At 40.5% G+C, this 277,394-nt stretch overlaps 1 protein-coding gene across 1 annotated transcript; it reads right to left on the bottom strand.

Annotated features, from left to right (window-relative positions):
* Window positions 1–88,001: 88,001 nt before the first annotated feature.
* On the bottom strand, window positions 88,002–241,434 carry vwc2 (von Willebrand factor C domain containing 2). The gene is made up of 4 exons (XM_060825484.1): window positions 241,343–241,434; window positions 239,464–239,926; window positions 198,247–198,376; window positions 88,002–88,240 (listed from the first exon to the last, which is right to left on the bottom strand). The coding sequence occupies exons 2-4, from the start codon at window positions 239,878–239,880 to the stop codon at window positions 88,089–88,091; spliced, it is 699 nt and encodes a 232-aa protein (XP_060681467.1). The 5' UTR covers window positions 239,881–239,926; window positions 241,343–241,434; the 3' UTR covers window positions 88,002–88,088.
* Window positions 241,435–277,394: the final 35,960 nt, after the last annotated feature.

Here is a 277,394-nt window from a genome sequence, read left to right as displayed (position 1 = left end):
GGTTTTCCTGATATGAGGTAACAGAGATGGGGTGCGAGGACAGTAGTTACCAGGACCTGGTTAGTTGGTGCAACAGTCAGTACAATACGCAGGGACATTTCAAGTAGTTGAGCTGCCAGTTGAAAAATTGGAGCTTCAGCCATACTGCTTGTCACATTGTCATGTCCAATCTTGATAAATATGCAAGTCTTTGTTAACAATGTCTTTACGTGACAAGACTTGGGCAACATTCAGGATTGAGTTGGCCCTGGAGTGAGCAGAACAACATATGAGGAAAGGCTAGGCCTGTATCCTCTGGAATTTAGAGGTCATTTAATTAAAGGACATAAATATGGGAGGTGATGGTCTAATGGTACCATCGGCAGACTATTAATCCACGGAAATCAGCTAATGTCCTGGGGATTTGGATTTGAATGCCAGTGTGGTAATTGGTGGAGTTTAAATTCAATGAAAAAACTCTGGAATTAAGAATCTATTGATAACCATGTTTGTTAGCAAAATCCATCAGGCTCACTAATGTCCTTTTGAGTCTTTACCAAAAGGATTTCCCTTGCTAAAAGAGACTGAGTTAACGTTTTGGGCCCATACTTACTTTTCTTTGATCGGAAAGGTTAAGTGTTTTCTCTCTCTGCAGATACTGCCACACCTGCTTAATTTCTCTGGCACTTTTTGTTTTTATTTCAGGTTTCTAGCATCTGCAATATTTTACTGTTGTTGTCCAGGTCTCAGAGCTTCTATCTGCCACCTTCTATCTGTCATTCTACACTGTACCCTCTTTAGGTGCTGTTTAGCTAACTCACCTATTCAATGTAATCTCTCCCTCACCTCCGATACATAATCTAATTGTGAGATCTCCAATTTTGGCCCTGTTATTTTTTCTTTAATTAATTTCAAAGGGCCTCTCACTTCATGACCAAATATTAACTCAAAGGGAGTGAACGGAGTAGATTCATTTGGGGCATCTCTAATGGCAAACAATACAAATTGGATATCTTTATCCTAATCATTTGGCTAATTCTGACAGTATGCTCTCAACATGGTCTTCAGGGTCTGATGCCACTTTTCTAAAGCTCCCTGGGATTCAGGATGGTACACACTGGATTTAGAGTGCTGTATACCTAAGTTATCTGTGACCTCCTCAAACAGCCTAGCAGTAAAATTTGACCCTTGGTCCGACTGACTCTCTCTGGGTAGCCCATAGCATGTGAAGAATGCTACTAACTGCTTTACCACCTTTTTTTGCCTTGATACTGTGTAATGGAATTGCCTCCAGAAATCTGGTAGACACATCCATTATGGTTACCAAGTACTGGTTCCCACTTGTGGTTCTCAGGAGGGGACCTACACAATCAATTATAACCCGTGTAAAAGGAATTGGCAACAAAGTTGGTGGTTTATTACTGCCTGTGGCTTACCTATCATTTGGCATGAATGACACGTATGGAAGAAGTTAACCATATCCTTATGCATTCCAGGCCAAAAAAAATGTTTTTGTACCTTAGCCAGTTTCGTACCTCTAGGTGACCGCCTACAGGTAGTTCACATGCTATACATAACACTTCCTGTCTGAATGCTACCGGCAACACAATCCGGTACACTTCAGCACATTTCTCCCCTGCACTAACCTGCCGTGGTCTCCATTTCTGTGTTCGGATTCTATCTTTTAGGTAATAACCCTCCAGAATATTCTATCCCTCCTTTTTGGAGTACATATCTACGTATATATCTTTTATCGTCTTGTCTTGCCTCTGCAAGTCCCTTAGTCTTTCAGGAAGTCAGACACACTTCTGTCGGACTCTCTGCCTATTCAGGTTTTTCCTGCACCATTATGTCAAACTGGGTATCCACTAACTGAACCTCAACTCCTTCATCTTTCTCTTTACTTGTCGCTTTGTGCAGTGACTTATGATAGTGGGATCTGGTCACCACACAGTCTGGGAAAATACCAGGATATTTCTGTTTTAACTCCTCAGTCTCTTGGTCTTCCTTTGGTTTTCTCCACAACAAGGGGTGTCACTCCCACCTTGGATCCTGCCAAATCATTCCCAAGAGCAAACTGAATTCCTGGAACTGACACTCTGTCAATCACTCCCACTGTAACTTCCCCAGTCTTAAGTTGGCACTCCAACCTGATCTTACATGGGAAATGCAACATTTCTGTCCATCTATCCCACAAACTCCCACACTCGCGGGTAACAGATTAGAAAAAGTGCATATTCGTTTATCCCTTACGATCAGTGACTGGTTAGACCCTGTATCTCTCAAACCTATAGCTTCTTGTCCTTCTGCCCCTGTTCTTTCTGAGTAAACTTTTCCCACAGAGGCAAATTCTTTGACGAGATCAGGTACTAACTCCATACCCAACCCCTGCTCAGGCTGTGCACTCTCCTATAGCTCCTTGGCTCTTCTTGGGGTCTCCTTTACTACCTTCACTAATGTCACTGGCTCAGCTTCTTTTACCACATCTTTACCCACAGTGCCTTTCTTTAATGATCAGCAGTGTGACTTTACATGTCCCACTTTACCACAGTGGAAACACCTGAGACCTTTCACCTCCTTTCCACCCTCTTGGGCTTCTTTTTTATCCTGTGATAAAACCTTACTACTGCTCTCTACTCTTGGTTTTGTAGTGTAGGATCCCCCCTTCTTCCAACTTCTATCCCTCATAGGACGAAATTCTGGCTGGAAGCTTGACTTATGCACCAACATGTACTCATCTGCTAATTCTGCTGCCCTTCCCACTTCCTGAACTTTCTATTCCTCTATGTGAATTCTTACCATCTCTAGAAATGAGTTTTTAAACTCCTTCAGCAGAATAATCTCTCTTAGAGCCTCAAATGTCCTATATATTTTCAAAGCACACACCCATCAATCAAATTGACTATGTTTAATTCTTTCAAACTCACCGTAAGTCTGACCTGGTTCCTCCTTTGTACTTCTGAACCACTGGCTGTATGCTTCTGTTACCAATTCATAAGAACTTAAAATAGCCTGTTTAACCTTTCATAATCTCTTGACCGTTCATCTGACAATGCGGCAAATATCTCATGAGCTCTGCCTATCAATCTAGTCTGAACTAGTATTACCCATAAATCCTTGGACCACTCCATCTGCCTAGCCAATTTTTCAAATGAAATAAAGAAAGCTTCAACATCGTTCTCATCAAAATGTGGCAGAGTTTTGACATTTTTTTTCTATCACTACCTCCTCTTTTAATCTCTTTCCTGTTAACTTGACTTTACTGACTAAGGAGCAACTTCTCAATGTCAAAGTCTCTTATCTCTGTCTTCTCTCTCTCTTTCTTTCTTTCTTCTCTCTCTTTCTTTTCCTCTCTCTGTTTACTCAACCAAGAACCTTCTCTCTCTCTCTTTTCCTCTCTCTGTCTTCTCTCTCTTTCCCTTTCTCTTTGTTTATCTTCTAACTCCATTTTCCTCAATTACAGTCTAAGTTTTTCTCCCTCTACTGCATTTGTCTGTTTCTCTGACACACCTAAATGTTTGAGTAATTCCCTTACTATTTCAGCTTTACTTTTGTTCTTGGCTAAACCCAAATCTAACTTCTTTTCTAGTTCTAAAAGTATGGCCTTTTTCTTTTCTTCTAAGCTTTCTTGGCAAATTTGAGAATCATCTTCAAATCCCAGAACCTCTTTAGCAATTTTAAGAACCGTTTCTCTCATTTTTAATTTAATCAACCACAAGTCACCGAAATTAAACAAATTGCCTCACACATATTTTATTTAAAAATCTAGGACACTAACCTGCAAGTGTTTACATCTGCTAGGATTTTTCATACCGGCAAATCTATTCATATCTGTCTAAACCAGTTCAGAACAGGCCCCAAACTGTTATGACATGTGGTAAACCCTGCTGCTTAATTTAAAACCAGCAACACAGAAAAGATTTATCCCATGCAGCAATCTGTACAAATTTGAGTGGCCAAGAACTATGTAAAGTAAAAATTAACAACTTTATTTCTTAAAGTATAACCGAGAATAATTACCTAATCACTATTTGCAATTTCTTTCTCTAACCTATCTTTTAGCTTCCCTTCTATAATACTAGTCCATTAAAACTCTCAATTAAGATTTACAAAGCAACACTTCTTATCTCAAAGCCAGGCAGCTGGAGGTTCTTGTCTTTGGATCTTACTATGTCTTCTTTTCTCCCATTTAGGAATTTCTGCATCACAGGTTACTGATTGAAAAGGGACTTTTAAGAGAGAGCTATTTTCAAGCAGTCTGTTTACATGCTGGGCCATGGTAGTTCTCCTCTCTAATGTTCAATATTCCTCAGTCCTATACTTCAGAGCATCAGAATGTGTCGTTTGCTTTTAAGATTGTCAACATACTCAGTTCAACTTGGTTAGAGTTTTGGGTATAATTTAAACTGATTGGCTGAATTTGAATTTGTTTTTGTTTCCAAGCAATTAACTAATTGAGTTGTTTGATCCAGTGTTACATTGTTACCTCTTTGAGAACACTTAGTGCTGTGTCCAGTAGTTATGCTGCTTTTAACTCTGTTAAAGGTACATCCACATCTTCATAACACTATCCACAAATCACCTCACAGTTTTATAAAGGAAGGAAGACATATTTTTAGAATGCCTTTCTTGACTACTGGATATCTCAGAGAGTTTCACAGCCACTGAAGTAGTTTGAAGTGTAGTCACTGGTGTAGTGTAAAAGACATGACAGCCAAATTGTACACAGCAAACCCCTAAACTTCTTCTGGACCCCTTCCAATGCCATCACATCCTTCTTTAGATGTGGGCTCCAAAACCATTCACAATATTCCAAATGTGATTTGACCAGTGTCTTATACAGCACCAGCAGTTCATTTCTGCTCTTGTATTCGAGCCTTCTTGAAAAAAATGCTATCATTGCATTTGTCTTCCTAACTGCCTACCGAACCTGCATGTTAATCTTAAGAGAATCCTGGGCTAGGACTCCCAAGTCCATTTGTGCTTCAGATTTCTGAAGCCATTTAGAAAATAGTCTATGCCTCTACTTTTCTTACTAAAGTGCATAACCTCACACTTTTCCACATTGTATTCCATCTGCCATTTCTTTGACCACCCTCTTTCAGAGAAATTAGCCCAATAAATTAGAGATCACAAAGCACAGTGAAATTGACAAACAATTTATTAGTACGGCAATATCGCGAAAGAGAAACTGACTAAGCTGAAACAGCGCAGACAGTCGCTTGAGGTAGCCGAGAATTTTCTTCCTCAAGCTGAGGATGAAGCCAGGTTTTATAAGAATCTCGTGCAATAAGGTTAATTAGAAATGAGGAAAGACATAATGTATTTGGACTTGGAGTAATTTAGTTACAATGATAATAATTGGAAAACAGTTATCGGATGAATATCCTGATTCTTGATACTATGCAACATCCTGACACTGTCAATGGGCCCAGCGCTTCCAATCCTCTTCGTAGGCAGGTACTAATGTCTCTTTTGAAAGAGAAAGGTGCTTCCCTTGTCTTGTCTTGGGAGCAATGTACTTGGTAGTGCCTCTCTGTCTGACCTGTTCTTTGTGTGCCTTTGGTATTGCTGGGTTATGAGACTGCCCTCAGGGATTTGGAACAGCTGTGTTGACCTGTTATTGTTGGTGGGTTTTGGGAAGTATATTTCCTTGTCTGCAAGTGCTGTCTGGTTTCACTTATCAGCCTGCTTGGTCCCTGCTGAAGCATTTTGGGTGTTTTTAGTATAGTTTGGCCAAGTTTGCTTTGCTATGTTCTGTGTGGGCCTATTATGGATTGGCAGGGTGGCAGATCTTTTCCCAGAGGTAATAGATTAAACACCTGATTGAGCCAGACGCGATCAACAGTAGAGGTTACAAGAAAGTAAACAAATGATAGCCTCTACCCAAAAGTGACATGCCTATTTTATTTACAATGCAAGTTTTATTTTAACCTAGCCTATCAAAGTCCTGCTGCAACCTCCTTGTTTCTTCAACACTGCCAACACCATCTTTGTGTCATCTGCAAATTTCGCTACAGTGCCCTCAATTCATCTGTCCAACTCATTAATATATAACATGAATAGTTGTGGTCCCAAACTGACACCTACGGAAATCCACCAGCTACCATCCTGAAAAAGACCCCTTTATTGCCACTCTCTGCCTTTTGCCAGTCAAACAGTCCTCCGCCCATGCAAGCATCTTTCCCCTATCACCATGGGCTCTTACCTTATTTAGCAGCCTCCTGTGAGACACCTTGTCAGAGACCTTCTGGAAATCCAAATAGAACACGTCTATTGGCACTTCTTTGTCAAACTTGCACCTCACCTTGAGCTCATGTCCTACATTAGTGATGATATACTTTTGTAAAATCCATTTTTTTCAAATTGTAAATAGTGTGCCCACAAATTCTTGAGTCAGTCGATTAACAATGTAATATTATGTTGGAATACAGTGCAGCAAGCCGTCCAAGGACATGTTTTGCCTCTTGGTAGATGGCTAAGATAAAAGGGAAGGGTTTGGCAGGGGAAGAGGCTGGGACATATTTGAAGATGGTGAATGGGATAGCATTGGAAGAAGGAATGGAATGGGAAGGGGTTAATATGAGTGGGATCACACAAGAGGATAGGGATGGCACAAGAATGATGGCCCATGAATAATGCAATGGCATAGAATGGAACTTCAAGTACCATTGCAATAACATTCCTAATTGCAAATGTATTACAGGTAATTTTGTTTTTGTCTTAAAATTTAACCGGATAAAATCTACAAATGAAATTTGCAAATAAACGCAAAGTTATAATACTTTATTAATGAATCAATAGAGACACCAAAACAGTTTTCAGAAAGCTGTTATGAATGAAAAGCTTCAAATATTTAATCACCTGTTCTAGTATTTGTAGTTCTTCCTCAATTGACCAAAAAAATAAATGATTGTGTCCTTGAGATTATCCTACTTACCATTTATACCATGGAATTTACAGCTTTAACCCATCAATAATTTTCATAATATAATTAACTCATAAGTGCCATTTTGTACAGGCTCGAATGGGTGAATGGCCTACTCCTGCTGTCAATTCATTTGTTTCTTTGCGCTTAGTACTCCAAGTCTCACCAATGCCTGACACAACTGAAGCATAAACTCCCTCCTTTTGTTTTCATTTCCCTCGACAATAAATAGTAACATTCAATTAGTTTTCCTAATTATTTGCTATATCTGCATATTAACATATTGCAATCCATGCACAAATGTAAGCAGAGATCTCCACACCCCAGAGCTCTGCAATCTCTCACGATTTGGATGACATGCTTTTTAATTCCTCCTGCTGCAAAAGTCAATTTCACATTCCCTCATTATACTCCATTTGCTAGATATTTGTAACTTTAACTATTCCCCTAACCTATTTATATTCCTTTGTAGCCTTCATATATACTATTCACAACTTACCCGGCATTAAGCAATCTACAGATTTAGCAATCATAATCTTTGGTCAAGTCATTTATCCAAATTGTTCAAAGTTAAATGGCCTGTAGTGATCCCTGTGGCACACCATTAATTATATCTTGCCAACCAAACAAATGACCCAATTATGGCAACTCTGTTTCCTGTTGGCCAGCCAATCGTCTATCTGTGCCAATATGATATCCCTCTACCCAGGAGCTTTTATTTTCTGCAATAACCTTTAATGTGGCAACTTACAAAATGCCTTCTGAAAATCCAAGTACAGCACAAGTTGTTGGAGGGAATCCTGAGGGACAGGATGTACATGTATTTGGAAAGGCAAGGACTGATTCGGGATAGTCAACATGGCTTTGTGCATGGGAAATCATGTCTCACAAACTTGATTGACTTTTTTGAAGAGGTAACAAAGAAGATTGATGAGGGCAGAGGCAGCAGATGTGATCTCTATGGATTTCAGTAAGGCATTCGACAATGTTCCCCATGGGAGACTGTTTAGCAAGGTTAGATCTCATGGACTACAGGGAGAACTAGCCATTTGGATACTGAACTGGCTCAAAGGTAGAAGACAGAGGGTGGTGGTGGAGGGTTGTTTTTCAGACTGGAGGACTGTGACCAGTGGAGTGCCACAAGGATCGGTGCTGGGACCTCTACTTTTTGTCATTTACATAAATGATTTGGATGCGAGCATAAGAGGTACAGTTAATAAGTTTGCAGATGACACCAAAATTGGAGGTGTAGTGGACAGCGAAGAGGGTTGCCTCAAATTACAACAGGACCTTGACCAGATAGGCCAATGGGCTGAAAAGTGGCAGATGGAGTTCAATTTAGATAAATGCGAGGTTTTGCATTTTGGGAAAGCAAATCTTAGCAGAACTTATACACTTAATGGTAGGGTCCTAGGGAGTGTTGCTGAACAAAGAGATCTTGGAGTGCAGGTTCACAGCTCCTTGAAAGTGGAGTCGCAGGTAGATAGGATAGTGAAGAAGGCGTTTGGTATACTTGCCTTTATTGGTCAGAGTATTGAATACAGGAGTTTGGAGGTCATGTTGCGGCTGTACAGGACATTGGTTAGGCCACTGTTGGAATATTGCGTGCAATTCTGATCTCCTTCCTATCAGAAAGATGTTATGAAACTTGAAAGGATTCAGAAAAGATTTACAAGGATGTTGCCAGGGTTGGAGGATTTGAGCTACAGGGAGAAGCTGAACAGGCTAGGGCTGTTTTCCCTGGAGCGTCGGAGGCGGAGGGGTGACCTTATAGAAGTTTACAAAATTATGAAGGGCGTGGATAGAATAAATAGACAAAGTATTTTCCCTGGGGTCTGGGAGTCCAGAACTAGAGGGCATAGGTTTAAAGTGAGAGGGGAAAGATATAAAAGAGAATTAAGGGGCAACTTTTTCACGCAGAGGGTGGTACGTGTATGGAATGAGCTGCCAGAGGAAGTGGTGGAGGCTGGTACAATTGCAACATTTAAGAGGCATTTGGATGGGTATATGAATAGGAAGGTTTTGGAGGAATATGGGCTGGGTGCTGGCAGGTGGGAATAGATTGGTTTGGGATATCTGATCGGGATGGACAGGTTGGACCGAAGGGTCTGTTTCCATGCTGTACATCTCTATGACGCTATGACTCTATGTACCTGTATCCATAGCACATTTCTTCCTCAAACAATAATTTGGTTGTACATGACTTCGATTCCACAAAGCTATGTTGACACTATTTGATTATCTTGAATGTTTTGGGATGCTCTGTGATAATATCTTTGGTAATAGTTATTAACATTTCCTCAATTACAGACAGTAAGTTAACTGGCCTGTGGTTTCTTGCTTTCTGTCAAAAATCGTGATCCGATCGAAATAAACCAAAAAAACTGAATTTTACCAAATGACCCAACAAATAAAGAATAAGATTTGACTTTTCTCCAACTATTACTTGAACAATTAAACCAAAATCAACATAAAAAGAAGCTGAATGAGCTTAAAAAAAAAGCAGGTCCCTGTGTATGCTCAATTATATGTCAAATAGCAAAAACAACAAAGATATAACTCAGATTTATTGTGCAATGCATTCAACACATATGACAGTAATTTCAATACAAAATCCCCCAAGCTCTGCTTTTTTTCAGTTAGAATTCTGATTCCGTTTCTTCAAAGATTTAGCCATCACCTTTCATCTGACAACAGTTCCCAATTCACCCAATTTGTTCTACTACAAACTGCAATAAAATGGATTACTTCTTCACAAACTTCTCAATTTTATTCAACAACGGCCTGAGTAGTGTGGATCCATCAGACCTTTATCTGAACCGTTGGGGTCAACTCTCTGTAACATCTGGTCAAATTGGTCAGTTAGTTTTGTTAAGTAATGGGAACAGATTTGTGTATTGGTACCTCCTGGTTCCACTCTATTTTGCTTGATGTGAACTTCGATAATGCTGAGATTTTTGCGATCGATTACCTGAGAAACGTGTAATTTTTGCTGGAAACCTCAAGGTTCAATTTCCTTTTTAGTTTGGGTCAGACCTCAAAAATTGCAAGCTTTGAAACTAAGGTCAGATCAACCAACAAAACATTCAAAAAGTCAGACCAAAGCTTCTGCACCTTTCCCTTTTGTTCGCACAAACTGAAAATTTGCACAAAGTAATGTTTAACCTTGAAGAAATAATATTTAAATATCAATGCAGCTCCGAAAAACAGTAACTGATTAATGTTAGAATTGGTTAAAAATAGTCTTGACTTCCACACAAGTGACCAGACAAATGATCTCTTAAACACCTCTGCAGGTTCTGCTTAACAGTAATACAATTAATACTCTTGTGTATTTTAAACAACAAGTCCTTTGGCTTTTTCTTATCTAACTGTAAGGCTATAGCACACAATTTAAATCCATCCTGGTTACAAATCTGCATGTACAAATACTTGAGATATATGGGACTAGAGGTTGAAAATATGAATACACAATACATTATTAAGGAACTCTTCAATGATGTTGAGAAGCTTCACAGAAGAGAAAAAAAAATCAAATTTAAAAATCCAGATGGTAGAGCATCTTGAAATTATATTGTTAAAATGCTGTGCTTGGATTAATTTTTTGTAATTTCAGATAAAAAAGAATACAGATAATTGGGTTCATAGCACAACTGTCATTAGGGACAGAAAGTCAATTCAGAAAAACAGCAGACCTATAGCTCTCCAAGGTAAAATTAAGCAGATTTTCGGAGATCAAGGATGTGATATCTGAGTGGCATGTGAACTGAAGCTGAAGCAAGGTAAGGGAGGCTGAGCAGGCACAAATGCATCCTCTCTAAGGTGCCACTACACAACATTGAACTAATTAATCCTCCAACTTCATTGGGGATGCATACAAACATGCAGGATAAAAAGGAATTTAGGTTTTCAGCCTGGTAAGATATTAAAAACAACACCTCAAATGGATAATGCTATTAAACATTCTAATGGACTAAAGGGCAGTAAGAGATTCTGTTTCTAAAAGTTGCAATGTAAAGGTATATGGAACCTTAGTAAGTCCACAGTTGGATTACTGTGGACAGTTTTAGGCTCCACATTATTGGGAAGGTGCTGAAACAACAGAGTGTACAGTGCAGATTCATTCAGTTGCTGGCTGGGTTGACAGAGTACACATACAAACAAGAAAAAAACAGGAACTGCTTCAGTTAAAATCAAAGATGTTCAAAGATGATTAGATAGGAGCATTTACATTTATGAGAATAAACTGCATTGGACTTTCACAGAGTCAGGTCATTTCTGGAACTCTTTAAAGATGATGGCAGCATCAGCTTCCAGGATTCCCTTCTCATTTCACCTACTCGTTCCAATCACGAGTTTGGCCCACTGAATTTCACCCAGCGTTTTCAGTTTTTATTTATGACTCAATCTATCCCCACCTCTCCAGAAGTAAATTTGATGCTGGCCAATTATTTGGAGACAGGTTTGCTGAATCTGGAAGTTCCACACCTAAAGTTCCCTGCCTTACACATGAACATCCAGCACCACGTTTCCAGGATTTCCTTTTCATTCTTGCTATGTGGAAATTGTTGGTTGGGCCAGCATTTATTATTCATTTTTCAAAAATATACTTCATTATTGGAAAATAAATCTTTGATACATGGACAGTTAATGAAACCTCAGATCTATACTCATTTTAGGTAGAGCCGACAAATGAAGTCTTTGATATCCACCATACTCTATACTTACAGACAACCTCTTGGCCTATAGTTCATTTCGTAACTGTCTTGGAGAAGGTGGTGATGATCAGCTACTTTCTTCAACCACTGTAGACACTAGGGTGCAAGGAAAGCCATACTGCTGTTAGGGTGAAGTTGTAGGATTTTGACCTAGTAAGAATGAAAGAACTATGCAACTGTTCTAAGTCAGGGTGGAGTGTGAATGAAGGGGAACTAGCAGCTGGTGTTTTTCCCATTCACCTGCTTCCTTTATCCTTCTGGCTGGTGGAGGTCCTGTGATTGGAAGGTGTTATTGGAAGAGGTTTGATCGTTCCTATCGTATACCCCTTGTAGATGGCACACACTGTTGCTGCTGTGCTCACTGGTGAAGGGAGTAAAAGTGAAGGTAGAAGGTGGGTTGCTAATCAGTTGTGTTACTTTTTTCTAGATGGTGTTGTTTTAGCTGCAACTCATCCAAATGAGTGGAGAATTTCACTCCTGACTTGTGCCTTGTGCTTGAGGTGGACAGGAAGTGAATTGCTAGCCTCTGACCTATTCTTGTAGCCACAGTATTTATATGGCTGAATCATTTCTGTTTCTGGTCAAAGTTGTGTTGAGCATGCATAGGATCTTCAAATCTTGGGCTTGTCCTGTTCTATAGTTCAACCAGCTGATTTCTCAACAAAATGTAGGAAGTACCTTTGGCGAGTTAAATAGAGGCAACCACAGTACCACCAAGTTGGAATGATTGACGCTACATAACAAAATCTCCCATCACAATCCTTATCAAAAGCAAAGAGTACCATAAGAGTTAAAGCTGAAAACAGAGAGACAAGAATCTTTCATTCAAAATCAACATTTGTAATCACATATTCACAGATTTATAAGGTTTTTGACATAATTATTTAAACAATTATTTAGGGATACTTAAATATTTTCTCTCAGAGAATTGTTCATCTGTGGAATTCTTTTTCTCACAGAAAATCAGAAGCTCAGACATTGATTATATTCAGGGTTGAATTGGATGGATTTTTAATTGACATGGATGTCAAGAGTTACAGTGGGAATTCAGCAAGAGGGTTACATTGGAATTGAGGCTACAATAGATCAACCATGATTTTATCAAATGATGGAGCAGGTTTGAAGGACTGAAAGACATACTCCTGTTTTTAATTTTGTGTTCTTGTAGAGTGTAGCAGCTACAGGGAGTACCTGCTGTAAAGGTAATGACAACACCCCAGGCTTTGGGAGAATAATTTCTGATTTCATTTCCAGTCTAATCCAAATTGGCTTTAAATTCCATTGATATAACCTGAAATTCAAAGCTTATTTTTGAAATTGTGTCACAATCAATTGTCCTTTAGTGATGGAGCTTTGCCTAACTGGCCTATGTGTAACTCTGCACAACACTAGATTGACTTTTTTTTTGACGTAAATGTGAAATAACTCTACAAAGGCCAGTATCCTGTCAACAAGTTTACCCTTTATTTGTACCTGGAGAATCCTTGGCACTAATCCAGCTCCCTCAGAGCCAGCTCTCAGAGTGAACAGAACCTCTGGGTCTCCTATTGATTATTTTTTACTTCTGTTTATTATTTTTTCTTACCCCCACACTACCGCCACTTATTTTTTCCCCAGCACCCATGTTGTGTTTGTGCAGGTGTGAGACACAGTGAAAGACACAAGGTGCACGAATCTTTCTTCGAAATTCCACCACCAGGAAGAAAGGAAACACCCGAGTGGCCAGTGACAAGCAGTGCCCTTCACATTAAAGGGCAATGCTGTGTGATCAAACAGTGAAGGGCAGGGCAGGGATTACATCAAAATAGCGTTGGAGAGGAAAATAATGCACTCCACTCCTAGCGGCGCCCACCTCTCCCTGAACTACTCCAGGGTGTTGGTGGACACTGTGTACTCCTTTTCCAGAGACACCCAGGATAGGTTGACTCTTAACTGTCTTCTGAAATGTTTTAATAAGCCATTCAGTTCAAGGTCAATTAGGGATCATTAACAAATGCTGTCCTTTCAAACAATGCCCATATATAATCAAAAATTTTGACTACTTTTTATACAACAGAAGGCAAATGTTTCACCATGACTGAAGGTCAACAGAGTATTGGAATTTCCATCCACTCCATTGGCATTCCCCTGCACTTGCCATTTTCAAAACATTAGGGTCAGTTAACTAATTTCAGCAAAGTTCAAGAAGGATTGCCTCCTCTTTCAATTCACCAGGAGTGAGGGGGAGAAAAAATGACTGTGGCAGACCCCACCACTAGCTAGAGCATAATGAGGCTGATAACATCCTGGAGAAACTGAAAAGAACCTTGGAATGTCATTTCTCATCTGGAATTTAACTTGATTCCTTATATTCAGTAACTCTGTAACCTAGGAAGGTATTTTATTCCTATGTAACTGTGGTATGAAGTGCAGGAAATGCACCCTGTGATTTATTTCTGCAATTTGTAGTTCATTTTAAAATGGCCATCTATATTGAGCAGATGTATAGAATGCCTTCTGTCAATCCTAGGAGAAGTTCTTGTGCTGAACATTGTGCAATCATTGGTGAACATCCCACTTCTAACATTATGATAGAGGAAAGGTCATTGACAAAAGTGCTGAAGATGCTTTGGCCTAGGACATTACCCAGAAGAACTCCTGCAGACATGTCATGGAGATGAACCAAGGTTAATGGTAATAACAGAATGGGGGATATGCCAAGCCATGAGGTTACAAATTGTTCTGGAGTACAATTCTGCTGTTGATGCCCCACAGTGCCTCATGGATGTGCAGTCTTGATTTGTTAGATCTGTTTGAAGTTTGTTATGTTTAAGGCGACATGGTTATTGAATGGTTAGCACTGCTGCCTCACAGGGTCCTGGGTTTGATTTCAGCCTTGGGTGATTGTGTGGAGTTGACACATTCTTCCCGTGTCTGTGTAGGTTTCTGCTGGGTGCTCTGGTTTCCTCCAGTAGTCCAATGATGCACAGGTTAAGTGGATTCACTATGGTAGATGCAGGTTTATAGGAATAGGGTCAGGGGCTGAGTTGGGTGGTTTGCTGTTGCGAGCATTATTGCACGCTCAATGGGCTGAATAGCCTCTTTCCACAATGTAGAGATTCTATGACTCTATGATAGAGCCGCACAACATGATGGAACGTGTTGTCAATGTGAAAGCAGGGCTTTGTCTCCACAAGACTGTGCGGTGGTTGTTCTTCCTAACGTTGTAATAGATTCATTTGCAACAGGTAGATTGGTGAGGATGAAGTCAAGTATGATTTTCCCTCTTCTTGGTTCCCTCATCACCTTCTGCAGATCCAACCTAGCAGTTATGATTTGGAAAATCCAACCACCTTGATCAGCAATGTTGCTGTGGAGCTGTTGGTGATGGACATTGAAATCCCCCACCCAGAGTACATTTTGTGCTCTTGCCACCCTCCGCGGTTCCTCTAAGTGTTGTTCAGCATGGAAGAGTTCCAATTCATCAACTAATGGAAGACGGTGAGTGGTCATCAGCAGGAGGGTTCCTTGCCCGTATTTAGCCTGAAGCCATGAGTCTTCATGGGGTCCAGAGTCAATGCTGAGGACTCTGAGCCTACTCTCTCCTGAGTGTATATCACTGTGCCGCACCTCTGCTGGGTCTGTCTTGCCATGGGACCGGACATATCCAGAGATGGTGGTGAGACATTGTAAGGTATGATTCTGTGCATATGACTCTGGTAGGATATTGCTTAACTAGACTGTGAGACAGCTCTCCCAATTTTGGCACTAGCCCCCAGATGTTAGTGTGGAGGATTTTACAGATTTGACATGACTTGTTTCTGCCATTGTCTTTGCCAGTGCCTATGTCAGGTCGTCAGTCTAATTTCATTTCTTTCTTGATACTTCATAGTGATTGATACAACTGAAGGGCTTGCTAGGTCACTTCAAAGGATAATTAAGAGTCAACCATATTAAGTCTGTACGTTAGCTCGCTGAGCATGAAGGGTTGTTTTCAGACTTTTCGTCATCATACTTGGTAACATCATCAGTGAGGCTCACTGGTGAAGGGCTATGGTATGTGCCACCATATTACCATGGATCTGGAGTCACATGTAGGCCAGATCAGGTGACAATGGCAGATTACCTTTCCTGAAGGACTGTAGTGAAAATTGACAATGGTTCATGGTCTTCCACAGATTCTTTGTTGAAGATTTGCTTTTATTGAATTCAAATTTGACTATCTGCTGTGGTGGGATTTGAACCTGAGTCCCCAGATCATTGGCAGAGTTTCTGGATTAATAGTTAAGCAATAATACCATTCGGTCGTAGCCTGCCCATAATAATAATTCAATTTAAAAAGTAGTAGTATATAGACCTAGGTGGTTAATAAGCACCTTAATGTGCTTGTAATGTCTATTTATGTACATTGGCTTGATAAGGTCTATGACCTGTTTGGATGTCTTGAGCAGTTAATATTGATATCAAAAGTTAATTACTGTACTGTTAAAATTTGATGAGTACAGATTCTTAATAATGTATTCCATCCCCTTGAGATAAAGGCCAACATTCCATTAGCCTTTTCTGATTACATTTTGCAGCTAATATTTTGTGGTTTGAGTACATTACTTTGTTCTCTTTCTTCATTGTGAAAATGCAAATCACTTAACAAGTCTGTCATTACCTTATTGTTCCCACTGTAATCTCACCTCTATAACCCACATTCTCCTGCAGTACAGTTTCTCTTCATATATTCACATAAAAAACATTTGCTGTTAGCTTTTATACCTTACATTTTTGTCAGATGATCCCTAACCCTGAGATTATTTTCATTGTAATTAGTTTTTAATAGCTCTCTTATTGAGGTCGATCACAATTTTCCTTTATATTTACATAAAGCCTTTTCCTTTACTTGATACTGTCCCTAGCATTGTTGATCATGGTTGCTTAACTTCATAAGTGGAGTCTTATTTTCATCTTGAATATATTGGTTTTGCATTGCACTTAATAACTATTTCTTGATTAATACTTCCTGCTGTTGGTCTGTAGATTTAAACATTGCAGTTGAGTTAACTATAGTTAACTTATAGCTTAACCATTCAAAAATGATATATTTGATTTCAAAACAATGGTTTGTAGGACTCTTTTTTTTCCTTCTTAAGCCTAATCTCAACTCTACTTACAATTCTAGAGTTTTTGACAGAAGGTGGTGATGGTAGAAGAGAGTATAATGCAGGTGAACTGATCAATCCCTCTGGGTCCCTTTCAACAGGGGTGCAGTGTCTTTGGCAAGCTGAGAAGCTGAAGCCAGATGCCAAATGAGGCCAAGGAAGAAATAAAATCAAGATGTAGAAGCCCAAGACTATAGATCAGGATACCTCTCATGGTAGTTACAAATCAGGAAACAGAATTACATTGATCTGCTAGTGAGATCGACTGACAGTACATCTGATCTGGAACAGCTTGTTGGACAGATAGAGAGGAAGAAGGTAGCAATCAGAAACTGGAGCATGGTTCCATGCCTGTGAGTCACAGAAGGAGACACTGAGTCCGCAAATATTGTTGCCCCCAGTGGTGGATGATGATTGAGAACTGGGAGAGCAGCTGCAGGAAACCTAGGTGGACCAGCGGGACAAAACCTCTGAGGTTGAGAGGCCATGAGGAAAGGAAGATTGCGTTTATATCAGGAAAGTGAGCAGCATCACTTGGTCATGGGGTGTTTGTAATGGGCTCTCCACCAAGCCAACTTTGCAACCCAGCTGCTTAGAAGTCCAGAAATACACACTACCGTGGATCGCAAACTTCAGGTGAAGATGATGTGGAGGAGCCAGTGTTGCACTGGGGTGGACAAAGTTAAAAATCATACAACACCAGGTTATAGTCCAACAGGTTTATTTGGAAGTACTAGCTTTTAGAGCGCTGGTCCTTCATCAGGTAGCTACTTGATGAAGGAACAGTGCCGTGAAAGCTAGTGCATCCAAATAAACCTGTTGGATTATAACCTGGTGTTGTGTGATTTTTAACTTCAGATGAAGAGACAATGTAAATAGTTAATTCCTCTAAGTTACATCTTTCCATTATGTTTACAAAGGTTCTGCTATTTGAATGAAGAATCCTTGTTTTATAAACCTCGTGCAGTGAATGTTAAATTGAGTTACCTGTTAACTATAAATTAATTGCCTTTGTTGTGAAGGTTATATTGATCTCCCAGACAATGTGAACATCAAAATCTTCCACTGTGCCATGTGGTTTGTGTGACATGGTTTCCTGATATTGAGAAATCTTTCCCAATTCTTCCCTCCAACTGACCCAAGGATTTCTATCACCAACTACTACCTTCACATTATCATCTTAACTATTCCTTAACTCTATCCATATGCTGCTAGAGCTTCGTGCCTGGTGAATGAACCAGTCCATCCATCTGCTGATGACTGTCCTGCAGCTGCTTAACCCGCAACAGTGAGTTAATTCACAGAGGTTGGTCTCGCACCCTCCCCTCAGGAGAGCTACTAATATTCTGATTGAGCCACATTGATACATATACTCCATAGATTAAATGATGTCATTAGCAGTTGGTGGCTGCTGCTGCAATTATGTTGAGTCCCACAGAATGGAGTGCTGTGGATTTGGGAAGATCCTGACAGGGGCGTGATTGCTGGTCAGTATACTATGGCTGGGGTACTGGAAAGACATTGGAAAATATTGCAGGAATATTTTTGTTCAAAGAATCATAGAATTCCTACAGTATGAAAAAAGGCCATTTGGCCTAACAAGTCCACACTGATCCTCTGAAGACTATCCCACACAGACCCATTAATACACCTAACCTACACATTCCTGGACACTATGGGCAATTCACTTAACCCGCACATCTTTGTATTGTGGGAGGAAACCGGAGCACCCAGAGGAAACCCACGCAGACACTGAGGGAATGTGCAAACTCCACACAGACAGTCACCTGAAGGTGGAATCGAACCCGGGTCCCTGGCGCTGTGAGGCAACAGTGCTAACCACTGAGTCACCTTGTCACCCCATAGGATGGTTGTAGGATCACTCATTATATTTTTAGTTTAGAAAAGTCAACACTAACTATACACAATTTGAGACCTCACTTTCATGATAAGGTTGCTTGTCTCCCATCAGGCGTGTGATTTATATCACTTCCTAGGGAAGATGTAAACATGCCCAATTTACATATTCAGGTTCATGCTTTAGACTATGGAAAGAGATGGGGAACCTAGGGATCAAGGGAGAGAAAGGGAGGAGAGCAGGCCTTGGGTGATGGAAGGCCCTTTGTGCCCAAGGCCTGTTGGGTTTCTTTTTCTCCCTATCCCTGGGCTTTTCCTCTCAGCTGGGTGAGAAGTGATCGTTGACTAGTCATTTTAATAGGAGAAAGTGAGAACTGCAGATGCTGGAGATTACTGTCGAGGGTGTGGTGCTGGAAAAGCACAACAGGTCGGGCAGCATCTAAGGACCAGGAGAATCGACGTTTTGTGCAAGTGCCCTTCATCAGGAATAAGGTCCCAAGGCAGAAGATGAGGTGTTCTTCCTCCAGGTATCAGGTGTAAACATGTGGTGATGGAGAAGGCCCAGTACCTGCATGTCCTTAGTGGAGTGGGAGGGAAAGTTGAATAGTTTGGCCATGGGATGGTGGAGTTGGTTGGTGCAGGTGTCCTGGAGATGTTCTCTGAAGTACACTGCAAGTAGGCGTCCTGTCTCCCCAAAGTATAGAAGACAGCACTGGGACAATGGATACAGTAAATGACATGTGTGGAAGTGCAGGTAAAACTTTGGGGCCTTGGATGGAAGTGAGAGGGAGGCTTGGGCACAGGTTTTGCAATTCATGCGGTGACAGGGGAAGGTGTCGGGAGGGGAGGGTGGATTGATTGGTGGTGTGGACCTGACAAGAGAGTCACAGAGGGAATGGTCTTTACGGAAAGTGGATAGGGATGGGAAGAGAAATTTATCTCTGGTGGTGGGGTCCGTTTGTAGGTGGCAGTAATGGTGGAGGATGATGCGATGTATAGAGAGATTGGTGGGATGGAAGGTGAGGACCAGGGGACTCTGTCCTTGTTGCAGTCGGAGGGGTGAGGTTTGAGGGCGGAAGTGCAGGAAGTGGACGAGATATGCTGGAGGGCAACATCGACCACATGGAGGGGAAATAGCAGTCTTTGAAAAAAGAGGCCACACGGTGTGTTGTGTGGTGGAACTGGTCTTCTTGGGAGCGGATGCGGCAGAGGCGGAGGAATTGGGAATAAGGCATAGCGTTTTTACAGGAGGCCGGGTGAAGGAGGTTTAATCCAGGTAGCTGTGGGAGTCAGTGGGTTTGTAGAAAATGTCGGTGTTCAGTCGGTCACCGTTGGTGGAGATGTAGAGGTCCAGGAAGGGGAGGGAGGTGTCTGAGATGGTGCAGGTGAATTTAAGGCCAGTGTGGAATGTGTTGGTGAAGTTGATGAACTGTTCAACCTCCTCGTGGGAGCATGAGGTGGTACCGATATAGTCATCAATGTAGTGAAGGAGAAAGGTGGGGAATGGTGCTGGTGTAACTCCGGAAGATGGACTGTTCCACGTAACCGAAAAAGAAATAGCTGGAGCTCATGTCTGTGCCCATGGCTACCCCTTTCATCTGGAGGAAGTGGGAGGATTCAAAGGAGAAATTATTGAGGGTGAGGCCCAGTTCAGCCAAATGAATGAGAGTGTCATGGAAGGGTGGGATGACAGAAAAAGAAGAAACAGAGGACTTTGAGGCCCTGGTCATGGTGGATGCAGTTGTGTAAAGACTGGGTGTCCATGGTGAAGATGAGGCATTGAGGGGCTAGGGAAATGGAAACATTGGAGGAGGTGGAGGGCATGGGTTGTATCCCGAATGTATGTGGGGAGTTCCTGGACTAGGAGGGATAGGACAGTATGTCAAGGTATGTGGAGCTGAGTTCGGTGGGGCAGGAGCAGGCTGAGATAATAGGTTGCCCGGGGCAGTCAGACTTGTAGATCTTCTGTAGGAAGCAGGCGGTGTGGGGTTCCCAAACTATGAGGTTAGAAGCTGTGGGTGGGAGATCCCCTGAGGTGGTGAGGTTGTGTATGGTCTGGGAGATGATGGTTTGGTGATAGAGGGGTGAGGTCATGGTCAAGGAGGCAGTAGGAGGAAGTGTCTTCAAGTTGGTGCCTGGTTTCAGCAGTGTAGGAGTCACTATACCAAACACCACTGCACCCCCTTGTCCGCTAGTTTGATGGTGAGGTTGGTATAGGAGCGGATGGAGTGGAGGGCTGTGCGTTGTAAGGGTGAGAAGTTGGATTGGGTGAGGGAGTGGACAGGTTGAGATGGTTAATGTCTCAGTGCAGTTGGAAATAAAGAGGTCGGGAGGTGGGGGGTTGGGGTTACAGACCCGCACAGGTGTCCAGGTGGATGGGGTGTGTTGGACGCAGGAGAAGGGGTCCTCAGAAGGTGTGCGGGAGTCTTGGTGAAGAAAGTAAGTCCTGAGGTGGAGGTGGTGGAAGAAGTATTCGATGTGTGTTGAATTCCATGATCTGGGAGCGGAGGGAGATGAAGGTAAGGCCTTTGCTGTGGACTGATTGTTTGTCTTTGGTGAGGGGTGGTCTGGGGGGATGGTGAAAACACTCTAATACCTCATTTGAGGTTGGACAAGGATGTGCAGATCATCCTCAGCCCGTTGCCTCACCCCAGCAAAAAAACTCATGGCCAGGGCATATGGGACAGCAGGAAGGACTCTAGCAGATTTATACAGACTCCCCCTTATGCAACCATGCTATCAGAGGACAGTAAATTGCTGCCCACCGTATTTCTATTGCCTTAATACAATCTCTTCTTTCTACTGCTGTAATTGTAGCTTTTATTAACATTGCAATGTCCTTTCTTTCCCAATACACCTGTCTATTCTAAAAATCTTATGGCTTGGAATATTTAGCTTCCATTAAGCGAACCTACAGCCATGTTTCTGTCATGATTACACCTACCATAACTTTAAATGTAGCGCTGAAATCTTGTTTAGGGACCTGTCCAACTTTGCTATGTGACTTGTTGTCTTTTCCTCAGATTTGTTGACTTACTATCCTAAATTAAGGTGGTTTTCTCTTGGGTAGGGTTAAAGGCAGTTTAACCTGATGGCATAACACAAACTTGTCTTCAGTCTACTCATTTTCATCTTTAAATGAGATGGCTTGGCACTTTAAATATGACTTTGAAGTTACATTCCTTATGGATCCCTCCCCCATAATTATCCCCCACCACTGAGTACTCCAACCTCATTATGTGACCTAATCATCATCTACCACCAAGCCTCCAATCCTCTGCAGCCCACCTCCCAACATTAGATGTCTGATTGACCCTCACTGATTCAGGAACGAGTAGCCTATCTGACAAATGCTCTCATTCCCTCCAATAGTACAAACCCATTCTGCCAATCATGGGCAATTTTCCTTTTCAGGCTTGTGCCCCCTCCTCCACTCCATGTAGCCATTCAGTGACCTGCTCCCTGCATCCTCTGTTCCTTTCACTGTACTCCTTTCCCATTTTGTTCAGGAAATGTTGCACATCTGAGTCTTCACAACCTACATTTTAAACCCCTGTGACATCAGCAATGCAAAAAAAATCAACATTTGATTTTTTACTATTAGTTTGACAGAAACATGAGGATAAGTTTAACACCAACAGTATATGATTCAAGGAAGGGTCACTGGATCCAAAACATTCACTCTGATTTCTTTCCACCGATGCTGGCAGAGCTAATGAGCTTTTCCAGCAATTTATGTTTCTGTTTCTGATTTCCAGCATCTGCAGTTCATTCAGTTTTTATTTAGTACAGAGTGCAATCCTTGTTCCAACCAAGGCAGACTCAGTTCCCTCCTTCTCAGCCCACACAGAGTAAAAATCATTACAGTCTGCTATGGTTCAGTAAATACTCACTAAAGACCAATCTTCAGGCAGAGAACTGACAGATTTTTTTTGTAATATGAGCTAGTTTGAGTTATTTGACCTCCATTCCTTCTTCATAATGTATTAATATAATAAAGTCTAAGTAACAGATTTTTAAAGGTTTATCCACAATGAATCATATTATCACTAGCTTTCTAATTCTATTTTGTCAATAAGAACTATTGATAACGCTAATGTGTAATTGACAACACAATGTAGGGTTCCAGCACACTGTGAATAATGGCTGACAATAATTCCCAATTTATTCATGTTGATAACTTTATAGCTTATACATGACTTGTGTATGCATGTGCACAATCTTTCAGTAAATTTGCCCAAGACTATAATTAATATCTTATTCATAAGCAATGTTAATAATGTAGGAGCTAATATTTTAATGTTCATCTACACCACCTGTATAAATGGCATATGGCTCAATCAAGACTTTGTACTGTCTACTTGTCCCTAAGGAAACAAAATTGTGTTATTAATTTGTCATTCATTGGCAAGTTCACCAATGGCATCTTTTTGCTTTGGGGAACCTTTTCTCAAATAATCAAGCCTCCTTGGTCACACAGCACCACTTGCCCTTCCACCAACCACCCTCCTTCCTCATCATATCGGATCAGCTCACAGCTTTCTCAGTGTGGCTTACATAGTCTCACAATATTCACTGACTGGCTGTTGCCAGTTTTTCTGTGTATCTCAGAATCTTCTCTCCTCATCTTCACCCTTACACCCACCCCAACTTCAATTTTCATCTAAATGCAGCCCACTCTGTGGATTTATTTTCCCCTGCCCGACCTATGATACATTTAATTCCTTTTTAGTAGTGGCATAATTGTATTCTAATAAAGACAAGCCTAATGGCAACTGTGTGACCTTCATATATTATCATGAAAAAAAATCCGTCTGCAATTAGCACACTTGTCTTCATTGCTCATACCTTTGAGTATCAGAGTTGGGACATCATGTTGAGGTTGTAAAGGATATTAATTATAGTCTTGGGCAAATTTACTGAAAGATTGTGCACATGCATACACAAGTCATGTATAAGCTATAAAGTTATCTTCTGGAGTGCCGTGTGCAGTTCTGTTTACTATGCTATAGGAAAGATGTTACTAAACTAGAAAGAGCTCAGACAATATTTACCAAGATGTGGCCAGGACTGGAAGGTTTGAGATATAAAAATAGACTGGAAAGACTGGGACTTTTTCCACTAGAGTGTAGAAGGTTGAGGAATGAGCTTATTGACGTTTATAAAATCATGAGAGACATAGATAAAGTGAATGACAAGGGTCTTCTCCATAGTTTGGGGAATTCAAAACTAGGGAGTACGTTTTAAGATGAGAGGAGAAAGATTTAAAAAAGACAAGAGGGGCAACTTTTTTACACAGAGCATAGTTTGTGTGTAGAATTAACTGCCTGAGGTTGATGCAAGTGTCGTCACAATGTTTAAAAGACATTTGGATAAGTTCATGAAAATAAAAGCTTTGGCAAGATATGGGCCAAGTGCAGGCATGTGGCACTAGTTTAGTTTGGGATCATGGTCAGCGTGGACTACTTGGACCGAAGGGTCTGTTTCTGTGCTGAATGATTCTATGATAATGAATCTCGTGACATCCTTTTAGGGAAGGAAACCTGTCATCTTTACCTGGCTTGGCCTACATACGGCTCCAAACTCACAGTAATGTGATTGACCTTTAACTGCATTCTGGACAATTAGGAATAGGAAGTCCTAACCAGTGAGGCCCAAATACTATCATGAGTAAGAAAAAAGTATCTCATTGGTTTAGGTTGAGGCTGTTCCACCTGTTCACGATTTTCTGCCGTTCCAGTCTCTCAGAAAATTAAAATTCTCCTTTTTGCACCATTTTTCCACTTATAGAGTGAGATATTCATAGGCTTATTACAGTATAGAAAGAGGCCCTTCAGCCCATTGTGTCTGAACTGATCAATAAATATCCACAGCAAAAACAGAAATTGCTAGAAAAACTCAGCAGGCCTGTCAGCATCTATGGAGAGAAAGCAGAGTTATCATTTTGGATTCAGTGACCCTTCTTCAGAATTTATCAACAGCATCTGCAGTTCTTTTTCTTTTTTACATTAAACATCCATTTATTCTAATTCTGTTTTTCAGTACTTGGCCAGTATGCTTATATGCTATGGTGTTTCAAATGTTAATCTAAGTAGTTCTTAAATGTCTTGAGAATTCCCATCTTTACTGCCCTTTTATGTATTGACTTCCAGATACCTACCAGCCTCTGTATGAAAAAAAACTCTCCCTAAATCCCCTTGAAATTGTCTGCTCCTTACTCGGCCTCCTGGTTATTGACCTCTCTACTAAGGGAAATGTTATTATAAGGATGACAGTGATTGGGCAATGGCAATTATTTAAAGAGAGCATGGATAAACTGCACCAATGTTTCATTCCTGTTCAGTACAGGAGAAGTGGCCCAACCATGGCTTACAAGAGAAATTAGGGATAGTATTAGAGGAAGGAGCATACAAATTGGCAAAAAGATTAGAAGAACTGAAGATTAGGAACAGTTTAAATTTCAACAAAGGAGGACAAAGGGATTGATGAAAACAAAAAAATAGAGTAAGAGAGTAATCTTGTGGGGAACGTAAAAAATGATTGTAAAATGCTTCTTTCGGTATGTGAAGACAAAGAAAGAGTGGAGACAAATGCCGATCCCTTATGATCAGAAATAGGGAAGTTATAATGGAGACCAAATATATGCAGGCCAACTATATACATCGTTCTGAATTCACAAGTGAGAATACAAATTACATGGCAAAACATATTGGGAAACACAAGGTCTAGTGAAAGTGAGCGATGGAAAGAAATTAGCGTTAATATGGAAACTGTATTGTGGAAATTGATGAAAGATAAAGCCAATAAATTCGTTAGACTCAATAATCTTAATCTCAGAGTACTTAAGGAAATAACTCTAGAAATATTCGATACATTAATGGTCATCTATCAAGATCTGCAGACTCTGGAACAGTTTCTATGGATTAGAATGCGGCTAATGTAATCCTGCTATTTAAAAAGAAAGTAGAGAGTAAATTAGGAATAATAGACTGGCTAATATAATGGAGGGGAAAATGCCGGTGACAAAAAGAAGATTTAATACCAGAGCACTTGGAAAATAGTGATAGGATCAGACAGAGTCTGAATTGCAAAAGGGAAATCATACTTGAAGAATCTCCTGGTCTTTTTATGAGTGGCAGGCAGAGATTAGTGGGATTCCACGGGGATCAGTGCTTAGGCTCTAGCTATCCACAATGACTTAGATGAAGAAACTAAATGTAACATCTCCAAGTTTGCAGACAACACAAAGCTGGCTAGCAGAGTGAGGAGGATGAATAAAAGCGTCATTGTGATTTGGACAAATTGAGTGAGTTGGCAAATGCATGGCAGGTGATGTATGATGTAGTTAATGTGAGGTTATCCACTTCCTTCCTGCAAAGACAGGAAGGAAGAATATTAAGTGAATGGTGATAATTTGGGAAAAGGGGAGGCGGAGCAAGTCTGGATTTTCCTTTACATCAGTCACTGAAAGTAAGCAGGTAGGTACAGCAGGCGGTGAAGAAGGCTTTCAAAGTAAGAGGATTTGAGTACAGGAGGAGGGATGTCTTGTTATAATTGTACAGATCTTTGGTGAGGTCACACCTGGTGTATCACTTGCAGTTTCCTTAAACAAGGAAGGATGTTCTATCAATGGAGGGAGCGGAGCAAAGACTGATTCATGGGATGGCAGGACAGATGTATGAAGAGAAACAGGTCAGTTAGAACTATATTTACTGGAGTTTAAAAGAATGAGGGGGAAATCTCATAGAAACCTATCAAATCCTGATAGGATGTGACAAGATAAACACAAGAAGGTTGTTGTCAGTGAGGGGTGAGTCCAGAACCAGAGGTCAGACATTTAGGATGGAGATGGCATATGATGGAATTTCAAATGACGAGTGCAAGGGAAATGAATAGTGGGGAAATTCCCGTTATCTTCAAAGTAGTGGGATGTGTTCTGTTATTTCTGTCTGAGAGCATAAATATTTAATGTCTCACCTTTCACCTGTCACCTGTCAAAATATTCAATACCAAAGCTTGCATTCTCTCAGTGCAACTGTCACCAGAAACTTGGTAGAGTTCCACCCATCTGACTGGCAGCTGACCTCAAAACATTTCAGAATCAACTTCTGATTCAGTGCTTGTGATTGCGAGCTGGCTCACTTGTGGACAGGAATTAGCTGTCTGTTGCTGATGCTACAGTCACAAGAGGCTTGATGACCTTGTTATTCGGCAAGGTGAAATGAGTCAGGTTTATGTTCCACGGCTATAGTGCTAAGTATGTCTGCTGTTTACAGTCTCCTTCTCATCTCAATGCCAAATCACATTTCAAGCATACTATTATATCCAGCAATTACATTGCAACACTTTGCATCCCCAGCCTTCTGTGTTCTTTCCTTCCATGCATGCATTCCACTGCAAGTCTGACATGATATATAATTGCTTGTTTCCTACACTTGGCAGCATCACCATTATGAACTATCTGTTGATATTTGGGTTTGTATTTCTTGGTAGCCATAACATTTCAATTACACCTTTCTAAATCTCTAGATCACATTGTTAGAAAATGTTTTACTGTACATCAAGGAAACCCTCAACCTCTACCTTCTTGTGCTCCGGGAGGAAGCTATTTTGAAGAACCTGGGGTCAGAATGGAAAGTAGAATCAGGAGATTCAGAGCAATAGACAGGGTCACCAGGATATCATACTTTTCAAGCTATAGAATGTCATCTCAGAAGTCATTTTTCTAAATTGAATGCTTTTGCAATTTCAGCTACAGTATATGAACTATGATATAAAAAGGATATTTATCCCTTCTGTTGATAAAAATAGGAATTTCTGCTCAACTTGTTTGACTTACAGTTAGAAGCATATTTAAATATTTCAGAAAAAACAAAATAGTTTTTGAGTATTGTGAGTTTATCTGCTTTATGTTTCAGCTCTTTCAGTTATTAGTGTAGAAATTCAGCTTCGATGCAGGAGGCATTGTTATAGTGGATGTTTTATAGTAACTATGTTTATTATAAGCATATTGTCTGTATCTAATTCTGCCTCAAATATTCCTTCTGCCTCAAGTATTCCTCCGTGTGATTAGAACTGCCAGGTTTCGTAATTGGAAGTAAGGCTAGCTAACAAACACTATGAAAAATTTATGAACTGCTCATTATGGAGAAAGACATGTTCGAAATTAAATTCAATGGTTTGGAGCATTTCAACACAGGGGTAATAGAAGGCAGATTTCATTACCCATCACAAACATTCATTGTCTTGGTGAACAATATTTGCAACAACGAAAAAAAAAAGGTTTTCTAGTGAAAAACAAGAGATTTAATTTGTTTTTAGTTCACTAATTGTACGTTTAATGAATATGTTTTCTTTTCTCTCTTCTTGTGCATGCCCAAAACTAACTCAGGCAGTTTCCTTTGTTCATTAGCTGGAGCCTAACCTCAATCAAGAGCAGAATGCATTTGTAATAATTTCACAACTCCCCTTTTACTCATCGCAGTGGGTATCTAGATGATATAAGTGCAACAATCTAAGAAGAAATCTCACAGATTCGTGCAGACATAAATAGGTAAAAGAAATCCTGAAAGGCCTACAGAATAGATCCTCACCAACCAGTTCAGATGGTGTAAGAAAATAGTAACATTTCCTGTTTGCTTCAGAATGGAAACTCATCAATAAACAGGGAACCATGCAGTCATGTATGCAATTATGCTTGGGATAAATCCTAATTTTCTTCAAATGTTAGTAATATCTATTTAAAGAGATATGCTACAACTGGATACCTTGAAAATATAGGCAATCATGTTGAGAAGCAGAGAAATTTAGGTGCCCAGATGCAGAAGCAAACTAAGAATTTGTTATGATAGAGTTGTTTTCAGCTCTAGATAGGGCACATTTCATATGTGTTCAGTTTCAGACAAAATTTCAGAAAGGATACATTAGCCTTTGATAGGTGCCTTGCAGATTGACTAGAAATATACTCAGCTAAAATAGGATTTAAGAGTAATGTCCATAGTTGTGGGTATCATGAAAATGTGGTGGTGAGCTGCCTTCTTGAACCACTGCAGTGCTTGTTATGTAGACACGCCCACATTCTGTGACAGTGAAGGAGTGGTGACATATTTCCAAGTCAGGATGGGGAGTTGCTTGGAGGGGAGCTTTAGGTGGTGGTGTTCCCATGGATTTTCTGCTCTTGTTATAGTAGATAGTAATGGTCCCAAATTTGGAAGGTGCTGTTGAGGGAGACTGGGTGGAATACTCGATAAATGATAAGGGAGGTGGCAAGATGAGGTTATTTAACCAGAGTATTAGCAGATTACCGTGATCGAACTTAGATACTGAGGGTGATCAAACAATTTGACAAGATGGATGGGGTTGCACTACTTCTTCTCATAACGGACTTCAGGACAAGTGAGTGTAACCTTAGCTATTGCTGGCCTATTTGGGAGTGAGGTTAGGAAACTCATCCTCTTGTGAATGATAGTAGAAGTGTGTTATTTCCTGAATAGGCTATTAGGGCTTATTCAATGTCAAACAAAATTTGAAAACTGAGATTGATAGATTTATGTCCGGCATGAAAATTAAGAGATGTGGAGTCAAAGTGGGTAAAGGGAGTGAACATGTAGTTTAGCCTCAATCTGTTTGAATGGTGATCCTGATGAAGTGGGTGAATGGTCTATTCCTTTCCTTCTTAAGGTATAATTTCCAGCTCTGTTTGACTGTATAGTCAGACAGCAGAGTATTGGCATGCTGAATTTATTTTGTAACATCCTGGAAATGTATGAGAAAAGAAAAATACAAAGTATAAATCAGAATTATGGCATTGAATTTGAAAAGGCAGATTGCATAGGATTGAATGAAGTTCAAGCAGAGGGGAACACTTCAGATTTGTACCATATAACAACCATGTACATTCATTGTCACTTCGATCTGAAGTTGACGTAATGCTTGTGTGCTATCATGAGGACAAGGCATAGATTATCATTACAGAAGCAATACATTATTTTTCTTATACCGTCCATTCTAAAAAAAAATACATGAAAAGCGATAGGAAGAGGAAACTAGTACTGTGAAACTGCAATGCAAAGTTAAACATTGTGGATCATTCATTTTACTCAAAACAGGTGTCAGCAAGGGCATGCATATTGGAGCATAGGAAAAGGAGGTAGGGTTAATTATTGCAGAATAACTCTGACCTTACAGGATGACCAATGAGCGAGAGAATCAGGATGAACTAATGACAAGTCACCTGCCTCATTACATTCTGAATGGAGTTGCAGATTCAATCATTCAGTTGAACAATATTGTCAAATATGGATTCCCTCATTTTCAGACTTCCGTTAAGCAGCATACAGCATCAGTGGTTTTTTTGCTTCAGGTGCACAGATGGCAAGTATTGGTGGCAACATCCCAGGAACACTTGAATCAGTGAAGCCAAAGCTTTGAAGTCCATGTTTCAATTTATGATAAAGGCCGGTTTTGATGTGTTGAAAATCCCTGAGGGAGGGACTCATAGCAATTTTGGGAGTACCAGTGGTCTCGGCTCAGGAAATTGTAGTTTGAATTGTAGGACTCAAACATGCACACTGTTGTACATAACAGATGGCTGTCTTTCAAGTTGCCACCTGGCTTTTGCCAGCATCTGTATCTGATCAAGCACTGGAAAAGATTCTCAAAGCATGCAGGTCCCTACAGATGTAATATGATTGAATAACTTAAGCACACAGGAAGAAGCACCCTCACACAGGTAGAGGTACACAACCAGCAGAATTACAAGCACCTCCACGGGAGATTGTTAATAAACCTACACATTTACTTCTTCCAATTAAACCATCATTTGTATCATCAATAGCTATGGATGAGGTGCCGATAGACTGGAAAATGGCTAATATGGTGCCATTATTTAAGAAAAGTGGAAAGGAAAACCAAGGAACTATAGATTAGTGAGCCTGACATCAGTGGTGGGTAAATTGTTGGAGGGGATTCTGATGGACAGGATTTACATATATTTGGAAAGGAAAGAACTGATTAGGGATAGTCAACATAGCTTTGTGCATGCAAATAGTGTCTCACTAACTTGTTTGAGTTTTTTGAAGAAGTGACAAAGAAGATTGATGAAGGCAGGATGGTGGATGTTGTTCATGTGGACTTGAGCAGGCGCTTGACAAGCTATGCGTGGTTGGCTGGTTAAAGTCATAGAATCATTGAAATATACAGCATGGAAACCTTTGGTCCAACTCGTCCATGCCGACCAGAGGGTGACACAGTGGCTCAGTGGTTAGCACTGCTGCCTCACAGTGCCAGGAACCCAGGTTCAATTCCAGCCTTGGCAGACTGTCTGTGTGGAGTTGTCCCCGTGTCTGCGTGGGTATCCTCTGGGTGCTCTGGTTTCCTCCTACAATCCAAAAATGTGCACATTAGGTGAATTGGCCGTGCTAAATTGCCCATAGTGTTCAGGGATGTGTAGGTTAGGTGCGTTAGTCAGAGGTAAATATAGAATAATCGTAGGGTAGGGGAATGGGTCTAGGTGGGTTACTCTTTGGAGGGTCGGTGTTGACTTGTTGGGCTGAAGGGCCTGTTTCCACACTGTAGCGATTCTATGATTCTGTATCCTAAATTAATCTAGTCCCATTTGCCAGCATTTCCTCTAAACACTTCCTGTTCACATACCAATCCAGATGCCTTTTAAATGTTGTAATTGTAACAGCCTCCAAGTTAAAAATCACACAACACCAAGTTATAGTCCAGTAGGTTTAATTGGAAGCACTAGCTTTCGGAGCGACGCTCCATTAGGTGATTGTGGAGGACACAATTGTAAGACACAGAATTTGTAGCAAAAGTTTACAGTGTGATGTAACTGAAATTATACATTGAAAAATACCTTGATTATTTGTTGAGTCTTTCATCTGTTTGAATACCATGATAGTTTCACTTCTTTCATCTGTAAATCACAATTTTTTTTTAAAAGTTGCATTCTCAGGTTAATTGTAACAATTGGTATTAGCTAGACAATATGTTGAAGATGTTAGCCCCCTGTGTTACCTGTCTGTGCCATAATGTTTAGACTGATTGTAATTTAAAAAGTGAGATAACAAAGTCTTACATGAATTCATGCAGTTTTTGAGCAAAGGATAATATAACTCTGCAAGTACAAATTCACCCCACAAATGTATATGTATATGTGTGCATGTGTCGGTCTGTCTGTCTGTCTAGGTTGGGGGTTATGAGTGTGAGAGAGAGTGTATATGTGTGTGTAGTGAGTGTAGAGTGTCTTAAGTCTGTGAGGGAGTGCATGTGTGAGTGTGGGAGTCTGTAGGAGTGTGTGTGTCTGTGGTGGGGGTTGTGAGTGTCTGTGAAAGAGAGTGTATATGTATGTGCATGAGTTTAGAGTGGTTTAAGTCTCTGAGAGAGGGTGTGTGTGTGTGTGTGTGTGTGTGTGTGTGTGTGTGTGTGTGTGTGTGTGTGTGTGTGTGTGTGTGTGTTCACATGTTTTCCTTTACATACATGGTGGAGGTGTTCCCACATGTAATGATGGTATCCATGTCCACACTCTGACATATCTTGCAGCGCCTACCATGACAGAGCTGTGTGGAGTTGTCCTGAAAACTGGGCAGCTTGCTACGAAAAATGATCTGTTTGAGGTAAGGCGGTTGTGGAGGTGTGGGGAAGGTCTTGGCGAGGTGCTCATCCTCATTGATAATGTGTTGCAGGTCACAAAGAACATGGCGTAGTTTTTCCTGGGAAGTGCTGGACAACGAAGGGTACCCTGTCGGTTGCAGCACGTGTCTGTCTCCTGAGGAAGTCATTACGGTTTCTCGCTGTGGCACGTCGGAACTGGCGGTCAGTGAGTTGAGCATCAGACCCTGTTCTTATGAGGACATCCCTGAGTATTTCCAAGTGCCCATCACAGTCCTCCTCAAGTGAGCAGATCCGGTGTACGCATAGGGCTTGTCCATAGGGGATGGCTGTTTTAATACGTTTTGGTGGAAGCTGGAGAAATGTAGAATTGTGAAGTTGCCTTTGGGTTTGAGGTAGACTGTGGTGCTGAGGTGTCCATCCTTAATGGAGATGCATGTGTCCAAGAATGAGACAGATAGTCGAGCATAGTCCATGGTGAGTTTGATGGAGGGATGAAACCTGTTGTTATCACTGTGTAGTTTTATCAGTGACTCATCGCCATGGATCCAGCGGAAGAAAATGTCATCAATGTAGCTGTTGTATAATGTTGATTGGAGGTCCTGCATAGAGAAGAAGTCTTGTCGAACCTGTGCATGAAGATGTTGGCATATTGGGGTGCAAATTTGGTCCCCATGGCTGTTCCATGTGTCTGGATGAAGAATTGTTTGTCAAAGGTGAAGACGGTGTGGTCGAGGACGAAGCGGATGAGCTGTAGGACGGTGTTTGGAGATTGGCAGTTATTGGTGTTGAGTACCGAGGCTGTTACCGTGATGATGTCATTGTGGGGGATGCTAGTGCAGAGTGTGAAAACGTCCATTATGACGAGGAATGTTCCTGGTTCGACCAGTCCATGGTTGCTGAGTTTCTGTAAGAAATCAGTAGTGTCACGACAGAAGCCGGGATCCCCTGTACAATAGGTTTCAAGATGCCTTCAACGTAGCCGGAGAGTTTCTCACACAGGGTCCCATTGTCTGATACGGTGGAGCATCCTGATGTGTTGGCTTTGTGTACCTTTGGAAGGCAGTAGAAGTCGCCTACACGAGAAGTACATGGGATGAGGATGCGTAGGGAACTCTGAAGGACTGGATCCAAAGTCCTGATCAATATGTTTAATTCACGGGTGTGTTCTTTGGTCAGATCAGCTGGTAGTTTTGTACCAGCCTCCAGCACTTCATTCCATACACACACCCTTTGCATGAAAAAGTTGCCCCTTAGATCCCTTAATATCTTTCCCCTCTCACTCAAAACCTATGCCCTCTAGTTCTGGACTCCACCAACGTAGGGAAAAGGCCTTTTCTATTTACCCTATCCATGCCCCTCATGGTTTTATAAACCTCTATAAGGTCACCCCTCAATGTCAGATACTCCAGTGAAAATAGCCCCAGCCTATTCAGCCACTCCCAATAGCTCAAACCCTCCAATCGTGGCAACATCCTTGTAAATCTTTAACAAGGTTAGATTACGTGGAATTCAGGAAGAGGTAGCCATTTGAATACAAAATTGGCTTGAAGGTAGGAAACAGATGGTGGTGGAGGAGGGTTGTTTCTCAGATTGGAGGTCTGTGACCAGCAGTATGCCATAAGGATTGGTACTAGTTTTACTGCTTTTTGTCATTTATATAAATGATTTTGCTGTTTATATAAGATGAATGGTTAGTAAGTTTTATAGACGATGCCAAAATTGCAGATGCAATGGGCAACGAAGAAGGTTATTTTAGAGTGCATCAGGATCTTGATCAGATCGGCCAATGGACTGAGGAATGGTAGATAAAGTTTCATTTAGATAAATATGAGGTGTTGTATTTTGGTAAGGCAAATCAGAGCAGGACTTATACATGTAATGGTAGAGTCCTGGGGAGTGTTGCTGAACAAAGAGACCTTGGAAAGCATGTTCATAGTTTATTGAAACTAATGTCTCAGGTAGACATGATAGTGAAGAAGGCATTGGTATGCTTGCCTTTATTAGTCAGCGCATTGACAATAGAAGGTGGGCGATCATGTTGTGGCTGTACAGGACATTGATTAGGCCACTGTTGGAATACTGTGCTCAACTCTGGCCTTCTTGCTATAGAAAAGATGTAGATAAACTTGAAAGAGTGCAGAAAAGGTTTACAAGGATGTTTCCAGGTTTGGAGGATTTGAGCTATCAGGAGAAGCTAATTAGGCTGGGGCTGTTTTCCCTGGATCACCAATGACTTATAAAACTTTGTAGAAGCTTATAAAATCATGAGGGGAAATGGATAGGATGAATAGAGAAGGTCTTTTTCCTGGGTTAGGGGAGTCCAAAACTAGAGGGCATAGGTTTAAGATGACAGGGGAACGATATAAAAGGGACCTAAGGGGCAACTTTTTCATGTAGAGGTTTGTGCATGTATGGAATGAACTGCCAGAGGAAGTGATGGAGGCTGGTACAATTACAATATTTAAAAGGACTCTGGATGGGTTCATGAGTAGTAAGGGTTTAGAGGGATATCGGCCAAATACTGGCAAATGGGACTAGATTAATTTAGGATATCTAGTTGGCATGGACAAATTGGAATGAAGGGTATCTTTCTGTGCTGTACAACAGTATGACTGTATGGATCTATTTAGGAGAAATGCATAAGAAACAAGACAAAATGACAGTGCACATAGCATAAGTAGATAATATGGAAGACTGTTATTTTAAATATTTTCAGCTTTGCATAAAATGCTTGTTGATACTTGACTGCAGTTGTATATATAATATATATTCACATAAAATATATTTTGATGCAAAAATGCTACAATGGTTCTTATTCTATGACGAAACTGCGTAACAGAAAACATCCAGGCAATCTCCTTTCAAATAAATGTTGGATGTTCTAACTTGCATTTTTTTACCATCAGAAGTCCTGGTAAAGAAAGAAAATGGTCTCTATATCACTGCTATGTGGCTGGACCATCATTTTTCTGATTCTCTTCCCATGGCCTATGTTGTTTTATCAACCTGCCAAGACTATGTGATTGGTTCTCAGGTAAGTGAACAGCTTAGGACAGTGAACAATGTAGTAAAAAGCCTCCAGATCACTACCACCTCAACAGCTCTCTGTTCTCTGTGGTAAAAGACCATTTAAATCTGAAAAAGAAACAATTTGTCTTTCCTTTGGTGGTTGTGACAAGCAGTGACTCTTAACTAATGAGTCAAGGATTTTTTTAATATAAATGTGAACTGGTTCCCTGTGTAAATCAGTGAAGCCTCATTAGGACAAACAATAAACATCATTCCAATTAACATAAACGTCATCTCAGCAGATCCTGTGAATAGGAACCATTGCACTGCTTTCCTAGTCTTTCCATCTACCCATAACACTCGTTTTTTCCCATCTGTCTGTGTAAAATGAGGGTTTATAGGTAGATTAGAGTTTCAGTTGATGACTCATACGCTGACAGTGGATAACAGTTTAATTGCATCAAGACTCTAATTAATCGTAGTAAATAGTAGTTTTTGTCAATTCTGTGCTTTCTGTCACCCGAGATCTAAAAGACAGATAAATAGGGGAATTCTTCGTGCTTCTGTAAAATCTTTAACTTTTGTGATGTCTCTGGAAATAGTGGGTCTCGTTTTCCAGTGTACCAACCCCAATGAAGCATAACAACAAAGTGAAGTTTGAGACATGCCATGATTAATGTTTTTATGCTTTTGAGAGGAACATGAGAAGCTATTTTGTCTTGTACAAAACAGCAAAACACACTATCATTACCTACAAGTGAAGGTGTGTAAATTCAAAACTAACCAGTGGAAATAATACCTTTGATCTTAGCTAGCCTCAATGAGCAAAAAGGTAGGAGAGGTGCAATTAAAATATTGCGTACCAAATATCTCCAGGGAACTTACATTCTTTCCTGGTGGTCCCTATATTTCTACATGCTCTTTCACATGGAGGTTTAAAATTCCCATAGGAAGGAAGCAGCTTCCTGCTTTAAAATGCAGTACAAGAACGATCCAAGAGGTAAGATTAAAATGGATCATTTGAGGCTGTCTTGTTGCAAGGAGAGAAAGGAGGGCAAGGAGAACTCCTGTGGGTCACACAAGAAAGGGTTCAAACTTTGTCAACCTGTAAAACTCTGGTCCTGAACCCTAACCATGGCAAGATCCCTGACCCCGTTCTCCACACATTCCCTGTCTTCCATTTCAATGTTTAAAATCACACAACACCAGGTTATAGTCTAACAGGTTTATTAAAACCGTAAGTTATCTCAGGACTGTGATTTAAAAGAAATTCTAGGATTTACATAATAATCAATTGAAACCTGCATCCCCATCCTCAGTGATTTAAGAGTTAGCAGCAATCTAGGTTTGTTCAATTGTATGATAGTTTGATCTTTTACAATAAATTCTGAGTCCTATAGTCCTGTCCCATTAGCTACCTGACAAAGGAGCAGCACCCCAGAAGCTTGTACTTCCAAATAAACCTGTTGAACTATAATCTGGAGTTGTGTGATTTTATAACTTTGCACACCCTAGCTCAATGCTGCCACCTCTACATTATGGCTTCCATTTCAATTACTGCATGGAATATAGTCATGAGGGAGATGAGGAAAGAATTGAGTATTTATTCAATCAAATGAAAATTACAAAGAGTAAAAAAAAGGATTATTTGAAAAAGGAAGTCATTTTGGGGTACATGTGTGAGGAATTTGAATCACGGAATAACAAGTGCAGGATATATGGTGGGAATATCTTCGACTGATAATCTACAGACCCAGAATAATACTGTGGGGATAAATCCTACTGATGTAGCTGGTGGAATTTCAATTCAATTGAGAAAGTGATAACTATTATCTATAATACTGAGCATGGAATGATCATCGATTATCAAAAAATCCTATCTGATTCACTTGAAGTCCCATCGGCTAGACGTTTGTCATTTTTCCGACAATGGACAAAATCCAAATCCACAGCAAATATGATTAGCTCTTAATATTCCTCTGAAATTGCTTAACAAGCCATTGAGTTCAAGAGCATTCAGGGATGGACAATGAATGGCTTTGTCAGAGACACCAACACCTCATGAAAGACTAAATTGAAAAGAAAATTGAGCCACTATAACAAAATCTGATCTTAATGATAAGGAAGGACAGTTAAGATGAATGTGGTGGGTTTCCAATTTGGAGGAAGTGGGTTGAAATGGACTGTCAATATGGGGTGAGGTAATAGTAAACCCGCAGGCTCTAGTGGTGAGAGGGGCACCTCACAACTAGGCTGGGCCCAATGCTGACGGTGTCCAGTACATTCTATGATGCCTGCCATCTTATTCACTTCTGAAGATGTGAAAGAAGTGCTCTGAGAAAAGGCTGAAACAACAACCAGTGTAAGTATCAGTCTGATGGCTGAAAGCACAGGGTACACATTTTCTGGACTCCAGGACATTGCACTGGCAAAAATATAAAGCAGGAATTAGGGGTCAGATACTAATCAAAAGCAATTTACTGTGTGGCTTCATTGCTTGTACGTTAAACCTGGGCAGATTAATCATGTTCAAGTTATCAGCAATGACAGCACAAAATGCAGAGCTGGCTGAAGGGGAACCACTATTTGTTCCAGCCCCCGGATCTTCTGTGAGCCACACAAGTTTGTGTCCTCCTCTGTCAGGTAGCGCCATAGCACCGTGTACTGAAAGCAGTGTCAGGGTCATGAAGCATGGAACGGTCAGCAGGTTACTGCATATGCTCTGACAGAATGTGGGGATGCAATGCAAACATATTCCCCCATTTTCCACATCCGGCTCATCTCCCTGTGGTGAAATGTGCTCGGTCCTCATCTGGAGGGTTCACCACCAATGACTGTTCTGACATCCAGGAAACTCTTTGGCTCCTTCTGTTCCTAATTCAGATCCTTTCCACTGAGAGAGGTGGTGGGTGATATGTTGGTCACTGTGGCTACCCTCCTAGGAAGGCAAAGACTGCTGCAGACAGAGCAGTGCAGACTGCAGGCACTGGGGCAACAGTCGGCTGGAACAGAGCATGAACTCCCCTCAGGATTCATGGGGAGTGCAGGAGGTGCAGAGTTTTCCCAACTCTAATTCCTGGGCATGAGTGAGGCGCAGTGCCAATGCAGGTTCTGTATGTCCAAGGACACAGTGACAGAACAGTGCCGGATGCTGGAGTGGGATCTGAGGGTTTGGTTAAGAAAAAGAAGGAAGCATATGTCAGGTATAGACAGGATAGATCGAGTGAATCCTTAGAAGAATATAAAGGAAGTAGGAGTATACATAAGGTAGAAATCAGGAGAGCAAAAAGGGGACATGAGATAACTTTGGCAAATAGAGTTAAGGAGAACCCAAAGGGTTTTTATAAATACATTAAGGACAAAAAGGTAACTAGGGAGAGAACAGGGCCCCTCAAAGATCAGCAAGGTGGCCTTTGTGTGGAGCCGCAGAAAATGGGGGAGATACTAAACGAGTATTTTGCATCAGTATTTACTGTGGAAATGGAGATGGAAGATATAGAATGTAGGGAAATAGATGGTGATGTCTTGAAAAATGTCCATAGTACAGAGAAGGAAGTGCTGGATGTCTTGAAATGGTTAAAAGTGGATAAATCCCCAGGACCTGATCAGGTGTATCCTAGAACTCAGTGAGAAGTTAGGGAAGTGATTGCTGGGCATCTTGCTGAGATATTTGTATCATCGTTAGTCACAGGTGAGGTGCCGGAAGACTGGAGGTTGGCTAATGTGGTGCCACTATTTAAGAAAGGTTGTAAGGACAAACCAGGGAACTATTGACCAGTGAGCCCGACGTTGATTGTGGGCAAGTTGTTGGAGGGAATTGTAAGAGACAGGATGTACATATATTTGGAAAGTCAAGGACTGATTAGGGATAGTCAGCACGGGTTTGTGCATGGGAAATCACGTCTCACAAATTTGATTGAGTTTTTTTGAAGAAGTAACGAAGAGGATTGATGAGGGCAGAGCAGTAGATTTGATCTATTTGGACTTTAGTAATGCATTTAGAACATAGAACATAGAACATAGAACATAGAACAATACAGCACAGAACAGGCCCTTCGGCCCACGATGTTGTACCGAATATCTATCCTAGATTAAGCACCCATCCATGTACCTATCCAATTGCCGCTTAAAGGTCGCCAATGATTCTGACTCTACCACTCCCACGGGCAGCGCATTCCATGCCCCCACCACTCTCTGGGTAAAGAACCCACCCCTGACATCTCCCCTGTACCTTCCACCCTTCACCTTAAATTTATGTCCCCTTGTAACACTCTGTTGTACCCGGGGAAAAAGTTTCTGACTGTCTACTCTATATATTCCTCTGATCATCTTATAAACCTCTATCAAGTCACCCCTCATCTTTCGCCGTTCCAACGAGAAAAGGCCGAGAACTCTCAACCTATCCTCGTACGACCTATTCCCCATTCCAGGCAACATCCTGGTAAATCTTCTCTGCACCCTCTCCAAAGCTTCCACATCTTTCCTAAAGTGAGGCGACCAGAACTGCACACAGTACTCCAAATGTGGCCTAACCAAAGTCCTGCACAGCTGCAACATCACTTCACGACTCTTGAATTCAATCCCTCTGCTAATGAACGCTAATACACCATAGGCCTTCTTACAAGCTCTATCCACCTGAGTGGCAAAGATCTATGTACATAGACCCCAAGATCCCTCTGTTCCTCCACCTAAGAACCCTACCGTTAACCCTGTATTCCGCATTCTTATTTGTTCTTCCAAAATGGACAAGCTCACACTTGGCAGGGTTGAACTCCATCTGGCACTCCTCAGCCCAGCTCTGCATCATATCTAAGTCCCTTTGCAGCCGACAACAGCCCTCCTCATTGTCCACAACTCCACCAATCTTCGTATCATCTGCAAATTTACTGACCCACCCTTCGACTCCCTCTTCCAAGTCATTAATAAAAATTACAAACAACAGAGGACCCAGAACTGATCCCTGCGGAACTCCACTTGTAACTGGGCTCCAGGCTGAATATTTACCATCTACCACCACTCTCTGACTTCGACCGGTTAGCCAGTTTTCTATCCAATTTGCCAAATATCCCTCTATCCCATGCCTTCTGACTTTCCGCATAAGCCTACCATGGGGAACCTTATCAAATGCCTTACTAAAATCCATGTACACTACATCCACTGCTCTACCCTCATCCACATGCTTGATCACCTCCTCAAAGAATTCAATAAGACTTGTAAGGCAAGACCTACCCTTCACAAATCCGTGCTGGCTGTCCCTAATCAAGCTGTGTCTTTCCAGATACTCATAAATCCTATCCCTCAGTACCCTTTCCATTACTTTGCCTACCACAGAAGTAAGACTAATTGACCTGTAATTCCCGGGGTTATCCCTATTCCCTTTTTTGAACAGGGGCACAACATTCGCCACTCTCCAGTCCCCTGGTACCACCCCCGTTGACAGTGAAGACGAAAAGATCATTGCCAACGGTACTGCAATTTCCTCTCTTGCTTCCCACATAATCCTAGGATATATCCCGTCAGGCCCGGGGGACTTGTCTATCCTCAAGTTCTCAAAACGTCTAACACATCTTCCTTCCTAACAAGTATCTCTTCTAGCTTACCAGTCCGTTTCACACTCTACTCTTCAACAATACGGTCCCTCTCGTTCGTAAATTTGAGAAGGTTCCCCATGGAACACTGGCTAGCAAAGTTAGATTTGAAGTAAGATAGGGAGAACTGGCCATTTGGATACAGAACTGGCTCAAAGGTAGAAGACAGAAAGTGGTGGTGGAGGGTTGTTTTTCAGACTGGAGGCCTGTGACCAATGGAGTGCCACAAGGATCGGTGCTGGGTCCACTGCTTTTTGTCATTTATATAAATGATTTGGATGTGAGCATAAGAGGTTGCAGATGACACCAAAATTGGAGGTATAGTGGACAGCGAAAAAGGTTACCATGAATTGCAACAGGATCTTGATCAGATGGGCCAATGGGCTAAGGAGTGGCAGATGGAGTTTAATTTAGATAAATGTGAGGTGCTGCATTTTGGGAATGCAAATCTTAGCAGGACTTATACACATAATGGTAAAGTCCTAGGGAATGTTGCTGATCAAAGAGACCTTGGAGAGTAGGTTGATAGCTCCTTGAAAGTAGAGTTGTAAGTAGGTAGGATAGTGAAGAAGGAGTTTGGTATGCTTTTCTATATTGGTCAGATATTGAGTACAGGAGTTGGGAGATTATGTTGCGGCTGTACAGGACATTGATTAGGCCTCTTTTGGAATGTTGTGTGCAATTCTGCTCTCCTTCCTAATGGAAGGATGTTGTGAAACTTGAAAGGGTTCAGAAAAAAATTACAAGGATGTTACCAGGCTTGGAGGATTTGAGCTATAGGCAGAGGTTGAATAGGCTGGGGCTGTTTTCTCTGGAACGTCGGAGGCTGAGGGGTGACCTAATACAAGTTTATTAAATCATGAGGGGCATGGATAGGATAAAATAGGGAAGATCTTTTCCCTGGGTTGGGAGAGTCCAGAATTAGAGGGCATAGATTTAGGGTGAGGGGGAAAGATATAAAGAGACCTAAGGGGCAACTTTTTCATGCAGAGGATTGTGCATGTGTAGAATGAGCTGCCAGAGGAAGTGGTGGAGGCTGGTACAATTGCAACATTTAAGAAGCATACGGATGGGTATATGAACTGGAAGAGTGCCGGCAGGTGCGACAAATTAGGTTGGGATATCTGGTCGGCATGAACGAGTTGGACTGAAGGGTCTGTTTCCTTGCTGTCCATCTCTATGACTATTTGACTCTGTGACTGCAGGATTGGGAAACCATCCCCTCCTGGTGGCTGTGACGGTTACTGCAATCTCTGTGACTGATTCCTTCCAGGAGTAACGGGTGACCTGTATGGGAAAGCTCAGTCGTGAACCTCCAAATGCAACAGGACAGTGACAAATTGTTCCTTGGTTTCCTTGAAAGGACTCTGAATAATAGATGGTTAAAACAATGTGGTTTGAATATTATGATGAATGCAGCCAGCAATCTTTACTCATAACATGGGGATATCAGTCAAAATCCACTTTGCACTTAACTTAGTCGAGAGGCTGCTTCTTGCTAATTTGATCAAACTGTATTGTCAACTGATAAATTAGAATGGATTTGTCTCCTCACTACTTGGTTAAGTTAACTGTGATAAATTTACAAACGTGGTTCTTCATTTGGTTTGGGAAATGTTATGAGCCCTGAACACCATTGTATAGTTGTGCCATTGGTGATATGACCCTGCTTTCCATCATGCTGTCTTAATAAGCTTTCACTCTTTTTAATTAATGATGAGAAACTTCTCTCACTGTGAAAAGGAAAATGGAATGACTTAACTTCTCTGTGCAGTGTAATGTGGTACCTCTGTTGTAATTTGCCGAGGCATCTGACAATTGTGCAAAATGCTTGTTGAAGTTTTCATCCATCTTCAGTTTGGCGTATTGCATCAGAGACCTATCTGAGTACAAGTCCTTATATTTAAGTGTGGGGTAATTGTGATTCTTTAATATTCAGAGCATCTCACTAGCTTCTTATCCTTTACAAATGAGTTTTATGGTGATGTGACCCTGCATCTAAAGATCTGTAGCCCTGGACCTCACAGATTTATGTTTAGCAAGTTGAACAGTCACAGGCTTCAAGCACAAGAAGCTATTAGTTGGTATTGAAATAATTATTCCTGTCAATTTAAAATGCTGTTTCAGACCATTGTGCCTTTACGTTGATAGTCCTGAATCTCTGCTGACTGTCTTTCACCTCACTGAGAGATGTCTTCTGTACCTTTAGCTCTCTGTCCTTAATTTCCTGGACTTTATCATATCATTTCCATTTTCCAGAAAACATTCACTTGGTAAGATTTTTCCTTTGTCTCCATGGTGATGAAGGTGCTGCTGTGTTGCATCATGTCTTGACATCCTCCGATTGGCCAGCTCCCCTGCTGCTACTATGCTCAGAGTGCTGTTTTAACTCACATCTTGAGTACCTTCAAATAGGTGATGATTAATGGTCAATGACGTCTAGATATCAAGGGATGTACAGAACTAGATATGGGAAGAAAAGAGAGGTTTATGGCAGCTATCGAGGGCTTAAGTCAGTGGAAACCCTTTAGAAATATAGGAAATACAGGTTATTCAAAATCTAATCAGGAGAGTGAAGAGGAAACAGTGGTGGATGAATGAAGGAACATTCTTTATGTGTGTAGGCCACAGCTTGAGTACTGTTTGCAGTTCTGGTCGCCACTCATTAGGAAGGATGTGATTGCACAAGAATGGGTGCAAGGGAATTTCACCAGGATGGTGGCTGATTTGGAGTGTTTTGGTTGTAAAAGGGCATTAGATAGGCTGGGGTCAATTTTCTTAGAAGATAGATGGCTGAGGGGAGTCTTGATTGGATTGTAAAACGTTATGAGAGGCATAGACAGGGTAGATAGGAAGAACTTTTCCTATTATTGGAGGAGTCAATGACCAAACGAGCACAAATTTAAAGTAAAGAAGAAATGTTTCAAAGGGGATTTGAAGAAACTTTTTTTTCATCCAGTGTGTGCTAGCTATCAGGAATGCACTGCTTCAAAGGGTATTTGAGATGGGAACCCTCACAATATTTAAGAAATATTCATATGCATGTTTGAAATCCTGAGCTTACAAAGCTAAAGGCCTAGTACTGGGAAAGTGAGATTGGAGTAGCTTGATGACCAGAATGGCCACAAGTCCATTTACTGATTTCAGCTCTTTTTTTCATTTCGGCAAGCTTTCAAAAGGGAAATGATGCAATTTTGAGGCCTATCCGTCTAACCATGTCAAAACAGTCCCCAGTATTTCCTCAAAGATCAGATTAATAGTAGGCCCTGATCACTCCTTCAGTAGTGTACTGGATGAGAAGCACATTTGCTCAAAACATCGATTTTCCTGCTTCTCAGATGCTGCCTGACCTGCTGTGCTTTTCCAGCACCACCCTAATGTAGACTCTGATTTCCAGTATCTGCAGTCCTCACTTTTGCCTAGTATACTGGATGAACCATTCCAACTTCAGATCCTCCTTAGCCTGAAGAAAATCTGACAATTTTTAAAAGCCTTCTCACTAATTAAGATGCACTATGTAATTAATACATATCTTAAGCCTCTAAAATAAAAAATCACTAGCTGATGGAAATTTGTATAACGGTCAGTATCTATTCTCACTGTCACTAAGATTTTTGTTTGAACGCGTTCTTTTACACAAATAAATGGTCACAAATCTTTCTCCAAAGACCACAATTTCTCCTCCCACGTGGTTGTTGATGCCCTCCAGCACATCTCATCCACTTTCTGCATCACTGTCCTCGAACCCCAGCCCTCTAATTGCCACAAGGACAGGACCCCCCCACCCCCGGTTCTCACCTTCCACCCCACCAACCTCCGTATACATTGCATCATCCTCTGCCATTCCGTCAGCTACAAATGGACCCCACCACCAGAGATATATTTCCCTCCCCACCCTTATCTGCTTTCAGTAAAGACCATGCCCATTGCAACTCTCTTGTCAAGTCCATACCCCCATCAACACACCGTCTCCTCCAGGCACCTTCCCCTGCTACCGCAGGAATTGCAAAACCTGCACTCACACCTCCTTCCTCACCTCCATCCAAGGCCCCAAAGGAGCTTCCACATTCATCAGAGTTTTACCTGCACTGCCACACATGTCATTTACTCTATCCGTTGCTCCAGATGAGTTCTCCTCTACACTGAGGAGACAGGATGCCTACTTGCAGAGTGCTTCAACTCTCCCTCCCACTCCACCAAGGACATGCAGGTCCTGGCCTCCTCTATCGCCACACCTTAACCACCTGGCACCTGGAGGAAGAACACCTCATCTTCCGCCTTGTGACCCTCCAACCACACGACATCAATGTGGATTTCACCAATTTCCTCATTTCCCCTCCACCTACCTTATCCCAGTTCCAATCTTCCAAATTGGCACCACCCTCACGACTAGTCTTACCTGTCCATATTCCTTCTCACCTATCCACTCAACCCTTCTCTCTGATCTGTTACCATTATCTCCATCTCTATCTACCTATCGCTATCTCAGCTACCTTCCCCCCCCAACCCTATCCCATCCCATTTATCTCTCGTTCCCCTTAGCTCATGGCCTTATTTCTGATGAAGAGCTCTTGCCCAAAACATCGATTCTCCTACTCTTCGAATGCTGCCTGACCTGCTGTGCTTCTCCAGCACCCTCCTCTCGACTGCCTAGTGTTTGAGACTGCCAAGGTTCTGGTCAGGTCTTTGGAGTTTCTCCACTTTATTACTGCCTCTGGAGAGTTACAATCTGACTTCTAATCTTGTCTCTGGTGGTTTCCTGGACTGCTACATTTATGCTTTAGGTTAACACTACACCCAACATAGTTAAATACGTGACGTTAGTAACTTAGGGCTGTGGGTTTCTACACTTATATTCCTTGAGGCCATTGGCTCCTTATCCTAAAGTAAGATCTTTGCACTCCTTCAGTACTGTAGTGCACTTTAATAAGTAACCTGTAATATGCAGAAGTAAATGCAATTCTCTATTTTAGTATCTGAGACCTCTCTTCTTAAGTTATTCTTTCTAATTTGATGCCTTCTTTCAAACTACTCTGTTGTTGTCTGAGTAACATAATCAGTTACATCATGAATTCACTTTCCATTATCATTCACCAACCCTTACAGAACCAGAGCTCCATAATTCCCAATGTTTCCATCTTTTTACTATCATCAGAATCCAGTAAAGACAAAAATAACTTTATCAACCAAAAATGAAGGGGGAAGGATCTCATAGAAATCTCAAAAATTCTAACAGGATTAGATAGGGTGAATGTAAGAAGGATGCTCCCACTAAGAAGGGAGTCCAGAACCAGGGGTCCTTTGCTATGGAAACGGGTAAGCCATTTAGGATTGAGATGAGGATAAATTTCTTCACCCACAGAGTGCTGAGCTATGGAATTCTCTGCCATAGAAAGCATTTGAGGCTAAAACATTCAATGTTTTCAAGAAGGAGATAGATGTAGGTTTTGGGGTTAAAGGGATCAAAGGATATACGAAGAAAACAGGAACAAGGTAATGAGTTGAATGGTGGAGCAGACTCAAAAGACTTACTCTTGCCCTTATTTTTGATGGTCTGTTTCTTCATGTTGATGCTTGCAAACCCACAACCACTAACCTCCAGAAGGATCAAGGCAGCAGATGCATGGGAACACCATGACTTGCAAGTTCCTGTCCAAGCTGCTCTCTATCTCAAATATGGAATGTAATTCCAACAGAATTAGCTCCATATTTCGTTGTCAAACCATGAATTATACTCAATGTCAAACTTGATCTGAAATGAAATCTTAGAATCCTTTTGACAAAATGCATTTAGTTATTAATTAGTTAATTCTGATATCATATAAAATGATTTAGACATTCTGAGTTGTCTATCACATTTTATAACTACATTTCAAGCAATGCCTTCTCATATTTTATTACCTACATTATTATACTGATCTTCAGTCTCCATGTCTTTTGTGTCCTAATTTAAGATATGAGGGTGGCACAGGGCTCAGTGGTTAGCACTGCTGCCTCACAGCACCAGGATCCCAGGTTCGATTCCAGCCTCAGGCAACTATCTATGTAGAGTTTGCTCATTCTCCCCATGTCTGTGTGGGTTTCCTCTAGGTGCTCCGGTTTCCTCCCACAGTCCAAAGATGTGCAGGTCAGGTGAATTGGCCATGCTAAATTGCCCCCAGTGTTAGGTGCATTTGTCAGAGGGAAATGGGTCTGGGTGCGTTATTCTTCGGAGGGTCGGTGTGGACTTGTTGGGCCAAAGGGCCTGTTTCCACATTGTAGGGAATCTAATCTAATCTAAATATTCTGCTAATTGTCTCGGAATGCAGTATTAAAAGGAAGCAAGCAATAAAATACAATAAAAAGAGAGGCTAAAATAAATTAGTTGATAAATTGAAAAGAAAGGCTGAGAGAGATGGATCAGAGTTGTGGAGAACAGAATGAAATCTCTAAATATTGCTTGTACTATGAACAGATAAAATACCAACCTACAAATTTACAAATTAGGAGCAGGAATAAGTGACTCATTCCTTGAGTTTGCTTCATCATTCAAAAATATCATAACCGATCTGATTACTCCACAGACCCACCTATACACCCAACCATTCACTCCCTTTCTTATATAAGATACAAGTTGTCAGCTCTGTATACAGGAGATGAGGAAAAGATGAGTGATGAAGGAGCATAACTTAATCTGAAAGCCACAGCTCATTCAGACACTGACATGGGATCTGTACAGTTACTAACAGGTATTAGTGGGGAACCATTAGACTCAATGAGAGGATAGTCACAGATGAGCTAAGCTCCAAAGACAAACTCAGATGAAGATTTTGATGTGAGAGTGCCCATGCAAGCTCAGGATGCTGTTATTATGGCTAAAAAGACCGGTGCCCAAAGGATAAGCAGGCTCTTATGACAATGTTTTGAAACACACATTTACTTCTCTCATTTTATTCATCCTATCCCAGTTTGCACATGACTCAGGCAGTGATCAGAAATTAATACCTTTGAAGTTCTGCTTTCTATGTTAGTGCCTGACTTTTCATATTCACACAGCAGAACCTCTTTCCTGGCTTTATCAATATCCTTGATAACAATGTGACCACTGGATCCTCCTCCTCCTCCTCCGACTACTATTTCAACTTCAGCCTAGACAACTGACAAGAGCCCTGGCAGCAGTAGACGACACACCTTGTCTGAATATACATGGAAGGGATATGATCAAAACATTAATGGGCAGCATGAAAATCTTCGGGTGGTAAATAATGAAAGCACCAGGAAGACATCAACGGACTGATCAGGTGGGTTGAACAACGTTAGCTGAGAAGTTCTGAAAATCAGAGAGCTTGATGTGAATATCTACAGATATCTCAATGTAACAGGGCAGATAGATAAGACAGTTAAAAAGGCATATATGATACATACCTCTAATGTTAAGACATAGAACACAAGAGCAGGGGGTGAGGGTTAAACTGGAACTATGTAAAATGCTGGTTTGGCCATTACTGGATTACTGTGTGCAACTGTGTTCACCTTATTGTAGGAAGGATTTAACCGCATTCAATCGGGTGCAGAGATTTACCAGGATACTGTCTGGGCTAAAGGGTTTGAGCTATGAGGAAAGATTGGATTTGTTGGAAATTGTTTTCCAAGGAGCAACAAATTTTGAGAAGGGACTTGGGAGAGGTACATAGGATCATAAAGGGCATAGATAGAATGGATAGGAAGGTCAAAGAAAAGAGAGCACAGATTTAAGAAGCTGAAGGCCATGAGAAGAGCTGAGAAGAATCATTTTCACCCAGAGCATGGTGAGAGTCTCAAACTCACTGTCAGACTGGCTGAGTAAGAATCCCTCATAAAATTGAAGCAGTATTTCGATTTTCACTTGCATTGCCATAACCTCCAGGACTGTGGACCAAGAGCTGGATCGTGGGACTAGTGTAGTCAGATCTTTATTGACTGTCTTAAACTTGTTGAGTTGAATGGCCTCCTTTTGTACTGTCAACCTCAGTATCAATATAGCCTTTCTTCAATAAGTGAGTCATATTTGTCAATATAATTGAAGGCCTTTCTTTTTCTTCATCCGAATTGTTAGTAGTGAGGTTGTTAAATGCCATTTAAAAGACCTGCATGGATGGTCTATTCAAGTCTATTATTGATGATAGGAACTTCTTTAAATGCTTGTGAACTCCAAAGCACTGATGATGTCGCCTAGCCAGGGGACGAAACGTTTGCAACAAAAACTTCCAGCTCGGCGAACAGCACCACAACAACGAGCACCCGAGCTACAAATCTTCGCACAAACCTTGAAAAGATGCCTTTTAAACGTCGTAATTGTATCAGCCTCCACCACTTCCTCGGGTAGCTCAACGCATACATGCACCATCCTCTGGATGAAAAAGTTGCCCCATAGATCCCTATTAAATTTTTCCCCTCTCACACTAAACCTATGCCCCCTAGTTGTGGACTTGCCCACCCCAGGTAAAATACCTGATCTATTCACACTATCCATGCCCCTCATGATTATATAAACCTCTATAAGGTCACCCCTCAGCCTCCGACGCTCCAGGGGAAACAGCCCCAGCCTGTTCAGCCTCTCCCTGTGTCTCAAATCCTCCAACTCTGGCACCATCCTTGTAAATCTTATAAATGAAAGCATATTTTAAAAGATAATCTATAGTTTAATCAGAATGCATAAAGAATGTTTGTCGCCAAATGTGAGCAAAAGCGTGCCTTATTCTATTGATTTGTTTACCTATGCGTTCTAACTTTGAAATGTGGAGATCAATCATAATTGTCAACAATTTTCTGTGCTCTGCGTAAGACAACTAATTCAAAAGCGAAGTTGGAAATCTATTAAACAATCTTGTAGAGGGCTATGCGGGCCCGTGAATTTCAACAACCTCCTCTCCTGTGATCTCAGGTTTTTAACCCAAAGTGGGTCAGTGACATGCACATCTCTGCCTTGCAATGACAGTGTGGGGTGGAATTTGTTGGTAACCACAGTCAATGCAAAAATCCAAGCCACTTCTTTGTCACTCAGTAATTGACACTATTCTCTGTGATCTCTCTACGGCTGTAGTGAAGAATACATCTGACTGAAGTATTAAATTCTTATTACGAGTTGTCCTTTTGAGGTTCACATACAAATCCATAGGAGTTACAGAACATTTAACGATGTCAAAATTTGTCTTTGAGTAATGGGCATTTGAATGGAATGTCATTAGAAAGATTAGCAATGATGACCAAATTCTTTGGTGAGAAAGAACAAATATCTTACTATGGTCTTCTGCAGTGTATCAATTTCATTATGGATTGGCTACATGTAACATATATCACCCGATTTTGTTTTCCATTGACAATGGATGAATATATTGATGGAGGTGAAAGCTGGATAACACCTGTCATGAATGCCAGCTTCATGCTCAGGCATCAAATCAAAAATATATCTCATGATAGACTCTTCAGTCAAAAATGCCCACAAAGTTTGATTTTTATCAGGACAGACTATAAAATTCACATCTGTACTGAGTTCTATTAGTTTACATCGATTTTCATAGAAAGTGGCTAAGTGGTTGAGTGTATCAGTGCCAATTCATAAGGTGCTTACATTGGGCCTGACTTTTTGAGGAGTGACAATGTCTGGCCGATTGCCACTCCATTTTTTTATGTGAGAAAAATGTTTCACTTTTCTGACAGAATATTCTGATCAGGGCTTCCATGTACTTCCATTCTAATAGTTCTCTCAAATTGCAGAACTCTCAGGGGAAGGAAAACCATGACACCCTTCTCACAGCAATCAGCTGCTCCAAGGGCAAGTTAAAGGTCCAGGATGACAGGCAGCTGCTTTGGCAAGTACCAAATGACGTGTGAAGTTTTGGTTCTCGGGAGAAGGCTGCCAGGTACATAGGGTGTCAGCTGGATAAGGTACCAGCTGTGTAAGGTCCCAGGGTGAAAGGTGCTAGGGATACAAAGTGGCAAGGTGACCATAAAACCATAAGAGATAAGAACGGAAGTGAGCCATTCAGCCTCTCGAGCAAGTGATATGTAAGAACTCCCAGGTGTCATTACACCTCCCCATTTTCATAAGACTATAAGATATAGGAGCAGAATTAGTCCATTTGGCCCATCGAGTCTGCTCCACCATTCAATCATGACTGATAGGTTTCTCAACCTCATTGTCCTGTCTTCTTCTCATAACCCTTGACCCCTTATTAATCAAGAACCTATTGTCTCTGTCCTAAATACACTCAATGACTTGGCTTCCACAGTCTTCTGCAAGTTCCACAGATTCACCACCATCTGACTGAAGAAATTCCTCCTCAACTCAATTCTAAAGAGTCATCTCTCCACTATGAGACTGTGTCCTCGTCTCTCCTACCTGTGGAAACATCTTTGCGATGTCCAGTCTATCCAGGCCTCAGTATTCTGTATGTGTTAATGAAATTCCCCTCTCATTCTTCTTAATTTCATCAAGCACAGATCCCGAGCAATCTACTGCTCCTCAAATGACAAGCTCTTCCTCCTCGGGATCATTCTTGTAAACACCCTCTGGATACCTTCCAATACCAGCACATCTACCTTGGATATGGAGACCAAAACCACTCACAATATTTCAAATATGGTCAGACAAGAGTCTTTCATACAGCCTCAGCAGTACAAATCTGTTCTTGTATTTTAGCCCTCGTAAAATGAGTGCCAATATTGCATTTGCCTTCCTATTTGCTAATTGAACCTGCATGTTAACCTGAAGAGGATGCTGAACTAGAACTCCAAAGCCCCTTTGTGCGTCAGATCTCTGAAGCCTCTCCTTGTTTAGAAAATAGTCTATGCCTTTACTCTTCTTACCAAAGTGTACAGCTCACTATTCTTTCTGCAACTTCTTTGCCCTTTCAAATCTACCACCATTCAGATAATAATCTGCTTTCCTGTTTTTGCTACCAAAGAGATCACCTCACATCTATTCATATCTAAGTTCATTTGATGTGCATTTGCAACTTAATCAACTTATTCAAATCACATTCAAACATCTTGGTATCCTCTGAGCCAGCTTTATGTTACCTGCAAACTTTGGGATATTACACAGTCCCTCATCTAACTTGTTAATAAATATTGTCAATAGTTGGTATCCTAGTGCTGATCACTGCAGTATCCCATTGATCGCTGGCTACGAGTCAGAAAATGACTTGTCCTTTGTTTCCTGTCTGCCAGTCTGTTCTCTATCCATGTCAATTCATGACCCTAATCTCATTATCTGGCATTTTTCATGCTAATCCCTATGTGGGACCACATTCTCTGGTTTAAGTGGAGACTTCCAGTGAATTCCAGATGAAGAGGAATCTTAAATTTTCCAAGCAGTCCCTTCAAGGCTTGGTATGGTGGAGATTCCGCAGGTTCCCCGTGCACAATTCGAATCAACACTGGAATAATGACACGTTGGCCATCAGAAAATCTGGGCCAATATTTCTTAAGGTCAACTGGAATATTCCAGAAAGATATTATTTTTGGGTTGTTGTGATATATTTTGGTATATTTTCATTTACATTTATAAACAATTGTTCCAATTGTAAAATATGATTCTTAATATTGCATTTTACATGAATTAAATAAAATAAATTGAAACAACAAAATGTGATAAGTTTCAGTCAATTTGAATTGTTATTGAATTCAATTTTTGGAGCCAGTGCTTTCTTAATATTTGAAGAAGTAAATGGTTGCATTTATATCCATCATAGACTTGCACTTGAAGTTGTGAGTTATTTTATATTAAAAATATCACAGAATATCCCTGTTAGGGATAAAACATCCTCCCAAAATTTTTTCTAATGTTTGAGTTGCCAACAATTTTTTCATTCAATTTGGGGCACCTGCATAAAAGCTCTTGTCTTAGATCATGGGTGGTCATATTAAAATGAAGCTGTAATGACATGCAACATCATTGTTCCCATGACAACCTCAATTATGCTGGTTGCTGGTAAGAGCAAAACACAACAACTTGCAATTATATAGGGCCTTTAGCGTAACAAGATTATCACAAGACATTTCGCAAACATGTAATCAAGCAACATTTTACCACAAGCTACACAAAGTAATATTAAAGGCAGATAGAGAGGTGAAAAGGCTTGAGGGAATTTTAGAGCTTAAAGCTAGTCTGTTGGGAGTACACTATCAAGACAGCTGTAAAATCCAACCCAAAGACAAAGATTATCTGAGCAAGAAAGTTCGGCATAATGTTGCTTTTATTTGTTGTGACCTCTTGCAGCAGTTTCCCCAAGCTCTCTTAAACTTTCTGAACCATCTCAAGACAAGCACGTTGAGTTCCTTTGGGCTTTAATTGTATCTTCTTCTTCTTAACTCATAGTGGAAGTCTTTGTTTGATAATTGTAAGTTGCCTCTTCTTTCACCAATAATGTATACTGGATTCATTGCACTGAGATTTATGAACCACAGTAACTGACAGGATCAATGTGGTGTAATGATAACAAACTCTTTCTCAACTTCTGGCAAAACAAAAGAACTGATCATTGACTTCAGAAAGAAAGGAAGAGAACAGGCTCCCATCTACAGTAATGGAACGGAGGTTGAGAGGATGGAGAGGGTCAAGCTCGGAGTGACAATAACCGACAATCTGTCCTGGACTTCCCACATAGATGAGGCAGTGAAGAAGGCACAACAACGCTTCTTCTTCTTAGGTGGCTCAGGAAATTCGGCATGTCCATCAGGACCTTTTAAAGGTGCACCATAGAAAGTGTACTATTCGGGCGTATAATGGCCTGGTATGGCAACTTCTCTGTCCAGTACTGTAAGAAACTACAAAAGATTGTGTGCATAGCCCAGACCATCACTGAAGCTAATTTTCCATCCATGGACTCCATTTACACCTCTCTATGTCATGGAAAGGCTGCCAACATCATCAAAGACCCATCCCATCGCAGTAATGCTCTGCTACAATCTCTTCCAACAGGGAGAACAAACAGAAGCTTGAACACACACATCAGTGGGTTCAGGAACAGCTTCTTTCCTGCTGTTATTAGACTGATGAATGGACTCTCTAACTTCAAATAATACTGGTCTTGTTAATGTTGATCTTGCCTTATGCACTTCCTTTGCAGTATAACTTGTATTTCTCACTTTGTCCAAGATTTTTTCATCCTATGATCAGTATGTCCTCACTTACTATGATCTGCCTGTACTGCTTGCAAACAAAGCTTTTCACTGTATTTAGGTTTATGTGACAATAAATCAATTCAATCAATCAATCAAGGCAGGTTGAGGAGTTTCTGGCTCAAACAGATGAGCAATTTTAAACACTCATTTTCACAGCATTACAATGTGCTTTGAGTCCATTCTCTTTGTGAAGAACTTCTGGATGTTAGTTACAAAATTACCTTTTGCTGGTGTGAACATATATCCTGTTGTTTTACTCCTGCTGTTTAACTTCAACAAATAGTTCAGCGCTTTCATTTTAATTTCACTTACTATTTCATACTTTACTCTTGGGCAGATGGAAAGTAAAATCTGACAAAGTATAAAGCAAAACTAAATCATCCACTCCTCCAAGACCAATTTCAGTCTGAACTTCTCCAATCTTTGCTGATATCTGAGTGCAGTCCCCATCAAGGATGCACACTGTGGTTTCGCACAGTCTCCCAATCTTGAAAGCTTCCCACATGCCTCAGTGATCAGAACTTGATCGATTATTTGGAGCCTTATCTAAATTGGAGCGTGTGGTTTCTCCCTGCCTTCGTGGATTATCTTTAACAATTTTAGCTCTGGTGTTCAACTTTCATTTGGCTTTTGTGTTGCTGTTTTGCATTATTTGGTCAGGATTAGTGGAAAGGCTATGAACATTGTATAAGTTTCTTTTTAATATGTTTGCCACACAGCAGATTTGTGAGAAACATTATGGTTCATGGGATAGATGGGACAGTAGCAACATGGGTATAAATGTTGGCTGAAGGGTAAGAAACAATGAATAATGGCTAAAAATATTTTTCAAGTTGGAAAAAGGTTTATTGTGGAATTTCTCAGGGATTAGTTTTGTGACCCTTGTATGTATATTTATAATCTAAATCTTGGTGTACAAGGGACAAACTACATTTTCTAAATTATAGAAATATTGGAAGTATTGTAAACTGTGAAGAAGACAAAGTAGAAATTCAAAAGGACCCAGACAAGTTGGTGGACTGGGTACATATGTAATAGGGGAAAATGAGGACTGCAGATACTGGAGATCAGAGCTGAAAATGTGTTGCTGGAAAAGCGCAGCAGGTCAGGCAGCATCTAAGGAGCAGGAGAATTGACGTTTCGGGCATGAGCCCTTCTTCAGGAATGAGGAGAGTGTGCCAAGCAGGCTAAGATAAAAGGTAGGGAGGAGGGACTTGGGGAGGGGCGTTGGAAATGCAATAGGTGGAAGGAGGTTAAGGTGAGTGTGATAGGCCAGAGTGGGGGTGGGTGCAGAGAGGTCAGGAAGAAGATTTCAGGTTAGGAAGGTGGTGCTGAGTTCGAGGGTTGGGACTGAGACAAGGTGGGGGGAAGGGAAATGAGGAAACTGGAGAAATCTGAGTTCATCCCTTGTGGTTGGAGGGTTCCTAGGTGGAAGATGAGGTGCTCTTCCTCCAGCCATCGTGTTGCTATGGTCTGTTGCTTGGACTCCTTGGAGGAGTCCAAGGACCTGCATGTCCTTGGTGGAGTGGGAGGGGGAGTTGAAGTGTTGTGCCACGGGGTGGTTGGGTTGGTTGGTCCGGGTGTCCCAGAGGTGTTCTCTGAAACGTTGCGCAAGTAGGCAGCCATCTTCCTAACCTGCAATCTTCTTCCTGACCTCTCCGCCCCCACCCCCACTCCGGCCTATCACCCTCACCTTTACCTCCTTCCACCTATCGCATTTCCAACGCCCCTCCCCCAAGTCCCTCCTCCCTACCTTTTATCTTAGCCTGCTTGGCACACTCTCCTCATTCCTGAAGAAGGGCTCATGCCCGAAACATCGATTTTCCTGCTCCTTGGATGCTGCCTGACCTGCTGCGTTTTTCCAGCAACACATTTTCAGCTATATAAGTAATAGACAAAGCTCAATCTGGATTTGATTAGATTAATTGTCACATGTTTTGATTTGCATGCAGTATAGGCAGATCATAACATATAAAGACCATAGGTTGATTGAACAGGGCAAGGAATACAAAATTACAGGTGCAAGAAAGTACACTGAAAGCAAGGTCAACATTAGATTTGAAATTTGAGAGGTGCAATTTGAAAAGTGCAATGTGATATATTTTGCTAGAAGGGAAATGGGAATACAAAGTAAAATAAGGGGCACTATGCTAAAGGGTGTGTAGGAACAGAGAGACCTGGATTTATATGTACAAAGTTATAAAAAAATGATAGGACTGGTACAGTGAGCAGTCAATAAGGCATAGAGTATCCTCAATGTTTTCAATAGGGCATGTGGTACAGGAACAAGGAGGTTATGCTGAATCTGTACAAGCTACTAACTTGCCCTCAGCTGGAGTATTGCATACAGTTCTGACCATCACACTTGGGAAGGATGTGAATGTATTCGAGTGAGTGCAGAGGAGATTTATGCAAATAGTTCCAGGGATGGAACTTCAGATGCGAAGATAGATTGGAAAAGTTGTAATTGTTTTCTTTGAAGAAGAGAAAGCTAAGACGAGATTTGATAGGAGTTTTCAGAATGGTGAGGGGGTTGGACAGGATAGATAAGGTGAGAGGATTGTCGAGGATTGAAGACCAGAGGGCACAGATATGAGGTCCTTTGCAAAAGAAGCAAATGCACAATGGGAAAAATCATCAGTAGTTCGAGTCTGCAATGCACTGCCTGGAAATGTGGTGGAGGAATGTTCAGGTGAGGCATTCGAGAGAGCATTAGTTCATTTACATAAATAGGAAGGAGATGCCATTAAGTTATAATGTTCATTCAGAGAGCCAACACAGATGCAATGGATTCAACTGTCTCCTCCGCACCACAACAATTCTATAATTCTGTGTTTGTTCGATATTGTGAATTGTATATATTATTTATTTTTCTATTCTGTTTATAGTAATCTGCATTTGTCTGCTTTTCAACTCCCATTGATCCCTAGATATTTTATCTACCTAATTTCGTTATTATTGAACTGCTTGCTCTAATTCTACTTTCCATCATGATTTGCTATTATTGGATGTTTGACAAGTTTTCAGCATGTTTCTGAGTGCTGATCATTTATTGTAAAGAAGTAGTTATCAGACAACTGAACCCTGTGCAAAAAAAGAGAGTATTTTCTCCACTCTGATGTCCCCCCCCCATGAATATTTGTTACATTGTTGCTTTCAGATATTACTAGGGTTTACTATGAATCTTTACAGTTTCAATTTAATTATCAGGCTTCCATAGCAAAATTTGTCGAAAGTATTTTGTAAGTTCAGGTGATTTTCTGCTGTCCATTTGGGGTGTTATTTTCTCACAGATGTGGATATTGTTACTCAGGTGTCATCTTTCCCTTCTGAACCTTCTGAACCATACCTTCTTCATAAGTTGACTCGAGTTGACTACACTAGGGCCAGGTGCCATGGTGGCTCAGTGGTTAGCACTGCTGCCTCACAGCACCAGCATCCTGGGTTCAGTCTGCCTTGGGTGGCGTTTGTGCATTCTCCCCTTGTCTGATTGGGTTTTTTTCCTACATGCCGGATGAATTGGCTATGTTAAATTGCCCATCGTGTTAAGTGCATCAGTTGGGAAATAGAGTAGGGGAATGGGTCGGGGTGGGTTACTCTTCAGAGGGTTTGTGTGGACTTGTTGGACCAAAGGCCCTGTTTCCATACTGTGGGTAATCGAATTGGATGCATTATATTGCACGAAGTGAAAGTGTGTTTCTCGTTTACCAGTACTTCCTCATTATCCCTGTGAATGGTTGACAAAAATCTTTTCCTTAGTTTCTTTTGACCTCTCGGAATAAATACCATCTATCCCTGGTAAATTGTTTTGAGTTCTTTCAACCCATTTAGGACTTCTGTCTAATTGATATCAAAGTCATTAATTTTACATTGGGTAATTCCAGAGAGGATGTGTTGCTCATTTCTTCCCTTGTGAATACTTGGAGGAAGTAATTGTTCAGAACATTAACTATCCTTCACTGTTCCTCAGTTTTGGTCTTATTTACATCTTTTATTATTGTCACTTCTTCTCTGACTGCTCTCTTACAACAGAGAGTAGATAGAATAAATATTTCAATCCCATTTTAATGATTCTAATTCAGCTCATAAGGTTTAAAAAGATACAGCTGATTATAACAATAAATGTCTCTTGAGTTTGTCGACAATTACAATCACAGTGAAGTGTTATGCTCATTAACTACAATAAAGCTTAAAACTCACAAAATCTTCAGCATTTTTAACAAACCCCTTAAGGTTACATATTTACATATTTGTGCTCCATTTGGTATTATGCTAATAACATAAAATTTAAATATTGATGCTAAGAAACATTTAAAATGAGGATATTTGAGCAGAGAATTTTAATATGCTCTTTTAAATTGATACATCATATAGAACTCATCAAACCATAGGTAATGAAAACAAAAAAGAAGGAGATCACAGTGGGTCAGGCACCATTCATAGAGAGAGAGCAAGCTAACATTTCGAATCTCGGTGACTATTCATCATAGCTGAAGAGTAGTGTGAAGGGGGGCAGTATTTATGCAATAGTTGGGAAGGGGCGTTATTTAGAGTGCTGGTGGAGAAAAGATGTTGACAGTTCAGATTAAGTGATCAGAATATGAGAATGGCAGAACAACAGTGTGTCTAACTGTCAGACTGGAAAGAAGACAGTCCCACGGGAATGGGAGGAGGGGAGAGTGAATATGTTGACAGAGACTGTAACAAGTAAAGTTGAAAGAAAGGGAAGGAATTGGTTCACAGTTTGAAGGTGTTCAACTCATTATTGAGCCCAGAAGGCTATAAAGTGCCAAGTCTGAAGATGAGATGTTGTTCTTCCAGTTTGCACTGTGATTCGCTGGAACACTGCAACATGCCGAAGACAGACATGTTCATGTGCAAGCAGGACGCTGTGTTAAAATGACTAGCTACAGGAAGGTTGGGGTCCAGACTGGAGGCCACATTGTAGGGTAGGCCAGATTTGGTGCAGCGAATACAGTACATGAGATTGGAGGAGGTACAGGTAAAACGCTGCTTCACCTGGAAAGTCTGTTTGGGCTCTTGGATGGTGAATAGGGAGGAGGTGAAGGAGCAGTTCTTGCACCTTCTGTGGTTACATGCGAAGGTACCATGTGAAGGGGGTTAGTGTTGGTGCTTGTGGAATGGACTAGGATATCCTGGAGGGAATAATCCCTGTGAAATGCAAACAGGGGGAGTGAGAGGAAGATATGTTTGGTGGTGGCTTTCTGCTAGATTTGTCTGAAATGGCGGAGAATGATCATTTGAATGTGGAGGCTGGTGGGGTGAAAAGTGTGGACAAGGGGAACCCAACTCACTGTTGTGAGCAATGGGAAGGGGCAAGGGTACAAGCACAGGTTGGATGCAGTTGAGGGGCCCGGGGCCCTCACTGGGTGTGAAACCACGGTTATGGAAGAAACAAGCCATGTCAGCAGCACTGGTTTGGAAGGTGGCATCATCCAAACAGATATGACGTAACTGAAGGAACTGAGTGAATGGATGGAATCTTTGCAGGATGCAGGGTGTGAAGAGCTGTAGTGAAGTTAGTTATGGAAGTCAGTGACTTCATCTATTCCCCAAAATGGAGACAGAGAGATCAAAGAGAGGAAGGTAAGTGTCAGAAAAAGAATTATAGGAGGGGTTCAGTGTAGGAATGAAACAAGGATTGTTCCACAAACCTCATAAAGAGGCAGGCATAACTGCAAACCATGCAGGTGCCCATAACCACCCCTTTGACTTGGAAGAATTAAAAGAGCAATTGTTCAGTGAGAAAACAAGTTCAGCCAAGCGGAGAAGTGTGGTGGTGGATGAGGATTGTTCAGGCGGCTGGTTGAGGAAGAAGCTGAGAGCTCTCAGACTACCCTAGGGAATGGAGGTATAGTGGGAACTATAGATAATATTTTGCATATATTTTTTGCAAATAGATTAGTAGTAAATATAAACACATAAACTTTCTGTTTTTGCATGTTTGGTGAAATTTGTCCCACAAAATAAATATTCATTGTATAATTTAAATGTATTTACAGCACTCTTTTGCAGTAGATAATTTAAAGATTTCCCTGATTTACAGCACTAGACTAGACACATTGAAATTTATGAATGCACTAGAATAGAATTACAGAAATATATTATTAAGATATAATTAATAGAACACCTATTTGATATCCCATATCTCCAGTCATAACACTATATTTTAAAAGAAATTAATAACTGTGAATAGTGGCTAAGGACAATAATGAAGCCTGTTCTGCATGCACTGAGGTTATAACCGACTGCATTAATGGGTGTCTTTTCTTTACCTAATAAAGAAAGGAAACTCTTGTTCAAAGTTGAAGATGGGTGAGCTTTAGCTGGGTATTTTGTTGGACAGAAATACTCCATTAAAAAGAAAGGCAAGTCTCACTGATTAAGAAAATGTTCAGGAAGGGGTTATTTTTAAAAATGTACTGATCGGGGATATATACAAATCATTGAAGCCTGAATAGGAAGACGAATCTCAAAAATTTGTATGAAGGACTTGACCTTTTATTGTGAGTAAAATATCAACAACTCCAATAGCTGCATTAACTAAATAATGAGAATTCTGTGCATTTAAAGTGCAGCTATGTAAATGAGCCCTGATAGTATTTGACAAGTATTAAAACTGAATTGTTAAAAAGATCAAGGAAAAAGTATACAAGATGACAACTGAACATAGGTAGTATGCTCTATCACAATTATTTTTATTGTTTGTTGGTATAACATTAGTGATAAAATGGGGTAGCTGCAAATGTGTTGCTGGTCAAAGCACAGCAGGCCAGGCAGCATCTCAGGAATAGAGAATTCGACGTTTCGAGCATAAGCCCTTCATCAGGAAAGAACAATGATCTGTGAAATTAAGCTGCTGGGGTAAGAGGAGGATATGAGAAGAGATTTCCCCACCCCATTGATGATCTTCCTAGTAATAGTGTGCAAAGAACGTCTGGAGGGAGGTGCAGGGATTTATGCTGAGGTTTGTGTCAAAGGACTCTGTGCTCTATAGGCTGTTCACTGGGATGCACATTGAGACAAGCATCAACTGTGCCTGAATGACCATCAACTCAGTGAAAGAAGCACTTTGGTCTGCCTGGGACTTGTTGGTCTTTCAGTGTAAAGAGTTGACCTCGACCAACTGTTGTAGACTGGCACATGGCAAGGTCCAGGACTATGTGCTAAGCAATGCGCTAAAGCTTATGGCAGCTGCCGCCAAGGTGCAGTGGGGAAAGCCCACTGCCTAAGGTCTTTCTGCTGATGTTTAATGAGGTTGTATTCAGCTATCAGACCCTGTCATTGCCTCAATGCACGTAAATAGTGTAAATAGCATGAATAAGAAATGCCTTTGGATTTTGCAATGTCAGGTAATGTCAGGTAATTTCAGAGACTGTACAGAACTGCGAATGTAGATCTAAAAAATTTTATGAGCATAAGTTTGTTATAATAAAAAACAATCTTCCCAGTACAGGCTGCCTGGCAAAACTAAATTGAAGAAAAGAAATACCCTCAATTGTCAGTAGCAATGTTGTGTTTCAAATGTAGGTTCATTACTGATGCTCTTGTAATTGATGACAGAAATTTTTGCCAACCTAAAGATTATGTATGAATGTTTAGAAAAAGAAAGTGATAGTTCTGTGTGTAGTAAGTCTGAGGGAAGAATAACTGATTTTTGGTAAACATGAATACATACAGAGGCTGACAAGACAGTATTATTCATTCATGGGATTTGGTGGGTCACTGGCTCAGGGAACATTTGTTGCCTTTCCCTCTTTGCCTTTGATAAGCTGGTGGTGCGCTGCCTTCTTGAACTGCTGCAGTCCCATCTGTTGTACTCCTGGCCTCCACATATTGACAACTGCAGAGGAGGAGATGATCAACTAGATACAGGAGCAAGACTGGTGCTATGTCAGATAGCGAAGCTGGAATGTAACAGAACAGAGTAAGGATTTCCTGAACCTGGTGTTGAGAACTAGGAATTCAGGAAAAAAGCACAGCATCACAGAATGTTGCAGAAGAAAGTCATTTGGCCCATCAGCTCTTCAAGCATTATTACTTTGTGTCAATTTCTTGCCATTTTCCTCTTGCATGTTATTATTATCCAAGTAATTTAATCCAAAGTCCTCTTGAATGCGACAACTGAATCTGCATCAATCAAAATTCCAGATAGTGCATTCCATAACTAATTGCTAGCTGAGTGAAAAATGTTTTTCTCATATCACCTTCCTATTTTTGGAAAACTCTGTAAATCTCTGCCCTCTCATTCCTGTTCCTTTTAAAAGCAATATTTTTTCCCTACCTGCTATATTCAGCCCTCTCATGATTTTGAAAACATCAATCAGATCTCCTCTCAGCTTTCTTCAATCCAAGGAAAACAATTCCAATGTCTTCAATCTATCCCCATCACTTCAGCTTTTCATTGTTGGAATTATGATTGTAAACAGCTTCTAGACTTACTCCAATTCATTTACATCCCTCCTAAAATGTGGCGCCCAGAACTGTATACAAAACTCCAGTTGAGGTCTAAAAAGCAGATCGCATAAATTCAACATCCCTCCTTGCTCATGTACTCTATGCCCTTTTTTAAAAAGCGAGGGATGCAGTCTGTTTTACTTACTCATTTCTCCATCTGTCTTGGAACCTTGAATGGTCTATGCACCTATGCACTCAGTTCTCTCTGCTCTTACACCAAACTTAGAATTTTATCCTCTATTTTATATTATCCTTCAATGTTCTTCCTTCCAAAGTGCATCACCCTACACTTCTCTACATTACAATTACAACTTAGAGTCTAAGTTCTAACAGACTTGCCTAAATAGTCAGCCAGGAAATGTTAAAGGCAGTTGGGCTACAGGATAAAGCTCTATCAGAGACTTCACAGTCTAACACAAAAGTAGGAAGCCAGCTGACTAACAGGAAACAGTTGTGGTAGAGGTTGTTTATTGGACTGGAGGAAGGTGTACAGTGGGATTCCCCAGGGATTTATATTAATCTGTTGCTTTTCTCTCAACACATATTAATAAACTAGACTGGCGTGTACAGGGTACAATTACAAAATTTACAGATGGTGCAAAACTCCTGGTTATTATTCTGAAGATTGAAATTGTAGATTTTGAAAGTACAAACAAAAAAAAGTCATATAAGCTAAAGGGTTGTTCAGAAGACATTTGGCGTGTTAACATGTATTAGTAGAGTGATTATGTTTCGGAACCATGAGGTCATGCTGCAGCTGTAGAAAACTCTGGTGCAGCTGCACTTGGAGTATTGCGTACAGTTCTGGTCACCGCATTATAGGATGGATGTGGAAGCTTTGGAAAGGGTTCAGAAGACATTCACTAGGATGCTGCCTGGTATGGAGGGATGGTCTTATGAGGAAAGACTGAGGTACTTGAGGCTGTTTTTGTTAGAGAGAAGAAGGTTGTGAGGTGACTTAATTGAGACATATAAGATAATCAGAGGATTAAATCGGGTGGATAGTGACAGCCTTTTTCCTCAGATGGCCATGGCTAGCACGAAGGGGCATATCTTTAAATTGAGGGGTGATAGATGTCAGGGGTAGTTTCTTTACTCGGAGAGTAGTAGGGGTGTGGTATGCACTGCCTGCAACAGTAGTAGACTCACCAACTTTAAGGACATTTAAATGATCATTGGATAAATATATGGATGATAATGGATAGTGTAAGTTAGACAGGCTTCAGATTGGTTTCACAGGTCAGCGTAACATTGTGTAATGTTTTATGTTCGATGTTCTATGATACATTTTAAAGAGACCTATATGTGCATAAATCATTGAAGGAGCCCGACAGCATTCTGTCTAATTTTCTTACTGGCTGTGTGGACCTCTGGCAGCTTCCAGAACCAGAAGTCAATGCCAGGATCAGTCTGCTGATAGCAATCACTGTGGTGGGACATTGGAGCAGCCATGTGCATGTGGAGCCACACATTTAGAGAGAACATTGGTGGAAGGACAGGTAGAGCATGTGGCGAAATGGTTATATGGGATCCTAGATTTCATATTTATCATACAATCCATACTGTGTAGAAGCAAACCATTCAGCCCATTGAGTCCCCAGTGACCATCTGAGAACTCAGCCACAGCAATCCCCCTACCTCATCCCACTAATCCACCGAGTCGGCACATCCCTGAACACTAGAGGGTAATTTCCCATGGCCAATCCACCTAATGTGCACACCTTTGGACTGTGGAAGAAACCCTCACAGACACGGAGAGAAAGTGCAAACTCTACAAAGACAGTTACCCGAAGATGGAATCAAACCTCAGTCCCTGGTGCTGTGACCATGCCGCCCCAAATAGTAGGATAGACTATAAAAGTGAGGAGGTTTATAATTGCATGTTCATAAAAGACTAGCTTGGACTCAACTCGAGTTTGTATGTAAATCTAGGCAGATCAATTCAGCAAGCCTGTGAGGTTTTTGAAAGTATATAGAAAAGAGTTACAAAAACATCCGAGACACTATAGCTGTATGGATAGTTTTGGAAATCTGGAGTTATTCCTTTTCGAGAAGAGTGTGCTGAGAGCAGCTTTAATGGAGAGGTTCAAAACCATTAAAAGTCTAGACAGAGCAAACAGAGACAAACAATACCAATTTGTGGAAGGGTGAAGAAGCAGACAACACCAGTATAAGGTGGATGGCAAAAACAAACATGCGGATAAATATTTTTAAACACTGTGTGTGTGTGGTTAAAATCAGGAATTCAGTGCCTGAGAACAGTGGAGACAGATGCAATTGTGGCTTCGAAAAAGGAGTTGGACAAGTTCCAGAACAGCAAGAGGTGGAAGGCTACAGGGACTAGGTGGCTTTGTGGGGTAAGCAGATCAGCCCTGATCTTATTAAATAGTTGAGCAGCTTAAAGGAGCAGAGTGGCTTCCTCCTGCTCCTAATTTGTATGTTAATATGTTCTAAAAGCCTCTTAAATCGATACTCCAAAAGTTTGCAGAGCGAATAAATTTATATTCTTGGCTGTATTAGAGTATTGCATTTTCAATTGCTGAAGATAATTGTCAACTAAGATTTCAATCCCCAGCCATGGTTTCTAATAAGCTCTCTGGTAGCTTGTTCCATGGTTAACTCTTTCCAGCTGCAATAGCCCAAGAATTTCTGGCTGCCATTTAAATAGGCCAGAATGGCTTTGAATAAGCAAGATTGACTAAACCTTTTGAAATAAGATTGCAGACAGATGCCTCTGCTGGGTCTATATCCTGACACAAATGTTCTGTTAAATGTGTGATTTCTGCCCTCAAGGAAAAGTTACCTTTGCAGGAATGACACAACACCAGAAGAGACCGTTTAGTTTGTTTATCTGTGCAGAATCTGCCACAAAAAGTATCCAATTTATCCCATTCTCCTGTTCTTTCATCAGTTCCTTGATGTTTTTCACCTTGTTGCGTTTATCCAAATGCATTGAGAAAAATGTAATTTACTCTGTTTCCAAAATTGTTTCATTGATAATTGTGATATTTACCCAATTGTGTCTAAAAGATTATTACTATTTATTTCTTAAGAGAAGGTTATGGAAAGTAATAAAGCCAGAAATTTTCAGTTGCTTGTGGATGTCCGAGGTCTGTCAGTGGATAATTATTGCTTATGAATTTTGTATTTCCAGAGTCAGAGGAACTACGATGAAATTATTTTATTGCTTACACTCCTTAAGTTTCTTTCTATTTTTGAACAATTTGAAATCTTGTGCCAAGCATGTTGGGTACTTGCTGGACTGAAAACTTGTACAATTCAAGAACAGATTGTCCAGGTCTTGGCCAGTTGAAGGCTAGCTGAACCATTATGACAATAAATAGAGACTTGTGGTGTGTCAATGTGTATTCATGTGTTTCCATCAACCCTAGGGCGCTTATGGTACAGTGGTAGTGTTCCTACCTATGAGCCAGGAGGCCTGCATTCAAAAGTCGGTAATATCATCTCTGAACAGATTGATAACTATAACTTCTAACATTTCAAAGTGATGCATTTGAAGATTAATCCCAAGCTGACATCTCAACCCGTGTGCCATATTTCAACATTTTCACATTTCTACCCTGCTGATGTTTTGTATTCATGAAGCAGTAACAAATTATAATCAAGGAAGAAAGAAATGCATAAATTAAATGAAAATATGGTCAGACATGTACCAGTGAAAAATCACTTAGGATTTGCAATCCAGAATGTTTCGCTAAGAGAAATGATTAACAAAAGAAGTAAGAAAACTAACTCAGTTTAAATATTTCTTTAAATAGTATGGGTTGGAATACAGAGACATAGAGGCATAGAGCACGGAAACAGACCCTTCGGTCCATGCTGAACATAATCCCAAACTAAACTAGTCCCACTTGCCTGCTCCTGGCCCATATCCCTCCAAACCTTCCCTACTCGTGGACTTATCCAAATGTCTTTTAAACTTTGTAATTGTACCTACATCTTCATGAAGTTCTTTCCACATGCGAATCACCTTCTATGTAAAATATTTGCCCCTCATATCTTTTTAAACTCTCTCTTCTGTCCATGAAGGGACAATCTTCGACAGATTGCCATCCTATACTGTTTTTTAACAATAGGAGAGAACTCAGCATTTCTGACAGGTGATTGCAATCAGGTCTCCCTCAGAAAAATGGAGCTGTACTTAGTCAGGGCAGGACTTATAAACTTAATGGTAAGGTCCTGAGGGGTATTGCTGAAGAAAGAGACCTTGGAGTGCAGGTTCATAGTTCATTGAAAGTGGAGTCGCAGGTAGATGGGATAGTGAAGAAGGTGTTTGGTATGCTTGTCAGTGCATTGAGTATAGGAGTTGGCAGGTTATGTTGCAGCTGTACAAGACGTTGGTTAGGCCACTTTTGGAATACTACCTGCAATTCTGGTCCCTCTGCTATAGGAAAAATGTTGTTAAATTTGAAAGGATTCACAAAAGGTTTACAACGATATTGCCAGGGTTGCAAGGTTTGAGCTATAGGGAGAGGTTGAATAGGCTGGGTTATTTTCTCTGGAGCATCGGAGGCTGAGGGGTGATCTTACAGAAGTTTATAAAATAATGTGAGGCATAGATAGGGTGAATAGCCAAGGTCTTTTCTCCAGGGTAGGGTAGTCCAAAGAAGAGGGCATTGGTTTAAGGTGAGAAGGAAAAGATTTAGAAGGGAACTAAGGAGGATATAATTCATGCAGAGGGTGGTGACTGTATGGAATGACCTGCCAAAGGAAATGGTGGAGACTGGAACAATTACACCATTTAAAAGGCACCTGGATGGATATATAATAGCTGAAAATGTGTTGCTGGTTAAAGCACAGCAGGTTAGGCAGCATCCAAGGAATAGGAAATTCGACGTTTAATAGGAAGGATTCAGAAGGATATGGGCTGAATGCTAGTAAATAGAACTAGATTAATTTAACATATCTGGTTGAGTTGGATGAGTTGGACTGAGGGTCTGTTTCCATGCTGTACAACTCTATGACTCAAAGCTTCATTGTGGAGAACTGTCAGGGGAAGGCAAATCATATCCCACTTTCTTATAGTAATCTGCTAACGTTTACTGAAAATTCAAGGTCAAGAATCATAGACAGCCAATTTGATAGCTGCTGTCAAATGTTAAGTAGACAGGGTAAGTAAGAGGTTAGGGTACCAGCGGGGGGGCGGAGCTGGGTATGTGCCAGGTAAAACAAATGCTAAGGTGGCAGGTGGGTAGTGTGTCAATTGGATAGGTTGCCATGATGCATGTTAATTCATTAGGTGGTGAAGAAGCAGCACTTCGAAAGCTAGTGCTTCCAAATAAAGGTATTGGACTATAACCTGGTGTTGCATGATTTTTAACTTTGTCCATTCTAGTCCAACACCAGCACCTCTGAATCAGGATGCAAGTTAGCAAGGGAGTCAAATAAGTAATGCTGTATCTATAGTGGTGAGCTTTAGGTGTATGAAATTGAGTCTGGCAGGGTTTCGTAAGCATTGGTGTTGCGTCAGCAAGGAGAATCTAGTCACCAGCAGAGGAAGGAGGTTGTTAGGTTCCAGGTTTGACAGGGTAATGGGTTTGTGGGGGGAAGAGGCTTGGCAGAAAGGGTCAGTTGAGTCATCACTCAGGAACTAAACTATGTAATTAATAATGCAACTTTTCCTGAGCAATTATGTGGAACAACTGAAATATAAAATACTTTTGCAAGAATAAATGTGACATAATAAAGATCTAAAATCATCCATTTCACAAAAACATGCTGAAGCTTAACAAAATTCACATTTCTGTTTTGGAACACTGATCTTGCTGGAAATCTTACAATTTAAATGTATATTCTTTTCAGAGGGTCAACTTCTTGCTTTGCTACAATCTATATTGCAAATGTAGTTTTCCCTAGTGTTTTGATCCAATTACTAAGTAATGGGGCAGTTGAATGTCTACCACTTTCTGGGCCTGAAGTGACATCCAGGCCAGATTATGGGTGTCCAGGGGTGGAAACTAGCTGATTTACAATTTTGAAGTGTTACACTTTAGTTTTCTGCCAATTGATTGCAAGGCTTAATAGTTCAAACTCAGCCTTGAAGATAGTCAGTGTTAAATTTACAATCTCCAGCAATACAAATATGTTCTACCAGCTGACATCAACAAATGCGTTCAGACGTAGTTCAGCATCATTCATCCTTTGACAAGTTGTACTCTCCAGGATTCAGCACAAGCAAAAGAAAACAGATCAAGGCCAGTGATATATCCTTGTTGAACTGCAGATCCAATAGAAAGGTGTTGATGTCATTGCTAATGCACACATAATGGACTGTAAGATGCAAGGTCAAAGTTTGATGAGTAAAGCATCCACTTGCTTTAGAAATAAACAGCATGAACTTCTTTTGAGGAATCAAATTACCTTAAAATTAAAGTAGGCAACTTATTGTATTTTTATAGTTCTTTCCATATCTGGGTTGTGATAGTGTCTCATTACTCAGTGGGTAGGAGACTTGTCTGACATGAAACAATTCTGTTATTATCTCTTCCTTAAGAAGATATTTTTTATCTTTTCCGGAATTATTTCTGCAAAAGCTACTTCTGGAATTACAGGGACATGAAACATCTAATCTACAAACATGACATTTCAGTCATTACCATTAACTATTCAGATTTTTAAATAAATCAGTTAAAATGATGAATCCAAGTTAAGTGAAATTAAACAGAATTAGACTAATGCATGTCAAATTATACAGTTAACGACCCCTTAAAAGCTCTAAGAAATTAATTAAGTAATCCCCTTCATTTGTACACTGTTTTTCATCATTCATGGAACATGAGTATTGCTGGTTGGGCTAGCATTTATTGCTCATCCCTAACTGCCTTGGAGAAAGTGGTGATGAATTCCCTTGTTAAATTGTTGCAGCCTAATTGGTCTGAGTGCCCTCACAGTTCTGTTAGGGAGACTGAGCAAATTCATGGGAACATCAATATATTTCCAAGTCAGGATGGGGACTGGCATGGGGGAGAATTTGCAGCTCATGGCATTTCCTTGTATCTGTTACACTTTTCTTTCTAGATTATTATCCCATGCCTTCAGTGTTTGTTCTCTTATTCCCAGATTAATGTTGGACTTTCAATGCACTGTTGGTTATTCTATAAAATCCATTTCTTGTGTCTCCATGTGCAGGACAATTAGCAGACTGTAATTGATCATGACATCCAGTGTAATGTATTTTGCTACATCTCACCAAGTGCCACAAACATGGGGTGAGAGAGATAAGGGTGTGCACAGGGAGAATTGACTGACTACATCGGTGTGTGTCAGGAGGATTTCAAAACAGTTCTTTAACTTCAGCAAATCATAACATGTCATCTGAAATGTATTCGACACATTTGCACCACTGAACGTTAATCCTACAACAGCCACAGGATTCACTTGCTGTTTGTTAAAGGATGAAAATGATCATGCCGATTCTGATTTCATAATCCCAAAACTATTTGGTAACACAAAGAACAAAGAACAATACAGAACAGAAGCATGTGCCAATACATTTGGTAGGCTGGATGATTTGTAGAGAAGACGGAAACATTGAAACTTTAACAACAAAATTTCCCATATTTGTCATCAACTATGAAGGGTCAAATTTCCAATTGACATCCCAGTTCCAAATGTTGATCTCTGATAACTAACAATTTTGTATAGACTCTATCACGGTTTACAATGAATTTACCTCAGTAAATATACTCCATGTTCATGGCCTTGCTCTGCTTAGTAGGCGAGTCAAAGATATATTGCTCTTCAATAATTCATTAAATCAGAAACAGCCAGTGACTTTCCAAAATAAATTTGATCTTTGACACATATGTTATTGATCTACTCTCGCAATACTATAAGTCTCGCAATTACTCTAAGATTCCTGCCTATTGTCAGACATTCCAAAAATTTGTATAATTTATCACAGTTATTACAAAACATTCAGGAGAAACCAGGCTGGATATGGATTAGTATGATAGCTTCAGTAGATTTGAATGTGAAAAAGCATATCTGAATGGCAACTAAAAGTGAGATTTAATGGGTCCACAATTCATCTGGAAAGGAGCAGATGGAGCAATCTTTTCAGGTAATTTGATATGTGACTATTTCAATATGAAAATTTCATGGTTGAAAGACCACAGGAATTACCTAGATAATCATAACGAGGACACCATGTAAAAAGAAATATCCTCGTAAGTTTTAAAACTGATGACTTCACAACTGACAAAATATGAACATGTTAACTTGAACACTGCGATAGCTTTGGGATTCCTGTATTTTGCAGGGAAAACAAGGCCAAACCAAACCGCAGTTTGGAGCTCCAACTGGGGATGAAATTACTGATATGTGAGTTAACAAACTTGCTAAGTATGCATTAATGTGCAGCCATTTAGCCGTTTAGCATTAACCTTTTACAGTGCATTTTTTTCCACACTTCTAAAATCCCTCAGGGGAGTAAACTGAATTAACGCACAGCAAAGTGCAGAGCAGGCAGTAATATGTTTTCGTGGCTTGTTAAACATTTGTTGAGCACCAATTAAAGACAAACATATAAGTTATCTCTTTTTATAGAAATAGAATCCCTACAGTGTGGAAACAGGTCCTTCAGCCCAACAGTCCATACTGACCTACTGAAGAGTAACCCAGCCAGACCAATTCTCCTACCTTATTATCCTATATTCACCCCTGATTAATGCACATAACCTACACATCCCTGAACACTATGGGCAACTTAGCATGGCCAATCTACCTAACCTGCACATCTTTGGATTGTGGATGGAAACGAGAGCACCCGGAGTAAATCCAAGCAGGCACGGGGAGAATGTACAAACTCCACACAGACAATCGCCCGAGGCTAGATTTAAAGCCAGAACCGTGGCACAGTGAGGCAACACTGGAAGCCACTGTGCCTCCCCCAGGTTTCCCTTTAGTCTATATCAGGTCAGTTTTCTGTTAGATGCCTTAAAATATGTGGCATCATAGTTGTGGTAAGATGGATGATAATATAACACAACTAGCAAGTTTTGAGAAGATTTGTAGCTCAGGCTGAGATTCTAGATGGAGGTTTGCTCGCTGAGCTGGAAGGTTCATTTTCAGACATTTTGTCACCATACTAGGTAGCATCTTCAGTGAGTCTCCAGACAAAGCATTACTGAAGGTTCCTAAAGTCAATTTATATGTTTGGGTTTCTTGGGTCAGTGATGTCATTTCCTGTGTTGATGTCATTTACTTTGGTGATGTCATTTCCTGTTCTTTTTCTCAGGGGGTGGTAAATTAGGTCCAAGTCAATGTGTTTGTTGATAGAGTTACAGTTGGAATGCCATGCTTCTAGGAATTCTCATGCCTGTCTCTGTTTGGCGTGTCTTACAATGGATGTGCTTTCCCAGTCAAAGTGATGTCCTTCCTCATCCGTATGTAAGAATATTAGTGAGAGAGGGTCATGTCGTTTTTTTGGCTACTTGATGTTCATGTATCCTGGTGGCTAGTTTTCTGCCTGTTTATCCAATGTAGTGTTTGTTACAGTCCTTGCATGATATTTTGTAAATGACATTAGTTTTGTTTGTTGTCTTTATAGGGTCTTTCAAGTTCATTAGCTGCTTCTTTAGTGTGTTGGTTGGTTTGTGGGCTACCATGATGCCAAGGGGTCTGAGTAGTCTGGCAGTCATCCCTGAGATGTCTTTGATGTAGGGTAGAGTGGCTAAGGTTTCTGAACATGTTTGGTCTGCTTGTTTGGGTTTGTTGCTGAGAAATCAGCAGACTGTGTTCATTGGGTACCCCTTCTTTTTGAATACACTGTATAGGTGATTTTCCTCAGCTCTGCGTAGTTCCTCTGTGCTGCAGTGTGTGTTGGCTCATTGAAATAATGTTCTGATGCAGCTTCATTTGTGGGTGTTGGGATGATTGCTTCTGTAGTTCAATATTTGGTCCGTATGTGCTGTTTTCCTGTAGATTCCAGTTGGAAGTTCCCCATTGGCTGTTCGCTCTACTGCAATATCAAGTACCAGTTTGTTGTTGTTTTCCTCCTCTTTAGTGAAGTTTATGCCAGTAAGGGTATTATTGATGGTCTTGAAAGTTTCCTCTAATTTGTTTCATTTAGTGATGTCATCACGTGGCAGACCCAAAGTTTGGGTTGGATGGTTGGCAGAGCTGTTTGTTCAAGACTCTGCATTATTGCCTCTGCTAAGAACCCTGATATTGCAGGTTTAGTCTGTAGGTTTTGTTGTTGAAGGTGGCTTCACCCACTTCACCTTCAACAACAAAACCTACAGACAAACCAATGGAACACCCGTGGGATCTGCAGAGACAATAATGCAGAGACTTGAACAAACAGCTCTGCTAACCATCCAACCCAAACTTTGGATCCACTACGTGGATGACACCTTTGTCATCACTAAATGAAACAAATCAGAGGAAACTTTCAAGACCATCAATAATACCCTTACTGGCATAAAATTCACTAAAGAGAAGGAAAACAACAACAAAGTGCCATTCCTAGATGTCACAGTAGAGCAAACAGCCAATGGGGAACTTCAAACCAGCGTCAACAGGAAAACAACACATACAGAATAATATTGAACTACAAAAGCAATAACCCTAACATCTACAAACAAAGCTGCATCAAAACATTATTCCAATGAGCCACCACACACTGCAGCACAGAGGGTCTACACAGAGCAGAGGAAAATCACCTACACAGTGTATTCAAAAAGAACAGGTAGCCAACAAACACAGTCCACAGATTTCTCAGCAAAAAGCCCAAACAAGCAGACAAGACATGTCCAGAAACCCTAGCCACTCTCCCCTATAACAAAGATATCTCAGAAATGACTGCCAGACTACTCAGACCGCTTGGCATCATGGTAGCCCACAAACCCACCAATCCACTAAAACAGCAGCTAATGAACTTGAAAGACCCTACAAAGACAACAAGCAAAACTAACATCTTTTACAAAATATTGTGCAAGGACTGTAACAAACACTACATTGGACAAACAGGCAGAAAATTAGCCACCAGGATACATGAACATCAAATAGCCACAAAACGACATGACCCTCTCTCACTAATATCCTTACATATAGATGAGGAAGGACACCACTTCAACTGGGACAACACATCCATCCTAGGACAAGCCAAACAGAGACACGCATGAGAATTCCTAGAAGCATGGCATTCCAACCAGAACTTCATTAACAACCACATTGACTTGGACCCAATTTACCATTCCCTGAGAAAAAGAACAGAAAATGACATCACATAGGGAATAACATCACCACAGGAAATGACATCACTGACCCAAAGAAACCCAAACATATAAATTGAAAGCAGGAGTCATCAGTAATGCTTTGTCTAGAGGCTCACTGAAGATATTACTTAGTATGGTGACACGATGTCTGAAATGAACCTTCCAGCTCAGCGAGCAAACCTACATTCAGAATAACACAACTACTGAATTTTCTTTGTTAGTTTTTGAAAGCAGTAGCCAGAAAGCTGGGATCAAACAGAGAAGCTGATTGAGGTGGTAGATAATGAAATGGAGCTAATAACAAACAAGCAAGAAAAAAAATATTTTCAACAAATTCCCCTAACTCTAACAGCTCATTTCTTGCCACCATCATTCCTGTTTTAATTTTTGCAAATTTCCCTGATGTATTTGGGAAATCTGGTTGTTAAATTGGAGAAATTCAATGTACTTACATTATTGAAGTATAATCTTTTTTCTGCCATTTTTCTATCCCCAAACAATACAACCAGATTCTCATAACTATGTTATGGATCTCTATCTGATTCAACTTTTGAGTCCTCATGTCATGCTAAACTATCAACTGTTATGCACAAAATGCAACATGGCTACTAAGAACAAGTTTTTCTTACAATATACCTGTTTCTGGGATCTCTCAATGCAAGTAGTAATGAAGAGTTTCTGTCAGCTCAAAAGGAGTTCACAGAATTATTATAGCACAGTGTCACAACTCAGTTGGGAAGGTAATTGAGCCCTACTATTCCATAAGCAGTGAGAAATGTGCTTGATTCTAATTAAACCAGAAAAATCAATTGTCCTGGATGACTGACTGCAATGAGGAACCGAAACTGAGGCACACTAGGTTTCATCACTAACAGGTTAAAATAGACCTATTTGTTACAAACGCTACTGTAAAGATTTAGCATTGTTCCATAAGGACCACTGATCACTGCTTTCCATGTACTTGTTTCTTTTCCAAATTACATACAAAATCTTACACATTCCAAACACCCCCCCCAACGATTTTTTAATGAAATGTCTACTTTTCCTATTTTCAGTGCATAGCCCAAAATGCAGAAGCTGTGATATTTACATAATTCCACGCTTTGAAGTGATGAAATGTTATTCAAAAATACGTTTCCTCATAGAAAACAAAACCCAAGAGAAACCCATCCTTTCATCCTGACTTATCTCCTGCACAGGTTTACACATAATTGACCATCCTTTTCTGACATTCTTAAACTAATCCGTTCTGGAAAAAGCATCTGCTATCACATTACCTTTTGCAGAAATATGAAGAATTTTGAATATTATCAGAATGAATTGACAATTAATTACCTGGATACTCTAACATTTAACTTTTACATGTCTCTACGAAAGTTAAGGGCTTATAGGCTGCACATATTAATATTTCTTTGAAAACATGACAGACATTGCTTCTTTAACATTGTGTAGTCTATAGTGATCCCAAAGTCCTGTTTACTGAAGAAAAAAACATCATTTAACATTGGTTTAATTTCTTAGAAAAGTACTCCAGTGGCTTCTCTATTCCTGATTCATTGTCCTGTAACACATCTGCACCTATCTCCAAGTGACAAATATCAATTGCCATTGTTAATGTTTTAGAAAGATCAGAGATGGCCAGCACCATTTCTTTATCTGAAAGCTGCTTGGTGTTCTCCTGATCAAACTGTCATTGTAGGTTGCATAACAAATTTGTTCAAGGTACAGTAATTGTGCTGAAGTTAGACACCGTTTCTGATAAAGCAACATATTGCTAAAACTCACATGATTTCCATTTAGGTTTAAGCATGTGGAATTCAGACACAGCCTTCACTTTGCCATTGCCCTTGCCCATGCACTACAATGTATCCTAAGTAGGTTATCTGTGTTTCTGGAACTCTTAGATCAAGTATGAATCCTGGTGAGAAAAAAGGATTCTAGGAAGGGAATATGCCAATGGTGGTTGAGACCAGGAAAATTAAGGATACCATCAAATTGAATTTTTTTAAAAATGGCAAAGATTAGTGGTTAGCCAGAGCCATAGTTTTAAAGCCCAACAAAAGATGACCGAAAAAAAAGAAAAGGGGACAGATTAAATTTCAAGGATGAATTTGCAAGTAATATCAAAATAAATGGCAAGAGCTCCTTTAAATGTATAAAACATAAGGGAGAGGTCAACATTCACAAAGGCCCTGAGAGAATGAGGCTGGGATAAAATGATGGGGAACGAGGAAATGGCAGATGAATTGAATAAATGCTTTGCTTCAGTCTTCGCAGTAGAAAACATCAATAGCATTCCACTAAAATTAAATAATCAAGGGACCAAAAGAGGAGAGGAAATAGGTACAATAACTGGCAGTAGAGAAAAAGTGTTAGGGAAAAAATGCAGTGAAATATTGAAAAGTCCCTTGGTCCTGTTGAGATAAATACTGGGATATTAAAAGAGATAGCTACCGAGATAATGGATGCACTAATAGTAATGTTCCAAGAACCCTTAGATTCTGCAAAAGTCCCAAAGGATTGTAACTCCTTTACCTAAAAAAGAAAGGAGACAAAAAAAAATAACTATCAGCCAGTTAGCTTAACATCTGGTATTGGGAAAATTTTAGAGTTGATTATAAAGGATTTAATGGCAAAATATTCAGAAATGCTTCATATGATCAAGCAGAGTCAGCATGACTTCGTGAAGGGGAAATCATGTTTGACAAATTTTCTAGAATTCTTTGAGGAGGTAACAAGCAGAATAGACAAAGTAGAAACAGTGGATGTAATATATTTGAACTTTCTCAAGGCATTTGTTAAGGGACCACTTAACATACTTAATAAGATTAGAGCCCATGGTGTTGGAGATAATATATTAATATGGATAAACTAATAGAAGGCAGAGAGAGAGGATAAGGGGTCATTTTCATGATGGAAACATATAACTAGTGATGTGCCACAAGGATCAGTCTGGGGCTACATTTATTTGCAATAAATATTACGGACTTAGACGAAGAAAATGAATGAACCGTAAGCTAATGTTGCGGATGACATAGAAATAGTGGGGACCGCAAGTGCTGAGGATAACACAAAGTGTCTGGGGAAGTTTCTAGACAGGTAATGTGAGTGAGCAAAAATGGCATATGGAATATAATGTGGGGAAATATGAGGTTATGTACTTTGGCAGGAAGAATTGGGGGGAAGCATAATGTTAGTTAAATGGAGAGAGACTGTCAAAAGCGAAGCACAGAGGGATTGGGGAGTCCTTATGCATAAATTACAAAAAGCTGTCATACAAGTTCAGCTTATAATAGGAATAGAGAATTCGAGATGCTGCCTAACCTGCTGTGCTTTGACCAGCAACACATTTGCAGCTGTGATCTCCAGCATCTGCAGACCTCATTTTTTACAGCTTATAATAGGGAAGGCAAATAGAATCCTAGCTTTTATTTCAAATGCTACAGGATAGTAAATTTAGGGAGATCTCTCTAAAACTATACAAGCACTAATCAGACCATAGCTGGAATACTGTAAACAGTTTTTGAAATAACACAGATGCTAGTATCCCATCACCAAGTCACTATTTGTTTACATGTGGCCATAAATAATGTTCTCTCGAAGCAGTCCAGAGAAGGTTCACTAGGTTGCTTGTGCGTTTGGAGGCACTATCTAATGAGACAGCTTGTGTAGGTTGGGCCCATACTTATTGGTGTTTAGAAGAATGGGAGGTGTCCATATTGAAATACATAAGATTCTGAGGGGATGTAACAGGATCAATGTGAATAGGTTATCTCCCTTGTTGAGTGGTTTCAGACTCGAGGGCACAATCTCAGAGTAGATGGTCACTCATTTCAGTTTTACCTATTGTTGTCTAGTGTTACTTATGACATTTTTAAATAAATTACACTGTTATACTATAACCTGATTCACAAAGTTTTGAAATGTCCCTGGGACATTACTAAACCCAAAAGGCACTGTGTGACACTTGATACAGCCCATTTGAAGTGAGAAAAACTGATATTATTTTAGCTTTCATGATAATGTTACTTCCTGTATCCCTTCAACAGATCAATCTTCAATAAAACTGAAACAGTGCCAGCTGGGATTGGTTTAATTTCACTTCTCAAGGGAACGTGGAGGGTAACTGAAATTGAAAGGGAATTCATCGGTTAACAGGAAGTTGAAAGGCAATGAGGGAGAAACAAAGTAAGGAGTACAAAGCTGAGCATCAAGAATGCTTGGAATGTAGAATCATGTGAAAAGGGTGTTCTACCTGAATACACACAGCTTTTGCAATAGCATAGAAGATCTAAACACAGAAACAAATGTAAATTACAGAAACATAACTGCATGGAGACCAGGACTGCAAACTGACTATCCAAGGATATCCAGCATTCAGAAAGAACAGACAAGATTGAAAAGGGTGAAGAGTTGTTTTAATAATATGCAATGAGATCAGTACATTGGTAAGAGAGGATTACAGATGGAAGGAAGAGTGACTGGAATCTGTCTGGGTGGAATACGAAATGGTAAAGAGAGTTGTTTAAAAGCTACCAAATAGTAGGACTACAGAGGGACATTGTACAAATCAGGAGATGAGAAATATTTGTCTCATGTGAAACAGTAGTCCGAGGTGACTTTAATTTGTATCTACAGAGGAACCTCAATTATCTGAATGACATGGACGGGAACCGTTTTAATTGAGACCTTCCAATCTTGTTCAGATAATCCGAAATTCGGATAATTGATATTTGGATAATTGAGGTTCCTCTGAGAACTGGGAAAGCTATTAAAGCTGTGGAGGATGAGTGTGGAATGTTTTAGGGATAGTTTTCTTCAGCAGCATGTTGAAGAGTCAACAAAAGGACAGACTATTTTTAGAACTCACATTGTGAAATGAGAAATAGTTAATTAATATTCTTGTTGTAAAAGATCCTTGGGTAACAGGTATCACTGAATGGTAGATTTTTGCATTATGTTTGAAAGGGAAGCAGTTCAATGTAAAGCAAGAATAAATTTGCAAAAGGGGCATTATGAAAGTACAACATGCTAATTGAGCTGGATTGGAAAAATATATGAAAAGACATAATTCCAAGTCAGATCTAAAGGTGAGGTGCACCAGGTTTCATTATAAACAGAAAAAGTAATCTCTGTTGATTGTAATCATTTATACTTTAACAAACAACAATAAAGCTGGTTATGTAATTATTAAATTTTGAACAATAAACTTAAGGTATACACCTTTTACTCCAAATACATTCTCATCTATGAATAATACAAATACAGAGAGTTTGATAAAAATATTACCTATGGGGAATTAATATTATAGTCAGTGAAATAATACTTCTGTACCATAAATCCAAACCACAAACTTTGAATGAGCTGTTCTTGGACTTCTCTCAATTCTTATTATCATAGCTCACTGGGATAATGCACCAGAAGGCAATCTGTGCTATTCCCAGAGTCACCCCAAGATTTAAAGTTTTTAGAAAGAAATACACTAAATCCCCAAACCACCTGATTTTCACATCCTGGTTAATAAAATGCACCAATCTGTTTCCTACACTTAACAAAAAAAGTCATTTTTTATTACAATGCATAAGATCCTAGCTACAGATAAGTATTTAAAATAAATTACACACACACACACACACACACACACACACACACACACAAATACAGCCGAGTATAATGTAAGCTTTGGCAACTGAGCTGTCAGTTATGTCCTGCCACCTTCTATGATTTATTCACATATACTTTGGGCCTTTTCTCCTGCACTGCATTTGAATTGCACCCTTTATTTTGTTGCTTTTCTGTGTTGTTCTTTTCAAATGATTCCTTTTACACTTCTTCAAATTGCTATTTGTCTGCTTGCAGTGTACTGGTCTCCCTATAGTTCAAAAAGGCTCCATGTCTCCCACAAATTTTGAAATTGTGTCTTGCACACTAACAACTATGTCATCATTATAAATCAAAAAGAGCAACATGTTGAAACCTCTTCAGATATCATGAGCCTTGCCAGCTGGCTGCAGAACCTGGGAGAAATCCATGCTGCCTCTTCCTGGGAAGGCCACATTCCAATCAGGCTGTGTTGAGGCCATCAGAAAATCTACCCCCGAAATAAGGCTTCCAATCAGGGCCTGGCAGCTCATTCTCAGCAGCACCAGAAGCCGGGCCTGTCTCCCAAATGAATGCACCCAGGTCCCATAATTGTGGAAGAGTAAGGACAAAGGTAAGTAATGAGGAGGAAGGTGTTTCTCAGATTGAAGGATTTGAAGGAGCTCCCTGCAGGGATCCCCCTGCCTGCTGTCCAGTCAGAACAGGACCTTCACTACTGAGATGACAAGTACTTCAACACAGTTTGATATTTTGTGGACATGACATGGCAACAGCCTCTGCAACACTGCACGTTTTTAATTAAGACATTAATTTTTGACAGTCAGTGTCAGCAGCCTGCTGAAATACAGCCACTATGCAAATTCCTTCTTATTGAAGTTGAGGAATGCAAAGGGTCACCATCTGTGGGCCTTATCTCGTACACAGAACCCCATCATACTACATCAGCCAGCTGTTTCTGCTCTCTCTCCTGTTCCAGCTTTAATGGCCGACTTGCCAAGCACGACTGCAACTTAACTGTTTACCAAAACAGACATAAAGAGTCATTTATTTATGATGTTTTGCTTGTTTATTTATTTTCATGCTTGTTCTCAGGATGTAAGTTCACTAGCTGGACCAACACTTATTATCCATCTCTAACTGCCTTTGATAAGGTGGTGATAAGCCATCTTTTTGAAACACTGCAATCCAGGGGGAACATGTTCACCCACAATGCTGTTCAGAAAGTAGTTCTAGGATTATGATCCAAAGTCATTAATATTTTCTAGTCAGGACCATAATTGGCCCAGAGGGGAGTTTCAATGTGGTGGGTCTCTCATGTATCTGTTGTCCTTGACTTTCTAGATGGTACAGGTTGTCTATTTGAAAGATGCTGTCAAAAATCATCTCTTACAGAGTTCACATTTCTGTTGCTGTACACTGTTGGAAGAGAGACTGACTGCCTGATTGGCAATCTTCCACCATGTGAGATGCTGGTTTGTGTTCTGGGTGTCAACTCCATATCAACTATCATCTGCTGTGCTCAGGAACCCCATTTGGTATGATAGTCTCTATATGATTTGCTCTAAATGAAGACAGTGGGCTGAGAAGATGAAGGACTTACCAGTCTCTTTCCCTAGACCCTTTCTCAGAAGGAAAGCTGTGTCTCTTGCTACCTGAAGAGTCAGAATGGTTGTTTTCTCCACAGACAGAGCAGCATGTTTACCATTGTGGTGAGCTGCTGGAGATTTATGAAATGTCATCACTGGGACATCATGGTGATCATCTTGATGTATTGCTGCTAACAAGCAGCCTATACTGCAGCACTGTGATTCCATCTTGCAGGAGAACAGCTGCATGTTTCCTCAACAAGTCCCTGTTCATCTTCTCATCTATGGTGGGTCCTTTCATAGCCTCTGCAACACTGCCTTCTGCTGGAGTTGGTATGCAAGATTTTAATTAAGACATTAAATTTTGACTGTCATTTAAGGATTGTCTCCCATTTCTGCTTACCTTTATCAATGTCACTCCAGTCATCATCCAGAGGTTGTAGATGGTGACGTCTGTCTCCCAGTTTTCTATGAGGTCCACCATGTGCAAAGCTATTAATAGGAGTCCTCATAGTGAAAGTAGGGACATTGAGCAGTCATGAGTATACAGGAAGGTTTTTTGGGAAATTGGCTGTTATTCAGCTAATAAATGCTGTTGAGCCATTGCAGACAGGAGCTTAGTAACTGATCTATGCTGATGGAATTAACAAACACTGGACAACTGAGCTGATGACTTTACCAGCCAAAGATACCAAAGTCTGTGAGGGAGGAAAGGTGGAAACAGGTCAGTCTAACTCTGAACCAGTGCAAGTTGTTGAGATCTCTCTATACTGAGGGTGCAGGACTGGTCAACTAAGTTTGATGCTGTCAGTCAGGTTGCTGCTGTTCCACAACCTCTTAACCCAACTTGAATATAGCAACTACAGTTTTTGCAATGCAGGAGTTGATTTCAGCATCAATATAAATATCTTTCTCTTCCATGACTGCAAATCTGTCTTTTGTATTCACAGCTTTCTCAGTGACTGGGTTTTCCCATAAGGCAGTGTCCCAATCATCTCTCCAATCGTTTACTGCAATTAGTGATGACCTCCTTTTCTTATGTTTTTAGTGTTCTGTTTGAGGGATCCCACTGGTAGCAATGTGAAGTTCTTTGTGGATCAGGCCCTTTTGCCTTTGCAATGAAAGATAGCATTTCAATATTATAAAGGTAAAGTCGTCATAGTTTGGGAATTAAACCCACACTGTTGGCATCATGTAAAGTCACTATAATCTTACTATAGGGCTGCTCTGTCATGTGAGAGAGCAACTGGTGGTGGTTTAACATGAGGGTCACCACATCAGGTTGAGAAGGTGAATCGTTCAGGTTAACCTCAGCTGGTATAATGCTTATGGGGTTAACTTATCCTGTTTGAGTTGAGAGGGAGACAGAGAGAAAATATTCTGAATTATTTATGGATAGTTCTAGAAGCAAGAGTCGCAAGTTCCTTGCAGTGAAACTTACTCTTTGCTCAGATTTCCTTTAAACTCTTGCCCTGACTGATTAATCTTTATGTTTCAGTTGCACTAATCCACTCTCAGTTAGCCTTGACTCTTGTTGGAATGTGAGTCCATTCAAAGCTGAATCAGAACAGTTTGTAATGGGTACGAGAGAAGAAGCAGAAAAGCTAAATGTGGTCTGTTTTCATTGAGAAAAATACAAATACAAAAACATCTCCCAGAATTAAACATCCAAATGGCAAGAGTGAATGAGGAGTCAAAACAAAGAATTAGTTAAAAGCTTGTACTAGAGGGCCTAATGGGGGTTGAATGGTGAAAAGTCCTGGGACTTGATGTTCTACACCACAGAATGTTGAATGACTATCTCTTTAGCCATGTCAATGTGTTGTTAATCATCTTCTAAAATTCCATGGATTCTGGAATAGTTCCTGCAATTTGGAAGCTTGTAAGTGTCATCCCACTGTTTAACAAAGAATCAAGGGAAAAGTACAGGGAACGTCAGGTCCATTCGCTTTACATAATAATAGAATCTATCATAAAGGACATGATAACTGGACAATTGCATAATATTTTCTGGTTGGATATAATCAGCATGGATTTCTTAATAGAAAATCAAATTTGACAAATTTGTTTGAGTTTTTGAGGATGTTACAAAATTGACAATAGTGAGTTAGTGGCCATAGGATATTTGGATCTTCAGAAGGCATTTAGCAAGGTCCCTCACAGGAGGCTGGTTAGCAAAATTAAAGCATATGATATAATAAGTAATTTACTTGTTTGGATTAAGTAAGGATACTGAAAATGTGAAACACAGAAAATGCTGGAGGAACTCAGCAGATCTGGCAGCATCAGTGGAGAGAGAAGCAGAGTTAATGTTTTCAGTCAAAATAAGACTCATTTTCAGGTTCTGAGGCTTGTAAGCTATGTGTGGTTTTGGTCTCCTTATTGCAGGAAAGAAATCATTGTCGTAGAGTAAGTGCAACAAAGGTTCACAGACATATTGACAAGATGGACCAACTATCCTATAGTGGGAGATTGGGGATTTTAGACCGGTATTCTCTGTAGAGTTTTGAAGAATTGGAAGTGTCCTAATAGAAGCATACATAATACATATATACATCTATCTTGTTTATTGCATTAAGATGATCCCGGTTGGGGATCCTATAATCAGGGATACAATTTAAAAATAAAGGTCATGATTTGGGAGATGCTGGTGTTGGACTGGGGTGTACAAAGTTAAAAATCACACAACACCAGATTATAGTCCAACAGGTTTAATTGGAAGCTAGTGTGCTTCCAGTTAAACCTGTTGGACTATAACCTGGTGTTGTGTGATTTTTAAAAATAAAGGGGATGCCATGCCATTTAGGAGAGATGAAGAAAATGTTTTTTACTCAGAAGGTGGTGAATCTTTGGAATTCTCTACCTCAGAGATTTGTGAAATCTCAGTCAGTGAACGTGTTTGAAGTAGAGGTTAGTACAGGTATCTGTACTGTAGGGATACTGTAGGTAAAAGGCATCAAAATGTTTGATCAGCTATGATTGTATTAAATGGTTCAGCAGTCTCAATAGGCTGCATGCCCTACTCCTATTCCTATGATTTTGCATTATGTTCCAGAGCTGCAGTGAAACTAATACATTATCTCCAGGTCACAGGTCTGAGAAAAATTTATTGAGACCTGGGCTGACCAAATATTAACACCCTATATCTTGAACTTTCTGGTTGGGTTCAAATGAAATCAGTATACAACCTTTGGCATTGATTTGGTTGGAATTGCAAGAAATGATGCATCACTCCACTCAAGATCTTTTGTCAATGTTTACTGATTTTGCTCTTGGCTTTCCTGTAGTATCCACAAGGCATGGAGGTATTTGCCTATAGCTGGGAGTTTCTTCCAGGAGTGCCAGGGCTGTTCTATACATCAGTGGGGAACTATGTACTGCACGATCTGGAGTTGAAACCTCTTCAGAGTCCCTCAGAAAAGAATGAAATTCTGTTTGCGACCATAAGGAGATTGGAGTTATCAATGGAGATGTTTTGCACGAGCTGGAATAGAAAAACACATATGGCAATCTTTTTGAAATGCCAGCAAAAAGGAATGAGAGGCAAACCAGGATGAAAAAAAGTCAGAAGGCTTCACCCACACTCCAAATGCACTCATATTGACCTGTTGAAATGTTTAAGATTGCGCATAAATGCTAGGAAAATATTGTTAAGTGGCTTTTAAAAGCATACGGTATATTCCCTGGATGTTGACAGTCTCCATCCAGTATGTTGGGTGGTGCTCTTGTGCATATATTGCATTGAGCCATTTAATTTCCAACTCTTGGTTTTCAGTTCCGATATTTGCCCCATGGAGGTTTTTGTACTGGCTATGCATTTCTTGTCTACTTCCTGGACCATTAGTCTGTTGGATGTTGTAGAGGTATGACTTTTTTGCTTTGCACTATCTGAATCTAATGAGATTTCCAACATTTGTTTTCAGTAATTGCACTTTACAGATAAAACACCCAGGGTTATACCATAGTAAGCAGAAACTCACCCTGCAGTTAATGCATCTGAGGCTATTGATCCTTCATTCACTTATGGCTCTCCTTTAGAAAAATGTGTTTCAGATAATACATTGATTCTTAATCTCTCACTCTCCACAGCAGTAACTCATTGAAGTGTAGTATTACAACTGCTAACATACCTTTTATAATTAGGACACGTTGAGGAAAGGTCAGCACATTAGCAATAGATATATGTGGTTTGTGGGCACTCATGCTCCCATCATGAACTTGCCAAACAAAGAATAATGTCATGCTGTAAAGAGTGAATTTCCACTCTAGTTCTCCTGCACGTCCACAATAATATTGACAGAATAGCCATGGATGTCCTACACAAATTAAGGTAATACTGGTTGCGTGAGGTTGCCAGGATTTTTCTTATCCATTGAGTTGTACTTGAGGAGTGGACGAGAATCACCCTGATTTTGTGGTGAGCAGAAAATGAACACTTCTGGTCACTTATTACATTTACATCTTCAATGGACATTTGCACAGTGACTTGTGGGTTTTAGAAATCAAGAACAACACTGAACTTTCTGTCAGCTTTCAGGCCAAGAAATGGTGTGTCTTCTCAACAAATCTCAAAGATACTTAATAAGCAGCAGAGGGACTAAGTAAGCAGAAGGAACATTTAATTCAATGCTAAATCATGTCAGAAAGCAAAATAAAAGTAAGGCTATAAATGGGATTAAGAATGAGTGGGGAAAAAAGTGAACTAGCAAATAAAACATTTTAAGAGTCTCCAAAAATAATTAAGCCTTGGAGGAATGTGATTCTACATCAATTTATGTGCCAAACGAAATGTTTAGCAGTATTTAAAAATTATGCTGTTCAACATTCACTTGTGTATGAATGGTTAAGCCGAGTTTCTTCCACATTTATTGAGCATGTTATTAGTATGGGATTCTAATCCATATAATCCTGAGTATCTCAGTGAGGTACAAGTTTATTGAAGTTTCAGGAGGAGTAGGACAAGCAGACAGCAACTTCCAGACTTTTCATTTAACTATCCATGTAATAGCCTCCTTGCTTCTTCTGGTGAAATCCAGACCAACATCCATAAAGTGAAATACTGGAAACATGAGGTACTGCTTAAAAGCAGATTTCATTTTCTCACTTTGCCTTTTTTGATTGGAAATTAAAATCAAGAACATCATCATGTCCAAAATGTTATGATCTTCATGAGAGCAAAGCTGCTTGGATTTCCAGCAGCATTACTCATGTATTAAACAACTACAAAAATCATAACATCCTGGAACACACAAATCATCCATGGGCACCCTCATGGGCCCCAGCTATGCCTGCCTCTTCATCAGATATGCAGAACAGTCCATCATCCGCAGCTATACCTACACCACCCCCCACCTTTTCCTCCGCTACATCGATGATTGTATTGGCGCTACCTTGTGCTCCCACGAGGAGGTTGAACAGTTCATCCACTTTACTAACACCTTCCACCCCGACCTCAAATTTACCTGGACCGTCTCAGACTCCTCCCTCCCCTTCCTAGACCTCTCCATTTCTATTTCGGGCGATCGACTCAACACAGACATTTACTACAAACCGACCGACTCCCACAGCTATCTAGACTACACCTCATCCCACCAATCCCCCTGTAAAAATGCCATCCCATATTCCCAATTCCTCCGCCTCCACCGCATCTGCTTCCAGGAGGAACAATTCCACGACCGAACAGCCCAAATGGCCTCCTTTTTCAAAAACCGCAATTTCCCCTCCAACGTGGTCGATGACACTCTCCACCACATCTCGTCCACTTCCCATACCTCCGCCCTTGAACCCCGCCCCACCAATAGCCACCAGGACAGAACCCCACTGGTCCTCACCCCACCAACCTCCATATGTATCGTATCATCCTCCGTCATTTCCGCCGCCTCCAAACAGACCCCACCACTAGGGATATATTCCCATCCCCACCCCTATCAGTGTTCCGAGAGACCACTCCCTTCGCGTCTCTCTCGTCAGGTCCACACCCCCCACCAACCCAACCTCCACTTCTGGCACCTTCCCCTGCAACCACAAAAAGTGCAAAACTTGCGCCCACACCTCCCCCCTCACCTCCCTCCAAGGCCCCAATGGATCCTTCTATATCTGTTGCAAATTCACCTGCACCTCCACAAACATCATTTACTGTATCCGTTGCACAAAATGTGGTCTCCTCTACATTAGGGAGACAGGCCGCCTATTTGCGGAATGTTTCAGAGAACACCTCTGGGACACCCGCACCAACCAACCCAACCGCCCCGTGGCTGAACACTTTAGTTCCCCCCTCCCACTCCGCCAATGACATACAGGTCCTTGGCCTCCTCCATCGCCAGACCCTGGCCACACGACGCCTGGAGGAAGAGCGCCTCATCTTCCGTCTAGGAACCCTCCAACCACAAGGGATGAATGTAGATTTCTCCAGCTTCCTCGTTTCCCCTGCCCCCACCTTATCTCAGTCCCAACCCTTGGATTCAGCACCGCCCTCTTGACCTGCAGTCTTCTTCCCAACCTCTCTGCCCCCACCCCCTCTCCGGCCTATCACCCTCACCCTCACCTCCTTCCACCTATCATATTCCCAGTGCCCCTCCCCCAAATTCCCTCCCCCTACCTTTCATCTCAGCCCACTTGGCACACCAGCCTCATTCCTGAAGAAGGACTCATGCCCGAAACATCGATTCTCCTGCTCCTCGGATGTTGCCTGGCCTGCTGTGTTTTTCCAGCACCACATTTTTCAACACAAATCAGCTGTTGATAATATCAACAAAATATCACTATACACGTTTCTTTTGAATTTCATGTTTCCAGGTTATTTGTTGTAATGTACAATATTTACAGCTATAATGGCAGTACATAGTTTTTCATTACTTTCCCCTGATTTTTCTTAGATGGCTTGCTGACCTTTCCACTTCATCTTTATTCAAAGCATCATGTGGAATCTTGACTGAGGAACACAGGTATTATTGCAAGTGGTGACAGCTGCTGGAAGACTGGAACACAATATTTCAAATATCCACCATTCACTGAAAATTTTAAAAATGCCAGATTGTGATGCTTGAAATATACTAGTCACTTTTTATTGCTCAGATTTAGTACAAATAACATGACTAATTCAATATAAGTATGGTATGCAATACAGAATGTACAAAAACAGCTTTCTTTCAGTCCCATTTTATGTTCAATATAGCAAAAAATTTTTTTTTTCACATAATCTTTTGTCTAGATTTCCTTGCAATCATTCTTAATGCAAGTTGCCTGGTGGTCAACTCTCCAAGTGCCATCTTCATAGGAGCAATGGCAAGTTGTGCATTCATCGATCTTCACCTCTCGTCCAGCTGGGATAATAGTGACTCCCGCAAAACAATTGGGTCCTAAGAGAAAAAGAGCATTGTTACTATTTGTTATTATGTGTACATGCTGGGATGTCTAACACATGGCAAATATTGAAAGCAATTTATTTTACAATCCTGTCCAATGTACAAATTGGTTCTCAAATATCAAAATTATATATAAAGTACAATGATTTTTAATAGTGTAAAAAATATCTGCATATTTCTGGTAATATGTTTTAACAAAAATAGATTCTATTAAAAATAAAGATACTGACAATCCATAGATTAGCATAATTTATTAACTGTAATTATTTTACTATTTTTCTTGCTGTGCAAGTTGTAACTTGTTCAAAATGAAGGACATGGTAAGATGGCTGCAAAGATCATCCAATCTTTCCAAATCTGAAGTATTATAATAAACCATCTGACACTGTGGTTAAGAATATACATTCTTAACTATTTAGTTTAATAAAAGCTACTTTCATTTTTCCTGCTTGATATTGTACCAATTTGCTGCAGTGTGGAGCATAATGTATTCAAGTTAAATTTTTCAAACACTAATATTAATGCTTGGACCTGAGAAACCAGCAATGTTTCTGTTAATTTGATCTGATTTATTGTTGTCGTGTGTATCTTGTTACAATATACAGTGAAAAGTATTGTATAGTGTCACCATTCTGCAGCACCATCTAAAAACACCAAAAAATAAACCAAAGCATAAAATCTAAAGGCAGAAAAATTAAGGAATAAAGGAAGTTTCAAACTTTACGGTCCTTTTTGTTAAGTGCTCCACCATTGGACATAGGCATGGAGACCAGGCATGAGTCACTTCACCACACTGCTACTTCTGGAATGAAAGTTGCCACTCTTCAACACTACAGCAACTCTTCAGCACTGATGCACTTGCCTCTATGAGTCATCACTGGACCTTGCCAATGCAGCTACTATCAATGGTGCCAGGTATCGCACTGGCCCAAACTCTATTTTGCTGCCACTATGAGTCTGCTTTGAGCCCACCTTCAGCCACTGCTGATGCTGCCGGGTCTTGTACTGGGCCCAAACTCGCCTCTGCCACTGCCTCCATCAATCTGTACTGGACACAGATGCTGCTGGGAATCTAAACTCACCTCTGCAGCAACCCAGCCATGAGTTGGTGCCAGGACTGCGACGATGACGCAGAAGTCGCCGTAAACCCAAACTCACCTTTAATACCACAGCCACGAGTCTGTGCTGCTGGGCCTACTTGCCACTGCCAATACTGTTGCCTCAACCAAGCTCTTCACCAAAAGATAAGTAAAATAAAATAAAAGAGAAAAGAAATGAAAAGAAAGCAGAGGGCCGCTAGGCTCAGAAGCCCTACTCCACCTCCACCTTACAGGAAGCCATAAAGTCGATGCTTTAAAGTTAATGCAGTACATAGAAATGAACTATTGTCAGATGTTCAAAACAAAAACTGAGAAAGTTATAAATCAGTGCTTTTTTCATAAATCTGAAACTAATTGCCTCAAAACTTGATTACTGATAATTGAGTAGGGTGGCACAGTGGGACAATGGTTAGCACTGCTGCCTCACAGCACCAGGGACCTGGGTTCAATTCAAGCCTTGGGCAAGTGTGTGTGCGCGTGCATGTGTTTGGTGGATTAGTTACAGGAATGCAGGTTTATGTGTGTAGGTCTGGGTGGGATACTCTTTGGAGGGGTATTGTGGACTCAATGGGTTGCTTCCACACCGTTATGGATTTTATGATTCCTGCCAATTTACAACAAATAACAGCACTTACATTGTATTGAACTAAAAAAAAATTCTTTTCAAAAGCATTGTGTTTTTTTTTTAAAAAAGCACAAAACCTGACAGAATGCATAAACCAATATGAAGTCCTTCATGTTTACAGTCATGACAAAATATTTTGTAGTTTCTTTATGTAGGTTTTTAAAAAATTAACATTGTATTCAAAAATGGACAAGTCTGGGAAATAAGCCAGTGAAAGTGCTTTGCTGTATTACTCCTGGCTGTTTTGTACAATGAAATTAAAAATTCATATAATCCTCAACTTCTGTTTGATGCATATTCTACATCAACAATGATCCTTGCTCCTATCATGTACATTAGCATTGACGGTTAGTGGGAAGCAGTTCACAGTAGCTGTTGTTAATGTGATCTGAAATCAGTATTGCCCTCCCTCAGGCTACAGATGAAGTGTTGTAGAATGTGAATCCCACAACAATACACTTGAATATGCTTTGTGATGTCTGCCAAACCTGATGAATCTTTTTAAGCCATTGGATATTAGAATGGAAGCATCGTTTTAAAAGAACAACTTAAAGTTCATTGGTCACATGAAGAATTCAGAAGTGCTATTTCCTTCAATTAATTTTTGTAATTTATAGTAGAAATTTACATGATCTGAGAGGGGAAGTGAGTTGCGAAAACTGTTCAGAGTTCAAAGTAAACAAATGGGAGTCTGGAAGAATGCAGCAATCCAGGCAGCATCAAAAGGGAGAGACATAGATGGTTTGGGCTGAAACCCTTAATCAGGATCTTTATGAAGAGTCTCAACCTGAAACGTCAACTTCTCCACCTCCTGCTGCTGCCTGGCTTGCTATGTTCTTCCAGCCTCCTGTCTGTTTACTTTGGATTCCAGCATCTACAATTTTATTTTTGTCTCTGTTCACAGTTCAAATCCAAATTGCAAACTTTTTGACAGCTGCAAGATTCATTCAGTTCCCATGGTCCAAGTCCACAGCATTGCCTTCAATTCAGCAGTACTTGGCAGTAATTGAGTCACTGGAATAGATAGCACAGTAAATAAAATTGTCAAAATGCAGGAATGGGATGTTGTCTCAGAGGTTGGTGTTAAAGTAGGCCCCTGTGAAGTTTCAGAAGAAATTTGATTGCTTGGATCTGGAGCCATTGAGAGTTACTTGCAACATTGTGTGCCAAAGATATCACTGTACAAGTTGCATAATTGTTCTGCGAGTTGTACTGTTTTTCATTCTTAAAATTATTTTCATTTCTTTGCATTCTGGATAACTAGTGAAAAAGAATAAAAATAATTCTGTATCAACATTGCTAATCCACCTATGTTTTCAAGGAAGACTACTCTGATTGGCAAGTTGAACAATGTGACATGAAAGCTTATGGTAACCTAAAACAACAAAATGTTTCATATTTAAGGTTTTTGCATATTACTGATTAATACCTATCTGTGTTGACATAGGAAGAATTCCTCAAATAAACAGTTGCCAATTTTCTAATCCTTAAGCATAATCTGCTATCACTTTGACATATGGGGGGGTTGGGCAGTAATTCAACTCTATGATGCTTTGAAAGACTTTGCAAAGAAGTTTTCAACATTGCACAATGTGTTTACATGATGGATTACAGGGAATATTTTATTTATTCATTTTGCGGGATGTGGGTGTCACTTGTTGGCCAGCATTTATTGCCCATCCCTAGTTGCCTTTGAGAAGGTGCTGGTGAGCTGCCTTCTTGAAATGCTGCGGTTTGACCACAAAGAGAGGGGATTCCAGGATTTTAACCCAGCGACAGTGAAAGAATGGCGATATATTTCCACTTAAGGTGGTGAGTGACTTGGAAGGGAACTTGAAGGTGGTGGTGCTCCCAAATATCTGCTGCCCTTGTCCTTCTAGATAGAAGTGCTTGTGGGTTTGGAAGCTGCTATCTAAAGATCTTTGGTCAATTTCTGCATATAGTACACACTGCTGCTACTAAACATCAGTAATGGAGGGATTGGATGCTTGTGGATGTGGTGCCAATCAAGCGGGCTACTTTGTCTTGGATGGTGTCAAGTTTCTTGAGCATTATTGGGGCCACAGTCATCCAGACAAGTGGGGAGTATTGCATCACCTGATTTCTGCCTTGCTGATTGTGGACAGGCTTTGGGAGTCGGTGGGGGAGTTACTCGTTGCAGTATTCCTAGCCTTTTGTAGCCATTGCGTTTAGATGGTGAGTCCAGTTGAGTTTCTGCTCAATGATAACCCCCAGGATATTGATAGTAATGACTCATCGACGGTAACACCATTGAATGTCAATGGGCGGTGGACAGATTGTGTCTTATTGGTGATAGTCATAGCCTGGTATTTGTGTGGTGCGAATGTTACTTGCTACTTGTCAGCCCAAGCCTGGATGTTGTCCAAATCTTGTTACATTTGAACACGGACTGCTTCAGTATCTGGGGAGTTGTGAATGGTGCTGAACATTGAGCACTTCTGACCTTACGATGGAGGGAAGCTTATTACTGAAGCAACTGAAGATGGTTGGGCTGAGGACAATTCCCTGAGGAAGTCCCACAAAGATGTTCTGGAGCAGAAATGAATGACCTCCAACAACCTCAACCATCTTCCTATATGCCAGGTAGGACTCCAACCACTGGGGAGTTTGCCCCCGATACCCATTGATTCCAGTTTTACTCAGGTTCCTTGATGCCACACTTAGTCTAATGCAGCCTTGATTCCAAAGGCTGTCACTCTTGCTTCACCTCTGGAATTCAGCTGTTTTGTCCTTGTTTGGACCAAGGTTGTAATGAGGTCGGGAGCTCAGTGGCTCTGGCAGAACCCAAACTGGGTATCACTGAGCAGGTTATTGTTGAACAGGAGAAAGTGAGGACTGCAGATGCAGGAGAACAAAGTTGAAGAATGTGGTGCTGGAAAAGCACAACCAGTCAGGCAGCATCCGAAGAGCAGGAGAGTTGACGTTTCGAGAATAAGTCCTTCCGGGCCAGCTCTGCTTTTCCAGCAGCACACTCTTCGACCATTGCTGAGCAGGTGCTGCTTGATGGCACTGTTGATGACACCTTCCATCACTTTATGGATGATCAAGAGTCAACTGATGGGGTAGTAATTGGCTGGGGGTTAGATTTGTCCTGCTCTTTTTGTACTGGACATACTTGGGCACTTTTCCACATGGTCAGGTAGATACTGGTGTTATAACTGTACTGGAAAAGCTTGGATTGGGAGTGGCAAGTTCTAGAGCACAAGTCTTATTGCTGGAATACTGTCAGGGCCTGTAGCCTTTGCAGTATTCAGTGCCTCCAATCCATTTCTTGATATCACACGGAATGAATTGAATTGGCTGAAGACTGGTATCTGTACTGTTGGAGACCACTGGAGAAGGCAGAGATGGATCACCCACTCAGCATTTCTGGCTGAAGATTGCTGCGAATACGTCTGCCTTATCTTTTACACTGATGTGCTGGGCTTTCCATCATTGAGGATCGCAATATTGGATGAGCTTTCTCCTCCAATGAGTTGCTTAATTGTCCACCACCACTTGCAACTGAATGTGGCAGGACAGCAGAGCTTATATCTGATCTATTGGCTTTGAGATCACTTAGCTTGGTCTATCATTTGCTGCTTATCCTATTTGGTGGCTTCACCAGATTAACACTTCATCTTCAAGTAAGCCTGGTGCTGCTCTTGGTATGCCCTCCTGCATTCTCCATCAAGCCAGGGGATCAACCCTGGTTTAATGCTAATGGTCTAGCAGGGGATATGCGGGTTACAGACTACATTGGAATACAATTCTGCTGTTGTTGATGGCCCATAGTGCCTCATGGATGCCCAGTCTTGAGTTGCTGGGTCGGATTGGTCTGTCCCATTTAGCACAGTGATAGTGCCATACAACACAATGGATGTTATTCTCAATGTGAAGGCACAACTTCATCTCCACGAGGTATGTGCAGTGGTCACTATCACCGATACTGGCATGGAGAGATGCATCTGTAGCTGGCAGATTGGTGAGAATGAGGTCAGGTTTTTCCCTTTGGCTGGTTCCCTCACAGCCTGCCACAGACCCAGTCTAGCAGTTATGACCTTTAGTACTCAACCAGCTTGATCAGTAGTACTGCTGCTGAGCCAACCTTGTTGGTGGACATTGTACTCTGGGTGAGGGATTTCATTTTGTGCCCTTGCCATCCTCAGTTCTTCCTCTAAGTGTAATTCGACATGGAGGAGTACTGATTCATCAGCTGAGGGAGAATGGTATGTGGGAATCAGCAGGAGTTTTCCTTGATCATATTTAACCTGAAGCCATTAAACTTCATGGGCTCAATGTTGAGGACTCCCAGAGCAAGTCCCTCCTGACTGCATACCATTGTGCTACCACCTTTGCTGAGTCGTCCTTTCGGTGGGACAGGACATATCCAGAAAAGGTGATGGTGATGTCTGGAACATCAATTGTAAAGGTCTGATTCTGTGAGTATGACAATAGCAGGTTGTTGTTAGACTAGTCAGTGAGACAGCTCTCCAAATTTTGGCACTAGCTCCCAGATATTATTGAGGAGGACTTTATAGGGTCGACAGGGCTGTTTCTGCTGTTGTCTTTTCCGGTGCCTAGGGAAGTTAAATACCAATTCCGGAGACGATGCCTAGAGCATAGCTAGTGATAACAAACACCCTATTTCAATGGCAGACAAAATAGGACCTCATGTGGCTTTGGGGTTCCAATTTGAGGATGATAGATTGGTTCTTGACACTAAGAAGCCAATAGGAATGTTTTACATGGTGGTGCTGCAGCTTGTCATTGCAGGTATTGGAGAGAGAGGGAACCTCCATCTTGAGAGGCATGTTCAGCAACTTCAAAACATTTTGAAAGAAAAATAACCACAGCTGTCAAATCACCATTCTGGACATGGGAGACATCACTGCATTCCAAGATAACCAATTGATAATGGTATGTTTGGCAGAGGAGAGCAAGGCTCAATGATCCATTAAAATCAGTGATGGAAGGATGAGCCAATTATGTGCCAGGCACTGTCAGGTCTCTTACTCTTAGCCTCAAAGGAGTGATCATAAAAGCCAAGCTGAGGGATCAACCAGGAATAGAGATAGTCAAAATTTTATTGGACTCAGGGCAGTAAAGGTGGAGGTGAGGATGTTTTAATCTAAAAGACGATAATACCAGAAAGTCAACTCCCAAAGTAAAATTATATGACCCACCTTATAAAGGAAAAGAATGCAAATGAAGAATAGCATGTAATATTAAACAATAAGTTTCTCATATTGTGGAATAGTAGGCATATCTATATTTTTAATATAAATGATTGTATGAAGAACAGGCACCTGTCAAGTTGTACACCAGTAATCTGGTACTAAACATTTTCACAAAAGCAATCAAATGTATTATTTTAGAACTACATGTAACTATACTTTCCAATTGTAATGTATTATTCTTATAATAGTTAATATAATGTTTTCATGGCTGAAGCCTTCTGATTGTAAATAATTACAAAGGGTAACATGAATAGAACCAATTTGCCAGTCTATAAAAATAAAACAATGTTTCAACACTCTCTTTCTTGATTTTATTAAAACAGCTTGATGCTGCAAATCTGAACATAAAATCACAGTTGTTATTAGTTAAGGAAATGAGTATTCTTCAGTTATGAACAAGAAACTTCAATTTGTTTCACAAGATGAAACAAGTGTGTTCTATGTCCTCTGACAATCTTGTTCCCCTAAGGTAATAATTTCCAACAGTAACATAAAAACTGAAAGCAAAAAGAAATGAGTTCACATTCAAAAGACAGACTAACAAACATGTTGGTGAATGATTGAAAATGTCAGTGTTAGCATGTAAAGATAAAGGTGAAGATTGTTAGAATCATACCCAAAGGAAGATGATTGTGGTTGTTTGAGGCCAACCATCTCAACAATAAGAAATCACGGCAAGGATTCCTCAGTGTCCTCAGGACTTTTTTGTTAAAATTCTTTCACAGGTTTTTGGTATTACTGACTGGAGCAGCAATTCTTTCCCATTTTTTCAGCTTCTTTAAAAAGGTACTGCCTTCTTAAAGTGCTACAGTCCATGTAGCTTGCATACAACTGGGAGGGAAAGATCCAAACTTCTGCAACTGCTTCATCAGTAGTATTCCCTTCATCATAAGGTCAAAAGAGGGGGAAATGTTCACTAATGATTGCAGAATAGGTAGTACCATTCCTGACTTGTCAGATACTAGAACGGCCCTTGCCTACAAGAGCAAGACCTGGATTGCATTCAGACTTGGACTGAAATCTGGCGAGCAATATTTGTCACATACCAGACCCATCTCCAAATAAGCAAGAATCTAATCATCCCCACCTTGACATTTAATGACATTACCATTACCAAATACCCCATCAACAACAAAAACAAAATACTTTGGGTGCTGTAAATCTAAAATAAAAACAGAAAATCCTTCTTAAAAATGATCAGGCCTGCCAGTATCTCTGGAGCAGGACACAGAGATAAACTTAATATTGACATGAAGCTGAACTGAGCTGAAAATGTGTTGCTGGAAAAGCGCAGCAAATCAGGCAGTATCCCAGGAGCAGGAGAATCGATGTGTCGGGCATGAGCCCTTCTTCAGGAATGAGGAAAGTGTGTCCAGCAGGCTAAGATAAAAGGTAGGGGGAGGGGCATTGGATATGCGATAGGTGGAAGGAGGTTAAAGTGAGGGTGATAGGCCGGAGTGGGAGTGGGGGCGGAGCGGTCAGGAAGAAGATTGCAGGTTAGGAAGGCGATGCTGAGTTCGAGGGATTTGACTGAGACAAGGTGGGGGAGGGGAATTGAAGAAACTGGAGAAATCTGAGTTCATCCCTTGTGGTTGGAGGGTTCCTAGGCGGAAGATGAGGCGCTCTTCCTCCAGCCGTCATGTTGCTATGGTCTGGCGATGGAGGAGTCCAAGGACCTGCATGTCCTTGGTGGAATGGGAGGAGGAGTTGAAGTATTGAGCCACGGGGTGGTTGGGTTGGTCGGTCCGGGTGACGCAGAGGTGTTCTCTGAAACGTTCCGCAAGTAGGCGGCCTGTCTCCCCAATATACACCTGGACACCCCATGCTGGCCTGATTCTCGCCCACCCTCTGACGACCCCTTCTCCTACCTCCAACATACCCCATCCACCTGGACACCCCATGCTGGCCTCTTACCTGCCCTCAATCTCTTCATAGTCCCGCCCCCACATCGATCTCCATCTTCGCCCCCACACCCAACCCCGCCCCCACTCCCAGCTCCAGCCCCACACCAGGTCCTAGCTCCCAGCCCTGCCGTGTTTTCACCATCCCTCCAGAACTACCCCTCTCTGAGGATGAAAGGTCAGTCCTCAGCAGAGACCTCACCTTCATTCCCCTACACTCTCGGATTAATGAGTTCAACACGCGGCGAGACACTGAACAATTCCTCCGCCGCCTTTGCCTCCGCCCCTACTTCTTCAACCTATTCTCGCCCACCCTCTGATGACCCTTTCTCCTGCCTCCAACATACCCCATCCACCTGGACACCCCGTGCTGGCCTCTTACCTGCCCTCAATCTCTTCATAGCTCCTCTATATTGGGTAGACAGGCGGGCGACTTGTGGAATGTTTCAGAGTCACCCTTTAATTCCTTGTGACATCAAGAATTTATCAATCTCTGCCTTGAAGACATTTAGCGTCTCGGCTGGTAGTTGTCGTCATGTTTAAGCTTCCACTATCTGATATGGGAATGGCTTCCCTCAGCCACGAAATATCAATGTCCTGCTGACATCAATGACTGACTACACATACTAAACCTGCAACCTGTACAACCTCGAAGGATTGGGGAAGCAGAACACCACCAATTTTCTTTCCAAGCCACAAATCATACTGACGTGAAACTGTATCACTATTCCTCCACTGTCAGTGGGTCAAAATCCAGGAACTCCCTTCCTAACAGCACTGCGGGTGTAAGTAATATTGACAGCAGCAACTCAAGAAAGCAGCTCACCATTACTTTCTCAAGGACAAATAGGGATGGTCAGTAAATGTCACTTTTAAACAGTGATGTTCATATCCCATGAATGAATAAATGAAAAATAAATGTCTTTTCATCTCAATTGCCTTATCCCAGTCTTGAAGCAAATTTTTACATTCCATTTTCTCTCACATACCTGAATGGTTTCCTCTGAAACTATCTAAGCTATTTGTCTCAAACCTTTCCTATAGTGAAGCATCCAAATTTTAAACAATTCTCAAAGTAGTGAAGTGTCTACTCATTTCCCTGATGGGTTCATTGGTTATTATTTTGCATATACAGCCCCTAGGCAAGTCACACAAGTCAAAATATTCTCTCCTAATCTCCCTGGCCAATGCATCCCTGATTTTAAAGGCATCCTGAAGATGTAACTTAAATATTTTGTTTTCTATCCTTTATAAAGTGAGGTATTAAGCACAAGAACAGGAATGTTATGATAACTGTTTTAAAAATAATGATCTAGATTCCATTTGAATTTTCATTGCTCTTGGGTGATGTAAGAAATGTCAGGAAATATGGGAAAATATGGAAAAATGGTGAGAAAACTGTTCCAACTTTCCACTTAAGCTTTCAATGTTCTGAACTTCATTAATTATTGCTCATTTCCATGTATTTGCATTTCATTCAGAGCCAATCTCACCTCATCGCTATGCAACTCAGGAATCTTCCAACCATTACAGCAAAACTAAACAAAGTCAATTCCTGGCTTGAAAGTCAGAGTGGCTATCTGACGGTTGCAGCTCATTGACAGCTTCTATAGACTCTCTATATTTCAATGCTCCTCCCAGGGTATTTTGTGGCTCCAGGACTGCAGCAATTCAAGAAGGCAGCTCACTATCACATTCTCCAGGGCAAGTTGGAATAGATAATAAATGCAAGCCCAGTCAGTGACACACATCTCTCAGACAAATAAAAATGCATTTTTATACATGAGTACCAATCCTGCAAAATTTGGTAAAGCCACCCCATTAAGTAAAGTATGTTTAAGAATTGTTAATGTTTATCAATGATGATTAAAGAAATGAAAGTTCAATTTTAAAGCTCAAAGAATAAATTAATTTATTTAAGTTAAGAAGTTCCTTGGCTCTTAACTGTTTTCATTTTTTTATGGTTTATTAAAGAGTCTGGTCACCTTATTTAAGGAAGGATGTTAAAGCCCTGAAGAGATTTCAAAGGAGATTTACTAGAGTGATACCAGAGATGACAGATTTTAGATTCAAGGAAAGATAAAAGAGATTGGGTTTGGGAAGATTAAGAGGTAATCTTGCTGAGGTGGTCAAAATTATGAAACATTTTGACAGGGTAAAGAAGGATACAGTCAGTTCTGCTATAACATGTATTTCTTCAACACAAATTGGCTTTAATGTGATTGAAGAATTTAGATCGTTATTTCTAGAACATGAATTTTCTTTACCTGTATTGACTATAATGCGATTCCGGCCCCATTGCTTTAAACAGCCCAGTTATTACACAATTTTCTTATAACGTGAGATCGCATGAGAATAGAACTATTGCATTGTAGCAGAACCGACTATATTCAGTTTCCACTAGTTGGTATGTCAGTAACTAGGGGTCACAACGTTAAGATTGTCAGCAAGAGAGCTAGCAGTCGGATGAGGAAAAACCTTTTTACGCAGAGAGTTGTTAGGATTTGGAATGCTTTGCTTGAGTAAGTGAGGGAGGCAGATTCCATGGATGATGTCGAGAGAGAGCTGAATCTATACTTGAAAGTGATGAGGTCAGAGAGCTACAGACATAGGGCTGGAAAATGGGACTAGCTCGGTAGCTCTTTCAAGAGCTGGTACAGACACAATGGATGAAACAACCTCCTTCTGTCCTCTAAAATTCTAATGATTCCAACACACCCAATTCAAGTTTGAACAAATCCTAATAAGATTAGGATGATACTCAGGTGTAAATCAATAAGAATCAACTGGGGAAAGAGTAGCACATCTCTGGGACAATGCTCCAGTGTGCTCAATCAATGCAGTTGTCCAGCCTTTTGCTTTATTTACTTTAAAAGGTTTCAGCCAAACACAACTGAGACTCCCAATACTCAATCTTGTTATTTCTTTCACATATGACTGCATAAATGCTTATTTAAACTTGTAGAACTAATTGGAATGATGTTTAACTTACTGGGACAAAGTAGCAAAAGAAAATTCATTAGCATGTCTAACACCCTGAGGCCACATAACATATTACTAAAGTACTACAGTAACAAAACACTTCCACACCACAGGGAACAGAATTGAAGAGCAACTGAGAAGTAACTGTGTTATCAGGTTACAAAATCCAAATTAGAAATCTATCATATTCATAACCCAAGGCAATTGACTAAACCTAAAGAAATATCCTTAAAAGTTAGTAAGTTAGAAATAAGAATAGAACTCAAACATTAAGGCGCAAGGAAGTTGTGAAATAAGTTAAAAGGGGCATATATTGAAATAGATAAGTGGCCTAATTGCATAATTATATGTAATTCTGGAAAGACAAAAAAAACCACAACAAAAGCAAGTTGATGGGTAGGATCCCTGAGAAAGGAATGGCTTTACTGGGCCTAATGGTCTTTCTAATCTTTATTCGAAAAGGGGTGGATTCAAAGGTAAGAAGCTATTTGCAGAACCTTACCGGTTCTTCAACAATGTGGGCATTAACAAGTCAGTTCGGAAAATATAGCAAGATCGGCAGAAATGAGATTCTTGATGCTGACGAAAAGAAGTTTAATTCTTGCTAGTGATTGGAGAGAGGCCTGTTTGGAGTCATAGAGATGTACAATACGGAAACAGGCCCTTCGGTACAACTCATCCATGCCGACCAGATATCCCAACCCAATCTAGTCCCACCTGCCAGCGCCCGGCCCATTTCCCTCCGAACCCTTCCTATTCATATACCCATCCAGATGCCTTTTAAATGTTGCAATTGTACCAGCCTCCACCATTTCCTCTGGCAGCTCACTCCATACACATACCATCCTCTGAGTGAAAAGGTAGCCTCTTAGGTCTGTTTTATATCTTTCCCCTCTCACACTAAACCTATGCCCTCTAGTTCTGTACTCCCCCATCCCAGGGAAAAGATTTTGTCTATTTATTCTATCCATGCCCCTCATAATTTTGTAAACCTCTATAAGGTCACCCCTCAGCCTCTGACGCTCCAGAGAAAACAGCCCCAGCTTATTCAACCTCTCCCTATAGCTCAAATCCTCCAACCCTGGCAACATCCTTGTAACTCTTTTCTGAACCCTTTCACGTTTCACATTCTCCTTTCTGATAGGAAGGAGATCAGCATTGGATGCAATATTCCAACAGTGGCCTAACCAATGTCCTGTACAGCCGCAACATGACCTCCCAACTCCTGTACTCAATACTCTAACTAATAAAGGAAAGCATACCAAACGCTTTCTTCACTATCTTATCTACCTACGACTCCACTTTCAAGGAGCTATGAATCTGTACTCCAAGGTCTCTTTGTTCAGCAACATTCCCTAACTTAAATCATATGAATTTTCAAATTCTTCCACCTGCTAGGTAGAAACTAGGCAGCAACAGTTCCCAATTTAAATGTCAGTGTTGGTACCTGGTGAATCCAGTTCTCCCTAGACAACAGCCCGCAACATCTCAGGGCAATGAATGCCCACCCCTCTAGATCGTGGAGGTTGCCATCGGACATAAACAAGCTGCATTGCACCCTCACGGCACATCTGTGGCTCACTTCCAATACAGTTCTACACTTCAACACTCTACTTTGGAGGGCACCAACATCTTAAATTGGAATGTTGCTGCCAGGACACTACTTGCAGGGACAGACACCCAACAAACAGTTTTGATCAGCTGCAGTTCAGGGCTCCTCCCTTGCTCTATTAGCACTCACTCACTTTGTACGTATTTAGTCTCTGACTCGCCTTTTTGTGCTTTGCCCCTGCAGTCAGAGCTGAAAGGTTACCAGATCTTCGGTAGTGCAGACAGAAAGCCAGGTGAGTTGTCCTGGGTGTCAACAGGGATTTCTCACCAGGGTAGAAATGTTGCTGTATGGCACCGTGCTCCATTACTATGTACCAGCAGCTTACACAGCAAATACACTGCAAGTGTTTTAACCAAAAGGCCATGTTTCAAAGTCTAAGGGGAATTGTCCTCACTCAGGACAAAGGAAACAACTTTTGATCAGGACACAGTAAGTCAAGGGCATGGTCATTCCAAGTGCTTGCTCACAATCGTTCAGCTGCCTGGAGTGGTAAGGGTCAGGGGGTCTGCATCATTACAGTCTGGGGAGTAGATTACAGTCAGTCCGGGTGGGGAGGGAGTTGGGGGTGTGGAAGTGTCAGGTCTATGAAAATCAAGAGGCGTAATAAGGGGTCATTGTTGTGGTAGGGAAGTTGACAAACTTAATTCTAGAAATTGGAGACTGGGATGTAAAGGGAACTACAATTGTGAAAGGAAGAAACTTAATGAATGAGGTTTGTCGGATATGATAGTGTCAACAGTGTGGTGCTGGAAAAGTACAGCAGGTCAGGCAGCATTCATGGAGCAGGAGCATCGACGTTTTAGGCAAAAGCCCCTCATCAGGATATAATAGTGAACTGGATGAAATAGGTTACTGGGTTCATCGATGGGAGGACTATGCAGCATGCTGGATGATAAGGCTAAAATGTCAGGCCAAGGCTCAGGAGTAATGCTAGAAGATGAAGCTGCAATTTAAAGAAGTATGTGCAAATGTGTGGAGGCTCAGTACTGATCAGCTCAACTCCACCTTCTGCAAAGAGGCAGCCTCTTCATATCTACCTCGTAATATTGATCAACTGCATGTGAGAACACCCTGTCAGTTACAATTGCCTTGTCCTTCATTCCTCCCGAAAACATCTTGACACCAAGAAAAGCTACGTAAGAATCCTACTCATTGACCACATTTCAGCCTTCAACTCTATGATCCCCTCGAGACTGATTATTGAACTTAGTGATCTTGGACTAAGCCCTACTCTCTGCAACTGGATCCTCATCTTTCTGACCCACAGGCCACAATCTGTCAAGAGTGGGGACAATATTTCATCATCACTAACACTCAGCCCCCTACTGTACTCCCTGTATATCTATGACAGCGTCGTCAAATACCAAACTAATGACATTTACAAGTTTACTGATGACATCACAATAGTCGGTCGAATCTCAGACGGCAACGAAACAGACTACCAATGGGAGGTGGAAGACTTGGAAAAATGGTGCACTGAGAACAACCTAGCTCTCAATGTCAGCGAAACCAAGCAACTCATTATTGACTTCCGGCGAGATGTTACTCATGCCCCCCTACACATTAACAGCACAGAGGTCGAACAAGTGGAAAGTGTCAAACTCCTGGGAGTGGTCATCCACAACAAGCTTTCTTGGACTCTTCATATGGACGCACTGGTTACAAAGGCCCAACAATGTCTCTTCTTCCTCAGGCAGCTGTGGAAATTTGGCATGGCGGCTAATACCCTTGGCAACTTTAACCTAATCTAAAAAAAAAGCACTCAGTCGGCTGAACAGGTAAGCTACTTAGTGTTCTTGTTTTGGAGACTAAATGTAGAGTTATGGCAGCGCAGGCAGTGGAATGTTCCTCCTGCAGGATGTTTGAGGTAGGGGTGACCAACGATGCTCCTGTCGACTTCACCTGCAGGAAGTGCAGCCAGCTCCAGCTCCTCACAGACTGCGTTAGGGACCAGGAGCTGGAGTTGGATGAACTGAGGATTATTCGAGAGGCTGAGAGGGTGATAGATAGAAGCTACAGGGACATAGCTATTCCAGAGAACAGAGGTAGCTGGGTAACAGTTAGAAGTGGGAAGGGGAGGAAGCAGGCAGTGCAGGGATCCCCTGTGGTCGTTCCCTTCAACAATAAGTATACCGCTTTGGATACTGTTGGGGGAGATGGCCCAGCAAAGGTAAGCTGCAGTGACCGGGTCTCTGGCACGAAGTCCGGCTCTGAGACCCAGAAGGGAAAGGGGGAGAGGTGGAGAGCACTAGTTATAGGACACTCTATAGTTAGAGGGACAGACAGGCAGTTCGGTGGAAATGGGCGAGACTCTCGGATGGTTTGTTGCTTCCCGGGTGCCAGGGTCTGAGACGTCTCGGACCGTGTCTTCAGAATCCTTAAGGGGGAGGGTGTGCAGCCAGAAGTCGTGGTGCACATTGGCATCAACAACATAGGTAGGAAGAGGGGTGGGGAGGTCATTCAGGAGCTCAGGGAGTTCGGCTGGAAGCTAAAAGCTAGGACGGACACAGTCGTCATCTCTGGGTTGTTGCCGGTGCCACGTGACAGTGAGGCAAGGAATAGGGAGAGAGTGCAGTTGAACACGTGGCTGCAAGGATGGTATAGGAGGGAGGGCTTCAGGTATTTGGACAATTGGACTGCATTCTGGGGAAGGTGGGACATGTACAAGCAGGACAGGTTGCACCTGAACCAGAAGGGCACCAATATCCAGGGGGGTAGATTTGCTAGCACTCTTTGGGGCGAGGGGGGTTTAAACTAATTTGTAAGGGGGATGGGATCCAGACTTGTAGTCCAACAAGTAGGTTAGCTGTTTTTCAGGATGTCCAACAATGTAGGGAGGCTGTAGAGAAGGCAATACTGACAGGGAATATTTGTGGACACAGAGATGGGCTCAAGTGTGTATACTTTAACGTAAGGAGTATCAGAAATAAGGTGGGTGAACTTAAGGCGTGGATCAGTACTTGGGACTACGATGTTGTGGCCATCACAGAAACGTGGATAGAAGAGGGACAGAAATGGTTGTTGGAGGTTCCTGGTTACAGATGTTTCAGTAAGATTAGGGAGGGTGGTAACAAAGGAGGGGGGTGGCGTTGCTAATTAGAAATGGGATAATGGCTGCAGAAAGGCAGTTCGAGGGGGATCTGCCTTTGGAGGTAGTATGGGCTGAAGTCAGAAATAGGAAAGGAGCAGTCACCTTATTGGGCGTTTACTATAGGGCCCCCAATAGCACCAGAGATGTGGAGAAACAGACTTTGGAAAGGTGCAGAAGCCACAGGGTAGTAGTCATGGGCGATTTCAACGTCCCAAATATTGATTGGAAGCTCTTTAGATCAAGTAAATTGGATGGGGCGGTGTTTGTGCAGTGTCTCCAGGATTCTTTCCTAACTCAGGATGTAGATTGTCCAACCAGAGGAGAGGCCATATTGGATTTGGTACCAAACCGGGACAAATGATGGGCTTGTTAGTGGGTGAGCATTTTGGTGATGGTGACCACAATTCTGTGACTTTCATCTTGGTTATGGAGAAAGATAGGTGCGGGCAACAGGGTAGGTTTTACAATTGGGGGAAGGGTAAATACGATGCTGCAAGACAGTATCTGAGGAGCATAAATTGGGAGCACAGGCTGTCAGGGAAGGATGTCGTTGAAATGTAGAACATTTTCAAGGAACAGATACGACGTGTCCTTGATATGTATGTACCTGTCAAGCAGGAAAGAGATGGCTGTGTGAGGAAACCTTGGTTGACGAGGGAGGTTGAATGTCTTGTAAGGAGGAAACAAGGTTCATACAGAGCATTGGAGGGATACAGGATAGCCAGGAGGGAGCTGAAGAAAGGGATTAGGAGAGCTAAGAGAGGGCATGAAAAATCTTTGGCGGGTAGGATCAAGGATAACCAAGGCCTTTTATGTGTATGTGAGAAACATGAGAATGACGAGAATGAGGGTAGGTCCGATTAAGGACAGTAGTGGGAGACTATGCATTGAGTCAGAAGAGATAGGAGAGGTCTTGACTGAGTACTTTTCTTCAGTATTTACAAATGACAGGGACTGTATTGTTGAAGAGGAGAGTATGAAACAGACTGGTAAGCTAGAGCCTATATTAATAGTCCATCATGAAAAATTTCATCTGGGGTGTGCAGAGGCAAAATCTAGGAAAAGAAAGCCAATAGAACTGGAATATGAATGCACTGGGTGTACTCGAGATCCAGTTTGAGGTACACAAGACCAATTGGGCTAGTATATGTCATTTGCAAATTTGTCCGGTTTATTTCTTGCATGTTTTGAAATGCTAGGAAGATTTTCTATTTTTTCTTTTGTTTACTGAATAAATAATTAATAGGAACACAGTGCAGATTTGTGCAATTTAGCTGTTTGCATATATTACTGGAGTATAATCAACTGGAATTTCTGCAAGGTTTCCCCAGATCATCTGCTGTAATATCAAGGAGTGATCAAAGGGAAACCGGCTAGTTTTTTTGGAATTGGAGGGAAATAATTTTGAATTTATATAGCACCTCTCACAAACTCTCATTTTGTCCTAAAATGGTTCACAATCAGTTAAGTACATTCGTAATGCAGTCACTGTTCTAGATTAGATTACTTACAGTGTGGAACAGGCCCTTCGGCCCTCCAAGTCCACACCGGCCCACCGAAGCACAACCCACCCAGACCCATTCCCCTACACCTAACCCTACGGGCAATTTAGCCTAGAACAAGGCCCCTATTCCTTCCAGTCTCATGCAATAAAATAAAATTTAGCTTCAGAGTGCTTCGTCAAATGAAGCATTTCAGGGAACAACAGGTTGTTGAAGCAACAAAATGGAGTGTGCATAGTGCATGTTTTGTACACTGCTATCCTAAAATTTAAACTGGATTTGAAGATTACACACTAAAAAGATCATTCTTATGTTCACAATTGAAAATTATCTTGTTCCATTTCTGTTCCTTCCATCTTCATTTCTGCTTTATATTGTGGAGCATTAAAAAAAGGAGATTGCTCCTCAACTTGGCCAGTTTTTCTTTTGACATAATTTTTAATATTAAACACAGGAGGAAAAGTGCTGGCTGTGTTATCTGCCACATCTAGTGTTCGGTTGTACCTGGAAAAAAACAGCATGTTCAATGGTTTTTTTTAATTCATTCATGTGATGTTGGTGTCACTAACTAGGCCAATATTTACCATCTTCTGTACTTGCCATGTAGCTGTTGGTGGTCAGCTTGCTTCTTTGACCTGCTGCAGTCCTTGGTATGTTGGTACAGCCACAATGCTGTCAGAGATAGCACTCCAGGATTTTGACTGAGCAGCAATGATGAAACAGTGATATATTTCCAAGTTAGGACGATGTATGATTTGGATAGCTCAGGAACACTTATAACTTGCATTTTTCTACCAGGTTGCTTTGCAAAACAGGCACACACACATACATAAGGTTGAGGAAACAAGGTTCAGACAGAGCGTTGGAGGGATACAGGATAGCCAGGAGGGAGCTGAAGAAAGGGATTAGGACACATACATATCTCATGCAATTACATAGGATGCTCTTGGCTTGTTCTGTTAGTGCACACAGAATGCTCAGCTACAGACTGCCAGCCTCGGAGGCTTGCATTGCTTTTTAGTACGGAGGGAGAGGCAGGCAGTTTATCACATTGGCTGAGTTAGCATGAGTGCAAGGAAGTACAGAGCGAAAATAGTGGCCCTTATCCCTGCAGAGCAGAGGTCATTGAGCTTTCTCTGCACTGCTGTACAAGACTGAGCCAGACCATTATCTGGCATGGTCTCCTGCAGATGGATAAACAACTGGCTTCCTCTCCATCATTTGGCTTGTCAAGATATACAGGGCCCTGTCCACAAAGCAGGATGTGAACTTTCCTTTCCTGTGGGTATGCCATCAGTACCAAGCTTGAGCACCACATTGAGAGAGGCAGTTCCTGGCTTTTAGTGTCTGAAGTGGCACTCAGCCGGGTTTTAAATATGGTACCAGCAGCATGAAAGGTACTAGCAACAATGAGCACCTCTGTCCCTCCAACCATGTGATTCCCCAAAAGGAGTCAAGAACACAGTTGCACATTTGATGAAGTGAAGGATGGACGATTATGTGAGCAATGACAATGATGGATGGAGAGGCTCACGGCTGGAGGTGGTGCTCCTTCTCTTTGGGGGGAAGGCGGGGGGTGATCTTTCAGTGCTGAAAATGATTTCCTCGCTTCTTGGAGAAATAATTACTGTTTGTTATTCATAAGTTTTACGTTGCTTTTGATTTTTTTAAAGTTCCAAAAGCAACAATAATTTAAACAGGAGGAAAGGGAGAGAGCAGGAGGTTAAGTTTAAGGAGAGCAACCATGTAGCAAGGTCAGAGACTGCAGAATTCCAAATGGCTCTCGAGATACCTTATAGAGGTTCATAAAATCATGAGGGGCGTTGATAGGGTGAATAACCAAGGTCGTTTTCCTCAGGGTAGGAGAGTCTAAAACTAGAAGGCATAGATTGAAGGTGAGAGGAGAAATATTTAAAAGGGACCTGATGGACAGACAGACAGACAGACATTTGATGTTTTTGCCTGGCTTCCATTTTATCCCTAACGCCAAGTTTCAAGATGCTCGATGCCTTCCCAGAGACTCCTCCTCCACTTAGGGTGGTCTTAGGTTAGTGATTCCCAAGTGGCTGTGGGAAAGCCACAGTTTGTCAGTGAGGCCTTAAGGGTATCACTGAAGTGCTTCCTCTGTTCACCTGGGATCCGCCTGCCATTTCAAAGTTGGGAGTCTCATAAAGTCTCTTGTCAGTCAGGCGGATGACACGCAAAACCCATCGTAGTCAATCAAGGGTGTTTCATGTCGGTGATACTGGTCTGGTCGAGGATGCTAGTGTTGGTGCAATCTCCTCCCCAGCTGATTTGCAGGATCTTGCACAGGCAGCGTTGGTGGTACTGCTCCAGCACCTTGATGAGGCTGCTGTATACAGTCCACTCCAAATGTTAGAAGCCAGCTATCTAGCAATAGACAAAAGTGAAACAGGATAACAAAAAAGGACTCTGTCATGCTGAATGCTGAAATTCAGTCAGTCAGTCATTATCCCAAAGGAATCAGAACCATAGAATCTTAACCAATCCACAAAAATAAGAATCGTGAAACTGACTATTTAACTATCAATGACAACTTATAGGAAACCAACACTGCAGCAACTGCACAGCTCTCCGCTCTTCACAAACAATTCAGATGCTGATCCATGTTTTTTAGGTTCTATCTTTTTGCCCTCTTATTTTTAATGTGTGTATCTTATGGTAATATTTCTTACTGTGTGTGGTAATTAAGAAACTCACTCTTTTCTCTTCATTCAGAAAAGTCTGGTTGAATTTCTCTTTTTGAAACATAAGCTCACTTAGATTTGGGAGAAATACCTCCATAAGGGAAGGGATCAATTTTTAAATTAACCTTGTAGCAACCAGCCAAGACTGTGGATAAATAAAGAAGGGAGCCAATTCATCCCTCCACACCCAGTAGCTTATCAATTCTGGTATCCCAGCTGGACCTGTAACTAATTGGGGAACCTTGTCTCACATCTTGTCATACCACATTAATGTGAAACAAAGGAGTCTTCACTCACTCCTTGGATGTTTTTCTCTCAATCTACCTTTGGAACCAACCTCTGACCATTCAACTGAAAAGCCATTGTAATTGCTGAATGTGATCTCATATTCATCTTGATAAGCAACTTTTATCCTTACTTTAAATCTTTAAGCTAATAACATGATCATGTTTTACTTATACAATTTTTAGCAATAAAGTGTCCAATGAACTAAACCTTGTTTAGTTGTACTGATGATAATTAATGTGTGTTTCAACTTAAAAAAAAAGCATAAAAAAGTAATACAGTTTGTTAATTCCTTAAAGTTACACCTAATGTGGTTATGACAGCTACCAGTGGCAAATTGAAGATCTAGCTCATTGTGGTTTTGAAATGATAGACATTACAATTGTAATGTCTAAATTTCTTGATGTTATCTCAACCCCTTGACCTGTCTGTTATCTAGAATGTAATATTCCATATCATGCCTATGAATGTGACATTAGTCTGTCGAAAAAGATCCCTAATGTTTGATTAAATGATGTGTCTTGTGCTTCATGATGCAATCTGTGATTTTGTTCCAGATGTTGTTTATTCATCTGTGAAATTAGGAATGCTTCTCAGTACAATCATAGCCATTTGAACATATTTAATACAAACTGGCAGGAGGCATACAATTTTCACCTGATTTGCTTGGCAGGATTGACTCTGGATTTGAACCCATCTTATATAGCATCACATTGGCTGGGTTGCAAAACCAGCTTTGCACCCAAGCCTGTCAGTTTCCTCACTGAGTTAAGTTAAAAACATCCCAAAACGACTACTTCTAATGTGAACAACATATGGGTTGTGACTTTAGTTCATTTTCTAAAAGATCAACAACCAAATTAATTTGATTCACCAAAAGAGATGCTTGCTTAGGGTACTCATTTACAAAATTCAGCTGATCAGGTTTCAACTTCAACTAGATAAAAACAATGACTGCAGATGCTGGAAACCAGATTCTGGATTAGTGGTGCTGGAAGAGCACAGCAGTTCAGGCACCATCCAAAGTGCAGCAAAATCGACGTTTCGGGCAAAAGCCCTTCATCAGGAATAAAAAGCTTCAACTTCAACTACATTAAATGCATTCAAACTTCCCACTGAAACAGATGGACATTCATTTCTCAACTTCGCAGAGTCCTTTCTCTCATTAGGTTTATTCTCAGCTTCTTTTCATTAGCAGATAGAAAAAGATTGTATTCTATTGATTTATTATTGTCACATGTACTGACATAAAATGAAAAGTATTGTTTTATGTTAGAGAACATAGTACATAGAAAAGTACAGCACAGAACAGGCCCTTTGGCCCATGATGTTGTGCCGTGGTTTAATCCTAATGTAAAACAAAGTATCTTAACCTACACACCCCTCAACTCACTGCTATCCATGTGCATGTCCAGCAGTCGCTTAAATGTCCTTATGACTCTGCTTCCACCACCACAACTGGCAATGCATTCCATGCATTCACAACTCTGCATAAAGAACCTACCTCTGACGTCTCTTTTATACCTTCCTCCTAATATCTTCAAACTATGACTTCTCTTATCAGTCAATCCTGCCCTGGGGAAAAGTCTCTGGCAACTGACTATCTATTCCACTCATTATTTTTTACACCTCGATCAGGTCTCCTCTCTTCCTCCTTCTCTCCAGAGAGAAAAATCCGAGCTTATTCAATCTTTCTTCACAAGGCAAGCCCTCCAGTCCAGGTAGCATCCTGGTAAACCTTCTTTGCATCCTCTCCTAAGCCTCTATTTTTCCTATAGTAAGGTGACCAGAACTGGACACAATATTCCAAGTGTGGTCTCACCAGGGACTTGTAGAGCTGTAGCAAAACCTCGCGGCTCTTAAACTTGATACCCCTGTTAATGAAAGCCAAAACACCATATGCTTTCTTAACAACCCTAGCCACTTGGGTGGCAACTTTGAGGGATCTATGTACTTGCACACTCAGATCCCTCTGTTCCTCCGTACTGCCAAGAATCCTGTTTTTAATCCTATATTCGGCATTCAAGTTCGACCTTTCAAAATGCATCACTTTGCATTTATCCAGGTTGAACTCCATCTGCCATTTCTCAGCCCAGCTCTGCATCCAATATATGTTGTACTGCAGTAGCTCTCTGTACTATTGACGACACCTCCAACCTTTGTGTCATCTGCAAATTTACTAACCCACCCCTCACCCTCATTTGTAAAAACTACAAAGAGCAGAGGCCCAAGAACAGAGCAACACCACTCAACACTGGCCTCCTGACAGAATACTTTCCATCCACAACCATATCCAGGCAAATTATACCTTACACAAGTACATCAAGGTAATAAAACAGAATGCAGAATTTAGGATTACAACTACAGAGAAGATGCAGAGAAAGATCAACTCCAACATAAGAGGTCCATTCAAAACACTGATAACAGCAGGGAAGAAGTCATTCTTAGATCTGTTCATATGTGTTTTCAAACTTTTGTATCTTCTGCCTGATGAAAGAGTGTGGAAGAGAGTATAACAGGGGGGTCGTTGATGAACAGTTTCTTGCTACCATTTCTACGCCTTGACTCATTGTGCTAATCTAATTTCTTCCGACTAAATTCAACTCCAACTTGCTGCTAGGCAACACTCCTTGAGTGAAGTTTTGGTGGCTTTAGAAGCTAGCATGGTTGGAGATCATCTTGTTTGCTATCTCCTCTCTCTGGTGATTACAAGATTAAGCTTTTCAGTAAAGCTGTGGGATTTTTGTACTGTCGGTTATTCAGCGCTGTCATCTGAATTACAGGTGATAGGTTATCATGGTCTTGTGTTCCTTCTGCTCATGAATTTTTATTATTAGTAATGTCCTATGATTAAGCCATAATTCATTACTGACAATAAAATTAACGATGGTTTGTAAATATTCAGTGCTGACTGCTATATGTGGTGCTCACTGGCTTGATAATCAGAGTCTTCACAATGCTCAAATGGAGGGTGCAGAGATTGGTAAACAAGCAACAATGATGTAAAAAAAACCCTAAAATTTGAAACATTATGGAATTCGTAGAAATAAGTATTTCATTTTTTAAAAATGTACAGAATGAGAAGTCTGCTGAAACCTCATTGATTAATATTGAACCTTGTTTTTTTTAAGTGCAACTTTTAGATTGCAGTTCTCTTATAGCCGATCTAAATTCCTTTGGGACATTAAAACTAATGCTAATATTGAGACAGTAATCCAAAGAAAATCATAAACTATCAACATCTTGGTTAAATGAACATTGTACATTGGAAATGATCAGAAAGCATCAGCAAAAGAATGCAGAAACTGTGACATGGTTCTGTCAGATTCAGTTGGTTTCCTTCAGCCCTTGGTCATTGATTTGATGAGCTACTTTTTGTTAAATACCCTTCACCATTCACGATTACCTTATCCTGTGGCTTTCCAGCTATTGAAAAATGTTAGGGGAAGCTGTGGATAGAAGCATCAAATGAGAAAAATATAAAGGATAAATATTGAATACTATTATTAAAGGTAAATTTGACTGCTAAAAATTCAATTCCAGGATTAGTAATTTATTTAGCACAGTGACTTCCAGCAGTAATTTTGGATAATGGTCATATCATAAGATGCATCAAAGAACACTGCTATTAAAATATGTTTGTCCAAACCTCTCCTCAGGTATTAAAAAAATCAGTGTTTGAAGACCTTTGCTTATCAGATCTAGAGTAAACAGTAGAAACAGAAGGTGGCTTTGAGGACAATTACATGGTAATTATTTAGTGATAGCATTTATATCTTAACAAAGCACCTTTACAAAACTAAAAAGAATCAAAAGATCTTTGAATTTGTCTTAAGTCTCAAGTCATAATCACTGCATTTCTTAATATAAAAGCAATGAATCCTCCTACGGTTAAATTTTAAATGTTAGTCATTTTATAGTGAATGTGTTTATTTAAACAGATAAATGCATTTCATTAAATGACTGGAATTCTTTCCTCAGCACGTATGATTTCAATTGTAACTTTGATATTCATTGGCCCGAATTTTCCAATGGTTAGACATTCCTTATTCCAGTGGGGATGCAAGTTGCATATGAGGATCCTCCAGAATTCTAATCAACATACACTCCAAAGGATTGAGCCAGGAAAATGAACATTCCACTGAGCCATTCCTTTACAAGGAGCCCTCTGAAAGTATCCATTCTAATCAGTAACTTTCAAATGAAATGAACTCAGGGAAGGTTAGATTATTAATCCTTCATCTAACTCCTGAGTAACTATTCAACTGACTCCATTCTTAGCACACACATCCACAACTACACTTCCCCCATACACCTTACAATCTTCAGATCCTGTCTTGTTCCTTACCCTCTCTCCCCTGGGGCTCTGCACCTCTCCTTTTCTCAGAAATCAATACCCTTCTATCCCCTGCTTTGGATCAATTCACCCTTACTCTTCCGAAGAATCTCAAATGCATTAGACAAGCTCAAGGGCTGAGATAATTTCCTGGGTATCTCTACCTCACTTATTGTCACACACTCTTGTCACTGAACACTGGCCAGGTAGATACTGTAAGGGGTGTGACTATGTCCTGAAACGCAGTATATAGGTAACTCTTCTCCTCCTTGATGTGACTCAGTGTTCAAGACTCAGACTCCTAGCCCAATAACTCTGAGCTGGAGTTCCTCAAGCAGCCAAGACTTGCTACAGATATGGACACAATGAACCACAATTGGGTCCACTAGCACCAAACATCATACTGAAATAACACATCATCTGTTGCTACATTCATATTTTAATTATTTAGTTTTTAAATTTTTCAAAAAGAAATCCTACTGGTCTTTTAGTTTCTAACATGTAAATAGTTTCCATATTTATCTTCAATTTCACAGTAACCTGTAACAGTGAAATTAGTAGCTATTACCAAACATTGGACGTGAGGTTATCTGATGATGTCACTCTCTCTATTGCAGTGAGCCCCTAATGCTGGGCTCCAATTTCTCCTGTAACACCTTGGAGCCAAAACAACACCTTTGTCTCTGCAACATATTCCCACTGCCTCCAAAGACTCCGAACCTTATATGCTCATTGGGCTGCATCTCACTCTGGATGATCTCTTTTTCCTGCAGGTTACTAGTCTTGCACTTTCAACAAACGTTCTTAAACAGAGCTCAGGTGAGCTGAGATGACTCACATTAGTTAAGCTTCAATAGTAATCAACACCTATTGAGTCTGTATTCAGATTTCAGTTGATTGACTGATAACTGTCCCTCAGTCAGCTGAGTTAGCTACTTTATTAATCCGCTAACTAGACAACTGAATTTCAAACTCTTAAAATGGAAAAAGAAAAGATAGATTTACCAGTTTCACTCCCATGTAGCCTCCAAATTCCATAAACTACACACTCACTCGGGCTGTGTCTGACTCTGAATATGATTTCTCTTCCCTGAGCATGCACAGCTTACTGGTCTCTACTGTTCTGTGTTTACAACCCGCTGAAGAACTAGTAAAAACCATGCTCCTTTATGTGACATATTTTGCCCATATTAAAGGTACAAATCCCAGAAAAAAAAACATATGATTTGTATGTCCATGAATTCTTTGAAAACAATCTTTTCATGTAAATTGTTGTCGTTTACTTCAGAGCTACTTCTTTCAAACATGACTGCTTGATTTAATTGTTCCTGAATCCTATATGGACTTCATTAACTGTTACAGCTGTTGTACTAAAGTGAATAAATCCCTCTGCGTTTTTGACCCTTGTCTCTTAATTGATACACTAACCACTCAAAGCTTGCTGTCTTCTTAGTCTCTTACTTCCAAATAAAAGTTCCTCATAGATAACACTCAGACAGCATAAGTACCCCAAAGCAATGTATCAAGAGCATTAAATTCTAAGATACAAGGACATTTTGTAAATCTTCAAGCTACAATATACAATTGTCCTGGATGTTTTATTCCTTTTATAGGATGTGGGCATTGCTGGCTAGCCAGCATTTATTGCCCTCACCTAGTTGCCCTTGAGAAGGCGGTGGTGAGCTGCTGTAGGTTGACCCACAAAGCCATTAAGGAGGGAATTCCAGGATTTTGACTCAGTGACAGTGAAAGAACAGTGACATACTTCCAAATCAGGATGGTGAGTGGCTTGCAGATGGAGACTTTTCCATATACCTGCTGCCCTTGTCCTTCCAGATGGAAGTGGTCCTGGGTTTGGAAGATGCTGTCTGAGGATCTTTGGTGAACTTCTGCAGTGTATCTTATATGCACTGCTGCTACTGAGCATCAGTGGTGGGGGGAATGGATACTTGGTGGATGTTGTGCCAATCAAGTGGGCTGCTTTGACCTGGATGGTGTCAAGCTTCTTAAGTGTTGTTGGGGCTGCACTCATCCAGGAAAGTGGGGAGTAACCCCTCATAATCCTGACTTGTGCCTTATGGATGGTGGACAGGCTTTGAGAAGTCATAATGTGGCAGTGCTAGTGTTGGACAATGTCAAAAATCACACAACACCAGGTTATAGTCCAACAGGTTTATTTGAAAACACTAGCTTTCGGAGTGTTGCTCCTTTATCAGTAAACCAGTTCAACTATAACCTGGTGTTGTGTGATTTTTAACTTCATCTCACAGGTGTAGTGAGATAGGTGGCATCAGAATCAGAACTTATAAGTAAAAAAATCAAAGGGTCATACAACTGATGCAAATGCATTGAACAAACCTAAAATGTCTGACTCCCTCCCGTTAAGTGTTTAATTAGTGAGAAAGGAGATGCAGGTTTCAATTGATTACAATGCAATTCCCAGAACTTTGTTCAAGTCACTGTCCTGAAATGGCTAAAGGCTTTATCAGTGTATGCAAGAGGTGACATCTCAGGTTAGACAATACGTTTTTAGGTATGAGGCCCTGTTTAGAATCTGTCTGTGTTTTAACTGGAGTCGGACTGGTTTTATTTTCAAAGCAGGAATTTATAAAATGCCACACTGACTGACAGTATGCTTTCTGAACAAAATAGAATGTATCTGCAAATACATATCTGCAAATGCAAATTCACTCCATTGGCGTGTGTGTGTGTGTGTGTGTGTCTGTGTGTGTGTGTCTGTGTGTGTGTGAGAGAGAGTTTGTCTGTTTGTGTGAAATTGTGTGTGTACTTGACAGAGAGTGTTTCTGAGTGTGAGGGAATAAAAGTTTGTGGTTATCTGCATGCATGTGAGTGTGACTGTGTGTGACAGAGAGTAGTTGAAAATGTGTTGCTGGTTAAAGCACAGCAGGTCAGGCAGCATCCAAGGAATAGGAAATTTGACGTTTCGGGCATAAGCCCTTCATCAGGAGAGTATGTGTGCAAGTGTTTGTGTGAGAGTGTGTGTGCCTGTGTGAGAGAGTATGTGTGTGCATGTTTTTCAGATAAAGTGTATGTGAGTGTGGATGTGTATGTACGAAAGTGAGTCTGTGTGTGAGACAGAGTCTGTGTGAGTGTTAGTGTATTTGTGTGAGACTGTGTGTATGCGTGTGTGTGAATGTATAGTGTGGTGGCATCACCTGGAGTGTGACATGAACCCAAGATCGTGGTTGAGGCCATCCTCATAGGTACTGAACTTGGCTATCAGCCTGTGCTTGGCAATTTTGTGTATCCTGAAGCCTTGGAGGATGTTTACTTGAAGATCTGAGGCTGAATATCCTTGACTGCTGAAATGTCCTCACCGGGAAGAAGCACCCCTGTCTGACAATTATTGCGCAGTGTCCATTCATCATTGCATTTTATGGTTTCGCCAATATACAATGCCTCGGGGCATCCTTGCCTGCAGCAAATGAGGTAGACAATGTTGGCCAAGTCACATGAATATCTGCCGAGTAGGTGGTGGGTGGTGTTCCCATGTGTGATGGTGGTATCTATGTCGATGGTCTAACATGTCTTGCAGAGGTTCCCATGGCAGGGTTGTGTGGTGTTGGGTGGATGTTGTCCTGAAGGCTAGGTAGTTTGCTGTGAACAATGGTCTGTTTAAGGTTTAGTGGTTGTTTAACGGCAAGAAGTGGAAGCATAGAGAAGATCTTGGTGAGAAGTTCATTGTTATCGATAATATGTCGCAGGGTGTGAAGAACATGGTGTAGTTTCTCTGCTCTAGAGAGGTACTGGACAACTGAAGGACACCCTATTGTTCATATCCTTTTAAGGAAGACATTTTGGTTTTTCGCTGTGCCATGTCAGGATAGATGATTGATTAGTTAAGCATCATATCCCACCCTTACGAGGGCATTTTTAAACACCTTCGGGTGTCTGTTGTGTTCCTCCTCATTTGAACAGATGCTGTGTATGCATAGGCTTATCTGTAGGGGATAGCTTTTAGTAATATGTTTAGAGTGGAAGCTAGAGAAGTGCAGCGTCACAAAGTTATCTGTGAGCTTGTGGTAGAGTAAGGTGCTGAAGTGTACATCATTGTTGGAGATGCGTGTGTCCAAGAATGAGACTGATTCTGAAGAGTACTCCATGGTAAGTCTGATGATGGGACAAAACTTATTGATATCACTATGTAGTTGTTCCAGTGATTCCTCACCATGAGTCCAAAGGAAAAAATGCCATCAATGTATCTGGTGTATAATGTTGGTTGGAGGTCCTGCACAGCAAAGAAGTTTTGCTTGAGCTTGCGAATAAAAATATTGGCATATTGTGGTGCAAACCTGGTCCCCCTGGCTGTTCTGTGTGTCTGGATGAAGAACTTGTTGTCAAAGGTAAAGACGATGTGGTTGAGGATGAAGCAGATGAGTTGTAGGATGGTGCCTGGAGGTTATCAGCTTTTGATGTTGAGTAGTGAGGCTGTTGCAGTGATGCCACTGTCAGGGGGATGCTGCTGTCGATTGTGGAGATGACGTCCATTGTGACAAGGAATGTTCCTGGTTCGACTGGTCCATGGATATTGAGTTTCAGTAAGAAACCTGTGGTGTTGCGATAGATGTGGGGTGTCCCCTGTACAATGGGTTTCAAGGTATTCTCAATATAGTCAGAGATTGTTCTCATGCAGGGTCCCATTGCCTGATAGACTGGAACAGCCAGGTGTTGTGTATCTTCAGAAGGCAGTAGAAGTCTACCACGTGAAATGTAACTGTGATGAGAGTGCGTAGGGTACTCTGAAGGACTAGATCAAAAATCTTGACCAGTCTATTGGTTGGTAGTTGTGTTCTTTGGTTGGATCAGCAGGTAGTTGTCTGCAGTGTTCCTGATTGTTCAGTTGATTTTACTGTAATCCGTTATTTTCTGTATGACAACGGCTGATCTTTTTACTGCTGGTTTGATGACAATGTTGTGATTGGTCTTGAGAGCATGTATGATGTTGAATTGTGCTTGAGGTCCTGGGCCTCCTTCACTACCGCTTCCTCACCACCCAACGCCTGGAGAAAGAACGCCTCATCTTCCGCCTCGGAACACTTCAATCCCAGGGTATCAATGTGGACTTCACCACTTTCCTCATTTCCCCTCCCCCCACCTCACCCCAGCTCCAAACTTCCAGCTCAGCATTGTCCCCATGACTTGTCCTACCTGCCTATCTTCCTTTCCACCTATCCACTCCATCCTCCTCTTTGACTTATCACCTTCATCCCGACCCCCATCCACCCATTGTACTCTTTGCTACCTTCCTCCACCCTCCTTCTCGACCTATCACCTTCATCCCCACTCCTATTCACCTATTGAACTCTATGCTACTTTCTCCCCACCCCCACCCTCCTCTCATTTATCTCTCCACCCTTAAGGCACTTTGGATGTATTCCTAATGAAGGGCTTTTGCCCGAAAAGTCGATTTTCCTGCTGCCTGGATGCTATCTGAACTGCTGTGCTTTTCCAGCACCACTCTAATCCAGAATCTGGTTTCCAGCAACTGCAGTCATTGTTTTTATTGAGTTGAATTGTGCTTGGGTGACATTCAGCGCTAGCTTGTTAGCGTGGCTGATGAATCTGATGTTTATGTATCTCCTGATGTTTTGAGCATCCATGTCAAGCCTGAGGCAGTGGCCTTCCAAGTTGACTCCTTCTTTGGTAGCTGCACCATGGATCCCTCTGTCACCTGTTCCAGTTCATTGGTTGAGTCATTGGGCTTGCTGCTGACATCTTGGGACAATTTCCAGATCCTCATTCCTCTATATCTGCTGTGAGACCAGTGGGGTCCATTTTGGATGTTGGGCAGAATTTGAGCCCTCAGCTGAGAACTTTGATTTTGTCCAGTTGAAAGGTGTGGTCAGATACGTTGATGATGGATTTCCTGTGATGACACTATTTTCAACTGCTTGGTTTCTGCTGGTGGTGTTGCCGAGTTTCTCCAGTTTCGTGTTCTTGGTCTGTATGGGGGTGGTCTAGCTCCATTGCCTGGTCTGCTTGGCAGTGTCTTGTAGCTGGTCCACTATATCCTGAGCGCAACCTGTGAGTATGGATTCTATCTTGATTTCAAGATTGCAGCACCTCCTGTAGAGCCAGTGTACGAGATGATTGAAGAGTTTATAAGAGCTACGATGGCAGAGTCTCTCAGTGCATTCTGCATTGTAGGTCTACTTGAGTAGGTTTGTGATCTGAAGTCCTTTTGGGATCTTTTCTGCTGTCTTGCATTTCTATAGAAACTTGATGTCTGTGTAGCTATGCGTGATCTTCTTCAAGATCCTCTCCACTTTGAGCCAACACTTGGTGGTGTCGATGGTAGCCATGATGTGGAGACATCAGCATTGTTCTGGGTTGGACAAGGTCAAAAATCACACTACACCGAGTTATAGTCCAACAGGTTTATTGAAAACACTAGCTTTTGGAGTGTTGCTCCTTCATCAGGTGAAGTGAGACATAGGAAGCATCAGACACAGAATTTATAAGTAAAGGATCAAAAGGTCATACAGCTGATGTAAATGTATTAAATAAACCTAAAATGGCTGACTCCCTCCTATTAAATCTTAAATCAGTTAAAATGAAGATGCCGATTTTGATTGTTTAAAATGCGAATCCCAGAATTTCTTTCAAGTCACTCCCCAGAAATGATTAAAGGTTCTATCAGTGCATACAAGAGGTGACTCACTGCATATTCCTAGCTTCTGACCTCCTTTTATAGCCACTAAGTTTATGTGGTGAGTCCAATTGAGTTTCTGATGTACAATATAGGCCTAATGCCCAAATTCAGGTCAGATGTGGGCTTCCAAATTAACTTGAAGTAGGCTTTTTTTTGTCATTCATGAGATTGATGCACATTTTAATGTTAAAAGCTTTGTTAATATTGTTTGGCTTAATCAGTCTAGCAACTACTTCAGGTCTGAAGTGAGTCTAAAGTAAGTCCATGTTTAACAGAGCCATTGAGACTTGAACTGAAAATTCTACATTACTCCCCAGTGGAAGCCAGTTCACAGCAACATAAAAGTGGTTACAAGTCTTTACTCCACATCATCCTTCAGACCATTAGAAACCTAACTGACTGAAAAACCTTCTGGCTGTGAGTAAAATATTTAATTTTGAAATGCTGAATTTTGTGATTTTTTTTGTCAATAGCAAAAGGAGGTGTGTAATTTTCAGCTTAGTGGTTGATTGCACAGACCAAATGATGGTTTGAATACTGACCTCAAATTTTATTGCAAGAGGTAAGAATGTTAATTATGAATTACCATGATCTAAAAGTAATATAAAACACTGTACTTATGCAGCATAAATATGTTCCAAGCCATAAATGAGTTCTTCTTCTGAGAACAGCAGACCCAAGAAGTGGAACGAAAATCTGAAATGACTTATGTATCTGAACTGTGTCTGTGAGGACTCAGAGAAGGAGGTCTATTTCTCGGAGGTAGGAAGGAAATCCCTGATCTACCCTGTCCCTTGTCTCCCTCCATGACCTCCCCCATCCACAATCACACATAATATTCCAGATTCACTTGTAACCGAATTATAGCGTTGACAGTGGCAAGATTTGCTGCTTCTGTTTTATTTTAATTCAGTTCATGGGATGTGGATGTTACTGGCTGACTAGCATTTATTGCCTGTTTCTGGTTGCCCTTGAGAAGGTGGTGATGAGCTGCCTTCTTAAACTGCTGTAGTCCACCGGCTGTAGGTAGATCCACAAAGCTGTTAGGGAGGAAATTCCAGGATTTAGACCCAGTGATTTTGTTTGACTGTTACCTAAGGGCCTCACATCATTTACACTGTGCTTAGGCACAAATGGTTCTGATGCTGTTAGGTCAGATCCAGGAGTTAAATTGGCCCCAGTTTTACATCCATGATTTGGGAAAGACACTACATCACCTTCTTTGTCAAAATTCATGCAAAGTTCAGCGACAACCCTGTGAATACATATAGCAAAGTATTCCCTGGGTGAATGCTGAACACAGATAGTTCTTCTATAACATGTGTTTATTAAATGCAATTTGTCTGAAGTGCGATTTGTGAATTGCTGACTTTATTTTATAAAGCAAACTCCCATTCACTGTTACGCGATTTTCATCTCCGGCACTAGGCGTTCGCGGTGCATGGAGGAATGGACTACGTGTCAGCATCACATGATCAGTGACCTTATGTGCTTTCCCGTGAAGAGCTTTGTGAAAAATATTGTGAAATGTTTGTGCTAGTGGACTTGGAAAAGCATCGTGAAAATATCTCTACAGCCTGAGGGGAAAAAGCTGGGAGCAATCTGTTAATTTAAAATCTTAAAGTTGATATAAAAGTGAAATTTCACTGGAATTGACTAACAGTAAAAGGACAGTATTGAGGAGTAGTTTGAAACTTGGCCTTGTCGCTTATATTAAGAGCTTTTCTCTCTTTTCGTTTAAAAAATATGTTTATATGCTAAAAATATCTGCAGAATCATGTGAATCTGTTTCAGTGACTAATCACTATGGTAACAAACTGCTAAAAAGTACTAGTACAGGGGCTTGGACATGGTCAGTCAGCTGCTCAGGGTAGTCAGAGGCAGGAAAATCTGCACATAGTGGGTGAGGGAGTGAACGCTGGGTGGAACACTGTTACTTTTGATGCATGTGTGGGGATGTCCTGAGGGGGAGAGTAAGCTGTGCAGAAGAGATTCGGGGTTAGTCAGGGTCAGATGTTAGCAAGAATGAAAGTGAGTGGGGAAGATGATGTAGGAACTGGTGAGTATAGTAATAGAGATAGAGTGAGCGTGGGGTATCAACGAGAAGGTGGTGGCAGTGTCACTGGCAGAGTGGAGAAGGTCATTGATCTTCTTCCTATATTCTGTGTAATCCTTCAGATGTTTGAGACTGTACTCACCCGGATGGTAACCCTGGTCCAGGTTGGCGTGGTTCCAGTAGAATGGTGTCCTCTGTTGGCCTGGGAGAAAAGGATGTCCTGCCTCTGCATCACCCCATCCCCATGTCCACAAAGAGAGGCATCAATTTTCCACTGTCTTCCACATCCAGGGCCAATTTCAGGAACGATACAGGACAGCTATCGACTGACAGCTCTTGGCTGGGTGCGCAATGTCTTTTTAAAGATGGTGTTGCACCATGGATGTTGGTTAATTATGGGATATCAGTAGTGGTGAGTTGCTTTGAAAATATCACACAGTATGATTTAAACGGATGTTGCCAGGGTTGGAGGATCTGAGCTATAGGGAGAGGTTGAACAGGCTGGGGCTGTTTTCCCTGGAGTGTCGGAGGCTGAGGGATGACCTTAAAGAGGTTTACAAAATTATGAGGGGCATGGATAGGATAAATAGACAAAGTCTTTTCCCTGGGGTCAGGGAGTTCATAACTAGAGGGCATAGGTTTAGGGTGAGAGGGGAAAGATATAAAAGAGACCTAAGGGGCAACTTTTTCACGCAAAGGGTGGTACGTGTATGAAATGAGCTGCCAGAGGATGTGGTGGAGGCTGGTACAATTGCAACATTTAAGAGGCATTTGGATGGGTATATGAATAGGAAGGGTTTGGAGGGATATGGGCCAGGTGTTGGCAGGTGGGACTAGATTGGGTTGGGATGTCTGGTCGGCATGGATGGGTTGGACTGAAGGGTCTGTTTCCATGCTGTACATCTCTATGACTATGACTCTATGACTCTATGATGGTGCTAGAATGTCTGAGAGGGGCACCAAAGGGCAGAGTAGGTAATAAATCAGGCGGGTTTGTAAAATTAGGTGAATGGTGTCCCTAAGCATCATGATATGAAACCTTCTGAATAACTTAATGAAACTGACACCGAGCAAAAGAAATTACGATTCAGCCCTTGATCTATCAAGGCAGAGGTCATTCTGGGATCTGACTTGTGCAGTGTTACCACTGGATGGGATCAGAAGACTGGCTAGAATGTAGTGCAGTTCGCAGATACAGATGTCAATCGAGAGTAATCAGTTGAAGATTCTGATGAATTGCACTATACAGTACCATACAACAGATCAGTTTAAAACAGGTCAAAATTCACTTAGACTGTGCTAATGTTTGTGTTAGATTAAGTACTATTTTTGTTTTAATTTGGACTGGTATTTTTAGTGGTTCACCCCCATCCTGATTTTCCCATAGTCCCCATTATTTCTCTGCACGATTTTCGATAACATGGCATTGCTCTTGAACGTAACTCTGGTGTTATAGGAGGACTACCTGTACTTTTACTGTTAGTAAAAAAAGTGTTTCCATCATATTTCATATCATTTCAGAAGGCAGTTTACATCACTCAAGGTACTCATTAAGGATCTGACAGACAAGACAGCCACTAGACAATGTCCTTTGAGAATTTTCTTGCAGAACATGAGATGAAATAAATGCTTTCCAGAGAGCAATAACAGGATTCCTGATTGAACCATCAAAGTAGAGCTTTTGCAGGATTTATGTATTGACAAACCTGTGACTTTTCTTTTGCATTTTCCATTACAAACCAAAGACAAACTGTTAACACATAAAACACACTGAAAATAGTTTCTGTTCTGAATACAAGTCACTGTAGCACTGGCAACCTTCTCAAGAATATCAACGAAAAGGCATGACAATGTATGCATCAAACTAGACTGTTTCCTGCTTGGATTTATACAGCAAATATACCTTTACACAATAACATAAACAGCATAATAAGTTAGTCATGTTGAATATCAAATTGCACCTCAGATGTTGCCATGTGTGGCGACATTGTACACTTTTTGGTGTACTTCTCGACTTAACTATATGTGACTCTCAAGCTTAAATCAAATCAAATCAAATGTTGTGGAAAAACAGGAACTATTCTAGAGTGGAACTTTCCTATTTGCAGTTTAAACTTTATTGTCGAGTGAGATTCATGGTGATGTCTGTCATGGCTCCCATTCGATTTTCTGTGCTTCACCTCAATAGTTATGTAACTGGGCTCTTGAACACCTTTCTTGCGGAATTGTGTAGCAGTAAAGACAGAAATGTCCACCAGTGGGGACTCGCAGTGTTCACATCTCCTGTGCCAGCTGCACACATTTCAGATTGCACAAACCAGGAACTGCCTGTCACAGAGTGGTGCTTGTCCAGTACAGTTCAACAGAAAGATAAGCTCCTGCTCTGCTTTGGCTACAGGAATCTGGAGAGGAGTTCTGTCATTTTTCCTGTGGACTCCACCAGGGAGCACCAAACCAGACTAAACCAGCCAATGCTGCAGGCATGGTGGTGTATTGAGGCTGGTGGTCTAGCTATTCTGACCTGAGTAATGTAACGTCAAGGACAATGCTGTCCTTAAAGCATCCATGGACGCTAATGGGCGATGGAAGGGACCAGCAATAGTAGAGCTGCAACTGCCCACTCTTATTTACAGGTTGGGCATATTTGCTGTTTAGCTTCCCAGACATGGTGAGAAAAATTGGAAGGTGTGTGTTAATAAAGTGAATTAGTGATTTAATAAGATGCATATACATGGAATTAAGGTCATTGCTGGTCAATGGAGAGATTCTGAAGTCACTCTGTAAAACGTAAGGGAGAAACTGCAAACATTTTTCTCAATGTTGAGATTCTGAATAATAAATTGCCTTTACATTTTGCCAAGTTTCTCCTCACTGCTTACCCCACATCAGGGAGGAGAAAATTCTGCCCCAAACCTACCACTGTCATTTATTAGTATGAATATAATCGTATATTAGAATACCAAGAGATATAATAAAGAAAATCTCTCTGTCAAAATGGTCCATTTTGTCGCAATTATAATTAGATCATCCTAGAATTATTGGATTCTCATTGAATGCTACACCATTACTGTCATTAAAAACAGAACTGCAGGCTGAGATTACAGAAAGTGGGGATAACATTAATACTGTGGTTTATCACACCTCCCAGAAACAGTAATTACTCATACTAATTAAGAAATCAAGTATACATGAACCTGCCCCAGTTAAGTAAGTCTTGAAAGGCATAATGGAAAATCCTTCAGTGTACTATTTTGAAGTGAAGTATTAAAAATGAAATTTAAAAAACACATCATCAGCAGGAGTGGTTATTAAAAATTCCTGAGGGAACAACTCCTCCCCACCACCATGTTTGATGTGTCAGTCTTTCAGCCAATACTTTAAAAGAAAGATGGACCAAAAATGTCCTGTGATTAAGGTCCCATTGTACTCTGAGATAACCTTCTTCACTGTCCACTACACCATCAATTTTGCTACCATCTGCTAACTTACTAACCATACTCTTCTTTATTCACATCCAAATTATTTACATAAATAACGAAAATCAGTGAACCCAGCACTGGTCCTTGTGGCACCCCACTGGTCACAGGCCTCCAATCTGAAAAACAACTCTCCACCAACACCCTCACGGTGCAAAGAGACCAATAAATCTTCCTGGAAGGACATTAAGAACTCCCTAAAGAGGTGAGGCAAACTATAAATACTGTTAAATTGCTTTCAGGTAAGTATCACATCAATTGTCTAATAATGTCGCAATTCAGCAAAGGTCTTTTTGGGGACCATCTAATAAAACATTAATTCCTAACAAGACATTGCATAATATAGAATAGTAATAGAAATTACTGGGTTTCTGTAGAAAAGTTGCATTACAAGTTTGACCAAAACAAAATTAGTTCAAGAATTGCAACAATCGCCGAATCTAATAAATTATTGAAACGTATTTTAATAGTCAATTTAGTTCATTAGAAAATGTACCGCCTACTGAGCTTTTTTTCTTTTACATTCGTATGCCCACACAAATGGAATAGGCCATTCAGTCCCTCAAGCCTAGTCTGCCATTCAATAATATCATGACTGATCTGATTATAATTTCAAATTCACAATGCAGTCTACCCCTGATAATTTCCCTTATGGAGAATCTATTTACCTCTGCCTTAAAAATATTCAAAGACTCTGCGTCCACCACCTCCTCAGGAAGAGAGTTTTAATAGACTCACTCACCTTTTTGCGAGAAAAAAAATCATTGGCATGCTGAGAAAAGTAAACGGAGGAACATTGTGACAGAGGCTCATTAGGAAACATGCAGTGTAGGCAGTTGATTGGACAGATGAACTTCAGCAAAGATAAATTTGAGTGATGCACTTTGGTGGGAGAAATAGAATATCATTTACACCTTAGAAAATAAACAAAATCTGTATGAAGTACAAGAACAAAGCAATCTTAGTTCACAGGAGAACAAATTATTGACAGCATCACAATCAATTCTGCAATTAAAAATTCTGACAAAACAGTGTGATTTATTTCTGCAGCTATAAGTTTTAAAAGTTTTGTAGTCATATGAAAATTTTAACAGACCCTGGTTATCGTTGCCCTGTTAGGAACCCCATATTGTAAAGAAGAAAAGCGAAGTATTAAATAAATTGCTACAAAAAAATTGACAACAGTTGAGGGAAAGTTTATGGTATTTATTATCAGAGACACATATGCAGGCACTTGGATAAGTAGTACTAGATGATTACATGGGCTACATTTTCCAAGCTCCCGGGATAAGGTTTGGAAGTGGCGGAGGTGGGAATAACTTTAAAGTATATTGAATGGGTTTTCTCTGCATTACTGTTTCTGGGGAAACATCATAGAGACAAGCGTTGGTGAAAGCTTGATTTTTTTTTAAAGAAGAGATTGGTTTTATTATATTTTCACAAAAAAGCATAGTGGATACCTAGAAATCACAGCATCCAGAATACTGTGGATACTGGATCAATTGAAATTTTCAATGCAGACTGCTAAAATTTGTAGAAAGTGAGGCCTGCAGATGCTGGAGATCAGAGCCAATAAGTGTGGTGCTGGAAAAGCACAGCAGGTCAGGCAGCATTCAAGGAGCAGGAGACTCGACGTTTCGGACATAAGCCTTTCATCAGGAATGTGGGGCAAGGGGTGGCAGGGGGCTGAGAGATAAATGGGAGGGGGTGGGGTGGGGTGAAGAAGGTAGATGTGAGGGCGAGGGTAGATGAAGGTTGGGGGTTGATGGTGATAGGTCAGAGAGGAGGGTGGAGCAGATAGTTGGGAAGGATGATGAGCAGGTAGGGCAGTTCAAGAGGGCGGTGCTGATTTTGAGGTGTGGATCTGGGATATGATAGGGGAAGGGGAGATAAGGAAACTGGTGAAATCGACATAGATGCTGTGTGGTTGGAGGGTCCCAAGACGGAAGATGAGGTGTTAGTCCTCCAGCTGTCAGGTGGCTTGGATTTGGCGGTGGAGGAGGCTCAGGACTTGAATGTTCTTAGTGGAATGGGAGGGGTTGTGAAGTGGTAAACCACAGAGTAGTGGGATTGTTGGGTATGTGTCCCCCAGAGATGTTTCCCGAGAGTTGGCATCCTGTCTCCCCAATGTAGAGGAGACTATATCGGGAGCAACGGACACAGTAGTTGACGTGTTTGGATGTGCAGGAAAATCTCTGTTGGATGTGGAAGGATTCTTTGGGGCCTTGGATGGAGGTGAGTAGGGAGGTGTGGGTGCAGGTTTTACACTTCTTGTGATGACAAGGGAAGGTGTTGGGAGTGGATGGTAGGTTGGTGGAGGGACGTGGATCTAACGAAGGAGTCACGGAGGGAATGGTCTCTGTGGAAAGCTGATAGCAGTGGAGAGGGAAATATATCTCTGGTGGTGGGATCTAACTATAGGTGGCGGAAATGGAGCAGGGTGATGCTTTGTATGTGGAGATTTGTGGGGTGGAAGGTGGGGTGGATTGAATATTTAGAGGAATAGAACAACACTTCTCAATGGAATTCAAGTACAGAGTATTATTGACTTACGTACTCAAGGGCCTACTCATGGGAGAAACAGACAGGAAAATAGCTAATAAAAAAAGCTTGGTCAATTCAAGGAATAGAAAATAAGAGGTATTCCATTCCAGCTTGCAAAGTGATTAAAATGAGTTCGGAACAAAACAATGATTGTGTGCACTTTTCAATGTTATTCTCATTTATTTTCAAATATATAAAAACATAGCATGGTTATTAGTCGTGATTAGAAATTGATAATAAATTCTCTTCCTGCAGTTTCTAACATTAGTTGCATGACACAGCGCCAGAGACCCAGGTTCAATTCCCGCCTCAGGCGACTGACTGTGCGGAGTTTGCTCATTCTCCCTGTGGCTGCGTGGGTTTCCTTCCACAGTCCAAAAATGTGCAGGTTAGGTGAATTGGCCACGCCAAATTGCCTGTAGTGTTAGGTACAGGGGTAAATGTAGGGGAATGGGTCTGGGTGTGTGCGCTTCAGTGGGTCGATGTGGATTTGTTGGGCCGAAGGGCCTGTTTCCACACTGTAAGTAATCTAATCTAATCTAAGTAAATAGTGTTTAATCAGTAACAAAAACAGAATTTGCTGGAGAAACTCAGCAGATCTGATAGCATCTGAGGAGACAAAGCTTAGTTAATATTTCAGGTCCAGTGACCCTTCTTCAAAACTGATGAGATATGGCTGTGGAAGGGGGTTTTGGTAAATACATTGTCAAACACTAGGAACGACACCAAAAGTAATGATAGTGAGCAAGAAGGAAGTTGAGAATGGAAATCCTGTCTGTTTTATTTTAATGTTTAATCAGTGGTGATTTTAGTTTCTTTGTTATTGTAAAAGTCTAAAACATAAGCAATCTTGTTGTGTGAGTCCTTTAAGTTAATGACTGGGAATTCAAATTTGTTTTTAAAGGTTCAGTTTCTTCAGCAATCATAACATACTCATGACTTGTGCCTTGTAGATGATGTACAGGCTTTGGGGAGTCAGGAAGCCAGTTACTTGCCACAAAAATAACAATTCTTTGTAGACATGTAATTTATGATCCACCAAAGATGTGGCTGATGGGGAATTTAATGATGGTCATGATGATAAATGCTGGTGAAGATAGTTAGACTCTTTTTTTTGTGGAGATGACCATTGTTTTGCAGTTTTTGATAAAAATAATCATGCCACTTTTCACCTAAATTTTGCCTGTGCTTTGCTTCATCCAGGCAAAGACAGCTTTTGTATCTGAGTAGTTGTAACAGGAGACTGTGTGCAATCATCAGTGAAAGATCCTCCACTTTTGAGGCAAGGTCTTGATCAAGCATATGAAAATGGTTCAGCATAGAACACCATCCTGAGCAACTCCCGTGGCTATGTCCTGGGTCTGAGATGATTGACCTCAAACACACACAAACACCTCCTTTTGTGCAAGAAATAATTACAACTTGTGAGAGATTTCTCCTGATGCCCAATGACCACAGTTTTGCTATGGCTCTTTGATTTCACATTTGGTCAAATGCTGCCTTGATGTCAAGAACTGTCACTCTCACTCGGTATCGAATACAAGAGCAGGGTGTTTATGATGGAATTGTATACAACATTAGTTCAGCTACAACTGAAGTACAGTGTGTAGTTCTAGTTGCCACAATGTAGGAAGGATGTGATTGCATTGCAGACGGTGCAGGGATTCATCAGGACATTGCCTGGACTGGAGAGATTCAGGTTTGAAGAGCGATAGATACACAGGAGTTGTTTTCGTTAGAGAAAAAGGGGTAACATGGATCTAACTGAGGTGTACAAAACTCTGAGGCTCATAGACAGGGTGGACAGGGAGAAATGTTTCCCCTCAATAACCAGGGAACACAGGTTTAAGATATAGAGCAGGCTGTTTAAAAATGTTACGAGATTTAAAAAAAAATTGGTTGTGGGATGTAGGTGTCTCTGGCTCAGCCTGCATTTATTATCTTTCCCTAAGTGCCCTGAGGGCAGCTGGGATTCATACACGTTGCTGTGGGAATGGAGTCACATGTGGCTAGACCAGATAAGAATGGCAATTTCCTTGCCTGAAGGACATTTGTGAACCAATTCATTCTGAACAATCAACAATGATTTCATAATCATCATTAGACTCTTAATTCCAGATTTTTATTGAATGTGAATTCCACCATATGCAATGGCGGGATTCTAACCCAGGTACCCAGAGTATTACCCGGGTTCATGGATTAATCCTGTCGCAATAATACCACAAGGTCATTGTATCCCCTGATAAAACATATTTTCATCCAATGGGTTGTGAGCATCTGGAACTCACTGCCTAAAAGTCGGGTGGAGACAGGGATCCTCAAGACATTTAAGAACTATTCAGATGAACAGTCAAAACATTCCCATAACATACAAGGCTATGGGCCAAGCATTGGAAAATGGGATTAGAAAATGGGATTTCATGGGCCAAATTTTCTCTTTGCATGCTGTAAACATACAAAGACATGTCAGAACATGTCATTAAGACAGTAGCCCCACCAGACACTGTCGACAACAACTCTCAAAGATAAAGATCTTTCGGGAGTGTTACTGGCCTTCTTCCTACCTAATCAAATACACGTATTACATCCACTGCTGGTAAGCACCTAGACACATCCACCCCTGTGGGAGAACAGGAAATGACCGCAGGTAACTGGTCTTGCACAGCCATTGCTGGGATTGATGAAGTATTGAAAACCAACTGGATAACCTGAATTGAAGTGTAACCTTATATATCAAGGGAACAGTATCAGAAAAAAAAATAGAGCCACAAGGACATATCCTTGTTTGATGTAGTCACTCAAAGGACATTTTACAGACGACCTCGTTCAGTGAACTGACCTTCCAATGGATAGAGTCCTGTACACAGGCCTAAACAACTGGCAGTGTTTTATGCATATCCTCTTTCTTAGTGGGGAAGTAAAGGGTTTCCACATAAAGTGGAAACTACATCCGAAGTTTGTTTTGCAATGGTGCTAACCAGAATACCAGGAACGTAGAGGATGGTGTAACCCTGCATACACCGCCCTGTTAATAAATTCTCAAGATATGGCTACAGAACTAAACATTACATGATATAATGTACTGAGACAAACAGAAAGGTAAAAAGGAGAGGTGGTGTCAATGTAAAGGGGAGGTTTCCTCTTGTGGGACAATTTGAATGAGAAGTCATAGTTTTAGGATAAGGGACATAACAGATTTAAAACTGAGAGGAGGAGAAATTACTTCTCTCAAAGGGTCATTATTTGTAAAATTCACTATCCAAGAATGCAGTGGGCTGCCAAGAAATTGAGGAAATTTAGGAAGGAGATAGAAAGATTTTTAATTAGTAATGAGTTATGGGGAGTGAGCAGGTGAGAGATCAACGTGACATCTGTCGCGAACATATTGAATGGCAGTGCAGGCTTGAGGGACTGAATTACCTACTCTGCTCTCGTTCTTATTTTCTTATTTAGCTACACTTATTAGGGATAACTTAATAGCAATAGAAAAAGGAACTCATCTATGAACAAGGCAAAAATAAGATAAAAAGAATAGAGATAGAAAATATTGCATAACCAATCATACTATAGTTACAGACTATAAGCCACCTAATATTCGAAAAGAGGTGTTAAACGAAGCTAAGTGGCAAAAGTGTTTAAGGAATGAAGCTCCTACAATGTGTACAGGACTAATTTCTAAACCAATAGAGAAAAAAGCCCAACAGTGAAAATTAATCATTGAATCTTGAAATGAAATGGAACAGATAACAGAAGTGAAATAGGGAAACATTGAGACAACAGTGAGCATAATTAAAACGATAGTAGAGAAGTAGCTGAATATGACAAAGCCCAGCAAAACAGATGAAAGAAAGACTTATTTTAAGGGACTGAGAGTAAAACTTGGGAAAAGAAATTGGGTAACAACATTTTCTTTGTCAATATGGAACAAAATTAAGAAACACTTAAAATGGGAGGCAATAGAATGCAGAACAAAAAATCTATGAAAAGAAAGACCAAATCACCCACTAGTGTTACTCCACGAGTGAAAAGAAAAGTCAGAAATCAGTAATTGGGGCTTAGGAAAGAGGCCAAATGACAGATAGGCGTGCATGATAAGAAAGAAACAAAGAGATTAACATTAAAGCCAAAACCAAAACAAGTCCAAAGCCAAAAAGGGAATATAAAATAAAAATAACAAGGGATATTCAGCAAAATAATAACATTTTACACATGCATAAATACACAAAATTAAGGGTATGTTGAGAACAGCAAGTTTAATGAGTAAATAGGATATGATAAGCCCTGAGATCATTCTTGTAAATCTCCTCTGAACCACAAATACTGGCACATCCTTAAGTACAGGACACAAACTGCTCACCACATTCCAAATACAGTCTGACTAGAGCCTTCTACAGCCTCAGCAGTACAGTTTTGCTCTTCTGTTCAGGTCGTTTTGAAATGAGTGCCAACATTGCATTTGTCTTCTTAACTTCCAACTAAAACCACATATTAACTCAAGAGAATCCTGAACGAGGACTCCTAAGTGAAGCCTTTCCCCATTTTGAAATGAATCTAAGCCTCTATACTTCCTACCAAAGCACATTACCTCACATTTTCCCACACAGTATTTCATCTGCCACTTCTTTGCTCACTGCAGCATTTCAAGAAGGCAGCTCACCACTACCTTCTCGTGCACAACTAGGGACGGGAATAAATGCTGACTGGCTACTGATGCCCACATCCCACAAGTGAATAAGAAAAACTCTCCTAGCATCCCCAAGTCCCTGCTTCCTTAATATATCTGCTCCTCCACCTATCTTTGTGTCATCAATTGCCTCAGTTACTTCGTCCCAATTGTTAATATATAACATGAATCGTTGTGGTCCCAACACTGACGTCTGTAGAACTCCAATAGTCACTGGCTGCCATCCTGAAAAAGACCCTTTAATCCTCCCTGTCTACCTTCTGCCAGTCAGCCAATCCTCTATCCATAGCAGTAGCTTGCCCCTGATATCACAGGCTCTTATCTTATTGAGCAGTCTCCTGTCAAAGGCCTTCTGGAAATCCAAATGCATCATGTATCCCTCCAAACCCTTCCTATTCATATACCCATCCAAATGCCTCTTAAATGTTGCAATTGTACCGGCCTCCACCACGTCCTCAGGCAGCTCATTCCATACACGTACCACACTCTGTGTGAAAAATTTGCCCCTTAGGTCTATTTTATATCTTTCCCCTCTCACCCTAAACCTATGCCCTCTAGTTCTGGACTCCCCGACCCCAGGGAAAAGACTTTGTCTATTTATCCTATCCATGCCCCTCAAAATTTTGTAAACCTCTATAAGGTCACCCTCAGCCTCCGACAGTCCAGGGAAAACAGCCCCAGGTGGGACTAGATTGGGTTGGGATATCTGGTCGACATGGATGGGTTGGACCGAAGGGTCTGTTTCCATGCTATACATCTCTATGACTCTATGACTCTATGTCCACTGGCTTAACTTGCTCGTTACCTCCTCAAACATTCCATCAAATTTGTCAGGTATGACCTATCCTTGACAAAGACATATTGACTCAGCCTATATTACATTGCACCTCCAAGCACTCTGCAATCTCATCCATAATAATGGGCTTTTACCAATGATCAAGGTCAGACTTACCATCCTATAATTTCCTGTCTTCTACCTTCCTCCCTTCTTAAACAGTTGTGTTACATTAGCCATTGACCTCTGGGATCCATCTTGACTCTAATATTTTCTGAATGATCATTACCAACACCTCCACACTCTCCTCAACTATCCCCATCAGAACTCTGGGCTGTAGTACATCTGGCTTGAGTGATTTATTCACCGTCAGACCTTGCAGTTTCCCCAGCACATTTTCCTTGGTGATGCTACTCCACTCACTTCCGCTCCCTGACTCTCTTGAAATTCTGGTATGCCACTGGTGTCTTCCAATGTGAAGACTGATGCAAAGTATGTATTCAGTTCTTTTACTATTTCTTTATTTCTGTTACTGTTCTTCAGCCTCATTTTCCAGCGGTCCAATGTCCACTCTTGCCTTTCTCTTACATTTTTATATATCGAAAATAAACTCTTGCAATTTTCTTTTAGATTATTAGCTAGCTTGACCTCATACTTCATCTTCTCCCCTGTTATTGCATTTTTAGTTATCCTCTGCTTTTTTAAAATGAGTTCCAATTAATCTTCACCATGTAGTAAGCTTTCTCTTTTGTTTCTATGCTGTCCCTGACTTTCCTTGTCAGCCATGGTTTCCTTGCCCTCCCATTGGCATGTTGTTTCTTCCTTGGAGTGAATTTCTGCTGTGCTTCCCAAACTACCCCCAGAAACACCTGACATTGCTGTTCCACCACCTTCTCTGCCAAGCTCCCCTTCCAATCACCTCTGGCCAGCTTGTCCCTCATGTCTTTGTAGTTATCTTTACTCAATTATAATAGAGTTACACCTGATTCTCACTTCTCTCTGAAGTACGAAGTGAATTTTATCATATTATGGTCACTACCCCCTAAAGATTCCATCACCTTCAGCTCCCTAATCAAGTTAGCCCCATTACACTTCACGAAAACCAGAATTGCCTGTTCCCTAGTGGGGTCTATCACAAGCTGCTCCAAAAACAAAATGTCTGATAAGCATTCCACAAATTATTTTTCTTCTGCCAATCTGACTTTCCCAGTACACTTGCATGTTGAAGTCCCCCAAGATTATTGTAATAGAGCATTTTTTCATACACTTTATATCTCTTGATTTATTTTCTGCCCCATGTCCTTACTATTACAGGGAGGCCTGTACATATCTCCCATCAGGGTCTTTCTTCCTTTGTGCCTCCTCAACTCTATCCACACAGATTCTATGCCTTTAAACTGTTTTATTACTTTAATCAGTAGATAGTCATCTCAATTCCTTCTCAAACTGCAAGACACTTAGAAGGAACCCATTATTAGGAAAAGATCACACAATTTGCCTTGTGGAATGCACACTGGTGACTGCAGCTGCTATTCAATCATAAACATGGAGCAAGTCTATGCAGGGGGTGTTACTTACTGCCAATCTGTTCATCTCAGGCACGTGGTAGATCCATGGCTTCCCACATCTCATAGGCTGGAGTTGCCACGAGGCAGAACTGCGCTGCCCTATCTTAATTGTATTCATTATTACAAATACAATCGCAAGCTAGTTAATCACAACTAGATCTTTCTGCTGTACCTAAATAGGAGCCACATATTGGAATGATGAAGAAAGTTGATAAAAAAAGCATTTTTCTTCTAGTGGTGGCATGGTAGCGCAGTGGTTAGCACTGCTGCCTCACAGCGTCAGGGACCCAGGTTTGATTCCAATCTCTGGTGACAGTGTGGAGTTTACACATTTTCCCTGTATCTTCGTGGGCTTTGTCTGCATGCTCCGGTTTCCTCCCACAGTCCAAAGATTCTCCATGGGAAATTGCCCTGTAGTGTCCAGGGATATGCAGGATCAATGAATTAGCCATGGGAAATGCAAGGTTACAGGGATAGGGTGGGATGGGTCTGGGTGGGAGTGTCAGTGCGGACTCAATGGGCCAAATAGCCTGCATCCACACTACAGGGATTCTATGAGTCTTCATCCTCCTCCCTCACACTGTTTGAAATCCACACTCCACTTGCAAGCTGCTTGGAGACCTCTATGTTTCTACTCTTTGGTGCTATACTGTAACAACCAGATTGAACTGGCTTACCTAATTATTTCATCAGTTATTCTTCAGCAGAACTTGCTTGTGCTGCCTAAGGCTGGAAGAAATGTGCTTTCTTACTTTTCTTAAGTTCTTAGCATCACAAATACCAGTTAAAATGCGTCAGAAAGAAATTTGACATTTAATAACTCGCCACTTGTCAAATTCACTGCTTAAAATCTGCACTCTGCCTTTGCAAAGCCAAATTTCAGGCTCCAGATGGCCATTACTATCCTTATACATGTGCAAATTCAATGACGCATGGTCATTGCAGCTGTCTTTATAGCAGATAACACAGATAAGCATTTGCCTGCAGTGCAAAATGATATAGGCTCTAGAGATCAAGACGTAGAATCTAGTGCGTAGAAATAAAAAATAGCAAGGCAAAAAAGACTCCCCAGTGGAAATAATCTATAGTTCCATGGTAAGTCACAGAATAAACCAAGAATTACAGGTGGCTTGTAAGAAAGGAATGGCAATAATCATGATAGATTTTAATATGCATGTCAACTGGATTAATTAAATTGTCAAGGGTAGCCTCAAGGGACAGTTTGTAGCATGTATGAGTTGGTTTCTTGGAGCAATGTGGTGTGGAACCAACTGGGGGTCGACTATTCTAGATTTGGTATCGTGGAATGAAGATGATTAATTAATGATCTCATTCTATGGAATCACCTGGAGAGAGTGATCATAGAATGATGGATTTTCAAATTCAATCTGAGGGTAAGAAACTGGAGTCTCACACTACCATTCTGGACTTAAACAAAAGTAATTCTGCAGGCATGAGAATATAATTGGTCCTAGTAGACTGGCCAGGTAGGACAGTTTAAGGAGATATTAATTCCTCTCAGTTGAGAGTGTGGTGCTGGCAAAGCACAGCAGGTCAGGCAGCATCCGAGGAGCAGGTGAATCATTGTTTCAGGCATAAGCCCTTCATCAGGAATGAGGCTTGTAGGCTGAGCGATAAATGGGAGGGGGTTGGGGTTGGGTTGGGGTTGGGGGGAAGGTAGCTGAAAGGGTAGATGAAAGGGAGGGAGAAGGTGATCGGTTGGAGAGGAGGGTGGAGCAGATAGATGGGAAAGGTGATGGACAGGTCAGGAGTTTGGTGAAGAGTTGAAGGCTTGGGACTGGGATAATGTAGGGGGAAGAAAAATGAGGAAACTGGTGAAATCAACATTGATCCCATGTGGTTGCAGGGTCCCAAGCTGAAACATGAAGTGTTCTTCCTCCAAGTGTCAGGTGGTAAATGTTTGGCAATGGAGGAGGCCCAGGATCTACATGTCCTTGGCAGAGTGGGAGGGGGAATTGAAGTGTTCAGCTATGGGGTGGTGGGATTGGTTGGTGCAGATGTCCCGGAGCTCTCTGGATGATCCGCAATATTAATCCCACCCAGCCAACATATACTCCAGACAGGAGGATTAATTGTAAGAGGGGGACAAAACATACATGGTTAAGAAACAAAGTTAAACCTGAGATGAGGCAGTAATCCTTCTCTCAAAGGGTTGAGAATCTGTGAAATTCACTACCCTAGAATGTAGTGGATGTTGGGAAACTGAATACATTTAAGGTGGAGATAGACAGGTTTTTAATTAGTAATGGCTTGAAGATTTACAGGTGCAGTTAGGGAAGTGAAGTTGGGGCCAATATGAGATTTGCTATTATTCTATTGAAAGACAGAGTAGGCTGTATGAGCTAAATTGCCTACTCCTGCTCCTGGTTCCTTTTTATTGTTATGCTAACCTAGACTCTAAGGAAGTCAATCCCCACAATTTCTAAAGGGAGCAGAAGAACAGATAGGCAGTCCTTAAAGGTGGCAGAGCAGGTTGAGAGAATGGTTAATAAAGCATATGGTACAATAGGCTTTATTAATAGCAGCAGACAGTACTGGACTTAGACGGAGTATTGCATTCAATTCTGAGTATAATATCTATATCTCATCATCACAGAAGGCAGCGTTGGCGTGAAAACAGCCATTTACCAATAACTCAAGAACATCTACAAATTCTGCAACTGGTAAGAATACCTGTCAACAAATATATAACCGTTGTTTCAGGTTAGAAATCCAAGGACACTAAGACTTTTTTAAATTGAGAGATTTTTGTTATTCATATCTGCACCAGATGTTCTCTCTTTTAAACCAATTAATTATGTTTCTGTGGAAGATTTATTTTTTCCCTCAGGCAATAAAATTCTTTGTTTCACTCAAGAAAACCTTGCAAACAACTTTGTCATTTTGATCTAGACTACATTTTCAAATAATATGATTACATGCTAAACAATAACTAAAATTTGTTCCCATCAATCAAGACGGTGTTTCAAAAGATGGAAGTAACATGTCTCTCCTCACCTCCTTACAACATTATCTCCAAACTATCAAACTTATAGCAGTACAATCTGCAGGAATGATTGTCAGTGGAAGTACCCAGCCATCTCCCTTCGAGCTGGGACTAATCACATCAGTATAGGCAGCATTCTTTCTTTGGTACTTAAGCCAGACAAAAGGACATTTCTGTGAGAGGGCTGTTCAATGAGGCATGATCAGGCACAAGACTGAGTTGCAAAAAATTCTCAAGACCAATAATTTCAGCAAAATCAAGAACTGGAGAAAAAATGGAGGAAGCTCCATTGTACGTGGAATTCTTAAAGTGGCTTGCAAACCTGAAAACAAATTCTGGACAGAAATTGTTGAATTGTAATTGATCTTTCTATTGACAGTAATTGTTTAGGCAGTTTCTTCCATTGACAATTATTGGTTAAAATCAGGTGGAATACAAATATGAATGTAAGCCCTGAAACAGTAGTTGTGCAAACAGCAACACCTACTAAGACAAAAAGTACTTTTTTAGCGTGGTCTTTGTCCAAAAAAAAATCTTTTTTTGTGCACACCTGTCAAGATCTCAAGCAAAAGGAAATGACATATTCATCTTTTATATATCCTTATATTTTGCCAACTAATTGTTGAGGAATCTGTTAAGTTGAGTACCCAGCATAAAATAAAATTCTTATAAGTGACACAAATTTACAATTGCTTTTCAAAAATTCATGGGATTACACTTATGTTTATTTCGAAATGAAGGATCTGAATTGGAATCTTGTCAAACTTATCATACTTATAACCTTCACAATATGTCAAGTTTTTTGGATCTAATTAATGCTTTGGCAGTGTGACCTTTATCTTATTTTGATGCAGCCTTTTGATATTTTTCTAAGGAGAAAGCAAAAATATAAACAAAGGAAACTAAGAATAGCCTGTGACACATCTGCGTGTCACTGCAACTTCCAAATGTAATTAATGTTACTCATGAACAAAACTGGAAGATAGCCAGGCAAACTCTTATTTTTTAATTTTGTTTAAGACAGAATGTATGTAGTTTATCATCATAAATTGTAGTAATGTGTCTATTTCCTAAAGTAAAATAATGTTTTTGGTGTAAGAAATGATACAACTGTGCAATAAGCTCCATTATTTGTTGTTGGGTATAACAGAAGCGTTCTTGTGTCCTTTCACTGATGGGAAGCCAATATCAGATTTTTTTTTCTGTGTTATCAATCATCTGCTAGTCAGAGATTTCTGAGATGTTGTACCTCAAGGGAAAGGAATTCATTATGGTTCAAGGAATATTACTAATGCCAGCCATGCAGTATCTTTATGACTTAGCTGAACTGAGCTAAATCAACCAAGCCAAATGAAATCCACAAGAGTAAAAATATTAAAAGAATAATAATAATATAATAATCAGCAAAATGAAATCACTGATACTTAACCACTTATCACATCTAGATGCAGATTAATTGAATTTATTTTTGAACTATGAAAGCAAATAAATCTTCAAATTGTATTCTAGATAATAAACCAAATTAAGACAAACAGATTGGTGCTATTGATGATTGGACAAATGAGCAGCAGATTACATCACAAACTGATATTATGATTAACGAGAATTTTTGGATGAGTTACTAATGCAGTTATTAAATAGAATGTAGTAATTGAATTTTAATGGTAAGCAAAATATCAGTGGCCCTTTGAAGGATTTGTGGTGAATGTAAAGGAGCATTCTGTGGGACCAATGCTATTTACATTTGGATTCCAAACAAAGATAATTTCATGGTCCTTTGCTTCCAGTGGGAAAACCACACACAAAGAATACAGGTTGAACAGAGCATTATAATTCTATTTACTTGATCATATGGCCAGAGTATGGGACCTCTTTCAATTTGTACTGCAGATAAGTGGAGCTCTGAACTGAGATCATAAATTAATAAAACTTGCAAAGTAAAATTCTTAATTTTCCTGGTGTCATTCTTCTCTCTTCATGAGATAAATAAGCAAATATTCGGTATTTTGTAACATTTTTCAAAATATAATCATTTTGATTTGCTTAAGCAAGTGAGGAATTAAATCATATATTTCTGATTATGATCAATTTTAAAACAATTATTTTCTGTATCCATAGAGCTAGGTTAACAGTAAGGTTCATGATTATGTGTTCACTGTTTTATGTTTCTAGTTAATGCATACTTGGGCTAACACGAGAGATTATAGCTTTGAGGTGAGATTATAAAAACATAAGCAGATTTGTTATGTTTTAAAATCACAATTTAAAGTATGTAATCGGACTAAATATATTAGCTTCTATAGTTATTTTGAGCTTTAATTTATTTTAGGTCTCAACAGTTAGTGTGGATTTATACATGGTTCTTGTCAGTAAAGGATATTGATCATGTTTTGAAGAATATTCAGATGTATCAATTGTGATACCTGGGATAATAGTTAATCACTAGGAGGTGGTACACCATCTTCTAAGCAGATGCCTAAATTGTTCATTGGTGCTACTCTATCTTCGCAAAAATCTATGGAAACAGTAAGCTAAGAGGAACAAAATATAAAATGATTTGGATGAGAAAGAATGAATGAAGAGACAGTAGGAAGTGATGTCACAAAAATGACCATTACTTTTAAGGAAATCAATAAAAAATTGTGCATGTATTGTTTAGCCCAATCAACTCTGAACATAAACTGATCATAAACTGAACATAAACATAAACTGCAGTGCTCATGTACTACTAAGATGATTGGAATCGGGATGTCTTTGATCAAGCAAAAGGCAAATGGTTAGCAATGGTTAATAAGACTTGAACTTTAATAGTTCAATGCACAAGAAGGATCAAAAAACAAGATGAAATTCAATGAATACAACAAGAGATCTATGCCCAGTCAAGCACTATCACAAACTGGCATCCATGAGAGGATAACACCAGAGCAGAATTAGGCCATTCAGCCGAATAAGTTTGCTCCATAATGGGCATAGTTGTCAACACCATTCTCCTGCCTTCTTCCTGTAACCTTTGATCCCCTTACTAATCAAGAACCTACTTACCTATCTCTGCCTTAAATACACTCAATAATTTGGCTTCCACAGCCTTCTGAGGCAATGAGTTCAACAAATTCATTACCCTCTGGCTCAAGAAATTCCTCCGCATCTCAGTTCTAAAGGTGAGTACTTTCACTCTGAAACTGTGCATTTGGGTCTTTGTCTTGTTGAGTAGTGGAAACATTTTCCCCATGTCCACTCTATCCAGGCCTCCCAGTATTCTGTAAGTTTCACTCAACACCTCCTTCTCAAAGGCAATTAAAGATAGACAATAAATGGTGGCCTTGTCAGAGATGAATGGAAAACAATTAAAATGGGAGGACTAGCAAAGGGGTTTTGCTGAGTGAGTACAAGCCACCTGGGGTGAAATTTAAATGCAGACCAACAAAAATAATAATCCTTCGATTACTTCTTGAATCATGGGAAAATTGGAAAGGGGGAAATAAGATCAGAGAGGAGAATGGATGACTCATAGATTAGTGTGGTAGCCCACAACTTGGCTTGGCAGCTTGTGAGGGTGAGCCACCATCCCAAAAAAGATAGCAGGCTGAAAGGCAGTTATTATTTGGTCGTTGCCCATAAACTGCAGCTCCAGGTCTCACTTGCTTGCTGAAGTAAGATTGCACTCCACCTCCAAATGTGGCAAACATTTAGGGAAGCTAATGTTATGTTACTCTTTATTGCCAGAGGATCCAAATACAGGAATAGCGAAGTTTTGTTTCAATTGCAGGTGGAGTACTCTAGACTGTTTTTGACCCTTACCTTCAGAAAAATATCACAGTCATTGAGGGAGCGCAACAAAGGCCACCCAGACTTGGTTGTCCTATGAAGAGAGTTTGTGCAAACTGGGCTCATGTTCTCTAGCAATTTAAAGAATAAAGGTAATGTCATTGAAACCTACAAATACTTGAAGGAATACTTAACAAGCAGCATGATGGCTCAGTGGTTAGCACTGCTGCCTCACAGCGCCAGGGACCTGGGTTTGATCCCTGCTTTGAGATCAGTCTGTGTGGAGTTTGCACATTTTCCCAATGTTTGCGTGAGTTTCCTTCGAGTGCTCCGGTTTCCTCCCACAGTGTGCAGGTAGGTGAACTGGCCATGCTAAGTTGCTCGTAGTGTTCCTGGATGTGTAGGTTAGGTGCATTAGTCAGGGGTAAATATAGAATAATGGGTTTGTGTGGGTGACTCTTTGGAGGGTCGGTGTGGACTTGTTAGGCCGGAGGGCCTGTTTCCACACTGTAGGGATTCTTAAAAAAAGAATGGACTGTATCAATTCAGATAAGCTGTTTCACCTGTTTGGGGTGTCTGGAATCAGGGGATACAATTACAAAATAAGAGGAAGACACACAGGATCAAGATGAGCAAAAATTATCTGCTCTGAGGATTTTGAACCTTTGGATTCCTCTACTCTGGAGGTCTGTGGAAACTCAGTAATTGAGTATTATTTTAAGTAGAAATTGAAGATTTGTAAATATTAAGACATAATGGGATATGGGATCAATGTGAGGAGGCAGGCATGAAGTGGCTGGTCAGCCATGATCATGAATAATGGGGCAGGATCAATGTGCTTAATGGTCTACTCTGTTCATATGTCCCTAATTCTCAGTATCAGTGGTGCAGCCCCACTGTCCTAGAAAGATTTCAGCCACGATTACATATTGATCAAAGCTGGGAAACTAGAGATTGTTGAGGATCAGAAATCAATTGACCTCTTTTTAAGCCCACTGTAGACAACAATAAAACATTTTTTTTAATTTAGCGAGCAGTGATCACATTTCAACAAAAGCATAATTTGATAGAAAACAAATTAGCAAGGTTTCTTTGAATGAAAGAAACATGACTTTTATTAAGTATTAACCCCAAGAAAAAAACATTAACAATTACAGATAATAAGTTTAATGGAAGTGGGACATAAACAGTAAATAAACACAAATGCAGTTTAAAGTTCTTAGAGTCCTTGAGTTTTAAGTGTTCAACCTGATTCTATGACTGTTCAGCTGTTATATCTTCAGTAGTAGTTAAATCTGTAGGATTTTAGAGTTCTTTGTGAATAGTTGTTTTCCTAAGCTGTTTTTTTTATATTGGGCACTGACTTCAGAAGCTGAGAGAAACAGGAGAGAAAAGACAGCACACCTTCCAGATTCTGTTGTAATGAATCCATTATTTTCTTCTCCCTCTACTCTGTCAAGTAAAGTACTGAAAAATGGTTTGTTTGTACATTAGCAAGTGAATTTCCATTTTCTTTCTAAGTGGAATACTCCACAGGCAACCTTTCAGCTGTGAACTAAACAACTTTTCAGCTGTGAATTAAACAAGAAATGTGAATGTCTTGACACTGACTTCATTGTCTAGTTTCACTGTCTTTGTGAATTGTGAAATGGTAATTTCTGTGCAGACAGTTGACGTATTCCGTATGGGTTCCTTTAATTTATCTCAGTTGATAGTCAGGTGATCACAGCATACATTTTAGGTCAGTATTTGTCCTCTTTAAAAATCACTTCAAAATCTTAAGTATTAAAATCAAATGAATGGAGGTTGAATAGCTATAGTCCATGTTTACCATGACTGTAACACACTCTGCTATAATAATTGGGCACAAAGAATATTTCTGCTGTTTGTTATTGCTGAGCATTCCAGCACCAGGTCAATATAAAAGAACAACACAAAAATTGGGATGACAACGTACATAAATTCTGTATTCATTATTTTTGTTGCAATCCAGGTATAAAACCTGCTTCAGGATTAGCAATTGAATATGTTTGCTGGCCACATTCCCAAGTCTTAACCCTTCACTGCAGCACTCAGTGATCAATGTCTGTAAGATTTAGGCATTTTTACAAATTTTACTCAATGAAGACTGATGTGATATAATCTGATATTTGCCTCCTTTGTGTGTCATGTGATATTACACAAACTGGATTGGGCTGGAAATATAAGTGTGTAAATCATTAAACTTGGCAGGACAGGTTGGGAGAGCAGTTAACAAAATACACCATATTATAGGCTTTTGTTTACAGAGGCACACAGTACAAGAACAAGGTGGCTATGTGAACTTGTACAAAACACTAGTTAGAGCTCATCTGTACTTCTGTGCATACGCCACCTCAGAAAGGATACCGGCACATTGGAGAAAGTGCAGAAGGGGTTTACAAGCATGATTCCATGGATGAGAAACATCAACTATGAAGATGGATTGAAGAAATTGGAGCTGTTTTTCTTGGGGAAGAGAAATCTATGAGGACATTTTTTCAAAATTTTTAATATCATGATCAGTGTTGACAGATAGTCAGGGAGAAACTGCTTCCTCTTATAGAAGGTTTGTGAAAGACAGGGCACAATATTTGATGAAGGGTATAGATCTAAGGTAAGGAAGAGATGTGAAGAAAAACTTTACATCTGGAGTTTGGTTGGAAACTGGAACTCATTGCCAGTAAGGATGGAACAAGCAGAAACCCTCATACCATTAAATATTTAGATGTGTACTTGTGATGCCAAAACACACAAAGCTATGGGCCCAATGCTGGAAAATGGGATTAGAATATATAAATGGTTTATTTTAACTAGCATGGATAGGGTGGGCTGAAGGGCCTATTTCTGTGGATCTGTATGACTCTACTTAGAGTCAAGAGTGCGGTGCTGGAAAAACACAGCAGATCAGGCAGCATCCAAGGAACAGGAGAATCGATGTTTCGGGCAAAAGCCCTTCATCAGGAATGAGGCTGTGATCTGAGGGGGTGGTGAGGTAAATGGGAGGGTGTTGGGGCTGGAAGTAAGATAGTTGAGAGTGTGATAGGACGCTCTGCCTGGCAGTGTAACAGAGGCAGGATAAATCAAGGCATGCAAAAGGACATTAGATGATTATTTGAAAAGGAAACAATAATCAGGATGTTACAGAAAAGGCAGGAGAATGGCACTAAGTCCTAATACTCATTCAAAGAACTGATGCAGATGCAATGAGCCAAACAACCTCCTCATGCACCAGAGTAATTTTGTGATTGTGTGGGCTAGTTGATGTTTGAAGCTTGGTTCTGTTACTTTGATGTTCCAATGGGTAATTCTGTGTTTAAGGCCGTGGCATGTCCAGCTGGCTTCTATTAGTGGTGCCCCCTGTAAGGTATCAATATCCTTTTCCTTCTGTTTTGAGAATGGTTTCTCCTCTGACAAGTTAAATTTTTCCTGGAACACTACCGCCATCAGGTGGACATTCAGTTCTCAATAAACTTCCTTGTGGCTTTTCCTCTAAGGGAGGCTTCACGTTCAGTTCTGTATGACAAGTCTGGGAAATCTACTGGACCCCCGAATTGAACTATATTTCAATAATGTTTGACTAAGCAAGTGAGAAATTAAAATATACATTGTTTCAGTGACTACCACCATGGCAAACAAATTACAAAAGAATTAAACCTCTGGACAATTAAGGCAGGTTTCACTCTAGAATCCATCTTGTCTGCTATTACCATCAGCTGGAATCATGATAAAATGGTGATTCTTTGCGGGGTAGAATTCGTTAAAGTTGAGAGGGATCTGTGACCCTTTAAAGGGATGTGTACATGGAAGTACTGAGAATAGAAGCAGGTGAAGTGTTGTGAAGTATACTACATGGATTAGAATTTCCACTGGAGTTGAGTGTTGCTAAGAATTTTCTCGGAGTGGAAACCATAACTGGATTATTCTAAATCTTTAACTAAGGCAAACAGCGATTGTTATCAGATTATTAAAGGTTGGAATAAAACAGGATCTCGAAAGGCTGAGGTATTCAAAGTGATTACCCAGCATTTAGAATTAAAAGGGGGAAAACCTGAAACAGACATGTCATTGCTAGAATTCGTTAAGAATAAAAAACTTGAATAAAAAAAGAAAAATGGAAAGGGTTGAGAATGAAAAGTGTAAGGGAAAGAGAAGTGGATAAGAAAAGGCTTGAATGGAAAGACAGGAGAAAATAAATAAATAGAAAAAGAAAACAAGGAGAAAGACAAAGAAAGGAAACAGCTTGAACACCAAACAGAGAGGGAAGTCAGAAACATGAATTCACTCAAGTAAAGTTAAAAGAACAAAGGAGAGGTAGTAACTTAGATTAATTTCAATTCCAATGAGAGATTTGATTTAGCAGAATTCTGTGTTTTGTGCATACACTTACAGAGAGTAAAGTTGCAAGGTATTTCACCTCATTTGAAAAAGTAGTTGTGAAGTTAATGTGGCTAAAATATGCTTGTACCTTAAGAGGTGCAAGTCAGACGTGTGATTGAATACTCCTACTTGCCTGGATACCAGCAACTCCAACACCACGAAAGCAGCTTGACATTAAGCAGAATGAGACAGCCTGCTTTATTGGCACCCCATCTACAACCTTGAATATTTATTCCCTTCACTATCAATGTACAATGCACTGCAAAAACTTATTAAATGTCCTTTGACAAACCAGCGACTTCACCTACCTTGAAGGACAAGACCAGCAGGAGTATTGGAATGCATCCACCTGCATGTTTATCTCCAGGCCATATTGATGGTCCTACTAAAATACTGGAACTCCCTTCCTAACATCTTTGTTCATGTCCATACTTCCCAAGGACTGCAGGAGTTCAAAAAAACAACTCACTGTCAACTTCTCCAGGACACTGACGTTGACAATGAATGCTGACCTAGCCAGTGACATCCATATTCCATGAGTAAATAGGAAAAAAAGGAGAGGGGCTGAAGAATGGTGCAGTAGAGAAGAATCTGACTGCAGTTATAAAAAAGTACTTAGAAGCTGAAAAGCATTATTGCAAGTGAAATTACATGCAAGTAATGGAGTGCCACAGTGACAAGTGCTGTGGCCACAATTACATATTTATATATATTAATGACTTGGATGATGAAAGTGAATGTGCTAATGCCAATTTTGCAGATGACTCAAAAATAACATGGGAGAAAGTAAGTATTGATGATGTGAAGTGTCTGGAGAGGGATATAGACAGCTTAAGTGAGTGGGCAAAAAATTAGAAGATGGAATATAATGTGGGAAAATATGAGGTTATGCAGTTTAACAGGAAGAATAGAATAAAGCTGGTGAACATGATTTAAATAAAGAAAGCCGAGGCATGGAGGGATTTGGGAATGGCAAATGGAATGTTGGTCTTTATTTCAAGAGGAATGGAATATCAAAATTGGGAGTTCTCACAGAAAATGTACAAGATACAAGTTGGAACTCTGTGAAGAGTTATGAATTTCTTGTCTGAGAAAAGATACAGTGGCATTCAAGGCAGTCCAGAGAAGATCCATGAGCTGATTCCAGGTATGGAGTAATTTTCTCAGGAGGTGAGGTTGAGCCTGTATTCATTGTAGTTTAGAAGAATGATAGGCAAACATATTGAAACATCCAAGATTCTTAGCAGGCTTGACAGGGTAGTTGTGGGGAAGTTGCTTCCTCTGATAGAAGAGACCAGAAGGCATTATCTCAAGGTAAGGGGTCACACACTTAGGACAAAGATGAGGAATTCTCTACCAGGGATTCTGTAGAATGTTTACGTGCAGAGTTTGTATATACTGTGCCATTAAGTGTATCCAATGTTCAAACAGACAGATTTTTAATCAGTGAGATAATGAAGGATTATGAGGCAAAGGCAGGAAAGTGAATGAGTTGAATTTTATGACGACAGACATGGACTTATTGAATGTCGGAGGAGGTTCAATGGGCTGAATGGCCTATTTGTGCTTCAATGTCTTATGGTCTTATGGGTGGATGAGAAAAGTACGGAAGTCTTGCTACAACTATACAGGGCCTGCACATAAAGTTGTATCTTGTTTATTTAAGGAGGAATATGCATGCATTAAAAGCTGCTTTGAGAATGTTCGCCAAGCTGATTCCAGGAATACAATAAGTCCTCTGTATCTGCTAAATCACGAATCGCCTGTCAGTACCAGAAAATAAGTAACAAAAATCAATATCTGCAGGCAAAAATCACATATCCACAATTTTTAATGAGCTCCTCACTCACGAATTTCATCATTCACAGGGATTCTCAGGTATTCAATCCTTGTGGATACTGAGGAATGATGTATGGGCTGGTCTTTGAGAAAAGGATACGTAGACCGTGCCTACACTTATTGACACTCAGAAGAATGAGATGAGATCTTATTGCAACATTTAAAGTTCTGCAGGGGCTTGAGAGGGAGGATGCAAGACAGAATGTTTCCTCTTATTGGAGAATCTGGAGGTAGGGAACATAATTACAAACTAAAGGAGTCTCCCAATTTACATCAAAGGTGAGCGGTATTTTTCCTCTTAGAGGTTTGTTAAGCTTTGAAATTCCCTACTCTAGGAAGCAGTGGAGGTTGGATGATTGAACATATTCAACGCTGAGTCAACAAATATTTGATTTAAAAGGCAGTCAATGTTATGGTGGGCAAGCAAAAAAGTGAGCTTATGAGCAAAGAGCAGGAGTAAGCCAATCAGCTCCTTGAGTTTGCTGCACTACTCAATAAGAAAATGGCTGATCTGATTGTAACCTCAAATCTGGATTCCTGCCTACCCTACAAACCATCCACTGCTTTCCATTTTATTCATTTTTAGACAAGAAGCTTTCTTAGAAGACCTTACTGAATAGAATTTTGTCAACATGAATTTCATGGTCAACATTAGCAACAGCAGCCTTTTTAGTCCAGACCTTTTTAATAAATTAAGTTAAATCCTTTCAGTTGTTGAAATGGGAACTGAACTCATCCTTATGGATCCAAGCCTTTGAATTAATCATGTAGTTAATGATCCCTTACCACTAAAATATTTACTTTACAGGAGAACAGAAAGCATCCAATATTTATATCAACTAAACGGCTTATTGGTTGCTTGAAAAGTTCAAAGGGATATTGAGGAAAGGTTTACTTATAGCCTGTTCTGATATAACATGATAGTGCCATTTCCGTGCGATCCTGCATTATAAGAAAATTGTGTAATAGCAGCACAATTTAAACCAATGGGACCAGAATCACGTTATAGCCAATACAGGTAAGCAAAGTTCGTGTTCTACAGATAATGGTCTAAATTCTTCAATTGCATTATAGCCAATTCACGTTGAAGAAATGTACATTATAACGGAACCGACTATGTCTTTTTCTGCAAATAGCCACTGAGCTTGTGCAAAAGGGGCTATGACATTGTAGCATCAGTTCACGTGGATCTACCTGCTGCACAAAAATTGACAAAAATCTCGAACAAAGGATATATTTCAGTTTCCATATAACAAGTATTCCAAAGTTGGAAAGGACTTGCCTTTACCAATGCTCCAGAGAAGGAGAGGGCTCCAACTAGAATGTACATTAGCTATAAAATGCTGACAGCTTTGCAGAAACCACCACATGCTGAGGCGACAAGTTTCATGCAAGCAATGATCCTGTGGCATCCAGGCCACTGAAACGGCAGGTTCCATAACCCAAGAGACAGCTACGGCTCTATCATTCCTCTTGAAGCTGTCTCCACTTAAATCAGCATGACTTACTGCTCTTGGCCATGCTGAATTTTAATTGTTACTCTCCTGTTTGAGGTTGCCTCCATATAGAGGCATTCTTTGGGTCTCTGACTTGTGTAATCAGTGCCCCTAGTGGGGCTGCAGAACTCCAGAGGTGCTTGTCCAATAAAGAGGTCATCAGCACTGGGAGACTGGACATTTCAAGCCAATTCAAGTAGGTGGCCAATTAGGAATTTACCTGAAGGAAAATGGCCGTTGCAATTGGATTGCCAATGCCTGCTCAGGACCTGTCTTTCAGCCCGAGTCTGGGACATGATTTCTTTGGTTAAAGCTTAGCCAGAACAATACACATTGTAAATGGTTGCTTGTTTTTTTCCATTTACCTGTCTCAAAATTATGTTTGTTTCAAAATTGAACATTTCTGCAACTTCATTCAACTCAATAAAAATTAACATTGAATGAAATGGAATGTCAAGATAAAATGTTCAATATAAATCAATAAGCTATAGTTTCATATTTTTAAAAATGAGGAAGCTCTTCCATTTCTCTCCTCTCAGGCCAGGGTTTATTGCAATTGGGTTACATATAAGCAACAGGATTTTTTTTATCATTGTCTCAAATTTACAAAGAATTTGAGTAAAAGTATCAACAATTAGTTTATCAAAGATAACTCTTGCTTTAACAAACTAGAGTAAGCAATTTCTTATGAGGTGAATTTTCTATGGTTCAATTATTTGTCTTAAACTGCAGTGTTTTATTAAGGTGAAAGTCAACAACAATTAGCATGTGTATATGCGTTAATTTACATCATTTGTAAATCTGTTCACTAAAGCTTCAGGTGAAACTTACAGAATGATATTAATTAATAAGTGCCCTTGAGAAATTTTCAGCCTGTTGAATACTAAAGCACTTCAGTTAATTAGGGCTATAAACAATTTTTCAGGTCCATCTGAAAAAGCAAATTTTGAGATATTTTCCCTAATCAACCTGTTCAGAGATGTGCTTGCACACCTCTGGAGCAGGATGGGAATTGAGTCCAGACCTTGAGGCTCAGAGGTAAGGACACACCACTAAGCCACAAATACCCACAAGCAAATTTTGACACTTTTATTAACTTAACCTCTGTTGTTCTAATCAACCAATTTAGAGATGTTGGATACACCTCTGTGGCAGGTAGGACTTGAATCTGGGCTTCCACGTACAAGGGTAGGGACACTATCACAGTGCCGCAAGAGGACCCTCAAGCAAATTTTGATACTTAGTATCTTAATCAACTGCATCTGCATCTAAATGCACAGGAATGAGGCCTGTTAATGATATAACTCGTTTGGTAAAATTCAGTGTTGACTGGAAGGCAACTATGTCACAATAAAGAAGGAAAAACTATCTTTCAAAACAGGAAATCTTTAATTGCCTTGGAGTTGAGAGTGAAGAGGTCATCAACATTCACAACTGGCTGCAGTTAGCCCCACCCAAACAGTGGAGATAGGCCTATACATAGACTGTATGGCTGTTAAAACTAAATTTGAGAACCAGTAAATTAAATGATTTGATCATCTGAATATTCTGATTACTGAAATTATTGATAAATGTCCAAATCTTGGATTGCTCATTAGCAACTATATGCAAGTCCTCCGAAAGAAATACATTTCACTCTTGGATTGCTGTACTTTCAACTTAGGTGCTGATTTTATAAATATGCATCTCACAAGAATTTCACAGCATGATACGTAAGCTCACCATCAAGTTCATTTCAGCAGAATAAATAGCAGACAATAGAAAATAAAACACTCACCATAGTCTCACATAGCTGTTCTAAAAATCATTTTAGCTCATTGGTAAACGGCACGAATGAGTATGGCCTGAAATACTTTGTTACACACGTTTCACTTTTGTTGTGATTCTCCTGCAAAATTAATCTCAATCATGGGTCTCAGTAAGGAATTGGATAATCACCACCTGAAAAGAATGAAATTCAGGATGCGACTCTGGGGAAAGGGGAGGGAATACGAATGGGGCCAGCATGAACACGATGAGCCATGATGCTGCAGCCATGATTTGTAACACTCTCATATCTGAGATCAACTAGCACATTCAACCTTTATTCCAGCACTTGATCACAAACCTAGCTTCACTTTGTCAGAATTTTACAAGTTTGATCCTAATAGACTTTGAGCCAGGGAAGAACTTATCAGCAATGATCCCCACTATATCTTCCCACCCCGGTCAATTTTCCTCGAGGCAGCTAGGCTGTGGGATTAGAAATGTGCAGGACAGCAGGCAGGCAATTGAGTTTATTTACAGGGTCAATTGACCAAGATTTTAAACAGATTCTACCATTTCACACAAGGGTCCCATGGAGTATTGCTTATTCAAAGGAAATGATAGGTCAGTAAACGGTGAGTGTTAGCTAAAACTATTAGCCAGTGGGCTTAGCTGAAGAGAACTGAAGACTAGGAAGTTTTGAGGATTTTATTGATTGTAAGACCATAGGAGAGAGCAGTTAGTGGAAGAGTGTCTCCCAGGTTCCCTGTAGTGAGTGCAGGTAGCACAAGGATGGTCTGAGCCACTGTACTGTGATGGATCCAAATTTAAATGTAGACTTTGACTCCTCCAGTGAAGAGGGTAGTGTGAGAGAGAGAGAATGAATTAGCCACTTGGAGGTGGACAGCTGCAGGCAGAGGAGCATCAACACCATGTTGCTAAAATGGGGCATGAATGAGGTGGGAACAAAGGGGCTATGAGCCAGGAGGACATATAAACAAAATGCTACCATCTTAAAGGTCTGACAGACAAAGGACATGTCAGAACATCAAATGTTTCTGCAGGTGTTTATCAAGTTAGACGGTTTCTGAGCCTGTGAAATGTCTGAGTGGAGGTAATTAAGATGTGGTGACAAGGGGGACCATGGCACTCACTTTTCTACTTCAGGCTTGTTACAGGAACATCGAGAGATTCTTGTGAGATTATTCTGTCAGAAGTCCATTGCTGCAACAAGCAGTTTATTAATTCCTAGTTCTGAGTATACTTCTCAGTATGCACTTCATCAAATCTTATGGTGCGCAAAGCAATAACACAGTGGAATTCAGAACATGTATTTAATTCAGTGACACCCCATTTACTACTAGATGCCTGGATGCAAATGTTTCCAGGTAAGCCTGCATTGTTCTGTCACAGTGGCAGCTGTTGGTTTGTAAGCAGGCTGCTTCTCCTGATGCTATGGCATATGAAATACCGACAGATGATGATGTCAGGATGACTGAATCCTGGTGAGATTAGGCAGAGGTTGCACTACCTTAGCTGTCCAATGCAATCTCCATCTTTAAGACTGCATATGCAATTCAACGGCATCAAAAATTATTGTCAAATAAACAGAATCATGTGAACAATATTCAAAGCCAATGTATGTCTGTATCCTAAACCATTCAACGTCCATTTTCACCAGAACAACATTTGGCAATTGTTCCATGTGACTGTGAGCCATATTCACCACTCAGAGCTCAACATTACTGAAGGATGAGGCCACATCAGTTTCAGAATTTCAAGTTCACAGGCTCCAGCCACCTTCTCTTCACCATGGATATTAATTCTCTTTACACGTCTATACCCCATCACAATAGTCTCAGGGCTTTCTGCTTCTTCCTGAAACATAGACTTGAACCATACCCATCCAACATCACCATCCTCTGCCTAGCCAAACTTGTACTTACTTTGAACAACTTTTTCTTTATCCTCCCACTTTCTTCCATCAAAGGAGTCACCATGGATAGCTGCATGGGTCCCAGTTATGCCTATCGCTTTATGGAATACACGGAACATTCCTTGTTCCAAATTAACTTAATGTGGAGGTGCCATTGTTGGACTGGTGTGGACAAGGTTAAAAATCAAATAACATCAGGTTATAGTCCAACAGGTTTATTTGGAAATACAAGCTGCTCCTTCATCAGGTAGCTGTTGGGGCAGGATCATAGGACACAAAATTTATAGTAAAATATCAAAGTGTCATACAACTGATGCGATATATTGAACAAATCTAAATTGCCGTTAAGTCTTTAATCACTTAGAATGGGGTACATGTTTCGATTGATTAATATATAAATCCCAGAACTTCTTTCCAGTTAAGTTATCCCGAGATAAGTTAAAATGTTATCAGTATGAAAAAAGGTGGCATCTCAGCTCAGGCAATGCACAGTGTGAGGTTACAGTCTATCTGCATTCCAGACTTGAGTCAGACTGGTTCTATTTCCAAAGTAACAACTTATAAAATGTCATTTGGACTGACTGTCTACAGATTGTGTGCCTTTTGAACAAAATAGAATGCATCTGCAAATGCAAATTCACCCCATTGACTTATATATGTGTGCGCTGCTTCCCTCAGCCAGAATTGGAAATATTTATCAACTTCACTTCCAATTTCCACCCCACTCTTACCTTCAGCTAGACCATCTCTGACATTCCTCCTTCTCTTCCTTAACATCTCTGTTTCCATTTCTGGGGCTAGGCTGGCCACCAATATTCATTACAAACCCTCTGACTCCCACAGTTACCTGGACCATACAGGCCCTGTTTCCTCTAAGGACACTAGTCTCCTAGTTTCTCCAGCTCTGTCGCCTCTATTCTGAAAATGCCATGCTCTGTAGAGGGCCTCAGAAATGTCCATTTCCACTGTCAACAGGGCCCTTAGCCATGTCCAACCCACCTCCTGGACTTCTGCACCCCTTCCCATCCACAACAAAGGTAGGGTGCCCCTGGGTCCTCACTTACTAGCCCACCAGCCTCCTCATCGAAAGATTATAAGCCACTACTTCCATAACCTCCAATGGGATGTCACGACCCAGACACATATTCCTCTTCCCTCCTTTGTCAGCAATCTGCAGGGACTGTTCCCTCTGAGACACTCTGGTCCACTCTTCCTCCACTCCCTACACCTCTCCCCACCCTTACTGTATCTTTCCATGTAATCACAGAAAGTATAGTACTTACCTGTTTACCTCCTTACCATCCAATGCCCCAGTCACATCTTCCAGGTGAAGCAACGATTTACCTGTACTTCATTCAATCTACTGTGTTCACTATTCACAATATGGTCTCCTCTACACTGGGTAGATGAAACACAGACTCTGTGACCACTTTGCAGAACATCTATACCTATTCACAAAAATGACCATGAGCTTCCAGTTACCTGTCACTTAAACACCCCACCATGTCCTAACACCAACATTACTGTTGTAGGTCTGCTGCAGTGCTATAGCAAGCCTCACTACAAGATTGAAGAACAACATTTCATTTTCCATCTGGGGAGCCTGAAGCCTCTAGGACTCAACAACAAATTCAATAACTTCAGAGCTTGATTCCATCCTTCCATGTTTTTACCCATTCCTCACCCTGTCCTGTTTTGACGAGGGTTGCTTTTAGCTCAGCCACCCATTCTATCATACTCCTAGGCCCATTATATGTGTTGCATTCAGTACAGATCATACATTTTCTCCTACTCATAGCTCTTATTATCACTTATTCCATTTTTTTTTGTCTGTCCTGGCCTGCTATCCATAATCTCCTTGTTTACGTACCTCTTTTATATCTCTCTCCCACTGGGCTCTGTCTTCATCTATCCAATCACCTCTCCCCTCCCACCCTACCCCAACTTCAGCTTCGGGATGAATAGCACTTTTTCTGAGCTACTAACAGGTCTGATGAAGAGTTACTGGACTCGAAAAGTGAATTCTGCTTTTTTTCTCACAGATGCTGCCAGAGCTGTTGAGTTTCTTCAGCAATTTGTTTTTGTTTCACGTCTCCAGCATTTGTAATTATGTCTTTTACTTAATGCTTATACACATTGCCATTTAGAAGAATGAGAGGTGATCTTATTGAAACAAATGAAAATCTCAGTGGGCTTGTCATGGCAGATGTTGAGAGGAGGATGCTTCTCCTTCGGGAAAACACAGGACATGGTGGCTCAGTGATTAGCATTGCTGCCTCACAGTGCCAGGGACCCAGGTTTGATTCCAGCCTTGGGCACATTTGCACATTCTCCCCGTGTCTGTGTGGGTTTCCTCCCACAGTCCAAAGATGTGCAGGTTAGGTGAATTGGCCATGCTAAATTGCCCATAGTGTTAGATGCATTAGTAGAGAGAAATGGGTTACTCTTCAGAGGGTCGGTGTGGTCTTGTTGGGCTGAAGGGCCTGTTTCCACACTTTAAGAAATCTAATCTAGAATACATAGTTTTAGAACAAGAATAAGCCATTTGTAAGATGGAAATGAGATTTTCTTCTTTCAGAGGGTTATGACTCTTTGGAATTCTATTTCTAGAGAACAGAGGAGATTGAACCATTGAATATATTCAAGGCTGAGAAAGACAGATTTCTTAAAATTAAACGACAGTCAAAGGTTATGGGGAAGGGTTAAGGCAGGAAGTAGCGTTGATGTCAAGATTTAATCAGGCATGTCTTATTGAATGGTACTGCAGACTCAAGGGATGGTACACCCTAATCCTCTCAGAGTTCTCATGCCGCCTTAGCTGCTTGAACCCCAGACAGCTACTATACCTCAGGAGCTATATTCCAACATGTCATCAATTCCTTCGCCTTACACTGGTGGGACATGCGAATTCCCAAAAACATGCATTGAAGTCTTGCTTTGTTCAGATGCAGGTTGACTTCAAGGTTCAATTTCATAAGCAAGAAAAAGAGAATTCACAGCATATTGATCTTTATAATGAAAACCATTCCACTCAGACAGTACTATCCTTTTATGCGAATTAATATGGTGAAGAACTGGAGCATGCTAAAATGAAATGCCCATGTACCAATATTTTAAGAAACCTATTTTCATTTACAAGTGAGGAGAGGAATAAAATCTGATTTGTTAAGGCAGCTCTGATTTACGTTAGAGCACTGGCAAAGTAATCAGCTGTTATTTTTATTATTCTTCATTATGTCCAAAAGAAAATTTCTGAAAGACTTAGAAACAGACAGTATAGGAGGGCAAAACTTCAACTCACAGTTTTCATTTATAAAAGCCTGCAGCATGGAGGTAAATATCTGATGGAGGAGAGGGAGAATGGGGGAGATGATGTTGAGGGGGAGTTTTGTCGCTGGAGAGGGAACTCTGCAGGCCATTACTACCTCAGCTTCGTTGACTTCAGCCAGAAATGCCAAGTGAATGATCCAATGTGGCCTCCTCCTGAGCTCCCCAGCATCATGGAGGAGTCTTCAAACAATTTAAATCACTCCATTTGATCAGAAATGGTTGAAGGTTCTGCATATAGCAAAAACTTTGGGTCCTAACAACAAGCCAGCTCAATACTGAACTTGTATGGTCTGGGAGATGATGGAACCTGTGAATACTGAACCTGTGTACTCTAGAATTAACCACACCCTTAGCCAAGCTGTTCCAATCTAACCACAAGACTGGTACCTAATCGCTTACATGGATAGTTGTCCAGGTATGTCTTGTCAACAAAACAAAGGAGAAATACAACACAAAAAATAGTGGATCATATTCTTTGTGCTATAAGGAGAAATTTGCTACTTCTATTTCAGAAGCCTTTAAACTGGTAGATGTTGGGGTGATGGAGGGTAGGGGATGTCCTCAGTTGCAGAAAAAAATAGAAACACAGATGAGGATGGTTCTGAATCAGAAAAGAGCAAGTTAATTAGAAAAAGCAAACAAGAGCAAGTCAGAAAATGAGGTAACTCTGAAGAATTAAACTGCATTTATTTCAATGCAAAGGATCTTATACGTAAGGCTGACTAACTCATGGCATGTATGGGTACATGGGACTAGGGCATCATAGCTATTATGAAAACCTGGCTGAGGGAAGGACAGAACTCGCATTTCAATGTTCCATGTTTTAGATGTTACAGGAAGGATAAAAAGGGAGGCAAGAGAGGTGGGGGAGTGGCATTTTTGATGAAGAAAAACATTACTGTAATTACAGAGGATATTTTTGAGAGATCGACTAGTGAAATTTTATGGGTAGAAATTAGAAATAAGAACAAGATGATCACCCTTGATAGGATGGTATAAGCCCCCCAATTGTCAGAGAGAAATTGAGGGACAAATGTGTAGAGAGATTTCAGATATGTGTAAGAATAATAGGGTTGTAATGTTATGGGATTTTAATTTTCCAAACATTGACTGAGACTATCATTGTATTTAAGGCTTAGACAGTGAAGAATTTGTGAAATGTGCTCAAGAAAAGAAATTCTTTATCAACATGGAAATGTATATGCTAGAGAAGGAACAAAATTCAAACTTCTCTTGGGAAATAAGGCAGGGTACGTGACTGAAGTGTTAGCAGGAGAACACTTTTTGGGACTAGTGATCACAATTCTATTAGTTTTAAAATAGTTATGGAAAAAGATAAACCTTCCATAAAAATTAAAGTTCTCAATTGGAGAAAGACATTTTTTAATGATATGAGACGGGAACTTTCAACCGTTGATTAGAATAGATTAATCTCAGGTGAGGGGATAACTGACAAGTGGGACGCTTTCAAAAGTGTGATAACGAGAGTTCAGATGCATTATGTTCCTGTTAGAGTGAAGGATAAGACTAATAAGAATAGGAAACAATGGTTGAATAAAGATAAAGTCATAGAACTGTACAACATGGAAACAGATCCTTGGGTCCAACTCATCCATGCTGATCAGATATCCTAAATTAATCGGATCCCATTTGTCAGCATTTGGCCTATATCCATCAAAACCCCTACTATTCACATACCCATCCAAATGTCCTTCAAATGTGGTAATTGTACCAGCCTCCACCATTTCCTCTGACAGCTCATTCCATATATACACCATACTCTGCTTGAAAAAGTTGTTTCTTTGGTCCCTTTCAAATCTTTCCACTCTCACCTTAAACTTATGCCATCTAGTGTTGGAATCTACTACGCTGGGGAAAAGACCTTTGCAATTCACCGTATCTATGCTCCTCATGATTTTATAACCTCTATAAGGTCACACTCTGCCTCCCATACTCTGGGGAAAATAGCCCCAGCCTATTCAGCCTCTCCCTGTAGCTCAAATCCTCCAACCCTGGCAACATCCTTGGAAATCTTTTCTGAATTATTTCAAATTTCACAACATCCTCCCTATTGCAAGGAAACCAGAATTGGATACACTATTCCAAAATTGGCCCAACCAATGTCCTGTACAGCTGCAACATGTCCTTCCAATTCTTATCCTCAATGCACTGACCAATAAAGGCAAGCACACCAAATGCCTTCTCCACTATCCTATTTATGTGTGACTCTACTTTCAAGGAACCATGAACCTGCACTCCAAGATTTCTTTGTTCAGCAACACTTCCCAGGACCTTACCATAACGTGTATAAATCCTGTCCTGATTTTCCTTTCCAAAATGCAGCACCTCACAATTGTCTAAATTAAACTTCGTCTGCCACTCCCTACCGGCCCATCTGATCAAGATCTCATTGTATCTGAGGAAATATTCTTGGCTATCCACTACACCAACGGTTTTGGTGTCATCTGCAAACTTACCAACCAGACCTTCTATGTGTACATCCAAATCATTAATATAAATGACAAGAAACAGTGGGCCCAGCACTGATTCTTGTGGCACACTACTGGTTACAGGACTCCAGTCTGAAAAGCAACCCTCCACCACCTTTCTCCTATTCTTGAGCCAGTTCTGTATCTACATGGCTGGTTCTCCATGTATAATGAGATTCTAGTCAAGAACAAGAAGGAATCATATATTAGATATAAACAATTGAGATCAAATGTATCTCTTTAAGAATATAAGGAGTGTAGGGGCATTCTTAAGAGGGAAAGCAGGAGGGCAAAGTGGCAATATGAGATCAACTTGACAGATAAGGTTAAGAATAATCCAAAGACATCCTACAAGTACATTAAGAGCAAAAGAGCAAGTAGAGAGAGAATAGGGGCCCTTAAAGATCAATTAGCTCATCTATGTGTTGAACTGCAGGAGATGGAAGAGAAATTAAATGAAAATTTCATGTTGCTTTTTACAGTTGAGCAAGAAATGGAAGCTAGAGAATTTGAGGAAATAAATATTGATATTTTGAAAACAGTGCACATTACAGAAGAGGAAGTGCTAAAAGTTTTAGAAAACATGAATATGGACCTGATGACCTGATCAAGTGTATCCCAGAATGGTTTGGGAAGTAGGGAAGAAATTGCAGGGCCCTCTGCAGAAATATTTATTTCATCTACAACCATGGATGAGGTGCCAGAGGACTGGGGTGGTTAATGATGGGGGTGGCTAATATTTAAGAAAGGCTGTCAGGCGAAGCCTGGCTCTGGTAGCATTGTAGGACAGAGAGACCTAGGGGGTTAGGTACATAATCCTTTGAAATTTGTGTCACAGGTAGACAGGGTGGATAAGAAGGCACTTAGTACACTTTGCATTATAACTCAGACCTTTGAGTATCAGAGTTGGGACATCATGTTGAGGTTGGATAGAGCATTTTGGTAAGGCCTCTTTTGGATTACTGTGTGAAGTTCTGGTTGCCCTGCTATATGAAGGATATTATTAAATAGGAGAGAGTTCAGAAAAGATTCAGCAGGATGTTGCTGGGAATGGAGGGCTTGAGTTATAAATGTTTTTTAAAAATTCATTTGTGGGATGTGGATCTCACTGACCAGCATTTATTGCCTGTCCCTAGTTGCCATAGAGAAGGTGATGGTGAGCTGCCTTCTTGAACCACTGCATTCCCCCTGCTGTAGGTTGGCCCACAACACCATTAGTGTTGTGGGCCAACCTACAGCAGGGGGAATGCAGTGAAGGAACGGCGATGTATTTCCAACTCAGGATGGTGGGTGGCTTAGGGAGAAACTTGAAGGTGTTCCTATATACCTGCTGCTGTTGTCCTTCTAGATGGAAGTGGTCATGCATCCGGAAGGTGCTGTCTCAGGATCTTTGATGAATTTAGGAGAGATAGGCCGGGACATTTTCACAGAAGAGTAGGAGGTTTAGGGGTGACCTTATACAACTTTATAAAATCATGAGGGACAAAGACAAGGTGAATAGCAAGGGTCTTTTCCCTAGGATGGGGGAATTCAAGACTAGGGGGGCACATTTTTAAAGTGAGATGAGAATAATTTATAAAGGACATGGGGACAACCTTTTTACACAGAGTAGTTTGTGTGTGGAATGAACTACCAGAAGAACTGATGAACGCAGGTATAGTTACAACATTTAAAAGACAGTTGACTAAGTACATGAATATGAATGGTTTGGAAGGATATGAGCCAAATGGAGACAAGTGGGACTAGTTTAGTTTGGGGACATGGTCAGTGTGGATCAAGGGTGTGTTTCCTTGCTCTATGACTCTATGATTCTATGTGCCATTAAGTGGTGTTGATTCAGAAATAACCTGCTCACTGATGTTCAATTTAGGTTCCAGCAGATGCACTCAGCTCCCAACTTCATTAAAGCCTTTGCTCAAGCTTAGGTAAAGGAGCTTAATTCAAGACTGAGGTGACTGCTCTTGACATCAAGGCAGTATTTAACGGAGTCTGGCATCAAGTAGCATGAGCAATAAAAAGTTAATAAGATTGGGAGGTAAACTCTTCATTGGGAAATGTTTTCTTATTCTTTCATTATCTCTGGCATTGTTAACAAAGCCATATTTACTGCCCATTTATAGCTGTTCTAAGACTGAATGGCTTGCAAAGTTATTTTAGAGGTAACTATTATATTGCTGAGAATCACGTGTCAAACCAGAGAAGGATGGCATATTTCCTTTCCTGGGAATGTTAGTGAACCAGATGTTTTTTTTAAACAGCAAACTATGATAATTGCATGACCACCACTAGCTTTTTCCGAGATTTTATTCATTGAATTTTAATTCTATCAACTGCCACAATGGGATGTGAACCCACAGCATTATCCTGTGCCTCTAGATAATTATTGTAATGCCAATTCAAACTACATCATTGTCTCTCTCTCTCTCTCAATTATGGTTGTTGGACGGCAATCAGTTCTAGGACGTTGCTCAGAAGTTCTTCAGTATAATTTCCAACACCAAACCATCTTGAGTGGTTTCATTCGTGATTTTCCCTCTGACATCAAGTCAGAAGTGAGGATGTTTGCTGATGATTGAATGCTTTCAGTACCATTCGTGACTCAGTAGATAACCTAAATAATCCATACCTGCATACAACAAGGTATGAACAATCTTTAGGCTGATAATGTGGCAAGTAACATTTATGCCATACAAATGATAGGCAATTACCATTTCCAAACAAAAGAATCTAATCATCTCCTCTTGACATTTAACAACATTACCATCACTGAATCTCCTGCCATCAACATCATGTGGTTGCTCAGTGGCTAGTATTGCTGCCTTACAGTGCCAGGGAACCAGGTTTGATTCCAACCTTGGGTGACTGTCTATGTAGAGTTCACATGTTCACTCTGTGTCCGTATGGATTTTCTCCCACAATTCAAAGATGTGCAGGTTAGGTGGATTGCCTAAATTGCTCTGTAGTGTCTAATTATATGAAAGCAGTTGGATTAGTGTTAGGAAATTCAGGGTTACAGGGCAAGAGTAGGAGGGTGGGATGCTCTTCAGATGGTCAGTGTGGACTCGATGGGACTGACAAACTGAAACTGAATACAGGCTGAGGTAACTAGTTGTTTCAGGAACAATCACTTAATACATGCTCTTACTAACTTAGCTGGCAATCAAATGGCTTCTAAATGCAAATAACATGAAAAAATGGCTTCTAAGCTGCAAATTGACAATTCTGCTTAAAGCTGCATAAAATGGCTTTTAGCCCTGCTAAAGCTGCATAATTGACTTGATTAGTCTGCCTCTACAGAGATTAGCAGACAATGCTTCCTTTACCACATAGAAATAACTAGACTAGATAAGACATTACTGGCCAACCTAACTGACCTTCAAGTACAGGTGCAGAGATTAGGTTCATGAGATAAGAGTAGCTTGGATGTTCAAAAACATGGTTGGTTCCCAGGAAATATCATTGGGTTAAGTTGCTGACAATAAAACCATTTTGTTAAGTTGATTGGTAATTGTTTGAATGAATTGTACGATTGTGACCTATACCTCTCTTTAAGAAAAGTATAAAAATGTCTTTGTTTTAAGCCATGTGCATAGATCCTCTGAAGAACACGGAAGTGCTTAACCTCTGTGTTTCTGGATGATCTTTGCCTGGCGGTGAGTAATAAAGTGTGAGGTCTTAAAGAATCAGACTGATTGCTAGTGTTTATTGACTGATTGCGGAACCGAGAGACCCCTCTCAGGGGATCAAGATCTTCGGGCCAAATGGCCACTATCTGCACTGCAGGGATCTGACATTACTATTGGCCAAAATCCTAACTGGACCTGTCATTTAAATAATGTAACTACAATCACAGGTTAGAGGCTGGAAAGTCTGTGTGAATTTCCTGTGTCCTGACATCCAAAGACTATTCATCAACTTCAACGTACAAGTTTTGAGTGTAATAGAATACTCTTCATTTGCCTGGATGAGCAAAATCCAATGACTTTCAAAAAGCTCAGTGCAATCCAAGGCAAGACAACCTCCTTGATCAGTATTCTACACATGCACACCCTCCACTACTGATACACAGTGCTAGTAATCTGTACCATCTAACAAGATATACTACCTTGGCAATACATAACCATTCCTTCAATGTCACTGGGTCAAAATCCTGAAACTCCTTTCCCAACAGCACTGTGAAAGTACTTGCATCACGCATACTGTAGCTTCTGAAGACCAGGGCTCAACCCCACTTGCTCATGAAGCCACTACAGATGGCAATAACATTTTAGCCTTGCTAATGATGTTCACATTTCAAGAGTGAATTCGAAAACAATTATTTGGTAACACCTATAATTGTGAGAGCAACCTATCCTACTGAAAATGACATTCTGTTACGAATCTTTACAAATGCTGCCTCTATCTGTCTGCAGGAAACTGATCTAAAATTCATGTATGATTATGCAGAGCCTGTAATCTGCTGGGTCTACTCATGTGTGTCAGGCTTTGTGCAGCCTAACCAGCTGTACCATTTGTCATCTGAATGGCTTGAAGCTGTTCAAAAAAATGGCTACAAAATATTTTCAAACTTGTAGTTTATTGCTCCTCCCAGTTCCACTAAAACATTGTGAGACACCGTCAGCATAAATTCTCCAGAACAAGCAAAGGCTGTCACTTAAGTTTCCTTTTCTAACTAAACATTCAATGTCTCAGCTCCATTAATTACAAAGTCATTTGTTTTCCCTTTAAGTTATTTGTTTCCCTTGAATTTAACCCACTCCACCACCTACACATTGATCCTTTCAAATAACTAATTCAACTGGCTAGCTGCCAGAACCAACTGGAATCCAGTTTTTTTTTAAGATCAACCTGTTTTGATGTGTTATGGTATCTCTGAAGCAGGTGGGATTTGAACATTGATTCAGAGACAGGGACACTTTCACTTTACCACAACAGCCTCCAAGCTAGGAATCCATGCAAAGTGTGATCAGCAGGTCTGCATTAGTGCATCTATTTAAATAAGGTGGGATGATATATTAAGCTGAAGCTTCAGGCCAGCAATGACTGGAATGCAAAGCAATTGTTCCACCTCTGTGTTGCCTGTTTGGGCACCTCTTGAAATCCTTCTCCACTGAGCACTTTAAGTTTACCTTGTACTTTCCTCCCAGAGAAACTGATGGTGTGACAATTCAGACACGTTATGTCATGTTTACATGTCAGCATCAGTTTAATACAGTAATAAATAATTACTGTAAATGAAATAAAAACATCAAATAAGCCAATTATTGATTGTAGATGGAACCAATTAATTGAAGTAATATTGGTGCTTTAAGTGGTATATGACCCAAAGCCATCTTAGTCAGGTCCTAACAACACAGCAAACAAAGACATGCAAAAGCAGTAGCATATCATTTACATCGTTCAATGTGATTGTGTTGTCTGAAGGGAAGCAAGAAAAATGAGAAGACGTCAGCAAATAGGAAAAGCTTACCCAGGAGAAAAATTGGACAAGTCTTGAATGGAGTACCTAGTTTTAATGGAGGTGCAGTGCAGTTTAGACTCACCAGGGAGATAATTACACAGACCTGTGCTGCTTTGGCTTCAGCTTTAGACGAATTGATAGTGACTTCAGCTGCCAGTGGATTCTGAAATAACAGCAGTCCTTATTATTTTTTAGCTTCTTTTTTCTCAGATACTAGGAGGAAACTACAGAATATTGTTCAAGGCACTGCCTATAAAAATTGATGTAATATTCTGGACATCTGGCCTGCTCTTTAATTTCTCCAAACATGCAAAACAGCACAAATCCAGAAGCAAAATACTATGGCCATCAAAATGTAACAGCTAAACTGGAAATGCTGGAATACTCAGCAGACATATGTTGACAGAGAAACAGATTAACAATTCAGGTTGATACGCTTTCATTTTAATTATAGGTCACCAACTTGAAAGATCAGTTTTGCTTTTGCTGTACAGATGCTACTTGACTGGTGAATATTACCAGCATTTCTTCTTCACACTGCAAAGAATCAACTGACGACTTGTTATGAATCTTATAACATTGCTAAATATACCTATATGAACATGTAGGCACTTAAGCAATCTAATAACCCACAGTCATAGATATCTCCCATTTGTGAATATCCTGTGGTGAAAATAATCTTCTCTTTGACTGACAAATGTTCTGGGTTGATGTGTGACTGTCAATTCCTAGTTGAGGGTGTCTAGCTTGCTTGAATAAGTTAATGGGCTATAGAAACTGACTTTTTCATGATCAGTATGTAAGTCAAATTCATTGCTTACGATTCTTAATATTGGTTTTAATGCATACAACCACTATATAAATCAATGATATGGAAAACTGTTATTAATGCCTGACCAGTGGAGAAGGAACTGCAAATACGTTATGAGCAATATATGGCCTTTGGTAAACCATCCTGTGGCCATCTAAAAAAGGTTAAAATCTGGAAAATTCATCCAGGTGGATGTGAAGGGATAGAGTGGGAATTGAAGAAGCATGCTATTAACTCTTAGTCAGCTTGGGGATTCTCCGAAACTGACAGAAATTATGGTCAGTTGTATTACAGTTCAGTGAAAATGGGAGAAGCAAACTGTTGGAAGCTATAATGTTGGACTGGTTCTTGTTAAAATTGTTTTTCAGCTGAGAACAGAATATAAAATATAATTGTGCTGTGGTGTTTTCAGTCGTGTTGAATGTTAAAAGGGGTATTTGTTCAGTGCATTAGCTGCTTATTAAGTTGTATTTAACAATTCTGATGAAGAGTTACTGGACTCGAAACATCTACTCGTTTTTCTTCCTACAGATGCTGTCAGACCTGCTGAATTTCGCCAGTGTTTAATCAGTGTTAATTTTGGTTTATTTGTTACTGTAAAAGTCTTAAAAATGAGAATCTTCTCATGTGATTTTTTTTAGTCAATCAGTGGGAATTGAAATATCTCCTGAAAAATTGTGCATCTGTACAGCAATCATAACAATAACAATCACACAAAAACATTTGACCACAAACAAATTTATTCTGAGGTTCTTCGATGGCATAAACCATCTACATTGCATATGATCATGTTTTTAATGCTCTATAACTTTATCTTGCAGAAGGACATTACCATTAGGTTTGTCAAAGGATGGATTTACATCCCTTCTACAGATAATCTGGATCTCTAATGCTCTGAAGTAGAGCTGATTATTAACAATGAATGTTTATAAAAACAGGAGCAATATGAGTTGGAGTAAACCATATAACCTGTTGATCTATTCACTCAGTTTATGGGTGAACTCATATATATATATATCAACTCTTCTTTTTCTTCCTATTCCCATATACCCTGAACCTGTTCGTGTCTAAACATTTAGCAATCTCAGTCTTGAGTACACTCATTGTCTGGATGTTTGCAGCCCTTCAGGATAGCCAATTCCAAAGACTCACAACCTTGTTGACTGAAAAGGTTTCCCTGCCACAGTCATAAATGATCAGTCCCTTAACTTGAGTTTTAGACCTGTGGTTTTAGACTCTGCAGCCAGAGGAAACAGCGCCTCAGTACGTAACCTGATGAGCAATGTTCCATCTAAGCTGTGCGGCCATACATCCATTAGGAAACTCTACACGTACCAATAGGCCTGCCAATAAGTGGCTTCCATGTCCAGAAGCTGCTGCCATGCACTGGCTCAGAGGTCTGTCTAGCAGCAAAAGAAAATACAGAAAATGTGGCTAACAAGCCTTCCAAGAAAATTTCATAGAATTTGAGAAATCTATAATATAGAAGAATCCATTGTGCACAGCATACCTTTGTTGGTTGAAAAACAGTTAATCACTTAAACCGGGACATAATTTTTAAATTGAGATAGCAACCTCTACTTTTACAACCTATCCAGGCAGATTTCAAATTCCTTTAACTCCATTCTCTACAAGAAAGAAAATCTCAACTCCCTGTTGATGATACCAATCATGTCCCTAACATTTAAATCTAAATTATTGATATATGAAAAACTCATGAAAAACAATGGTTGAAATAGTGAGTTCTGTGGAACCCCAATGGAAAACCTCACGTCACAGAACACTTGCTGACCATTGCCCTTGACTTCACACCCCTAGACAATTTTTAATCCAACTTGCCACTTTTCCTTGAATTTTTATTTTTTTGACCAGACTGCTTTATTAGTCATGAGTCATGAGTTTTGCTAAAATCTTGTAGACTACATAAAATACAATACTTCTATTTACTTTCTTGACAAAAACCAAATGTCTTTAGAGGAAGAACTTTTCACTTTGTATTCCAAGCCCCTTGTAATAAAGGCTAACAGGGACCTTTTTCACTGGAACATAGGAGTTTGAAAGGTAACCTTATTAAGTTTATGAAGTCATGAGGGGTATAGATAAGGTTAATGGTTGGTGTCTCTTCCCTAGGATGGGAGATTTCAAGACTTGGGGCACATTTTTAAGGTGAGAGGAGAGAGATTTAAAACAGACATCAGGGGTAAACCTTTTACAGAGGGTGGTTCATGTGTGGAATGAACTTCCTGAAGAAGTGGTGAATATGGTCACAATTCCAACATTTAAAAGCCATTTGGATAAGTACATGAATAGAAAAGGCTTGGAGGGATATGGCCAGGAGCAGGCAGGTGGAGCTAGTTTAGTTTGGGATTTGATTGGACCGAAGGGTCTGTTCACATGCTGTATGATTCTAAAACTCTGCGTCATTTGCCAATCTCAGTGTTTGCTGTGGAGCATGTTGTAATTTCTATGACTTATGTACAAGGAAACCCAGCTGCATATAATTATAAAAATCTCAGCTTTCAAAAACCAATTGTACTTTTCCATTCTTCCTATCAAAGTAGATAATTTTACAATTCCTATAGTATATCTATCCTGCCCAATCACATAAAAGCCTATATCCCTTTGCAGCCTCTTTGCATCCTCGTCAACAGTTACTTTCCCACATAACTGCACCATCACCAAATTTTGATTTACTACACTTTATCACTTCTTCTAAATCATTAATATGCATTCTAAGTAGCAGAGGCCCAAGAACTGACACATGCGACATGTCACTAGTTATAACCTGCCATCCAAAAATAACCTATATATTCTTTTTCTCTATTCTCTGTCCATCAGCAATTATTCAATATGTGCGAATACAATCCTCAAACCCATGAACCTTAATCATGTTTAAAAATGTTTTGTGTGTTTCCTTATCAAATCTCTTCTGAAAATCCAAGTGCGCTGCATCCACTGCTGATTATCTTTTATCAATATTACTGGGTCACACCATCAAAAATACAAACTGATTTGTCGAATACAATTCCCCTGTCATAACACTGTATTGACAGAGATTTTCCAAAAGTCCTGCTATTGTCTGCTTAATATTTGATTTTAATGTTTTCCTTATTAATATATGTTATGCCATTTCTCTCTGTACCATGGAAATCAAAAATGTGGATGACCAAAAAAATCATGAAGCAGGGATACCTTATGTTACTGGCATCAGGTCATTACAAACATGTAACAAGGAAGTACTTACATGAAATTAAATTTACAATGGCTTAAGGGATTCTTTGGTTGACTGTTGTTTCTTTCCATGAGCTCACCTTCTGCCGAAGGCAATCTCTTCTTTACCTCAGAATGGTTCTGTTAAACAGCTCCAGTTGCTCTTCCTGACCGTCTCCAACTGCTTTTGGAGGTCCCGGTACATCAGCTCATGATCCCCTGCTCAAAGTCCTCCTTCATTATCACTAACTACTGCTGAACGTTCCATTACAAATGTAGTTGTTTGAAATCTGCTTTCCAGCAGCTACCCAATGCACACAATGATTAATACATTCAATTGCATCATAATCAAATGCATATTAGTGGCTGCATTGACTTCTTGCATCTTCACTCTGACTAAATGGTATGAATTGGGGAGTTACCCAGCATTTGCTCGGGAAGACTTTCACAAACCCGCCCCTAATACTGCTGTCTTCTAAGGAAACCATGCTTTGTGGTGGATCCGCCCATTTGGATTTAAGTTTGTCAGGAATGATTCATGGCACTGGCTGCTTCAGTTTCTGCCTCCTAGCAGATGCTCCATGCAGTTTTCCAGACTTCCCCACACACTGGAAGCACCCTCTGTATTCATAACAAATGGTCATGCCAGGATTTGAAATCCCTATCTGACTGCACTCTAATCAAACCATCATATAGTGACACTGCAGATTCAGTAACACCACTGAGTGAGCTGCTTGCCTCCTTTTTATCCATCAGACATCCTCAAGTAACTCTCCTCTCCAAGATATTTCCTGAGTCTACCCTTCAACTATTTGTTCAGGAACATAGATGTGGCTATCTATGTTCAGACGGCTCGATGCTTCTGTGGCTTTGAGAGTCTAAAACCTCCTCTATCTTGATCCAATGCCCAAAATTCTAATTTCAGAGGAATAGCTCTGCACTGTTTTACCTTCTCAGTGCTTCCCTCTCTGTCCGTCGGGATGCCAGCTTGAATGCCTGGCTTAATCTCAGCTATCCACTCATTAACCTGGCCATTTCCATCAAAAGATGTAATGAGTCTAAGGTGATGGTCCAAGGGAAGGACTGTTCAAAGAAATAATAGTGATGTGGGGCATCAGCATAGACATAGCATCAGTCATAGCCATTTTCAAACATCCCAGGATGGGTTCCCTCTTGGGGTCAGTCTTTTCATAACAGCATCAGCATTTCTATTACTTTTTCCTGACATGGGTTTGCAATCAAAAGTTTCCCAGAACTTATCAAAATACCATCTTTTCAATGTCATGTTCAGTGAAGGTAAGCTGGTTATAACCATGGACTAAACAGAGACTGTAGAAATACTTTGCACCATTGAGAACTTGCAATGCTGCCTCAATCCTAGGCAAAGGGTAAGTGGTATTGCGAGTTTTGCATTGGGTACCTGGTAATTGACACAGATCATCAACTTTCCATCATTATCCTCCAAGAATCATGCGAGGGATGGATGGGATGGTGATTCAGATGACACTCAACTCCTAAGACTTCTTCAAGTAATCCTGGATCACATCCCAGTGGGTTTCAGTGACATGGAATCTTGACTGATCAATCATCTTTAATTACAGTCATAGTTATCACAGATCACAATAATCAATGTTTGCAGCATCTTTCATGAAAGTTGTCTTGTACTTAGTGAGGATAGAAATGAGTTGTCTCTTCTGGGTTTCTTCTAAATTACCAATGTCCATTTTTTAAATGAATTATCAATATCGCCCCCAAAGAGTCCACTGTTCATGACAGTGGCAGATTTAAGGATATCTACAAGCCTACATGATTGAAGGCAAACAACTTTATTGATAAAATTGGTGATCTTCACAGGTAACCCATCCTTTTCTTTCACTTTGGTGTGGGAGGCTTCAAAAGTTGCACGAGGTGGGAGCTCTGTTACATGTGACACAGGACACTTTAACAAAATCCAATGTCAACCATTTAGAGATAACTGACATGAGCCTTCAAGAATTGTGGTGATGCAGGCAGGACGAGGATCAGCCGGATTTCCTGTTACTTGAACAGTCCTAGGTGCTTGAAAGGCTGTACATCTTGAGAGTGTAGGGAAAAAGCAAACATCCTGAATCCCATCTGCTGACCTTGTAATGTGCTGCTCAAAACAACCATCATATATGCTTTCTAAGGACATCAGGATATCTCTTAAAACATTCAACCCCAATACAAGGGCACTCTTAATATTCTTTTTTCCATAAGACACTTTGATCAGACCACAACCTGCCAGGAACACCAGGCTATGAAAAGTGTGCTTGAGGATAGATAGGTCATGCTCCATGTAACCATAATAAGTGATGTCTTACCCCTGTGGAACAGTAATCTCAAAGAGGGGAGGGACATCAGCACACACTCCACATCAAGAAATCACAGAAAAAAAACTGCAGAGTGTCAACTGACACCAAGTAATTATTGATCTAGACATGTGTGTCGGAGTTATGATCAGTAATATTTGTGCCTGGAAGTCTATATCCACATGCCCTGATGGCAGCCTCTATCCTGGTCATTGGAATCCAATCTTTCTACATGATCAGGATTATGTGATTCTGTGCTTCAAAGAAAAATAATTACTGACCCTACTCAACTGGACATTTGCATCTCTCGCTGTTTCTGTTATCTGATCCTTCAGCATTTCATCCCAATTTGAAGGACTGATCCAAGACGACAATGCAATCAAAAAACGTACTAGCTCCAGGGATACAGAAATCAGATCTTCCCCTTCAGTTTAACTGTACTTATAAGATCTTTGTTACAGTTGTGACAAACTACAGTCCTCCCCGGAATCCCTTGTTACAACCCCAAACATCTGTTGTGGACCTTTTGAACATTTCCTACCTGTTTCCAAGATTTTCTGTCAGGCTTTCCCAGGCAGATATCCCACCAGGAATGTCGCCTGCTTACTCAGGCTGAGGCACATTGATACCGTTACCAGATATGTATCCTCTATCTAGTCTTTAATCTCTGGATCATCAAGTATTTCCAGTCTTTTCCCAAATCTATCCAGCTCCCTCAATATCAATAAGTAGAATATTCCACCAGGAAAACCACTTCCTTCTTCTGTAGCATCGCATGGAGTGTCTGCCTCTGTTTGACTTAAATGTCTGAAATATAGTTCCAATTCTAGCTCCAGTGATCCCATAGCAGCCTGAAACTCTCTCACAGTTATGCCTGTTTCATCGCCTCCACCATCCACTCCATCTCGGCCAAGCACCTTTGGATCTCAGGTGCCATGACTTGATGCCTACGCTGTGGAATCATGCTGACTACACCAGGAATATAATGCGAGTTTTGAAAACATGGACAGTGCAAAGATCATGGTGTAGGGCTTCTTTATTCTACTGGCATTAGGTCATTACAAATTTGATGGGAAATTAAGATTAAACAAGGAAGTGTTTACAATATTTGCATAGAATGAAACCTGTGGTTGACATCACGTTGGGAAATCCTTTGTCAGTCTGCTTATTTTTTCCAAGGAGCTCACCTTCCCACATTGAGGCTTGTTTCTCCAGTGAGCTGCCCAGCCTCACCGTTGACCTGCTGGAGGTTTAGTGAAGTCGGAGCGCAGAGCTGGTCGGGAAGGTAAGTGATTGTTATTTAAGAACTTACCTCGACGCCAACGATCTTTTTGCAGCAGAGAATAGCGGGAGCTGGGTGGAAGTGAAGTCGGAGCGCAGAGCTGGTTGGGAAGGTATGTGATTGTTATTAGAGTGGAACTGCGTTAGGGAACTGGTGCTGGAGTTGGATGAACTGAGAATTATTCGAGAGGCTGAGAGGGTGATAGATAGAAGCTACAGGGACATAGTTACGCCAGAGAACAGAGGTAGCTGGGTAACAGTTAGAGGTGGGAAGGGGAGGAAGCAGGCAGTGCAGGGATCCCCTGTGGTTGTTCCCCTCAACAATAAGTATACCGCTTTGGATACTGTTGGGGAGGACAGCCTAGCAAGGGTAAGCTGCAGTGACCGGGTCTCTGGCACGAGGTCCGGCTCTGAGGCTCAGAATGGAAAGGGGGAGAGGAGGAGAGCGCTAATTATAGGAGACTGTATTGTTAGAGGGACAGACAGGCGGTTCTGTGGACACGGGCGAGACTCTCAGTTGGTTTGTTGCTTCCCAGGTGCCAGGATCCGAGTCATCTTGGACCGTGTCTTCAGAATCCTTAAGGGGGAGGGTGTGCAGCCAGAAGTTGTGGTGCACATTGGCACCAACGACAAAGGTAGGAAGAGGGGTGGGGAGGTCATTCAGGAGCTCAGGTAGTTAGGCTGGAAGCTAAAAGCTAGGACGGACACAGTTGTCATCTCTGGGTTGTTGCCGGTGCCACGTGACAGTGAGGCAAAGAATAGGGAGAGAGTGCAGTTGAACATGAAGCTGCAAGGATGGTGTAGGAGGGAGGGCTTCAGGTATTTGGACAATTGGACTGCATTCTGGGGAAGGTGGTTGCACCTGAACCAGAAGGGCACCAATATCCTGGGAGGTAGGTTTGCTAGCACTCTTCGGGGGCATTTAAACCAATTTGGCAGGGGGATGGGATCCAAACTTGTAGTCCAGCAAGTAGGTTAGCTGATTTTCAGGATGTCCAAGAATGTAGGGAGGCTGAGGAGAAAGTAGCACTGACAGGGAATACTTGCGGACACAGAAATGGGTTCAAGTATGTATACTTCAACGCAAGGAGTATAAGAAATAAGGTGGGTGAACTTAAGGCGTGGATCAGTACTTGGGACTACGATGTTGTGGCCATCACGGAAACATGGATAGAAGAGGGACAGGAATGGTTGTTGGAGGTTCCTGATTACAGAAGTTTCAGTAAGATTAGGGAGGGTGGTAAAAAAGGAGGTGGTGTGGCGTTGCTAATTAGAAATGGTATAATGGCTACAGGAAGGCAGTTCGAGGGGGATCTGCCTTTGGAGGTAGTATGGACTGAAGTCAGAAATAGGAAAGGAGCAGTCACCTTGTTGAGTGTTTACTATAGTCCCCCCAATAGCACCAGAGATGTGGAGAAACAGATTGGGAAACAGATTTTGGAAAGGTGCAGAAGCCACAGGGTAGTCGTCGTGGGCGATTTCAACTTCCCAAACATTGATTGGAAGCTCTTTTGATCAAGTAGATTGGATGGGTCGGTGTTTGTGCAGTGTGTCCAGGAAGCTTTTCTAACTCAGTATGTAGATTGTCCGACCAGAGGGGAGGCTATATTGGATTTGGTACTTGGTAATGAACCGGGACAAGTGATGGGCTTGTTATTGGGTGAGCATTTTAGTGATGGTGACCACAAATCTGTAACTTTCACCTTGGTTATGGAGAGAGATAGGTGTGTGCAACAGGGTAGGTTTTTCAACTGGGGTAAGGGTAAATACGATGCTGCATGACAGGATCTGAGGAGCATAAGTTGGGAGCATAGGCTGTCAGGGAAGGATGTCGTTGAAATGTGGAACTTTTTCAAGGAACAGATACGATGTGTCCTTGATATGTATGTACCTGTCAGGCAGGAAAGAGATGGTCGTGTGAGGGAACCTTGGTTGACGAGGGAGGTTGAATGTCTAGTCAAGTGGACGAAGGAGGCTTACATAAGGTTGAGGAAACAAGGTTCAGACAGAGCGTTGGAGACAGGAGGAAGCTGAAGAAAGGGATTAAGAGAGCTAAGAGAGGGCATAAAAAATCTTTGGTGGGTAGGATCAAGGATAACCCCAAGGCCTTTTATGTGTATGTGAGAAACATGAGAATGACGAGAACGAGGGTAGGTCTGATGAAGGACAGTAGTGGGAGACTGTGTATTGAGTCGGAAGAGATAGGAGAGGTCTTGAATGAATACTTTTCTTCAGTATTTACAAATGAGAGGGACCATATTGTTGAAGGGATATATCCTAGGGTTATGTGGGAAGCAAGAGAGGAAATTGCAGAGCCATTGGCAATGATCTTTTCATCTTCACTGTCAACAGGGTGGTACCAGGGGACTGAAGAGTGGCGAATGTTGTCTCCCTGTTCAAAAAAGGGAATAGGGATAACCCTGGGAATTATAGGCCAGTTAGTCTTACTTCAGTGATAGGCGAAGTAATGGAAAAGGTACTGAGGGATAGGATTTATGAGTATCTGGAAAGACACTGCTTGATCAGGGACAGCCAGCACGGATTTATGAGGGGTAGGTCTTGCCTTTCAGGTCTTATTGAATTCTTTGAGAAGGTGACCAAGCATGTGGATGAGGGTAGAGCAGCGAATGTAGTGTACATGGATTTTAGTAAGGTATTTGATAAGGTTCCCCATGGTAGGCGTATGCAAAAAGTCAGGAGGCATGGGATAGTGGGATATTTGGCCAGTTGGATAGAGAACTGGCTAACCGGTTGAAGTCAGAGAGTGGTGGTAGATGGTAAATATTCAGCCTGGAGCCCAGTTACAAGTGGAGTTCCATAGGGATCAGTTCTGGGTCCTCTGCTGTTTGTAATTTTTATTAATGACTTGGAAGAGGGAGTCGAAGGGTGGGTCAGTAAATTTGCAGACGATACGAAGATTGGTGGAGTTGTGGATAGTGAGGAGGGCTGTTGTCGGCTGCAAATGGACTTAGATATGATGCAGAGCTGGGCTGAGGAGTGGCAGATGGAGTTCAACCCTGTCAAGTGTGAGCTTGTCCATTTTGGAAGGACAAATAAGAATGCGGAATACAGGGTAGGGTTTTTAGTAAGGTGGATGAGCAGAGGGATCTTGGGGTCTATGTTCATAGCTCTTTGAACGTTGCCACTCAGGTGGATAGAGCTTGTAAGAAGGCCTATGGTGTATTAGCGTTCATTAGCAGAGGGATTGAATTCAAGTTTCGTGAGGTGATGTTGCAGCTGTACAAGACCTTGGTAAGGTCACATTTGGAGTACTGTGTGCAGTTCTGGTCACCTCACTTTAGGAAAGATGTGGAAGCTTTGGAGACGGTGCAGAGGAGATTTACCAGGATGTAACCTGGAATGGACAATAGGTCGTACGAGGATAGGTTGACAGTGCTAGGCCTTTTCTCATTGGAATGGCAAAAGATGAGGGGTGACTTGATAGACGTTTATAAGATGATCAGGGGAATAGATAGAGTAGACAGTCAGAGACCTTTTCCCCGGGTACAACAGAGTGTTACAAGGGGACATAAATTTAAGATGAAGGGTGGAAGGTATACAGGGGATATCAGGGGTAAGTTCTTTACCCAGAGAGTGGTGGGGGCATGGAATGCGCTGCCTGTGGGAGTGGCAGAGTCAGAATCATTGGTGACCTTTAAGCGGCAATTGGATAGGTACGTGAATAGGTGCTTAAACTAGGACAAATGTTCAGCACAACATCGTGGGCCGAAGGGCCTGTTCTGTGCTGTATTGTTCTATGTTCTATAAGGTTCTGTTACATCTCCCTCACTTCAAAAAAGTGGCCTTATATTTTCTTTCTTTGAAATCATAAAAACCGTTCTAGAATCGATGGAATTCTGGAACATCAAATACAAAACAACTATTATCCCTGAAGCTATCTCTTTTTAAACGCTAGAGAGGTAAGCCATCAGGTCAGAAATTCATCAATTTTTAGTCCCAATAATTATTTCAATAAACCTCTACACTGATATTAAGTACGTTAAATGTCTCAATCTCAAAACACATTTAGTCCCCAAACATTCGACTGTTCTTTTTCAGTTTCTCCCGAGTCACCCTAATATTCCTTTATATTTGAAAGGGAGAAGGGCACCGCAAATGTCCAAGACCTTCTTGATAGTATATTCAAATGGTTCTGTAAATTCAGACTTACCACACATATCATTTCACAAACTTTGCAAATTTAGTTTCTTTGTTGTTTATAAGATCATGAAGCAAAATTCATAAGCAAATGCCTACATTAGTCGCTGTGAAAATGTGGCCAGTAAATTTCAAGTTTATATTTTTGTAAAGTCATAATGAGGAACAATTCTCATCTGGTCTTCACAAAAACACTGTGAACCAGGCTGGGCTGGGCCCATTGGCATTCCTTCTGCCCCCACATTGTGATATACCCATGTACCTTGTTGCAGTTGTAGATCCCTCCCTGAAAGCTGAGCGATATTGTGATGTCTGCCTGGTGCTCACAGCTTGCCATTATATTTTACATGAGGCTTGGTGCTAAATTTGGCTCAGGCTTCAAGTCAACGCAGATTGGCATATTGATCAATTGCTCCATGATCCTCCATTTTAGTGATAGCAATTCCAACTGTCATGTGTAATCAAGTGCCACCCATTTTTATCCTCCAATGAAAGCCTAACTTAGTACATTAAATTTAGCAATATGATGAATTGCATAAATTGTCTGAATTTTGCAGGCAATGATGCATCTGTGAATCAATTATAGAATCTACAACAGTCAGCCTTAATCACTGAACTTGGCGAAGTATTCTTTACACTGAATCAACCCACAGCTTGAATATTACCACAGCACAAGAATGATTGCAGGATTCACAACTGGAGTAATTTAGTGTTATAATTAAAATGCAATATTATGCCTTCAGACTCTATTCTCCAGTTCTTAGATCTCCTGCTATGTCAATCAGTACCGCAGATGAGAAGCTGTAATGTTTTCATAATTCAATTGTTGTCACAGCGATGGCCAGAATCGTGTTGGTGTCAATGCAGTGCAGACTGGCTGGGAGGCAGAGGGTCAAGCAAATGGTCATAAATTGTGTTGGCAGGGAAGCTCGACATGCAATTGCAACTAGGGAATAATTCCAGAGAGGGCCACGTGGAAGGAGCAGCGTTTGAAGACAATAGGAAGATAATTAAACCTATTAAACCAAAAATTAATGGGAATTTTACCAAGTCTTGTTTTCAATTTTCAACAATGAATAGGAAGTACAGAGTTTAAAATCATTAATAGCTAAAGAAGGCAGTAGTTCAATAGTAGGTCAGCCACAGTCAACAAACCTTGTGACAGATTACAAGGCTTGCTAGAGAGGGCAATGGAGAATAAATTGAGATAATATCAATCTGGAGGCAAGCCAAAGTTTGTCATATTATAGCCAATGCATTCTAGTTGATTATCTTCCTTGACTTGTTACTTGTTCGTACAGTTTAGGGGGAATGGGAAGGGAGGCCCTGAAAAATGAGTGTAACAAATTGCTTTGAGTCAAATTCAGTAGGGGGTGGAACCTTTACTGGGAGGAGCATTTGTGAGGGATAGGGATGTAGGCAGTCAGAATAAGGCTGCAGAATAAGGCTCATGGCAGAACACTAAGTCATGAGTCTCCAAGGGTGTTAGCCTCCTCTTACCCAGCCATTGCTCCACCAGGGGATGATGGCTTGTAGTCCATGCACATCACAAGCATCCATTGGCTGGTGTTCCGGAGGTGGCTTTCCATTAGGATTTAACTGTCAGTGGAGGATGTCTTGTGTGCACATGCCAGCGTGCTGATTTACATATGGCCTGGATGGATTTGTCCATCCTGATGAAGGGCTTTTGCCCGAAACGTCGATTTTGCTGCACTTTGGAGGCTGCCTGAACTGCTGTGCTCTTCCAGCACCACTGATCCAGAATCTGGATTTGTCCATTGTCTAACTATTGGCACACAGATCCTTTGAAAACTTTCCACCAGATATTCACTTCCTTCAAACTGCAGCTCTGGCATCTGTCACATCATCAGTTTCAGTCAATGTAGGGCCTTTCCACAGTTTTCCATATGTGAGAAGCCACAATGATCACTGCTCCCATCAGCTGCTTATGCATGCTGGTGCTGTACTCATTAGATTGTGACCCCCATCTTGCTTTCCACTGATTTGACAATATCTGCCTTGGTGTAGGGAGAATGATATGACAGTGTGTCTTTTGAGGTCTCTGCTTGCTCAGTGTGGAGGACTGTTCCACATCCTGTAGTTAGCTGCTCTTGCTCATGACCAGCAAGAGTAAGAAGAGTAATGAGAGGTTAGGTAGCACTCCAACAAGTTCAACTTACAACCGGTAAACTTTAGGAAGGGCTAACAACTTGGAGCTCCATGTGAGCAATGAACACTATGCTTTGCTTTCTCATGAGGGTCAAATAAAGTTATCCACTAGCCCACTCACTTTCTCAGGATTCCACATATGTCTCACCATCAGTAATTGCATTACCTGCTTTCCAACAGCAAAGCCCCTTCATGTATTGGTGTGAAATCACCAAGTATGGAACATTGCCTTCAATTCCTGATTTTTCTCATGCATTTAGAACTCTCCACTCTGCAAGACATTGTTACTCACTTTAAGACACATACCATAACTATGTTGATAGTCAAATTGTCCATCATGATGCCACAGGAATGCTCCTGCTAACAACCTTCCTGTAGTGACTGTGGAGAAGCCAACTCTGATTGACTGGCGTCTTCCATGGAGGGGCTAACTTGCAGGTGACAGCCAGTGCCACTGTTTGGCTGGGCATCCCTTCCATTACATTTATTCTTATGATGCACTCAATTACCTTGCCAGAGAACATATTTGACTCTTTTTTGGCAGTGCAGCCATGGACCATCTCACAACATCTCACTTCCTCTCTTATCCCACAGCTTGCTATTGCAATTTCCTGTCACTCTGAAAGAAGAGGATTTCCCTCTGAGCAAGTACAACCAAAGGTGTACCTCCAGGGAGGCATCAATGAATTGTAAGGCAACCTTTGCTGTGTTTTCTGCCATGGTATAATATTGGCAGTTACCAAAATTTTCTTGTTGTCAGAATGTGGAGAGGAACATGTAGATGGTGGTGTTCTGTTGCATTTATTGCCGTTGTACTTCTCAAAGGCAAACTTCGCAAGGTACTATTGAAAGGGGCATGGTAGGTTACTATATGCCTCTTGTAAATAGTACACATTGCTATCATCATGCATTGGGTGGAATGAGTAATAGTTTAAAGTACTCATTTTGTTGCTGATCAAGTGTACTACTTTGTCATGGATGGTTTGAAGGTCCATGAGGGCTCTTTAGCTTTTGACTAGAAAGTAAATGTGAGTGGGCTGTGAAGAAGAAGATTGAGAAAGGATGCCCTGAACAATGGACTCTACAGTTTACCTATACCTCCTGCTTTGTCTCCCTCCCCTAGTCAGAGCTGATGACCTCATCGGTTGCCTGATAACTTAATGTATCTCTGTGCAGCTGCTTGTGGGACTTTTTCTGGTGGGACCCTCAGAAGACTCAGAGATTGTATGCCATGAACATTTGAATAACCAAAGCACAGGACAGTGTAGCCTGCCTCCAGCCTTGTGAAATGATATGGGTACCACCGCTAAGCACTAAATGAAAATAAAGGAGTAGAACTTGCGCAAGGAAAATCACTTATATGTTTAAATCTCTAATTTATGTGATCACTTTACTGTAAATATTAAGCACTGTCAACTTTTTTTCAAACGTTTGTGTATTGTCTAGTGATCTCCATTATTGTCTCTTGTTTGCCAAGCAGACATCAACTTTGTGGTAAATGGCATAATAAGAGTCGAAGTGAAGGTGAGGCAGTCAGTGTAATGGAACAGATGAAATAAGAGGAGAAAATCAGTCAGTCCCTTGAGCCTGTTCTGCATTTGATAACATAATGGCTGATTTAATTGTGCACTTAACTCTACATTCTTGTCTACTCCTTATACCTTTTGACTACCTTGTCAAACAAGAGTCTATTTCCATTAGCTTTAAAATTATTGAACAATCCTGCCTCCATTGGCCTCTGGAGAAGAGAATTCCACAGACCGCAAACTCTCTGAAAGAAAATATTGCTCCTAATCTCTTCTCTAGAAACATGGCATTCTACTTTCAGATAAACATACAAAATTAACCAAGATGACAATTATATCTTTTCCGCCAAGTGGAAGACTAACGATGCCAATCATACTCCCGTTTTCATGAGAGCAAAGAGCGGGGTTGTGAATTGCAATCAAATCCTTGTTTGAAGAGGAAATTCTTGGCTCTAAATGCAAATATTTTAGGCCTTTATTTTGATCTAGAAGGCAATCACATATGGGAGTAGCGATAAACTCATTATTACAAAGTTTTTTTGTTATTCTGAACTTCTGTTGATTCACCACACATAAGAACACTGAAGTACGTGCCTCTCAAATATTGTTCATACCACTACTGATGAAGAGGAGACTTCGGAAAGCTATTCTTGACCTTGGATTGTAACTACAAAATGACTCTTGCCTCTGAATTACAGAAGGTTATGTGTTCAAGCACTGCCCAGATATTAATGTACAACATTTAAAATAACACTGCAGTGTGATACTGAATCACAGAATTGTTAAGGTGTAGAAGGAGGCCTGTCAGCCTGTTGACCTTGCACCGGTTCTATTACCTCGTGTCAACTCCTGCCTTTTCTCTAAGTTTCTGATACCATTTCCATTCAAACAATCATCCGATGGCCTCTTGAATGCCTTAACTGAACCTGGCTCCAGCACATTTCCAGACACTTCCTGAAGATGCTGGTTAAGACTAACATTAAACTCTGCCATTCTCAAAGGGATGCAAAGGATACTATGGTTTTTTTGCAAAGAATAAAATGCTAGACCTCACTGTACCTTAGCCAACATTTAACCCTCAGTCAAAATCAAAGCAGAGAACAACAAACTTACTGCCATCCATGGAATGGTCTGTGTTCCAAATCACAACACTGATTACACTTTAAAAGGACTTCAAGGGCCCATAGCTGAGGAAGGTTTTGGATTTTTCTCAGAAATTCCAGTCAGCTCAACCTTTTGTTAATGTCATAGATGTTTACTTATAATATATATTTTATAAAAAATGCAATCTGTCTAATCTTTTGAGGAGTGATATTATCACTAGACTATTAATCCAGAAACTGAAAATGTGTTGCTGGAAAAGCGCAACAGGTCAGCCAGCATCCAAGGAACAGGAGATTCAACGTTTCAGGCATAAGCCCTTCTTCAGAAACCCAGGTAATATTCTGGGTACCTGGCTCTGAATCCCACCATTTGCTGGTGGTACATGTGGAATTGAATAAAAGTCTGGAATTGAGTATAGTGATGACCATGAAATCACTGTCAATTAGCAGGGAAAAAAAATCTGGTTCACAAATGTCCTTTGGTGAAGGAAATTTGCCATCCTTTCCTAATCTTTCCTAATGTGACTCCATACCCACAGCAATGTGGTTGATTTTTATTAGTCATCAGAAATGGTTTGGAAAGCCACTTAGTTGTAACAATCGTGATAAGATCTCAAAAAAAGAATGAAACTGGAAGGACCTGCTCACTGAATATGACAATGACAATAACAGTCCTGTTGGTTCTGCAAAGTCCTCTGCACTAATGGCTGGGGCTCGTATTGTAATTGGGAAACCTGTCTCACAGAGTCGTCAAGCAATAGCCTGATAAAGTCATACTCATACAATCATGCCCTACAGACAATGTCCTAGACACCACCCTCACTAAAGCACAGAACCAGCAAAGGTAGTGGCACAGTGATCAGGAGGGAATTGCCCTAGGACTCCACATAATTGATTCCAAAATCCAAGAAGGCTCATGGCATCCAGTCAAAAATGAGAAAGGAAACCTCATGAGTGCCATGTAATCTCTGTCAACTCTTCCTCAGCTGAAGAATTAGGACTTGTCAATTTTAGCCACTTTGAAGAAGCAGTGAGGGTGGGAAAGGGTGCAGAATGTACTCTGCGTCAGGGATTTCAACATCCACCACTAAGAGTAGCTCTGCAGCAGTACTACTGATTGAACTGATCAGGTTCTAAAGGATATAACTGCTACACTGGGTGTGCAGCAGGTAGTGAGGGAACCAACAGAAAGACCTGACCTTATCATTACCAATCTGCCGGCTGCAGATGCTTTTGTCCATGACAATATCGGCAAGAGTGACAACTGCACGGTCCTTGTGGAAACAATATCACGTCTTCACATTGATAATATCTTACATTGTGTTGTGCGGCACTGTCACCTTGCTAAACAGGGCAGACTTTGAACATATCAGGCAACTTAAGTCTGGGCATCCATGACGTGTTGAGGGCCATCGACATCAGCAGAACCATAGTCCAGGACAATCAGCAACCTCATGGCCTGGCATATTCCCCACTCAACCATTACCATTAAGCCAGGGGATCAATCCTGGTTCAATGAAGAATGCAGGAGGCATGCCAGGTACAAAATAGGCCTACTCGTGCACCAAACAGCATAAGCAGTAAGAGGTAGCCAGAACTAAAAGATCCTCCAATCAATGGATCAGATCTGAGCCTGCAGTCCTGCCATATCCAGTCACGAGTGCTGCTGGACTTAAACAACTCACTGGAGGAGGTGTCTCCACAAATATCCCCATCCTCAATGATGGCAGAGCCAAGCATATCGATGCAAAGGATTACGCTGAAATACTCGCAGCGACCTTCAGTCAGTAGTGCTGAATGAATGATCCATCTCAGCCTCCTTCAGTGGTTCCCAGCATCACAGGTATCAGTCTTCAGCAAATTTTATTCACTCCATGTGTCATGAAGAATTAGTTGGAGACACTGGGTGCTGCAAAGGCTGTGGAGCAGAACCTGGAACTCATCCTCAAGCCACGACCTGAATATTATTTCATCTTTCACCAAACCTATACAATATGGATGAAAAATGGCTGCCAGCACACTCAAGGTGAGGAGTAAGATTGTTTGATTTGTCTGCAGGTGAGGGTGCATTTGTGTATGATATGAGAGCCTCTAGGGGGCAATTATGTTAACTGGTCATTGAAATCTTCAGCGATGATGCATATCTGCATTTAAACTACTCTGTATGTGCAACTCATGCATTGGCCAATAAGGTAAATTACAAATCTGCAAGCACAATAATGAATATGTCATTGATCATGACAAATTAATCCCAGTAATATCTGTGAAGCACAGGAAATCATGGCAGTGTTAACTGCATTTGTTCATTCTCAAACAACATTGCAAGGAACTCATAGCTGCACAAACATACAAAGCTACTATCCTCTCACAGGGCATTGTGAATATGTAAGAAAATAGATCTATATATTCAATGTTACATTTTGAGTGTGATTATTGGAAAAGAGGGAGCAAGGCGGTAGTACTCATACAACAGTTACAATGTCCCAATGTATTTGTATTACATGTTTGCACTGCATACACTCACATAATATTCAAAAGTTCAGTGTTCCATGTAGAAGCATTTAATGACCCTCTCTCTGAAAGCCTTCATACCCTACTGTATCACAGGTTATGTTAAAGCCTCACTTAAGTTTGATATAACTGCTTAGGAATGACATACTGAGAAAGTGTTCAGATTCTGATAGTCCCACGTAGAAACACTGAACCCTTCCCAAATGGATCCAGTGACAGCAAGTGTTATCACTGCCATCGCAGTCATACAAAGACCACACAGATCAATTGAGGAGATCCAAAAGGTGTTAACAAACCGAGGACCCAAAGTAACTTCCAGAAATTGCCGAGCAATCTCCACATGGAGAAGTCACAACAGAGGTTCACCAGGATGAAGAATATCAGGAGATGAGAGTATACTGTCCTCACTGTCACTTCCTCCGTGTGACTGAAGTGCACAGCAGGCACAGACTAAGAAGGTCCGAGGACAACACAGCAAAATAGTCTAATCTCCTGGAACAGGACTTGAACATAGAAGGAATGGGTGACCACTCCAAACCGCTGACCAACAAGGTGATAACAGCACTTAATTGTTATGGAATTGACTCATTCCAAGGATCCCATGCAGAATTTCTTAATTCCCAATCCACAGATGTATCAAGGATGCTACAAATACAGTTTGTGCAAGTCTACACTGCTTCATCTCATTTCCCTGGGAAAGGTTAGGGCTAAAGCTCAGGCTTCCATATCATTGGCTTCTTCCAGTTGAAGGTACCATATTAAAATGCAGCTGAATTCATTTACACTTGATTAATGTCCATTTCCTCTGAGATCATGACTAACCTATATTACAGTCTACGTCAGGTATCCCTGAAGCTACCATGATGCCTATACTCTTGATAATTCTCAGGTTGTGGGTTCAAGTCCTATTATGGCAGATGGTGAAATTTGAATACATTAAAAATCTGGAATTAAAAAGCTGACCGAATGGCAACCATGTAATGGCAACCAGTGTTGACTATTGTAAAAACCCACCTGGTTCATTAATGTCATTCAGGGAAGGAAATCTGCCATCCTTACCTGCCCTACATTTGACTACAGACTCCACAACAATATGATTGATTATTAACTCTCCTCTGGATGTTAAATGCTGGCCTAGCCAAAATACCAACATTTCATAATTAAATTAAAAATACACGTCCTGCCTCATTAAAAGGGCTGAATGCTTTACAAGAATGGCTGCTGAATGACGACTCTGACAGTGGTAATCATGGCTGATGAATTCACTCAGGAAGCCCCTGACAGAGGCAGAATATAGATACAATGCAGCTCATTCTTCAATTAGGGCAATTGTGGAACAGACAATTGGGCTTCTCAAGATGAGGTTAAATGCTTGGAGTAATTTAGAACATTCTTGTAATGCACTAGAGACAGATTGTGACATAGTCCAGGTATGCTGTGCTATGTGCAGCTGGAACACGGAAACAGGGGTTGTCATGGATATTGAAGAGTGGGAGAGAGGCAGCAATCTTCATAAGGGGAAGATAAGGCTACTGAAATGAGAAACATCACTTTGACTATGATGGAGCAATGTAGTAACGGACACAAAGCAGACAGAACTTAAATGATATCCATCTCCAAGAGATTTGATTTGGGTGAAGACACCATTGACTGAATGTAGATGATTGTTGCTAGGTTAAGATCCTGGGATCTCCCTCTCTATTGGAATTTGAGGTCTACCCCTAGTTCATAGACTGCAGCAGTTCAGGATGGTAAATCACCAAACCTTCTCAAGGGCAACTAGGGATGGATAATAAATGCTGACCCAGCCAGCGATGCCTGCATCCCATTATTGAATAAAATAGATTGTTGTCGCAATCTATTTAGAACAGCCTGTTTATTGCAAATGCAAATGCAATTTCTTGTTTTGCAATAAAACTTACTATGATTAACTCTTTGAAGACTTTTACAAGATCCGCTGCTCCCACATTCAAGAATGACAACATTGTCTGTTCTAATTAGGATGAGAGATGCACTCATTCTGAGAGGGTTCTAACATTGTATGATGATAAGGAAAATTAGCTTACGAGGCTTTGACCATGTATCTGACAGCTGTGTCTAACGCTCTGCTATGGCCATTCTCAGTTTGAGAGACATCCTGCCGCAGATCTTTTTCACCCACGTGTCATTGGTCAGCTTTCAGTATCTTCAATTTCATACATCCTGTTAACTCTGCATATTCTGCAATTCTGCAATTCTTAAGTGGACATCAGTCCAGGAGGGCAGTCATGAATGATCATGTAGTTACACATACAAAATGGTCATAAGAGTGAAATATGAGTGATGCAAGGATGTATCACAGGACATTCTCATTAACCTGGCAATCAGTGTATTCTTTGTTGACGTCATGAATGGAAAGAAAGACTGAAGGGTGTCTGAAATCTACAGCCTCTCAGAGACAAACAATGCCTCATCACCTGACTGGATTTCAATGAGAGCTGCCAATCTGTCTATGGAGACAGCCAAATACATAAGTGCTCCAGTCAACGTTGTATTGATAATGCTGGTGGACTCCTCAAATCTTTGATCCAGTGTATTGAGTGTCCTGCAGAAACATGCCTATTGTTCTCATAACCATCTGTACATCTGCACAAATGTATTAATGGCCAACAGCATGGGGTCATCTTCTCCCTGGGCTCAGTAGATACCTGGTCTTGTGGCTGTCCTCTGGTTGCCAGCGACTTGGGGTGGTTCTCCTTTGACCAGCTCCGAAGACTTGCCAGGGATGTGTTCACCAGATTATGCATCCAGATCTAATCAAGTCACAGATCTAGAGTGAAGTGAGGAGGAAGCAGTGTTCAAGAAGACTTAGTGGTGTAGAGAAAGAGGTGAGCGAGAGTGATTGAGGGAAGATGTTGTATTGAGTGATGAGAACAGTAAACCCAAAATCTTGGTTATGGTTCTGATTTATTCTAACGGCAGAATTAAAATGAGTCCGAGGTAGCACAAAGAAGATGATGGCACTACCTTATGGAATGGAAAAGGTCACTCACCTTCTCACAGCATTGCTGCACATTTCTTCTGACTGTGGAAATTGACTGACCCAGGCGCCTATCTCTGTTTACACTGACAGAATCTGGTGTCATGATCTCCACTGGTAGTTCAGAGGAAAGAGGACAGCTCTCCTGTCAATTACCTCATCAACCTCAGACTTCTAAGTCCTTATCACCACACCGAGGTGCCAGCCTCCTTTTCTCAGCCATCTCCTTTCAAATGCAGTTGAAAAACATGATTGGAATGGCAGTTCCTGGCTTGCAGCAATTAAATTGGTGTGCAGCTGGGGTTTAAATATGGTATCTGAGTATGAAAGCAAGAAGGTCTCATCAGCAAAGAGCACTCCTGCCTCTGTGAGCACATGAGTCAATATAGGGGGCACCCTGGAGAATGGGCGGAGTTAATGAGGTGGGCAGCAGAGCATTGTGTTGAAAAGACACCACAGTCCAGGGAGGAAAACTCTTCATGAAACTCCTGAAACCGTCACTTGGCACAATATGGGGAAATTCAGCTCAAAGCATTTGTTGACGGAATGAAACGTAACATAGTGATTAAAGCTATGTCAATATCCTAATTTCATAACGAAATGCAAAAATGATCAAATAAGTATGATACCATCAGATTTATTTTCCATTACTTGTCTTTTTTCACCTTCTGCTTTTTTCAGCTCTCCCTGGAGATAAGTCCAGATGGGTATATTATGTCTTTTTCTGTCCATCATTCTCAGATGCTTATCTAGACATCTTTGGAACGATTTCAAAACATTCTAGGAATCTGCTTTAATTTTTTTCATTTTCATTCCTTTAACATCTTATTGTCATCAATTTATCTTTGTCTTGTAAGAAAAAAATGTACATCTGAAACACTGCTTCAACAAAAGGCTGCCTTCATCCTGAATAGTGCAGTCAGTATAGCATGAAATAACTTATGATAAGAGCACTAGGTTGTGTAAGTCTACATCTATGAAAAGGCACTCTTTATTTCTTGATTCAAAATGTGTACCTGATAGGAGAGGGAAAGAACTTCACATGAAATTCTGAAAAATTAATAACATGGATATAAATCTTAACAGACTGAATCTCAAGAGTGCACGGTTTTAGTTTGACATATTCACAATTTCTGAATACTCTTTATTAGAACTGAATTATTTTAAAAAGAGATTAATGATTAGTGCAATGCATTGTACAATAACAGTCAATGTTACAAAATCGTATAGCAATTTACAACAATATTAACAGCTGTTCATGGTAAAAGCTGGTCAATTTTTTTCAATTACATAATTTGTATTCTGAACTCTAATAGTCCAACTAAATAATTCATGGTTTCCTTCATGTAATTGTTTCCAATGGAGGGTGACTGATTAAAAACTTCCTGATTGCACAATTAAGTGATAGTTATTGTTTTGTTCTTGGAAAATGAACAATAGAAAGTTCTTAACTGAAAAATACTAGGGCTTCCTGTCCCATCCAATCGCTAGGGAAGGGTGCATCATGGTTCACAGTCTGGCAGAAAAGCAGGAACCCTCTAAGGGTCTCTGATCCTAAAGCAGAGTTGAGACTTTTTCAGATAGATCCAGACACTGGGTAATTGCCTATCTGAAGTTTAAACTTTAACTGGGTTGGGACTTGTGAGAGGTAATGACCTGTATCTTTCAGTGTTTGACCAGACTGAATGTAAGAGCATAAGAACAAAATAACTAGGAGCAGGAGTAGGCTGTCTGGCCCTTTGAGCCTGCTCCTCCATTCAATAAGATTGTGGCTGATCTTTTCAGGGACTTTCACTGTATCCCTTAATTCCTTTACTGTTGAAAAAAAAAATCTATCTTAGTTTTAAAAATTTTAACTGAAGCAGTATCAACTACTTTACTGGGCAAGGAATTCCACAGATGTACAACCCTCTGGGTGAAGAAGTTCCTTTTCAATTCTGTCCTAAATCTGCTCCCTCTAATCTTGAGGCTATGCCCGCTTGTCGTAGTTTCACCTGTCAGTGGAAACATCCTCTCTACTTCTATCTTATCTATTCCCTTTGTAACTTTATATAAGATCCCCCCTCATTCTTCTAAATTACAATGAATATAATCCCAGATAACTCAGTATCTCCTCATAAGCCAACCTCCTCAATTCTGGAATCAACCTATTGAGCCTCCTCTGCACCCCCTCCAGTGCCATTACATCCTTTCTCAAGTAAGGATACCAAAACTCCATGCAGTACTCCAGGTTACCAGCACCCTGTACAGCTGCAACATAACCTCCCTGCTTTTAAGCTCAATCCCTTTAGCAATGAAGGACAAAATTCCATTTGCCTTCCTAATCACTTGTTGTACCTGCAGACCAACCTTCTGTGATTCATGCACAAGGACACCCAGGTGCCTGTGTATAGCAGCATGCTGCAACATTTTACCATTCAAGTAATAATCCTTTTTACTGTTACTTCTACCCAAAATGGGTGACTTCACGTTTATTAAAATTGTATTCCATCTGCCAGACCTTTACCCATTCACACAAAGTATCTACATTCCTCTGCAAAGTTTCAAACATCAGTACACTTTGCTCTGCCACTCATCTTAGTGTCACCTGCAAATTTTGACACACTACATGTGGTCCCCAACTCTAAATCATCTATATAAATTGTGAATAATTGCCATCCCAATATTGGTCCCTGAGGCACTCCACTGATTGCCAGCCAGAATAGCACTCATTTATACCCACTCTTTGCTTCCTGTTCATTAACCAATCCTCTATCCGTGCTAATATTTCACCTTTTCTTATGCGGCAGCATCATGTGCAGTACTTTATTGAAGGCCTTTTGGAAATCTAGGTCCACCACATCTACTGGGTCCCCATTGTCCACCTTGCTCATAATGTCTTCATAGGATTCCAAACAATTTGTTAAGCATGACTTGCCCTTCATGAACCCATACTGTGTCTGCCCAATGGGACCATTTCTATCGAGATGCCTTGCTATTTTTTTCCTTGACAATAGATTCAAGCATCTTCCCCACTACAGTGGTTAAGCTCACTGGTCTATAATTCCCCATCATTTGTCTACCTTTCTTTTTAAACAGTGGCTTCACATTTGCTGTTTTCCAATCTGCTGGGACTGCCCCAGAAACAAGTGAAGTTTGGAAAATTACCACCAGTGCACATGCTAATTCTCCCGCCATCTCTTTTACTACCCTACGATGCATTCTATCATTGCCAGGAGACTTCCCATTATCTTGCCCAACACTAACTCTTCTGTAATAATAATTGTTTCCAGATCCTCACCTACCTTCATCACTTTGTCAATTACTGGCATGTTATTAGTGTCCTCCACTGTGAAGACTGATACAAAATGGCTCTATCATTATTCAGCCAATATTCAGAAACCAGGAGATTTTATTGTATGTGGTTGTTGGAGGTCAGTCATGTTAGCTTCAGGACATCTCTGCAGAAGTTCCTCAGAATAATGCCCTAGGGCCTACCATCTTCAGCTGCTTTATCAATGACCTTGCCTCCATCATAAGGTCAGAAGAGGGAATGTTTGCCAATGATCTGGATAACATTCAGTCTTGGGCTGACAAGTGGCAAGTAGCTTTCATGCCAGGCAATGATAATCTCAAACAGAAAATTAAGCATTGCCCTTGAGATTGACAGCACTGCTATCACTGAATCCCCCAGTAAACTGAACTAGACAAGTCACGTAAATAGTGGCTACAAGAGCAGATCAGAGGCTAGAAATTCTGTGGCAAGTAACGCATCTCCTGACTTTCCAAAGTGACCACCATCAATAAGGCATAAATCAGGAGTTTAAATTGAATACTCCCACTTGCCTTGATGATTGGACTTCCGAGCTTGATACCTTCAGAACAAAGCAGTCCACTTAATTGACACTGCATCCAAAATCTTTCACTTGCTCCACTACCAACACTCACTAGCAACAAATAGTCTTATGAACAGCTGCACTACAAAGTTTCATCAAGGATTCTAAAACAGCACCTTGCAAATTAATGAACAGTACCATTTGAAGGTCAAGGGCAAGTTCTCCTCCAAGCCACTTACCATGCTGACTTGGAATACATCACTATTCCTTCACTATTGCTGGACTAAAATCCTGAAATTCCCAAGGGCTACAGTCAATAAATGCTTGTCCTGCTGGCAATGCTAACATCCCATGAATGCATAAAGCAAAACTTCCACATAATAGTTAATGTATCAGAATGCCCAAGGAGGCATGCAGGACATTTTTCAGAGAATGTTCAGGGAAGATCTGGGCCAAGGTTTTTTTAAATGGCAAAGTAGGGGCTGTACTCTGAAGACAAGAAAATGTGTTCTTTACAGAATATTAAACAATAGAAATTAGATTCAATTTCTAAAATGTTTTACTATTCAGAAAATCATTTGTGTATTGCAAGAAATTTGCAATTGGCAATTCCATAACAAGCAGTGCTCATTTGTAGCATTCATCTCTTTCCACTGTACCTGCATCTAGATGAATGAATAAGTACAGTCAGTTCTTCTATAATACGATGGTTGCATTTTTGTGCAATCCCATGCTATAGAAAAATGGCGCTTTAGAAATACCACTTGAAGTGTTGCCGCTGTAATTGTGTTACAGCCAACACACATTTCAAAAGTTTGCGCTGTCAAAACAGTGTCTCTAATTCGTAAATTGCATTATAGCAAATTTGCATTGACAAATTGCACTTATAACAGAATGACATGTAGGTAATTGTATGCTTATTTCTGTTGAATATTTTGTACTGTCTGGATAGATGGAGGTAAAAGACACTAAGGTTTGAAAGTTTTTGAAAATGCACAGGTTACAAATTACATTAATTGTAACTAAAAGTTTCACTGAACATAAATGATTAGTGGCATTAGGAAAATGCTACCCTGTGGTGCCTGCTATATTACATTGGGACATGGATTTGTAAAACTCTTTATACAATTCCACCTCCTTGAGAGCAAAAATTCATAATTTCCTTGTTGGGTTACACAGCATAATCATAAAATCGAACATGTACAATTTCAACATATAAAAGATATTTGGCTAAGTACATGAATAGAAAAGGCTGGGAGGGACATGGGCCAGAAGCAGGCAGATGGGACTTGATTAGTGTGGGATTATGTTCGACATGGAAGGTTAGACTGTAGGGTCTGTTATTGTGCTGTATGACTCTGTGACCATGCCAACAGTGAACAAACATCAATAGTATTTCAAAGGCACTGGTATTTAGTATACATACCTTTTGATTTTGATAATGTGCCATTTCTTAATCCATGAGGGGAGCCAGAAATTAGACCAGTGCCAGTATAGCTCGGACAGATGCTAACATGTCTGGAGTCCGTGAGATTCTTAAAAGACTTAACCTTCTGATCAACACCTCATCCCATTCAAAGCATTAAATTGTAAAAATTAGCTATGCAGACCATTACTCCCATCCTCTGACCCCATCTCTGCAGTTCCATCTCTAGATTGCATTGAGTTAGCTGATCATAACTAATGCAGTATCAGACATGTTATAGTTGTCCTCAGAATAAATTCCATTACTGTGCTGGGAAGTGAACTCAGGTGAACATATAATGATGTCAGTGATAGGGAAGCTGCTGGAGAAGATACTGAGGGATAGGACGTATTTACTTTGGAGAAAAATTGGCTTAGCAGTGATTGGCAGCATGGTTTTGAGCAGGGAAGGACATGTCTTACCAACTTAATAGAATTCTTTGAAGAAGTGACAAAGTTGATTGATGAGGGAAGGGTTGTAGATGTCATATACATGGGCTTCAGTAAGGTGTTTGGTAAAGTTCCCCATAGTAGACTGATAGAGAAAGTGAAGTCACATAGGGTCCAGGGTGTACTAGCAAGATGGATAGAGAACTTGCTGGACAACAAGAGATAGAGAGTAGTAGTGGAAGGGAGTTTCTCAAATGGAGAACAGTGACCAGTGGTGTTCCCAGGGATCTGTGCTGAGACCACTGTTGTTTGTGATACAGACAAATGATCTGGAGGAAGGAATAGGTGGTCTGATTAGCAAGTTAGTGAATGACACTAAGATTGGTGGAATAGTAGATAGTGAAGAGGATTGTCAAAGAATGCAGCAGAATACAGATAGGTTGGAGATTTGGGCAGAGAAATGGCAGATGGAGTTCAAACGGGCAATTGCAAGGTGAAGCATTTTGGAAGCTCTAATTCAAGAGTAAACTATATGGTAAATGGAAAAGCCCTGGGGAAAATTCATGTACAGAGAGATCTGTATGTTCAGGTCCATTGTACCGTGAAGGTAGCAACACGGGTTGATGGAGTGGTCAAGAAGGCATATGACATACTTTCCTTCATCAGACAGGATATTGAGTACAAGGGTTGGCAGGTCATATTACAGTTGTACAGGGTTTTGGTTCAGCCACATTTAGAATACTGCACACAGTTCTGCTTGCCACATTACCAAAAGGATGTGGATGCTATGGAAAGGATGCAGAGGAGGTTCATGAGGATGTTGCCTGGTTTGGAGGGTGCTAGCAATGAAGAGAGGTTGAGTAGATTAGGATTATTTTCATCAGGTTGACGGGGGTACTGACTGAAGTCTACAATACCATCAGAGGTATAGACAGAGTGGATAGCAAGAATCTTTTTCTCAGAATGGAGGACTCAATTACAAGGGGTCCAAAGTTCAAGGTGATGGGGGAAAAGTTTAAGGGAGATGTACGTGGGAATTCTTTAAAAAGAGGGTGGTGTGTGCATGGAACACGTTGTCAGTGGAGGTGGTAGAGGCGGGCACAATAGCATCATTTAAGATGTATCTACACAGATACGTGAATGCGCAGGGAGCAGAGGGTTACAGATCCTTGGAAAATAGGTGACACACTTAGACAGAAGATTAGGTTTGGTGCAGGCTTAGAGAACCAAAGGGCCTATTCCTGTGCTGTAATTTTCTTTGATCTTTGTTCTTTGAGGAGAAGAAGAGTTTTGACTGCAATGCAATTAGCAAGACGCATGAGCTATGTTCTATTGGGAGAGGACTGGTATGGGATCTACACCGATAAGGTTCACAGCTTTAGGTAAGAAAATAAGATCAAGGTATAAGCTGACAATAAATAAACACTACACTATGCGGTTGAATATTAAACCCTCCTGTTTGGTGGAAATGTGATGAACATGGTTGTCAGTGATTTATTGTCACCGTTATTGTAGCCATGTTATTGTTCCTAGTGTTAAGTGAATGAGAAACGAGTTTTCTAATGTTGAACTTGAAATCCTCTGATCTCAAGCACCATTTTTTGATAAAACCGGCCCAGGTGTAGCAAGATCTGCTGACTGTATTTGGACAGATAGCTGTGAAGCTGCACAAGGCAAGTTTGAATAGATGTGTAATGAGGCGAGGAATTGACAAAGGATATTTGGAGAAATAATTTTATACACTAGCTTGCACTGTGACTAGCCACAGTCAAGTTGCTTTCTAATTAGAGGCTTGAAGCTGAATCCATTAAAGCCAGCACATGGAGCGGATTGTATGGTCAACTTTGTTAAATCAATGTTTACTGTGTTGGACTAAAAAATGGAAGTCGTTGGTCCACATTCCCCCTACAGTAACTTGGAAAACTGAATGCAATAAATTTGGAAATATGTGAGCTAGCACCAAAAGAAAAGACAATTAATGCTACTTAACTCTCAGGTCAACAAGGTTAGCTAGCCAATGTAATCTGGCCACCATTTACATCATTATTGCTGTTGCTAACAGAAAGGCTTGGTGGAGGCACCGCAATGAAAGAGTAGGTGTATCGAAACAAACAGAACAAACAAACCAGTTTTTCAATCCTCCAAATCTGCAAATCAACAGAGAATTCTCTCATAGAACTGTTTCACTTACCTGCTTATCTTTGACCTGTCCTAATCCATTCTACTACTGCTGAAAAATGTGATAATCCAGATCAAACAGTGTAATTATCTTGTAGGTGCTTACAAATACATTTTTGAGACGTGACAAGCATTCCTTTCAGCAAAGTCTACCTATGAAAATTAATGTTTTCTTTTAAACGTATTTCAATAATAGTACGGTGCATCCCTAAAATAACATCCAAAATGGTCATCTCAAATTTAACCTCAGTATTAATCTGATCAATTGTTTGTGTTTTATTATTATGGTTTAGGCAGTGGTGAAATTTTAAACTATTTAATACTTCTAGGTGGCAAAATAAATAAGAATTAGATTAGAATAAAACTTCATTAATATTAAAAATGTGTTCTGATGGAAAAATTAGAATTTGTAAAAGGATAAAATATAAAATATCTCTGCATCATTTAAATCATTTGAAGTTTAACAAGAACCATGCATGGCAATCTTAAAATAGAACTTTAGCTGTTTGACTTTCCTATATTATTTGCCTTAGGAACCATGAACAAAGTGAAAATATAATACTAGCTAAGGCTAGATTGGAATAACTTATTTCAGATTATAACCGCTATTAACGGAGGAGCCAAACTACTCACAACCTTTAAATAAGCTTTGTTTGAAGACTGACTTAATAAATCCTTTCCAGATAACAAAGTCTAGCTATGCATCCACTTGGGAAAATAAGTGACTATGTGCATGCTGAGATATAAATGGGATGAAAACCTGTCAACTGGAAAAGGTTTACTTCAATCAGAATTCAGAGATTTATGGAATACTGCAACAGTGACTATATTCTGAAATAACTCTACAAAGGTGGGTATCCTGTCACCAAGCCATCCTTTATTTATACAAGCAAAGTATGTGACACTGACCCAACACCCTCAGAGTTGACTCCTAGAGTGAACAGAATCCCTGACACTCCCGCTTTTTTTTCTTCTTCAGAGTGAACAGAACCTCTGACACTCATGTTAACACTCCTGTTTATATCTGTCAGACAGGATTCCCTGACTGGCCCAGGTTAATGGCCCCAATCAGTGAACTTATATTCTATGTGATCTACCTGGCTGACTTCACTCCAATCACTACATCCCTCCCACTTGAAGTCTTGGAAGATAGGTCGGTTCTTCTTCCTGTAGCTTCTCCTTGGTGTTTTCACCCCAGGTCTGGTTTCTCCGACACTGCCTCAGATGCTGATAGCATGTACTGGAACACCTTGGCCGAAACTCATCTTCTTCAAGCAGTAAAGTGTTGCAGCTGAGACATCTGCCATGTCCATCTTGTCCTCAGAAGTTTCTTTGATGCCAGGTGGAGGGGGAGACAGTTTTGCTGGATGTTCTGAGGAGCTGGGGATATTTTGCTCTGTTTGCGAGGTGGCAGCTTTCATGTGGGCTACGTGCTTGTTCAGGACTGCCTCTCCTACTGAAACTTTGTCCGTCACAGGATCTGACCATGCATTGACGATGTCTCTTACCCAGGCAGGGCCATTTTCACGGATTCAACACCAAACATTGGGTCGTAATGTGCTTTAGCTAAATCTGTCAACTCTTGAAAGGTTTTAGTATCTTGTGCATCTGGGAAAGTTAGGATCCTAATAACTGAAAAAGCTATGGGTCACAAGCTGTCAGGAGAATTACTACTTGTTTTTCGTCTGCCCCAGTGTCATTTGCCCTGAATAATGCATTCATTCCACATACTGGGCCCAGTCTTCGATGGCAAGATTGAATGAGTCAAGCTTCCCAAACAGGGGCATGATGCCAGAAATGATGACTCCAGCTCAAAGATAACTGTTGTGAGCAAATCTCTTCAGGAGCATGTTCTTCTTTTGTCACCACTGAAATAACTCCACAAAAGCTAGTGTCCCACCACCAAATCATCCTTTATTTACATGTGCATAGTACATGACAATAACCTCACTAGCACAGAGCTGGCTCCTAGAGTGAACAGTCAATCTACCTTGCTGACCTCATTCCAATCACTACACATTCTGTAAAAGAAAATATTTTATCTGCTATAAAGTGCTTCAATACATTGTGGATTGTGAAATGTGTTAAGTAAATAAATAGGTGACGGCTCTTCTTTTGCTTCAACTTGTTATGGACCAGGTCTGATCCCTCAAAACATTTTCAAGTAAGTAGCCCAGACCGTAACTCTGCTACTTGATTCAAGTAAGTGTGCAGTGCATATCCTGGGAGTGAGTTAGCTGGTCCGACCACCAGGTTTTAACCAAAGACAATTTATTTACAAGATTACGGAATGAAACACCAACAGAAAATAGAATACTGGATAATGTATCCTATCCAAAAACCCGACAGATTACCCCGACTTAATGGTGCTGTTCCAAAAATACTTGCAACACTCCCCATAGATACTCCCCTGGCATAAAAAGTAAAATCAAACAAAGGCTTATAGGTTTTAAGTCAGAGAAAGAGTGAGAGAGAGAGAGAGAGCATATCAGGCTGGACTTGCTTCCAGCAGCCTTTCTTCATAGACCCTGCTGCTGAACTAAGTCTGATCTAATTGAAGGCTAGCTACACAACTAGTTGGCCACTCCCCTTTGATTATACCGGTTTTTAAAGACATGAAAGCCTTAGGCTGAAGGCATTATCTGTTCGGGGTAAACAAAAAGGGCTCCAATAAACCTTTGAAACCCAGCCTAGTTGGAGCTGGCCAAATAGCCCCTTTCTGAAAAAAACTCAAGGGCACAGCAACTTTGAGAAAGGACCAGGTTTGTGACAAACTTAATTGAATTCAACCATATTCTTGCAATTTGTTGTTGAGAAAAGGAATTGATTTGCATAGATCTCATCAAAGGAGTCAAATTAAAGGTGCTTAAAACAGATTTCAAAATTCTGGAGAGTTTAGTTTTATTCTTTAAATCACAACATCAGTAATGCACAGATTTAATCTTGTTCATCTACAGCTGTATTTTGCTTCCTTCAATAAATTTAGCCTAAATTTAGCTTGACAGCCAAATGTTCATCTGTCTATTGAAGTGGATATGTGCTTGGTAGTAGTTTCTGTGAAACTTCTACATAAAATGACTTGGTAAAAGAATCACACTTAGCGTGCTAACATATTCAGTCAATGCCCTGTGATATAAGTATTGAATCATCTAAAATATAGGTGTTTTACAATATGAATAACATGTTATGAGAGAGCCTGTATTACAATGAATAAGTAATATTATCGCAAGATGACAAAATGGATATATATATACAAATATATATGCAATACACATAATTTACATATATAAACATAATAACTGCAGTGAAATATATTCCTCATTTATATACAATATTTAATGTGCAAATTAGCAATCATGCATTTTAGAAAAGAAAAAAAACAGAATGGGTTACATTTGGCAAGCACATACCATCTTTGCAGATAGGGCAGCACTGATCAGGTTCATAGACTGGATCCACACATTCAACCTCAGCACATTCTGCTACAGAACAGTGCACTTCTCCATTGGGCTCACAGCGGCACTTCTCACATGGTGAAACCTAAAACAGAGACAGCCTTTGAACCGTGGCCAAACAAAGCTCACTTAATATGAGTTACAGAACCGAACATAGAGAGCACTTTAGGAAGGTCTGTGGAATGGGATTTTATAGCTCAAAATTGAGTGAATTGATACTAAAGCTTCCTACTGTTATATTTCTGCACTGTGCAATTCATTTGTATTGCAATCAAGATTTGAATGACAAGGAATTATGTAAAGGGCTAAAAAGAAAGTAGATTTCATATTGTGCAATATTCTTTTCCAGATTGGTTACAATGTAAATCAAGGCAGGCACAGTGCTAGTTACTCAATATGATATCATGCATTTAAAATATTAACAATTTAAGCATTATTTTCAAAAGACTTTCTACAGAGAAGGTCTTTCCCAACTGAAATATGATGACACTATCTACACCAAATGTGAAAGATGTTTAATGCATATCCTATATACAGTCGGAGAAAAGGTTCTGAACTGCTTTGAACATCACATCGCCCAGGGGTTAGTGAAGCAAGTGAGAATCCGAGTATATTTAGATGATCATTCCATCTCAACATTCTGTAACTGTCTCAAATATCCAAAGGTGGTCTTAGAAATGCTGAATGTGTTCACTTTCAAACACATTGGCTAAGATCATTTAAAAAAAAATCTGCTTATACAATTCCTAGGAGCTGTAGGTAGTCTATATTTTTATATCAAACATGACAACAAACTTGGAATAATCCCAGCAAAGTCAGCTATGGCCAAAATAACTATTGGCTGTAAGTATACATGATTCGGAATATTAATTTTAAAGGCTGTGCTTGTCTACATAAGTAAACGCAAGTCAAATTATTCCAATAAACTATTAGTGAAGATGATAGTGCAAAGTCATGAAAATGAACAGCTAAACTTTGGTATCACTATTTTGGACAAATGTTTTTTGAAAAAAAAAGCAATATATTCTATGCTTTGCTGTCAGGATATGGATTATCACCCATTCCCAGCTTCCCTGTGAATGCAGTGGTAGGCTTTTCTCCCAATCAACAATTCTTGTTATAGCTAAATAGATGGTTGGACTAGTTCAGAGGGCATTATACAATAGATCAACTATACAATATGACCCAGTGTTACTTAAAGAGCATGGATGAACCTGTTGGAATTTAGCAACTTGCATAATTCTGATGAAATGTCACATCCAAATGTATATGTATATTGTCCTTCCAAGTTCCAGCAATTAGATTAGATTCCCTCCAGTGTGGAAACAGGCCCTTTGGCCCAACCAGTCCTCATCAACCCTCTGAAGAGTAACCCACCCAGACACATTTCCCCCTGACTAATGCACCTAGCACTATGGGCAATTTAGCGTGGCCAATTCACTTGACCTGCACATCTTTGGACTGTGGGAGGAAACTGGAGCACCCAGAGGGGGCCCACGCAGACATGGGGAGAATGTGCAGACTCCACACAGTCACCCAGGGCTGGAATTGAACCTCCGACCCAGGTGCTGTGAGGCAGCAGTGCTAACCACTGAGCTACTATGCCGCCCCAACTTTAACTTTCTTGGTCTAGAACAAACTATGGAATACCAAATTTATCGAATTCATTTGCACAACTTGTCAATATGGAATTTCAGCACATAGCTCTTGGGACCACTGGTCTAATAACAAAACTATCACAGCACCATACCTTCTGAAGATTCTCTAAAATTGCAGTTGTCTTTTTTGGAATTCTTCATGAACATACTGTCTTCTTTTGGGGATTGGTACAGTGCACTTTACCATAGGGGAATGACAAATATCAAGCCTAAATGGCCAAGATAAAAAAAAACAAATTCTCACTCTGCCAGCTGGAAGAATTCAATTTGAGTAAAGTATTGGACAGTTTCACCAGCATTGGTCCACTAACTAAGAATAAAAAATTCAACACAAATAAATTTCAGTTCACTAATCTCACTATAATACTCATGTTGTAAATAAAGAAAAGTAAACAGAGTGTGAAAAATATTACTGGTCTTCTAAGGTTCAATTTAAAGGACATTCTTTGAAATTAAGAATGTAAGGAATAGAGGCAGGAGCAGACCCATCAACCTGGCTCGGCTATTCAAAATGATCATGATTGATCTTCGGCTTCAACTCTATTTTCCCATCCATTTCCAATAGCTCATAATTTGCTGACAGATTAAGATTACGCCTTTCACAAATCTGAAGTTATTTAATGATGGATCAGTTTCAACTAGTTGGGGAGGAGCTTTCCAAAGATTCACAACGCTTTGAATGAAGACATTTCTCACTTCAGTCTTAAATCATTGGTATTTTATCCTGAGACTGTACCCTCTTGTTTTATACTCTCCAGCCAATAGAATCAACCTCTGTGTTTATCCTGGCAAACCCTTTCAGAAACTTGTTAATTTCAATGAGATCATCTCTCAATCTTCTGAACTCCAGGCAGAATAGGCCTAAATCTCTCAGCCTGTCATTATAGGACAGGTAATTCATCCCAGCAATCAAGCAAATGATCTTATTGCCGCCAATGCAAGAATATCCCCCTTCCTTATATGTGGAAATCAAATATATGTCTTATATTTAAGGCGTGGACTCATCAAAATCCTATACAATTTTCACTAATCTTAGTTTATCCTTTTACTCTAACCTCATTGCAATACAGGTCCACTTAACCATTCTAGTTCATAGTTGCCTATTGTACCTGCATACCAATGTTCTGTGTTCCTAAAACAAGACCCACTGAACATCAAAACTTCCAAGTTGCAGTAATCTTCAAAAGTATTCTGCTTTTCTGTTATTACTAAAGTGGAAAATCTTATATTTCCCACATTATAATCCATCTGTTATCTTGTCCCTACACGCTTATCTGTTTACATCTCATTGATGACTCTTTGTACCTTCCTCATTGCTTAAATTTCCACCTAGTTTTGTATCCCCCACAAACTTAATTACATTACTTTCTGTCTCTTTGACTAAGTCATTCATGGAAATATTAAATTATTGAAGCCCCAGAGCTGATCTTTGTAGAAATGCATAGCTTGCCCAGTTCAAAATGCACAGTTCATCCATACTCTTTGTCTCCTGTCCTTTAACCAATCCTGTACTCTTGGTTATATTGTCCTGACTCCATATTATCATGTGCATTAAGTTCATGAGTGACAACTTATCAAATGTCTTTTGAAAATCCATGTATACCATAATTACATTCCTTTACCTACACTACAGGTTACATCGTTAATTAAGTCTAATTAATTTGTCAAAGACAAATTCCCTCTTGCAAAACTATGCTAACTCTAATTATACAATACTTTTCTTATTGCCTTGCCAAGGCTTCCTTGGTAATAGATTTCATCACTTTCCTGATGGCTGATGTCAGAGTAACTGGGCCACAGTTCTACTTGCCCCCTTTCTACTTTTCATCTTGATTAGAGGAATTACATTTGCAAACTTGAAATCCACTGGGATTGCTGAGAATTAAGGGAATTTTGGAAAATTATAAACTGTATATATTGGTCAGAACTCCCCATACTTGACTCGAAATCAGTATTCAGTAGATTACCCAACAATCTTACTTCCCAACTAATAATTCTTTGTTTTTAATGTGAACAGTTGAGTAAGGGCTGGAGTCATGCTAGCCACCTTATGCCTAGTATGAAGGTGAATGTGGCAATGGGAATGGAGTTGGATGATGAGCTGGGTCCATCCTGTTTTAGGACCAATAAAAGATGCATCTTTGCTGCCAACTTGATGCTGCAAGAAATAGAAGGTGATCCAAGACAAACTTGGAAACAGCCATGAAACAATTAGCTGAAATGTAACCTGTGAATATTCCCTGTTATTATTGCTATGATTGTCAAATAATTGGATATTGCCTACATGAAAGTTGACCCAGCATGAAAAAACTTCAGGAATGTTTAACCCATTGTACAATCTATTGCTGTCATATGTATTTTGCATCGGTGTTACTGTGGAAAAGGACATGGAAGTTATAGAATGTAGGGAAATAGATGGTGACATCTTGAAAAACGTCCACATGAGAGAGGAGGAAGTGCTGGATGTCTTGAAACGCATAAAAGTGGATAAATCCCCAGGATCTGATCAGGTGTATCCTAGAACTCTGTGAGAAGCTAGGGAAGTGATTGCTGGGCCTCTTGCCGAGATATTTGTATCATTGATAGTCACAGTGAGATGCCAGAAGACTGGAGGTTGGCTAACGTGGTGCCACTGTTTAAGAAAGATCATAAGGACAAGCCATGGAACAATAGACCGGTGAGCCTGACGATGGTGGTAGGCAAGCTGTTGAAGAGAACCCTAAGGGACAGGATGTACATGTATTACGGATAGTTAACATGGCTTTGTGCATGGGAAATCATGTCTCAAAAACATGATTGAGCTTTTTGAAGAAGTAACAAAGAGAATTGATGAGGGCAGAGCAGGAAGCATGATCTATTTTGACTTCAGTAAGGCATTCAATAAGGTTCCCCATGTGAGACTGGTTAGCAAGGTTAGATCTCACTGAATAAAGGGAGAACTAGCCATTTGGATGCAGAACTGGCTCAAAGGTAGAAGGTGGTGGTGGAGGGTTGATTTTCAGACTGGCGGCCTATGGCCAGTGGAGTGCCACAAAGTTCAGTGCTGGGTCCACTACTTTTCATCACTTATATAAATGATTTGCATGTGAGCATAACTGATATAGTTAGTAAGTTTGCAGATGACACCAAAATTGGAAGTGAGGTGGACAGCGAAGAAGGTTACCTCAGATTACAACGGGATCTTAATCAGATAGGCCAATGGGCTGAGGAGTGGCAGATGGAGTTTAATCTAGATAAATGAGAGGTGCCGCATTTTGGGAAAGCAAATCTTAGTCGGGATTTATACATTTAATGGTAAGGTCGTGTTGCTGAACAAAGAGACCTTGAAGTGCAGGTTCATAGTTCCTTGAAAGTGGAGTCACAGGTAGATAGGATAGTGAAGAAGGTGTTTGGTATGCTTTCCTTTATTGGTCAGTGTATTGAGTACAGGAGTTGGGAGGTCATGTTGCAGCTGTACAGGTCATTGGTTAGGCCACTTTTGGAATATTGCGTGCAATTCTGGTCTCCTTCCTACCAGAAGTATGTTGTGAAACTTTAAAGGGTTCAGAAAGATATACAAGAATGTTGCCAGGATTGGATGATTTGAGCTGTAGAGAGAGTTTGAACATGGTGGGGCTGTTTTCCCTGGAGCACCAGAGGCTGAGGGGTGACCTTATCAAGGTTTATCAAATCATGAAGGACATGGACAAGGTAAATAGACAAGGTCTTTTACTTGGGGTGGGGGGAGTCCAGAACTAGAGGGGAAAGATATAAAAGAGACCTAAGGGGCAACTTTTTCACACAGAGGGTGGTGTGTGTATGTGGAATGGGCTGCCAGAGGAAGTGGTGGAGACTAGTACGACTGCAACATTTAAAAGGCATCTAGATCGGTATATGAACAGGAAGGGTTTGGAGGGATATGGACCGGGTGCTGGCTGGTGGGACTAGATTGGGTTGGGACATCTGGTCAGCATGGGTGAGTTGGACTAAAGGGTCTGTTTCTGTGTTGTACATCTCTATGACTCTATGAACCCTCTCTCCACAACTTCAACAAAAGAGGTCTAACAGTGAGTAAAAAATGGGTCTGCAGATGCTGGAGATCACAGCTGAAAATGTGTTGCTGGTTAAAGCACAGCAGGTTAGGCAGCATCCATTTTCCTATTCCTTGGAAGCTGCCTAACCTGCTGTGCTTTAACCAGCAACACATTTTCAGCTAACAGTGAGTAAAACCCTGATAATCCTAACCTTACTTCAGTCAAGACATATGTAGCCCTCACAGAGATCTGGTCATTTGGTCATCTGACTTCATGGCCTCCACCTCTTCTGAGGCAATGGAGATGCACTGCGATGGAATGTAAGCTTTTGAGCAGCTGTGTAACTTCCTCTGTTCTTAGGTATACATTGAGTGGCAGCTGTCTGGGATGAATCTCCTTTCAAATTTAGGGTGAGTTTCTCATTCAAAATCAATTATGTCTCCCTCAAGGTAATAATACCAAAGGGCAGTAGCATTTTTGGTCGGCAAGACTTTTAGTTGGGGGTTTGGAAATATATTTGCCACAGAAAATCCAGTCCTGTGTCTTATTGTAAAGTTTCATATATTCAGAAAAAGAATACTTAATTTCACTTTTTAAGTATTGTTTCCTGTATAGACATACTGATGCCTTGTCTCCTTCCTTTCCCACTCAATCTTTACCCACATGGCTGCACTGTTCTATTGAGCCAAATTTTTTTTTTGGATTCCTAACTCTCATTATCACTGAACCCTTACACCACATTCCTAGATTCTGAGTAAAATGCTTTCCATTGCAGGGAGTACTTGATATTTAATTGCATGTCAAAAAGTGGAAATCGTTTGATTTTCCAGTGTTAGCAATTCCTAATCTTGACGCTCTTCCTCTGCATGCATTAAACAAGACAACAAAAGTTGTCAAAAGTTTTTACTCATGAAAATTCAATCTCCCATTGAAAATATGACACTCCTGTTATCATTATCTCAGATATGCAAACATAAGTGTTTTTTTTTAACATTTTGTAGAAAACTGGCAAAATTAGAATCCCACAATATAATAAATGGAACTTGACCATAAATTGCAACTCACTAATGTGCAATTTTAAACTCAGTCTTTGGAAATATTGATGAAGAAAAATTACAAAAACAAATGTGCAGGTAGTTAGCAGCAGTAGAACCTACAGGAAGACCATCTACCAAAATACAGTAGAACCCGAGAAAGAAAGTTAGTCCAAGCTTATTTCCACAGACCATTCCAAATGTTGGGAATGTGCACTGATTCTTAGGCACTATAACCCCTGGGGCTGTCACATAAGTTAACAATTTAACTAAAATATGCAAAGTCCCAAGTTGACCTGTCTGATAAAATCAGGTTAACAGAAAACACTGATCGTGTTCCTGCATCTAATGATTATTACAAATAGTATGCTCTAATTGCAAGTAAACAGCTTTAGACTATCAATGCAAAAACCAGCTGACAACCACCTAATGAAGGAGGAGCACTCCAAAAACTAATTCTTCCAAATAAATCTGTTGGACTGTAACGTGGTGTTGTGTGACTTTTAACAATGCAAAATCAGAAATTGCTGGTGAAACTCAGCAGATCTGCAACATCTGTGGGGAGAAAACAGAGTTAACATTTCAAATCCATTGACTCTTCATCAATACTCTATCAGAATCAGCTCTGAATGAAGAGTCACTGGGCTCAATACATTAACTCTGTTTTCTCCCCACAGATGTGCCAGACCTGCTGAGTTTCTACATTAATATCTATTTATGTTTCAGACCTCCAGCATGAGATCCCCAGTTCTTGTTTTTTTTTAAAAAGTATCAACATATGATTCTACTAGTTAAGATTCTAACCCCCATTCTAAAACCAACACACACACATGTATATAGATACAGACAAACAAAAACCTTTGGTTTTATGGGTAGAGGGGAAAAAATGGTAAACAAAGTTTAATAGCACCAGTCTACAGGGTTCACTGAGGTGATATTTATACTTGTAAGGACTTTTTGTTCTTTATGCTCTTTTCTCCAGGCTTTTCCATTTTTTCATAGGAGGCATAGGATTAATTAAATGCAACAGCTTACAACAACCGGTGGGAGAAAATAACTATGTTTTAGGATGTTTTTACTGTGCAGAGAGAGACTGAGACACATACTAGCTGCCCTTTCAGTAGTCTGAAGGCTTCTCAATGAACTGTTCACCTGCACAAGCCATTCTGAGAGTTGTCACCAGAACTTTGCATCCATGACTGGTCATGACAGCATGAACCAATCACCTACTAGTTGACAGTCAAATCACACTCCGCGCACACAAAATGGTGGCATGCCATCTACAAACATTTCCACCCACACTGCTTGAATAAAGTAGGAGTTGTAAACATCACACAGGATGAGTTTCAGTAATTGCTTTTAGAAGTAAAGCAATTCCTTTAAAAGTCTTTTGGTTTTAAAATGGTCCTTTTGAGTCCACAATCAAAATTACAGATTGTAAAATGATACAATCTTAAAAGAGCCACATCAAACAGGAGCCATGTGTGAGAGACAAAGGCATTGACTTTCTTCTTTCAACTTGATAGTGACTTTAAAGTATATATTTGATTGTGAGGGGGGTTCTGGGGGTGAGGTGTTACAATATGTCATACTGTCATGTCATTCTGTAGGCTGCTGGTGGAATTCTTAGAAGTTCCAGGAGACCTCAGTGCATGCTGGGACAATTCTGCTAAATCTGCAAGAGGACTGTTGCTAAGGGAGACTTTTCTATGAAATCTCATCAAGCTTTCAACAAGTATTAAATTTTGGTCAAACACAGGATACAACTTCCCATTCCTCTACCTTCCACCCCATTCTGTTCTTGAGAAAATAGTAAGAAGCATGGATAATACCCTAGCCTCTTGTTAGTATTTTCTAGCACCAAGTCGAAGACAGCAATGGGCATTAATCACACTAACATGTGCTGGAGGAATGAAATGTATGGTGATTGCTTATAAGCTTCTTTAGTTACATAGCGGGAGGTGTCGGAAACTGTGAGAATGTGATTGATCCCTTTCATTTTCTCCTCCACTTGGAAGAAGACCATATGACCATAAGACATAAGAACTGAAATTAGGCGATTCAGCCCAACGAATATGGTGCTCTGCAACTCAATCACGGCTGATAAGTTTCCCAATCCCATTCTCCCGCTTTCTCCCTGTAACTCTTGATCCCCTTGATACGCAAGAACCTATCTATCTCAGTCTTAAATATACTTCTGTTGCAATGAATTCCATAGATTCACCACTGTCTGGCTGAAGAAGTTTCTCCTTGTCTCCATTCTAAAAGGCATTCCCTTTACCCAAAGGCTGTGCCCTCAATTCCTAGTTTCTCCTACCAATGAAAACATCTTCCCTACACCCACTCTGTCTTGGCCATTCAGTATTCTGCATGTTGTGATTAGATTCCCTCTCATCCTTCTAAACACCTTCAAGTGCAAATCCAGGGTCCTCAAACATTCCTCATGTGTTAGGTTTTTCATTCCTGGGACCATTCTTGTGAACGTACTCTGGGCATACTTCAGGGCCAGTAAATTCCTTCCTGGGATATGGGGCCCAAAACTGCACATAATACTCCAAATGTGGTCTGATCAGAGCTTTATGGAGCCTCAGACATACATCCCTACTTTTATGTTCAAGTTCTCTCAAAATAAATGCCATCATTGCATTTGCCTTCCTAACTACTGACTCAACTTGTAAGTTTACCTTCAGAGAATCCTCGACTAGAACTCTCAAATCTCTTTGCATTTCAAACTTCTGAATTTTCTCCCCGTTTAGAAAATAGTCCATGCCTCTATTCTTCCTACTAAAGTGCATAAACTCACACTTTCCCACACTGCACTTCATTGGCCACTTCTTTGCCCACTCTCATAACCTGTCCAAATCCTTCTGCAACCTCCCTGCCTCCTCAATGCTATTTGTCCCTCTAACTATTTTTGTATCACCTGCAAACTTAGCCGGAATGCCCTCAGTTCCTTCATCTAGATTGTTAATGTATAAAGTGAAAAGCTGTGGTCCCAACACTGAGCCTTGGGGAACATCATTTGTCGCCGGCTGCCATCCTGAGGGGGACCCTTTTATCCTCACTCCCTGCTTTCTGCCAGACACCCAGGCTTCTATCCATGCTAGCACCTTGCCTCTGACACCATGGGGACCTTATCTTACTCAGTAGCCTCCTGTGCGGCACCTTGTCAAAGGCCATCTTGAAGTCTAGTTAGATAACATCCATTGGCTTTCCTTGGTCTAACCTGCTCATTACTTCTTCAAAGAATTCAAGAAGTTTTATCAGGCACAACCTCCCCTTGATGCAATTATGTTGACTTTTCCCTATTTTACCACACACTTTCAAGTATTCAGAATTCTCATCCTACACAATGGATTCCTGGATCTTACCCATGACTGAGGTTAGCTTAATCAGTCTGTAGTTTTCTGACATTTGTCCTACTCCCTTTTTAAATAGGAATGTCACATTTGCGATTTTCCAGTCCTCTGGGACCCTCCATGATTCTCGTGATTCCTGAAAGATCATCACTAATGCCTCCGTTATTTCTTCAGCTATCTCCCTTAGAACTTTGGGGTGTAGTCCATCAGTGCCAGGTGATTTACCACCTCCAGGCCAGTCAGTTTTTCTAGCAACTTCTCTTCGGTGATAGGTACCATACTCAGCTTGGCCCCCTCACTCTTTTGAATTTTTGGAATAATGACAGCAGCTGCTTGGTTTCTTCTGCCTTTAAGTAGCACTGACCAAGAACTGAGCAGCATTTATACCTGCATCTGTCACTTCTCTGGGCTCTAAACACATGTTTTATCTTGACCTGAAAGAACAAAGAGGTCTAACAGGAGATCACTAACCTGAAACAATGGACTGAATTTTCCTTTGGGGTCAGGATTATATTCAATTTTGTATATGTAATGCATGCACCTAATTGGTCATTTTCATGTTAATTGTTATTTAGGGTGGAAGGTGTAATCAGAGAACTTAAGCACATCTCAAAATGGACATGCTCTTCGAAGGATGTCTACTATTTTAAATTAAAGAAACTCCACAGTGGTTAGCACCATAAATGTTGAGGAGCATTTGGGCCATTCAGAGGATACATCAATGGTTCGTTGATCTCCTGCTGGTAAGCACCTCCATATTGCTGCTGATCTCAGCATTCAGTCCATCACCAGTCAAAGACTGAAACAAAAACAGAAATTACTGGGAAATTTCAGCAGATCTGGTAGCGCTGAAGGACACACTGAAGCTTGGGGCTGCTGCCACTAAAACGCAATGGGGAAAGACCACCTTCTATGGTCTTTCTGCTAAAGTACAATGGGAGTCTGTTCAGTTATCCTCCCAGTGCCTCAAACGTAGGTAAATATTATCCTGTAGAAGTAAGAACTTCCTTAGTTCGTTTTTACAACTGCAGGAAATGCCAAATGTCCAATGTTTGTTTGCTTCACGTGCAAAGACTGTACAGGAGTGGTTCATAACTGTGATATATCTGTTCTTATGTGAAAGTAAGGAATGCCTTAGGCTGTTTTTCTTACAACTGCAAGAAATGCCAAAATTCCAATGTTTGTTTCACATGTAAAGACTGTATAGAAATTATTCAGTAAAAGCGTATGTATATGAAGATTTCTTATGAAAAAGTATATTTTTGCAACTGTACTGCAGAAGAGTCACTGGACCGGAAATGTTAATTTGAATTTCTCTCCACAGATGCTGCCTGAACTGCTGAAATTGTGCATTAATTTCTGTTTTTGTTTCAGATTTCCAGCATCCTCACTTCTTTCAGGTTTTTTTGACCAGCAAAAAGCTGGCAGATTTGAGTTTTGCTTCTAAATAGGGCTTTAATCATGCCAATTTGCCTAATTCCCAAAGCAGGGGAAAGGATGTACTGCAGAAGCTGGAGATCAGAGACAAAACATGAGGTGCTGGAAAAGCACAGCATGTTAGACAACATCTGAGGAACAGGAGAGTTGATGTTTCAGGCATAAGCCCTTCATCAGGTATTCCCAAATCATCCTATCCCAGGAAATCTGCCTGGAGACTGGTCAGCCCTTGGGAATTAGCACCCATTTCTTCACCGTAGTTCCCAGTGCTGCCTCCATAGATAGATTAGTCCTATTAATTTAGTATGCCTTTCCTCAGATGCTAGAGGACATGTTGAGTACTTCCAGTATTTTCTGTTTCTGCTGCAGCTTTTCAGTATTTCATTCATATTTTTCATTTAATTTTCTTAAAGAATCAAGATTTTCTTCTCAGTGCACTTTAGATTACACAAATTAGCAGGTATAACATATTAAGAGATTCACTATGCACTGTTTTGCATATGTTGGTCTGTAGCACAATTCTGGAGGATGTTAGATCATACTTCAATTCAATAAGCGGACATGGTGACTAGAATTCAGAACAGTGAGTGAACAGCAATACAGTTTCACATCAGGATGTTGTGAGGTTTGATGGGGAACATGTAGGTCATCGTTTTCTGAGCAAGTGGACTGCATTTCATCACGCTCCCAACTTGTGCCTTCTAGATGGTGAAAAGGCTTTGAGGAATTAGAGGTGAGTTACCCGCAGCAGGTTTCTGTGCTTCTGATCCAATCTTGTAGCCAGTATTCATATAACTAGTGTATTCAATGGTAATGTTAAACCCCAGTGTGATAGTTGGCAATTCAGTGATGGTAATGCTGTTGAATGTCATGGGGAGATAGTTGGATTGTCTCTTGTTACAGATCATTGTCTGGCATTTGTGTGGTGTGAGTATTAATTGTTCCTTATCAGTCCAAGGTTGAATGTCATCCTTGATGTACTGAAGTCGATAACTAACAAACTTTCAGAGCCTCATCCAGCTGGCCACTATGACTCTTGTTGCCTCCTCAAGATTTCCCAGGTAATTTCCAGATTTTTTTCTATGATTCCATTTTCTTAAAGTTCCAAAGCCAAGACCTATGACATTGTGTCTACAGCATCACTTAAAAGTAAAAGTAATCCTGATCTTGGAAGCAGTGAGAATGCATAAACTAAGTGGAGATCTTCTCCAATCTCAGTTTCACTTATCCCTTTGTAAATGAACTACAGCCTTGAAATGACTACAACTTCATAAATACTAGGAGATATTTTAGTCTTTGCTAAATCGTTTATTCATTTTGTGTATAATAAAGCTATTCTTCAAGGAGTGGATTACTGTCAAGGTTTCTCTGATGACCAAATTTTTACTTACAGGATAGGGTATTGGAGGATAATAATCAAGAACAATAATCCTGTTTATTTTGTTTCATCACCACTTTAGCCTAGAAGCACTGAAGTCAATTGTACAACCCAAAATAATGCTTCAGTGAACATCAACCTCAACATTCTGATGATAAAATGGAATAAAGTGTAACTCACCCTTTGTCTATCAAAAGTGTACCATAAATGAATTAATGCACAATCCATTTTCAGTATTGCAATTATTTTCTGCTTCACCAAGATGAATACTGCAAATGAATGCCATATAATATTTTCTGAGTAACGTTAGTTTGAAAAGGTTGCAAAATGCACATAGTTCTGCTGAGTTACTGATCATGTAATCCTTGTGAAGGGCTTCTCAGCAAAAGAGGGATTGAGTGACGCACTGGCAGAAATTTTTATTTGCTAGTGGGCAGGCATTAAAGTAGTCAGCAGGTTAAAAGAACAACATGTGCCAGTGTGTTAGAAAGCTAGTAGAAAATTGTTGTCTTCTGCATGACACTCGTGCTCTTGGTGGCATGTTGGAATCATCATGAGTCAGGAGCGTCTGCCATTTTTATATATTATTATACATGCTAATAGGAAATTGAGTGCATTTTTACAAGCATTCTGCCATTATTTAATTCCTTACATTCTTTCACAGGATGTAGGTGTTGCTAGCTGAGCCATCATTTACTGCCCATCCCTCATTGTTCTGGACAAGCTGTCTCCTTGAACCACTGCAGTCCAAAATGGATAAGTATATGCATGTGCTGTTTAGGAGACAGTTCCAGGATATTGACCCAATGAAAATGAAAATGGAGTGTGACTTGGAGAGGATCTCACATTAGAAATGTTCCAATGTGCTTGTTGCAAGAGATGGAGATTGCAAGCTTGAAAGGTGCTGTCAAAGGAGCATTGATGAGCTGTTGCAATGCATTTTGTAGATGGTGCATACTGCAACCTCTGGACAGCTGTAATGGAGGAGATGCATGTTGAAAGTGTTGGATGGAATACCAATCAATTGGTCGTGTCCTGGATAGTGTCAAGCTTCTTCAGTGTTGCTGGACCTGTACTCATTCACACACATGGAGAATATTCTATCATACTTCTGAGTTGACCATCTTGATTGTGGATCAAGATTTTGGAAGATAGGACTTGAGTTAACTCACCTTCGGATTCATAATTATGACCTACTTGTATAGCTACAGTACTTGGCTGGTCTGGTTCAATTTCTGGTCAATGGAATCAGCAGTTTATTAATAGTGAAGGATTCAGTGAGGCTAATGCCACTGAGTGTAAAGGGAAGAGGACTGGGTTCTCACGTGAGCACTATTCCTGGAATGCTGTCAAGACTAGTAGTCTTCAACCATTTCTTAATATCATGTTGAGTGAATCAAATTGGCTAAAGACCAATGTGTGTGATGCTGTGGACCTCAGATATCAATCCAGGTAGATCACTCACTCAGCATTTCTGGCTGAAATGACTGCAAATACTTCAGTCTTGTCTTTTCCACAGTTGTTCTGGGCTCCCCCATTATTGAACTTTTTAATTATCCATCACAATTTATGACTAGATGTGGAAGGACTGCAGTGCTTAGATCTGATCCATTGGCTTTGGCATCGCTTAGTTCTAACTATTGTGGGCTGGTTCTGTTTTTTTATGCAAGTGTTGCAATTTCACAAGTTAGCACCTCATGTTTAGCTATGTCTCCTGGCATCTCTCTTGAACTTATCAATGAATTAAAGTTGGTCTCTTGGCTTGGTAGAATGGAGAATATATTGACCTATGAGGTTACAGACAGTAGTTGAATACAATTAACTGCCAGCGCATGGCTTTCTTGAGTTCACTGGAACTCACTTTGTTGAATAAGGCAAGAGGACAGCAGAGAGTGATGGGACTGAATGATTGACAGGCTGGAACATGTTTAACTATTGATATATGACATCTGCTTGTTTGCCTGAGTGAATGATATATGTTCCCAAGATTTCTTTTGAGTGTGCTTTCCATGTTTAGGAGGCAACTTTCATGACTTTGAAGGTTATTTCTGTTATCTTCGATAGGGATGCCTGCCTTCACAGCAGCATGGGAACTATTATTGCAGCTCCACCTGGTGTGAAACAAGAATAGCAGGAGCTGCAACACCATCAACAAAAGAGGGCCTCCAGCAGGAACAAGAGCATTCTTTCTCTCAACCACCTCCAGACACCCCTTGATCAATCAGTAAAGGGGATCAACTCCAATCATGTTAAGCAGCTATGTAACAACCAAAAGGTCAACAGATTATTATGTAAGATAGCCAGGAAGCTGTCATGATGCTTTCATTCTGTACCAGTCAAATCTCCCTCAGACATTTTCATTGCCATGGTCACTCTGCAGGTTTAGATCTATGAGTTACCCTCTGAGGACACAGCTTGTGAGAATTTGTGAGAATTCCAACTCTTCTAAAAGTTATAACTAAAACAAAATAATCACAAAAGTTGGCACGGAGCAAGCAATCAGAAGGTTGAAGCCATTATTTAAGGGCTTGAATAGACATGAGATTACTGGTATATTTCATACGTATCATAAGGAGTATCAGAATGACAATGGGATGCTCTATATTGATCAAGATAATGAGATAAAGAGCTCTGAAGTTGCAGGAGGAGAAAAATGATAAGCACCCGATGTCTTCTGAAGTGGAAGAGAAGGAGAAACAGAAGGACCAGGATGAGAAAGCTGATGTAATATGTCCACAACATCTCTTCCACCTGCCAGGGATACTAAGGCAACCTGACTCTGGCTTACTCCAGTTAATCTAAATCTCTCTAGCCATCCAGAACAAAATAAATCCCAGCTGAAAGTCCTACCCCAGTCTGTAATACAAAGCAGCACTCTAGACAACTATTTAACCACTCTCTGATTCCAGGTGATTCGTTTCTACTTTTGTCACATCACGTTCCTTAAGATTGAATGTCACTGAGCAAGTACCTGGGACAAAAAGGGCAGACAGGAATATAGATCTTCGAAATAAAGTTTTTAGATTAAAAGGACTGAAAGCAAAAGTGAAAATTTAATATTATAAATGTGAATGTTAATCATTGTACTTTCATAACATAGGAAATAGAAACATAGAAATAGGTGCAGAATTAGGCCCTTCAACCTTTCGAGCCTGCTCCACATTCAATATGTTGATCATCCAACTCAGTATCCTGTTACATAGAACATAAAATATAGAACATTACAGCGCAGTACAGGCCCTTCGGCCCTCGATGTTGCACCGCCTTGTTTTACTAATCTGAAGCCAATCCCACCTACACTATTCCATGTATGTCCATATGCCTGTCCAATGACAACTTAAATGCACTTAAACTTGGCGAATCTACTACCGTTGCAGGCAAAGCATTCCATACCCTTACTACTCTCTGAGTAAAGAAACTACCTCTGACATCTGTCTTATACCTATCTCCCCTCACTTTAAAATTGTGTCCCCTCGTGTTTGCCATCCCCATACTTGGAAAAAGGCTCTCCCTGTCCACTCTATCTAACCCTCTGATCACCTTTCAACCTTCTTCTCTCTAACGAGAACAACATCAAGGCCCTCAGCCTTTCCTCGTAACATATTCCTTCCATACCAGGCAACATCCTAGTAAATCTCCTCTGCACCCTTACCAAAGCTTCCACATCTTTCTTATAATGCGGTGACTAGAACTGTACACCGTACTCCAAGTGTGGCCATACCAGAGCTTTGTACAGCTGCAGCATTACCTCCTGGTCACGGATCTCAATCCTCTATTAATAAAGGCCAAAACACTGTATGCCTTCTTAACAACCCTGTCAATCTGGGTGGCAACTTTCAGGGATCTGTGTACATGGACACTGAGATCTCTCTGCTCATCTGCACTCCCAAGAATCTTACCATTAGCCCAGTACTTTGCATTCCGATTACTCTGTCCAAAGTGTATCACCTCACACTTGTCCACATTAAATTCCATTTGCCACCTCTCAGCCCAGCTCTGTATCCTATCTATGTCTCTGCAACCTACTACATCCTTCGTCACTATCCACAACTCCACTGACCTTAGTGTCGTCGCAAATTTACTAACCCACCCTTCTGAGCCCTCATCCAGGTCATTTGTAAAAATGACAAACAGCAGTGGACCCAACACTGACTCTTGCGGTACGCCGCTAGTAATTGGACACCAAGATGAACATGTTGCATCAACTACAACCCTCTGTTTTCTTTCAGCAAGCCAATTACTGATCCAAACTGCTATGTCTCCCACAATCCCACTCCTCCGCATTTTGTAGAATAGCCCATTGTGAGGAACCTTATCAAACACCTTGCTGAAATTCATATACACCTCAACCTGTTTACTCTCATCTACCTATTTGGTCACTTTGTCAAAAAACTCAATAAGATTCGTTAGGCACGACCTACCCTTCACAAAACCGTGCTGACTGTCCCTGATCAGGTTATTCTTTTCTAGATGGTTATAAATCCTATCTCTTATAACCTTTTCCAACACTTCACCAACAACTGAAATGAGACTCACTGGTCTGTAATTACCAGGGTTGTCTCTACTACCCTTTTTGAACAAGGGAACCACATTTGCTATTCTCCAGTCCTCAGGCACTATTCCTGTAGACAATGATGATTTGAAGATCAATGCTAAAGGCTCGGCAATCTCTTCCCTTGCTTCCCAGAGGATCCTAGGATAGATCCCATCCGGCCCAGGGGACTTGTCTATTTGCACACTCTGCAGTATTTCTAACACCACTTCCTTGTGAACCTCAATCTCTTCTAGTTTAGATGCAAGTATCTCTGTATCTTCCTCGCCAACATTTTCATTTTCTATAGTGAACACTGTCGAAAAATATTTATTCAGTGCTTCCTCTATCTCCTCTGACTCCACACACAACTTCCCACTATTATCCTTGATTGGCCCTAATTTAACGCTCATCATTCTTTTAATCCTGACATACATATGGAAAGCCTTAGGGTTAACTCTGGTCCTATCTGCCAACAACTTCTCATGTCTCCTCCTGGCTCTTCTGAGCTTTCTTTTTAGGTCTTTACTGACTTCCTAGTAACCCTCAAGCGACGTAACTGAGTTTTCACATATTGTCCTAACATAGGCCTTCTCCTTCTTCTTGACTAAGGATTCCACTTCCTTAGTAAACCATGGCCTACACGTTCTATATCTTCCTCCCTGCCTGACAGGTACATACTTATCTAGGACACAGGAGCTTTTCCTTGAATAAATTCCACATTTTTAATGTGCTTATCACCTGCAGTTTCCTTCCCTATTCTACGCTTCCTAAATCTTTCCTAATTGCATCGCAATTTCCCTTCCCCCAGCTGTAACTCTTGCTCGGTGGAGTACACCTATCCCTTTCCATCACTAAAGTAAAAAGTGAGGTCTGCAGATGCTGGAGATCAGAGCTGAAAATGTGTTGCTGGTTAAAGCGCAGCAGGTCACGCAGCATCCAAGGAACAGGAAATTCGACGTTTCGGGCACAAGCCATTCATCAGGACCTGATGAAGGGCTTGTGCCCGAAACGTTGAATTTTCTGTTCCTTGGATGCTGCCTGACCTGCTGCGCCATCACTAAAGTAAACCTGACAGAATTGTGATCGCTATCTCCAAAGTGCTCACCTACTTCCACCTGGCCAGGCTTGTTATCCAGTACTAAATCTAAAGTGGCTTCGCCCCTTGTAGGCCTGTCTACATATTGTGTCAGGAAGCCATCCTGCACACACTGGACAAACACTGATCCATCTATACTACTCGTACTGTAGTGATCCCAGTCAATATTTGGATAGTTGAAGTCCCCCATAACAATCACCCTGCCTCTCACTCCTATCGAGAATCATCTTTGCTATCCTTTCCTCTACATCTCTGGGACTATTTGGAGGCTGATAGAAAACTCGCAGCATGGTGACTTCTCCTTTTCTGTTTCTAACCTCAGCCCATACCAACTCAGTTAACGAGTCCCCAAACATCCTTTCTACAACTGTACTATTGTCCCTGATCAACAATGCCACACCTCCCCCTCTTTTACTATCTTAGATTAGATTACTTACAGTGTGGAAACAGGCCCTTCGGCCCAACAAGTCCACAGAAGTGCATCCCACCCATACCCCTACATTTACCCCTTACCTAACACTACGGGCAATTTAGCATGGCCAATTCACCTGACCCGCACATCTTTGGACTGTGGGAGGAAACCGGAGCACCCGGAGGAAACCCACGCAGACACGGGGAGAACGTGCAAACTCCACACAGTCAGTCGCCTGAGTCGGGAACTGAACCCGGGTCTCAGGTGCTGTGAGGCAGCAGTGTTAACCACGGTGTCACCGTGCCGCCCACTATCTTCTCTGTTCTTACTGAAACATCTGAATCCCGGAACCTGCAACAGCTGTTCCCACTTTCTCCCCATAACCTTTGATCCCTGAGACCTATACCTAACACCTTCCCAAAAATATTCAATAATTTGGCCTTAACTGTTTTCTGCAGTGGAGAATTCCAGAAACTCACCACCCTCTGAGTGAAGTGGTTACTCCTCATGTGGTCCCTGGATCTGTATTCCTCAGACATCCTTTCTGTGATTACCCTGTGTTGGCCTCTTAGAATGTCATAGGTTTCTTCACAATACCCGCTCATTCTTATAAAACTATTGTGAATATAGTCCTGAATGACCCAGTCTCTCTTCATACCTCAGTCCTGCCATCCCAGGAATCAAACTGGTAACCTTACATTGCACTCCTTCCATGGCCAGAACATCCTTCTTTGGACAAGGAGAAGAAAACGACACACTATACACACTATACACCAGACATGATCTCAACAGGGCCCTGTACAATTGTAGCATGACATCCTTGATCCTATAATCAAAACTCCTAGATATTTAAGCCAATATACCTTTTGCCTTCTTTGCACCAGCATATTTATTTTCAGCAACTGGTGTACAAGGACACCAAGGGATCATTACACCTCCCCATTCCCCAATCTTTTTCCTTTCAGGTAATCCGAGGCACAGTGAAAACCTTTGTCTTGTGAGCAATATAGGCAGATCACAGAGTTAAGTAGCATAGATAGTAAATAAAAGGTAAACAGCGGCAAAAACAAAAACACAGGTTCAGGTGAACGTTAAAAGTTTGTGAGTCCATTTAGCATTCTAACAACGGGAGGGTAGAAACTGTTATGAAACTGGCTGGTTGTGTGTTCAGGCTTCTGTACCTTCTCCCCGATGTTAGAGGTTGTAGAAAAACATTGCCAGGGTGGGATGGATCTTTAAGAATGCTGGTGGCCTTTCCCTGACAGCAGGCCTGGTAGATGGATTCTATAGATGGGAGGTTGGCCTTTGTGATTTTCTGGGCTGAGTTCACCATTCTCTGTAACCGTCTCTGATCTTGAATGGCACAGTTGCCATACCACAGTCTGGTAGTGATACATCCAGACAGGATGCTCTCGATGGCGCACCTATAAAAGTTGGCAAGGGTATTCGCTGTCATGCCAAATTCCCTCAGCGTCCTGAGGAGGAAGAGATGTTGTTGGGCCTTTGTAACCAGTGCATCCAAATGAAGAGACCAAGAAAGTTTGTTGTGGATGACCACTCCCAGGAGCTTGACATTCTCCACTCGTTCCACCTCTATGCTGTTAATGTGTAGGGGGACATGAGTAACATCCCACTGGAAGTCAATAATGAGTTCTTTGGTTTTGCTGGCATTGAAAGCTGGTCTGTTTTGTCGCCATCTGAGATTCAACTGACTACAGTGATGTCATCAGCGAAGTTGTAAATGGCATTAGTCTGTTATTTGGTGACACCGTCATGGGTATACAGTGAGTACAGTAGGGGGCTGAGTACGCACTCCCGTGGGTTTCCAATGTTGAGTGTTAGTGACGATGAAACATTGTCCCCAGTCTTCACCGATTGTGGCCTGTGGGTCAGGAAATGGAGAATCCAGTTGCAGAGAATGGGGCTTAGTCTGAGATCACTAAGTTTCGTAATCATTCTCAAGGGGATAATAATGTTGAAGGCTGAACTGTAGTCAATGAGTAGGATTATTATGTAGCTGTTCTTGGTGTCAAGATGCTCTAGAGAGGAGAGAAGGGCAAGTGATATGGCATCTAACATAGATCTGTTGGTCCGATAGGCAAATTGGAGTGGGTCAAGAGAAGTGGGGAGGCTGGAGTTGCCAAGACCAGCCTTTCAAAGCAATTCATGACCACTGAAGTGAGGGCCATTGGGCGGTAGTCATTGAGGCATGCTGCATGAGCCTTCTTAGGTACAGGAATGACTGGCCCTCCTGAAATAGGCAGGGACAATGGTCTGCTGCAGGGAGACATTGAAGATGTCCGAGAAGACCTCTGCCAGTTGATCTGCACATGCTCTGAGAGCATGATCATGCTCATCATCATGGCAGCTAGTAATGTTTATATTCAATCAATAAATCTGGAATATAAACCTCGTTACAGTAATTGTGATTGTCACAACCATCATAAGTTGTTGTAAAAACCCAACTATGTTACTAATGCCTTTTGGACATTAGTGCTGTCTGCCATCCTTACCATGTCTTGTTTACAAATGACCCAGGTTCATAAGAAGGGGCAGCACGGTGGCACAGTGGTTAGCACTGCTGCTTCACAGCGCCAGAGACTCGCGTTCCATTCCCACCTCGGGCGACTGTCTGTGTGGAGCTTGCACATTCTCCTTGTGTCTGCGTGGATTTCCTCCGGGTGCTCCGGTTTCCTCCCACAATACAAAGATGTGCAGGTTAGGTGAGTTGGCCATGTTAAATTGCCCATAGTGTTAGGTGAAGGGGTAAATGTAGGGGATTGGGTCTGAGTGGGTTGCTCTTTGGAGGGTCGGTGTGGACTTGTTGGGCCGAAGGGCCTGTTTCTGCACTGTAAGTAATCTAATCTAATGTGATTGAATATTATTTGGTTTATGAAATGGCATAGCAGGGCAATTAGGAATGAGCAACAAATGCTGTCTTTGACCATGACACCCACACACCATTAAAGAATTTTTAAAAACTATAAATTCTACTCCTCTGTCGTTCTACCCTTATAGCTTCAGCAGAATTAGAAGATGGCTGTTCATTTCCCTTCTCTAAGTGCTATATTGTCCGTGGTCAATTCCTCTGAGGCCCCTGTTAGACCCAACATTGAATGCTCCACCTGTATTTGTGCAGGAATAGTTTTGGTCATGTCAGCCTAAAGTTGGAAAACACTTTGGTGCACTTCATTGAGGTGATAAAAAGAGATGGTGAAGTTATCATCCATCCTATGTATCAGAGAGACTGACAGTGTTGGCCATTGGACCAAGTCAACATGCACTCAGTCTGATGCTCCTTGTAGTTACCTGCACTTCCTATGAATGTAGACTTAATTGTAAAGTCAAAAACACAATGACACCCATGGCAGACATGGGCTCAGAAGTCTCTTTACAATCATGTGCGGTTCTTCTCGAAATGCTGGACAAAGCTCACACACTCTGTGCTGCTGTTCTGAGTACTCCTCTATATCAATGAGCCCCGAGGTCTCAGCAGAACTTGGCAAATCCTTCACCTTCTGACAGCAACACTCCACTACTGCCATTGTTCATCTGAGGACTGGAATTTTACTGGTGAGACAGTCCTGACATAGATGCAATAGGTGGGAGCAAGTGTTCTGACTAAATTTGGGAGTCTGGCAGTTGTTAATGGGATTTTCATCCTTTGAAAGACTATGAACTGCCAGTCAATCAGAATGCTACCAGTCCAGCAGTCTCAAACATGTCCCCAGGAGTAAAGGCAACTGCTGATATTGCATCTGGTAGACAAGACATTGGGGAATCAGGCACCATCATGACCAGATAAGCTGTGCCAGAGCACTGGGTAAGCATCACTAAAGCATTTTGGAGAAGATGGTTTACTGAGGGCAAGAGGTGTTGCCAATGGTGTAGCCATTACCATTAGTGTCCCCTCCATTCTCCATATAATGCTTGAGAAGGAAGCCCGTGGATCACCTACTGAACCTGTAGAGAAGTGGCCAGTGTTCATGAAGCGGTCTCCCTATGCAGTGGAAGGCCCACCTAAAGCTGCTAAAATGTTAGCAATGATGGAATGAGGCCACTTAACTAGCTCAGTTGGTGTCTGGGCTGGAGTGCCATTCTCCACCTACCCTGTGATTGGCAAAATGGCATGGCAGTAGGAGGCCATTCTCAAACAAATCAACGCCAACTGAGATACCTATACCTGTGCTGGTGGAGACTGCATATGAATCATATGTTGGTGCTTCTTCAGAGTGTGCAATTGTCTAAGAAGTCTCCAACCCTGCCCCACACCAAATCCTGAAAAGCATTTGCAGCTCTTCTAGAAGATGGAAGTCATGAAGAAGAACGGAACCAAAGAGTGCATTCTCAGCCACCAATGCGCAGATCATCATTGTTCATTGCCCGTTGGCATCAGGTGAATTTGGGTATGTGTTGCATGCCATGTAGTTTTGAGATATCTAATTCTGTAACTGACAGCTGGGAGACCCTCACTTCGACATTGCCATTGATATGAATGCCTACACTCAGCTTATTTCCAGTGTATTTCTCTTCTGAAGTAATCAGGGTAATGTTGACTGGAAAATCACCTCTGCTTTTTCCCAGGTGTTCTGCACTTTTTTCACCTACAAGGAGAGAAAAAAGAGAAATATGAGTGTGAAACTTGAATTCGTTGACAGCATCATGGTGACAGATGGGTAAAATGACAATAAGATCAGAATGTCAGTGGTGATAACTCACATGCTGCCTCCAAACAGGAACAGTCTCCCCACAAGGGGTTTGGTCTGTGCAAGAAAAGATTAGAGGAGTCATTTAAAGATGTTTGCACTTGAATGTCCAATGTCACTCAGTTTTCCTGCCTTGAAAAATTAATTGAACTTCTTGGAGCATCCAACTCAGGAGTGAAGGACTACTCTCCCACTGCTCACCTCCTCTGCCTCAGTCTTTGATGCAGGCTTCTTCTTCCAATCCACCAGAAGTGGAATCTCCCTAGGATGCTTTTCAGCCCACAGCATGAAGTCCTGGGATCCATCTGAGAGTCATCAGGTAACTTTCCTTCATTGAGACTCCACCTGTCAGTGACTGGCACCCTCTTGAAATTTGTGGAAAGTTTTTGTTCAGATTCTTGCAAGGGCCCTTTAAACAGTGAAGCTTCAATGGTCAGGCGTAGTTTCTAAACTGCCTGCCGCTTCTAACAAGTTAGGATTAACAGGATAGCAGGATGTTAAATACTGTGGTTGGGTTAAAAACCTCTAATAAGCACATTGCTCATACTTCCAAGTTCCTGATGAACAGTCAGCATTGGATCATGCAGTGCATTGTAACAATAACCTTTTTCAGTGTTTTGAAAAGAAAAGATACAAACAGGTATGACAACTTAACATTAAAAAAAAGAGTAAAACAGTAGCTGACTTAAATTTGGATGTACAGTAATCTTTATTACAGATTCAATAAAGACCCTTGCTTTCAATTAATTTCTGAAAAAGAAACAAAAATAAATGCTTAGTATCTACTTATGTGTAACAGGAGAGCCAAATCTACAAATGAAAAGTGCTTCATCCTTTGAGATTTACTTTATAAATTGTCAATGTGGTGAATACCATCCTAATTCATTATCACAGTGGGGAGCTTAAAAGGACTTTTTACACAATTCAGAGATCACAAACTTTTCTGCAATTATTAACATAAGACATAATGTCATTGCTAACGTGATATTTTAGAAAAAGGAAATCTTCTGAAGAATTTACTGGCTTTTTGAAAGAAATGAACAAAGTGCCTTAAACTAGAATATACCATCAGCAACCCAGAGCTTAAATCCCTAATGTTGCTTATTCAAGTGAACATTGAGGTTATGTTGTTTTGGAAAGAGGTTCTGAGAGCACTTACAGCATTCATCCTTCAGCTGTCAGAAGCAAGTACAATCATTTCACATGTTCCTATGCTTCTGCATGATACCAGTAGATGCTAGCAGAATCTTTAATCTTGCAATCTGTTTTAAAGATTAGTTTAGCTTGCTTCATATTATGTTAGAATATTCTATTTATACATATTTTAAAATTAATTCAATATTAATAAATAGGAACAATGACATTCTCTAGAATAAATAAATTAGATATTCATCATTACAGATTCTGACAATATTGTTTGAAGTTTTAAAAGGGTAAAGCATTTTTTGTTTTCCAGAAAATATATTTATTTAACATTTACTTCCTTTCTTTTCCAAAGCAATAACTGCAGAACAATATGTACAACATGACTAGGCACAATTAGATCCATCCACAGAACACCACTTACAGCTCACCATTTGGAAATTTTTAATTGCTTATGTTTTAGAATTTTAAGCTTTTTTTAAAAAAACTGATGCAACCTTCAACAGATCAGTACAGAATACCATTTAGGTTTAGAGTTAAAATGTTGAAAATGATCATGAAGTTAGAAAATAATTTTCATCAAGCATTTTTCTTGAAATCTTTGGGTCCTCGATTAAAATTTAAATCCATTCTTCACTCTAATACTTAATCTTACAGTCACAGCTTTTGTCTTTAACTATAAATCCTTACTTTCAGAAGTAAAACTCATCTCCATGACTCATAAAAGTTTCTTGCCCCAAACCATCCAAACTCAAAATAAAACATTTCTTGGCCTCGAGGATGCCTACTTATATCTTCAGAGTCAACAAGGCTCACCAATCAGAATGTCCCTCCACCTCAGTGACAGATATCAGGCCTGCACCTGGGAGCAGTGGGAGCAAGAGGGAAAAAGCCTTCTCAGTACACATGAGTGGCATGAGTCTACAATTATTACATATAATTGGCATTTTTCTGAGTAGATATTCGGTTGCACATATCTAACATCTTGATTAGTGGTGCTGGAAGAGCACAGCAGTTCAGGCAGCATCCGAGAAGCAGTAAAAGTCGATTTTCCTGCTCCTCGGATGCTGCTTGAACTGCTGTGCTCTTCCAGCACCACTAGTCCAGAAACTGGTTTCCAGCATCTGCAGTCATTGTTTTTACCCATTTCTAACATCTGTTGTAGTCTTGTGGTTCAAACCGAACATAACAATATTTTCCATAGTGAAAGATTGTTTCAAATCAACAAAGAATGTGATACATTTCAGCTGTGCGCCTCAAACCTCTCTCTTAATTAGCAAAGTCGATGACTTGAAATCAACACATCCATCAGGGAACCAAATACCTATAATTTGATGAAAAGTCATCAGTCTCAAGATGTTAACCCTGCTTTCTCTCAACAGATGCTGCCAGATATGCTGAGTTTCTGTTTACATTTTATATCTCTAGCATCAGCAGTTCTTTGTTTTATTGTCCTTATAAATCTGAGGATTGGAGTCAAGACCCTTCAGGTGAACCCTGGGAACACTGAATACAATGATAATATCTAAGGTTGGACCACGGCTTAGAAAGTCCAATTGGTGGATCCTAACCACACACGCACACCTTATGGAAACAATGATGGTATCTGTCATATATCTACAAGGGCAAGGAGAGAAAGGTCTGTCCCATGTCTGAGGTTCTCAAATACATGCTACAACATTGAAGTCTGTGAGGTGGGCAATAACCAATTCACACATCAATTCACCTTTAAAGATATCAACAAGGCAGAATTGCAAGCAGGAGGAGTAAGTAGCTGTCTTTTTGAAATCGGGCAGAGTTCAGGGTTGGAATGTGAGCTCATGTAAGAAACTACTCTGGATTTTGAGAATCCAGTGATTCCTTGATGCACACCTGCTTTCAAATCACATTAATCAGCAGGTCAACATGGTTCATATCAATCAATTTGAACTGGATCTCATGAAGTACTGACTGTTTTGTTAATGTTTTAAGAGCTTGCATACTACATCAGCCAAGGACCAGGATGTAAAACATACCACTAAATATAATGTCCACTCCATCATGAAACATGCTATCAGGAGGATTCATATAAAGTTATCTTTAACTGCAAGTTGAGGCCTGGAATACTTTCTGAATCCCAAAAGCCTGTCTGTCATTTACAAGGTACAAGTCAAGAGTGTGAGTGCTCTCATGGAATACTCTCCACTTGCTGAGATAAGTGCAGTTCCAGCTTGACACCTTCCAGGAGAAAGCAGCCCACACCCACAAACATTCAGTCTCTCCACCACTGACACTGAATAGCAGCAGTGTGTACCATCTAAAAAATGTTCCACAGAAATTCACCAAAGCTACTTTAACATTATCTTCCAAACACAAGATCACTACCATCTAACAGGAAAAGTGAAGGAGATATATGGGAACCCCACCACCTGAATTCTCCTTCCAAGCTACTCACCACTCTGACTTGGAAATATGTTGCAATTTCTGTTGGTGTAACTGGGTCAAAATCATAGGACTCCCTCCCGAAGGAGATCTTGGATTAACCTCCAGCAGGTGGACTGCAGCGGTCAAGCTTTTACGAGTCTGTGCTAGATAGCTAAGAAGTTGCCATGCCTCATGCATCCTGGACAACTCTCAAGTGCCAGCCCCATTCAAGGATGGTTGTCAGGCAACATGGAATACTTGTTCTACACCAAGCTGATAACATCTCGAAGAGATCCTCAGACTGCTAATGTGGAGCGGTACTATGCTGCTTGGATTTCGACCAGAACCATTACTGCATTATTGATCAGACCATAAGTGACTTGATGATATTCTGCTGCCAGGCCAGGCAGTACTGTGCAGAATAGTCCAGACAGAGTGTCCCACATCATTCTCATGTGCTATGCATTCCGCAATTACAGTCACTAAAGTGGGGGTGGGAGGGGAAAAGGTATTACCTGAGGAGGAGATGCAGGAGTGAGAGCAAACCTCTGAGGAGCAAGATGAGTGTAAAGATTCTGAGATGGGCCACGATTCCCACCAAAGTGAGAAAGATACAGCATAGAGAACTGAGTTAGAGAAGCCAGAGAGAACTTTAAAGCCACCAACTTCCAGAATGACTGAGCCTTTTTGTATTCTTGTTAATATTACACTTATGAATTGATATTCAACCTGTTGTATTTCCCATTCTTGTAGATTGAGTAGTTTTTCTATTTGATCTTGATTTATCAACTCAATAAAATATTGTCTTTCCTTTCAAATGTGATTCTAATGTCCTCTGTGAAGCTAAAGTTTATGTGTAAACCTTGCACTAGACCATCATTAGCACCAAAGCAGCTGTGATGTTTAACATTCCACTGACTTGTGCTCATTTTGTGCTGGAATGATCCTTGGACCAAAGAAAAATGAGTCACATGAGAGAACCCATCCTCTGTTGAGAACTACTGAGTTGTTTCCCAACATGAGCCTGTACCTTGTGTGCCTTTAACCCTCACCATCCCTGAAGTGCTGCAAAATACAATAAACTTTCACTGTAGCTTTGCAATGCCTGAACATGCTCATTGACAATGCTTGCAGTACTAATGTAAATCTGCTCCCCCAATTCAGCACAACACTTAAAGGTGGATTGATGAGTGAATTGGTCATTGCCCACCTCACAGACTTCAATGTTGTAGCATGCATTTGAGAACCTCAGACATGGGACCGACCTTTCTTTCCTTTCCCTTGTAGATATATGACAGATACCATCATTGTTTCCATAAGGTGTGGCTGTGCGTGTGTGTATGTTTAGGATCCACCAATTGGACTTTCTAAGCCGTGGTCTAACCCTAGATATTATCATTGTATTCAGTGTTCCCAGGGTTCATCTGAAGGGTCTTCATTCCAATCCTCAAATTATAAGGACAATAAAACAAAGAACTGCAGATGCTGGAGATATGAAATGTAAACAGAAACCAAAAATGTAAACAGTTGCTTCTTTGTGTGGGGAAACCTTAAGTTAAAATTAGTTCTCTTACAATTATCCAAATGTCACACCTTTGAGCTTGCATGGTCTTAGCACTTACCTCAGATTTCCACTCCAGAATGAAGTCAGGGTTTATATTCATAATTGAAACTCATTCAAAGCTTTATGAAAGGTGAAAAAATAAGAAGAAAATGATTTAATCTTTCTGATGTCACTTCTGACTATAGAGATAAGAAATCAAACCTGGAAACTAGAGTAGGGTCACCATGCATCACTGTCACTACAGCTACTGATGTCATGTTTAAATATAGTTGCATTGTTCAAGATCCCTGGCCAATAGAGCTTTTTCTTTCTCTCTGTGTTGCCACACTGTAACAAATTGATTTAAATTCATATTTTATTAGTACTTTGACAAAATTATGGAAAAGGCCTGGAGTAGATGACGTACAACAGAGATCCAACTAAAATTTCCAAACACATTTAATAATGCAGTGAATAGAAGTAACTCCTTCTGGAAATGACTTGAAAATAATTTATTAACCCTCATTTTAGCATGACTATTTTTTATGTTCAATAATTGAAAATGCTTGCAAAACTTGACGAGGCCTAAATATTTTGTGACAACTCTGAGCAAGTCACATCTGCCAATTCAACTTTGAACTCAATGAAACCTATGCAACTTGAAACACTTGTATGTAAAATGTGGTGCCCAGAATTGCCAACAATACTTTACTGGAGCCCAAAATAATATTTTACAAAGGTTCATAATAACTTCTTTGCTGTCGTACTTTATGCCCTTTTTTATTACGTCTACGAGAACATATGCCTTATTCGCCAACTTCTCAACTTGCTCTGCCATCTTCAATGATTTGTTTTAAAAAAAACAAGAGCTCTTTGCTACCCCACCATGTCTAGAACTGTATTCTTGACTTTATATTGCCCCTTGTTCCTTCTTACAAAATGTCTCAATTCACACGTGCCTGCATTACATTTCTTATTCCTTCCAGACTCCATGCAACATATTTAACCAACTATGAAATGACTGAAACCACCACTTGTAGAATTAAAGGAACACCCCTTAAGTAATAAACCACCAACAAGAAGCTATGTGGTTGGTGATTCTTTGAAGGGGCACTGAGAAGGAATTCTTCCTCATTGTTGCGTAAAAGCATAACAGGTTAAGGAGGAGAATTTACTGGATGAGTGAACTCTAAAGTAGTATTACTGCTGTCCAATCAGCATTGCACATGACTAATACTTAGAGGGAACATTGTGCATATGTGAACATCCTCTCCAATATAGTTTTCATGCTACGGAACATCATTTCAGAAGTCTAAAGGGAAGTGTAAACAATGCTAATTTCTTCTCCAAAGAAAAAAAGCAAATTGACATCTTGCAAACTCCTGGCAAAATCATTGTTCTGGGCTACTGGGACTTTTTTTAGCAGTATAATCTTTTCTTCCATTTCTGGCTGATCCTACCACATGTCCAATTTGCAGCTATCAGAGAATCATGATACAACCCTGATATTCCAAATTAAATTATAATCCAGTTAACCATGTGAGTGAGTGCAAGTGAGCATGATATTGAAAGTTATCAATATTTCTCTAATTAACAAAGACAATTAGAACTCATCAGTTGTGTTTCATTACTTTGCTGGTATTTGTTTGTTAATTAATTAATGATGATGATAAACTAATTGTGGCTTAAAATTGTTTGAATTTTCAGAAGATACTTAAAGATGTGTCAGCCTCATGAGATTAATAGGAAAATAGTTAACTTTCATCATCAGCTTGGCAATAGAAAGCAAAAAATTATTTTAAAGCATCATTCTACAAGGGCACAGAGGTTCATTCAGAACTTCTTGCAGTTCACAATATTGAAAAATAATTTGGAGAATATTAATTACAAAATAGAAGTTGCTGATGATACTAAACCATGTAATCAAATGATAAAATAAGGGGGATAAATAAAATTCAAAGAGATTATAATAACATGATAGGCTAATAAAGAGCTAGTTAGCTTTCAATGCACCTATTATTGAAGATAATATATAGTGACAAAGCTGTTCCTTTAACAAGGTTAGGTTGTCCTTGATTTTTTTCAGAGAGGTTGTAGATGACACAGGTTCCAAAAAGTTTAAATTTGAATGGATTTTATGGCCAATTTGTTTACAGCTTACAAATACTGCCTCAGGCAAAAGGCTTTCAAGTTAAAAAAACACTTGTCTAATGAAAGGGGACTGACTAGTTCTCTCAGCTCAGCTATTCTCTGGTTTAGTTTTAATGTAGTTGTGTGTATGTGTGTGTGCGCATGTATGTGGGAAGAAAGGCTGCCAGACTCTCTCTCTCTCTCTCTGACTTCTCTCCTGCAGGAACTTGTTTGATTCTTCCTTTTGTGCCAAGGGGTGTTTATGGGGATTTTTGCAAGTTTATTTTGGAACAGCATCATTAAATTGGGATAGTCTGTTGGGTTTTCGGATAGGATAAGTTATTCAGTATTCTGTTTTCTGTTTTTTATGTTTCATTCAGTAATCTTACAAATAAATTCTGTTTTGTTAAAAACTGAGTAGTTTGACCAGTTGATTCTCTCCTGGAATATCCACTGTACACATGCTTACATCAAACAGCAAAGTCAGGATTTGGGCTACCTTCTTGAAATGTTTTGAGGGGTCTGGTCCATAACAATACAATTGGAAAAGATATTAGATATACATATGTGATAAACATATTTGAATTTTCAATGCAAAAAATAAATATGGGAAGAAAGAATTTGCATTATCAAGCATTCAGTGAATGTTTATCATTAATATAGAAATACTTAAATTACAAATATTAGACAATACATTTACAGAGCTGAAAATGTGTTACTGGTTAAAGCACAACAGGTCAGGCAGCATCCAAGGAACAGGAAATTCGACGTTTCGGGCCAGAGCCCTTCATCAGGAATGATGAAGGGCTCTGGCCCGAAACGGCGAATTTCCTGTTCCTTGGATGCTGCCTGACCTGCTGTGCTTTAACCAGCAACACATTTTCAGCTCTGATCTCCAGCATTTGCAGACCTCACGTTTTACTCTAATACATTTACAGAACCAGAATAGAAGTCAAAATAATTACTTCAGCATGGTACTGATCACTGATGAGACCACAACTGGACTCCGATGTGTAGCTCGAGCAACCAAGGACAGTGATGCATTAGTAAATTTCAGAGGAGAGTGACAAGACTGATTTCAGTATTATGGCTTTAAATCATAAAGAAAGGTTGGCAGACCTGAAATTGTTTTCATTAAAACTAGAATTGAAGAGAGACATTATCCAGGTCTTCAAAATATTGATTGCTGTGAATAAAATCAGGTTTGAAATGTGATTTCAAAATTACAAAAGAGATTTAAATTTAATCGAGTGATTAAAAGTTCTTTCCATTCCTCCCAGGATAGGGTATACATCAAGCCTGAAGGAAAAAGACAATCAGTCTCCATCAATTACAATGAAATTGTTTGGAGCAGAACAGGTAAAGACAATGTTCAAATGTTTCGTAACTGAGGCTAAGTGTATTGAGTCATGCCAATCTTTAATCTACTGATCCTACTTGTATTTCCAAGCTTCATCTTATCATTAAAAGTGTCAGCCATGTTTTAATTATTCAGCCACAGGATATGGCTGTCACTTGCTGACTGAGCCAGTTTTTATTGCCCATCCCTAGTTTCCCTTGTGAAGGTGGAATGGAGTTGCCTTCTTGAACTTTTGGAATCCATTTGGTGTAGGTATGTCGACAAGACCGCATGGGATCAAGTTCCAGGATTGTGACTCTGTAATAGATTTCCAAGCCCAGGTGGTGAGTGGCTTGGAGGGGGATTTGCAGATGGTGGTGTGCCCATGTATCTGCTATCCTTCAAAATGGTTGTGGTCACTTGAAAGCTGCTGTCGAAAGAGACTTTTGGATTACTGCAATGGTGGCACCCTCATTGTTGTGCCACAAGTTTCCAAGTTCAAGTTGAACTCCAAGATCTGAGTATAAAAATCTAAGCTGACCCTCCAATGCAGCACCCAGGGAATGCAGCATTGTGACAGGTGCTATCTTTTGAATGAGATTAAAACAAAATGCCACAACTGTCTTCATGAGTGAATATACAAGATCTCCTGACAGTATTTCAAAGCAGAGCAGAGGTAAGTATCCATGGCATTCTGATCTCAACTTATCCCTCAAAAGACACCACAAGCAAACAGATTATCTGGTTGATGCAACACTAGCAGGAATAATGCACTGTAACAAAGTCTCACGGCACAATAAGCTGTACCAAAAGTGGAAATGTCTTATTTAAATCACAAAACGGTCAATTCATTTTCTCTGTATTATTGTTAGCTGGAACAAGAGACTTTCACCAGGTTTCTTCAGTAAACTGAAGAATAACTTCATTTCTACTAAATAAATTATGTGTTAAATATGAGGCTAAACTGGCTCCATTAAGAAAAGGAGAAAGTGAGGACTGCAGATGCTGGAGATCAGAGCTGAAAATGTGTTGCTGGAAAAGCGCAGCAGGTCAGGCAGCATCCAAGGAACAGGAGAATCGATGTTTCGGGCATAAGCCCTTCTTTAGGAATGAGGAAAGTGTGTCCAGTAGGCTAAGATAAAAGGTAGGGAGGAGGGACTTGGGGGAGGGGCGTTGGAGATGCGATAGGTGGAAGGAGGTCAAGGTGAGGGTGATACGCCGGAGTGGGGTGGGGGCGGAGAGATCAGGAAGAAGATTGCAGGTTAGGAAGGCGGTGCTGAGTTCGAGGGATTTGACTGAAACAAGGTGGGGGGAGGGGAAATGAGGAAACTGGAGAAATCTGAGTTCATCCCTTGTGGTTGGAGGGTTCCTAGGCGGTGGTGAAATCTGAGTTCATCCACCGCCTAGGAACCCTCCAACCACAAGGGATGAACTCAGATTTCTCCAGTTTCCTCATTTCCCCTCCCCCCACCTTGTCTCAGTCAAATCCCTTGAACTCAGCACTGCCTTCCTAACCTGCAATCTTCTTCCTGACCTCTCCGCCCCCACCCCACTCCGGCGTATCACCCTCACCTTGACCTTCCACCTATCGCATCTCCAACGCCCCTCCCCCAAGTCCCTCCTCCCTACCTTTTATCTTAGCCTGCTGGACACACTTTCCTCATTCCTAAAGAAGGGCTTATGCCCGAAACGTCGATTCTCCTGTTCCTTGGATGCCGCCTGACCTGCTGTGCTTTTCCAGCAACACATTTTCAGCTCCATTAAGAAAAGGCCTTCAAAGAAAACCAAATGAAGAGTATTTCATGTATTTCAATACAATCAGAGATAGCTCCAAGAATTATCGGTTTATTATTGTATTTACTCAACATCATACTAACAAAACTACCACAACTCTTTCCTTCCCAGCTTGAAGCCCAGTCCTGAAGAAGGGTTACACCCAAAATGTCAACTTCTCCACCTCCTGATGCTGCCTGGCTTGCTGTGGTCTTCCAGCCTCCTGCTTGTTCTTTTGCAAAGTCCATATCCCTCTATATTTTGTTCCAGTTTTGATCTTCATGTAACTATACCACAGTAACAATCTTAAGATCATTTCCATTAACTCCATTTCTGCAGTATGTGCAGTTAATTCATTTATTTCATTCCAAATACAACATATTTGATGCTTTTTAAAAAAAATATTTATACATGTTGTCCCAGTCTGGGTACCATTACCTAACCATCTGTCGTACGATTCTGCCAAATCCTTTTGCTTTGTAAACATGTGCATCCCTGCTCTTTTTAGTTTAAAGACTTCTCTACTGTCCTAGCTATTTGATTCACCAGGACAATGGTTCCAGCATGGTTCAAGTGAAGCCTTCAACATTACCCCCTGGATTTCTATATCTGCCTCACCTGCAATCACTGCTTCTCATCTCTTCTCACACACAGAACTTAAATAATGTAATCCAATGGGTGTGACCACCTCAGGAAGCAAACTGACCATATAATGCCCTTCCCTGATACAGCACAATATCTGCAACTCAGACTCCAGCTCCTCAACCTGTATACTACAATTGTAAAGTTGCAAACACAGATGTGTTCACTCTGGCCCACTTTTTTATCCCAGTACTCATACAGTCATAGTCATAGAGTCATACAGCATGCAAACAGACCCTTTGATCTAACAATTCCACACCAATCGTGTTCTCACTTGCCTGTATTTGACCCATAACCCTCCAAACCTTTCCTATTCAAGTATTTATCCAAATGTCTTTTAAATGTTGTAACTGAACCTGCATCCACTACTTCCTCTGGCAGTGCATGCCAAAAATAACCGACTCACTATGTAAAAAAGTTGCCCCTCATGTACTTTTTAAAACTTTATCCTCTCACTTTAAAAATATGCCCCCTAGTTTTGAACTCCCCAACTCTAGGGAGAAGACCATTCCTATTCACCGTATCTATGCCCCTCATGATTTTATAAACCTCTATCAGGTCACCCCTCAACTTCCTATGCTCCAGAGAAAGATGTCCCAGCCTATCCAGCCTATTTTATAACTCAAATCCTCCATTCCTGGCAACACCCTGGTAAATCTTTGCTGAATCCTTTCCAATTTAGCAATACCTTTTTTATAGCAGAGCAACTGGAACTGCACAGAGTACTCCAGAAGTGGCCACACCAATAACTCAAACTTATTCTGAATGAACTCTTTAACAAAAAGAGAAAGAAAATCTAGACATGATTACACAAGCTAAAGATCATACTTTAAAGCCTAGAAATACTCACATCAGTTTTAAGTTATTTCATAATGTGCAAATGCAAGTCTTTCTCCTAGTAAGCAAACATATAGCATTAAAAAATTGCTATTGAACATTACAATTTTTTTCATGAACAATTAACTATTTTTGAAAAACTGTCAGCAAACCCCAAGCCAGCCACTTATTTTCTCTTATTATTACAAAAGAGTATTTACTATTATTGATCACACGAACAAATTGCACAATAGATGTTTTACTCTCAGTACGGTCCTATTTTGATTATAAGCAGAAAATTGACAAACATTTCTAATTGCAGCATGAAACCCAAATGCTAAACTGTTGAATGTACTAAATCTCCACTTTGCTTTCTGGTTGGTGGTTCTCAGACTACTATTATTCAAAAAATTTGAACATATGCCTGAAGAAAGGCAATAAAATGAATTGTAAAACCCTCAACGGCAGCAAATAAAATGAAGCCTCTGTGGATATAATTTAGTCAAGACTTCAGACAATTATAAACTCTCATAACCATTAAAATTGAATACACTTGGGTACATCAGTGTTTAAGGATACAGACACACAATCATACATTTTTAATGGTCAGTTGGTAACAGATGCATTCATAAACCTATATCTTTATCAACCTTCAAATCAAACTGCAGAAGATGGTTTGTTAGTCAATTTTATGCTTACCAAATATAGCTATATTTTCCACAGAGGCATTAACTATTTACACAGCAGAGAGAATAAAAGTGCAACATTGCACAAGTTAAGTCTTGGGGCACCTTTGTGGAGAATTCAGGAACATTGAGCTCGAAGCCCTGATTATGTGATTACAATTTTATTTAAGTATGGAAGGTGTGGTTCAAATTTCTTCAACCATTTGATGGAAATGGTTTACAGCATAGTAGAGGAATCTCCACATTGAGGTACTTGATCTGTTACTGACCAACTTTAGTCATCAACAGGCGTGATCGACGATGCCCTCCACCGCATCTCCTCCACTTCCCGCTCCTCCGCCCTTGAGCCCCGCTCCTCCAACCGCCACCAAGACAGAACCCCACTGGTTCTCACCTACCACCCCACCAACCTCCGCATACAACGTATCATCCGCCGCCATTTCCGCCACCTCCAAACGGACCCCACCACCAAGGATATATTTCCCTCCCCTCCCCTATCAGCGTTCCGCAAGGACCACTCCCTTCGTGACTCCCTCGTCAGATCCACAGCCCCCACCAACCCAACCTCCACCCCCGGCACCTTCCCCTGCAACCGCAGGAAATGTAAAACTTGCGCCCACACCTCCACACTCACTTCCCTCCAAGGCCCCAAGGGATCCTTCCATATCCGCCACAAGTTCACCTGTACCTCCACACACATCATCTATTGCATCCGCTGCACCCGATGTGGCCTCCTCTATATTGGTGAAACAGGCCGCTTACTTGCGGAACGCTTCAGAGAACACCTCCGGGCCGCCTGAACCAACCAACCCAATCACCCCGTGGCTCAACACTTTAACTCTCCCTCCCACTCCACCGAGGACATGCAGGTCCTTGGACTCCTCCACCGGCAGAACACAACAACACGACGGCTGGAGGAGGAGCGCCTCATCTTCCGCCTGGGAACCCTCCAACCACAAGGTATGAATTCAGATTTCTCCAGTTTCCTCATTTCCCCTCCCCCCACCTTGTCTCAGTCGGTTCCCTTAACTCAGCACCGCCCTCCTAACCTGCAATCCTCTTCCTGACCTCTCCGCCCCCACCCCACTTCGGCCTATCACCCTCACCTTGACCTCCTTCCACCTATCCCACCTCCATCGCCCCTCCCCCTAGTCCCTCCTCCCTACCCTTTATCTTAGCCTGCTTGGCTCTCTCTCTCTCTTATTCCTGATGAAGGGCTTATGCTCGAAACGTCGAATTCTCTATTCCTGAGATGCTGCCTGGCCTGCTGTGCTTTGACCAGCAACACATTTGCAGCTTTAGTCATCAACAGCTGATTAACTCAGGTCCTCAGGTAAAAGGTCTTAATTAAGAGATGTGCCAGACTTGAAGCTAAATGCCATTACCAACTACAGCAAAAACAGGCAAGGATATTCACGGTTTTCCATTTCTACAACAAATCTAACCTGAACCTTGGCAATGGGCTTCAAATCAGGACAAAAGATGATTCAGGAAGCTTGTGCATAATGTATTTTGGATGAATGTAAGCTACATCTATTACCATGCTGTTAATTAAGTAATGCATTTATAATCTACTTTCTTTCAGTAAAGTGCTTCATTAGTGTACATGCAACATACATTGCTTCATCAATCAGCATGCATACAGAATGTTACAAAAGCTCATTAGGTCAATATATTGCACTGTTTAAAACTTGAAGATATCTAAGTTCGAAGATATCTTCACAGGTTTTCCAATTATCTAATTCCAGTTCAACAGCAACAGTTTACATTTACATAATAATAACTAGAGACAAGACTAGATGAATAGGTTTGATACCTGAACGTGACATTGAAGACTTTTGTTTTGAAGAGGCCCCCAAAATAGAGGCTGATACCTTGACAGGCCCTACTTGATAGATGAACATCTATGGACACTAACTTTAAGCTGTTTCTAGCTGTGGCCACAGCAGGAAGATGTTCATTGACCACATAATTCACAGTCAATTCTACTCTATTGTACAATGTAGGCGTTTTATTCCAGGCATATGCTTCTTGACACTAAGCTCTTTGATATGATTATGCATAAAACACAGGCCAACAACCACTCAAACTTGATGCAGATGCCACATGAAATCAGATCTTTTACAAAACAGTTAACTTATTTGTGATGAGCAAAGTCAATAGCCATTTGTACGAAGTTTCTCAGTGACAGCAAATGATGGTACTTTAAAAAAAAATTAAGTACTAACTACTCTGTGATTTTGAATCCTTGTTAATAAGGAGGAATTTAGATTTGGAAGTTCAAATCCTAAACAGGGAATGGAGATTGCAGGGGCACTGCCCACAGTTTTTCAGTCTTCCCTAAACTTGGGGGATCCCAGAAGGCAGATCAAAGACTGCAGGGAGAAGGTGGGAAAATGGGATTAAGAAATCTACCAGCCATGATTGAATGGCAGAGCAGTCTCGTTGGGCTGAATGGCCTAATTGCTGCTCATATGTCTTATGGTCTTATGGTCTAAAATTGCAAATATTATGGCCTTGTAAAGATAAGCCCAGCAATTAATATTTATCAGTTTAACTTCTGTGGTGAGGAAACATCTAGAACAATTATTCCAGATAAAATTATTAGTAACATAGAAAAATGTGGGTTAATTAGGAACAGTAACATGGATTTCATGGAAATCATGTTTGTCTAACTTGGAGCTTTTGAAGTAGCAGAAAGGCTTGTTGTCAGTAACTCTGTTGATATGTATGTGGAATTCCAGAAGTCATTTGATAAAATGTCACACCAGACATGTGAGGATAATTATGGGTCATGGAATAAAAGACACAGTAGTAATGTGGATATGAAATTGGCTTAGTGATAGGAAATAGAGTAATGGTGAGTAGGTATTTTTCAAGCTGCAGGAAGGTTTTTGGTGAACTCCTCCAGGAGTTGATGTTGAGACCCTTACTTTTCCTCACATACATTAATCATCTAGATCTTGGTGTGCAAGTGACAATTTCAAAGTTTGCAAATGATATAAAGCTTGGAAGAATTGTATACAGTGATGAGGCAAGTGTAGAACTCTAAAAGAACAGTCAAATTGCGGAGTGGCTGATGGGTGCTAGATTGGGCTCAATGAAGAGATGTGTGAAGTGATGCATTTTGGTAGGAAGAACATTGCCAAACAAAAGCAAATAGGGGTTACATATCCAAACAGGGTGCTGGAGCAAAGAGACCCAACTGTATATGTGGACAGATCACTGGAGGTGACAGAGCAGAGAACAATTAATAAAACATAAAGTATCTTCAGCTTTATAAACAGTGACATTAGTACAAGAGCAAGGAGGTGATGTTGAACTTGTATAAGACATTTCTTTGACCTCAATTGGAGTATTATATACAGTCCTGGTTGCTTCAATAGAGGAAAGATGTGAATCCATTGAAGAGAGTGCAGAAGTGAATTTGAAAAATGTTTCCAAGGATTAGCAAGTTCTGTTAGGAGGTTAGATAAGAGGAGATTTGATAGAGGTTTTCAGAATCATGAGCAGGGTTGCTATGGTAGATAGGGAGAAATTGTTCCCTTTTGTAAAAAGATCAAAAAACCAAAAGGCAAAGATTCAACATGATTTGGAAAATAGCAAATGTGATGAGAAAAAAACATTTTTCACAAACCAGGTCATTAGGATATGGCACTGCCTGGAATTGTGGTGAAGTCAAATTCAATTGAGGCATCCAAGAACGTAATGAATAACATGTTGATCAAAATAGTGTGCAAAGGTACAGGGAGAAAGCAGGAAATTAGTAGAAGGTAATGATACTCATTTGAAGAGCCAGTGCAGGTACAATGGACCAAATGGCCTCCTTCCATGTCTTAACACTTCTATAATTTTCACTCTATGAAATATTTAAAACAAATCCAAGAGGGGACAATAAAAGTATAAAATTTTAAACTACCAACTATTCATATCTCACAGCCACTATGACACTTAACAATTGATAAATTAAGTGATACAGAGTATTTGGCACCTAAAATTATTTTTGCCTGCTTGTACACCTCCTGAGGGCAATGGTGAAGTAGTTGTAATAGTATCAGCTTAGTAATTCAGAATTTCAAGCTTGAACATAGTTTGAAATAACACCACAGTAACTATTGGAACTTAGTGTTAGCAATGCTATGAAAGTATTACTGCTTGTCATAAAGATCCACGTGGTTCACTGATGTCCTTTAGGGAATGAATGTGTCATCTTTTCCTGGTATAGCCATTATGTGACTCCAGATCCATTGAATGTGGATGATTCAACTATCCTCTGAAATAATCAAGCAAGGCACTCAGTTCCTGAGCATTAAGAGATGCGAAACAAAGACTTCCTTTGCGAGCAATAGTCATATCCAATGAACTGGTTTTAAAAATCTTGGACGAGTTGCTGTTTGGAATCATAGGCTAATACACATTTGTTAACTGCTCCCACCATGAGCCAGAAAAAAAATCCGAGCATAACAGGCGGATTAGCAAATCAAACAGAGGGCACAATATGATTCCTTTTGGTAACATGTACCGATAGTATCACAATAAAATATTAAAATTCAAATTGTGATTACAGTAGAAGAATGCTTTATTCAAACATGTATGCATGCTTATAAAATACAGAAACTAAACCATTTATACTGACCAAAATTTCAATTAATTATGCATATTTTCTGTTGCTATTTTAGGTGGTAAAAGATACAAAGCAAAAGTCATTTTTGTTTCTGTCAAATAAAACAAAATGCGCTCAGGATTCATCATTACCACATGACATCCCTGGATAGCGCATTTTGGGAAGTTGACTGAAAATAGATTGCGTCAACTACAACATACTCCTTCATTGATTAGCCCTCAAGCACTCATGGTCAACGTTCACACATGCGTAATGGCTACTTGTACAAGACTGGCCAAAACCCTGACCACAGTTTGAGACATCCCTTACAGAAAAGAGAACTTAAGATTATATAATTTTAAATGCAGAAGTGAAGAGAAACAAAAATAGCATATTACAGGAAAAGCATTTTATGATTAAATGTACAAAGTTCAAAATACCATGTGAAAGTAGGAGCATTTTCTTACCACAAATTCCTCCAACTGTTTATATTTTTTTTCCCGAAATTCACAGTAATTTTTCATTTCCTTGCATTCAGGGCAACAACGGCTGGTGTCCACTCGAATACAACGAGGATGCAAACTAGGGCACTCAGGTTTGACACACACTGGGCCATCTTCAGTGCAGACACACGGGCAGGCAGCAGGACCCGGTGTGAACTCCTCTCCAATTTCATACACAAAACCATTCTCATCCATGCAGCCTTTACCCCTGTAATCAGGGTATGAATATTCAGAGGTCGGTGCAGCACCAGTGACTGTGGGCAGTGGCTCAGGGCCTTCAGTGGTGTCTTTTTGGGGCTGGGACATACAACAGGGACAGCAGAGAGTGATGAAAAGCAGGCACCAGGTGAACGCAGGTGAGTAGATAATCCCAGGGGCCATGACAGGGATTTGTTAAGGGCATTCCTCACAGCCACAACTTCTCCCACTAGGACAAAAAGAGCACAGTTATTCACAGCGTTGGTATGGCAGCTTTAAAGGAGCTTCGTCATCTGATAATGCATCTTGAACGAGACTTCTGTTCAAAATGGCTACTTCATATGTGACACTTTCCCTGTTTGTTTCAATAAGTATAAGATTTAATATTAAATTAGCAAATTGAGATAAATCACTGCAACAGTTATAAATTGGCCTTTGAATTTTAATGAATTAAAATAGACAAATTTCCTCTAAGCTGGAAAAAGTTTTTCACTATTTCCAGGGAAACACCCCGATAAATTAACGCTGTTTCTTTACCACATAGATGCTTTGTGATTTAAACAAGACTTCAAAGGAGTTGGTAATCAGTTTAGCATCTGTATTTGTGATCAGAAGTACGAATTGATGGACTCTATCTTTAGTGACTTTAAAGTGGGGGATCTGACAAAGTCAGCGTGAGGTTAACGATTGTCAGGTGAGGAGCGAATTCCTGAAGATTGAAACTCAAGTTTCAAAGTTGAATTTGACCTTTTATTTATGAACAAACTTCATTTTCCGAGCAATACGGAGGTGACAGTTCCCTTGTGTCAATTACTTTCAGTGAGCCTGTCAACTTCTGTCACTAAAGACCATCTGAAGCCTCACAAGGAGAGTATCGCAAGGCAATGCCACACAAGCAGGGCATTGTCGTGAGATGAGAAAACCAACCTGTTCACCCCCTCCACTCAACGCTGCTTCGGGAGGGCACAAATTGCACGACGTCGCTAATAGTTTTCAGGCTACCACACATCATCAGGGCGAAAGCAGAACCTAAACCAGTATGTCATGCCCCAATAATTGGAGCATCCATAAAATGTGGTGGCCTATTTACTGAAGGTCGGAATGCGCTGGTACAGAGGGGAGATTCCGGTCGGAAAATACAGCGCCTGGTGGCATCTGGCTGTATCGAGGCGAGCAGCTCGCCAGGCGCGCGGTTCACTGCCGCCAGCGAGCTACTGGGGAGCTGCAGCAACATCCACACCGGCAACGCCGACTGTATACTGACCATATCTTGTTATTGTTTTTATTCTTCTTTTTTTATTTGACGTACCCTGTTTGCAGAGGATAAGATCGCTCTGCGAAGCCTGGGATCGCGTGTAATGCAGCTGTTGCTGCTGATGTTAACACAATCCAGCCAGACAGTCAAAACACACACAGCCACCGCAAACTTTAAATAAAATAAACAGCAATGCGCTCTTGCATATATTTATCAATAATGGTTTCCAAACAATCCGCTGATTTTAAGTCTCTGGCAACAAACTAATAAAAGTCAGAGCTGGTTACCTGCGTGATAGTCAGTCATTTTGTGTTTTTTTTTAAAGAAAAGAAAAACTGTGTGTCGGACGGGTCACTATAATTGAGGAAAACCCAAGAGTGTTTTCCATACCTGAAGAGTCGCCGCTATTTGAAGGGACTTTGGCGGGCAGAGCTCGGAGCTGCCGACGTGGGGACGCGCTGCCTGGCCGATCCGGCTCAGGATGTGGCCGCTGGAGCCTCACATTTAAAAAAAAGGATGAACGCCGCTGACCCGAAATAATGTAACTCCCGAACTGAATTCGGAGCTCCAGCAACAAGCAGCTGCGGCAGAGAGAGAGAGAGACGTACACGGTCCAGGGGGAAATCTGCTTCTCCGTCTACTCAATCTCTTTACGACCTGTAAACACCTCACACTCGGAATGGACCCACAACCACAGGCAAACTCAGCCCTGTTGGAGAAAATTAATTGAGCTATTTTCCTCCTTATATAAAAATCGCAGGCTTTATTGACCCGAGCTCCCGCACGATTTCAAAACAAACCTGCGTTTTAAGGGAGCAATGTCCCAAGTCACACGAGTGATCAAGCACTTAAGGTGGTAACAAATTATTCCAAGTGTCCGAAAGCTGTGCATGTAGTTCACCGGTTTTTTTTAAGTCAGTTCGCAATGAAACACGAGCTGCTTAATTAGCAATGACATGCTACATTTGAAATAAAAGAAGATAAAAGTAAACGAAATATCAAGGGTTGGAATCGAAATGCAAACCTGACAAACGTAAGAGAAAGGTTGGGGAGGAAAGTGCGTGTAACGCTTTGGTCAAATTAGGTTCATTTCGTTTCAGTTACTTTGAATGTCAATCTCAAATCCGAACTCTTGAGAAAACCGAAGGTTCTACAGTCCTCTCCAACCCTCCTGAAGATTGAAGGAAGGCTTGAAGAACGTAAAATATTTTGCTGAAGGGTCTTTTGCTCAATCTACCCATCTCACAATGCTTTTGTTTTGTAGCTTACTTCACTTTTTTTTTGGCTACTTAGAAGGGACTAGAAGATAATCTCTCCAAGAAAACATTTTAAGAATGAGCCTATGGACAAAGTTCCAGGCCCACACAGAATGGCAGTGAGTGACCATTGGATGCAGTAATGATCCATATTAGGACCCCAACCATTCATAACAAATCTTAATAATTTAGATAAGGGAACGAAATCTGATATCTCAAAATTTGCAGCTGGAACAAAGTTGGGTGGAAGGGATAGCTGTGAGGATAATGCACAGATGTCATAGAGTGATTTGGACAGGGTGAATGAGTGGGCATATGAATAGTAGATACCTTATGATGTGGATTAATGTGAGGTTATCTACTTTGGTAGCAAAAATAGGAAGGCAAATTATTATTTGAATGGCTGTAAATTGAGATGGGGAATGTGAAGTGAGACCTGGTGTCTTACTGTGCACTTTCAATGATAAGTGAGCAGGTTCAGCAGATACGAACAGGCAGTAAAGAAGGCAAACTTTGTAGTGGCCTGTATAGTAAGATATTTTGAGTGCAGAAATGAGAATATCTTGCTGCAATTGTAAAGGGTTGGTGAGGGCTCACTTGGAATAATGTGCGTAGTTTTGTTCTCCTTCTCCGAGAAAAGATGTTTTTGCTACAGAGGGTGTGCAGCGAATGTTTACCAAACTGGTTCTTGGGTTTACTGCACTGAAGTATGAGGAGAGATGAAGTCAGCTAGGATTATATTTACCAGAGTTGAGAAGAATGAGGAGAGATCTCATGGAAACCTATAAAATTCTAACTGGACTATTTGCAGGAAAGATGATTCTTTTGTTGGGGGAGTCCAGAATCAGGTTTCATAATGTAAGTATAAGGTATAAATCTTTTAGGGGATGAAGATGAGGCGAAATATTTTCACCCAGAGAATGGTGAGTCTGTGGAATTCACTACCACAGACAGTAGTTGAGGCCAAAATATTGTGTTTTCAGGAAGGAGGTAGATTTGGCTCTTGTGGCTAAAGGGATGAAGGGATATAATGAAAGGATGGGGTTAGTGTATTGAGTTCGATGATTAGCCATGATCATATTTAATGGCAGAACAGGCTTGAGGGGTCAAATTGCATGCTCCTGCTCCTGAATTCTACGTTTCTATGTAAGTGAGATTGAAATCCCCAGTCCCTTGATTGAACTGAAATTGAAGTGAATCTTAAAAGAACAGGAAGCAAAACTACCCATAATTCAATGTGAATAAGTGAGGCCAAAGAAAGTCCTGAAAACTCTTTGAATTTCAATTTGTTTAATTATCATTCAGTGTGCAGACCTATTTAAAAGTCCACAACTGGAAAAAGTTTTGTTTTCAATTTTTAATAAGAAGCAGAAAACATAAGGCAGGTCTCTATGAGGCAAAATGTTTTAAGAAAGGCTGGAAGAGTTGTAATAAAATTACATTGCCTACAATGTGCATGCCAAATAGTCATTTGCATGCAACAGGTAGATCTAAGAGATCCTTTAACCAACTGAATAGACTCAGCTCTGAATGCCAGCCACATCTAATCAGAAATACTGGCGGACAATTTAATAGCTGACTGGAGGAGGAGGAGGAGGGTCAACAAATATCTCCATCTCCAATGGTTGAGGGGTGTAACACATTGTGCAAAAGATTAGGCTGAAGCATGTACATTGTCAGCAAGAAGTGCTAATTGTTCAACTGGAGTCTCCATCTGAGATCTCCAGCACCACTGATGCCTGTCATCAGCCAATTCAGTTCAATCAATGGAGTCTCAAGAAATGGCTGAAGGCACTCAATACAGCAATGACTGTGGTTCTTGAAAACATCCCAACAGCAGTACTGAAGATTTGTAGTGCAGAATTAATCATACCCTAAACGAAGGTGTTCCAATCCATCAACAACATTGGCATCTAACACACAAAAGAGAAAAATGCCCAGGTATATCCTGTCTACAAAAAGCAGGATAAATTCATTTTGGCCAATTATGAGCATTCAATTCACATGCAAACATCAGCAAAGTGTTGGAAGGTCTTTTCAAAAAATGCTATCAAGCAGCTCTTAAACAATAATAACCTGCTCACTTATGTTCAGTTTGGATTCTGCCAAGGCCACTTAGCTCCTAGTCTCAAAACAGGCTTGATTCAAGCTAAAGAAGATAATTCAAAAGGTGAGGCTAACTGTCCTTGATGCCAAGGTAGCATTTAAAGTCATACAGTCATACAGCACAGAAACAGACCTTTTGGTCCAATCAATCTAGGCTGAACATAATCCCAAACTAAACTAGATCCACCTGCCTGCTCCTGGTCCATATCCCTCCAAACTCTTTCCTATTCATGTATATTTATCCAAATGTCTTTTAAATGTTGTAATTATGCCCACATTCGTCACTTCCTCAGGAGGTTAATTCCACACGTGAACCACCCTTTGTGTAAAATGATTGTCCCTCATGTCTTTTTTAAATCTCTTCCCCCTCACCTTAAAAATGTGCCAAATTCCCCATTCAAGGGAAATGGCAACTAGATTAGATTCCCCTACAGTGTGGAAACAGGTCCTTCAACCCAACAAACCCTCCGAAGAGCAATCCATCCAGACCCATTTCCCTATGACTAATGCACCAACATTCTAGGCAATTAAGCCTGGCCAACTCACCTGACCTGCACATCTTTGGACTGTGGGAGGTAATGCCATGCAGACAGGGGGAGAATGTACAAACTCCACATAGACAGTCGCCCAAGGCTGGAATCAAACCTGTGTCCCTGGTACTGTGAGGCAGCAGTGCTAACCACTGAGCCACCGTACTGCCCCCACCATGTCCACCATTAACTCTATCTCTACCTCATTATTTTATGAACTTCTATGAGGTATCCTCTTAACCTCCTGTGCTCCAGTGAAAAAAGTTCCAGCCTATCCAGCCTTTCTTTATAATCTTCCATACCCAGCAACATCCTGGGTAAACTTCTTTTAAACCCTCTTTAGCTTAATAATATCCTTCCTATAACTGCGTGACCAGAACTGGACACAGTATTGCAGAGGAGGCCTCACCAATATCCCGTACAACCTCAACATAACTTCCCAACTCCTATACTCAAAGGACTGAGCGATGAAGGCAAGTGTGCAAAATGTCTTTTTAACCACTCTGTCTATATGTGACATAAACTTGGAATTATGTACCCGTATCCCAAAGTCCCTCTGTTCTACAACACTATCCAAGGAGAAAGTGAGAACTGCAGATGCTGGAGATCAGAGCTTAAAAATGCGTTGCTGGAAAAGCGCAGCAGGTCAGGCAGCATCAAAGGAGCAGGAGAATTGACGTTTCGGGCATGAGCCCTTCTTCAGGAATGAGGGCCCTACCCAAGGCCCTACCATTTATTGTAAAACCCCTACCCTTGTTTGTTGCATTAAAATGTTGACATTGTTGCAGCACAAAAGCCTAGAATAATTGAAGTCAATGAGAATTGGTGGAAAACTCTCCACTGGTTGGAATCTAAGCTGAAAAAAATGGAACAGTTGTGATTTTTGAAGGTCAATCATCCCAATCCCAGGACATTACAGAAGGAGTTTGAAAAGTAGAGTTCTCAGTCCAATGTCTTCATCTGCTTCATTAGTGACTTTCCTTCCTTCATACAGCCAGCAGTGGAATATTAACTAATGACTTCACTACCTTCAGTTTATTCAAAAATACTCAAAAAGCTGGACATCATTCAAAATTAGTGAGTTTTGAAAAGATTTGTAGCTCAGGTTGAGGTTCTGATGTAGGTTTGCTCGCTGAGCTGGAAGGTTCATTTTCAGATGTTTCGTCATCATACTAGGTAACATCATCAGTGTGCTTTGGATGAAGCATTGGTGGTAGGGCTCACTTTCTATTTATGTGTTTAGGTTTCCTTGGCTTGGAAATTTCCTGTGGTGATACCATTTCTTGTTCTTTTTCTCAGGGGGTGAAAATGGGATCCAAGTCAATGTGTTTGTTGATAGAGTTCTAGTTGGAATACCATGCTTATAGGAATTCACATGCCTGTCTCTTATAGCCTTGTCCTAGGATGGAAGTGGTGTCCTTCCTCATTTCGTGATACTCATGAGAATGGGTTATTCTTTTTGTGACTAGTTGATATACTCCCTGCATTCTCCTCTACATCAAAGACATCTCAAAAATGACTGCCAGACTACTCAGACCTCTTGGCATCATGGTAACTCACAAAACCACCAACACACTAAAACAGCAGCTAATGAAGGTGAAAGACTGGATACAGACAACAAGCAAAACTAATGTCATTTACAAAATACCTTGCAAATACTGTAACAAACATTACATTGGACAAACAGGCAGAAAACTAGCCACCAGGAATCATGAACATCAACTAGCCACAAAAAGACATGATCCATTCTATCTAGTATCATTACATACAGATGAAGAAGGACACCACTTTGACTAGGACAACACATCCATCTTAGGACAAGCCATACAGAAACATGCATGAGAATTCCCAGAAGCGTGGCATTCCAACCGTAACTCCATCAACAAATACATTGACTTGGATCGCATTTACCACTCGCTGAGAAAAAGAACAGAAATTACATCACCACAGGAAATGATATTACCACAGGAAATGACAGCACCAACACAAGGAAACCTAAACACATACATAGAAAGTGGGCCATACCACCAGTGCCTCATCCAGAGGCTCATTGATGATGTTACCCTGTATAGTGAAGAAACGTCTGAAAACGAACCTTCTAGCTCAGCGAGCAAACCTACATCCATCATTCAAAATTATTTGATTGGAATGTCATGTGACATATTCCACCCACCTTCTTATGCACTGTAGCAGTATTGTGTATCATCTACAAGATGCACTGCATCAACTTACAAAGCTGTTTAGACAGCGGTGTCCAAACATGCAATCTTTAACACATAGAAGGATAAAGGCAGCAGATACATGGAATTAAAACCACCTGCAAGCCCCTCTTCTAGCCACTCAAAATTTTGATTTGCAATCTTATCATTGTCACCTCACTGTTGCTTAGTCAAGATCCTGCAACTTCCTCGTTGATAGCACTGTGAATGTAACTATACCGACAGGACTGCAATGTTTCAAGAAAGCAGTTCACCAAGGGCAGTTGTAATGCCTACATCTCATGAATGAATAAAACAAAATGCAACTCCTCAGATACTGAACCAATACTTTCCCATATCCAGTAAGATCTGGAAAATGAATCAGGCTTGGGTTAATCAGTGGAAAGGAACATTGGCGTCACACAAATATTAGACATTAACCATGTAAATGGTTAAGACATTATTGCTCCTTGAAATTCAATGACATTTCCATCACTAAGTTCCCCATTATCATCCTAGTGGTTACAATTAACTAGAAACCTGAACTAGTCTAACTTCCTAAATGCTTTAGCTACAGGAAGCTGTCAAAGACTGGAAATTCTGTGGCGAGTGACTCCCAAAATCTGTCTCCCAAAATCTGGTCCCCATCTACAAGTCAGGAGTATGAAAGAATACTCTCCAATTGTCCAACAATTCTCAAAGCCTGTCACAATCTAGAACAAAACAGTGTGCTTCATTGACATTCCAAGCACCAACTTAAAACCACTGTCATGCCCAGTGGAAGTAATGTGTACAATAGACACAATGCACTTCAGCAACTCTCCAAGAACCTTTTGGTAGCACCTCCTAAAATTGCAATCTCTACTATCTAAAAATGCAGTGGAAATCGATGCATGGGACCATCATCACCAGCACTTTTCCCTTTAAATCAGACTATCCTAGAGTGTGGTTCCTTCACCATCACAAGATCAAAACCATGGTTTACTTCCAAACAGTACTCTGGATGTAGTTGCAGTCACTGCTGGAACATTGATGGATGTACCTTTGCTATTTACTGATCAATTTTTCAACATGCCGATGGTTGGCTGGGCCTTATATTAAAAATATGTTAATAATATTTTAATATGTTTGCTTTCATTCTGAAGCACGGAATCTGCTCAATAGTACATTTTTGAATATGTAACAATCAATTGTACATTAAATTACTTGTAACGTTGCAAGACAAAATGAAAATTGTGGTGCTCAAAAGGAACTTGGACACTCTGAGGTGAATGCCTTACAAGGAAAACTGCAGTGTCTCTTCCAAAGAAATATGTCTTGAACCATGCTGTATCTGATAATTATTATTACTGGGATATGGCATGAGTTGGAAGCATTTTATGCACATCCAAAATTGAACTTGAGAAGACGTTGGTGAGCTTCTATCTTTGACAACTGCAGTCCTTGTTGTGGATGCAGCTAAACCACAAGGACTGGAGTTGTTCCTTGGATGCTGCCTGACCTGCTGTGCTTTAACCAGCAACACATTTTCAGCTCTGATCTCCAGTATCTGCAGACCTCACTTTCTACTCTAAGATAGAAGCTCACCATCATCCTCTCAAGTTCAATTTTGGATGTGCATGAAATGTTTCCCAATGATGCTATATCCCAGTAACAATAATTATCAGGTACAGCATGTTTCAAAATACATTTTTTTTTGAAAGGCACTGCAGTTTTCCTGGTAGGACATTCACCTCAGAGTATACAAGTTCCATTTGAGCACCACAGTTTCCACTTTTTCTTGCAATGTCACAAGTAACTTAATGCATATTTGATTATTATATATTCGTAAAGTACGTTTGAGCTGACTCCATGTTTCAGGATGATATCAAACATATTAAAATATTATTAACATTTCAACCACTGACATACCGAAAAATAGATCAGAAAAAAAGTAAAGATATGTCCATCAATGTTCCACTAGGGAATGTACATTCATCAGCTCAACAAGACAACCAGGCATCAGATGACTGGATGATAGCACTACTGGTTAGACAGGATGAGATTGTCAGCAAAAAAAATGCCTAATGTCCATCAGATTCCATTTGTCTCCAAAAGAAAATGTTTAATATTTTATGTTGTGTTAAAGAGATAGGACAATAATGCATCAGTATCAGTAACAAACTTAGAAGTGAACTTAATATAATTGGTTGCATAATTCTATCTGGATTATCTGTCTACAGTAAATGACCTTCTACATTGCTACAGCAAAAGTCCACACAAATCCATTAATCTATTGTTGCTTTGTAGAATTGAAGGATAAAGGCAATATTCAGGGAATAACTTTGGGAAGTTATTTTTTGATAAATATCTCTTACAGCCAACAATAAAAAAATTGCATTGTCCTCCGTCCAATATTACTTACACAAGAAATTCATGACTCCACCCCTCTGTTGTACTGAAAATACCTAACATCAATTTTAACTTCTAAATAGGTGATCAACCACAGGAACTGCATGTTTTTGACAAATGATGGCACAGTTGTAAAGTTACCAGGGAAATGGCTTAAAAGCCATCATGACCAATGGGTGAATTTTAAATTCAATAAAATCTGAAATGAAATGCTAGCTTAATGTTGACCATGTAACAATTGTTGATGGTTGTAAAAATACATTGAGTTCATATATCTTTTAGGGAGCAGGCCTATATGTGACTCCAGACAGACAGGCAATGAGGCTGACTCTTAACTGCCCTCTGAGATGATCTAGAGAACCAACCAGTTGAAAGAGAATTAGGGATAGTTAAAACATCAACCTTGCTGGTGATGACAACATCCCAGGTGAGAACTAAGAAATAGCTCTTTGAATCTGCGGCTGCCAAGATCTGGGAAGGCAATATGGGTATATAAAGTCTATCAAAGCTCTTTTGTACTGCATCCTATATCAAAGCAGTATAACCCGATTCCTCATATGTACGGAATTAGAGACCTAATTAGGATCTGGCATGCATGACCTGTGAATATGATAGAGATACATTCAGTGAAGTTTTCAAAAAGATTGAGTATTCTCTGAAGAGAAAACAAAATGCAGTGCTACAGGGTAAAGGCAGGTATCAGGACTGGGTGAATGGGGCTTCATTAACTGAACAGGTCATTTGCAATGCAGACTGAGACCAAAAGTAAAGGTTCAATTCCCATACCGGCTGAAATACCTATGAAGTCCCCACTGTCTCAACTTCTCTCCTTGCATGAAGTACAGTGACCGTCAGCTTAAACTCACCACCAGTCATCTCTCTTGAATACAAGAGCAACTTATGGTGACTCACTTCACTTCCTTGCAGAGAGACAGCATGGAAATGATAGACCAAACAGCTTCATGCTGTTCTGAAACCTATGAATCATTACAATGAAGTAAACCTGAAATTGACACTTTCTACTTCTGCTTACTATGTTTATCTGCAGTGGACAGTGGTGGTGGAGGTAATTCTGCGAGACCATGTTATCCCAACAGTTTTATAGATGCAGGTCAGCCTCTCCGGTTGAAATGGCAACTATTCAAGAATAGGATAGGGACCTAGTGTAAATAGGTCCAGTTCTTCTAAACAATATATATGCCAATGAAACCCCTATAGTGGCATTCATGGAGGGCATTCATAGCTATTGTTCATTTATTTTTCCATGCCAATACAATAGATTGTTTATTTTGCTGAATAATCCAAGTAATAATGCACAACATTAATAACGAAAATTTTTTAGGTAATCAAGTAAGCAGTCTCCTTTTTAGGTTACGAAGTAAGAAAAATTTAAAGAAAGGATTTTTTTTGCATATTTCCAATTTTCCTCAATGATGTTTCCTCAACTGATGTAAGGGCCTGGCAATTCTGTAGTACAGTAACCATTTGCAGGCACTGAACAATCATTTAAGCCTAAAATATAGTGAACAATTGAAGTTCACTAATTATAAATGAACGTGCGTCAACAATCAGTGGTATAGGCAAAAAAACTACTTCCTTGCCTGAAACACATGCCTAATATTAGGTTGTTATGAATGTACCCAGCATCCAGCTTAGATCCATACATAGGCTGGGTCCAATAACTATCTATTTCACCTGTTTAACTGCAAAATCAATGTTGCAATGTTAAACAGCTGAGCTGGCCCCCAGACTTGGACTTGGTGGGGTTGGCGAGCAGGCTGCTTCTATTCTTGGGAGGAGGGAACTCATATGGCCGTTCCCCCCAATATCTTCATGCAGTTGAGAACAACCGTTACCTCCTTCTAGTTCTACAAAATATAATTTTTTGTGTTTTTATTTTTCTGTTGGATCGCTAGCCAGTTTTGAGTGGAATGTGCACAGTTACCGTAGTATAGACCAGAAATTGCAAATTCTGATTTTTCAATTATCATTGCACCATGAGTAGTACATTTGCCAGTTAACTTATGAGGAAGCTGATTTCTACTTCTTCAGAGAGTTGATAACAAAATTAAAGAAATTTGTGATCTGTGGCAAACTTTGAGTAATGCAAAAGGGTACCACCAAAGTGCAAGTTTTTCTTTTCATCCTTCCAAGAAAGTGCTTGACAGATTCAAAGTAACAAATCCATAACAGGTGCGTTGAATAAAATAAAACCTTAGCCTAGTGATAGTTGGAGAAATGATCAACAGAATTTAATTAATTTAAGTTAGCAGAGGGGGTGACAGGTAATTGGCATTATTGCTAGGCTTTAAATCCAGAGACCCAAGAAATGTTCGAGAGACCGAGGTTCGAAATCCACCATGGCTGATCTAGTTCACTAATATCCTTTAGTGAAGGAAACTGCTGTCCTTATCCAAACTGGCTTCCAGTGACTCCATACCACTCATCAATGTAGTTGGTTCTTAAATGCCCTCTGGACAATGGATGCTGGCCTTGCCAATAATGCCCACATCCCATAACTTAGTGTAAATATTTGTTTATTTTTCAGTGAGAGAATTTCAAAAACAACAACAAAAACTTTGCAAAGATCTGCTACACATATAAGGAAAGTATTGGATGTGGTGGTACTGGAAATAAAATACCACAAGCCTTGTCAACAAGACTTGATGTCCACAGTACGCTTGTGATAGAAGTTTCACACAAAGTCAATCATATATTGCAAGGGTGGGCAATGCCAATTTGTCCATTTTGAACAACAATAACTTGTAATTATGTAGCACCTAGCTTAGAGAAATTAGGCTTGTGGGAGAATAGGTGGTCTCATGAACATGAAAGGAGATAGGATTGAATCAAGGAAAATAGGAGATCTGTTGTCACAAAGATATTGTGTGCCTAATTTTAGGCCAGAAGACCTGTGTTCAAGTCTCACCTGCCCTAGGTATGGCATAACATAGCAGAAAAGTTGATTAAAATAACTCAAATCTAAGGGAGATTTCAACTCGGGTCTAGGAGGACAAACTTTCTTCCTTCTTCAAACTCCGAGGAAGAAAGTTTGAACCTTGGAGAAGAGAGGGATGTGGATAAAGCAGCTCAGCAGGTCTGGCAGCATCTGTGGAGAGAAATCAGAGTTAATGTTTTGGGTCAAGTAACCCTTCCTCGGAACTCCAACCCGAAATGTTAACTTTGATCTCTCTTCATAGATGCTGCCAGACTTGCTGAGCTTTTCCAGCAATTTCTGGTTTTGTTTCTGATTTAGAGCATCTACAGTTTTTTTTTATAAAAGTGGCTAAAACAGCTGATTGCAACTGATGGCCATAACAGCAAGTTAATGAGCTCTCACCTGTGTTCCTGATACTTCAGAATATTGTCAGAAATATTAACTAATCAAATTGAAATTTGGGACTTCCAACCAATTTTTCAGATCAAAAAAGTAATCATTTACTAATTGACAGAAATTTTACAAAATGAAACAGGAAGCAAAATATATCAAAATAGTGTTTTCATCTTAAAAGATATGTAGCCATTGGAATATGTTACTGACAATTAACAAACAGGCATACAATATAATACAGTACTCAGAGAGCAATTCTCAATATGATTCATCCACTTGTCCACTGCACCCTAAACACATGAGTTATGGAAAGCCAGGGGGAAGGCATAGAGATTGTTTATGGCACTTTATTGCAGTTCCTTCACTGAAGAATAATCCCAGTGGAAAATTACCTCCGAGCATCCGCAGAAAATGAAAGAACTTGCATTTATCTAAAAGCCTTTCTTGGTTATCCAAAGCAAATGTGTACATTTGAAAAATAATCAATAGCATTATATCAGGTATGAAGGTAGGTAGATGGGGGGATAATCTCTGAAAACGTGGTGGGGCTGTCAGACCTAAGTGGACCTTTTTCAACAAGCGCTTCAAATTTTTCTTCAAATTCAATTATTACAATCATTTTGTTTTCAGAAAATCCATGTTCATGACAAAGACACATTGAGGAGAACATGTCTGAAGAGCATGACTGAACGCTGCAAAAACCTGTATTCTCCTATTTTTATATTACACAAATATGGAAGACTTAAATTCAGACTATTATAGATTCACACTCCCCAACTCATGATCACGCTTCCATTCTTGCAAACTTCTTTAGAATATATTTAATATGTCATAACTATTGATATAGTTTCAATTACCGATTAGCATTTAATATCTTGTTTTGTAAGTTTGCAATCTATGATACATTTTTCACTTTACATTCAGCATGTTATTAAGTTTTACAGTTTATAAATGATTCAATAATTATTTTGCAGTAAATAGTGAGAAAATGAAAAATAGAAAAAATAAATGATATATATCTGCACTTTCTAAAATTACTGAAATATATCTATAAAGAATGTAAACAGTCATTGGCATGAGTTGGTTAAATATATTCAAGAACTTTGGTTTATTGAGATTAATGCAGCAAATAAATTCTGTTCAGGAAAATGAAAAATCAGCTAAATATGAGGATGAGACAGTCAACTAAAATGTAAGGGACATGTAAGGGAGCTCTGCAATTACTGATATTGAAAGTTCACATCCAGTTACTTTAATTGGGCTGCCAGATGTTAGAATATCAACACACTGCTCTCAAAATCCATATTTCATACAAGTCATCTGGCCATATGAGAAATTATCTCAACCATTTCCTTAAAATTATTGTTTTTATGCACAATTTTGCCATTTGTCAATTTTATGTCATTTCCCACATTACAATCAATATTTATCCAGAGAGGTATACGCTATCACTTGTTAACAAAGATTTAATGGTCTTGTGGATCACAAAAATCCTTGACATAGAACTGGACTGAAAAATAAATTAAATAACTCTTGGTCACTGACAGAACAGCAGCTCCCATACTACTTTATAGGAGTTAAAGATATTTGATTAGTTCATGAATTTGCATTAATATTCTTACAACATATTCACTAGATATATGGACATAATTGAAAGTGTTGATTATCCTGGTCAAATCTTAGAAACTAAGTACATATTTAGAGAGGGTAAAATTTTATAATTTGATTTATAATGCAGTAATGAAGGCACTTGTTAATATGGGCAAACATTCAATGTAATATAAAAATCAAATTTACTTATCTTTCTTTTTATTAAGGTATCTCTTATCAACTTTATGTAAGCAGCACAATACTGTCAAAATGCAAATAGCAAATTGGTCATAGGATGTGACTGATATTTATACAGGCATTTTCTGAAACCACCTTTTGCCTTCTCAACTACCTTTCCCCCATCCCTAACCTCCTATTTATTACTCAGCCTACTTCCTCGCCAGACAGTCCTAATGAAGGGCTTGTGCCTGAAACGTTGACTCTCCTGCATCTCTGATGCTGCCTGACATGCTGTGCTTTTCCAGTCTCATACTTTTGACTGACTCTCAAGAATCTGTAGTCCTCACTTTCTCCTAGCAAATGCAACTTTGATGCCCTCCATAGGACATTTTTTTGTTCAGTGCATTTCTCAATGTTGATGTACATTGAGCTTGAGTATATAGGCCATAATAGCACAATTTGCAGATGGTATGAAAGTAGGCAGGATAGTTAGAGTCATATCGGCATAATACCGTATGGCATGGAAACATACCCTTCAGTCCAATTCACCCTTGCTGACCAGATATCCTAAATTAATCTAGCCCCATTTGCCAGTATTTGACCCAACTCCTCTTAATCATATATCCATCCACATGTCTTTTAAATGTTGTCACTATACTAGCCTCCACCACTTTCTCTGGCAGTTAATTCCATACATGCACCACCTCTGTGTGAAAAAGTTACCTCTTAGGTCCCTTGTAAATCTTTCCCCTCTCATCTTAAACCAGGTGGATAAATCCCCAGGACTTGATCGGGTGTATCCAAGAACTCTGTGGGAAGCCAGAGAAGTGATTGCTGGGCCTCTTGCTGAGATATTTGTATCATCGATAATCACAGGTGAGGTGCCGGAAGACTGGAGATTGGCAAACGTGGTGCCACTGTTTAAGAAGGGCAGTAAAGACAAGCCAGGGAACTGTAGACTTGTGAGCCTGACTCAGTGGTGGGCAAGTTGTTGGAGGGATTACTGAGGGACAGGATGTACATGTATTTGGAAAGGCAAGGACTGATTAGGGATAGTCAACATGGCTTTGTGCATGGGAAATCATGTCTCACAAACTTGATTGAGTTTTTTGAAGAAGTAACAAAGAGAATTGATGAGGGCAGAGCAGTAGATGTGATCTATATGGACTTCGGTAAGCGTTCGACAAGGTTCCCCATGGGAGACTGATTAGCAAGGTTAGATCTCATGGAATACAGGGAGAACTAGCCATTTGGATACAGAATTGGCTCAAAGGTAGAAGACAGAGGGTGGTGGTGGAGGGTTGTTTTTCAGACTGGAGGCCTGTGACCAGTGGACTGCCACAAGGTTCGATGCTGCGTCCTCTACTTTTCATCATTTATATAAATGATTTGGATACAAGCATAAGAGGTACAGTTAGTAAGTTTGCAGATGACACCAAAATTGGAGGTGTAGTGGACCGGAAAGAGGGTTACCTCAGATTACAACAGGATCTAGACCAGTTGGGCCAATGGGCTGAGAAGTGGCAGACGGAGTTTAATTTAGATAAATGTGAGATGCTGCATTTTGGAAAGGCAAATCAGAGCAACACTAATACACTTAATGGTAAGGTCCTGAGGAGTGTTGCTGAACAAAGAGACCTTGGAGTGCAGGTTCATAGCTCCTTGAAAGTGAAGTCGCAGGTAGATAGGAGAGTGAAGAATGCATTTGGTATGTTTTCTTTTATTGATCAGAGTATTGAGTACAGGAGTTGGGAGGACATGTTGCGGCTGTACAGGACATTGGTAAGGCCACTGTTGGAATATTACGTGCACTTCTGGTCTCCTTCCTATTGAAAAGATGTTATGAAACTTGAAAGGGGTTACAAGGATGTTGCCAGGGTTGGAGGATTTGAGCTATAGGGAGAGGCTGAACAAACTGGGGCTGTTTTCCCTGGAGTGTCAGAGGCTGTGGGGTGACCTTATAGAGGTTTACAAAATTATGAGAGGCATGGACAGGATAAATAGCAAAGTCTTTTCCCTGGGGTCGGGGAGTCCAGAACTAGAGAGCATAGGTTTAGGGTGAGAGGGGAAAGATATAAAAGAGACCTAAGGGCAACTTTTTCACTCAGAGGGTGGTACGTGTATGGAATGAGCTACCAGAGGAAGTGGTGGAGGCTGGTACAATTGCAACATTTAAGAGGCATTTGGATGGGTATATGAATAGGAAGGGTTTGGAGGGATATGGGCCGGGTGCTGGCAGGTGGGACTAGGTTGGGTTGGGATATCTGGTCGGCATGGACAGGTTGGACCAAAGGGTTTGTTTCCACGCTGTACATCTTTTTGACTCTATACCCTCTAGTTTTGGGCAATCCCACCACAGAGAAAAACCCTTAGCTATTCACTCAATCCATGCCCCTTATGATTTGATAATCATCATAAGATCACCTCTCAGCCTCCGATGCTTAAGGGAAAATAGCCCCTGCCTATTCAGCCTCTCCCTCTACTCAAACTTTTCAACCCTGGCAACATCCTTGTAAATCTTTTCTGACCACTGTCAAGTTTCACAGCATCCTTCCAATGGCATGGAGACCAGAATTGAATACAGTATTCCAAAAATGGCCTAACCAATGTCCTGTACAACTGCAACATGACCTCCCAACTCCTACACTCAATACACTGACCAATAAAGGAAAGCATATCAAACATCTTCTTCACTATCCTATCTACCTGCGATTCTGCTTTCAAGGAACTATGAACCTGCACTCCAAGGCCTCTTTGTTCAGCAACACTGCCAAGGTCCTTATCATTAAGTGTGTATGTCCCGCACTGATTTGCCTTTCCAAAATGCACCACCCCACATTTATCTAAATTAAACTCCATTGACCACTCCTCAGCTCATTGGTCCATTGATCAAAGTCTCATTGTGCGCTAAGATAATCTTCTTCACTGTCCACTACACCTTCAAGTTTAATGTCATATGAAAACTTACTAACTATGCCTCTAATGAAAAGCAACTCACCACCACCACTCTCTGTCTTCAACCTTCTACCTTTGAGCCAATTCTGCATTCAAATGGCTAGTTCTCCCTGCATTCCATGTGATCTAACCTAGCTAACCTGTCTACCATGAAGAACCTTATTGAATGAGTTACTGAAGTCCATATAGATCATGTCCACCACTCTGTCCTCTTCAATCCTATTAATTACTTCTTCAACAAACTCAATCAATTTAGTGAGATATGATTTTCTGCACCCTAAGGAGAAAGTGAGGACTGCAAATGCTGGAGATCAGGGTCGAGGGTGTGGTGCTAGAAAAGCACAGCAGGCCAGGCAGCATCAGATGAACAGGAGAATCGATGTTTCGGACATAAGCCCTTCATTAGCCCTTTCCTGATGAAGGGCTTATGCCTGAAATATTGATTCTCCTGCTCCTCGGATGCTGCCTGACTTGATGTGTTTTTCTAGCACCACACTTTCCATGCACTAATCCAAGTTGATTCTCCCTAATGATTCCTTGCTGTTCTAAATACATGTAAATCCTGTCCCTCAGGATCCCCTCCAACAACTTGCCCACCACTGATGTCAGGCTCACCAGTCTATAGATCCCTGGCACCACATTAGCCAACCTTCAGTCTTCTGGCACCTCACCTGTGGCTATCAGTGATACAAATATCTCAGCAAGGATAGATTCCAAAGGAGTTCTAGGGTAAACCTGATCAGGTCCCAGGGATTTATCCACCTTTATATGTTTTAAGATGTCCAGTATCTCCTTCTGTATAATATGGACATTTTTCAAGCTGTTACTATTTATTTCCCCATGTTCTCTGTCTTCCATATCCTTGTCTACAGTAAACACTGACGCAAAATACTCGTTTAGTGTCTCCCCGCCCCCATTCACTCCTTTGTTTCTCTTAAAGTCAGCTGTATGCAACTTGGGAAGTATGTAAGTAGGTTAGATGGCTGTGCAAATAGATGTCAGGTTAGATTTAGCATTGAGGTATTCACCAAGAATAGTAAGAATGAAATATACGTGTGATAAACCTTTAAAAAGCATTAAGGGTTCTGATACACAAGGGTTCTGGACAGCAAATTGTGAACACAGCAAAAATCGCCTGGGAACTTAGCTCAGAAGTTTAAATGTATCGGAATTGTCGCATGATCCCAATGCAATAATAAGGCTGAGACAGGACGACAGCAAAGTGACCAGTGGGCTTGATTCAGATAGTACCAGAGAGCTGTGGGTACCTCATATAATCCATGAGATAGCTCATGACTGAGAATGGGAAACAAATTCAGTCAGCCTGGATGTCAGAGGAGGATTTCGAGGAAGCTGAGGGAGAGAGAACAGTGGGAATGTCGGTAAGAAATGGGCAGCAGGATGAGTTAGAATGAGCAAGAATGCAATAAGATTAAGTAAAAAGAACTTGGATGTTGCTTTTGGAAGCCAGCTTGCAACTGTTCTTTTAATTACCACTGCTTTGAGTACTGCATGTCTGGTGCCCATTAATGCCAAATATGTCTAATTGTTACAAACAGAAACCTGGCATTCCAATTGAGGGAGCTGGTTCAATATGATGTGTAGTGCTCATCTGACCTGAAATGAGTGTGTGCCATGTTGTTCTTTTCAGGTCTGTCAAAGTGGTTCCGACATCGTTTGAATATTGGGGCCAGTTTTTTGAATAATACTTCAAGACAATATCCACTTAAAAGATGTAATGATGAGAAAGAAAAGGCAATTTAAAATGAGCCAACTAGAACTCTACAACTTGTAATTTTTTTTTCTGAGATCTCCCTGGAGCATTAAAATAGAATTCACACTGTGTGCAAGTCCAATGCTCTTACTAAAATGAGGGAGATCAGTTACTTCACATCAATTTGCAATACTTCAGTTTGCTGGGGACCCACTTTAAATATGGTAAACAAAAACAGTCTGGCTCTGTCCTGTGTGACTCTATGACTCTGTAAAAATTCTGTTGAACTTTCTGCTGGGATGCCAATAGTAGAGACCTCAGGCAGTTAAGCAGCAAAGTGAAAAAGATCTAACAGAGTAAATGGCCTACATTTTGTACATTTTTTTTACTTAGGAGACATTCTAGTTTTTTTTTCTTAAACCACACCCTGAGGGCCCAAGGTCATTTAAGACTACCCTTTTCACTTGGTTCCTATTCCTTGTGTGAGGCTCTGTTTTTGCCCATGATGCAATCACGAGTTGAGGAATTTGTTGAAATGAGATGGTAGAAAATACAAAATTAGTCCCCCAGAAACATCATCATACTGTATGGAGATAGTTTTGTCCTGTTAGAGGAAGAATGTCAGGTGATGAAGAATGTGTTGGTCCTCGCCAATGACTGAATGTCTTTCTCATACAATAATAACACGAACAGTATACAAATCAACGTCCTGACAAATAATCACTAACCAGAAATTGAATTGGACCAGTTGTGATAATGCTGTGGCTTTATGAGATTATTTTGTCCTTTTTTTTAAAGAGACATTTTAAGACAGAGGTGAAGAGCTGGCTAGTGAAGATTCATGAAGTGAACAGCTTGGGAGGCTTTGCATTTTGTTTTAAAGTTGGAACAATAGAAGCAGCCTGGATAACTGTGGCCAGCTGTTATAGGTCAGGATTTCCACTTTTCAACTTTTTAGTTTTAAGCCGTTACTGTTGGCTTCTCAACAGGATTGAAGTCACTAGAATTTTGAAGAAATAGATGGTATCTTTTCCCTCTCTCGATTACAACCAAAAGCTGGGATTTCTGTCTGATACTGGATTATCTGTGTGTGAGACTAATGTATTTTTCTGAATTTGTCTTTCAGCCAAGGGGTGTGTTCATGGAATAGTTAATTAGTAATAGTTACTGTATCAATTATTTGGTTGAGTTTTCCAATACAATTAAGCTATTCTGAGTTTTTCTTTCTTTTGTTGTATTTTACCTCTAGTGCTTATTTATATTGTGTTTTGCTTAATGTCAAGTAGTTTGACCAATCAAATTGCACAGCACAGTACAATTGCCTTTAAAGTAAGAAAAAGTTAGCTTCTGGGATATCTTCTTAAAATATTTTGAGGGGGTCTGGTCTGGTCTTGTCCATAATACAGTGATAAAGTTATTGTGGCTACAAGCGCAGGTGAGAGGCTAGGAATCCTGCAGCTAGAAATTCATCTCCTGTCTCCCAAAGGTTGTCCACAGTCTGCTGGAAACAAGTTACGGCTATGTTGAAATATTCCCCACTTGCCTGGATGAGTGTAGTTCCATTAACACTCAAGAAGCTTGACATGATCTAGGACTAAGCAGCTTGCTCGATTGGCATCAGATCCACAAATATTCACTCCTTCCACCACCAATGTGCAGCAGGAGCAGTGTGTATCATCCACAAAATGCAGAAATTCACAAAGCTCTTTAGACAGCATCTTCCAAACCCAACAATCACTTGCATCTGCAATGAAGAGGGCATCTCCATTTCTTCAAGCTGCCATCAACCTGACTTGTTCCCTCAGTATCACTTGGTCAAAATCCTGGAATTGTCTTTCTAATAGCATTGTGGTTTACCTATATCAAATGGACTGCAGTGTTTCAAGAAGGCAGCTCATTCCCACCTTCTCAAGGGTAACTGGGGATGGGCAATAAATGCTGACCCAGCCAACACCCATAATGCACAAATGACTAACAAAAATATTCTCAAGATGGAATTCTGTAAAATCATTTTCAAAAATTGTTGCTTTTTAATCTGGCTACTTAGTTTAAGATTATTAAGTTCTCAGTTGCTTTACTTACTTTGACAGTGAAGATTATCTCAGAGTGAAATGGGTCTTTGATCACTTGGGACAATGGGTTGATGAGTGACAGATGCAGGTTAATTTAGCTACATGTGAGGCGTTGAATTTTGGTAAGGCAAACCAGGTAGCAGTTACACAATTAATGGGAGGGCCCTCGGGTGTGTTGTCGAACAAGGAGACTTAGGGGTGCAAGTGAAAGTAGAGTTGCAGGTAAACAGGGTTGGGAAGAAGGTTTGGCCCACTTGCCTTCATTGGTTAACCATGTGTGGAGATGCTGGTGTTGGACTGGGTTGGACTGGAGTCCATGCATAGTAAAATGTTTCTACTTTTTCTTCATCTTTACTCAAATGACCAATGCAGCATGACAGTTGTCGCACTGTTACTCATTGGTTATACTTATCTTTGCGACTATGTGCTAATGCTTGCCCGACTACACTTTTTCAAGCTCGCTCAGATTACAGACATAGAAGGAATTCTTTATATAAATGCCAAAGTACATAGGAAACAGATAAAAATTGTCCACACATACTTGACCAATAATAAACATGCATATATTTGCATAAATAAATAAAATGAGATTATTTTTCGAAGAACTTCTGTGTAAGGAGTGTAATTGTAACAGTGGGAAACCCTGCAATGCTATATGATTTGTGAATAAATCTTTGCCATTCAGTGTGTTTACTTTTACAATTTTGACCCTGATACTGCCACATTAACTAATATAAATAGATGTGCTACTGAGATTAAAACCAGACCCATTCTTAGATGAATATAAGATTTTCTTTTGTAACATAGTGACTATACTGTATATGAAGGCCTGCATGTGAGCAGGGCTATCTGAAGTCATTTGTAAAATCCATAGGGAAAGCTGTGTGCTTATCAGCACTCAGTTGCACAAATTTGCATGATAGGAACATAATGAAGCGGAGGCCATTATTAGCAAGTTAATTTGATAGCCCAAAAATACAGTTTACCATTTTTAATGTCTACATTGTTTGCTTTCACGTTATGTAATGGGGAAGCACTCTACAAAATTAATCACTCAGAGGCTGGCTATGAAACTTGTGCTGATTGCCAAAGCTTTGATTGCACCAGTCTATGGAGGAATATGCACATCTTCTTTCACAGCAGCATGCACACTTAAACTTACAAATTCTTTGAAATATACAGCCAAATTTTCAATCTGGGCTTCTGCCAGGTGAGCCTCCCAAACAAAACTACGTTATGAGTGAGATTTGTCTTCCGCAGACAATACAAAACGATAAAATTTAATCAGGAAACCCATGGATAATGCGATCCTATCCATAAAAGATAGATTGAAGATTCTCCATATTTACAATGAGAACATTTGCTTAATTATGTCAGACTTATTTAAATTATTAAAACTTTCAATGAAGCAATACTTAATTATTCATTGATAGCTTTGAGGCAAATTATGTAACCAAAAATAAAAATATTGTTTTGTGTGGGGATTTGGGAATACAATAAGTAGTTAACATGTGCAATTAAAAAATAAGGAAATACTGGAAAAACTCAGCACATCAGGCAGAAACCGTGGAAAGTAACAAAGTTAGCAATTCTGGTCAATGACCCAAAAAGTTAGCATTTTATTTTTACTTCAGGTGCCACTGAGTAATGGGATGAAAGGTGTTTGGTAGCAACACGTGTCAATTAAGATGTAATTCTGTGATACAAAACAGCTTACAAACAGCTTTTGATATGATCCTCAATGGTATATTGTAAGCAAAGCTAAGAACCATGGGATGCAAGGAAAGTTGGCAAACTGCATTCTCAATTGGCTGAGTGACAGGAAGCAGAGGGTGTTTTTCTGACAGTAGGTTGCATCCATTGGAGTCTCACAGGGATCAGTGTTGGGGCCTTTACTGTTTATGGTTTATATAAATGATTTAGACTTGAATGCAGGTGGGGTGATCAGTAAATTTGAAGATTATGTAAAAATTGCTGTGGTGATATATAGTGAGGAGGATAATGTTAGATTGCAAGAGGATATTGTTGTGCTGGTTAGATGGGCAGATCAGTGGCAAATGGAATTCAATTTGGATAATGTGAGGTGATGCACTTAGGCAGGATAAAAATGTTAAGGAAACACATGATGAGTAGTTGGACTCCAGCGAGCACCAAAGATCAGAGGAACCTTGGTGCGCATGTATACCGGGCCCCTATGTTGTCAGGACAGGTGGCTTTATCTTTAGATAAAATGGAGGAATACAGAGAATCTTGGGACTTGGTCTGAATTCCGACTTGGTTTTAAAAGTTAAAGGTGATCCTAAGTTATTTTAGTAGGCAGGTGTGGAAATAAGTAGTAAGACATATACAATAGTGATACCTTGAGAAATACTTGAAACTCGGACCAAGTCTAAAGGGTCTAGGAAAGTTCTCTCCTACCACACATGTATGTAGTGTAAACAATTAATAAAGTTTGTTGTTCACCAGGTTAAAGGTCGACTCACCTCACTCTGCAAGCTCGGTATGATTTCAGTACAATGCAGCAATAATAATGAACCATTCATTTGGTAAAACTTTTTAGATGTCTTTATCGATGTCAGGAACGTACAAAGGTTTCAGTCATATGAGTCCTTGGGGAAGCCCAAGCACATGCTGTAAGTCACTTTCAGGTTTAGTTGAAGATGTGGACAGAAACTAGCTCTGACTTTAATGACTCAGATGGCCAGTGAGCAGCTGAAGTCCACAATGAGAGAGATCTAGAAGCCTTCCAGTCCTGCCACAGAATCCAGCAAGCAAAAGGTCTTTTCAAAGATACTGCTTGGTGATGAGATACAAATGAATTCATACACGATTGCTTGACTGCCGAACACGGGGACTCCTTCATCAATGAAAATGTCCCCAGTCTTTCCCTGAACCTTTGGACCACACCGTTATCCTAGATCCTGCTTTTCAGTGGATAGGGTGACACTAACAGTTTACTCAGTACTTACCATTTCATGCCTTACTTCCAAACTTTTAAAGACCAGAGCAGTGTGTTTTCATACAGCATTGGAAACACAGCTGATGCGGTTCTTACTTGGCTTAGGATGGAGTAAGTAACAACAAAATACAATGATTTTTGTTAGATTCTTGACATCTGTTTAGATGTTAAGGTGTAACACAGTTATAACCCACACTAATGGTGCAGACTGGAACTCGGAGAGAGTATAGGATTTTTTTCAATGAATGTCCTCTGTGGTTTAGCAGGCCACTGCAACTGCGGGTTAATACAAAATGGCTTATCTGAGTCTGCATGATCGTTAGCATCCTCATTGAGGTGATATCTGATCATTTACCACCCAGAGATGACTTCCTGTTGTCGAATGGCGTTCAAATACCACGGCAGGTTGACATCTGTAAGTAGAATAAGAGAATTTTCCTGGAAGCCCACAGCTGAGTGTATCCAGTTTGTCAACCACAATCCAACTTAACATTTCAGAATCTGAAGGCAAAGAGAAGAGCCCGCAGTCACCACCATCCTTGGTGATGGTGTGACAGGAAGTCTCTTCAACGGAAAGAAAACTGTTGAACCATTAATATGTTGTGCCATGCTTTACTAAAATGAGATTATTCCAGGACAATCTGCAGGAGCACTAGACTAGTCCCAGCACTGGAACAAAAAAGGGAACATAACAATCTATTTCTGTCCAAGAAATGGATGTTAATGACTATCACCACTGAGCAGTTTTAGAATGTCAAGATTATTTCTGGTAATCCGATGATTTTGTTAACAGGAGGGAAACATGTTTTAGATTAGCTAACAGAGTCAAGATGTGTGGTGCTGGAAAAGCACAGCAGGTCAGGCAGCTGATGTGCCAGCTTCTGCAGTCATAGAGTCATACAGATGTACAGCATGGAAACAAACCCTTCAGTCTTACCTGTCCATGCCGACCAGATATCCCAACCCAATCTAACCCAACCTGCCAGCACCTGACCCATATCCCTCCAACCCTTCCTATTCATATACCCATCCAAATGCCTCTTAAATGTTGCAATTGTACCAGCCTCCATCACATCCTCTGGCAGCTCATTCCATACATGTACCACCCTCTACGTGAAAAAGTTGCCCCTTGGGTCTCTTTTATATCTTACCCCTCTCACCCTAAACCTATGCCATTTAGTTCTGGACTTCCCGACCCCAGGGAAAAGACTTTGTCTATTTGCCCTATCCATGCTCCTCATAATTTTGTAAACCTCTATAAGGTCACCTCTCAGCCTCTGACGCTCCAGGAAAAACAGCCCCAGCCTGTTCAGCCTCTCCCTTTTAGCTCAAATCCTCTAACCCTGGCAACATTCCTCTGAACCCTTTCAAGTTTCATAACATCTTTCCGATAGGAAAGAGATCAGAATTGCATGCAATATTCCAACAGTGGCCTAACCAATGTCCTGTAAAGCCACAACATGATCTCCCAACTCCTGTACTCAGTACTCTGACCAATAAAGGAAAGCATACCAAATGCCTTCTTCACTATCCTATCTATCTGCGACTCCACTTTCAAGGAGCTATGAACCTGCACTCTAAGGTCTCTTTGTTCAGCAACACTCCCTAGGACCTTACCATTAAGTGTATAATTCCTGCTAAGATTTGCTTTCCCAAAATGCAACCCCATGCATTTATCTGAATTAAACTTCATCTGCCACTTCTCAGCCCATTGGCCCATCTAGTCCAGATCCTGTTGTAATTTGAGGTAACCCTCTTCGCTGTCCACTACAACTCCAATTTTGGTGTCATCTGCAAACTTACTAACTGTACCTCTTATGCTCACTTTCTCTTAGATTAGATAAAAGTTTTTCAGTTGTGCTATAATCAAGCCAAATCTTCAATCCTTTAGTATTTGACTACAAGGTAGGAGGTATTTGAATAAAAGTCATAGGGCAGATATATATTACACTTCATATAATGGATGAGTTTACAAATATTGTGGTAGTCATTTCAAATCAAGGTATTTTGTCCTGGATAGAGAAGCTCCTTAATAAGATATTCCAGGGTGGTGTAGTATCATAACATGGGTAGAGGATTGGATAACAAGTAGAAGACAAGGAATAGGGATAAGGGGGTGTCTTGTAATCATTGCCTAGCCATAGGCAACTGTGTTAGAATCACAATTATTTATAATATACTTTCAATGGGAATATGGCTGTTGGTGATTCATTCACATTTGGCTGTGAGTTTGTTCAGGTCTCCAGGAGTTATCTGATCAGCAAAATTTGATGTTTCATTGCAGCCTTTTAGCAGATAAACCTTGAGCCTTCTTCCAAGTTTGGATAAAGCTTCACTAGATTGGACACAAGTTCTGGATTCACAACACACAGGCCACACTGGAATTCCTTATTGTCATCAAACTCCACCTTAATGTATGGATGCTCAGATTGTATGGTACAGCTGTGAGAGCTGCTTGCCTTCACATCACCCACCTCAAGCAACCCCTTTCAATGAACCATTTTCTGAGATTTCCTTTTCGCTACAGGTTTAATAACATGATTGTTTCCACGATTTGATGACTGCAGGTTTCAGAATACCATACGTCCTCTACCTTACTGTCATCACTCACTGAGATACTGAATTGGAAATCAAGCCCCACAATTCCCAAAACCTTCACAAATGTGAAAATTTGCTTAAACTATCAAATTACCCAAATTCTACCTAACTGTCTAATTCAGGTTAAAGGAATATGCGCACCAGGATTTTCCATTAACAAAGTAAAACTATCTATTGTAGTCAAACTATTTTGAATCAATTAGAAGAGAAACACAATTTGCTGACTACAAATCTATAACTTAAACTCTGCCCGTTCTTTAAAAGTGTTTCAAGATGCAAACAGACTCACAAAGAAACAAGAGAAAAAAATGACACAAGTAGAAAGGAGAAAGAGAGTCAGACAAGGATGGTTCTAGCACCAGTCCAGAACATAAACATTGATGAGTTGATTTTTTTCAGCTCTTTTTAATTCATTTTGACTCTTTGATGAGGACAAAGGTACATTCTTTCCATCACTGGTTGAATATGCCATGTTTTCAATATTTTGCACAGTGATGGATAGTTAGTCCTAATTGTCATTTTTAGTTACAGTCTTGTGTCTCACCAATCACTATAGCCAATGTCATCCATACCTTTAAGAAATTTATCCAACACTAGGTGAGAGTAGAAGCAAGCTGCCTCCTTTGGGTTTTCCCCAACTCACCAATGTTTGAAATGAGGTGAGTGATGTCTTCCCCAGTTGGTTGAGTTTGCAGGAGACTGGCAGGTATTATGACACCTGTGGGTGTTCTTTGTTGGGGCAAATATCTTTGCTACTCAATTTGGTGATCTGTGTGGGTACCTGCCCTATTTTCCCACAGGGAGGAGGGCAACTCCAGAGTTACACAAATTAGGAGCACTGCTGCATGTGATTATTCAATGTTGCTTTTTGATCTTGTGCTACAGGAAAACTCTAAAAACTTGAAATCTAGACCTTGTGGAGTAAATAACTAATAATGTCTTAATTCTGGTAATCACAACTGATTATTTACATAAGGAGCTATATCATAGTGGCATAAGATTACATGGAATTGGAACCTAATTCTATAATGTTCTAGAAAATTGTCCTCCATTACTATTGCTTATCATAAAGTCAATGAGTCAGAGATTTAAAAGCTTATTGTGTTAGTACCACTCATCAAGCACCTATCGACTCTCATTCCATTTTCCAGCAATTGGCTTTGTAGGTTGTGGTGTTTCAAATGTTCATCTAAGTATTCATTAAAATACTGTGATGGGTCCTGTTCAGGCAGAGAGTTTCAGATACCCACCAGCTTCTTTATGTCCCCTGTAAACCTCAGTCCCTTATCTTAAATCTATCAAGCCTGGTTCCTACTAGAGGAACAATTCCTACAGACCGATTTATACCCTCATTATTTTGTATACCTCAATTAGGTATCTCTTCTGCTTTCTCTGCTCTAAGGAAAACAACCCAATCTATCTAATCTCTCATCATAGCAGAATCAATCCAGTTCAGGCAACATTCTGGTGAATCTTGTCTGCACCCTCTCAAGTCCAATCACATCCTTCCAGTACTGTGGTGACCAGAACTGCATACAGTACTCCAGTTGTGGATAAACTAACATCATATATAACTCCATCATAATCTCCCTTCAATTGTATTCATTGATAAAGACAAGTGTCCCACAAGCCCTCTTAACCACCTTGTTCACCCGTCCTGCTGCCTTTTAGGGTATGCCCGCCAAGGTCCCTCTGATCCTTTGTATTTCCTTGGGTCCTACCATTCAATGTGTACTCCCTTACCTTGTTAATCCTTCCATAATGCATCACCTCACCCCTGACAGAATTAAATTCCTTCTGTCAAATTCTACCCATCTGACCAGTCCACCAATATCGCTCTGTAGACTAAAGCTTTCTTCCACAGTATTTACTAACCACCAAAGTTTCTGTTATCTGAAAACTTAATGGTTAAACCTGATATCCTGCAGATATGGTGTTCCAGGAGCTCACACACGGCAGGCCATACAACAACTAGGACTGAGCATGCTTCCTATACCTTTAATTAGGTGTCTCATTAAAAGCTTAAGTCACAGTTTGCAAGTGGACACAAACAGCTTACCTACGACAAACCAATCTGCTCCCTGCTTTGCACTGATTTCACTTTCATCGGTCTTTTCAAATTCCGCTTGGGTTGCTGCTCAGTTTCGCAGTTGGACCATTGAGCTCCATCAGGACCTTGCCCTTCTGGACTTTATTTGAAAGTTCCATTGCTGCCATTCACCCCCAGGTGCGACTCTGATTGGCTCCGCTTCAAAGCAGAGTACGTGACAGACAAGCAATATCTGCATTTATGACCCAAATCACACTCAGGTCCAATCTCCCACAGAACAGTGGCATTGACCCACTGTACACAGCTCTCTGCCTGTTTCACAGTGACACTGTCCCACTGTATACAGCTCCCTGCCTGTTTCACAGTGACACTGACCCACTGGACACAGCTCCCTGCCTAGATTACAGTGGTGCTGGAAAAGCACAGCAGGCCAGGCAAGATCCGAGGAGCAGGAAAGACGATGTTTAGGGCAAAAGCACTTCATCAGGAATGGAGGCAGGGAGCCTCCAGGGTGGAGAGATAAATGGGTGGGGGGGGAGTGTGGTGTGTGGGGGTGGGTGGGTAGTGGTGGGGGGAGTTCTGCCACATGAGAACAGCAGAATAATTAGAGCCTGGAAGGGCACTGTTGGGGACATCGGGAGAGGAAGAAATGGAGGGCTTGGAGGCCACGGTCATGGCGGATGGAGGTGTAGAGAGATTGGATGTCCATGGTGAAGATGAGGCATTGGGGGCCAGGGAAAATGAAGTCTTGGTGGAGGTGGAAGGCATGGATGGTGTCTTGAATGTATGTAGGGTGTTCCTGGACTAGAGGGGGATAGGACAGTTTTGAGGTAGGTGGAGATGAGTTTGGTGGGGCAGGAGTGTGCTGAGATGATGGGTCGGCCAGGGTGGTCAGGTTTGTGGATCTTGGGAAGGAGGTAGAATCGGGCAGTACAGGGTTCCTGGACTATGAGGTTAGAAGCTGTGGGTGGGAGATCTCCTGAGGTGATGAGGTTCTGTATGGTCTGGGAGATGATGGTTTGGTGATGGGGGTGGGGTCATGGTCGAGGAGGCGGGAGGAGGAGGTGTCTTCGAGTTGATGTCTGGCTTCAATAGTTAAGAGGTCAATGTGCCAAACTACCACTGCACCTCCTTTATCTGCTGGTTTGATGGTGAGGTTTGGCTCCACTTCAAATCAGAGTACATGATAGATGAGAAATATCTGCATTTATGACCCAAATCACACTCAGATCCAATCTCCCACAGAATAGTGACATTGACCCACTGTACACAGCTCCCTGCCTGTTTTACAGTAACACTGACCCACTGTATACAGCTCCCTGTCTGTTTCACATTGACATTGACCCACTGTACACAGCACCCTGCCTGTTTCACAGTAACACTGACCCATTGTACACAGCTCCCTGCCTGTTTCACAGTGACACTGACCCACTGTACATGGTTCCCTGCTTGTTTCACAGTGACACTGACCTGCTGTATATCCCTCATTAAGTTTAGGCAAAGCTAACTTTCTCTGACAAGAGCATGGATTTAAAATTTTTGCAAGGTATTGGTCTTCATTGGGTCTTTAATACTTGCAGGAAAGTGAAGACAGAAGAGAAGGGAAAGCATTTAACATCTTTTGACAACTCATCCTCTGAAGTGCTAATCATGGATATAGAGCTCTGTATTATGCATTCACTACACCATCTTTTCCACCCATACATTAAGCCATTCACTCTCTGAGAGCTCTACATGCATTTCACTTCCATGTTTGCTTCGGCAGCCCACATTCTGCCCCAATCCAAAATGCCTTTGTCCTAAATATGAACATGGCCATGTCAGGTGGGCATGGTTGCTCTAATTCTTGACCTTTATCTCATGTTGTGAGCTCTTGTCTCCTAAAAATATCCGTGATGCCATTGTTACTTAGTGACCAATGACACTGCCATTACCTTTGGGGCCATCCTAATTGTCCATCATGGTGCATGGTCACGTGGCCAATCAGTACTGGCTCTGCAGAAGTCACCACTATCTGACTGCTGTCCTACACAGGGAGACTAACAGCCAACCCTGATGCCGGAGTATCTCCACTAATTGGCTGATACCCCATCTCAAATTTTATATTCATCTTCATGTCATCAAACCTTTTGTAATATTGCAGCCAGATATGGAAAACATCAACATAGTTGCTCCCCAATTTTCCCCAGTGCTTCCCCTTGAGCTGTTACAATCTAAAGAAAAAACATCCATCAATGAATTGTGGAGTGACCTTTGTTGTGATTTCTGCCAAGTCCTGATTTCTAAAGTTGCCAGTTTTCCATGTTGATTCTTCCAAGTTTGCTGTGCATGTATTTGTCAATGTCTGTTAGAGATGGTGCCAGTACCTCCCTTGCTCTTGAGCCACCGATTGGGCCAACTCCCAGCCTTCCAGCTGGTGAGTGGCCAACACTGACAGCCACATGTGCCAAGCCCAACCCCAATCCATAAAACCTTGTCCTGCTCTCCCTGCTTTTGGTCTGACTTTGGGACTTGAAGGTTGTTGATAAAATGTTAACCATTCCTCCTTTTTGTCCTTCAAAGTTTTCAAAATCAATCCACTTTGAGATTGTTTTCAGTAATGTCTGCTGACCTTTCCCATTGTTGTTATTCTGATGCAATCAAAGCCACTGTCAATGAATTCTGTCTTGTAATGTTTTATGCCCATTTCTAGAAAAAAATGAAATTTCTCCCTGTCGTGAGACCAGTGGTGGATTGATATCATGGATCACAGCACAATGTGAATATGGGAAAGAAACTGATTGGTAAGTAAGACCGGTAAATATTTCTCATCTTTAAAGTAAAATAAAGTTCTTCAGCTTGTGTTTAGAATCCCTACAGTGTAGAAACAGGCCCTTTGGTCCAACAAGTCCATACTAACCCTCCAGAGAGTATCCCACCCAAACCCATTCCTCTCTATTTACCCTTGACTAATGCACCTAACCTACATATCCCTGAACACTATGAGCAATTTAGCATGGCCAATTCACCTAACCTGCACATCTTTGAATTGTGGGAAGAAACCAGAGCACCCGGAGGAAACCCACGCAGACACGGGGCAAAATGTGCAAACTCCACACAGACAGAAAGCTAGAATCAAACCCAGGTCCCTGGGGCTGTGAGGCAGCAGTGCTAACCACTGAGCCACTGTGTCACCATTTCTAGAAGATGTTCCCTCTCATAATCCCTTGTATATTATCCTATTTAACAAATCCTGTTATTGTTAACTGACAAGAGTATAGACCTGATCTTACTGCACTGTTGAGTATTCCAGCATTTTTGTTCTTATGTCAGGTTTGCAGCATTCGCTGTATTTTGATTCTGTTGAATGCAGGTAGCATTATACCACACAGTGCTAGAGAATGATCATCTCCAACAAGAGAGAATCTAACCATCTCCATTTGACTTTTGATGGCAATTCCATCACTGAATCCCCACTATCAATGACCTGTGGGAAACCATTGACCAGAAACTGTGGAAGCTAAATAGTATGGCTACAAGAGTGAGTCAGAGACTGGGAATTCTATGTCAAGAAATATCTCTGAGGAGACAGTGACTGTAACATGGTAAAATTTAGCATTCAGTTTGAGAGGGAAGAATTTGAGTTGGAAATAACTGTGCTAAGCTTAAATAAGAGTGAGGATAGGGAGACGAGGCTAAAAAGAACAGAGAAAGGAGTTTAGTAGCAAAGGCTGTTGAGGAACAATGGCAGTCATTCAAACAAACAGCTCATGGCTCACAGCCATGTTATACCCCAGTGAGGAAGAAGGATTCTAGGAACCGGATAACCCAATTCTGATTAACTGGTGAAGATAAGGATAACACAAAATGAAAGAAAAAGAAATGCAATGAGGCGAAGATTATTCGTATGCAAAAGGAGGATTTTAAAAATCAACAGACAACCACAAAATCCAGTAAAGTAGAAGAAAATAAATTTCAAGGGTGTACTTGCAAGTAACATCAAGACAGACAGCAAGAGTTTCTTTAAATATGTAAAAGGAATGAGAAAAGCCAAAATGGAATGCAAGTTCCTCAGAGAACAAGATTAGGAAAACAGTAATGTAGAGCCAGCAAATGGCAGAGGAGTTGAATAAATACATTGCATTATTTTCACAGTAGAAAACACTAATAGCATTCCAAAATGATTAAATATTCAAGAGGCAAAGGGAGGAGAGGAAACAAGTAATCATCATTGGCAAAAAATGCTTTGGAAATTGATAAGACCAATTTGTCCCATGGACCTGAGGGGATGTATCCTATGTTATTGAAGTAAATGGGTACAAAGATAATGATCTTCCAAAAATCCTTAGAATCTGGAATAATTACAGAAGATAGGAAAGTTGCCACTGTAACACTTGTATTTAAAAAGGAAAGGAGAAAATTAGAGAATAATCAATTAGCTTAATATCTCTTATTGGGAAAATGTTACCATCCAATATAACAGTTCTTACAGCACCATTAAGGAGAAATCATGCTTGACAAATTTACTATAATTTTTCAAGAAAGTAACAAGCAGGATAGATGAAGGGAATGTAATATATTTGGGATACGGGATATTAGACTAGAAAGGATTGAGGTCAGTAAGGAGGAGGTGTTATCAATTCTAGAACATGTGAAAGTAGATAGGTCTCCTGGGCTGGATAGGATTTCTCCAATGATTCTCTGGGATGCTAGGGAGGAGATAGCAGAGCCTTTGGTCTTGATCTTTGAGTCATCATTGTCTACAGGTTTAGTACCAGAGGACAGGGGGATTGCAAATGTTGTGCTCTTGTTCAAGAAGGGCAACAGAGATGCCCAGGTAATTATAGACCAGTGTGCTTTACTTCTGTTGTATAAAATGTTTTGGAAAGGGTTATAAGAGATAGGATTTATAATCAACTAGCAAGCAGCAATTTGATTAGAGATAGTCAACATGGTTTCGTTAAGGGCTGTCCTGTAAATACCCCCTTTCCTAAAACTTTATCTTCTGATTTATTTTTGCCAATCCTCCCTCCAAGCTAATTTACTATCTCCAATACCATGGGCTCTTATCTTATTAGGTAGGCTAATGAGTGGTACCTTGCCAAACATTTTCTAAAAATCCAAATATATTACATTCCCTTTATCTATCTTTCTTGTTACTTCCTTGAAAAATTATATAAATTTGTCAAGCATGATTTCTCCTTAATGGTCTCACAAACCTGGTTGAGATTTTTGAGAAGGCGACCAAGCACGTGGATGATGGTAGGGCAGTTGATGTAGTGTACATGGACTTCAGTAAGGACTTTAATAAGGTTTCACATATAGGCTATTGGAGAAAATGCAGAGGCATGGGATTGAGGGTGATTTAGCAGTTTGGATTAAAAACTGGCTTTCTGTAAGAAGGCAATAGTAATGGTTGATGGAAAATATTCAGCCTGGAGTCCGGTTACTAGTGGTGTGCCACAAGGCTCTGTTTTGAGACTACTGCTGTTTGTCATCTTTATAAATGACTTAGACGCAGGCATAGGTGGATGGGTTAGTAAGTTCGCAGCTGACACTAAAGTCAGTGGAGTGGTGGACAGTGTGGAAGGATGTTGCAGGTTGCAGGGGGACTTGGATAAATTGCAGAATTGGACTGAGAGGTGGCAAATGGAGTTCAATGCAGCTAAATATGAGGCAATTCACTTTGGGAAGAATAACAGGAAGGCAGAGTACTGGGTAAATGGAAAGATTCTTGATAGTGTAGATGTGCAGAGTCATCTTAGTGTCAATGTACATAGATCCCTGAAAGTTACAAGCCAGGTTGGTAGTGCTGTTAAGAAGCCATACAGTGTGTTAGGTTTTATTGGTAAAGAGCTGAGTTCTGGAGCTATGATGACATACTGCAACTGTACAAAATGCTAGTGCAGCCTCACTTGGAATATTGTGTACAGTTCTAGTCACCCCATTACAGGAAGGATGTGGGAGCATTGGAAAAGGTGCAGAGGAGATTTACCAGGATGATTCCTGGTCTGGAGCGAAGATCTCATGAGGAAAGCCTGAGGGACCTGGGGTCTGTTCTTATTGCAGAGAAGAAGGCTAAGAGGGGATTTAATAGAGACATACAAGATGATCAGAGATTAGATAGGATGGACAGTGAGACTCTTTTTCCTAGGATGATGAAGTTGGCTTGTACGAGGGGGCATAACTACAAATTGAGGTGTGATAGATTTAAGACAGAGGAAGGTTCTTTACTCAGAGTGGTAAGGGTGTGGAATGCCCTGCCTGTCAATGTAGTTAACTCAGCCATATTAGGGAGATTTAAACAGTCCTTGGATAAACATATGGATGATGATAGTATAGTGTAGGGGGATGACTTAGATTAGTTCGCAGGTTGGCGCAACATTGAGGGCCGAAGGGCTTGGTCTGTGCTGTTTTGTTCTATGTTTTATGTAAATCCGAGTTACCGTTTTAGGTTCTGAAGAAGGATCATTGCACCTGAAATGTTGACTCTGCTTTTTCTTCACAGATGCTGCCAGAACTGCTGAGTTTCTCTAGCAATTTCTGTTTTTAATGATGCAAAGACTCTGTGGAAGGATACAAACAAATTAAATGATTTGGCAAAAACTTAGCAGATGAAATATATTGTAGGAAAATATGAGTTTGTGCTCTTGCGTAGGAAGAATAGAGGAGCTGAATATTATTTAAGTGGAGGAAGATTGCAGAAAGCTACAGAACAGAGGGATTTGGAAGTCCGCACCAATGAATCACAAAAAGCTACCATCTAAATTCAAATAGATAATCAGGGAGGCCAATGTAAAGTTGACCTTTATTTAAACAGGAAATGAAGAATAAAAGTAGAAAGGTCTTGCTAAAACTATACAAGGCACCAGTCAGACCACAGCTGGAATACTGTGAATTGTTTTGGGACCTTTATCTCAGGAAAGATATACTGGTATTGGAGGCAGTCCAGAGAAGGTTCTCTAGACTGATACCAAGTATGGAGGGATTGAGAGTTTAAAAGAATTAGAGGTGACCTCTTTGAAACATGTGAGATTCTTAAGGGACCTGACAGGATAGATGCAGGAAGGTTACATCCACTTGTAAGACAGTCCAAGACCAAAGGGCATGATCTCAGAATAAGAGGTTATACATTTAACACAGATGAGAAGAAACTTCTTTTCTCAGAGGGTATTTGTTGAATACTTTACCACAAAGGGTCATTGACATTGGGCCACTAAGTATTTCAAGGCTGGGATAGACAGATTTTGAAACAGCAGGTGAATCAAAGTTCTTACAGAAAAGGCAGTAAAACGAAGTTGAGGATTATCAGGTCAGCCATGATCTTACTAAATAGTGCACCAGTTTTCATTGGCTGAACAGCCTACTTTTGCTCCTAGATCTTCTGGATGACTGTTAAAGCTGCAGTTGAATTGTAATTGGCTGTTATCACTGCTGTTGCTGTCGATCAACTCAAAATTATTGTAACAAGCTCTATTCTCTGTTTGGTGATAGCTGTGCAATCTCACTAATGAAATGATAACGAGCACTGAAGGATTTGCTAACAGTCTGCATGTGTTCATAGTCTGGATGTCCTTGATGTTTTAATAATCAGATTTCCCTCCATTTATCTCTGTGGAAAGCAATTCAAATCTATAACAAGTTAAATTAAGATGTATAATGCTTGATGTGCAGAAGGATAGGATTGCATGTGTGTTAGGTTATCCTGCAGAGTTAAGTAAAAGCATAGATTAATTGGTTAGACTGGGAGAAAAAATCTTCCAAGAATCAGTCTAGATTACTAATTAGTGGTTATAGCTGGAAGTTACTGAATATGAGCAAGATTGGTGTTGGTTGTGATGTCTCAATGTGGAAGGCTGGTCACCATATTCTAAATTCCCACAAGAAGGATTATCATTCAGGCTAGTCAAGAGAGGGCATTTATAGTTAGTTTCAGGAGAAGGATGAGAGAAATCAGATTAGGAGAAAAACTCCAGAGCCTGTAAAGGGGGTTATACTATTTTATTGCCATTAGGTGAGTGATTTTTTTTTTCCCCATTACAATGATTCTTGTGATTTTGTTTATTTAGTTTACATTGGCTTTCATGGACTCTAAATAAATGGGACATGATGGTGTTAAGTCAATAAGGCTGAAGTCTGAGCGTTATTTGATCAGTGCAAGTTGTCTGTTACTATTTCTGCCTGTAACCAATTCTAATTGCTTATTATCTTTATGGGTCTTCTATGTACTTTCTAAAATTTGAACCCTTGATCAAGAAAAGGCACTTATTTTATGACAGGAATTATTTAAACAAATGTTTGAAGTCTGTACGCAGAATACATTCATGTATCAAAGTAATGGCTTGATTGTTACCTTTTATTTAAACAATGGTCATCATTCTTCATTCAAATAGGCTGTGTTTTAGCAGATTATTAGTCAGTAAGCACGTTTCAAGAGAATATCTAGTGAAAATGATACTATTTTGCTATTGTTACAGAAAAATAATTCTTGATGTAGTATTTATGCATTTGATAAATAGATTGGTATTTACGA

Source organism: Hemiscyllium ocellatum, chromosome 5 (genome assembly GCF_020745735.1).
Source record: "Hemiscyllium ocellatum isolate sHemOce1 chromosome 5, sHemOce1.pat.X.cur, whole genome shotgun sequence".
Classification (NCBI taxonomy): domain Eukaryota; kingdom Metazoa; phylum Chordata; class Chondrichthyes; order Orectolobiformes; family Hemiscylliidae; genus Hemiscyllium; species Hemiscyllium ocellatum.
Note: the sequence above shows the minus strand (reverse complement) of the source record. Positions and strands in the feature narration are given on the sequence as shown.

Bases quoted from the DNA above. Each gene is read 5' to 3' on its own strand.
- vwc2 (XM_060825484.1), bottom strand. From the start codon at position 239,880: ATGGCCCCTGGGATTATCTACTCACCTGCGTTCACCTGGTGCCTGCTT. The intron at 198,377-239,463 runs GTAAGAAAATGC...TCTCTGTTTTAG, and splicing joins AACAGTTGGAGGAATTTGTG to GTTTCACCATGTGAGAAGTG. The intron at 88,241-198,246 runs GTATGTGCTTGC...TTTTTCTCTTAG, and splicing joins CTGCCCTATCTGCAAAGATG to GACCCAATTGTTTTGCGGGA.